Below are 283588 nucleotides of genomic sequence, written 5' to 3'. Positions count from 1 at the left end.
TTTTTTTACAGGCAGAGTGGATAGTGAGAGAGAGAGAGACAGAGAGAAAGGTCTTCCTTTTGCCGTTGGTTCACCCTTCAATGGCCGCCGCGGTAGGCGCGCTGCGGCCGGTGCACTGCGCTGATCTGATGGCAGGAGCCAGGTGCTTATCCTGGTCTCCCATGGGGTGCAGGGCCCAAGCACTTGGGCCATCCTCCACTGCACTCCCGGGCCACAGCAGAGAGCTGGCCTGGAAGAGGGGCAACCGGGACAGGATCGGTGCCCCGACCGGGACTAGAACCCGGTGTGCCGGTGCCGCTAGGCGGAGGATTAGCCTATTGAGCCGCGGCGCCGGCCTGGGTCTTGTTTTTTAATCCATTCAGACAGTCTGTATCTTTTAACTGGAGAATTTAGGCCACTTACATTCAAGGTTATTATTGGTAACAATTTGGTCCTACCCCTCTTCCCCTGTTCCTACTGTTTGCTTTGGATTTCCTTTGTACGTTTATTAGGAGATTTTCTTTCATAATGATGACTATCGTTCTCTGTTTCTGTGTGTAGTAGATACTGTAAGGCTGGACAAGTGCTGACAAATTCTTCCAAGTTCTGTTTGTTATGGAAGGTCTTTATTTCACCTTCACTCACAAATGAGAGCTTTGCTGGGTGCAGTATTCTGGGTTGACAGTTTCTTTCTTTTAGGACTTGGACTGTGTCTCTCTATTCTCTATTCTCTCCTAGTCTACAGGGTTTCTGATGAGAAATCAGCTATTAGTCTAATAGGGATCCTCTGAAGGTAATCTGGCATTTATCTTGTGTGCATATTTTAGAATCTTTTCTTTATTTTTTGCTGTTGAAAGTTTGACTATAAAGTGTCAAGATGAAGCTCTTTTCTGGTCATGTCTATTAGGAATTCTATGTGCTTCCTGTACTTGGCTATCCCTTTCTTAGGGAATTTTTTTGCTATTATTTCACTGAATAGGTCTTCCAATCCATTCTATCTTTCTACATCTTCAGGAGTTCCTAAGTCGTTTGATATTATTCCAAAAATCTTGATCACTATTTTCAGTTTTTCTATTTTTTTTTCTGGTCTGACTGAAATTTCAAGGATATATCTTCTAGTTTGAATATTCTTTCTTCTGCCTCACAAAGTCTGTTGAGGGTTTCCATTGTATTTTCTATTTGATATATTGAATTCTTCATCTCTAACATTTCAGCTTGATTTCTCTTCAATATTTCAACCTCTAAGTAAAATTTTTCATTTTTATTGTATGTGGATTTCTTTATCTCATGAATTTGTTTCCCTGTGTTTCAGAAGAGCAATTTGTGATCTTTCTTCCAAATTCATTTTCAGCCATTTCATCAGCCTCTTCATCTTCACATTCTAATATTGAAGTGTTGCTGTGTTCCTTTTGGGAGGTCATGTTGTCTTCCTTGTTCTTGTTTCATTTCTGTGTTCATTTTTAGGCATTTATGAAGACATTTGTTGGTTTTTCTCTCTGATGGCTTTTATCTTTGAACTGAGCCTCTGTGGCTTAGTGGAGTGTCTGCTCCCTCAGTGAATACCCAGAGACTTGTGCTGGGTGAGGCCAGGGAGCTCTGATCAGTGCTCAGGGGTGGGGTGAGAATCTAGGGTGACACCAAGGTGGGTGAGGTAGATCTCTGTTGTCACATGGGGTAGGATATGATCACATGTGCTGGCGTAATTACAGCATTACCTCCTCTCTTCCAAGGTGATCAATGTCTGAGGTTAGCCCTCAGTGGGTACAACCCCCACCCACGCTGGCACATGAACCACATAAGAGATCTGTGCAGTTCTCAGTGTGAGCATGGGACTCTCTGCAATGACCCACCCCCAGGCAGTCAGGAAGCTCCGAGCCTCTGACACCAGACGCAGTGATTGCCCAGAGTCCCAGCCACACCCGCACTCCATGCCCTATTATGTAGTCACGGAATTCTCATGGACACAGTGTGCAAGGCTCCCACAGTCACGGGGTACAGAGGAACCCCTCTCAGCCCTGCCAGCCTGCCCTGTCCACAGACACAGCAGACATTCCCAGGGCCAGCTGCCCGGAGGTGCACCGCCTTGGCAGTTTGAACCCCGGAGCCTGTGATAGGTTGAGAGGATGGGAGCACCCCACAGTCCTAAGTGGGTACTCAGCCCCCTGTGAAGGACCCTTACGGGGGGAGGGACAAGAAACTAGGCCTGGGCAAATATCAGGGGCTTCTTAAGAGGTTAGATGTTCCCCAGAGTCCAGCGGGCAGGACATTCTCTGGGAAGGAAAAGTCAATCCCCTTCAGAGAACCTCTAGGCACGCCCAGAGCAGAACTGCCCCTCCCCTCCGGGAAACCTCTGGGCGCGCCCAGAGCAGAGCTGCCCCTCCCCTTCGGAGAGTCTCTAGGCGCGCACTTATGATGTCACTGCGACCGGCCAATCCTGTAACACCTCAGCACTCTCCCTCAGCGTTCTCCGGTATGCTAATTGTCCCTCCGAACCAGCCAATCCCGTGCCACCTCTGCATTTTCCACCAGCACTCTCCACCAGCATTCTTCGCCAGCATTCTCCCATATGCTAATGGTCCCTCTGAGCTGACCAATCCTACGCATGCGCATTAGGAATATGCTAATTTGTTGCCTATATAACCTGTGTGAAACTGCCGCTCAGGGCTCCTCACTGCCTGAGGTGGGGGCCCGTTTGCGCAAACGTTCAATAAAAACCTCGTGCTTTTTGCATCAACTGGTCTGGAGTCTGGATCTTTGGGGCGTCCTCCCGAGCAAGTGGGCATCTCTGCAACTGAGAGGTCCAACACCTGTCAACCTCCAAGTCAGTGGGGAACGCTGATTTTTCCTTCTAGTAGAATTCCCTGGGCCTGTGGACACGAGAGCAGCTGCAGCCCCTGCTAGCGTCGAGATGGCTCCTTCTCCCTGCCGCTTGCCCGAAGCCCTTGTTGGGGGGCTGGGAAGAAAGAAATGCACTTTCTCTTCACTGGATTAGAGGATGCCCTACACCTCCCGCTGGGGATCCAGGCCAATCTCAAAGTCGGTGTGGTCTGCAAGGTTCTCTCCATGCAGCATAGTCAGTGCCAGGGGCCACCGCAGCCTGCTCTCACCTTGCCCTCGGAAGCTGGGGTGTCCTCCAGCTCCCCGGCTGCAGGAGTCATGGGCAGGGCAGCGTCCCCGCTCCCTGCTGTGTGCCCACACTTTCCACAATGCCCCGGGGCGTCCTTCTTCCTGGAGAATTTCCATTGCAGACTTCTCTCCAGCTCTCCACCGGGAATGTACTTCCTCTGCTTTTCCCCTGTTGTCTTCCCCTGGGCAAAATCAACCCATCTTTCCCTTATTCAGCCATCTTGGGACCTCCATCGATATTCGTAACTAATTTACAGGGGTTGAATAGCAGAATGATGAGTGTGCAACCTCTGGAATCAGTGTTGCCTAGATCTTGGAGGTTTAAAACAGAATGAATAATGAGCATGAATAAGGTACAATTAGCTTGCCTGACCGTTGTGATACATTTTTGGCATCATTTTTGTCAAGCAATGGTTTTCCCCGGGTCCTTTGTTCTCTCCTTCCGGGACTCCCACCACACGTATTTATGGGTGTGTGCTCTCCTAAGCCTCTGCCTATCCGGGCCCCGTTTTCTTTAGGCTACTGGGACTGGGCTTTTCCGGGGGGGCCCTGCAGGGAACTGCTCTCCTGGGGTGCAGAGTACGGCCCAGGGCAGGTCAGTGCTGCTCAGCAGGCCCTGTACGCATGTGCTGGAGTGTGCACCCAGGTCAGGGGCTCCCCAAGAGTAAGGGGCTGCCCTGGGCCTTGCCTTTTTTTTAAAAAATATTTATTTATTTATTTATTTGACCGGCAGAGTTACCAAATGAGATGGTGAGACAGAGAGAGGGAGACAGAGGTCGTCCATCTGCTGGTTTTTTCCCCAAATGGCCATAATTGCCGGGGCTGGAGCAGGTGGAAGCCAAGAGCCAGGAACTCCTTCTGGGTCTCCCACATAGGTAGGAGGGACCCAAGCGCTTGGGCCATCTTCCACTGCTTTCCCAGGTGCATTAGCAGGGAGCTGGATAGGAAGTAGGGCAGCTGGGACCTGAATGGACACCCATGTGGGATGCCGGCGTTGTAGGCCACAGCTGAATGGGCTGTGCCATGGTGCTGTCCCTGGGCCCTGCCTTTGCTTCTGTATCTGCAGGCTTGGCAGTAGAGCAGGGCATCTGGACTGTGTTTCCTGAAATCAGCGGCCAGAGAGTAGGGACCCAGCGCAGGCTCCTCCTCCTGGGCTGAGGTCGTTCCAGGGTGCAGAGCAGGAGGCTCAGGGCCCAAGCTGCCTGTGTCTTGCTCAGTGTCCAAGGCTGTAAAGCAAAAACCTCTGTCTCCTCCAGTCACCCCCGCCCCCACCCATCAGAAAGAAGCAATGAGGTCACCAGGGAGTCCCCGAGGAGCCCGAGGGTGGAGCTCAACCGCACTCAGACTGCCCCATTTCTAGTAGTAAGGCCAGAGTGCCACTGACCAGACTCACCTTGGAGCAAAGACTGGATGACGGGGTGGGCGTTGTGGTGCCATGGTTAAGCCACTGCTTGGGACACCCACAGCCCGTTTCCAAGTGCCTGGCCCTGCTTCTGATCCAGCTTCCTGCTAATGCACACTCTGGGAGGTGTGTCACCACGGCTCAAGTACGAGGGTCCCTGCCACCCATGTGAGAGACTCCGGTAGTGTTCCTAGCTCCTGACGTCAGAATGGCAGGTGGAAGATCTCGTTCTCTTTCTCTCCTCCTCTCTCTCTTTTTCTCTGATCTTTTACATGTATTTAAAAATAAATTGGGGCCTTGTGCTGTGGCATAGTGGGTAAAGCCACCACCTGCAGTGCCAGCATCCAGTATGGACACTGGTTCGAGTCCCAGCTGCTCCACTTCTAATCCAGCTCTCTGCTATGGCCTGGGAAAGCAGTGGAAGATGGCCCAAGTCCTTGGGCCCCTACACTGGCATGGGAGACCCAGAGGAGAGGAGAGAAGAGACCAGATAGGGGGGAGAAAGGCTACTGAGGGAATGGAGAAGGAGGGAGGAGGGGAGACCTGGGGGAGAGGGGAGAGAGGGGAGGGAGAGGGGCAGTTTCTTGGTCGCTGCCACCCACGCCTCTCACAAGCTCCTTAGGAGAGAATTGCATTTTCCAGGGCTGGCGCCCAGACTCCGAGAGCCAGAGCACTCAAGGCCGGGCATTTGGGCCCAGGGCTCTCCCAGGCAGAGGCTCGGCTCAGGTTGGAGGGGCCTCTGGCTTCCCTACTTGGTTTAGGACGCCTTCCAGGAAGCCGAGAGCTGCAAGGGGCGGCCTTGTCTTGTGTGTTTTCAAAAAGCATCTGTTCTTTCAAAACAAGTGCTCTTCAGCGAGCAGCCTGAAAACCCGGATGTCTCCCAAAGGGGGCAAACTGCCTCCCGGAACCCGTGCTCCCCATCACAAGGGCGAGGTCCTGGGCTCCGGCTCGCGGGGCCCGACAAGGACACACACAGCTAGAGGAGCATCACCGCAAAGTCGGCACAGCCAGGTCGGCAATAAATCTCCAGCCAACATGTATGGTTTGGCTCCGCGGCCATCCGGGAACGGGCCTTCAAGGCAAAGGAATCTAATGGTTTTTCCAATGGCTCCAGTCCTGTGTTTCTGGCCCTCGGAGGCCCCCTGGTGCCCCCTCACCTTTGCCAGACTTTTCGCCTGGACCTTCTTGTTCTTCCCCGGGCCTTCAGTCTCTGGCATAAGGCGCTTTGTGGCCCCAGTGGGGGGCCCCAGCTGCAAGGGAGTTGGGGGGGAGGGGGGGAGGGGGAGAAAGAGGAAGAGGGGGAGGAGGAGGAGGAGTGTTGAGTCCTGCCCAGCTGCAAAACAGGATTCTGCAGCCAGGGGGGAGGTTGCTTTCCAAGTGGAAAGCAGGGAGAAGTATGTTGGAATCCGCCTCAGAGTCATGGTGTTTTTTTTTTTTTTCAACGTCCTTTTCAAACAGATACTTTGAACAAATATTTAAAGGCAGGGGAAATTAATTAGAGCTCTTAGTGCTGGAGTCGACTTCTGCAGAATTCCTCCAGCAAGAGAAGTAAAAATAGAACCTGTGAGGGGTTGAGAATGCAAACGAAGGTCATGGTCAAGGGCCCGAGCGGACATGGAGCAGCCTACTGCTGCCCGCAGAAGAGGGACAGAGCGGGCAGTGGCAGGCTTCTCGGTGGCCACTGGGAACAGCCCCACACCAGGAAGCCTCCAGGAGATTGGCGGGGGGAGAGGCCCCTGCCAGAGACAGACCCCTGCCTGTACCCCTCCAAACAGTCGCCCCTTTTGTCCTGACTCTGTTACTGGCAGGGAGGGGGTGGGGAGTGGACAAAAGTGAGCGGATCTGAGGATGTTCAACGTCCCTTTCTTGTCTGCAGCTTCCTGGCCTTTCCAGGTGTTCTTGCGTGCACCTGCTCCTCAACCACCCCTGCGAGGGAGGCTCGGGCATGGGTTTCGTTTTCTCAGAGGAGATTGCTACACAAGTGCAGAGGGCCACAGCACAGAGGTGTCCCGGGCAGGCTGGCTGAGGCCCAGAAGGCACAGTTTCAGGTTTGCACTGCGGTGTGAGCGTGGGCTCTGGGGCCAGGAAGGACGGCGAGGAAGTCGGGGGTCAGGCACCTGCTGGGACTCACTCCCCCTGCAGCCTTGGTTTCTTCATGTGCAGTGGTTTCCCCCCTCCTCTCGGGGGAGCTCTAGCTGACATAGACCCCACTTTGAAAGGCAGTCATGAGGATGGAATGAAATGTTCATCTCAAGGACGGAGCACAGAAGCCGGCAGTGAGCGCTCGCTCCTGTATTAACTGTGGTGACACCGGCAAGGGGAGGGTTCTGGAGATGGGACGGAAGCAGGAGTTCAAGAACCTCTGGGTCACGGGACCTTGGTTAAATCCTACACTCTCCCAGCCTCAGCATTCGCGTCTATAAAATGGGGATAATGCTGCCTTCTGTGGCTGGGACAAGGCTACATGTTCACCATCCCATTTTTCAAAAAGACTTATTTATTTATTTGAAAGGCAGAGTTACAAGAGAAGCAGAGGCAGAGAGAGAGAGAGGTCTTCCATCTGCTGGTTCACTCAACTGGTCGCAATGGCCAGAGCTGGGCTGTTCCAAAGCCGGGAGCCAGGAGCTGCTTCTGGGTCTCCCACGCAGGTGCAGGGGCCCAATGACTTGGGCCATCTTCTACTGCTTTCCCAGGCCATAGCAGGGAGCTGGATCGGAAGTGGAGCAGCTGGGACTCCAACCGGCGCCCATATGGGATGCCGGCACTGCAGGCGGCAGTTTCACTGCTGCACCACAGCGCCGGCCCCAACTGTACCATTTTGTAGCTGTCATTGTCATCATCGTCCTCATCACCACCATCATCCCTTACTTTACCACTTTTCACAGTAAATTTCAACATACTGTCTCACTTCATCCTCATAGAAGTTCTGATTCTCATCTCACAGGCAAGAAAGCTCAAGTTCAGAGAAACCAAATGCCATGTGGGCTTCTCTCTTACCCAAGACGGAGGGAGAAGCAAGACGTAGGCCCTGGAGCTGCAGCTCTGCACAGCGCAGAACCACGGGACAGCATGAGGCAGCTGCAGGCTCACGCAACACAGCCACCCATCCCTCTGTGGCCACTCCTGTCTCCCTAGGCAAGCCTCGGCTTCTCCAGGGAGGTAGCCAGTACCTGGCTCCGAGCTAGGCAGGGCTACAGGGCTATGCTGGAAGCAGGCCTGGGCTGTCCCAGAGCTCGGAGTGGAGCCCCTGTGAGGGAGCAGTGCCGGGGTTTGCTGCAATCCGTGTGCCAGGAAGGGTCTGGCGAGAGCATGCTCTGGACAGAGGCCCAGAGCTGAGGCTGGTCAGCCCAAGGGATCAGGCAAGAGGCCCCTGCAGTGTGGTGAGTCCTGAGAGCCACTCGGGCGGCCAGAGACAGTCCCAGGCCCCCAGGGGCTTCTCTCTGGTTCCCAACTTCAGCCACACACCGACTCTGAACCATACCCTGACCTCAACCCTGGCCACACACACAGACCCATAAAAACAGGCACAGGCCAGCTGTGAACCCCAGTTGCAGTTGCCCACCGAGAGACTGGCTGCCCATGGAGACCCTGGAATACTGACCCCAGCCCTCCAGGGTGGTCCATCTTGAGGGTGTCCCTAACTGTAATGAGCCACGCTCTCGGGGACTTCCGGCTGACCTCTAACCCCAGCCCCAGACCGACTATCTCACCCTGGCCAGCCTTACCCCAGGTCCCTCAGAGCGTGATCAGACGCCGTTGCTCACACGAGCAGGAGGCAACAGGTACATCAGCCGAGCGCATCTTCACTGTGGAGCTCTGAGGGTCCCCCCCTCTTTAGGCTGGGGAGGGGAGCCCGGGCCGTCTCTATACACACGTATGTGATTTGCTTGATAAACATTGACTTTCCTTAGCTACTCTATTTCACCCATTAAAAGAGGCCTTAGAAAGTGTGTTGTTCTAAGATTTCTTTATTGATTTGAAAGGCAAGGTTATAGGGTGAGGAGAGAGATCCTCCATCACTCCCCAACAGCTGAAGCCAGGAGCCTGGAACTCCATCCAGGCTTCCCACATGGATGTCAGGGGCCCAAGTACTTGGGCCACCATCTGCTGCCTTCCCAGGTGCATTAGCAGGGAGCTGGATCAGAAGTGGAGCAGCCAGGACTTGAACCGTCGCCCAGATGGGATGCTGGTGGCACTGCAGGCTGCGGCTTCACCTGCTGCGCCACAGTGCCGGCACCAGGATGTGTTTCTAAGGAACGGAGCCTCTTAGGTTGCCATCGGCCAGGTGACGTGGCTGTCCATGCAGGACCCAGCTGTTCCTATTGTTGTCTCTTCAACCGTGCGTGGCTTTGCATTGCTGGAACCACGCGTGTTCAACTCACTGCTGTTTCAAAGCTCCTTCCCCAGTGGCAGTGGGTTTGGCATTGAGACGGAAAGCTGCTGGCACGTGGTGAGAAGGCTGTGATGGCCATTCCACCTTGGTGGAAAGAGAGGGAAGGACGGCCACAGTTTTCCGATTTTCTTTTGCAGTAACAATCCAATGCCTTTACAAGGGCAAACACGTGCAGGGAGGCAGGCTGGGGTTCTGTTTCTGGGCTGTGGGCTGGACCACTGCCCACCTCCCATGAGAGAAGACCACCAAAAGGCAGGAGACATTGTCACATCCCGCCCCCTGCACGGACGCAGACAGTGAGATCACCACGTGTGAGTGGCAGGACATTGGTGGGGGCACAGAGCCTGTCCCGCAGGACCTGGGAGCACTCAAGAGCAATCACTGCCCAAGACCAAGGTCATTGTTATCAGTGCCGGTGTTCATGCCAGCCGCTGAGTGGACGCGGGAAAGCCTGGATCCATTTTTGCACTACGTTGCTTTTTCAACTTGTCCCTTTGAGTCTTTCTACCTAGTGCCATCTTTTTCCAAGTCACCCATCCCTAACTGGTATCAAGTTACAGCTGCAAGGGGCCTTCCATCATTTCTAACCCATTTGAAAGATCTCAGACTCACAGACCCAGAGAGAAGTGTTTTGCCCAAGGGCACGCAGCCTGCCTGGGGAAGAACTTGAACTCCACAGCTGGCTCTGAGTTCCTGGTTCTGCACCAGGAGCCCCTTGTCCAGCTCGGGGTTCTGCTCCTGTTCTGGGGGGCACTGCTTCCCATTGATGCTTTTCCTCCTCCTCTGGGCCTCCAGCAGCAGTCCTGATGCCTGGTCCCAGCCACCCCCGCGCTCAGCCATCCATGGTAAACAGGATTCCCACAGCATCTTGTGTTATTAAGAATCTTGATTTGAAGCAAGCGTGTGGTCAGATGTTCTTTGCCACCTCCTCCAGGTGGGCAGCATGGAATCCCACCCTCACAGCATCCCAGTGGGAAGAGAGCAACCTGCCATCCGCTGTAAATGAAGCCACAGTAATCTTGCCTTCAGTCCGTGCAAGGACAGCGAAAGAAAAGGAAGCTATAGGCTCTTTCCTTTATTGCCCTACTGCAGTTCTGTATAAAGACTCACAAAGTATTTTTTAAGATGTATTTATGTATTTGAGAGGCAGAGGCAGAGAGAGAGAGAGAGAGAGAGCAAGTCTTCCATCCACTGGGTCACTCCCCAGATGGCCCAACAGCCGGAACTGGGCCAGACTGAAGCCAGGAGCCTGGAGCTTCTTCCAGGTCTCTCACATGGGTGCAGGGGCCCAAGCACTTGGGCCATCTTTTACTGCTTTCCCAGGCCATAGCAGAGAGCTGGATCGGAAGTGGAGCAGCCGGGACTCGAACTGGTGCCAATATGGGATGTTACCTGCTGTGCCACTGCGCCAGCCCCTCACAAAGTATTTTTTTTTTTTTTGACAGGCAGAGTGGACAGTGAGAGAGAGAGAGACAGAGAGAAAGGTCTTCCTTTTGCCGTTGGTTCACCCTCCAATGGCCGCCGCGGTAGCGCGCTGCGGCCGGCGCACCGCGCTGTTCCGATGGCAGGAGCCAGGTGCTTATCCTGGTCTCCCATGGGGTGCAGAGCCCAAACACTTGGGCTATCCTCCACTGCACTCCCTGGCCACAGCAGAGAGCTGGCCTGGAAGAGGGGCAACCGGGACAGGATCGGTGCCCCGACCGGGACTAGAACCCGGTGTGCCGGCGCCGCAAGGCGGAGGATTAGCCTGTTGAGCCACGGCGCCGGCCACAAAGTATTTTTAAAATAGCCTCTTGTCACTAAGAAGGGTTCAATCCCAGGCTGGTAAGGATGTTCCAGGGAAACCTGCCCCACGTGTCCCCACACTAGTAGACTAAGAGAGAAAAATCCCAGGTATCCCGACAGATGCACCATCACAAGAAGAGAATTTGAAGTGGAACTTCTCTTCATGATGAACATTCTCAGGCACTAAGAATAGATAGAAACTTTTTAAACTTGACCATGATTCTCGACTAAAATCCTACAGCAAATGCACTTACCAAGGAGATGCTTAAAATTTGAATTTCTCTATTTCCTTTTTTATTTGAAAGACAGAGAGATAGAGAGACAGAAAGAGAAAGGGGTCTGCCATCTACTGGTTCATTCCCCCAAGTGCCCCCAAAAGCCAGGGCTGAGCCAGGCCAAAGCCAGGAGCCCAGGACTCAATCCAGATCTCCCACGTGGGTGGCAGGGACCAAACTGCTGCCTCCCAGGGTGCACAACAGCAGGAAGTTGACATTGGAAACAGAGGAGCTAGAACTCGAACCGAGGCAATTCTCAAATGGGATGTGGGCATCCCAAGCAGCATCTCAACCACCGTGCCAAGCACCCACACCCAAATGTTTAAAAGTTTAGACAAGGAGGCTTCAAAAGTTGGTGGAAAATTAAATTATAAATTAAGTTTATTTTGGTGCAAAAATGCTGGAATCCATGCATTGTTTTTTCATGCTTGAACTCTATGAAGATCCCTCACTGGCATGGGCTTTAAGAATTATTTGTGCACAGAGAAACTTACCCTTTTTTTTTAAAAAGATTTATTTTATTTACTTGAAAGGCAGAGTTACAGAGAGAGGTAGATACAGAGAGAGAAGAAAGAGAGAGGTCTCCCATCCGCTGGTTCACTCCCCAGATGACCGCAATGGCTGGAGCTGCGATGATCCAAAGCCAGGAGCCAGGAGCTTCTTCCAGGTCTCCCAGGTGGGTGCAGGGGCCCAAGGACTTGGACCATCTTCTACTGCCCTCCCGGGCCATAGCAGAGAGCTGAATCGGAAGTGGAGCAGCTGGGACTAGAACCAGCGCTCATTTGGGATGCCGGCGCTTCAGGCCAGGGCTTTAACCCACTGCGCCACAGCACCAGCCCTGAAACTTACCTTTTCTTGCCATTTCCATGAGCTCCTTGAAGCACCCGGTGCACTGCAGTGGGGCTGATGTGCTAGGGGAAGGGGCTGGTTAAGGGAGCCGGAAGTAAGAAGTCAGACGGAATGAGGTTAAGACTGCGATTGGTCAGCACACTCAGGGGCTTCGAACAAAGCCACCCTACAGGGCTGGGGCTGGAGGTGAAAATCAGAGACCCTGGGGTACGGTCAGGGCGTCACAGGGCTCGGGGCAGGGCCCACTGTGGTCACCGCTGTCTTGTAGAGCGTGCCACCATCGCGGGCATCGAAGCCAGCGGTGCAGTGCCGTCACACCTCCCTCTGACCGGAACCCTGTGTTCAGAGCGGGTCCAGTCAGATGGCAGAGGATCCAGCCTCGCGACGCTCGGCTTGATCACGTGGGCCAGGGCTGCCAGGGAAGGTGACAGAAGGAGAGGCTGCAGGGCCCGGGACAGGGGCACGGCTCAGCAGCCCGGGCTCTGCTCCTGCAGGGAGCTGCCCCAGAGCCCCCCGAAGCAGAGACTCGTCCTCTCTCTCCTTCTCTGTGACTGGAGTCTCTCAGGGAGTTGTGCTGGGGGAGACGAGGCCGATGGGACAGAGCCGGGTGTGGGAGCTGGACCGGCTCCCAGGAGGACGGAACACGAGGCAGGGCTCCCACTGGGCGTCCAGCAGGGCCCACGGGCTGAGAGGCAGGAGGGCTGGCCGCTCCCAAGGCTGTGTGCCTGCCCGGGCACTGTGCAAAGTGGCTTGCGCGGGGGTCTGTCCCCATGGTGGGCTTGGGACCCTCTCCCCAGAGCTCCCGCTGCCCCACCCCTCTCCAGGATCTGCCCTGGGTTCCTCCCGCTCTCCTGCACCCCAGTTCTGGGAAGAGCTGTCCACACACACACACACACACACCCCACACCCCCTCCACCATCTGACTCTCCCTCCTATACAGTGTGTACCCCACACCCCCTCCACCATCTGACTCCCCCTACCACAGTGCACACCCCACACCCCCTCCACCACCTGACTCCCCCCTACCACAGTGCACACCCCACACCCCCTCCACCACCTGACTCCCCCCTACACAGTACACACCCCACACCCCCTCCACCATCTGACTCTCCCCCCTACACAGTGCACACCCCACACCCCCTCCACCCCCTGACTCCCCCCTACACAGTGCACACCCCACACCCCCTCCACCACCTGACTCCCCCCTACCACAGTGCACACCCCACACCCCCTCCACCACCTGACTCCCCCCTACACAGTACACACCCCACACCACCTCCACCATCTGACTCTCCCCCCTACACAGTGCACACCCCACACCCCCTCCACCCCCTGACTCCCCCCTACACAGTGCACACCCCACACCCCCTCCACCACCTGACTCCCCCTACCACAGTGCACACCCCACACCCCCTCCACCACCTGACTCCCCCCTACACAGTGCACACCCCACACCACCTCCACCCCTTGACTCCCCCCTACACAGTGCACACCCCACACCCCCTCCACCACCTGACTCCCCCCTACCACAGTGCACACCCCACACCCCCTCCACCATCTGACTCTCCCCCCTACACAGTGTGTACCCCACGCCCCCTCCACCATCTGACTCTCCCTGCTACACAGTGTGTACCCCACACCCCCTCCACCACCTGACTCCCCTCTACACAGTGTGTATCCCACACCCCCTCCACCATCTGACTCCCCCCTACACAGTGCACACCCCACACCCCCTCCACCATCTGACTCTCCCGCCGCAACAAGGAAGCAGCTTTGTGAAGATGACCAATGCCCTCCTTGCAACAAAGCCGAGAGATGTGTCTCCTTTCTCATCTTGCTTGGCCCTGAGACCCCGCTGGGCACTGCTGGCCACTCCCACCTTGTCCATGCTCTGCCCGGCTTCCGGAACTCCTCCCTGTGTTTGCCCCACCCTCGCTGGCCTGGGCTTCCCGCCTCCTGAGCAGGCTCCTCTTCCTCTGCTCCTTCCTGGCAATCCGGTGCTCTCAGGGGCTGCCCGAGGCCACTCCCCCCCCCTTACTGTGTAGCCCCTGGGAGCTGCCTCCTCTACTGCAAATCAGCACCCCCAGATGGCCCTGCCCCTAGGACTCCAGAGCACCCCTAGATGGCACAGCTGCTCTCCGACTCCCCCATGCCAGGGCCCCAGGCACCTCAAGCGCACTCATCCAGGAATGCGGGCATCACCCCTTCTGCCAGCCCCAGCCCCCAGCCTGCCATACCCCAAGCCCTGGGAGCTCTTCTTGCTTTCTCCTCTCTCTTTCCCACATCAGGCAGGCCCTGAGTCTGTCCGCTCTTCTTCCCCAGTGCCTCGTGATTCTCATGCCCCTCCCCCAGCACTTCTCTGCTACCGTAGCCAGGGCCATCAAGGGAGCTCTCTGGCCTCATCCCTCCCCAGCCCTGACCACACTCACAGCACCGCCTGTGGGCACTCACTCCATTCCAGGCCCCACCCCTCCTCCTCCGCCCGCAGCCCTGGGATCCTTAGGAAGCACAAGTGCCGTCACATGACTCTTCTGGGTCTCAGTACGAGGGTAGATGCTTATCAGGGCAGGCTTCTGATGTCAGGAGCAAGACAGGTGAAAAACAAACTTCCAGAACTTTCAACCACTGATTGTGACTTGTGCTAAGCAGGAGGCATAAGTGAATGGAGCCACGGGGTAGCGGGGGACCCTTGCCCCGTGTGGCCACGGAAGGCCTCCTGTAGAGGTGACATTGGGACCCAAACAGCGAGGGGCAAAAGCCATCTGGGAGGGAGGGAGGGAGGGAGAGAGGCTGGCATTCTGCCAGCTCCCACCCTTGTCACCAGCCCCTTCATCTGAGTCCGCTCCCCCAGACGAGATGCCCACCCTCTAGATGCCGGCCCGCCTGCTGCTGCTCTGAGGTCAGTGCCTGCTCTTGCCCCACAGACTGGAGGGTGGGTGGCTTTGTGGAGCAGAAAGTAGCCCTGGGCCAGGCCTCTGCAGAGGAGCACTCTCCCTGAGGCTCAGGGAAGCTCTGTGGCAGGCCCTTGGTTTGCAGGGCACAGCCTCCAACCTCTGCCTCTCCCAGAGGGTCTCTGTGTCCATGTCTCAGGTCACAGGGGATCGCATCTGTAGACGAGTTCCAAGTGAGGTCACGTGCACAGGGGATGGGGGTTAGGACATCAGCATACCTGCGAGGCAGGGAGGCCAGCTACCTCCTCACCGTACTCCCGTTCCTGGGCTCCCGTGCCATGGCAGCTCTTGTCACTGCCGGCCCCTCTGCACGGAGGCAGAACCATAGCAGTCACACCCACCATGCAGTCCCCAGGGCCCGGCACGCAGGACGTAAAACAGCTCTGAATGAATGGATACAAACATGATGAGCAAAGCCTCCTTGCACCCACTGCACCTGCTGCTTCTTGCCTTAGGAGCTGCCCAGGTCTGATGGCCTACATGTGGTGCCAGATCCCACCCACCCAACACTGCAGGGTCTTGGCTTGAAAGGGGTGGACCGTGATGGTCAGAGCGTCCAACTCCTGGAACTGCCACAAGGTCCTGCCTGGCTGCAGCCCAGGAGCAGAAGATGCAAAGGTGGACCCTCCACGGTCACTTGCAAATTGGTTCCACTTGCAAACTCCCTCGGAGCCCATGAGCAGAGCTGCAGGCCCTGCCGGACCTCCAGACAGCCGTGAAGGGAGAGCCCTGGGCGGCTGCTGTTCTCCCAGCTGCATGGGCTCACCAAGGGGAGGCGCTGCACCCCACACAGCCACCCCTCATCAGACAGCTTCCTCACCAGCTGCAGGGGTGGGGGAGGCAGGAGGTGGGAGAGAAGTAGTGGGGAGGCAGCTCCCTTGTGTTTGGTTCCCATTTAGGAACCATGCACGAGGAGCAAGGCAGAAGCCTGCCTGGCCTTGCGCCAGCTTCCTGAATGGCTTGCACGAGAGCACTGCGAATCTGACGCTGCAAATGTCAATGCACGGAACTTTGAGCCGGAACCCGCTGCTCCTGCTGATGTAGGAGCATCACTGTCTTCGAGATCTTCCGTGGGAGGGACAGAGGGGGTGGCCTCGGGAACTGAGTTTTGTGTAGGTGCCAGGATCCTAGGGGGGTCTTGAATCAAAGCAGCATACGCTCCTGCAGGTATCTGGGGCAGCAGGGGTGATGTGTACAGTTCCGTAATCTCACTGCCCCGTGTTCTGAGCAGCCTTGCGGGGTGGGAGGGCAGGATTGCTCCCAGGGCCGGAAGTGTGCATGCAAGGCAGAGGTGGGACTGGACTGCATCCCCTAGCTCCCCGTGTTCTCATCCCCCACAGGCGCTGGAGGAGTAGGGCTGTTGAGGGCAATGGAACCAGAGGCTGAGGGTCCCCTGATTTGCTGGGTGTGGGCTTAGGCCCAGGAAAGCTGGGGTGTGTGTTCCAGTCCAAGTGGGAAGACCTGAGAGTGAGGGGCTGTCAGCTGGAGCGAGAATCACCCCTCTCCACCCTCATGGTCCATGCGAGCCCTCGCATTGGAGGAGCCCAAGGGGGCAGGGGCCATCGGCTGCATGCAGTCCGCAAGTTCAAGTGTAATCCCTTAGCAGCACCCTTGCAGACACACCCAGAGCTCAGGCTGAACCACGCATTGGGGTGTCCCATGGCCCCATCAAGTTCACCCCTAAACTGAAGACTCACTGGCACCCAGGGAGAGACCCTAGTGGCCAGCGTGGCTGGAGGGGCTGGGGTGGGTGTGCTATCTGGGGGTTGGCAGGCCACGGGAGATGCTGGCAGCACCTGGAGAGGCAGGCTGGAGGCTGGGCTGCCTTTGTCTGGGGGCTGAGCCTGGGGCCCCCAGCACCTTCTGGCCAAATGCCAAGTTTGCAAAGATTGGATTTGGTTCCATCCAGGAAGGCCCCGGGCCCCAGAGGGCTCCAGGAGGTGGAGGGGGCCTCAGGGAGCAGGGATTCTGGGACTCCGAGGTGATAGAGACGGGAGGCAGCGAGCTGCCATGCACGGGAGCTGGAAGACAGCCCTGGGGCCTGCAAATATCATTACCCCAAAGAGACGTGTCTGGCTGTCGAGAACTTTCTTTTGATGAAAACCAACCTGTTCACGCTTCAGGAATTCGCTGGCTGGCTCTGCAGCAGCCTGCTCCTGCTTCTTCCCCAGGGATGGGGTTTCCCGCAGAAGCAGGCCAGATGTGGGGCAGTGCGGGATGGACAGGAGGGGGTGGCGCGGGTGGTCCCACACTCTGCCGTCTGCAAGCTGCAGGCCCAGGAGCTGGGGTTGGGTGGGGCATGGGGACGGGCTCCAGAGCTCAGAGTTGACACGCTCCTGGAATAGAGGTGACCAGGACAGAGGCGATGTTGCCATCCACTTGGGTGGTGAACATTGTCTTGACCACCACCTGCTGTTTCAGTCTTTCCTACCACGGTTCCTCCCGTGGCCCAAACTCTCCCTTCCCTCAAGGTCTGGTTCAACAGCTGCCCCCTCTTGAGCGAGCCCTGTCTATCTCATTGCCCCAGACTCTGCCAGGGCGCACTTGTGTTGGCAGACGTCAGTGAAGCGACCCACCGACCGAGTCCCCAGGGGAAGCCCCGCCCGTCTGTCCAAGCTCAGTCCAGATGCTGCAGTCCCCATGTGCTCAGCACAGATCCACGCTGCTCCTTCTGTCCCCATGGCATCGAGGCAGGTTCCTAATATCTGTGTGTCCTGGGGGAGGGACCGGTCAGACTGAAACATGACTGTGCAGGGCGGGCGCTGTGGCCAGAATGTTAAGCCACTTGGCTGTCCATATCCTATATTGAAGCCCGGTTCGAGTCCTGGCTGCTCCACTTCCAATCCAGGTCCCCACTAACACAGCTGGGAGGCAGCAGATGAAGGTACAAGTATTTGAGTCCCAGCCACCCCAGCAGGAGACCCAGATGGAGCTCCTGGATCCTGACTTCAGCCTGGCCCAGCCCTGGCTGTTGCAAGCACTTAAAGAGTGAACCAGTTGATGGAAAATCTCTTTCTCTCTCTCTTCCCCGCTCTCAGTCACTCTCCTTTCAAATAAATAAATCTTAAAAAAATACATGTCTGTGACCATTCACAGTTGTAATTGCTCTGAATGGACCTCTTCCTGCCCCCCAGTCTGGCTCTAGGCCTTGCTGGACACGGCACAGCCGAAATCCAAGGGGGTCCCAGCCACCTGCCTTCTGCGGGGCGTGCCGGTGCAGGCTCCTCCCACCCAGTGCCAGGGCTGGGCTGGGTGAACAGGAAAATGTGAGAGTCCACTACTTCCAAGACTGGGTTATAAAACACACTGCAGGGGCCGGCGCTGTGGCACAGAGGGTTAAAGTCCTGGTCTGTAGCGCTGGCATCCCATATGGGCGTCGGTTCGTGTCCCGGCTGCTCCACTTCTGATCCAGTGGATGGAAGACTACTCTCTTTCTCTGGCTCTACCTCTCTCTGTAGCTCTGTCTTTCAAATAAATAAAATAAATCTTTCAGGGGAAAAAAAAAAAAACACGCTGCAGCTTCTGTCTTGCAGATTTGCTCTCTCTCTCTCTTCCTCTCTTTCCCTTTGTCTGTCATCTCCCTGGGACGGGACAGACCGAAGCCCCCTGCCAACGGCTGTGGGAGTGGGATGGGAGCAGCCCCTCCCACCACAGGCCTCAGGACAGCTGCAGCCCCCAAGGACAGCCGGAGAACTCCTCGAGAGGCCCAGAGCAGAGCCGCTCCCACATCCCTGCCCCTCGGAACCCCTGCGAGGCCACACATGGTCATCAGTGTGGGTTGTTCTAGGCGGCTGTGTCTGCAGGTCCTTTGTCACACAGCAGCAAACAGCTGATGCTGGCGGGGGCTCTGGCTTCACTGGGAACTCGGCCAGGGCAGCAGGTGGGGCAGGGACGACGACTACGTGCAGGGCCAGCAGCTCTCGGTGGGGGAGGGCATTTTCCCAGCCAGGCCCCAGCTTCACATCACCCCCGTTTGGTCAAGGAGCCACAGCAAACAGTAACTTGTACATCACTCATTGTCCCACACTCTTGGGATTGGCCCCGCTGGTGGGAAGGTGTCAGCTTTTTGCAGGTTCCAGAAGGCCCAGCTGTTTAGAGCCAGCTGAGTGTGCCTGGACAGAAGCCACTGCTGGGTCGAGGCTGCCACAGGCTGAGTGAAGCAGGTGCAATTTGCCCCGGGCGCTGCAGGGCTGGCCAGGACAGTGAGTCAACTACCTATCTGCCAAGTGGGACCAATGGGTCAGGGAAGAAAGACACTATGGCCTGGCCAGTGCGCACATCTGTAGCCAGCCTCACCTGGCCCCTGAACCCTGCGGCACAGCTGGTTCCGGTCCTCGCCTGGAGGCTGCATCTTCCTGGGCCAGAACCGGTCCATGACATGGGTGAGAGGGTCAGAGGGCCCACGGCCAGCAAACAATGCAGCTGAGAGCCAGAGCGCCTGCCCCTGGGGCCAGCCGTCCATGCCAGCCCACGGCGTGGGCAGCAGTGAGAAGACGCGCGCTTTGATGTGACTGTGGCCCATGCATCCGTGCCTGTGTTTGCTTTACGGACACTAGGGAAATGCTCACGGAAAATAGAACTGAGAGATAAGTTTCCCTTGGCAAAAAGAATTTTGAAAGCCATGCATACCAAGGAGGGATCTTCAAAACTTTCATGGAAAATGACTATGATGAAAAAACTTATGCCTGTCTATTTTTTTTTTTTTTTTGCATCAGGATAAACATGTTCTCATTCCATTTTTCCACCAACTTTTTGAAAAACCTTTGTATTAACTCACAGCAACCTAGGTGGGCCATTCTTACCCCCATTTTATAATGAGAAACTCGAGACAGAGTGGACTTTTTCCCAATGCTGGCAAGCGGCAGAGCCAAGAGTTGACGTAGGAGCCTGGCTCCAAAGCCCACAGAGAAGAAAGTCCGGGAAGAGATCTCTCTTCAGGCAAGTCTGCATCCAGGACCCCAACCAACGTCACCACAACCCACCAGCCTCGCCATCTCCCTGCAGGGTCCTGATGTCAACTCTGTCTCAGCTGGGCCTCTGCAGGCGGTGGCCGTCGGCAGCTGAGGCTTACGTCATCTGAGCTATTCAAAGGGGGGGGGGTCTCAGAAGGAGGTCTCACTGGGCCTCACCTCTACGGCTCCAGGCACCTGGTGTACTGCAGGACCAGCACTGGGTCACAGGTCCAATCTGGGAGCCAGGCCTGGACTCAGAACACGAGAGCCGTGGCCAAGAGGAGCAGGTGCACGCAGACACACAAGCCGCCGGCTCTGCAGCAGCGCTCCGAGGCGACTTCCAAAAGTGTGTGGGAAACGCAATTAAAAGATACGCTGACCTTGGTGCAAATTTGTATACAGTTCCCCCACAAGTTTTCATAATGTGCGTTTCCCGTGAACTTGTCTAAGTAGCCCCTTGCTCACTCTGACTGTTTTATGAGGGGTGATGGATGTAACAACATCATTAAAGAATGTTCTAGGGGCAGGCATTAGGAGCGTCAGTTAAGACCCTGCTTGGGACACCTGCTTCCCTACCATGTGTGAGTTCAAGTCCCAGCTCTGCTCCCTGCTCCAGCTCCCTGCTAATACGCACCTGGGAGCAGCAGAGGTCTGCTCAGGTACCTGGGTCCCTGCCGCCCACATGGGAGACCTGGGCTGAGTTTCCAGCTCCCAATTCCTGGCCTGCTCAACACTGGTTGTTGCAGGCATCTGGGAAATGAACCAGAAAATGGGAGATTCTCTCTCTCTCTCTCTCTCTCTCTTCTCTCTCTCTGCCTTTCAAATAAATAAAATGCACATTTTAAAGAGGAATGTTCTAGAAACACATACCCCACCCTCCTGGCATCCTAATGCAACAGCGCCTTTCTTTCTTGTTTCCTGCAGGCCTTATCCTCCCACACCAGATACAGATGACAGCACCATCTTTCCTGCCCGGAGGGGAGGCCTGGAGAGGCCCCGGCTGGCCTGGAGGTGGGAGTGGGGGCGCAGAAAGGCTGGGACAAGCTGGATAGGAGGAGGGCCACTCCGGAGCTCTGACCTCAGCCCCTGGGGAGTTGGGATGGGGAAGGCTGGGGGGTGCCAGGTGGCAGCACCGATCCTGACCTGTGTCCACGCCAAGCCACCACACAGAGCAGCCTTGCGGGGTCAAGGTCAGGGATTTATCTCTTGCCCCTGGGCTCCCTCCCTGTGACTTTGCCTGCCACACCCCTGGCACTGGCGCTCAGTGCTGGGCCTGCACACTGAGGGCCAGACCCTCCTAAAGCTGAGCATCGTCAAGGCAGAAGCAGGGGGCTCAGTGCACTTTTCCCAGTGTGCTTTCTGCACACCAAGCAGTGGGCAGAGCCTTTTGCACCTGCTGCCTCTTCACTGAAGTCTTTTTTTAAAATATTTATTTATTTATTTATTTGAAAGGCAGAGTTACAGAGAGGCAGAAGCAGAGAGAGAGAGAGAGAGAGAGTGACAAAGGGGTCTTCCATCCGCTGATTCACTCCCCAGATGGCCACAACAGCCAGGGCTAAGCCAGGCTGAAGCCAGGAGCTTCTTCCAGGTCTCCCACTTGGGTGCAGGGGCCCAAGGACCCGGGCCATCTGCCACTGCTTCCCAGACCATAGCAGAGAGCTGGATCACAAGTGGAGCAGCCAGGACTCGAACCAGCACCCATATGGGATGCTGGCACTGCAGACAGTGACTTTACCCGCTATACCATAGCGCTGGCCCCTGTACTGAATTCTGGAAACAAACTGTAACAGAGGAACTCAAATCTCTCTTGCGCACACAAGCAAATGCAGACGGGCAGTTGGGTAACCGTGCCCAGGGCACACAGCTAGGGGACGTGGAGCCCTGATCCAGACCCCAGCTGTCAGGCCCCATGTCCACAACTGCCTACAGAGGGGACGCGGAGGGTGAGTGGCACAGGTTCCACAGGTTCTGGTCTTCGGACCGCACAGAGTCTCATCCCGGCCTTGCCCCTTCCTGGCTGTGTGGCTCTGAGCAGGCTACTTAACCTCTCTGTGCCTTCCTTTCCTCGTCAGTAGAATGGAGTAATTTTAGCACCCACCTCACAGCACTATTCCGAGGACATGAGTTAAAGCCCACAAAACACTGTGGCTCTGGCCAGGCACGTAGTACGTGCTCCGTGAATGCTAACTGGGATGCAGAGTCTGGAAGGGAGGGAGTCTACACCAAGGGGCCAGTGTTCCCTGCTCCAACAGGACACCGCGCCTGGTGCCTGCGGGTGGGGTGCAGAGAGCAGAGATGGACCCAGAGACTTGTGGGTGGGAAAACACACACACGACACTCTAAAGCTTGGCCACCTGTGATTTACCCCAGGGATCCCTTTGCATGGGTTATTGGAGACAAAGGAGAAATTGTTCACTTCTAGGTGGAAATCTGGAAGGGCTTCAAGGAAGAGGCGGCTTTGGACTTGGACCTCGGCAGAACCACATGAGTAGATGAAGTAAAGATATTTGAAGCAAGGAGATGAGGTAGGGTATTGAAGCCGGCATGTGACCTGAAGGTCAGGGCTGGGACAGAGGACAGGGGAGGGGAGAAGGGAGCAGCATACAGCAGAGACCCCCAGGAGTTTAAGTGGTGGTCTGCCTGGTAGTGGAACCATGTCTTGGACAAGCCATTGAGCCCAGGCTACAGCCGTCACCACCCTGACCTGTGTGTGCTGGGTGTCGGCAGGGGGAGCCACGATCCCATTCACCGCCACCTGTGCGGGCCACGTCATTGGCAAGGCCCACCTGTGCGGAGGCCAGGAGCCAGCGCAGTCACTGCTCAGACTCCAGGCCCCTGGCAGGCACTGGGCCTTGGATGCTGGGGTCGGGTGGCCGGGCGGTGGTGACTCAGGAGAGAGCCTTTCCCTGGAGGGCAGAGCGCCTTCCACCCCAAAGCCATGCGCAGCCTGGGAGAGGGAATGGGTGCTGGCATTTTGCCCTTGGAAATACAGTGAGGGCTGGAAACTGCTTGTCGTGTGACGTCACTCGTTTTCCTCCTGTCTTTGTTAAGAGTTGTTATTTGTGGCCACAAGCATGCTAAGAAATACAAGTTATAGGGCCAGTGTGACATAGTGGGTTAAACTGCCAGCCCCCCGCTACTCCACTTCCAATCCAGCTCCCAGCTAATGCGCCTGGGAAGGCAGAAGAAGATGATCCAAGTGCTTGGGTCCCTGCCACCCACATGGGAAACCCAGATGAAATTCCTGGCTCCTGGCTCCTGGCTCCAGCCTAGCCCAGCCCTGGTGGCTGTGGCCATCTGGGGAGTGAACCAGCAGATGGAGGATCTCTCTGTCTGTCTCTCCCTCTCTCTGCAACTCTGACTTTCAAATAACTAAATAAATAATATCTTTTTTAAAAAAAGAAATACAAAGAGACTGGTGCTGTGACATAGCAGGTAAAGCTGCCATCTACGATGCTGGCATTCCACATAGACGCTGGTTCAAGTCCCAGCTGCTCCACTTCTGATCCAGCTCCCTGCTAATGCATCTGGGAAAGCAGCAGAAGATGGCCAAGTGCTTGGGCCCCTGATGGAGCTCCAGGCTCCTAGTTTTGGTCTGGCCCAGCCCCAGCCATTGAGGCCATTTGGTGAGTGAACCAGCAGATGGAAGATTTCTCTCTGTAACTCTGCTTTTCAAATAAATTAATAAATTTTTTTAAAAAAATACAGTTTTTAGTAAAAGCATTTGTTAGCTACTCTCTGAGACACAGGGACCGGCCAGGTGCATGAAGGGTATGTACTGGAGAGGCGAATCCTTCTGAATCGGTGCTGGACGAACACTGGACAGAGCTCAGATCTAGACCAGGACATCCTCCGGCTCCCGCATGCCAGTCCAGTGCCGTCTCTGAACATCAGTGTCTGCACCTGCGAAGCGGGCAGGCGAGGCGTGGGGTCCGCACAGGTACCACTGCTGCTGATGCCAACACTTCTCTCAGTGCGCTTCGGTCCTCTGATCCACAGAGACGCGGCTGGGACGGGAACTCCTCCCTCATCTCGGAGAAGGGGACAGGAGGCCCTCAGGGCCTCGGGTATTGCCCAAGGCCACAGTCCACACATCCCAGAGCAGGGGTTTTGCAGCTAATGTCACACCCAGAGGCGTGAGTGACATCTGGGCTTTAGAGGACTTGTCTTCAGACCCTGTGCACTGATGGTTAAAGATGACAGCCAGGCTCTAGGAGAGACACTGAGGCTGGCGAGGGGCCTGAAGCTGGAGAGGAGACCAGGAGACCTGGCTCCCCGTGAGACAAGCAGGCAGGTGAGCTAGCCCAGCGCCACACCAGGGCCACTGCAGGGGGCTGGGGACTGTCACCTGCAGGTGTCCAGTGTGGAGGAGAGCACCGCTCAACGGCTAGGCAGCCCTGAGTTGCACCTATGGCCCTTTCTAGCTGTGTGACCACGCACCTGTCTCTTAACCACTCCGAGCCTCAGTTTCCCCTACCTGTTCAATGGAAGCCACAGTCCCCACCCATCCCATGTTGACTGGCATAGGAGGTGTTTGGGAACCTGGGCAGCACCACGGAAATCTAAGGGCTCGCCGGAAGAGTACACGGAGAAAGATGAGCCGCACGCGTTGGCAGACAAAGCACAAGACCCCTTGTACGGTGGGGTTTGGGTCCCGCTTGGAGTCCACTGGGGATTTAGCCCAGCTCCAGGACAAACAGTGGCTTGCCTGGAAAATGCTGATAGCAAGCCAGAGCACAGAGAAGAGCGGCTTGTTAAGAAGCAGCCCGGCGAGCCTCGGCGGCTGTTAAAGAGGTGCGAGCCTGCAAGGGCGAGACCCGGGCGGATTCTGCACACAGCCCGCTGGCTTGGATCCCCCTGCTCCTATAAAATGTTATTTCTGCTCCTGGCCCCTCAAATTCCTAGACGGACGAATCAGTCTGGGCCGCCCGTGGAATTTGCAAAGAGGAAGGTTTTTGAAAAACCACACTCGGGAACGAGGGTTCCCAGAAGTGTCTGGTCTCAGAAGAAAAACAAAGCCCCGGGGCCCGGCCCGCCAGGTTTCTCTCAGGCATCGTCCACCGCACCTGCTCCCCCACCCCCCGGCACGTGCATGGCGCCCGGTCGGGAGCTGCTGGCCCTGTGCCCCTGAGCCCGGAACCCTGCAGGACGCATTGTCCACGGGCCCCGCCCCAGCTGAGAGGTGGCCCAGCAGGGTGGAGGGGATACTCCGTGGGGTTCCCCAGGGGGAGCTGGGCAGAGACCCCAGGGGCTGCTCTGCGGGAGGGACGGCAGTCTCCTTGGTCTTGCCAGGGTTTAAATTGTAATCCGAATCGCAGCACTGCCTGTGCTTGGGTTTAAATAGTCCAAGAGGCCTGTAAAATGGATAACAAAGACCGCAGATTCCAGAGCCACACACGCACGGTCCTGCACCCTCTCTGGAGCAGGCTCACCCGCACAGACCCGGCTTCTGGTTCTGGTTCCTGGTGTTTCTTTTCTCCTTATTTTTGGATCGGTGAGTGCAGGCTGCGCGTAACCGCGGTGTGGAGCAAGCGCACCCGTGCACCTTGCGGAGTAACACCTGAACCCAGCTGGTTTGTGTGTGCATCATCTCCCAACACTCACCACTTTTCAGAGGGCGAGAGCGCTGGCACCCCACTCTCAGACGAGTGCGAGGAGAGACTGCAAAGATTTTGAAATCCAGGCCTAGCTTGTTCATAACTCTCAGTTTCCACGAACCTTTCTAAATCCTGTCCTGTGGCACAGCCACCGGCGCAAAGTGTGGAGCTCCAGAACTGGCTCTGCTCAGCGTCTCCATGGAAACGTGTGTTCCCTCCCCCCACCGCCCACCAGGCCCCACCCGCAGCCTCTGGTAACCACCATTTGCATCTGTTTCCGTGACTGTGCCGTTGTGAGATTTCAGAGGACAGCCGTATCTTTAACATTGGTTTCTGATGTCTAAATGGGAGACATTAGCTATTCACTGCCAACACTAGCAACTTAGCTCTCCAACTTCTCCCTCCAGCTTCTCAAACGCCCATCTTTTCAATATGACTGTAGCATAATTTTTGCTTAAATCTCCCTTCAGTACTGACTTGTTCAGAGCTGAGCCCACAAGTGTGATTCTTTTTGGTTTTTAAATATTTATTTATATTTGAAAGAGTTACACAGAGAGAGAAGGAGAGGCAGAGAGAGAGAGGGAGAGAGAGAGGTCTTCCAACTGCAGGCTCACTCCCCAATTGGCTGCAACAACAGGAGCTGTGCGGATCCGAAGCCAGGAGCCAGGAGCCAGGAGCTTCTTCTGGGTCTCCCATGCGGGTGCAGGGACTCAAGGACTTGGGTCATCTTCCACTGCTTTCCCAGGCCATAGCAGAGAGCTGGATCAGAAGTAGAGCAGCCAAGACTCGAACCAGTGCCCATATGGGATGCCGGCACTGCAGGTGGCGGCTTTACCTGCTACACCACAGCACTGGCCCCTGGCCTCTGTGTTTTCAAGAGTTAATCATACTTTTCCCTTTCATTTCTTTACTTCCTATGAGCTCTATTTAGTCCCAGGTTCAGCCAGACCTATAGACACTTCTCTGCTGAGTTCATTGCGCCTTGGAAGCTCAGGCCCTCTCCCTGGAGGCCTCCAGGGCGAAGGAAGCCCTCTGTCTTCCTGCTCCAGTCTGGACCGCTTCCTTGCCACGCTGGATTGGATCTGGCACCCTGGGCATGAACAACACCAACTCAGAGAGGCAGTGTAAGCACAGCTGCCTGTGCTGGTTCACCCTGTCAACCGTGGACTTGGCTAGCAGAGTGCCGTGGGCACTCTCCCCGTGGGTATGTCTGCGATGGTGTTTCTGGGTGGACTGGCAGCTTCAGTAGTGGACCCAGGAAAGTCCCTTGCCCTCCTGCGTGGGTGGGAGGGAACGCATCATGCCCTCTGCTGAGGGCCTCCCCGGTGCAAAAAGACAGAGCAGTTCGGTCTGTTTTGCTTCTTGCCTGCCGGCTGAGCTGCACCTGCTCGCTTGCCTTCTCAGCTCCGTGCAGGGATTTACACCCTTGTCTGCCGCAGAGCTCAGCCGCTGGACAGGGGCTGGACCAGGCCACCGGCTTTCCCGGCTCTGCAGAGTGAGGCCTTCTCCGTTCCCATAGCTCAGTGAGCCAATCCTTCCTGCAGGTGCCAAGAACTGTGTGCAAGGCGCAGGGACCCAACTTCTCCTATGCTAAAGGCTGTGAGTGCCGAATGGAGCCCTGGCCTGAAAAGCAAGGCCATGGGCAAGCAGGGGCTGGGGGAGGGGGCCGTGGCCAGGAGTTGGGGGTGGATTCTCACCTGCGAGATGGACCTTGGAAGTGTCTTGTTGATTCCTAACTGTCTGTCTTGGGGCTCCCTGCACCCCCAAGCCCAGGCAGGTTCATGCACAGCCTGGGTTTGGGGTGGTGACTCCTTGATGAGTGAGTGAGTCTCTGAAGAGGCTGAAACCTCCCCAGGCGAGCAGTACAGCCCCAGAGAGGGGACTCCAGGATGGGTCCCCAAGACCCACAACCCCCCAGACTCCCAGGCCCCACTCCTGAGGACAGGGGCACCTCCCACCCTGTGTGGCCACCTGGCCTGCCCCAGGGACCCTGACGGCCCCTTTGTCCAGCGCCCTTGGAAGCCCAGAAAGGAGATGGCTTGCAACCCGTTTCCCCTTCACCCCTGCAGCCTCCAAGGAGAGGAAGCCCCAGAGCCCGGCTTCAGTCTCCGATGGGCGCAGCACCCACGGGAAAACCAAACGCCACAGAGACACCTACCCCCCCAGCAAAGACTACACTTGGCCCTGTGTCCGGCCTCTCCGTGTTGTCATTAGGACCTGTTGCTAGGTGCCTCCAGAGTCCCGTTCCTCCCAGTCTGTCGGTGGCAGAGACGTGGGGACGGCGCCAGGGTCAGGGCCAGGGCTCCAGAGCTCCGCACACGCTCCTGTCACGGGGGACAGCTGTGAGGTCACCTCTGGCGCTGGCTCTTCCAGGCACGCCCCTCCGCTTCCTCCTTTCCTTGAACCAAAGCAACCCGTGATTCAGCCTCCGGGGAGGAAGAGCCAGGAGGAGCCTGCAGAACAACCTGAAGTGCCCGAGGGCAAGAGGCGGAACAGCAAGGCAGCCGGCTGCCATCCGCGCCCTGCGTCGCGGCTGACAACTGGCCAGAGCACAGAGCCAACCTGCACGCATGCGCGCGGATGCCCCCACTCGGTGTAGGGACCCCTTTGAGTCCCAGCTTTCTCTGGTCACCGCCCCTGATTCTGGAGCAACAGGGAGGGTGCTGAGGTTTGACCGTGGCTTGAGGGGTCCCCAAGAGTTCGTGTGCAGCAGAGTTGGCAACGGCGCCTTTAAGAGGTGCCGCCAGGTGGGAGGTCGTTGGGTCACTGGGAGCCCTGCCTGTGGGAAGCATTTTTAGATTTGCAGAAAGTTCGCAGAGTGTCCGTACACCCCCTTGACCCGGCTCCCCCTGTTGTTAGCGTGCCTTGATCCAGGGAATGGAGCAACACTGCCATGAACTCAGCTCCAATCCTGCTTGGATCTGGGTCTCCCTCCAGAATCCCACGCAGGAAGCCTCCTGGCGTTTAAGGAACCTGTCTCCTTAGCCCACGTGGCCTGTGGCAGCTTTTCAGTAGAGGGGAGCGCTTGAAAACAGATGTGGATTCCCATTCTACAGAATCCTCCAGTGGCTCCCCCATTGCCAAGCCTGGGTCTCCCACTTCCTGCCCCGAGCCACCTGTGCCGGCAGGAGGGGTCCAGCTGTGTGATGTTGGGTGAGTGCCTCAGTCTCTCGGCCTCAATTTCAGGAGATCAAAAAGACACGTCTCCTGAGGCTGGGGTAAGGGCTAGGGGAAGCCATGTGTGCTGAGTGTGTTGCATAGTAAATGCTCACTTAAACAGCCGTGATGTTAAAGGCACTGTCAGGGCCCCTGCACCTACCCCAGCCCGCTGTGCCGACGCCGGCACCCGAACGCCCCATCAGAACTGAGCTCTGTTGACAAGCTCCCTCTCTCGGCCAAGGGTTTCAGCTTTGTGGGGAGGACCCACAGATGAGGAGGGCCACGCCGAGCCCAGGGGGATAAATCCCAGATGGTGGGATGGCAGGCAGCAGCGGCAGCAGCGGCAGCAGCGGCAGAGGTATTTGGGAGAAGACATTTCCTGTCTCTGCTCCTGAGTCACACCCGTCTGCATCTACGGACAAACCCTGGCCACGGAGCCCCGGGCCCCGGAGACGTCTCCCCACACCGCAGTACCGCTGCTGGGCACAAACCCTGGCCACGGAGCCCCGGGCCCCGGAGACGTCTCCCCGCACCGCAGTACCGCTGCTGGGCACAAACCCTGGCCACGGAGCCCCGGGCCCCGGAGACGTCTCCCCACACCGCAGTACCGCTGCTGGGCACAAACCCTGGCCACGGAGCCCCGGGCCCCGGAGACGTCTCCCCACACCGCAGTACCGCTGCTGGGCACAAACCCTGGCCACGGAGCCCCGGGCCCCGGAGACGTCTCCCCACACCGCAGTACCGCTGCTGGGACTCGATCCACACGCTAAGCGTGGAAGCCGCTGTCTCTGGGTGAAGTCGCCCAGACACCCAGCAGTCGGGCCTCGGGCCTGACACGGGGGCAGACACAGCAGGCGGAGTTTCCAGCCACACCAGCTGCTGCCGTCACATCAGGGGAAGGGCCCTCAGCCATCACCTTGGGGGCAGATGAGGACATGGAGGCCCGGAGAGTGGGGGCAGGGTCCCGGCTATCTGCTGTCTCCCATCCTTGCACTCCTGCTCAAGCACTCGTTAACTCTTTCCTTCCAGGCACCTCGGGGGGATGTCGTCTCTGAACCAGATCCCATCCTGTTGGAGACCAAAGGATGACATATCCCTCCAGGATTCATCCCAGATTCAATGGCATGATGACACCTGTGTACAGCCACACGCTTGCCCCTGCCCACAGCCTCAATGCCAGGGTGACGTGGTTGGCTGTGAAAGGCTCAGGAACAAGACTGGCTGATGGGGCCAGCACTGTGGTGCAGTGGGTTAACGCCCTGGCCTGAAGCGCCAGCATCCCATTTGGGCGCTGGTTTGAGACCCGGCTGCTCCTCTTCCTATCCAGCCTTCTGCTATGGCCTGGGAAAGCAGCAGAAGATGGCCCAAGTCCTTGGGCCCCTGCACTCACTTGGGAGACCTGGAAGAAGCTCCTGGCTCCCGGCTTCGGATCAGCGCAACTCCACCCGTTGCGGCCATCTGGGGAGTGACCATTGGATGGAAGACCTCTCTCTGTCTGCCTCTCCTCTCTCTGTGTAACTCTGCCTTTCAAATAAATAAATAAATAAATCTTAAAAAAAAAAAAAAGACTGGCCGTTAAGGGCCGGCGCTGTGGTGTAGCGGGTAAAGCCACCGCTGGTTTGAGACCTGGCTGCTCCACTTCCCATCCAGCTACTGCTATGGCCTGGGAAAGCAGTAGAAGATGGCCCAAGTCTTTGGGCCCCTGCACATGCATAGGGGACCTGGAAGAAGCTCCTGGCTCCTGGCTTCAGATCAGCACAGCTCCCCCTGTTGCAACCCTTTGGGGAGTGAACCAGCAGATGGATGGAAGACCTCTCTCTCTCTCTCTCTCTCTCTCTCTCTGCCTCTGCCTCTCTGTAACTGCCTTTCAAGTAAATAAATAAATAAATAAATCTTTTTAAAGAATACTTTGTGAGTCTTATATAGAGAATTGCAATGGAGACTGAGGCTCCCCAATTCCCCAAGCTCCGTCCCTTCCAGGAAAAGCCCTAATCAGTCCCTGGCCCAGGCAGCCTGTCATTCCCTGCCCTTCCCGGTGCTCTGTGCCAGTTTGTAAAATGATGTTTGCTTGTATGTGTTGATTTTGAAAGGCAGAGAGAAAGAAAGAGAGAGAGAGAGAAAGAGAGAGAGACAGACAGATGTCCCATTTGCTAGTTCATTCCCCAAATGCCTGCAGTCTTGGGGCTGGGTCAAGTCCCAGCAGGAGTTGGAAACTGAATGCTCGCCTTCCACAGTGGCGACAGGGACCCAAGCACTTGAGCTACCATCACCGCACCCCAGGATGTACATGAGCAAAACCTGGAGCTGCAGCCGGGATTTGAACCCAGGCTCTGCAATATGGGATGCAGGCGTCTCGAGCAATGTCCAGCTGGTGCACCCAATGTCCACCCCCCGTGTTGACTGTACTCGCCCCGGAATGCTCGTTTCTAGCAAACTTCCCCGCACCTGGGAAGCGCTTGGCAGTATTTACCAAAGGACTGCAAGTGCTGCCTAAACCGGAAGGCACAATACAAGTGCCAGAATTGGTGGCGGTGCAATGGGAAATGTAGGTTGTGGCTCAGTGCTGCCACTGTAGCCACTGCGCTGGGCTCTGGACACTGGACACCAGCTTTAGGACAACAACTGGGCTATGCTTCCCTTCCGTGGTTCACTTTGCTCTCGTGTAGACGGGCAGCTGGGTGTCAGGGAGGGGCACGGGGTGGGAACTAGACTGTGGGAGAGTTCATCACTACTATCAGCCACCAGGATTCGGGGCAGGGGAGGGGTTGCTTCCAGGGCTTTCCCTATCCTGTCCTGATGATCCCGTCCCCTTTGGGACATATGCTTGAAGCACAAGAAAACCACGTGTTCATGCAAAAGTAGCCACCTCCCTCCTTCAACCTGAGAGCTCCAGTGGTGTTTCTAAGACCCGATGCCTGCCAGCCAGCTCCCCTTCACCGTTGGATCTGAGGGCAGCCAGGGGTGAGCGGTGCCCATCAGGGTCGAAAAGGCTCAGGAGGCTGCAATGTGACACAGGGGGTGTGGCCTGGGCCTGTGAGCATCCGCCCGAGCCTAGAGAAAGGGCCTGGGCCCGAGGGTGCTCTGTCTTTCTTTCCTTTTGCACTTTTTAAAATAAACGTTTTCTCGGATCGGAGCTTGTTTTGAAGACGCTTTGGTGAGCCTGAGCTGAGTTTTTGGATGCTCCCTGCTGCCAGCTACTTTGCAGCCCCTCCTAGCTGACAATATCAGACAGACGCTTGTTGCTATTGTGAGCAAACACTGTGTAAACAAGCCGCTGGCCTGTGTGTCCCAGAGCACATGACCCGTGACCTGCAGGGGGCTCGGCCACGGGGCGGGGCAGAGAGGGGGTCACGTTGAGGTCGACGGAAGCCACACTTGGGAGGTGGAAGAGTCACAGGGCCCAGGCCACTGCCCAGGTCACAGGGCCCAGGACAGAAGGTGACCAGTGCTGGACAAAGCTGAGAATGGGGCAGCTTCAGCCCCCAAAGATTCCACCCTCACAGCCTGAGTCAACTTGGACCCTCGCTGGGTCACACTTTCCCTGCTGGCTGCCTGGCCCAGCTGCTCCAAGGCCAACTGGTGAAGTCAGACGGCTGCCCTGGGATGTCTCTAACCACTCAGGGGCGTGCTCTTCGGAATGGACGGTGGGGTGAAGGAAGGACTCCAGCCTCGGGGTCACCGCTCCTGCTGCAAACCCAGACTCACCGGCGAGCCGGCCTCCTGGGTCACCTGGGTTGGCTCCTCCCTTCCAGATGCTCACAGCCTGGTCCCTGGGCAAGGGCCACTGTATTCCAGGCCACAGGAGGGCGCCACACCTCCCAGGATCTCCCCCACTGGTTAGTATTCAGAGTGTCAGCAGCCACCAAGGCCCTGGGGTTCCACGCCTGGGTGGGACAGCATTTCTGATGAAGCCACAGCACAGCCTTGGCTGTTGTGGCCATTTGGGGGGTGAACCAGCGGATGGAAGCGCGCTCTCTCTCTCTTGCTCGCTCTCTCTCTTTCTCCTCCTCCTCCTCTGACTTTAAAATAAAGAAAGAAATACACAAAGCAGACTCCCGCAGACCTGGGACCCTGAGGTGTTGCTGGTGACCAGGGCATCAGCGACTTTGCACACGCTGTCGGCACTGAGCTCTTCGGAACGGTCTCACCCACTGACATGCCTGGGGCCCGAGCCTGACCGAGGGTGCAGAGGACGGGCGCCACTTATGGGCTAAATTTTGACAGGCATTTTGGAGGGGACAAACCCTATTCACATTGTAGGGTGGGGAGTACTGCAGGAGTCACCTCGTCCATCCCCCTGCATCCGTGCCCCCATCTGAACTGGCACAAGCAGGTGGTTCCTGCCTGTTCTTCAAGTCCAAGGCCACCTCCTCCAGCAGCCGCCCAGCCCAGCCCAGCCCAGAGATGGCGTTCTCTCCCCTTCCTCCTGACTCAGCAGGGCTGGAGGTTCCCCAGGTACATTCATTGGGTTTTTGCTCCTCCGACAACACACAAGGAGCAGTGACTTTATAAAGAGAGAAGCATTCTTTAGCTCGCAGCTCTGGGGGTTGGAGCCCAAGACTGGGCAGCCCCATGGGCTTGGCATCTGGGGAGGCCAGAGGGTGGCGATGGCGGTGCTGGTGTGCAGGATCATACGGCGGCCAGGGGGCAGGGAGAGAGGGTGAGGTTGGGCCCAGCTCAGGCTTTTTTTTTTTTTTTTTTTCCGTAAAATTTTATTTTTTTTATTTGAAAGGGAAAAAGAGAGAGAGAGAGAAAGAGAGAGCAAGCCGGACAGACACAAAAAGATCTCCCTTGTGCTGGTTCACTCCCCCAGATGCCTGCAACAGCCAGGGCTGGGCTCAGCCAAAGTCGGGAACCTGGAACTCAACGTGGGTCTCCCGCGTGTGTGTCAGAGCCCATCTTGAGCCATCCCTGCCTCGTGGGATGCACTGCAGCAGGAAGCTGGAATCGGGAGTGGAGCTGGGACTGGAACCCAGGCACTGCTGGGGTGCCAGTGTCTCAAGCTGAATCTTAATCATGATGCCGAACGCCTGCCCCAGATGTTCCTTTCTTTCTTTTTTTAATTTTTTTATTTATTTGAGAGGCAGAAATACAGAGCAACAGAGACAGAGGGAGAGAAAGAGGTCCTCCATCCACTGGTTCACTCCCCAGACAGGAGCAACAGCCAGAGCTGCTCCGATCCAAAACCAGGAGCCAGGAGCTTCTTCTGGGTCTCCCACACGAGTGCAGGGGCCCAAGGACTTGGGCCATCTTCTACTGCTTTCCCAGGCCATAGCAGAGAGCTGGATCGGAAGTGGAACAGCCAGGACTCAAACGGGTGCCCATATGGGATGCCGGCACTGCAGGTGGCAGCTTTATCTGCTATTCCCCAGCGCCCCCCCCCCCCAAGTATCTAATAGCATTCTTTCGAGCACTTCCTTCCGATGGTCCACTATAGTGACCTCAGGACTCCCCCCAACCCAGCACCCAGCCCTACTTCCTCCAGGTCCACCCCCTCCCCACGGCACCATGGTGGGGACTAAGCCTTCCCCACACACAGTCCACTGAGGGACATTCAACATCCAAACCCATATCCAAACCACAGCTCTGAGCACAAACCTCCTCCCCGGCTTCTCCCCAGGAGCCCCTGCCAGGCCTCGGAGCTTTCTCCTGGGCCTGTTGACCCCCAAAACCTGCCCAGGGGGTAACGGCCACGGCCACCTCTGACGCTTTTCCCACACTGAAGCACATGTGCGCTGGGGGAGCTCTGAGGCCGTTCAGTCCAGGATCCTTGCTTTGCGGAGGGGGATGCTGGGGCCCCAGGAGGGGGCCTGGACCAGCGCCAGGGAAGACACACAGCCCCGGGCAGGGAGGCCACCTGTTTCCACGGGAAAGGGCCACGTTTGAGACGGGCCGGAGGTCAGCGCTCAGGGCCGCACCCCGCCAGCATTCCAAGGCTTCTTGGTCAGAAACATCACTTGGAGCCCAGCAGCTGCTAATTGAGAGACGTCAGAGCGACTCAGGATCCAAAAGCTGTTTTTGTTTTTCCTCGCTCTTAAAAATTTCAGCTATTGGCTATTTTTATTTCAGGGCCACAATTGATTTTGTGGTTTTAGGATTTTTTTTTTTTTAAGATACATTTATTTGAAAGTTGGAGCTACAGAGAGATAAGGAGAGACAGGGAAAGACAGAGAGAGACGTCTTCCACCTGCTGGTTCACTCCCCTAATGGCCACAACAGCCAGGGTTGGGCCAGGCTGAAGCCAGGAGCCAGGAGCTTCTTCTGGGTCTCTGATGTGGGTGCAGGGGTCCAAGGACTTAGGCTGTCCTCCGCTGCTTTCCCAGGCCACCAGGAGGGAGTTGGGTCAGAAGTTTAACAGCAGGGACTCGAACTGGCGACCACATGAGTTGTCAGTTCTGTAGGCGGCAACTTTACCCACTACGCTGTAATGCCAGCCCCAGATTTTGTGGTTTTTAATTCTCCTTTCCCAAGAATTCTTGCCCTGTTGGCTTGGGGAATCCTAGCTCCTAACCAGCTGGCAAGCAGGTGCCTGAGTGATGATGGCCATCGGAGGGGATCCCTCTGTAATGGTCGTAGCCCACATAGGACCGAGCCTCTCCTCCTGCCCCTCACTCATAGCCAGGCTGGGGTTCTGCCCCACCTGCTGACTTCTAGGTCCCCATCATTAGAGCTGCCAGACCTGCGGGGAATTCAGCCCTCTCTTCCACACCCTTCCCCCACAATGAGCTGCTTCTCCAGGCTGTGGCGTGCTGCCCCCCCCCCTCTTGGCCTCCACTTGGTCTCCACTGGCCTCCCTCCTCGTGTCTCATACCTGTGCTCACCTCCGCGGTAGCTACCAAGGGCATCTTTTTATTTTTTTTTTTTAAATTGTGATTTGACCAAAGTAGCATTCTTGCACAGGCTCATTGTTTTCCAAATCAGGGCTGAAGGTCCATGGATTTCTGATGCAGGAGCACCGACCAAACCCTGCAGCAGATGAGGTAGTCACAGCCCAGCGTGGAGATCTTCCCCCTGAAGGCGAGACTGAGACGGGGTGCTGGGATCAGCAGGTGCGCGCACCTGCCTGAAGCAGTCACATCACCTAGAAAAGTCCCAAAGGTGGGCAGGGCCTGGAGCTTGGTTTCTGAGGTCTTTATTCTTTTAAGCTTTATATAATATTAGTACTTTACAAAATAATATAAACCACCTCAAATCCTTAGGAGGAGTAAGACAGTGAAACATGGTCACAAGTCCTCTGCTGCGCCTCGGAGTCTGATCCTTTTGTCCTTGTATCTGTGTCGGCCTTCGTGACTGGGTTGCCTGGAGGTGGTAGGAGGACAGACTGGGGCTTCTCCAGCTCACTCATAAGAAACCTTAAGAGTTCTGCTTGGCACTCCTGTACACTGGCCCTGGGAGCCCTGAGCCACCGTGGAAGAGTCCCCGGCTTACATGGACGGTCCCCGAGACCCTTAGGACCAGAAAAGTTGCTGCTCATCACAGGACAGCAGGTCGATAGAGCTCCTCAGGGCCGGCCTGGGGAGCTCGAGGGCCGAGCGGGATGAGGAGTGTCGGCGGCAAAGGAACCACACCAGAGCCGGGAGATCAGTCAACGCCCAGGGCACAGCCGGGTTCTCGACTTCATTGGGAGGGGAGGAGCTTTTATAGACACAGAAAGGGGGCTGTCCAGGGCACAAGGGAACCGAGCCAACCAGCTGAAAGGTAAGGCAGGACACGAGCCGGGCACGCCCTCAAGGGCCTGTCACAGCCGAGGACACATACTGTCCACGAATACGGAAGTCTCCTGTCAGGCTAGGTACCTCCCCCGGGGGCCATCTTAGATTGTTGGAAACGCTGAGTCACTGATGCCGAAGTGTGGCAAACTCCAGCAAAGGCTTAGAGGCCTTGTCGAGGGAAGGCTTAACAACTTTGTTTCCTTTTCGGTTGGAGCCCCACCCCCCACCCCTGCAAAAAGGCACCTGCAGAGGCTCAGGCAACAATCCAGACTGAGCCCCATCTTCCCTCACTCCACGTCCAGGTGCCAGACGCTGACAAGGACGCTGTCACTCGTGAAGCCACCGCCTGTGGCGCCAGCTCACTCATGGGCTCTGGTTTGAGTCTTGGCTGCTCCACTTCCGATCCAGCTACCTGTTCGTGCGCCTTGGAGAAGAAAATGGCCCAAATTCTTTCCAGCTCTTTTTCGGTGTGTGTAGCTCTGACTTTCAAATAAATAAATAAATAAATAAACCTTTTTCAAAAACAGTCAGGAGGTGGCATTGGCACAGAAGTTAGGATACCGCTGAGTATCCCCACGTGCCGTGTCAGAGTGCCTTGGGTTCGTGTTCCATCTCTGCTTCCCGTCCCCACTTCTCGCTTACGTGTGCCCTGGGAGGCAGTAGGTGATGGCTCAAGAGCTCCTGAGTCCCTGCCACCCATGTGGGAGACCTGGACTGAGTTCCTAGCTCCTGGCTTTGGATTGATCGAGCCTCAGCATTATGGGAATTTGGATAGTGAACCAGATGATGGAAGTGCTCTCCAGATGATAGAAGTGCCTTCTCTCTCTCTCTCCCCCTCCCCTTTCCTCCCTCGCTCCCTCCCTCCCTCCCTCTCTCTTTTTTTTTTCTCTCTCTCAAATAAAAATAAATAAATAAGTAGATTTTTATAAAGTTTATGGAAGGGGACTGGTGCTGTGGGTTAAAGCCCCAGCCTGCAGCATCAGCATCCCATATGGGTGCCAATTTGAGTCCCAGCTGCTCCACTTCCAATCCAGCTCTCTGCTATGGCCTGGGAAAGCAGAAGATGGTCCAAATTCTTCAGTCCCTGCACCCACATGGTAGACCCAGAGGAAGCTCCTGGCTTAAGATCCACTCAGCTCTAGCCGTTGGCCTTTTGGGGATGGAAGACCTCTTTCTCACTCTCTCTCTCTCTGCCTCTACCTCTCTTTGTAACTCTGTCTTTCAAATAAATAAAATAAAATATTTTTTAAAAATAAAGTTTATGGAAGACAGAATTAAAAGATAAGTCTATTTAGGTGCAAAAAATGTGAAATTCATGCATAGTAGGGGTCCTCAGAATGTTCATGAAAAATGGGGCAATATGAAAAAACTATGCATGGATCTCATTTTTTTGTACCCAAATAAACGTATCTTTTTTTTTTTTAAAGATCCCAGGTGACACTGATGCTGCTAGGGCAGCATCACCTTTATTTATTTATTTATTTATTATTTAAAAATCAGAGTTACACAGAGAGAGTAGGAGAGGCAGAGAGAGAGAGAGAGAGAGAGAGAGAGAGAGAGAGAAAGAGAGGTCTTCCACCTGCTGGTTTACTCCCCAGAGGGTCACAATGGCCAGAGCTGTGCAGATCCAAAGCCAGGAGCCAGGAGCCTCCTCCAGGTCTCCCAGGTGGGTGCAGGGGCCCAAGGACTTGGGGCATCTTCTGCCGCTTTCCCAGGTGCATTATCAGGGAGCTGGATCAGAAGTGGAGCAGCTGGGATTCAAACCAGTGCCCATATGGGATGCCAGCACTCCAGGCTGGGGCTTAACCCACTGGGCCACAGTACCACCACCAACTTTCAGCACTTTAAAGACAAATATGAGGATACTTCAAAAACATTGTGGAAAATTGGAATTAAGTAATAATTTCATTTTGGTACAAATTTAAAATATCAATACATCTTTTTTTCATATTGTGCATTTTCAGAAGTTTTTAAAAGTCTCTATATTTTTATTTATATTGCTTTTTAAAAAGATTTATTTATTTAAAATGCAGAGTTACAGAGAGAGATGGAGACATATACAGAGGAGAGAGGGAAAGAGAGAGAAGAGAGGAGGGGAGAGAGAGAGAGATCTTCCATCCAGTGACTCACTCCTCAAATGGCTGTAACATTTAGCTGGGCCAAGCTGAATCCAGGAACCGGGAACTCCATCCAGGTCTCCTATGAGGGTGCAGGGGCCCACGAACTTCAGCCATCTCCTGTTGCCTTCCCAGGCGCATTAACAGGGAGCTGGATTGGAAGTGGAGAAACTAGGACCCAAACCAGGGCTCATTGCAGGCAGCAGCTTAACCTGCTGGACCATAATGCTGGCCCCTATTTCTTTTTTTTTTTTTTCTATAATTAAAATTGATTTATTTATTTGAAAGGCAGAGAAGAGGGAAGAGAGAGAGAGAGGGAGAGAGGAATACCCCCCTTTCACTGAGTCACTCTCTAAATGCCCCCCGTGGCTGGGGCTGAGCCAGGGCTGAAGCTGGGTGCCAGGAACTCAATCCGGGTCTCCTGGGTGAGTGGCAAGGACCCAGCCACTTCCGCCATCACCCACTGTCTGGCAGGTGCACATTAGCGGGAAGCTAACAGTGGAGCAGGAGCTCGGCCCCTGGTTCTCCAGCGTGGGACGCCGGCGCCCCAAGCGTCCTCGGAAGGGCTATGACGCCCACCCTATGCTGCAGTGGTTTCTCCCAGGACCTGCTGGCTTCCCCTCAGGGTAGTCTGGCTTTTAACACCTTTACCTGTGACTCTCCCACATCCTTTATTCGCGAACTGTTCCATTAAATCCGTCAGCAGTGTGTGCCTTGCTCCCGAGGGGCCCAGCAGCGTGACTCCTCTCCCTCCTGGGGTTTCTCCTGGAGGCCTGGGTCTCCAGGATCCCTGTTCTGCTTCTCCTTCGACCCCAGAGAGAACAGCGAGTTCTCAGGGCCAAAGGGATGTCCCCACCTGGAGCCCTGCCTCCTACCTGCTGTCCCCGAACCCGTACTTCCAGTCCCCGAGACTCCAGAATTTCCTGGTTAAATGGACCCCATGCACGTCCAGGGAGCCACCTCTCCTAAGGAGGCCACTCCCTGGGCCCTCGGGGTGGCCAAGGCGGGGATACTTTCTGGAAAGTGTGGGTAAAACTTGGACTTGAAGGTCGACATGGCCACACACACATGCACAAGGCCACGTGGGAGGCAGGATGCAGGGCCGGTTGTCCATGGGCCCACACGGGTCCTCTTGCCAGTGCCAGGATTCCAGCACGGATGTCCCCCAGCCCCCACCTGTTTCCGTCGCCGCCTTCTCCTGTGTTCCTGGAACAGTTTCCCTGCAGGGTTCAAAATGTCTCCATCCAATGGCCGTCAGTAATTTTGCCAAATGCTCTAACCCATCCATGCTATCTCCCTCCCCTGCCTTGCAAAGAAACACTCGGCACCTGGTGCCAGGCAGCGTGACAGGTGTGGGGCAGGTGCAGTGAGCAAATCAGAGCCCCTGTCCTCCAGGACCTGCAACCCCGGGGCTTTGTGGGGGCTTTCTGAACACAACACCGGCCCAGCACCCACATGGCCAAGGGGCCCAGATACACGAAGAGGGAAAGGGGCACAGGGTGTGAGATTTCCAGCACGTGGAAAATTTGTTCAAATAAATTGAATGGAGGGAAACATAAAATTAATAAGAGAGAGAGTCATTTGGGGAAGCTGGTGGGGCAGGGGTGGGGGAAGGTGGCTCTAGCACAGCTTGCAAACCACTTCTCCAAGATATGATGTCAAAGGTGTTTATAGTCATGCTCCATTTTTTGCAACTCTAAGCACCCAACAAGGACAGGCGTGTTGCTACTTGCTCCAAACATGCGTTGAAATTAAGCCTAAGGATTTGTGCGGCCAGGGAGACAGAAGTTCCTGCCTCTCCCTGAACTCAGAGCAGTAGGTGGCTAGCAGGAGGTGTGGAACGTGTGACGAAGGGGCAGGTTCCTGTGCTCCGTGGGGATGACCCCCTGCTGCAGACAGCCTGTCCGGTACCCACCTCGCCACCTGTACTATGAGCTGGTGCCTGAACTCAAGCATGGTAGCCCCCAAAGGACCAGAGCTTAATCCCATCAGGGTGTTTGGAGGCAGGGCCTTTGGAGTGAAAACATCAGATGGAGGAGCCACCTGCAGTGCCGGCATCCCATATGGGTGCCGGTTCTAGTCCTGGCTGCTCCACTTCCAACCCAGCTCCCTGATAATGCACCGTGAGAGCAGTAGAGGATGGTCCAAGTCCTTGGGGCCCTGCATCTATGTGGGAGACCTGGAAGAAGCACCAGGCTCCTGGCTTCGGATCAGCCCAACTCTGGCTGATGTGGACACTTGGGGAGTAAACCAGCGGATGGAAGATTCTCTCTCTCTTTCTCTCTCTCTCTAATTCTGCATTTCAAATAAATAAATAAATCTTTAAAAACCACAAACCTGGCTGGCGCCACGGCTCACTAGGCTAATCCTCCACCTTGCGGCACCGGCACACTGGGTTCTAGTCCTGGTCAGGGCGCCGGATTCTGTGCCAGTTGCCCCTCTTCCAGGCCAGCTCTCTGCTGTGGCCCGGGAGTGCAGTGGAGGATGGCCCACGTCCTTGGGCCCTGCACCCCATGGGAGACCAGGAGAAGCACCTGGCTCCTGCCTTCGGATCAGCGTGGTGCGCCGGCTGCAGCGCGCCAGCCACGGCAGCCATTGGAGGGTGAACCAACGGCAAAAGGAAGACCTTTCTCTCTGTCTCTCTCTCTCTCACTGTCCACTCTGCCTGTCAAAAAAAAAAAAAAAAAAAAGCACAAACCCATCAGATTGAGTTGTCAGAATGAAGCCCCAGTGAGTGAATCCTGGCTCTGTAAGGAGACATTGGACAGACACACGGCCATCACCAGAGGCCAAACCACTGAGGCCCACTTCATCCTGGGCTTGAACCTCCCCAGCTGTCAGCTGCATAATGCTTTTCGTTTATTATAGCAACAAAAAGCAGAGTAACACACAGCTACTTCTCCATCCATCGCTCATCATCCAGTGGATCAGGGTCTCTCCTCGGTGTTTGGGGCTCCAGGGGTGAACCTGACACCCATCTTGGGGTCAGTAGAGGGGGTGAGGTCTGTGCTACAAGGGAGGTACCGGTCAAGTGTTATGGGGACCCCGAAGGGAGAGAAATCCCTGCTATCAGGAGGAATCAAGAAAGACTTCCTGTAGGAGACGGCACCAAGTCAAGCGTTGAAGGCTGGTGGGACCTGGGCTTGGGGAACCAGAGGGAGCTCGCTTCAGGTCAAGGTCTTGGTTGTGAGGTGGGGGGTGAGGAGTAGCTCCTTTTAGCCAGAGTGGGGGGGGGGGGGGTGGAGACCCCCCCCCAAGCTGGCACCAGCAGCTCGTGTGTGTGTGTGTGTGTGTGTGACCTCAGATCACTTTCTAGCATTTTCCACCCATGGATCCCGTCCAAGCAACTCAAATGCGAGCCCCTCAGGGGACAAGACTATTTCTTCTCTCGTGTGAGAAGTCGTTGCCCAAAGGGGTTGCGCAGAGCTGTTCGCCTCCATCACTCATGGGTTCGGCTTAAGTTCCCTGAGCACCTGCTACAGGCCAGCCGCCCCTTCAGGCCCTGGGGTACAGCAACGACCTGCACACCGCGCTGCTCAGGGAAACCCTGCAGGCACGGGCTCGCTCACGGCAGACGGGGAGGCTCCACTCCAACTCTCTCTGAAGATTGAGAGAGACAAGCAAGGGTTCTGGCTGGCTGCCAGCCGAGCCTGGGTTCTGATCTCAGCCCCCAGCGAAGCTATGCGACTTGGGGGAGAAGCCTCTGTTTGCCAGTTCAGGCTGCAGACCCACTCCCAAGAGTCCTCACAGCTGTATCGTTCTGTGACTCCAAAACTGCAAGTGGGCTCGCCTGTTATTGCTCCCAGTAACTCCGCTGCTGGATGAAGTCACCTCGCCTCCCTGGCGTTCGTCAGGTTTTCCCTTTCTGTGCAGAGAGGTTTGGAACCTGCCAGCTCCCCTGAGCCACCCTGGCTGCTTCTCCGAGCCTGGATGGCTTTCCCATCCGCGGGCGGCACGCAGCTCTGCTCTTGTGCAACGCTGTCTGGAGACGCTGACGGCCAGGGGCACAGCTGTGTGTGGCGGGGTGCTGAGGGCAGGGGTGTGGGAAGGTGGGTGATGTGCCAGGGTTCTTGGCATTTTCGTCTGGGCTCTGCTAGACATGGAAAATCATTTAAGAAACGCGAGAGTGGCAGCTCCTGCCACAGGGGACTTTCTGTCTGGGATCCTGAAGCTTCCTCCACCATCCTAGAGATCACAGCCATGGCCAAGGAACTCTGTAAGCCTCGCAATTCCCACTCACCCGCCCCCCTCCCCAGCTTCTTGGAGTTTTGCCGCTCAAGGGCGGCACCCGGGACCCCCAGCTCGCTGCTCTCGGGCTCTGGCCCAGCCCCACACCCAGGCCAGGGGGATGGCGGGGGGAGTGGATGGGGTGGGGAGAGAGCAGGGACTTTGCCTGCCCCCGCACCTGCGCCCACTTGCTGCGCCTGCTTTTCCCGCCTCACCCACCCCCTGAGCAGTGTCCCCTGGAGCGAGCCGCCGGTTTACCCCTTGCACCTGCACGCCTGGCTCCAGGTCTGTCCCTGGGAGAACCCCACCTACATGGCCTTCCTCCAGGAGTCCATCTCGGCCCCAGTGCGGCTGCCTGTCCCACGTTCACGCAGCTCACAGGCGGTGCGAGCCGGGGCCCCTTCTCCCACAGTCAGCAGCACACGTGGGACAACCGCTTTCTCGCTGTTCTTGCAGACTCTCGCTGTGCGGCACCGGGGTGACCTGCGCCATTTCGATGACCCTGCCCCACTCCTCAGCTTATTCTTATGCATCCCTGTATTTGAAGGACCTCTTTCTAGAAGCTTCCTGGACTAGTCCTTATCTCTGTTGCCAGACCACAGGTCCCTTGTGAAATATTAACTATTTTCTTACATTTTGTGCAATATATCTTAATACACGTCAAGCCATTTAAGTGTCCAAACCACATTATGTACTAAAAAAAAAAAAAAAAAAAACAAAAGCGGTTATACCCGCCATGAATAACAAGACTGGAGAAAGCATTGCGGGGGAGGGGGGCTCTGGATGGTCTCTCAGACCCCCTCCTGTCAGTGTATTCTGCTCCGTCTTCCCTGTGACCACCCTCGCTAATCAACTGCCTAACGGTGGGGGAAGAAAAGATTTCCTGCATGGCAAGTCCCGCAATTCAATGAGATTGTTCTTTTTATACCTATTTTTGAGCCAATAAAACAGACTCGAGGTGGTTAAAGGAAATAATAATGACCACCTTTTCAAGCGCCCACGACAGAACCATCATCCAGGGGCAGGTGCTGTGCCATAGTGGTTAGAGATACCTCCTGCAACATCAGCATCCCATGTAGGTGCCAGTTTGAGTCCTAGCTGCTCTCTACTTCTGATCCAGCTCTCTGCTGTGGTCTGGGAAAGCAGTAGAAGATGGCCCAAGTCCTTGGGCCCTTGCACCTGCATGGGAGACCCAGATGAAGCTCCAGGCTCCTGGTTTTGGCCCGGCCCAGCAGTGGCTACTGTGGCCATCTGGAAAGTGAACCAACAGATGGGAGATCTCTCTCTGCCTCTCCCTCTCCCTCTCTCTCTCTCTCTCTCTCTGTAACTTTGCCTTTCAAATAAATGAATAAATCTTGAGAGAGAGAGAGAAAAAAAGAGAGAGAAAAAAAATCAGGGCCACTGCTGTGACACAGTAGGTTAAGCCTCTGCCTGCAGTACTGGCATTCCATATGGACACCAGTTTGAGTCCTGACTGCTCTTCTTCTGATCCAGCTCTCTGTTTAGGGCCTGGGAAAGCAGTAGAAGATGGCCCAAGTCCTTGGGCCCCTGCACCCACATGGGAGACTGGGAAGAAGCTCCTGGCTCCTGGCTTTGGATCATCGCAGCTCCGGCTGTTGCGGCCATCTGGGGAGTGAGCCAGCAGATGGAAGATCTCTCTCTTTCTCTCTGTAACTCTACCTCTCAAATAAATAAATAAATCAGAGAGAGGGGGGGGGGTGGGGAGAGAAGGAGAGAAAGAAAGAAAGAAAGGAAGGAAGGAAGGAAGGAAGGAAGGAAGAAAGAAAGAAAGAAAGAAAGAAAGAAAGAAAGAAAGAAAGAAAGAAAGAAAGAAAGAAAGAAAGAAAGGAGGGAGGGAGGGAGGGAGGGAGGGAGGGAGGGAGGATCAGAACACTATTAGCTGGAATCAGCATCAGTGATCACGGCTCCGTGCAGTAGCTGTCCAGGCCTGGTAGGACCGAGGAACCCTGACCCTGCCAAGTTGCTGCTCCTTTCCTGGGGCTGGGGAAGAAAAGGCCGGGCAGCCCCCATGTCAGCCTTAGAGCCTGTGTTTCTAAAGGAAGGGAGAAACCTTTCTGATGGTTCCTTGGAAAGAAGGAGGGGGAGAAGGAGGTGCAGAAGAAGGAAAGCTCTCGTTAATGCCGCCTTGCTCCCAGCCTGATATCAGAACCCACCATTCTGGCTGATTGCTACGTCCCTGAAGGTGCCACACCAGCTCAGCAAGGACAGGTCAGCCCCACCTGAGCAGCAAGCAGAGAGGAACAGGGGAAACCAAGGGACCGAGCCGCTTGCAGAAGGTCAAGGGCTTAGTGAGGACAAGCCTGAGACTTGAATCCAGGTCTTCTGCCTTGATGCAGAGGGGTGGTTTCTCTGTGGCACAGCTGTGGTCCCCAGCATCTGCAGGCAACTTCATAGTCAACACCAACAGCCATGACAGCCACTGAATCTCTGGGACACCCCAACTTTTCATGAAGATTAACTGTAGATTCTTAAGCAGTTGTGAGAAACAGCCCTGGAGATCCCGCACCTGTTACCTAGTTCCCTCTGGTGACGGCGTCCTGCACTGTCACAGCCAGGACACAACACTGATGTGGCCAAGATGACCAGCACATCCCCACAAGGACCCTGTACTGTCCTTTGATAGCTTCATCCACCTTCCTGTCCCCACCTACTCCTCTAAGCCTGGTGACCACCTGAGAGTCACACGTCTCCATCTCTACGGGCCCATCATTTGAACAGTGCGATGTAAATGGAATCCCACAGCACGTAACCTTTGGGATTGACTTTTTGTCCCTCCGCATAATTCCCTGGCGGCCCAGGCAGTTGCACATGTCAATCATTCATTCCTTTTTGTTGCTGAGTAGTAGTCCATGGTGTGGATAAGCCATGGCTTGTGCAACCATTCACCTAGTTGAAGATGCCTGTGTTGTCTCCAGTATGGGTCTGTTAGAAATAAAAATGCAATAAACCCTCAAGTATGGTTTTTGTATGAACACGGGTCTTCATTTCTCTGGTGTCAGCATCTGGGGGTGCAATTGCTGGATCATATAGTAGCTGCAGGGTTAGTTTTTTAGGAAGCTGCTGAACCATCTTCCAGAGGAACACCATTGTACATTCTCACCAGATAAGTGTGTGTGTTTCAGTCTCTCGGCATTCTCATCGTTTTTCTTTTCAGCCATTCTGTCAGTTCTGTAGTGATGTCTCCTGGTAGTCTTGATGTGCACTCGTGTTACCAATGAGTGATGGTGAACACCATCTCATGGACTTGTTGGCTGTCTGTGTGTCCTCTTTGGTGAAATGTCTGAGTACATCTTTCTCCTTTTTCCTGAAAGGTTGTTGGGGGCTTTTACTGTTGAGTTTATTTGAGAAGTGTTTAGGTGTTCATTTATTTTATTTGAAAGGTAGAGAGAGAGAGAGAGAGAGAGAGATCAATCTTCTGTCTGCTAATTCACTCCCCAAGTGGCTGCAAGGGCTGAGGCTGGGCCAGGTGGAAGCCAGAAGCCCAGAATTTCATTCAGGTTTCCCACATGAGTACTCAGGCCGTCCTCTGCTGCTTTCCCAGGCTCAGTAGCAGGGAGCTGGATTGGAAGCAGAGCCAGTGGCTCTCTAACTGGTGCTTTAACACAGTGTCACAAGCAGCAGCTTAACCTTCAATTTTTTATTTTGATGAAGTCCAACTTATAAATTTTTTCTTTTATGAGTCATGCCTTTGGGATCATTTCAGGATTCATTGTCTATCATTAACTCACAAAGAGCTTCCCCTACATTATTTCTAAGTTTTACTTTTACACTTTACATTTAAGTCTGCAATTTTTTGCATAAGGTTTGAAGTTTATATCAAGGTTCTTTTTTTTTCTGCCTATGGATGTCCAATCACTCTGGCACCACCTGTAGGAAAGGCTCTTTATGGGATTTTTTTTTCTTATTTGTAAAAAAAAAAATCAGTTGGGTATCCATGCATACCAGAAGTCTTTAAAATGTTCACAGAATGTGTGTATTATGGAAAAAATGCATGGTTTTTGATTTTTTGCACCAAAATAAACTTTTAATATTATTTCCACAAACTTTCAATTCTTTATGTAGGTCTGTTTCTGAGTTCTTGGTTCTGTTACATTGATTGATGTGTCTGTCCCTCGGCCAGTACCACACAGTGCTGATCCCTTAGCTGTTTATCAAGACTGGAAACAGAGCAGACTCATTTTGCTCAACTTATTAATCTTTTTCAACAGAAAAAGTAGTTTTTACTACTATAGTTCTTTACCTTTCTATGTAAATGTTCAAATAATCTTGTCTATATCCATAGATTCTTTTCTGGGCTTTTGGTAGGTATTGTGTTCAGCTTGCATATCAATTTGGGGAAAATTGACATCTTTACCTATATTGAGTCTTCAAATCTGAGAACACAGTATGTGTCTTGATCTGTGTAGATCTTTGAGTCCTTTCCTAAGTGTTTTGAAGTCTTTAGCATCCAGGCCTGGGGCATATTTTGTTAGATTACCACTATCTCATTTTTTTCTGGGAGATTGCATGGTGCTATTTTTATTTTCAGTGTTAAGTTTTTAAAGATTTATTTATTTATCTGAAAGTCAGAGTTATACAGAGAGGCAGAGAGAGAGAGTGAGAGGTTCTCCATTCACTGGTTCACTCCCCAGATGGCCGCAATGGCCGGAGCTGCACTGATCTGAAGCCAGGAGCCAGGAGCTTCATCTGGGTTTCCCACGTGGATGCAGGGGCCCAAGGACCTAAGCCATCTTCTACTGCTTTCCCAGGCCATAGCAGAGAGCTGGATTGGAAATGGAGCAGCCGGGACTCAAACCAGTGCCCCTAGGGGATGCCGGCACAGCAGGTGGCAGTTTAACCCGCTGCACCACAGTGCCAGCCCCAAGTTCCATGGGTTTTTTAAAATGGTTTTTGAATCTTCTCTTTGTCCTCACTGAGTTCAGATGTTCCTTTAAATCTTTGGTCCTGAGCATAACCGCAGTACCTGTTTCGAAGACCTTGTTTGTTGATTTTGCCATCTCTGTCATTTCTGCTTCTGCTTTTACTCCTTGGTTTGTCTCTGGCTTGGAGTCCTGTTGACCAGCGCCCACATCTTTTTCTGGTTCCAAATCTCAGTGGGAATGCTTCCAACTTTTCCTCACTCAATAGGACACTGGCCATGGATTTGTCATAAATTGCCTTGATTATGTTGAGGAATGTTCCTTCTATACCCAATTTGCTTAGAGTTTTCATCATGAAAGGGTGTTGTATTTTATCAAATGCTTTCTCTGCATCTATTGAGATAATCATATGGTTTTTGTTCTTCAGTTTGTTAATGTGATGTATCACATTGATTGACTTGTGAATGTTGAACCATCCCTGCATACTGGGGGTAAATCCCATTTGGTCCGTGTGAATGATATTTCTGATGTATTGTTGGATTTGATTGGCCAGAATCTTGTCGAGGAATTTTCCAATCTTGAGCCAATCTTTCATTCTTAGAGAATAAACTCTACACCTGTTTTTTATTTACTATTTAATTTTCTCTGTGAATATTTTAAGGACTTCTTTTTCTATATCCATAAGGGATATTGACCTGTAGTTTTCTTTCTGGGTACTGTTTTTGTCTGGTTTGGGGATCAGAATACTATTAGCTCATAAAATGAATGAAGAAGAATTGATGTTAATTCTTCTTTAAAATTTTGATAGAATACTATCCTCCCGGGAGATTTCTTCATAATTATTTTTAAATGATTAATTTAATTTTTTATTTACAGTGTCCTTATTAACTATCAGTCATCTCCAAGTATTTTTAAACTTTCATTAGAAATTTATTTTTTAACCCATGAGCTGCAAATTAATGAGTTGGTGTCCAGCATAAGAAATGGGAAAATAAGGCCGGCGCCGCGGCTCACTAGGCTAATCCTCCGCCTTGCAGCGCCGGCATACCGGATTCTAGTCCCGGTCGGGGCACCGATCCTGTCCCGGTTGCTCCTCTTCCAGGCCAGCTCTCTGCTGTGGCCAGGGAGTGCAGTGGAGGATGGCCCAAGTGCTTGGGCCCTGCACCCCATGGGAGACCAGGAGAAGCACCTGGCTCCTGCCATCGGATCAGCGTGGTGTGCCGGCCGCAGCGCGCCTACTGTGGCGGCCATTGGAGGGTGAACCAACGGCAAAAAGGAAGACCTCTCTCTCTCTCTCTCTCTCACTGTCCACTCTGCCTGTCAAAAATAAAAATTAAATTAAAAAATTAAAAAAAAAGAAATGGGAAAATAAAAGAATTAACCCAAAACATCCAGCATTGTCACCAATTGGAGTCCCTTTGGCTCTCCTTTTTTTTTTTAAGGATTTATTTATTTATTTATTTATTTGAAAGGCAGAGTTAGAGAGAGGCAGAGGCGGAGAGAGAGAGAGAGAGAGGTCTTCCTTCTGTCGGTTCACTCCACAAATGGCTGCAAAGGCTGGAGCAGGGCCAATCTAAAGCCAGGAGCTCGGAGCCTCTTCTAGATATCCCAAACAGTGCAGATGCAGTGATTCTAGTCCCAGCTGCTCCTCTTCCGATCCAGCTCTCTGCTATGGCCTGGGAAAGCAGTAGAAGATGGCCCAAGTGCTTGGGCCCCTGCACCCATGTGGGAGTCCCGGAAGAAGCTCCTGGCTCCTGGCTTCAGATCAGCACAGCTCCAACTATAGCAGCCAGTTGGGGAGTGAACCAGAGAGGATGGAAGACCTCTCTCTCACTCTCTGCCTCTCCTCTGTGTAACTCTGACTTTCAAATAAATAATGAATAAATCTTTTTTTAAAAAAAGTCATGGGTTTGCACTGATGCTTCCAGTTCCCGTTCATTCCCGTTCTTTCTTGCTTTTCCTCCCTCCATTCGTGCTTGTCCCTTCTTCCGAAGCTGGAACTCCAAGTCCCCGTCGTGTCAACAGCCACTCACTTCACTAATCCTGGAATGCATTCATGACGATTCCAGCATCCTGCCACCCGTCCCACGACAAAAACCAAGCCCTACTTCCCTCGGCTGTGTCCTACCCAGCTCCGAAGTCGTGTGGTCAAACACCATATCCCCCAGGGACCTGGATCGGGGTCTTCCCTGCTTTTCTGTGGATGACTGTGATGACAATATTTATTTGAAATATGGTTGGGCTCATTTGTTTCCATTTTAGGTTCTTTCCCCCTTCCCATTCTTTTCTTTTCTTTCTTTTATTATTTGACAGGCAGAGTTAGACAGTGAGAGAGAGAGAGAGAGAGACAGAGAGAAAGGTCTTCCTTCCGCTGGTTCACTCCTCAAATGGCCGCTACGGCCGGCACATCGCGCCGATCCGAAGCCAAGAGCCAGGTGCTTCCTCCTGGTCTCCCACATGGGTGCAGGGCCCAAGCACTTGGGCCATCCTCCACTGCACTCTCGGGCCACAGCAGAGAGCTGGACTGGAAGAGGGGTAGTCGGTACTAGAACCCGGCGCCCATATGGGATGCCGTCGCCTCAGGCGGAGGATTAACCAAGTGAGCCATGGTGCCAGCCCCCCATTATTTTCAATTTAATTTTTTTGGATTTGCAGAAAAGTCCCTGTTTCCCCATGGCGGGACCCTCCCACCCCAATCCCCCGACCTTGTGGTCACCCTGTCTCCCGGCTTCCCGGCTTATCTTTCTTCTGTCTGTTTAGAAAGGGAAGCAGACAAACGTGCAGGTTCTTATTTCTGTTCTTACGTAAGAGGACAGCTACTCCACACGCTCTTTGGAATTTTGCTCTTTGTTTCTTAACGGACGTCCACTGTTATTCACTCCCTCGCAGCGCAGAGAGCTCCCCGGTGTATTCTGCGACTGTACAGTATTTACTCTCTCCACTCTGTGGGAGAAGATAAACCCAGCCCTCCGCCGGAACAGGTGGCGCCGGGCTCTCTTGGGAATCTGAATACTCACACTCTTTTTTTTTTTTTTTTTTTTTTTTTTTTTGACAGGAAGAGTGGATAGTGAGAGAGAGAGACAGAGAGAAAGGTCTTCCTTTTCGCCGTTGGTTCACCCTCCAATGGCCGCTGTGGCCGGCGCATCTCGCTGATCCAAAGCCAGGAGCCAGGTGCCTCTCCTGGTCTCCCATGCGGGTGCAGGGCCCAAGCACTTGGGCCATCCTCCACTGCCTTCCCGGGCCATAGCTGAGAGCTGGCCTGGAAGAGGGGCAACCAGGATAGAATCCAGCGCCCCAACCGGGACTAGAACCTGGTGTGCCGGCGCTGCAAGGCAGAGGATTAGCCTGTTAAGCCACGGCGTCGGCACTCTCTTGGGAATCTGAACCGTCTCCTTCTCTTCTGAACCTAGCACTTGCACTCCTCGCTTTAAACCCGACTTGAAGACACATCCAGGCATTTTCACAGCAACCTGTAACATCAAAAACAGAACCTGGAAATAGCACAGGGCTGCTCATCCAACGGAGAGCAAATCAATACACCGTGCTAGGATCTCTTACAGCAGTGGTAAGAGATGAGCCATAGCCACATGGCAGTACAGGTGAACTTTACCAGGAAGGCATTGAATAAAAAGCGAAAATGGCAGAAGATGAAAAGCAAACAATACCAATTTTTGGAAAGTTACAAACAACAACCAACTAACACATGTACTCCTTGGGACGGTGGCAGTGAATAGTTCCACGCGTGTGCACACACACGTGTGTGTGGGGTGTGTGTGTGTGCATCCTCTCACGGATGTGTTTACACATATGTGTATGGGAGCCACGTGTTGGAATAAGCGGATCATGAACACAAGAGGCAGGCGAGTGAGTATCGCAGCAGGGGGAGGCAGGAAGACGAGATGGGGGAAGCAGTTATGGGTGTTATAGCGCTTTCTGGTGGTGGTTGGCTCGAGGGGAGCCACGGACACAGCCGTGGTAAGTGACATCGCAACCATGCATACATGGCCAGACCCCATGCTTCCTGGGGCTTGAGGGGAGACCCTTTAAAATATGAGTGTGTATGTGGGTGTGTGTGTATGTCTTCTTGTGTGTAAGTCAGGCATAAAGGCAATTATTTAGGATGAGAAGTCATAGATTGCAAATCCTAAAAATATGACAAACATCACAAAACCCAAGGGAACACATCTTATTTTTAGCTTTACTAATATGAATGAACCTAACACACCTCTACGATATGGATCCACTTTTCCCCTAATATTTTAACATTTCTGACTGCGTATCCAGGGACCACGTCTTTATTTAATAACAATTTCATCAAGTCATTTTCTAGAGAGAAAAAGAAAGCTCACTCGGTCCTCCTTTGGGGCATAGGTCATCGGAATGTGTTCGTGTCGATCGTTTGCAAAAGACTTCACTTCTCATTGATGGAGTCACACCTGCCGTTCCCTGTTCAGCCGGTCTCTTATGCCCAGGGGTTGTGTGCCCACCACCCGCACCACCTGTGGAACTGGCACCCACGGAGCCCGGTGACCGGGAAGCCTGGATCGTAGTATTGTCTCCTTTGGTTTCCTCTCTGAGGGATTTAAAGGCAAGCCCCACCTGCTCGGTGATGCCCCCAGAGACAGGTGCTGGGGGAGCCAGCAGGCGTGGGGTGTTGCTGACACCACTAGGGCAGAGGTTAAAGACATCCTGCATGATGGTGAATCCTCCCTGCACTGTGCGCCTCTGTGCGTGTTCCCAGCACCCTCGGCTGGGGGAGAGCCCCGGAAAAAGAGAGAGAAAACTAGAGCTTGGTGAAGTGGCTAACAAGAGGGGAGTAGGCCCAGTGACTTCAGCCTGGCTTCATGAGGTCATCTACTCCATGACTATTTAGTGAGCATCTACTATGTGCCAGGCCCTGTGCTAGACCCTGGGCTACCATCGTGCTGTGATGGAGCTAGCCCCTTCCTTCAGGGGAGAAGCCACCAGTTTCAGTCTGGGTGCGTCTCTCTGTCAGAACCAAGTGTCCCCAACCTAGGGGCTCCATCAGCTCACCGTGTGGCTGCTCTGGGCACACTGAGAACACGGCTTCATGGATTTCTGCTCCCCTAGTGTCCAGCGCTTGGCTGCTGATAGTGCACGCGTTGAACAGAGCTGTAGACCAGAAAGACCTGGGGCGGTTAGGCTTGGAGGCTGTGTCACAGAACCGTGACATAGGTACTGAGCTTGGAAACCCACCTGCACCAGCGTGGCTGCATCTTCAATGTGTCTCCCCCGTGCTGGCGGGAGATCTGGGTCTGCTGGCTCCTTCCTGGGGATGGGGGATGGGTGAAGGAAGCAGCTGTGCAACTGCTAAGAGCAGACGGCACAGGACCCAGATCTCAGCTACCCCGCACCCACCCCACCCCCCACCCCCCGCCCCCCGCCCAGGGGCCTGCATGTTTCAGGCCTTGTTCCCTGTCAGCGACGACCAGTGCCTCCCAGAACAGCATCGGGGGGTGGGGGTGGGGCTGCACATCTGGAAAGTCCACATGGGCTCAGCAGGGGGCCCAGAGCCGCCAGGCACGCCAAGCCCTCTGCTCCCCGGGCCTGAGCGGGGACTCCCACACCTCCCGGTCCTTACCGTGGCCTTGGCCTCATGGCGGCGCCTGCTGCCCAGCAGGTACGAGTTCAGTGTTCGCTCAAGGGTGGAACGAGTCTTCCGAAGGAGCAGAATTAATCCCGAATGTTGCTGTCAACAGCGACACATCACTAGGCCCCTTGCTTTGGTTAAAACGACTTCCTGGCTATAAAAAAATCTGGCCTCAAAAATGTGTTTTCCACCCTCGGGAGGACAAGCGCCGAGTGGTGCGACTCTAGGAGCTCTCTTCTTCCGTGGCCGCTGTCATCGCTCACTCCCTGCGAGCCGGTCCAGGGCAGACCAGCAGGAGAGAGGGCTGGGCCCATGGGACGGCCCGAGACCCCCACTCAGATGTCGCAGGCAGCACTCGTCCCGCCTCTGACCCCTGTCCTCGAGATGTCCCCACCAAGCCCCGCGGCTCTGTCACCTAGGCCTACCCCTGCAACCACACTCCACAAGCTCAGGGGAAGAGCAGAAGGAGGGTGACTGTGGGTGCAGATGCACAGCGCACACACGTGTGCATGTGTGAACATGTGTGTGTCCATGTTTGAGTGCCCCGTGACATCCCTTGGCATGTACACATGGGAACATACGTGAGAGTCTCTGTCCATATTTGAGTGCCTGTGTGATGTTCCTTGGCATGTACACATGTGAACATGTGTGAGTGTATGTGTCCATGTTTCAGTGACCTGTGACATCCCTTGGCATATACACGTGTGAACATGCGTGAGTGTGTCCATGTTTGAGTGACCATGTGATGTCCCTTGGCATGTACATGTGTGAACATGCATGAGTGTGTGCCCATGTTTGAGTGCCCTGTGACGTCCCTTGCCACGTAAGGGGTTTAGAACCTGTTTTCCCTGTGCCTGCATTGAGCCTTGAAGCCAGGTCCCCCACTCTTTCATGTCCGCTGCGTCAGGAGAGGAGCCAGTACACCAGACGCCAGCAACACAGAACCACGCACAGATGATCCAGTGCTGCAGAGGCTGTGCCCAGAGGCTCCCACACTGAGATCCACCTTCCTGCATACCCAGCTGCATGGCTCAGCCTCCTGGACATCAGCTCCCCGCTCACCCGGACGTCTGCCTTCTCTCTGTAAGCCCACAGCCCCAGCGGTAGCTGCTACCAGTCAATAGCTGCCAGTCTGCTGCCCAGGGTCCTGCTCCCTCTCATCTGACATAAGCTCCCTTCTCTCCTTGGCAGAGTCCCCAGTCACCTCTTAAAATATGTTTTATTGATTTTTTTTTTTTTTTGAAAGCTGAAGAGACTGGTTTACTCTCCCAAATACCTGCAACAGCCAGGCCTGGACCAGACCCAAACCAGGAGCTGGGAACTCAATCTGGGTCTTCCATGTGGGTGACAGGGACCCAAGTACTGAGCTGTCACCTGCTGCCTCTGAGGGTGCACCCCAGCAGGAAGCCAGACCAGAAGCAGCCTCTGCGTACGGGGTGCAGTGGTCCCGAGTGGAGTCTTAACCACGACACCAGTCACCTGCCCCCAATCACCTTCAGAGTCCTCATCCCCCACCCTCGGACTTTTCCCTTATGACCTGCTCATGGACCATCTCTGCTCATGTCTCAACCTCACACTCACATCTCACTGCATTTTATCCACCAAATGAGAGCGACCGGCCCTCCCACGTCTCCGTCTTCCACTGCTGGTACCTCTGTCCCTCCTTGTCCTTCGTGGGGTGATGTCCATGAGCACAGGACATTTGCTTTGCTCACGGAAGTATCCCTGAGCCAGGCATGGTGTAGACACTCAGTGAACATGAGAAGTTATTTGTAGGAACACAAATAAACACCCGGGATGTCTGAGCGGCCGGCTGGTGAGTGCAGAACTAGCCAGCATCTGAAGCATTTCTGGAATCTCAGTGGCTCCAAAAATGATGATACTAAAGCCCAAGAAGGGAACATTCTATTACTTGGTAAACAACTTCCTCTCATCACCAAAAACACACCTCTCTCCCTCCCCACCACCAACCCTGTAAGAATTCCATCTTCACCAGCCAAATCTCCAACATCAGACCACGTGAGGAGTCCCGACTTGACGAGGTGCGTCTCTGGCTTCCTTAGAGCTCAGCTTTGGGATCTGGACTTGCCTCATAGTCGTTGGGGGTCGGTTTATTCCCCGCCCCAGGAGAGTCTGGGGGCTTTTGTTGCTGTGTGGCCAAGCATGACATAGAACCTCGCTTTCGTCCCGTGTCAGATCCCTCACCAAGCTGGCTTTAGCAGATCTGAGAGGAAGCACAGCATCTGCATTTTAGGAATAAAGTTTTATTGATTTTTGTTTATTTGAAAGGAACAGAGAGAGACCTGGCTTTGGTGTCGCCAATAGTCAGGGCTGGGCGAGACCAAAGCCAGGAGCCTGTTGCTTAACCAGGTCTCCCATGTGGGTGGCAGAGCCCCAAGTACTGGAGCCATCACCTGCTGCCTCCCAGGGTGCCCACAAGCAGGAAGCTGGAATCAGATGCAGAGTCGGGACTTGAACCCAGGTCCTCCGACAGGGGATCAGGCAGCCTAGGTGGTATCTCCACACTGCACCAAATGCCTGCCCTTTTATACCCTCCCTCGATGTGAAGGAAGCAAGCAGCCCTCGCATCCATTCTGAGCAACTGTATAAGAGAGCTGGCCATCACAGGTGAAAATCCAGGTGAGTGCAGCTAGACACCGCCGGGATGAAGCAAGATTAGGGAACTGGTGGACAAACCAATATGGCTGCAGCGGCATATGCATGAGCTGCAACCAGGAAGAACACATAGGGAGCCCGAGAGGAAAGGCAGACAGACACACAGCCAAGAGCCGGTGCGAAAGCGAGATGTGGGATTCTGGAGAAGGCTAAGGGCCAAGAATACACTGCGGAATGTTCTTTAAAGGAACTCGATGTGACCCTAGGAGGCCCGCCCCATGCAGAAGAACAGACTCAGTGGGTATTTCCCGTGGCTGGGAGGGGGTGGGGAGAAGGTGGAGTTACGGGGCGACCAGCTCCGCTCCGCGTCGGAAGGAATTTCATCACAGAACGGGGATTTGCTTAGCAATCAGAGATCATTGCATTTGCCCCACTTCTTCACAGTGAGGGTACTTGGTGCTGCCGGAAATGACAATGACCAACAGCTGGGCTCGCAGTGGACTGAACGCCACCACTACCGGGCTCAGTGCTGGCAAGTCACCGTCGGGAAAGCTGTGCGCGGTGTCCATCACACAGAGTGCATGTGTGAGTCCCAGTGAACTTTGGGCCGGGCAGGGGTAGTTCAGGGCTATAGGGATGGGGAGGGAGTGGGGCGGGATGCCTGGGAGCGAATCAGCTTTTGAGGGACTTGGTGAGGGACCTGAGTCAAAGGCAAAAAGCCCACTCGCAGAAGGGCCACATGGGAGCGTCAGCAGCGAGCCCTGGCTGTGTACGGGGCCGGCGCAAAGCACATCAAACGCAGCATCACAGATTTCTACCGACATCCCTGGAGGTGGAAACATCACCATCTCTTTTTCAAGGAAAGAAACTGCTGCTCCGGATGGTTAGACAGCTTGTTCCGTGCTGCGGCTGGGATTCCAGCCCGGCCCATTTGACTGGGTGTTTTTAAATACTCCTTCCAATCTAGGTAGGTAGGTGCGCAGCCACTGGAACGCCTGCTCTGTGACACGGTGACCGTCTCTGGAATGCGGTGGACAGACTTGTGCACCAACTGGGGTTTGAGTCACAGGTGATTCTTGCACCGAAGTATGTTGGGCGTGAGCACACACACACACATACACACACGCGCACACTAGCTGAGGATTCACACCCATGATCATTGCACACTTGCAAATGACCTGAGCCATCCACGGTTCCCAGCTCTGCTTCGACTTCCTCTAGGCACCCTGTGTGACCACTGTCAGGAGCTCCTGGACCACAGGCGTTTGGCATCGAGAAGGATCTGGCACTTTCTTCCCCCACTATACAAATATGAACCGGGCGGCACCTGCCCTGGGCCACGCAGGATGCGAGGCACCAGAGATGGGGTAGGGGCAAAAGCAGACAAGCTCCCGGCTCTCATGGAGGAGACAAACATTCATCAAAGGACCACACAGACAAGCGTATGGTTGCACTGTGACTTAGCTGTGATGGCGGGGGCGGGGGGTGGGGGTGGGGGTGCATCTGTGATATGATGAGGACGATGGGGACTGAGCTGAGGTTGGGGACACAGGGCCGGAGGGCTGAGCAGGTGCCAGCCAGGTGGGCGCGAGAACTCAAGACAGAAGGAGCAGCAAGTACAGGGGTCCCCGGGTGGGAGGGACAAGTGATGACAGGTGGGTGGCGACAGGAGGCCCGAGAGAATCTGGGGGCAGTGGCCACGCAGCTCCATGGGCGCCCCCAACAGGTGATAATGAGGCACAGGGGAGTCGCGGCAGAGTCACGGTTCAGAAGGGGAAGCCCGGCTTCTGTGTGTGGGAAAGAGATGGAGAGGGGTTGCCTGGAGCCTGCTGGGAGGCGACTCTGGTCCAGAGCCAGCACCACCCAGACAGCGGTGACAGGGGCCCGGTGAGCACCCACGTCCACAGCCTTTCTGTGAGGCCCCGAGAAGGTGCTCTCTGCTCGAGGGCCCTGTGTTGTCCCCCTGGGTTCCATCCCCTCTTGGGCTTTGCGGGAGCCTGTGGGGGCAGGGCTGCGGGCCGGGTGGGGGAGGGGAGGACGGCGGCCAGTTGTCTCATTTCTGGGCCGTTTTCCCGTGTCTTGTGGGAAAGCGCCTTGCAGTTATCTGCGGAGATTGTCAGATTGCCTGGCAGAAACCCCAGCCCAGGCCCTCCGGGGAGAAAAAAAACGCATGATTCAGCCAGTGGGATGGAGCCAGCAAGGTTTGCAATTGATGAGGGAGGCTGGAGAGAGGCTGCGGGGCTTAGGGGTCAGGACCAGGGGTGTCTGGGGAGCAGGACAGAGAGACGGTGAGGTGACCCAGCGCGCCCTGCAGAGGGCAGGCTCCTGAGCGCCGCTTCCTGGAGGAATGCACTCACCGAGCCGGGACCCAGCGAGGGACTGATTCAGCAGCAGGGTTGCTCTTGGGCCAGGCCCAGCCTGAAAATTATAGGCCTGGGTTGCAGCTTCCGGGACAGCTACTGGAACTGGGGGCCTGCTGGTGACTGTGGTCAACAGCCACATGGCTCTGCCTCGCCGTCCCCGGGGCCGTGGTCCTCTCCGGCTGGGGGAGGGGCTCTCTCACGGCCCAGGTTGAAGCTAGCGTGCAGCGGAGGCCCTGCGAGGGTTGTCCCAAGCATCAGAGAACAGGTTGCCCCGCCTGGGCCAGGAGAGCAGGGATCTTGACCGGGATCCCGTGGGTGCTGGCTATCTGAGCCAGCACACCAGCCCCATCTACCAAACCCAAGGCCAAGGTTTCGGCCACCACTGCACACAGCTGCCTGTGGGTTAGTCTGGAGCCAATCTGCATTTCAAAAGGTATTTTTAAAAAGTTATTAGTCCCGAAGTTCTGATGCAAGGACAACAGTTGCCTTGTTAACTCTCAGGACTGAAACCCACGAGCCTAGGAGCTCCGCTCACAGCCACCTCACCGTGAACTTCACCCAAATGAGTACCTGGAGCTGTGCCCACGCCGTCTTTCAACGGGAGGAGCGAGGTTGGAGTGGGTGCTTTGTGCTTTTGGTTTTGGTTTTGGTTTTGGTTTTTGCAGAAGTCACAAAGCACAGACACTTTGGCAAGCAGGTACCGCCTCCATCTCCCGGGTAAGGGAACAGATGTCGGCCACAGGGAAGCCATAAGGGCGCACGCCTGGCTGGAGGGAGGCAGAGCTGCTGGAGACCCTGGGTCTTTCCAAAATGGCGGCACCCCCATGTGCCCATCACCTGCGACCAGGGCACCCCAGGAAGTGCAGGGTGACATCTTCTTAAAGCCCTGAGCGAGTTACAAGGACAGCCTCTGTCGGGATGCTGAGACCTCCTTAGACAGAGCCTCAGGACCCACCCACTGCCCCAGCTCCAACTCTGTGCAGCCTGGAGGGCTTCTCCTCAACCAGGCCTGACCCCCACCCACTCCGCCCCACCCTCTGCCTCAGTTTTCCCCCAGCTGCCACCCTTCCCACATATCCGATCTTTGCTTTTAGGGGACTCGTTCTGCCTGCTCCATGGAGCTCATCCGGATTCGCTAGCGCACCCTCCCTTCTCTGAGCCAGACTAATCCTAGCTAGTAGAATTGTCGTGGTACAGCTACTGTCCTCTGAGTCTGAGCCCGTAGCAGCAGAGGTTTTGGGCTGCTTCCACCGGGTGCTGTAGAAGTCAGCGTGCTCGGCTGCTGCTAGAATCCCCTCCTGGCCCATCAGCGACAACCTTCTCACTCTCCGATCACCTCGGGGTGTTTCCAAGGACTGGACCCTTGCTCTCTCCTCTGCCAATTGACGGCCCCTCACTGTCTCACGGCCCAGGGACCCCAGTCCTGCCTGGCGAGGCTGCACAGCTCTCTGGACAGGCTCAGGTCCTGCTAGGGTGAGGCTGTGGCAGCTCCCAGCTCCCTGAGTGTTCTCAGCTCGGGGCTGCGGCGTCTGCCCTCCACCGGGAAGTGAGCGCCGTCTCGCATGCGGCCACTCGGATCACCTCCCTGGGCTGCACTGTGACAGCCACATAAGTGTCGCTGGCCCCGGCAGCCGCAGGGCCGTGCTGCCCCGAGAATGTGAATGCCTGAGGGCAGCAGTAAGCAGAGTCGCCTTCACAGATGGGCTGGCCCTCGCGTCGCCGAGACTGAGCCGGGGCCTCATGGAAAGCTCCCAAGAAGGAACGTGCAAATCAGATGGAGGGGGCTGGCCCATGGCAGAAGAGGAGGGGAGTGTGACGTGTCAACCCAACCCAGGCAGTGCCCAGGAGTGCAGGCGAGAGGCAGCCTTACCCACGGAAGGCAGCATTGTCATTCAATGGCTAGGCATCTGTTCATTCGCCCAACACACCTGTGCCAGGTTGCTAACGAGGACAAGAGGTGGATGCCTGTCCTCACTGTGGGCACACCAGGCCGCTTCCTGCTGCTGGGGAGGCCCCCACTGAGACACCCCCCCCCCAGGAGGACAATGTGAGCACCCAGTGTGAGTCCCGAGGTCTCCTTGCAATGGCAGTTGCACAATAACGAAGCATTTTATTTATCCATCAAATGCATATGCTGTATTCACAAGAATGTAACCCCTCCCCTGATGTGGAGTCTGCGGGTGGGCTGGGATGGGGCTGATGGCAACAGGTGTCTGAGGGGCACCCGGCTGCCAGGCGATGTGACGAGCACCCCCTTGAGGCTGCCTGGGAAGCAGCCAGCCAGGGAGCCCTGGAGGCCAGGGTCAGCCAGACAGGAGCCTTTCCCTGAGGATGGTCACACGGGGACAGGAGCTTTGTGGTTCCTGGGCTAAAAGGACTCTGGGAGGTCATCTCATTCAGTGCCCTCACTTCGTGGTTCGTATTTGCTAGAATACACTGCAGGCACGTGCAGTGAAGTGTGTGCCACTTGCAGAGCTGTAAGAAAGAAGCCCTCGGGCTCATCCCCGGGGATACGCAGAGAAACATTTCCAGCATATTCTGAGTGCCCACCCCTGCTCCTTGTCAAAGCCCCACCCCGCACGCTAGAGGGAACCACGTCTCCATGCTGAGTTAACCAGCCCTTACTTTTAAAAACAGGTCTACAAGCTCATGTGTATTGGTTATTACAGTTGAGATACAGTTCACACACCTTAAATGTGTGCTTTCACAGTGACTAGTTCTAGTAACTGTGTACTAGAAGATTAACTGTGTACCTCAAAACCTTGGACCCGTTACCAGTCACTCCTCATTCCTCCCTCCCCTGGACCCTGGCAACCACTCACCTGCTCTCTGCCTCCTCCACAGGTCTGCCTCATCTGGACATTCGGTGTAAGTGTTTCGAAGGATCACGCGTGTTGTAGCATGAAGTCATGTTGAATGAGGGAACACATTCATGGTGGTAGTGCTTGACTATGTCAACTATCATGAAAGTACACAGAAGAATGTGCAATTTTTTTTAAAGATTTATTTATTTGTTTGAGAGGCAGAGTTACAGACAGAGTGAAAGAGAAGAGAGGTTCACTTCCCAGATGGCTGCAACAGCTGGAGCTGCACCAATCCAAAGCCAGGAGCCAGGGACTCCATCCAGGTCTCCCACATGGGTGCAGGGGCCCAAGCACTTGGGCCATCCTCTATTTCTTTCGCAGGCCATTAGCAGGGAGCTGCATCGAAAGTGGAGCAGCCAGGACTCAAACCAGTGTCCATATGGGATGCCGGCACCACAGGTGGAGGCTTAACCTACTACACCACAGCGCCGGCCCCCAGAATGTGTGCATTTTTAAAAAATAAAAAGTTGATCTGAAAGAAACAATGCTGTGTGAATTACCCTGTGGCTTACTGCTTTCACTGTATTTTCTTCTGTTCTTTTATGCAGCTGGAGTCTTTCCATTCCGTCTCTATGTAGTACTCCATTGTTTGCACCTGCTGGAATTTATGTATCTGCTCTGTGGTTGGTGGACATTTGAGTTTTTTTTAAAAAAAGAAAAAGAAAAAGATTTATGGCCGGCACCGCAGCTCACTAGGCTAATCCTCCGCCTGTGGCACTGGCACCCCGGGTTCCAGTCCCAGTAGGGGTGTCGGATTCTGTTCCGGTTGCTACTGTTCCAGTCCAGCTCTCTGCTGTGGCCTGGGAAGGTAGTGGAGGATGGTCCAATTGTTTGGGACCTCCACCTGCATGGGAAACCAGGAGAAGCACCTGGCTCCTGGCTTTGGATCAGCACAGTGCGCCAGCCACAACGCGCCGGCCGAAACGGCCACTTGGGGAGTGGACCAACAGAAAAAGGAAGACCTTTCTCTGTGTCTCTCTCTCTCTGTGTCTAACTCTGCCTGTCAAAAAAACCACATTTATTTATTTATTTATTTATTTATTTATTTATTTATTTGAAAGTCAGAGTTACAGAGAGACAGAGAGAGGGAGATTTTCCATCCGCTGGTTCACTCCCCAAACGGCTGCAACGACCAGAGCTGTGCCGACCTGAAGCCAGGAGCCAGGAGCTTCTTTCGGGTCTCCCATGAGGGTGCAGAGGCTCAAGGACTTGGGCCATCTTCCACTGCTTTCCCAGGCCATAGCAGAGAGCTGGATCAGAAGTGGAGCAGCCTGGACTCAGACTGGTGCCATATGGGATGCTGGCGCTGCAGGTGGTGTTTTTACCTGCTACCCCACAGCACTGGGCCCTCAATCCACTCTTTAAAGGGTCTCTTGATGCACATGTGTAGAAGTATTCATGCCTAGAGTTGCGATGTGAATCCTAGGGTTGATGCCTGTTCAACTCTACTGGGTCATAATGCTAAGTCACTTTCTAGTTAGTTCTATTGCCTCTACTGCCGTGGGCAATGAAAGAGAATTCGGCACCTCCAAATGCTCACCAGTGGTTTGTGAGGCAGCCCCTCCCATCAGGTGTAACTGTATCTCACTGCAGCTTTAGTTTGCATTTGCCTGGTGACCCATGACGTCGATCTTAGAAGCCATTGATGTTTCCTCTTCTGTGAAATCCTGATTTATATCCCTTGCCTACTTGTTCATTATCATTTTCACATTGATTCATATTTATATATTCTGGATACCATTGAATCCTGTGTTATTTTTGCGTATTGAAACTATCTTCTCCAGTTTGTGGCTTGTCTTTTTACTGCCTTTATGGTATCTTTTGATGAACAGAAGCTCTTGATTGTAATGCAAATGTATCAACCTTGGCTCCCGTGGTTTGTACTTCCCATGCCTTATTTGAGAAATATGTCCCTACCCCGAGGTCAGAAATATATCATCTTCCAATAATTTTATAGTATTTCCCTTCGTTTTTAAGCCTTTGCTCCATCTGGAATGGATTTTTATGTATCGTATAAGGTAGGAATCAAATTTCACCCTTTCCGTCTGGATCACCGATTGTCCTGGCCTAACAGACCAGCAGTGGTTGGGCTGTGCAAATGAAGTTTCTGCCTATGTGAAGGTGGACTTCTTGGTTCTCTCTTTACTTTCACCCCTACAACTACCACACATCGTTACGACAAATCCTGACATCTGACGTGGTAATCCACCACCTGGCTTGTTGATGTGTTTTTTGTTCAGTCAGAGTGTTTTCACGATTCCTGATCTTCAGCATTTCCATGTAAGTTGGAGAATCAGCTTGCTAAATGAAAACACTGCTGTTGTCTTTTAATTGGAATGGCACTGCGTTTATATACAACTGAGAATTGCCACCATGCTGCTACCAGATCCAAAACACAACCTATCATTCCACTGATTGAGGCCTTGTCTAATGCTTTTCAGTAAAGTCTTACAGTTTTGTCCATATGAGGCTAGCCCACCTGTTAAATTTACTTTTTTTAAGTTTTATTTTATTTATTTGAAAGAGAGATGGAGAGATGGAGAGAGAGTTCTTCCGCCAGCCCCCACCTGTTGAATTTATTCCCGTACCTTTTACGTTTTTTGCTGTTTTATGTTTGATTTTTCAGAGCTTTTTTATTGGTGTACATTAGAAAAATACATATAAGTCAAGAAGCTATGGAATTATCATAAACTGAAAGTACTCACTTATATAGCGCCCATATCAAGAAACAGAATATTAATAGCATCTCTCAAACCCTGCCCTGCCCCCTGCCAGTCACTCCCCACGGGAGCCAAACATTAAGCCAACCTCTGTCACCCGTTGTTGAACTTATGAGTGAGATTTCTCCATGCCGTGTGTGTAATTCTAGACCACTCGTTCTGATTGTGTCATTGTAAGAACACAGCACGAGGCCGGCGCCATGGCTCAACAGGCTAATCCTCTGCCTAGCAGCGCTGGCACCCCGGGTTCTAGTACCAGTCGGGGCATCGGATTCTGTCCCGGTTGCCCCTCTTCCAGGCCAGCTCTCTGCTGTGGCCAGGGAGTGCAGTGGAGGATGGCCCAAGTGCTTGGGCCCTGCACCTCATGGGAGACCAGGAGAAGCACCTGGCTCCTGGCTTCGGATCAGCGCGGTGCGCCGGCCGCAGCGGCCATTGGAGGGTGAACCCACAGCAAAGGAAGACCTTTCTCTCTGTCTGTCTCTCTCACTGTCCACTCTGCCTGTCAAAAAAATTTAAAAAAAGAACACAGCACAATATTTGTTCATTGTCCTGTTCAAAACATTTAATGTTTTCTAGTTTGAGGTTATCATTAGTAGTATGGTTGAAGGATTCTAGAACGTACCTTCCAGAAATATATCCTGGGGGCCGGCGCCACGGCTCACTAGGCTAATCCTCCACCTGTGGTGCCAGCACCCTGGGTCCTAGTCCTGGTTGGGGCGCCGGATTTTGTCTTGGTTGCTCCTCTTCCAGTCTAGCTCTCTGCTGTGGCCCTGGAGTGCAGTGGAGGATGGCCGAAGTGCTTGGGCCCCTGAACCCACATAGGAGACCAGGAAGAAGCACCTGGCTCCTGGCTTCGGATTGGCGCAGTGCGCCAGCCATAGCAGCCATTTTGGGGGTGAACCAACAGAAGGAAGACCTTTCTCTCTGTCTTTCTCTCTCTCTCACTGTCTAACTCTGCCTGTCAAAAAAAGAAAGAAAGAAAGAAAGAAAGAAAGAAAGAAAGAAAGAAAGAAAGAAAGAAAGAAAGAAAGAAAGGAAGGAAGGAAGGAATATATCCTGGGAAGGAATTGCCAAATCACAGAGCATCTGTTTGGCCAACTTTAGGAGCTCCTGTGCACAAGGTTTCTGAAGTGATCAAAGTGACTTGCAGTCCCACCAGCCATGGGAGAGAGTTCTGGGCGCTTCTCATCCTGGCCACCAATGGGTATTTTCTGCATTTTTTCATTTAACTATTTGGCAGGAATGAAGACTATCTTGTTATGCATGGTCTTTTCACATGGAATTACTGAGATTTAACTTATTCATAATAAAGTTGGCCCATGTAAAATGGACAATTCAAAGACTGTCGGTGTATTTATAGCACTTGGCAGCTACTGCCATACTCTAAAATCAGAACATTGTCAGCATTCTCAAAAGAAACCTTGTTTTAAAAAGATTTATTTATTTGAAAGTTAGAATTGAGAGAGAAAGGGAGAGACCGAGAGATGCCTTCCATCACTAGTTCATTCTTTTTTTTCTTGCTACATAATATTCTGCTGAATGGATACATTTAATGTATCCATGGGTATTTGTGTCTTTCTACTTTGGGGCTATTACGAATAACTCTGCTATGAGCATTTATGTGCAGGTTTTCCTGTGGGCCTATGTTTTCATTTCTCTGGCACGGTTATCTGGGAGAAGAATTTCTTGGTCAAATGGTAATTCCACAAGGAACTGCCAAACCATTTTTGTACAATGCTTGCATTGTATTAATTTTACACTTGCATTACCAATATATGAAAATCCCAACTTCTCCATATTCTTCTCCTTATTCTTGCCAGATAATGGATTATCTGCCATCTTTGCTATCATCGTGGTGGGTATGAAGGGGCATCTCATCCCAGTGTTGATTTGCATCTCCTTAGTGACGAGTGCTGCCAAGTATCTTCATTTGCATATTCTTTAGAGAAATGCTGTTCAAAATTGGGTTATTTGTTTCTTTTTTTATAGTATGGGTGAAGTGTCTTACGTAGCACATTATCATACTACGGTATGCTGAATCTGACTTTCAGCTGCCTTTACCAGTGAGTTTTATATGTTTATATGTCACCAACAAGAGTCCTTTCCTTTCAACTTGAATAACTCTCTTCGGCATTTCCTGTAAGGCAGGTCTAGCGGTGTTAAACTCCCTCAGCTTCTGTCTGAAGGACAGCTTTGTTGGATCATGTTGCAGTTCCTCCAACAAAGTGCCTTAAATCGGGTAATTTACAAACAGCACCAGTTTCTTGCAGAAGGCTGGGAAGCCCAAGATGGAGGTGCTCACAGATCGGGTCTCTGCTGAGGGCTTCACAAACGGCAACTTACTGTCGCATCTACAGCCGGCAGAGAGGTAAGGGAGCTCACTCTGTTCTCTTCATTAGCCTCCAGTCTCATATGTGAACGTGAAGCCTTCTTCCTTAATCACTTCCCAAAGAACCCCCTCTTAACACTACCATAACGGGTGCTAAGTTATTTTTTAAAAAAGATTCATTTATTTATTTGAAAGAGAGAGAGATAGAGAGAGAGAGAATCTTCCATCTGCTGGCTCACCCCAAATAACTGCAATGACCAGGGTTGGGCCAGGCTGAAGCCAGGAGCTTCTTCCAGGTCTCCCATGTGGGTGCAGGGGCCCAGGCACTTAGGCCATCTTCTGCTGCTTTCCCAGGCACATTAGTAGGGAACTGGATTGGAAGTGGAGCAACTGGTGCCCATATGGGATGCCAACACTGCAGGTGGAGGCTTAACCTTCTATGCCACAGTGCTGGCTTGGGGAATTAGGTTCTAACGTATGAATTCTGGGGAGACACCAACGTTCAGGATATAGCAGATGGGTATAGCATTCTCATTCTTGTTTGGTAGGCTTTTTTTTTCCGTTCAATACTTTGAATAAATTATCCCATCCTCTCCCCGCCAGAAACGTGGCTGCTGAGAAATCTGCTGGCAGCCTTGCGGGGATTCCCTTCTCTGCTGTGAGCCGCTGTTCTCACTGGGCTTTCAGAATTTTCCTTTGTCTTTGACTGGTGGTGATTTAACTTTAAATGTGTCCAGTATGCTCTTGTTTGGGGACTTTCAAATCCCATGTTCATATTCCTCCCAAAATCTGAAAACTTTTCAGTCATTATGTATTTAAATGAGCATTTTACTCCTTTCTTTTTTGTCCTATTTGAATCATCATAACATGTATTTTGGTTTGCTTTCCAATGTCTCATGAATCCTATAATGTTTCTTAGCTTTTATCAATCCTGTCTTCTCCCTGGCCTCCAGAACGGATGATTTTGCATGATCTATCTTCAAGGTCACACATTCTTTCTTCTGCTTGATTAATTATATTTTTGAAAATATTGCATTTTTCATGTCATTCCTTGGACAATGATACTTCAAGATGCCATAGAAAATAAATTTAAAGTGGGCTTGCTTTTGGCAAAAACAGCTTTGAACTCTACACATTGTTTTCCATTAAAAAAAAAAACCATAATGCACCAAAATAAATTCACATTTTTAATTCAATTTGCCACAAACTTTTTTGAAGCATCCTTGAATTCCTCATCTCCAGAACTTCTGCTTGGTTCTTTTTCAAAACAATTTCTATCTCTGTGCTGAAATTTTTCATTTTGTTCATGTGTTGCTTTCTACTGAGTTGCCTATCTTTGTTCTCTTGTAGCTCACCAAGCTTTCTTAAAATAATGGTTTTCAAGTCTTCCTCAAGGAATTTTTACGTCTCCATATCTTTGGAGATCTTGACTGGAGGTCTATTGATTTCCTTTCTTGGTGTGATTTCCCCTGATTCCTCATGACTCATTGATATCTATGCATTTGAAGAAATAAACATCTCTTCTTGTTTATTATGCATATTTTCTCCTACTGGGTTCCTGAACTGATGGAAATGCTTCTGGGCACCCATTCCCCCAGTAACAGGGCTGCCAACTGCAGACGCAATTTCAGATCAGCAGCAACTACTTGACCTGGCTCCGGGCAGACAGCATCAGAATCAAGCTACAGCGTGGGTCCCCCAGCCTCTGTCCACGGAGAACTGCCTGAAGCGCGGAGGGGCAGCCACACGTGGGCCTGGTGACCAGGGAGACACGTGCTGTGGTGAGCTGCACTAGTGTACTCAGAGGAGGGGAGCAAAGTCCCTTCACCGGGAACTTTATCTTCCACTTTATCATTTTCTGCTTCTACCTTTGCTATTTCTTTCTTTGGACTTTTTATAGGATTATTTGGCTGGGTTTCTGTAATACCAATGTTATGCACTTCCTATATAAAATTTGAGTCTTTTTTTCTAAGGATACAGTTTAAAGCTTCTGTAGGAAGTGTTTATAAAAAAGTTTTATTACTGTTCAAATATAAGTCCTTGAATTCTCATTGTCTTCTGGGTTTTGATCAATGAGTTGTTTAGCAGGCAGGAATTCTCTTCTCCACACTTTATTAAAGTACAATTAATTAATTAAAATTGTATATGCTTACACTATGCAACGTGATTTCTTTGCCACAATGCCTTCCCAACCTTGAAGAATGTATATACTATAGAATGATTAAATCAAGCTAAACAAGTACTGTGGGATATTTAAAATGCTGTTAATGTATAGGTCCTTTTTGTTAAAATCTTTTGGTTATTTGATTTTTCTATCTGCTGGTTCACTCCCCAAATAACCCCCAACTGCCAGGGCTGGGCCAGGCTGAAGCCAGGATCAGGGTCTTCCACATGGGTGCAGGGGCCCAAGCACTTGGGCCATCTTCCGCTGCTTTCTCAGGCCATCAGCAGGGAGCTGAATTGGAAGTGGAGCAGCTGGGACTTGAACCAGTGCCCATATGGGATTCCAGCACTGCAGGTGGCGGCTTTACCCACTGCACCACAGTACTGGCCCCCTCCTATACTTCATTAGAAGTTCTGTGTCTATATGTCTTGTGATTTCCCTACTTATTTTTTTCATGCATACTAAACTCCACATAGATAAAGGGCATTATAATCTTCCTACCAAACAACATGAAGTTACTTCAAAAAATGTACGGGAAGAAAGTGAAATTAAAAGATAAGTTTATGGGGCAGGTGTTGGGCCTAAAGGCCAAAACACAGCCCCAAGATGTTCCTGTCCCACACTGATGGGCCTGGATTCAGTTCCCCACCATGGCTCCAGATTTAAACTTCCTGCCAATGCAGAAAGGGATGGTTCTGTTCTCAATAGGACTGCGTCCCGGCCACTCACACAGGAGACCTGGATTCAGTTGCTGGTTCTAATGGCACCATTGTGGGCAGGTGAGGGGTGAACCAGCAAAGGAGCTCTTTGGCTGGCTCTTTTTGTTTTTCTGCCTGTCAAACAATAAGAAAAATATTTTTAAATGATAAATGTAAGGGCCAGCATTCTGGTGTAGCAGGTAAAATCACTGCTGGCACCGTGTGTGGGTACTGATTTGTGTCCGGGTGTCCCACTTCTGATTTAGCTCCCTGCTATGGCTGGGAAAGCAGTAGAAGATGGCCCAAGTCCTTGGGGCCCTGCACCCATATGGGAGACCCAGAAGAAGCTCCTGGCTTCTGCCTTTGGATTGGCACAGCTCCAGCCATTGTGGCCATCTGGGGAGTGAACCAGCAGATGGAAGACCTCTCTCTGTGTCTCTACCTCTCTCTCTAACTCTGTCTTTCAAATAAATAAAATAAATCTTTAAAAAAATAAAATAAAACATTCGCTATGATACGTCTAGGAGTATGTGTGTGTTCATTGCAATCTATTGTGTTTTCTAGAGATAAGGACTAGAAACTTTTGACAATTCTGGAAAATCATTAGCATGTGTATATCCAAAGCATTGTCTCTCCCTCCATTTTCTCTATTACCTTTTAATGAATCCATTCAAAATATATGAACACTTTTCACTCTACCTTCTGTGTCTCTTAGCAGCGCCCTCTCTTCATATTTCCCAGCTGCTTGGATCATGATGTGACATGTGGCTCATTCTTTGATGCTGTTTTCCACTTTATGGATTCTCTCTTCAGCCTCTTTCTTCAGTGTCTAAGCTGCTTATTCACCAGTTCATTGTGGTTTTGTTTCAGTTCGGTTCCAAACCTTCTTTCTTGCTCAGGTTCCTAAGGTATTTTTCTTTCTTTAAACAGATGAGTTGTTCTGTCTAGTGGGCCCAGCTTTTAGGGTCTTGGGGGTCAGTTTCTGTTGATTGTTATTTCTGTTGATTCTTCCTTTCGGTGCCTTATTTCCTGTGTCTTGTGTTGAATTTTGTTTTTACTGTGAGAAGCCCATGTTATTTGGGAATTTACCTGTGGGAAATCTCCGAGAGCTTGATTTTCATTCCTCCAAAGATTTTTTATGTTTGCTCCTTCTGGCCTGGGAAGAAAATTCAATTAAATTCTCCATTTGAAGTTTGGGGACAGGCTGATCATCCAAATTGGGACTATAAACTCACATATAAGGAAACTGATCATTTTGAATGTATTTCTCTGCATCTCCAACTTGGTTGGATTAACACCTACAGAGCTGAGAGAGCATTGTTTTGGACGAGTCAGGCTGTTCCCAAATGAGGTGTGGGACTGGGAGTCTGCGTGGACCAGGTGCAAGGCCCAGCTTTGATGCAGGTGGCGCCGTCAGCTGCCTAAGGGGCCGGAGAGTCTCCGTACCCGGAGGCGACTCGGTCCCCTGCTCTCAGAGCTGGGTCCCACTCACGGCCTGCCCTCCACACTGTGCTCTGGGCTCGCTGGCCCTCGGCCTCCGGGGCTTACACCCGTGGACTCCTCACTGGCACTCGGGTGCTTGGCCCTGAACTGAGTTACACCTCAGCTTCCCTGGTTCTGAGGCCACCAGACTTGGCCTGAGCCACACTGCCACTGTCCCAGGGGCTGCAGCCTACAGATGTCCCGTGGTGGGGCTTCTCAGTCAGCCAAGCCCCCTACCAATCCCACTCCTCTCACCTGAATGTATAGCCCATCCATCCTGTCTCTCTAGAGAACTCTGGCTAATACACCATCCACTACCAGTATTTTTTAAAGGCTAGTTTCCATGCCTTAGCTTCTTCATAGAGTTTTTTTTTTTCTTTTTGTTTTTTATACATTTGTTGAAAGAGTTACAGAGCACAAAGGAGAGACAGAGAAAGAGAGCTTCCATCTGCTCCCCATCTACTCCCCAAATAGCCTCAGTGGCCAGGTCAAAGTCAGGAGCCTGGAACTTTACCCAGGTCCCCATGTGGATGGCAGGGACCCAAACACTCAGGCCGTCTTCTGCTGCTTTCCCAGGCACATTAGCAGGGAGCTGGATCGGAAGAGGAGCAGCCGGGACTCAAACCGGCACTCGTATGGGATGCAGGCATCACAGGCAGACCAGCTGCTGCCACTACACCAGTCCAGTAGAGTTTATTTCTTATTCAATCTTAAAGATACCCTGGCTTTATACAAATCAACCTCCTATTGGATTCCCTGGGGTCCCTGACCCCTCTCGGCTCCTGTAAAATTGTAAAACAGAAGAACCCCCTCGAGGAAGCTGGGCCGCACTCTCCTCCACACCTCCGGTTGGAGAAAGAGGAGACTCCGCTGTGTGCCACTCTGGGCCTCGCCCTGCTGCCTGCCGGCTGCCTGTCCACAGGGCTGCAGCTGGGCCTGCAGGGACGACGGGAGGCTTCTGCGTGTCTGTCTCCCAGTCCAGCCTGGCAAGGCTCCCTCCCAGACCTGTGGACAACAAGCGGCCTCAGAGAAAACTGCGAAGCTGGCTCCGCCTGGGGGGCTCCATCATGGCATTGCCAAAGCCACCAGGCCATGGCCCCCTCTCACTGAAAGATGAGGCTCATGTTGGGAAGCAGTCAGGCTGCCTGGATGAAGGCGACGCGTCGACGAACTTCAAAGCCCAACAAAGGGACGTAGCTGCTGTTGTGTCTCGCCGTCCTCCTGGAAGTAATTATTTGAAAAGAGCTGGGCCCTCCCGGGGGAGCGGAAGGCGTGGACCAGAAGGATGTGTGGACGTGGGTAGCGTCTTGGCAGGGCAGGGGGGAGTTCAGAGACAGCCATGGTTCCATGGCGTGAGGGTCTCCTGACACACTGTTTAACAATATGTGCTCCCCGTGCACCCGGCCCAGTGCCTCTGCTCTGTAAATGACGAAACCAGGCTGAGAGAGAGGAAGGCCGAGCCTGAGCTCACACCGTGAGGGCCCAGCACGGCCTCCCTGTGCTCAGGGCAGTCACGGCTTAGTCCACTCTGTCCACTGTCAGAGACCCCGGTGAGAAATCCCTCTCCAGTGTGCCACAGAGGATTGCCAGCCCAAACCATCGGGGCCGGGCGGGGGTGGTGACGGGGAGGGGGAAGGGGAGGGGGAGAGATTCCAAGGGGATCCCGGACAATGCCATCACATCGCAGGCACTCAATAAATGTTTGTTGAGTGAGCAGACAAGATAGTGGGTGAAGGGCCAGTGCTGTGGTGTAGTGGATAAAGCCACCACCTGCAGTGCTGGCATCCCACATGGGTGCCGGTTCGAGTCCCGGCTGCTCCACTTCCGATCCAGCTCTCTGCTAAAGCCTTGGAAAGCAGTAGAGGATGGCCCAGGTCCTTCGGTCCCTGCACCCATGTGGGAGACCCGGAAGAAGCTCCTGGCTCCTGGCTTTGGATCTGTGCAGCTCTGGTTGTTGCGGCCATCTGGGGAGTGAACCATCAGATGGAAGACCTCTCTCTCTCTCTGTTTCTGTCTCTGTGTTGGCGATCCCAGCAATTAGCCTACCTACTGGCAGGTAGTAGGACCCCCAGGCACATTTCTCCTGCCCCCGCCTTCTGCCAATCAAGTCAGCTGCTCCTGGGTGTGGCCCAGGCCCCCTGGAAAGCTACCCTAGCTACGGGGCCTTCAAGATGATTGGAGAGGCCTATTGGCACCAGTGTAGGTTCTGTCCTACAGTCAGTGTTCCCCTGAGTTAGTTACGCCCCTTCTACCTGCCCTTTAAAAGTGTCTGCCGAAACTTGTCTCCAGTCCTCCTTGTGGGAAGGAACTGTCGCCCTGCTCTCCCGGGCAGTGCGGCCTCGCAGGACAAGCCGCACCTCGGCCTGGGCCTCTCTGTAACTCTGCCTTCCAAATGAATAAATAAATAAATCTTTAAAAAAATAAAGCGTGTGGGTGAACACATTCGTGTTTACATGCAAGGATGGAAGGAAGAATGGATAGATGGATGATGGATGGATGGACAAATGGGAGGATGGGTGGATGGATGGATGGACAAGTGGATGCATGCATAATCAAACCCACACTTTCCTAGTGAACCGGATCTCAGTCCAGTGTTGTGGGACGATGCCAGCATCTGGAACAGAAGATGGATGTTTACATCCGAGCTCACTGCTCACCAGCCAACCCATATAGTGCCAGTTCGAGTCCAGGCTGCTCCACTTCCAATCCCACTCCCTGCTGATGGCCTGGGATAACAGTAGAAGATGGCCCAAGTCCTTGGGCCCCTGCACCCACATGGGAGACCAGGAGGAAGCTCCTGGCTCCTGGATTCTGATCGGCTCAGCTCCAGCTGTTGCAGCCATTTGGGGAGTGAACCATCAGATGGAAGACCTCTCTCTCTCTCTCTCTCTTTCTCTCTCTCTCTCTCTGTAACTGTGCCTCTCAAGTAAAATAAATAAAACTTTTTAAAAAAATATTCAAAGGAAGTGACATTAGATGGATAAGCAGATAATGAATCTCATTTCTGAACCTCGGTTTTCTGGCCTGAAAAGTGAGAATGGAAATCTCCACTTGGTTGGTTAACGACAGTTTATTGAAGAGGTGAACATCATGAACAGTGACACCAGATGTGCCAGACTGGCAACTGGCTCCACCAACCACGTCACCTTGGATGAGCTCCTTGTCATTTTGTGACTCAGTTTTGCCATTAACCAATGAACACAGCGGTAAGACCTACCTGTGGGGATGTCACAGGTCTAACTGAGTTGACATATAGACACTCTGCAATGTTAGCCATTATTACTATTTGTTTCTAGGGCTGTTGGGAAGAACAGGTTCGAATGCATATGCGGGAGACGCTGGGGAGTCCTGGAGTGGCTGGTGGTTGGTGATCTCTCCCCTACCCTCGAGAGCAGACACTTCTGGCTGCCTGCACTGTAACCATTCACTGCTTGCTTCTCCCTCCCTAACAGACCCCCGATTTCACTGAGGAATGAGTCTCCCACAGATGGCTCGAAGCAGGACTGTTGCACCCCCAGCCGGGAACAGGTTGGGACTAGTCTAAGTCCATCATGACGGTTTTATTCCTTTTGCCAGTGGGCTTGGAACCCAATCAATTCTGCCAGTGCAAAGGGAGGAGAGCTGTGCTAGGGGATGCTGGGTAGTGCTCCTTTTTTTTTTTTTTTTTCTTTTTCCTCTTCTGGCTGTTTCCCTGGTTGCGTGGGATCCGTGGAGCAGGGGAGTGACGAGGACCTGGGTTGCGGTTCCCCACCTCCACTCGCTCTGTAAGAGACAGTGTGCTCAGTCATTGTTCAGAGCCGCTGGGCTGGATTCGGTGGTACTGGCAGACAGAGCCTCATGCTTGCTGGAATCTGTCTTGCGCTTGGCACCCACCCCCTCTTCCTATTGCAATCGATTGTTTTCAATCAATTTCCCTCTCAATCTCTCAGCACATCCGAGTGAGCTTTCTCCTCTACCCCACTCTCTGTCTAGACGTAAACGGCGTGAGAGGAGGGCGAGTGCCCGCTCTGCCAAGGTCAGGCCTGGCACACGGCAGGCACTCGATAAGTACTTGTTGAATCAAGGAATGAGCCGATCTCCCCGTCCTCAAGTTGTTAGGAGGCTGGAGAAAATCCCTACCCTCGCGTGGTTGATCAGGAATCGGAAATTTTAAAAGATTTTCCAGAAAATTCCAGCTGAGACTTCTGAGATACCATTAAAGGCCACTCTGAGGAAATGACACTGCTGTATTTTCTATTTCCAATTCTGGTAGCTTGAGGAATCTGGACAAATTCTCCCTCTATGGAGAACTTGAAAAACTACTCAAAATACTTTCCAAAAGTCAACTTGAAAGGATGGGAAAGCTATTAAGGTAATAATAATAATGCAAATAAAAAGGCTGGACTAGGATCTGAAGGAGAAAAGAAGCCGGGAGAAGTGAGCCTGGCATTGGGGGGGGGGGGGGGGGGGCTGCCCTGGAGGTGTCTGCAAAGCGGCTGAGAGAGGGGGAAGCATTTTGCATAGGATCTGTTGATGGGGGAGGGTGACAAACCCTAACACTTCTCAACTCCAATGGGCTCTGCTGTAAGGGTGAGGGCGAGCTCTTGGTGAGCTGGACCTCAGGGATACTGACCCGGCTTCCAGATGTCCCGGGGCGGGGGGGGGGGTACCCACGAGAGTCTTAACTCCTGCAACGTCATTAGCCATTTTGAGGTGATATGAATGACCTCAGGAACCTTCCAGAAGCAAGGAATCCTCTTTGGAAAGTGAAATCCAAGCTGTCCTTTTATTTTCCCAAATCGCTTTCCAGTGCAATGACCTGGGCCGGCAGATGACCGGTCCCACGAGGAGACAGCCCACCTGAGCGCCAGAGAGGCGGCGTCCAGCAGAAACAGACCGAAGAGAACCCGCTCATCAGAGTCTAAAGTAATGATTACTTATGCATGCGGATATGAAAGATAAGATTTAAATTTTTAACAGACAACTGTGACGAATTAAATCGAGATTCCCAAGTTAAAAATTAAACAGCCAAAATGTAGAACTTAAAGAATGGACTCTGACTCAGCTGAAGAAAGACTTTAGAAATTCAAACATAGAGATTAAGAAAATATCCAAAATGAGCCACCAGAATTAAAACTGGAAAATGCAAACGGAGGGTAAAGGACACGCAGACTGCAACTGGGAATTGTAAACATGTGTTTAGGTGTGGTCCCCACGGTGGAGAAGAGAGAAAATGGGAGGGACACAAAGGGTAAGGGCTGAGCTGGCGCTGTGGTGCAGCCGGTAAAACCGCCGCCTGTGGCTCCAGCATCCCATATGGGCACTGATTCGAGTCCCAGCTGCTCCTCTTCCGATCCAGCTCTCTGCTGTGGCCTGGGAAAGCAGTGGAAGATGGCCAAGTGCTTGGGCCCCTGCACCTATGTGGGAGACCTGGAGGAAGCTCTTGGCTCCTGGATTCAGAACGGCGCAGCTCCAGCTGTTGCGGCCATTTGGGGAGTGAACCAGTGGATGGAAGAGCTTGCGCGCTCTCTCTCTCTCTCTCTCTCAAATAAATAAATAAATAAATCTTTAAAAAAAAGAAAGAAAAGGACCGAACTTTTCCCAAAAACTGATGAAAGACTTAGACCTGCGGTAAAAAGAAGCCAAATTAATCTCATGAGCATAGGAGGAAGTAAGCCTGCAACTCGGCAGATCTTCTTGAAGTCAAAGAGACACTGTGAAAGGCAGCTACTGGGGAGAAAGAATTTGCTTTCAAAGAAGCCACCATCAAACTGACATTTGACTTCTCAAAAGAAACAGGAGTCAGAGGACGGGGAAGGACGGGCTCCAGTGCTGAGGGAAGCACGAATGACAGTCTAGGATATGCTACCCCCAAAGCAAACATTCTTGAGACGGAATTCTAGGCCCAGAAAAACGTGTCCTTCCAGCCCAGACGCGAAATACCGACACGTTCACACAAACAAGAGCTCGAGAGGACTTGGCACCAGGAAATCGACCCCTCAGGACGTAGGACACAGCTTACTTCCCACAGAAGGCAAATATCTCACAGCAAAGTCGGAGACGCAGGACAGCAGGGTGTAAATATGTGTGGATGAACCTAAATAGCGAATGGCTGCAAAACGTAATGGTTCGCAGTACTTAAACTATGAAGAGGAAAAACTGGGGCCGGCGCTGGGGCGCAGCGGGTTAAAGCCCTGGAATGCAGCGCCGGCATCCCATATGGGCGCCGGTTCGAGTCCAGGATGCTCCACTTCCAATCCAGCTCTCTGTTGTGGCCTGGGAAAGCAGTAGAAGATGGTCCAAGTCCTTGGGCTCCTGCACCCGCGTGGGAGACCCAGAAGAAGCTCTTGGCTCCTGGCTTTGGATCAGGTCAGCTCTGGCCATTGCAGCCATTTGGGCAGTGAACCAGGGGGTAGAAGACCTCTCTCTGGCTCAACCTCTCTCTATAACTCTGTCTTTCAAATAAATAAAAATAAATAAATCTTTTTTAAAAAGGAGAGAGAGAAAAGCCAAAGACAATTGTACAGGAATCGGGGAGTAACTGCTGTGCCAATGCCCTGGGGCTCCTGAGTTGTGTGAGAGGAAGACAAAAGCACTTAGTCCCAGTGTCTCATAAATCAAAGCTGCATAGCAATTGCAAGGGAAACGTCCAAGGGTAGCAAATGACTTCATCATTTCCAACACAACAGGGGGGAAGCAGAATACTCACAAATACTCTTTCCAAAGAAAAAAGAGAGAAAGGAGGACACAGAAAGCAGGGCAAATAGAAAATGCTAAGACGGTAGACTTCGACTCAAGTTCAGAGCCAAGGAAGTTAAATGCAAAAGGACTAAGTGCTTCAGTGATTTAAAAAAAAAGCAACAATACACTACTGACACAAGACGGGTCAAAAACACAGACACAGACGTGTGGGAAGTGAAAGAATACAAAATGATAATCCTAAAGAAGAGAGCGAACCCACACTAATATCAGACAAAGTAGATTTTAAGGCAAAAAAATCAGTGTAAACAAATGCAACGATACCATGTTCAAATCATTAAGTAGATATGACAATTCTAAATTAGTACGCAGTTCATAACTTAGCCTCGAAATCCAGAAAGAAAAAAATGGACAGAACAACGAGAGTGCAATTCTACAATCTTTGTGAGGCATGATTTCATTTTGATTTTCGATAAGCAGATAGCACTTCGTCACCACATGCCAGGCACCTTTCTGGACACCTCGCATGTGCTGGCTCCTTTAATCCTCACGACTGGTACCCTCACTTACACAGTGAGAATTCAGCAACAGGGGTCGGTGCTGTGGTGCAGTGGATTAACGCCCTGGCCTGAAGCACCAGCATTCCATAAGGGTGCCAGTTCGAGAACCAGCTGCTCCACTTCCGATCCAGCTCTCTGCTGTGGCCTGGGAAAGCAGTAGAAGATGGCCCAAGTCCTTGGGCCCCTGCACCCATGTGGGAGACCTGGGAGAAGCTCCTGGCTCCTGGCTTCAGATTGGCACAGCTCCAGCTGTTACAGCCATCTGGGGAGTGAACCAGTGGATGGAAGACCTCTCTCTCTCTCTCTCTTTCTCTGTGAAACTCTGATTTTCAAATAAATAAATGCATCTTTAAAAAAAAGAATTCAGGTAGGCTTAGGGAGCGGCAAGATGGCGGAATAGGCAGGGAACACACTTAGTCCGGGGGGAGAGAAAGTTTAATATAAGTGGAGATACTGCAGGGTCAAGGAAGAGTAGGGGATGAAACAGCAGAGGAAACTCTTCCGGAACTAGTGATTCACAGTGGACCTGCGTGGAGAGCGTGGGAGCCCAAGTTCAGGACACCAGCGGCAGACTCAACGCACCAGCGCTGGAACGCGAGGCCCTGTCTAGTGCACTTGGGCCTCATTCCTTTGTAATCATAACCTCTACTCTACCACCAATGGCTCTACTCCCAACCTGTGTGTACTGATGGTCCTCTTCCCCACTTAATGCTGTATAATTGTTCAAACCTGGTAAATGCCACTCTTAGGATCATTGGTTACTATCCTCACTCTGTCTTTTATGACCTTGTCTAAATATGATCAGAGTCGGTGAACTTGGAAGGCTTCCATAGCCTTGGCAACTCATGACGAGAGCCTAGGATGGTTACTGGCGCCATAAACTAGAATGTCAATTTGTTGGGTCAGCAACAGGAGCCACTGTGCACTTGCTCCTCATGTGGGATCTCTGTCCTTAATGTGCTGTACATTGTGATTTAATGCTATAACTAGTACTCAAACAGTATGTTTCACTTTGTGTTTCTATGTGAGTGCAAACTGTTGAAATCTTTATACTAAATTGATCTTCTGTATATAAAGAGAATTGGAAATGAATCTTGATGCAAATGGAAGGGGAAAGGGAGCGGGAGAGGGGAGGGTTGCGGGTGGGAGGGAAGTTATGGGAGGGGGAAGCCATTGTAATCCATAAGCTGTACACTGGAAATTTATATTCATTAAATAAAAGTTAAAAAAAAAAAAGAATTCAGCAATTCTCAAAGGTTAAACAACTCTCCCAACGTTAGTTAAGTATCAGGTCAGATACATGAAATTGAGCATTCCTTTGCGTCTGCTACCGAAGCACAGTGGGAGTGGCTGTCGCTGTGGCGTAGGAGGTTGGGCCTGTTGGGGGAAACCAGTGGATGGAAGACCTCTCACTCTGTCTCTCCCTCTCTCTGTCTGTAGCTCTGCTTCTCAAATAAATAAACAAATCTTAAAAAAAAAAAAAAAAACCCATGGTGGGCTACATAAACCCTCCTCTCAGTAACGAACACACATACAGGCTAAACAATAAAGGTAGAGTTGGCATCTTCATATGATTCTCAATGACAGCCGCACTCCTCAGCCCAGTGTTTACGGCCCAAGCGTGTCCAGTAGTGGATGGCCATGAGGCTGAAATGAGGTCGCTCACGTTTATAGACTGGAGAATGCTGTGCGGAGGTTAGTACGTTGTGTAGCCCCGGTCGCTAGGTCATAGGTGATTCTCCGAGTTTGTGACATCTGCTTTGGAGCCAATCCTTTCAGATTCCTAGTTCCCAAAGGTAGAGAGTAAGCAATGAAGGGATTACGCTTGTATCACAGTTTACACAGCGGAGTATCAAAATATTTGTGCAGATAGACTCCGAATTCAACATACTTAAGGGTCACCCACACACAGATGGCCCTCTGGCATTTTTTTTCCCAGCCCACACCCCGTGTAATTCAGGCTCTGGGCTATCAGTCTTGCTGAAGGATGGGCTGCCCAGGGTGGGGCCATTTGCGAGTCCCCGACCTCCAGCTCTAAGCTGCCCTGGTACTTTCACAGGGCTTCCGGTGGGTTGGAGGAGACGTAGTTGAAAAACCCCCTTTGGATTATATACAGAGCTAAACAAGTGTCAGGCATTGTTAGGAGGAATCTCGAACGATGCAGACAGCCCGACTCGGCTGTTTTATGCTGCTTCATATGGTGTTAATAATGGAAGCTAACATTTATTGAGCGCTCGTGCCAAACCCTTTATGGACTGCACTCACTCGCTGGCGCGCAGCAACCCAGGAGACGGCATGGTCAGCAACACTGCAGCCGGGTCGCCCGAGGCCACCTCCAGGCCCCGCCGCGGCCGGCTGAGCGGCCCTGAGCCGGCCGGCGCTGGTCTCCTTTCTGCCTTGGTCTCGCATCTGACAAGCGAGAACGGCAGGGGAGGCAGCATCGCAGAGCCGTTGCAATCATCCCATGAGTACGACACAGGTCCAGTGCTTACAACCGTGCCTGGCACTTGGGAAGGGCCAGTCGAACTGGCTGCTTTATGGCCGCAGGCAGCAGGTCATCCAGTGGCTAAGGGACCAGGCTGGGTTCTGACCCAGCTAGGACCCCAGAACCCACACGTTTAACCAGTCTACTCCCTACCCCGCAGCCACAGAGGCAACTTCAGGTGTCAACAGCCATTGCAAAGCTCTCTCCACTCCCTTTGCAATCACCCTCCAGAAAATGCTTGATTTTTGGCCGTTGCTAAGGGGGTCGTTCTCAAGAGGCTTTAAGCCCAACACTTGCACCCACATTTTTCTCACTAAGGCTCAGCAGAGAAAAAAAATACTCACAGAAGCCTTTGTTAGCCAGACATCAGCTAAAACACCCACACGCCCTGTACGTTCTCCCATCACCGGCCACCGCCACTTGACCTCTGCCCCAAGCTGCAAATTGCTCGGGAGATGTTTATTTCTGGTACATGCACGAGGCTGTGTCATAGCTGGGGCAGTCTGCAGAGCCTCCCCCCAGCCAAGCAGAAAGTCTGGCTTCTGCAGAGGTAGGTGTCCCCAAAGCCGTCTCCAAGTGGGTACCTAGTTGGTGGCCAGCCCCGCCGGGAGGGCATCTGGTCCAGGGACAAGACCAGCCCCTCAGTCCCGTGAGAAGCGAAGGGTGAGGGAGGTAGCATCTGTTCTGTATTCCGGCCACTGAGCTTAGTGAGGCGGGCTGGGGGCGGAGCTTAGATAGCGGGCTTCCTTCCCCGGTCACACTGTCACGAACATCATTCCTGGTTTATCCTGCGCTGTGTTCTCACTTCTCTTCCATTTCGGCGATCAGCTATGCAACGTGGGATGTTCAGAAATCCCCACGCACCCTTCTATTGAGGATATCCACCCCAAGCGCTGGGCCCTACCCTCAGCTGAAAGGGGCAACGGGTCACGTGACCCTGCAGCACCCTCACCACCGCTCTTCTGAGGGTCTGCTTTCTCCCCCCGGGCCCTCCGGCTTCCTGGGTGGGTGTTTGGCGCAGTGGCTAACATGTCACTTAGGTTGCCCGTATCCCATGTTGGAGGGTCTGGGTTCGAGTCCTGGCTCCACCACCCACAATTCCAGCTTCCTGTGGATCCCTTTGGAGGCAGCAGTAATGGCTCAAATAGTTGAGTCCTTGCCACCCACATGGGGCACACGGATTGAGTTCCTGGCTCTGGGCAATTAAGGAGTAAACCAGTGGATTCCCTTCACACTCTCTCCCTCCCTACCCCCACCTCCCCACCTTTTAAATAAGTTAGTCCTAGGAGGTTGGCACTGTGGCATAGAAGGTTAAGCCACCACCTGTGGCACGGCATCCCATATGGGTGCCAGTTCAAGCCCTAGCTGCTCCACTTCTGATCCAGCTCCCTGTTATGGCCTGGGAAAGTGGTAGAAGATGGCCCAAGGCTTGGGCTCCTGCACCCAAGTGGGAGACCTGGAGGAAGCTCCTGGCTCCTGGCTTCACCCTGGCTCAGCCCTGGCCATTGCAGCCATTTGGAGAGTGAACCAGCAAATGGAAGATCTCTCTCTCTCTCTCTCTTCCTCTCTCTCTCTCTCTCTCTTTCGCTATCGCTCCTGCTCTCACTCTCTCTGTAACTCAGCCTTTCAAATAAATAAATAAACCCTTTAAAAAAAAAAAGTCCTCCTGTGTTTAAGGACCTTGAGGAAGAAAAGGAGATAATATAGCTACAAGTTCACATGGCAGGTGATATTAGTGTGATAGGTTAATACACTTTCCAACGGGGATTTTCTTGTTAAAAGAAGGTTCCCAGAGCCACACATTTCAACAGCTGGATCCAGGCGTCCTAGACTGCCCAGGTGCACGGCCGGATGTGCGCCAGTCTGGAGGCAGTATGATTAGACTGGCTTGGAGTCACCATCAGCCTAGCAGCCACCTCCTGGGTTCCAATCTGCTACTTTGTAGCTCTGACACTTGGAACAACTTGCTTTGCTTCTGCCTACCACCTGCCCTGGAAGGAGACTGTGTGACAAGAGGACATAAGCCTAAGTATTTTGGGTGGGGGGTGAGGGGAGTGATCCCAAGAAGCAGTTCCAAGGCGAGGCAGTAGCGAGCAGGACAGCACCATGGGCTGCCCAGTGCAGTAGCCTGGGAAGTGGCCCTCGGAGACAGCGCCCATCAATTCTCCAGCACTCCCGGCCTGCTCCGGGGGCAGAGGACAGCGCAGGCTGGCAGCTGGAGGCCGCGGCGTCAACATTCACATGGTGGTATTGGCAGGGACTGCAGCACCACCCACTGGGTGCCTGTACAAAAGGCCTGCGGGGGACCCTGGGTGTGGCTGAGCAGTGCGCTCAGCATGGAGCCTCATCCATGCTCAGGGCTTGCTCAACAACTGAGCCCAGGCACACAGGGCCTGCAGGAGTCGGCAGGGCATGGATGTGACCCCGGGGGGCAACAGGGGGTGGGGCGAGCTCCCACCAGAGCCGGGGTTGGGGGTGGGGAGAAGGAGACGGCCTCTGTAAAGAAGCTCATGAAACACCTGTGTAAGGTGAGTGGTATCTTGGGAAAGTGTGTAGGGGCGACTGGGAGATGAAGGGACTGCTGGTCTGCCGGAGAGCCTGACCGATACACCTGTCCCTCGCAGGCGTGGCCCTGCCCTGTTCTTACCTCTCTGTCCCCCACCCCAGCTGCTCTCTGTGCTCTGTGCACAGCTCGAACCCTCGCTCTTGTGCACAGACAGCAGTCCAGGCGCAGGCGCCTCCACCCCGCATGCCCATTTTCCTCCGAAGAACTCCTACTCCTGCTTGCAAGGCCCGCTCAGGTGGGACCCCCGGCTGGACCGCCAAGAAGATGAAAGAAAATGACGGAAGGTGAGCGCTGAGCTCGCCAAGTGGCCAAAGGATGGGATCACTGTGTTGTTTCAGCTTTAGCTGAGAGACAGAGGCACAGACAGATAGACATGGAGAGAGATATCCCACCCACAGGTTCACTCCCCAGATGCCCACAGGACAGCCAGGGCTGGGCTGGAGCTGGAGCTGCAAACCACGAATTCAACCCAGGTCTTCCTTGGGGGGAGTGGGCGTAGGAGACCCAACGACTGGAGCCACCACGGCTGCCTCTCTGGCTCCGCATTAGCTGGAGCTAGAGCTGGTCCTTGAACCCTGGACCTCTGATATGGGACGTGGGCATCTTCAGGCCGGGTCAAGCACCCACCCCTCGGGAAACTGGTTTGCTTATGGTCCTACACACCTGCCTCCTCTCCTTGACCTTGCTCGGGGTCATGACCCTGCGGGCTGAGCATCCGGGGCTGGGCGGGGGCAGGGCACTGCTGCTCCTGTGCACACTGTGTCCTGGCCGTCACTGACGTCTCAGCCCAGCCCGGGGCCGGGGCAGGAAGTCCAGAAGAGGCCCCGAGCAGCGCTGAGGATTGGAGGAGAGGAGGCGGGAGGCCGGTGGAGGCCGGAACGAGGCTCAGGTGAAGGCAGCCTGCCATGCTGAGGTCGTTGATGTGATGTTTGCTTCTGATGCGGCTCCTACAGGCTGGCCCAGGGCCAAGGGTTCAGCCCACCCAAGCCCCGGCAGAAATGACCTCTCAGCAAGGCCGTGGGGGCCACCTGCCCTGCGGACTAGAAGGTGCTCCGCCTCCCCCCATCCCCTGGGACACCACTCGTCTCTGAAGGGTGGCTGCCCTCTGAGTGCTGCATGTCCGCGGGTGCTCTGGCCCTCCCATTGCCTTTGATGTCTTTACTGCGAATGCTGGACATACTTGTGGCCAGAGAGACGGGGTCACAAAATAACTTCCCTGGATTCCGTATAGGTTGTGTACAGGGCTTGATCCTAAGCGAAATGCCACTGACCCTCAGTAGGGGGAGTAAGACAGGGGCTGGGGCACAGGAGGGGGAGTGTGGTGTCCGAGGGTGTCCAGCGGACTGGGAGGAGAAAGTGGCGGGGGCGAGGCACGGGGCTGGGGAACGCACACTCTTCCCTGAGCCCCCTTCCCTGTGTTGCTGTGACAGCAGACCCTGGGGAAGCGCTCTCAGCCCACGTGTGCGTGACAAACGCAATCGCCTCCCGCCACCCAGATCGCAGGCGCAGAGTGACAGCGCGGCGCTCAACCAGCCCAGAAAAGCCACCTTGCAGCTTTCCTTCCTACTTCTTTCTTTGGCTTTGGAATTTGTTACAACATTTTTATTGGTGTAAGACGTGACTTCTCAGTAACTCTTTGTTTATCTCAAAAATAAATGAGAGAGAGAGACAGAGAGAGTGCACACGCTTGAATTTCCTAAACGCAAATCAGCCGACAGCACAAGGAGGAGGCCAGCTCCCCTGTGGGGTGGGGGGCGTGGGCCAGGAAGGCGCTGGGAAGGCAGGCAGTGCCTCAAGGTGGAGACCCCACACTGGGATGGGAAGCCACTGTGTAGCAGGCACCTGGGAGCAGAGGAGAGAGGGAGGGAGGAAGCGAGCTCTCCCGAGGGCGGGATGGACAGGGTGCTTTCGTGACAGAGAGGAGCGCACGTGGAGAAAGAGCAGTTGGAGAAGGTGGGGCCGAGGCTCAAAGGCAGAGCCAGGGGGGGCTGCCTGCCCGACTGGCCACAGATTGTCTCGATTTTGACACGGAAAGCCCAGCATCCTGGGAAACCCTCAGTGCCCCGCACACCAGGGCGGCGGCTCACGGGTCACAGAGGCAAGAAATGCCCGAGGAGCCACCCGCTGGCTGACTGCTCCTGCAGCCTGGCCTGAACCGCCTGCCCCTCCCATCCAGCTGGGGTGTGATGGCAAGTTGTGAGCCTGGATGGCAGCCCGAGTCTGCCAAGGTAGGTGGCAGGGCGCGGGGGGGCAAAGCTGGTGCTGCTCGGAGCCTCGACTCTCGGAGTGGACGCGGCAGCTGTGGCTTTGCCTGCCCAGCAGCCTTTTCCAGTCTCTGTTTCTGGCTCCTCCAGGCCAGTCCTCTCCTGCAATATGTGGTCTTGGTGGGGCTGTCACCCATAATGCCCTTCTCTTCCCTGCCCCTCGGGGCTGGGCGTGTGTCCCAAATGGGGCCGATTATAATGCCATAGCCTCCAGACACTATGATTTGCTCAGGGGTGGGCCTGCACTAAAGCTTGGGACTTCTCTGCTGGATCTGGGAGGGACGTCTGCCTGTCTCCTCCTAGAATCTGTCAAGAGTGAGCTGGCTGGCTCTCTGGACGGAGCGGTCCTGTGTGCTACAGGACGCAAAATGAAAGGGGGACAGACGCAGCAGGAACATTCATTGGAGATGCTTGATCCAGCCGTACCTGCAGCTAGCATGCCTTTGTACCTCCTGGTAGCATGAACTTTTATACTTGCTGTTCTGCTCCAGCTAGTTCTGAGTCTGTTTCTTGCAACCAAGTGAATCCTCACCAATAGAATCTCTCTCTCTTTCTCTCTCTCTCTCTTCCCCCCCTTCTCCTCTCTCTTTCCATATATATAAATTCCTTGCAGAGCTACTGGCCGTTGTGAGTGTTCAATGAGATGATTCATGTGAAAGAATTTCCAAAAGAGTAAAACGTCCCATACATCAGTCATACACTGCAGGGGGACGCAAAACAGGACAGCAGCAATGGAAACCAGTTCTAGTGATTAAACAGAAACTTGACCGTGGGACTCGCTCCAGCTCCACGCCAGGTCAGGTCGTGTGGCACTTAAGGACAGAGGCGTGTTCTGAGAAGTGCTGGGTTGGGCGGTTTTGTTGTTGCAATGTGGAGTGCGCCCCCGAGAACCTACAGGGCGAGACTCACCTCACACCTAGGCCCCGTGGGATCACCATCAAGGACGGAAATAGCGGGCTGTGGCACGTGACAGTACGGATGAGGGTTCTTCAGAAAGTTCGTGGAAAATTGAACACTAAAGGATAAGGTTGTTTTTGGTAGAAAACAATTTTAAAGCCATAGACAGCTTTTTCCCCATATGAATTTTCTATAAACTTTTGGAAAATATTTCATAGGCAAAGATGTCAATATAATATATATATATATAAAGATGTATTGATTTATTTGAAAGGCAGAGTTACAGAGAGAGACACATTTTCCAACCACTGGCTCCCTCCCCAAAGGGCTACAATAGCCAGGGCTGTGCCTGGCTGAAGCCCAGAGCCTGGAACTCCATCTGGGTCTCCTCCATGGGTGGCAGGGGCCACCCAAGCACTTGGGCCATCTTCTGCTGCATTCCCAGGCACATTGGGAGGGAGCTGGATCAGAAGTGGAGCAGCCAGCAGTCCAACTAGCACTCACGGGACGCCAGCGTGGGCAGGAACAGGCGGTAGCTCAATCCACTGGGTCACAATGCTGGCCCTGACATCACCAAGTTGACTTCAACAAGTTCAGGGGAAATAGAATGAAAATTTTTGTTGAAGTCCCCTCGCACCTACCCAAGAGGATTGAAAACCGAAGTTCACACGAACACTTGCACGCACATGTTGAAAGCAGCATTATTCATGACGGCCCAAGAGGAAGCATCCAGGCAGGCAGCCCCTGGCGAGCGCCAAGCGTGCGGCACAGCCAGTGTGGGGACGTGTACTCAGTCACAGAGAGGAGGGAGATGCTGACAGTGCGACTGTGTGCTGAACCCTGGAAACCTTACGCAGACCCCAAGGCCACAGATGGTGTGATTCCATCTCCATGAGGTGTCCCGGGGCAGGCAGATGAACACAGACGGGAAGTCGAATGGTGGCTGAAGGATCGGGGAGGGGCCGCCCATGGTTAGAGCGCTTCTTTCGGAGTTGATGGAAATGTTGTGTAATCAGTGGTGACGGTTACACAACATCGTGCATGTACTAAAAATTGCTGAATTACATGGTGAACTTTATGGCATGTGAATTATATCTCAATAAAAACTTTAAAAGAGGTGAATAAAAAGACCATGTCCCTGTAAAGGACTACTACTATTAGTGCAAATGCCAGCCTCCAGGAGCCAGCAGCTGGCCCAAGCACCAGAGGGCCTGGGTTCGAGGCCGGGCTCTGGCTCCTGAGGGGCCGTGGTGATGGCTCCAGTCGCTGGGTCCCTGCCACCTACAAGGGAGACACAGATGGAGCTCCTGGCACCTGGGTACGGCCTGGCCATTTGGGGAATGAACCAGTGGGTGGGAGATTCTCTCTCTCTCTCTTTCAAATAAGTAAAATACATCTTTTTAAAAAAATCCAAACTTGCCTAAAGTCCTTCATCCAGTTCTCTGAGCTGTTCCAGCCTCGGAACTGAGATTGTGCGTTGGTCTCCCACCTGCTGAAATCATGTTTAACAATGATGAAAGAAGAAATGACGTGCAGGAAGTTCATGGCCAGGAAATTGTAAGTAAATGTATCCCCTTGAGCTTAGGTCTTGCTTCTCAGCTCCATCGCTGGCTCCCCTCTGCGGGCTTCTGCTGAGTGCCCTGCAGAGCCCGGGACACATAGGCACCTGTTGAAAGAACAAATGCGCTCCCACCTCTCCCCCACAAAAGCGCACACACTGAGAGCCGCAGCTCCCCGTGAGGACGAGGAAAGTTAACAAATGGAGGCCGTCAGCAGCACATGTCCACAAAGCCCATCACTGGGGCTTGGGGCGCCCACCAGCACACCCCGATCCCGCACAGGTGCTCCGGGTCAGGCTGAGGCACCTGGAGTCCGAGAACCACCAGAGAGAGCAGGAATTTGTGCGAGGCCGGAAGCAGGTTGCAGCCCATGAGACAGGTGCCATCAGGTAAGGGTGCTCTGGGTTCAAGGCACCCGGATGCAAACTGACTTGAAGAACGAAGAGGACCCCCTGACCCATCACCACAAGGTCCCGGGGATTCCCCTGCACGTGGTCTCCTCTGTCCGCCTCCTACCAAGGCCAGGTTCCCCGCTTCCCCACCCCAACCCCAACTCCCAGCCCGCAAGAGCCTGCCCCAGCCAGGGAGAGGAGGTGGGGGCCGGAGAGAAGGGGAGAACGCTGAGTCAGTTGTGGGCGAGTTGACACGTGCACTCTTGCTAGGGGCTCCTAGGAGAGCAAGCATGCTTATGCCCCAGCAAACCCCTGTCCTGTCCTTGTCACACCACCCTTTCTTCCACTGTGGCCTGGGATGGCACACGCATGCTGATGCATTTCAGCTGGAGCCACTGTGCACCCCTACACACACATACACACACACATGCTGGCACCCATATACACCCCCACACACATGCACACAAATACACACATGTGCACATATACATACACACATGCAATATACACACAAATATACAGGTGCGCATACATACATGCACACACTAAGGCCCCAGGGGTGGAACGGGCATCCCCAGTCTGCAGCCAAGGGGAAGAAGTGAAGATACCAAAGCTAACACAGGGGCCACCAGCAAGAGATACGAGCAGGACGCCCACTGCTGTGCTGACCCCACCGCAGGCCTTCCCAGCACCTGATTCACCCTCAGGGAGGCTGCCCAGCGGTCACCTCCTCCAGGAAGCCCTCTCAATCCCTATGCACCCACACACCACCGTCCATTCACCCACCTGGGGGCTAGGGGCAGGGTCCTCAGTTGTGCAGCCACCATTTGTCTACCCTGAAGGTGTTTTCAGTCTGGGCAGGGAGAGAGAAGCCAGTCACACGGGAGGAAGACGAAGATGCAAAGAAGAGCTTCCCAGGGCTGACAGAGAGCCGCACCCCGCTGGGGGACCTTGGGCGGCCTCAGGTGGTAAGTTCGGTGTGGCCTTGACAGTGCAAGGCCCGCGGTGCACAAAGGCCAGGGCTGTGGCAGAATGGACACGGCCAGCGGGTGTCCCCGGCTCACCTCGCTTTGGGACACTCTTTCCCCAGAGAAATAGGGTTCACATCTCCTCCCCAACAGACCCGGAGCTCCACGGTGACCAGCGAGGTGCTGTTCGCGGGAGCGGGCGGATCTCTGGGGTTTCCCGCTAGGGCGGACGCGGGGTCGGGGAGAAGCCGCGAGGCGGGAGGGGGCGTCGAGGCCGCCGCCCGCCGCCTGCCCAGGTGGCAGAGGGGCCGAGCCTGGACCGGTGCCAGGGCTCCAGTGGCGGCCGCGCCCCTCCCGCCGTCCGGGCCCTCCCACTTCCTCCGCCCGGGCCGCGGCTGTCAGGGAGCCCGGCACGCAGTGCAAGCTCGAGGCGCCGCGCCGAGGAGGCTGCCGCTCTGGCTCGTCGCCCCCCGCCGCCGCCGCGCCCCCGACACCCGCCGCCGGCCATGGACCTGCCCAGGAGCCTCGTGGTGGCCTGGGCGCTCAGCCTCTGGCCAGGTACGTGCCCCGATGCCCGTCCCCGGCGTTGTGGAGCCCTTGCCGGGCCCGCTGGGACTTGGGATCCCGCGCCGCGCCCCCCGGGGTGAGACCTTGGCTGCTCTATGGGACGCGCGCGTGTCCCCCGGGAACCGGCAGCAGCCTGGCGGCCCCGCCAGCTTCTGCACAAAGGAGTTGTGCGCCGGGGAGACTTAGGACGCGGACTTTGGGGGTGTTTGGGAAGAGTTGCAGAGGCTCGAATCGCGCAGCGCCGGGGGCTGCTGGCCCCACCGGGCGCCCGGGGTGCCTGCCAGGGCGGCGCTGGGCGTCCTGCGCTACCTCCCGGGAACGCGGAGGGCGCGCGGCCCCGGCTGGGGAAGCAGGCAGGACGCGCCGAGGGAGCCTTGGCCGCCTGTTTGCCTCCCGAAGTTTGGAGAGCCCAGCGCGGTGGCCCGGGAGGGCCGGGGAGGGGGACCGGGCGCCCAAGACTGCGAAAGTCCCTCTGGCCCGGGCCGGAGCGAAGCCCCGGTGCGAAATGGCAAGCCTTCGTCTGCCTGGCCGAGGGTCCCTGAAACCCGGGGTGGGCACCGGCATTGCCCACCCACCCAACCCGCGCCCGAATTAGGCGATTATTCCGTAATCGGTACCAAGCCGCTCTCGCCGAGACGCGTGCTGCCGCCTAATGCACTCCAGGTGTTGGGGCGCAGCGCGGACCCGGGGCCAGAGGGGCGAGAGGCAGGCCCGGGGCTGTCGGCACCGGGGTACCGGGGCCCAGGCCTCCGCACAACAGCCGGCGCCACGGGGGCGGTGGCCAGAGACTTGTTCCGAGGCCGGGCGAAAGCTCACGGGGCCCCTCCCAAGTGATCTGACAGGGGCCAGTGCCTGGGGGCTGGCCGAGTGTGGCGCCTGAGCTGGGCTCCCCCTCGGTGTGGACTCCAGGCTGGAGCTGGAGAGAGGCGAAGCCCAGGAGGAGACCCCCGTCCCAAGCCCATGGTTGCTCTCCCTGGCCCCCAGGCACAGTGGGAAGAGTGTGCCCTTCTGTTCTGCCTTCTGTAATTGATAAGGCTTAGGGCTGGTGGGGATCCGACCAGACCCCAAAATCACTGTGACTTTAAAGCGAACTGATGCATGGAGTCCCGGGGGGGGGTGGGGGAAGCGCCCCCGCGCCCAGCGACAGCAGCCGCTGCTGCCACCGGTGAGCCCCTTCCTGCTGCAGTTAGACGGGAGGGGGCACCACTGCGGGGACAGCTGCCCCCCAGCCACAAGGAGAAGGGTGCCCTTCCGTGTGGCTCCAGACTGGTGGCCCCACCAGAACCTGGGATGGAGCCGCCAGCTTGGGGTCTGGGAACTTCCAGAAGCTGAGAGCAAAGGCTTTGAAAGCAGAGTCCGCTTCCAATTCTGGCTCTGCTGCCTGCCGGGGGACTGTGCCACCCAGAGCCAGCTCTGCCGCCTCTCCCGTAGGTTTCCCGTGTGTGCAACGCAGACGGCGACTCAAATCCACACGCTGTCCCTGGGATGAAGCCAAGGGTCTGTAACAGAAGCCTCCCCCCACCCCGGGTTGGGGGGAGGGAGGCTTGGCACACAGGATGGTTCTCTCCATGGCTGGCAGTGGTGCTACCCTGGGGAGGGGGGTGGAGTGGGTGCAAGCCAGTGAAAGACCTCTGATGACACGGGAGTTGTGACTCAGAGTGCCCTGCATGTGGAGAAAACCACTCCGGAGTTATGTCTGGTCAGTTTGGGTTTTTGAAATATGGCATTCATTAAACATATCAATCCACACTGGAGCGACCAACATCTGCTTGCAAGGAGCTGGGGGGTGGGGCCCCGGCCCGCGGGTGCAGCCTGGGCCCTGCTGTAGCTGAGATCAAGGCAAGGCCAGGAACGCACGGCACAGTGAGCCCCAGGACTGAGCCAGCAAATAAGTTCAGCCTCAGCTGGATAAGCAAGGGAGGCTTCCTGGAGGAAGAGACGTAATTTGGACTGGGCACTGAAAGAGTGTGTGTGGAGTGTGTGGACGGGATTTAAAGTGAGACTGTGCCTATTTTAGCATGGCAGTTCCTGCAATGATTAAAGAACCAGGACGTGGGTATTTTAAAGCCACAAAGGCGACTCTGGTCAATACGGGCTCTGGCAATTGGAAAGGTCTCAGGGTTATGGGGGCCATTCCCCGGCTCCAGGGCAGGATCCGTGTGGCTCTCTCATCCGTGCAGCAGGTGGTTGGATTCAGTGTGAGGATTAGGAGGAAGCTTGCTTTCCGGTAACAGCACAGTCTGGCTGGACGGGCAGCTGTCAGAGGCCAGCGCGGGCCTGCACCTTGCTGGGCAGGGCTCCTGCTGCAGGCTGCACAGGGCAGTGGTGGGGACGCGACTCTGAAGAAAGCCTTAAAAAAAAAAAATGAAGGAAATAACTCCGAAGACTTTCACAGCTGCTGTTCAGAGAAAGTAGCCTCAGGGGCCAGAACGTCCCAGCCGCTGCCTCTGTAGTAACACAGTCTTTCCTGAACACCTGCTGTCTGCCAGGCCCCGCTGCCTGGGGCTGACCCGGGCTCTGCCCAGCAGGGCTCTGTGCCCTGGGTGAGTCACGGTCAGGCTCTATGCCTCAGTTTCTTGGTCTACAAAGTATATAGCTTCAGAGCTCCAGACAGGTTTGATCAGCGCTTCAGGTTGTCTTTTTCTCCGTTGTCATTGTCATCATCATCAAGGGGGTGACAATTCTGTGAGGATCTAAGGATCACAGAGATATGACCTTTTTTTAAAGATTTATTTTATTTATTTAAAAGGTAGAGTTACACAGAGAGAGAAAGAGAGGTCTTCCATCCACTGGTTCACTCCCCAATGAGCCTCAATGGCCGGAGCTGTGCCAATCCAAAGCCAGGAGCCAGGAGCTTCCTCCGGGTCTCCCACACGGGTGCAGGGGCCCAAGGACTTGAGCCATCTTCTACTGCTTTCCCAGGCCACAGCAGGGAGCTGGATCAGAAGTAGAGCAGCTGGGACTAGAACCGGCGCCCACATGGGATGCCGGCACTGCAGGAGGCAGCTTTACCTGCTACGCCACAGCCCCAGCCCCAGAGATATGACTTTCAAGCACAGATCTCTGAGACAAAGCCAGCAGAAGTGTGATGGAGGCACGGAGGACGCCCCTCACTGAAGGCTCTCTTGGCTCCTCCCACTCACTCCCTACCCCCACCCCACCCCCAAGACCAGGTCCGAAGATTTTGGTGGCCAAGTCGCGGTGAAGTCCGCGCGATCTCAGTGTGGGTGTTTGTGGTGTTGCAGAGCTTGCAGAGCTGGGGGGGGGGGGGGGGGACTATGCCCTTCAGCCTGGCCCTGGGGTGTCCTTGTGGGTGGAGAGGTCCCAGTCAGTAAGAAGGTCAGTCCGTGGATGTGTAGACTACACAGGGCAGCGTGGGAAAGGATGGAGGCTGTCCCTGTGTCTCTCCATCGCCCACCCTGCTGGGCGCTCCTCAACCCAGCCGCTGTCAGCTGAGGAGCCTGTGGCGCCCTGCGCAGCACATGCAGCCTTGGGGGGCCTCGCCCCCTCTCTGCATTCTCACCCCACCCCACCCCCAGCCCTCAGTGGGCCGCCCCCTCCTGCACGGTTTCCCTAGCCCAGCCACACGGCCTCTCATTGCGATCTAGCCCTCCCTCGGTGCTTAGGAGAAAATCATGTCCCGAGTTGGCCTGGCTCAGCTTTCGCTAATGGAAGGGGCTGGGAGCAGAGAGCTGAATCGGAAGAGGAGCAGCTGGGACTAGAACCAGCGCCCATATGGGATGCCGGTGCTTCAGGCCAGAGAGTTAACCCGCTGCACCACAGCACCGGCCCGGGGCTGGGGGAATTTGAAAACCTTTTTGTTCCTCTCCATAGCACCTGGTTTGGGTGGCCTCGTCTCAGTAGAGAATCGAAGATCTTTCTCTGGGACCGACCTCTTTGCAGAAAGAGGAAGCAGCCTCAGCACCTCCCCCACCTCTGCCTCCGAGCCGGGAAACCACGCCCCTGCTGCTCTGTATCACTTAATACTCCATCTCCCTCCCCACCTCCCACACCAAGGTCGCCACCAAGGATTCCTGGCTGTCTAAACCCCACGGGCTCTCCATGCAAAAGGTGTACTACGGAAAAACCCTGATGCATTTCACATTTCTGCACCAAAATAAGCTTATCTTTTCATTTCACTTTTCCATGAACTTTTTAAAAAAGGTTTATTTATGTATTTAAAAGGCAGAGGTAGAAGGGGAGAGAGAGGTCTTCCATCCACGGGTTCACTCCCCAAATGGCCCCAACGGCCAGAGCTGGGCCAGGCTGAAAGCAGGAGCTTCTTCCAGGTCTCCCACGTGGGTGCAGGGGCCCAAGCACTTGGACCATCCTCTGCTGCTTTCCCAGGTGCATTAGCAGGGGGCTGGATCGAAAGTGGAGCAGCCGGGTCTCGAACCTGAGCTCATATGGGACACAGGTGCTGTTGGCAAAGGCTTAACCTTCTACGCCATGGCGCCAGCCCCCCCCCCCCCCATGAACGTGTTGAAGCCCCCTAGGATTTCCCCTCAAAGCCCATAGTGAGTTCCAAAGTCACACACCCGCAGCCTGGGGCACGTGCCATGGGGAGCTGCTGGCCCAGGAGGGGCCACTCCACCCAAGCATGTGAACCCCATCTGTGCGAAATCTGTGCTGGGTGCTCAGAGGTTTGAAACAGAGGCGAAAGGGCGAGAGAGAGACTGCAGTAGGTCAGCTTATAAACCAAAAGTATATGAGGCTGCAAATTCCCGCGGAGGGTAACCATCCGGGTACCTGGCACCCAGGCCACAGGCGTGTGGAGTCCACCGGGAGGGGGCGTCAGCGTGGCCAATCCCCTCCCCGCCTCCTCACTTCTTCCTTCACCGGAGTGCAGCCGGGCTTGGGGGCGGAGCCAGGTCGCCTTCATTCAAACCTTTGTTACCTGGGCGATCCAGTATAAGCGCCCCAGGCTCTGTCTTCCTCTGCTGTGAAATGGGTAGACTAAGCACGGCACCAGCCAATGTTGCAGGTGAATGATACATGCGTGATGCATGCGTGTCAGGTGCTCAGAACAGCGCCTCGCGCCCGGAAGTCATCGGGTCCCCTCTGGCCTCGCTGCAGCCGCCTGAGGTCGCGATGGCCAGGCCCACGTCGTCCAAGCGCCAGGCCGCAGACTGAGGATCAGGCTTTGGCTGAGCCCACGGATGCTCTCCTAGGACGTGGGCCTTGAAGGTACAGAAGAGGCGCTGGCATGAGGAGGGGGAAAGCGGTCACTCCAGGCCTCCCAGCTTCCTCCACGGGAGATCTGGCTGGGAGAGGAGAGGGGCTGCTCATGGCACCCCAGCTCAGGACAGCCTCTCCCCCTCGCTTGCAGCCTCCGCTGCCCGCCAGCCAAGGGCCCTGGCACCCCTGCCCTAGCGCCCAGTCACTCTGGCTGCCCCAGGGCTCCCATGCAGCCCATCCCCCCGGGTCCGCGCCGGACAGAGCTCTCCTCCCAGCCCTGCGTGCCCCCATTCCCGCAACCCAAACCCGCTCTGAGCTCCCGGCCGAACTGCAGGGATGACTGGTGACGGGGGCTGGCTCTTTAACTGGACCCTGCCTTTAACTTTGAGTAAAGGGCTCAGGGGGGACCCCCGAGCAAGTGGCTCTGGCAGGGACACCTGCCCGGCCTGGATCGCTCCGGCGATGGCAGGCGCACCCTTGCCCAGCCCTTGGTGATGATGGACAGCCTCGGCCTCCAATGGGGAAGAACCCAGCCCGTGGCTTGGACCCGGCGGCTCTGCCCGGGGTGAGTGTTTTCCACGTGGCGTGTGGGGCGAGTTAGGCGAGTTCCCATGGCAACGCCTCCAGGATTCCAAGCAGGATGACAGCGAAGGGGTTTTTGCCTGCGCAGCAGCAGCGCTCACGGCCTTCTGCCCCCAACAACGTTGCCTGGTAGGGCCAGGCACCAGAAACTCTTAAGCCAGGGGGGAGTTCCAGGGCCCAGGAAGGCGGGGCGCTGGGGAGGGGGATCGTCAGAGGGGCAAAAGGCTGCAGCCTTGGCAGTCTCCCCGGTGTTGGTTTCATCAGCCGGGACAGGCCAGGTGAGGCCAGAAGCCTGGCTAAGGCTCATGTGTCCAGCAGAGGGATGGGGGAGCTGAGGTTGTGTGCGCTGTGTGAGTGCCTCGCTCATCCCAGGGTCACATGGGGACTCGGAGTCGGTCCTAGGCTAAGGGTGAGATTGAAAGCCTAATTGGCTACACCCAGCAGGGGAACTTAAGGAGTGATGACTCAGCCAAAGGAGTGACTTTCTAAGGGTGTGTGTTCTGCAGCTGTGGCGGGCAGGTAATACTGGCGTGCTGTGGACATCCGCAGTGCCGTGGTCAGCCCGGCCCACTCCAGGCCCTGTCCTGTCCTCTGGAACTGCTCTTTCCTGGAGCTCACGGCCCCTCAGAGCCGGTGCTCGGTGCTGATCCTAAGGCCCATAAGCAGTGTGCAGGCGCGGCTCTCCCCGGGCTCATTCACACCACTTAGCACGCCATCAGTGCCAAAAGCAAATGCCAGGCCCCTTGTTTAAAAATGAACAAGTTCCAGATGACCACAGCAGAGTGCTAAACCCAGGGCAGGCGCACACCCACGAGGCCAGCCCTGCTCACCTGGTTCTCCCCAGAGCCAGCTATGACTCTGAGGTAACCGAGGGGCTGAGCTCCATGGAGCCCCGGGCACCTGCTTGCTGGGTTCTGGCGATCCCAGGGCCATGAAGGTGGGAGCAGCCCCCAGCCTGCTGAGCGGCGAGGGCAGGGACCCCACAGAGCCATTCTGAGAGCACACAGCTCGCTTCAAGGCCTGGAATCCAGGAGGGGCTTCTGTCTGCAGCTGCTGTCCAGGACCGCTTGGAGAACCTTTCAGGGTCAGGGCCCGGGGCAAAGCCGAGCAGCTGGGACTTGCAGGTCCTTGCCTCTCGCAGCCCCCGCTGTGGGGTGTATGCTGCCGGGATGATGGCTCTGAATAAGCAGTGACCCCTCTCACCTACCCACTCGTGCCTCCCCTCGTGTCTGTCCAAGACGGTCAGGGCCAGGAGGTACAGAAGCTTCAGCACATCCAAGACCCCTCCATCCTGGGTGGGCGTGGGAACCATGGTGTCAGAAAAACCTTTGCCCCACCCACCTCCAACACAGGGCCGCGCTCAAGGGGGCAGCCACAGGCGTTGGCTAAGCACCTCCCAGGTCAAGCGCAAGGGACAAGGGCAAACGCTCTCCAAGGAAGGGAAGTGGCTTGCTCAGGGTCACCCAGCACATCGGGGTCAGAGCCGGGGTTTAGCCAGCTCTCCGCACGCTCAGTTCTTCTCCCGCCACCCAGCCTGAAGTTCCGGGGGATTCGCAGCCAGGCGGGGCTGCACCCACGGCTTGGCCAGGCTTTCAGAGGCTTGAGCACCAGGTCTTTGGGGATTTGTCACTGGTGTCCTGTCCCTATCCCCCCCTCCCCAGGCCGTAAACTACTCCACCTCTGGCCCCACATGGGAAGAGCAGGAAAACCCAGGGAGCTGAGGAATGATGGATTTGGCTGAGGGTATCACCCAGTCAGGGCTGCCTGCAGCTCTGGGACGTGGGAGGTGACAGCAGGGGTGGGAAGAAGCCCGTGGGGGCCTTCCTGTGCCGTGATGCTGGGTCCTGCTGGAGCTGTTTTGGTGTTCAGGTGAAGGAAGCATCTGACTCGGGAGAGGGTCCTGGCTAACCCAAGCCAGCTGAGTGGGGAACAGAGGCCCCATCAAGCAGAAAGAGGAGGCCGGGTGGGGGGGTGCCTGGCACCTACCTGAGGCCAGTCCAGAGCTTTCTCATCAGCAGCCAAAGTGAGGCTAAGACCATTTCTTTTTTTTTTTTTTTTTAAGATTTATTTTTATTTATTTGAAAGAGTTACAGAGAGAGGTAGAGACAGAGAGAGGTCTTCCATTCACTGTCACTCTCCAGATGGCCGAAATGGCTGGAGCTGCGCCGATCTGAAGCCAGGAGCCAGGAGCTTCTTCCCGGTCTCCCATGTGGATGCAGGGACCCAGGGACTTAGGCCATCCTCTACTGCTTTCCCAGGCCACAGCAGAGAGCTGGATCAGAAGAGGAGCAGCTGGGACTAGAACTGGTGCCCATATGGGATGCTGGTGCTTCAGGCCAGGGCTTTAACCCACTGTGCCACAGCACTGGCCCCAACCTAGAGCGTTTCTTACTCCCCTCCTTAAACCCTTCATGACTCCCTACTACCATTCCATTGAATCCTGGTCCGAGCTCCAACCAGACCTGGAGTGGCTGACTTGGCCCCTGCTCGGGACTCGCCTCGAGCAGCGCCAGGTGTGTGGGCACCTGCACACCCTTGCAGCCCCCCAACAAGCCAGGCTCTGCATTTCTCAAATGCACGGGGCTCCCTCTGGCCTCCCCGCATCCCATGCTACCCTCCCTCTTCCTCTGGCTGCCTCCCACATATGCTCCAGTTCTCCACTTGGGTACCACTTCCTCCTGGAAGGCTCCCCTGATGTCCTCAATCAGCGTTCCCCTCCCACCACGTGGGGTCCATAGCTCTCGCATAGTGCCGGCCGTAGCAGGTGCTCAGTGAGTATGTGTGGGATAGACAGAAGACCACGTTGCTGTGGAGAGAGCTGCAGGCAGGAGAGATGGCTGACATTTCTTTGCACGCTCACTGATAGGTGGTCCGAGCACAGTAGCCTGCGTGAGCCCTGTGCTGGGTGCCCTGGGGATAGGCGGTGAGAAGTCATCTGTCTGTCAGGGAGCTCACGGGTTAGTGGAGAGAGTTTGGGGATAAATAATGACAGTACAGAGAGGGAGTAACAAGGACCACAGACAGCAACAGATACAGACTCTGGGATTTGGGAGGTGGGCGAGGAGAGAGAATCCTTGTAAGTAAAAGGAGGGTTGGCCTCGCAGCAAGAGGTGGGTAGAGGGGCTCTCTGGGCACATGGGCTGCTATCTGCTCAGCAGGGTTCTACAGCGTGTGCTGTGGGGAATACAAGTGGGGACAGTGGGCTGGGGCCCCTGAGAGAGGACCTGAGGGCCAACGAAGGCAGTTAGAGCTAGCAGATGGGAGCCGCGCAAGGTTTCTGGAAGGGAAGTGCCGGGTTCTGTGCTTGGTGAGCAGGTGGATGAGGAGCAGGTGTGGGGGGAGCAGGTGTTAGGGGATCAGAGGTGGGGGGGTGGGGGGGAGCAGGTGTGGGTGAGCAGGTGGAGCAGTCAGAGGACTGCTGCAGTGGCCCAACAAGGCGATGGTGAAACTTGAGTGAAGGCAGAGAGTGAGGAGTGGACCTGGGTACGGATCCCAGCAAACATGTGGCAGGTGAAAGGGCGGTGGCCTTGACCTGAGCAGAGAGCATGAAGGACAAGAAGGCTTCAGGAGGGGAGGGTGCGTCGGGTCTGGACCCATTCACGGCATCGACCTGCAGGGCAGGTGCAGGTGGCCCTTGGCTGGGAGTCAGGTAGCAAGTGTGAGTGGTCACCCAGACAAGTGCCTTAGTGCCCTGTGGGCCCGAGCAGGAACGCTGACACTCCGTCCCCTGTCCAGGCCCAGAGCCACTGGTTCACTCCCCAAATGGCTGCAACAACTGGGCCTGGGCCACACCAAAGCCAGGAATCAGGAGCTCCAGCCAGGTCTCCCACGTGGGTGCAGGGGCCCAGTACTTGGGCCATCTTCCCAGTGCATTAGCAGGGAGCAGGGTTGGAAGCAGAGCAACCGGGACTTGAACTGCTATGGGATGCTAGTGTTGCAAGCTACAGCTTAACATCAGCACCACAGCACTGGCCCTAAATTGGCCTTTTAATGCCATGTCCCACAAGCTTGTTGAAGTGCCTGCCCCAACAGAACACCTGTGAAAGCAAGGATCTCTTTCAGTTGTGTTTACTTGCCTAGCCCAGGCCCATGCCTGGCCTAATAGGCAGCTGTAGAAGGAATGAACCAACTAATAAAAATCTCCTCACCAGGGACCGGGTAAAGCCGCCACCTGCAGCGCCAGCATCCCATATGGGTGCCAGTTCGAGTCCCGGCTGCTTCACTTCCGATCCAGCTCCTTGTTGATGGCCTGGGAAAGCAGTGGAAGATGGCCCAAGTGCTTGGGTCCCTGCACCCACGTGGGAGACCCAGAGGAAGCTCCTGTTGCATCTGGGATGTCCATTAACCAACCACCCCCCTGCTTCTTAACCAGTCCACTAGATGGGCACAGGGCCAGCCCTGCTGTTGCCCTGGCCGCCTGCTATCCAGAGCTGTCTCTCCAGACAAGAATGGGTTGGGGGCATTGAGGGGCACTTGCAGGAGCAGGTGGACAGGGCAGGAGGGCAGCTGCAGGGAGGGGGCCTCAGAAAGGGGCAAGTTGGCTCCCAGCAGGCCCCGGGTTTCCTGTGGCTCAGAGAACACAAGGAGACACGGAGAGACCTTGTTTTGACCCAGCAAGGACCAAGGGAAGCAGACGTCTCTCATTCCCCCCACTAAGGGAAGTGGCTCCGACATCACCCACCCTCGGCAGAATGTGGCCAGGTCCTGCAGGGCCCAGAGGGAGCCGGGGGTGTCCAGAGAAGAAGGTGGGGGCTGAATAGAGACCCCAGGCCATGGCGCGGCCTCTGGGAACCGCAAAGCCCAGAACCTGTTCCGGTGGCTCAGCTGGGCAGCCTGCGCGTGAGCCTGGGTCCTGGAGGCAGCCCCGCCCCTTCCTCAGTGTGCAACCTCCTCTCCTAGGGAGGCGTGGCGGGACGTGTCTAGATGCATGGATCAAAGTCCAGTGTGGAGTGAATGACGGGTGTCACAGGGCCAGGGGATGGAAAGGGAGGAATGCCACCCGGCCACAGCTGACACCGCCTGGTCCCAGACGCAGTGGCTGGCGGGGATGAGGTGCTGGAAAAGTGCCACCAGCAAAGGATTCGTGGCCAGTGCACATGTGACAGGCCTTAGCCATGATGGCCCTGGGTGACAGAGCCACAGACTATGATTGGAACCCCAGCACTCCGACTCCAGAGACTGTGGTCCTGAGGGGTCAAGTGGCCTGCCCGAGGTCACTCAGCTGCTGCGGAATGAGAGCGAGAGCACAGACTTATGGGCTTCTTTGCTTTGTCTGACCAACATGATACAGCCACTGCTCACGGGGCCGCCCGGACCCTGGGGCCGTGAGCGCCATTTGCCGCCTTCCTGTTCCTGTCCCTTCTTCAGTGTAACCTGGCACCATCTGTCCTGCCTCCGACACACACACCCAAATTCCACTGCTTTCCCAGGCACGTTAGCAGGGAGCTGGATTGGAAGTGGAGCAGCCAAGACTCGAACCAGTGCCCACAGGAGATGCCGGCGCTGCAGGCAGAGGCTTAGCCCACTACACCCCACCCCCGGCAGCCTGGCTTTTGTGCTTCTAATAGTCTTTAGGGGCCTTGATGAAAACTTCCAGAAATAGAGCCCCGAATCTGACTGCAAAGCTACATGTGACGGGAAGTTGACAGTTGCGTTATTGTAACAGTTTGCTCCGGCGCATGAGTGGATCCATTGCGAGGGTGGCCTTTCCTTGTCACCACTTCATGAGCCGTTCTGGGCTTCGGGCCCACCCCCAGAGGCCTCAGCACCACGCACTTGCCTGCGAGGGTCCTTGACAGCGTGAACATCCCAGGTCAAACGGCCATCCGGGGCTTGCAACTGCCCCAAGACAGGGAGCTCACCACCTCGCAAGGCAGTCCCTCAGTGTGCAGTAAAGGCAGATGGATGCTGAAACCTTGAGTCACGGAACCCGAAAGCAACAGTGGACATCTGAGATGGTTTTGCAACCAGCAAAACCCAGCCTAACATGAAATCCGGAAGAACCTCTGCATAACCCCCAGGGGATCAAAACCCACCCCTCCCCAGCATCCCCGCTCCCACCGAGCCTAGCTGCTGGCATCTGGTGGATCTGCGCTAAGCTCTGCGCAGCCAGAGGACTTTGCAGAAGGGCGTGGGTGGCTGCACTGCTGGGCGGGCCCTGCTGGCCTGCGAGGGAAGCGCCCTGTATGTTTTTTCTTAGTTTACACTCAGTCGCAGGAGTAGCCTCGCCGAGCGATCCTCTGGGTCCTCATTACCCTACTTCCTCTCCTCCGGGGGGAAGCCCTGCCACAAATTGCATATTCTGAGCCTTGTCTTGCTCTTAACTTTACCCAAACACTCCCTGGGCTGGGGCTAATCCCGGATGCATGGGGCCGTGGAGCCACACACCCATGACAAGCAGGACACAAGCTTGGGAGTTGGCAAATCAAAGCCAAACTGTCTGAGCCCCTGGAGCCGGTTACTATGTTTGGAAAGGGAGGGACTCACTGTCCAAGTTGGCTCTCTTTGAAAAGGCCTGTGGCCAGGGTCAGAGAGGGCAGGGCCGCCACGTACAGCTGCACAGGCTGTGCACTGCATAGCCTCCACCAACTCCAGTGTAAACAACGGCCTGTGTACTTGTGGAGTGCTGTGACCCCAGGGGGAGGGGGAGGGGGAGGAAAACGGCAGAGGTGTGTGCCTACAGAGTTCTTTAAATCCAACACAGGGATGTAGGGCATCTAGTCCAGTGTTTGTCTTTTACAGATGAGGGATAGGAAGAAGAAAGAACTGGCCCAGAGGCACAAAGCAAGTTAGAAGGCATGCTGGGATCAGAACTAGGGCTCCTGAAGCCGAACTCAACACCGTCGGTGCCTTCCCTCCCCAAGGCTCTGAGATCGCGGACGCTGGCAGCCCCTCATCAGCAGGGCAAGGTCCTAGAGACCTGCGTGTTTCCCTTCCACAAACGCTCAGATATGCTAACGGGGTGCTAGGCCTCGCTCCAGACGCTACAGATAAAGCAGGGAGGCGGATCCGGTCCCTTCCAGGGTGCTGCTGGAGAATGGTTAACACCAACTTCTTCTCTTGGGGTAGTGTGCAAAGACTTCTTTCCATTGTTGTTCGTGCCATCGGCCAAGGACCCTGGTGTAAATCCTCCTGCTGTGGTCAAGGTCAAGCTCGCAAAATGACATCGCTGAATGAGGCCGGTGCACCATCCGTCAGCTCTGGGGAGCAGGCGCCAGCAGCCCCCGCTCCTGGCCCTGCGGCTGGTAAACTCTGGTGCGAGAGCACACAGCCCCCAAGCAAGCAGACGGCGCTGGGAGCCCCCTGTGGTCACCTTTCCTTCTGAAAGGCATAAAGGAGATGCCAGGAGGTTGGTTCTTCCTAGCATGGGCCGAGCCGACAGAACTGGAGCCTGAGAGGGAGCAGCTGAGCAAGGACCTTGGGCAAGAATGTCCCGGGCCAAGGGAGCAGCAGGTGCAAGGATGCCACGGTGGGAAAGAGCTGGGTGTGCTCCAAGAACCTGGAGAAGGCAGGGCCTGCGGGGCCTGGGGGGCCCCCGGGGAAGGGTCTGGAATCTCTTGTCATTCCATGGGGGACTCCAGGGGGCTCGGAACCGCAAAGCAGCAGCCCTGACTGACATGGTTCTCAGATCACTCCAGCTATGAAGAACTCGGCGGTGGGCTGAGACTCCTGCTTGGTCTGAGTGGTCCCAAAGGAGGCGGGGCAGGGTGGACGCATGGGGGGCGGGGATGAGGCAGAACCTGCAGGACTGACAGAGCAGAAGCGGAGGGGAATCCGGAGGAGCCACTTGCCTGCTTCAGACCTGAACCATCTGCAGGGTGGCTGTGCGTGCCCGGCCTGCGGCTGCTGTCTAGGGTTCCCACTGCCACGAGAATACTTCTACCAGGAGGTCCCCTGGCCTCCTGGCCATCCTGGGTGAAGGTCAGGTTCATCGCCCCAGGGAGCACCTTCCCGACCGTTTCTAGGGAGCCAGCCAAGGCTCGAGGACTCCGCTAACCCAAAACCTGGAAACCATCCAGCCCCCAGTGGTCGGCCGTGCCAGTGCCGGGATCCAGGGCTCTGCTCCTGGGACAGCGGACGCACTGGCCAAATGCAACCCCTGCAGGCCAGGCCTCAGGGCAACCCTGAGACACGTGCTCAGAACCCCTGGCTGCCAGGCTGCGGGCCTGCTGCTTCCCCAGTGAGATAATTCCCCTCGGGAGGCCTCTGAGGGCACAAGATCTGGTTCAAGGTCACACAGGCAGATCCCAAAGGAGAAACCAGAGCAGCCTGAGCTCTCAGGAGGCAGGTGTTCTCATCCCAGGTCCCCATCTCTGAGCCCTTGCACCAGCTGTGCTAAAGTTAGGGGTCCAGGCTGTGGCCTTTGACCTCAGCATCGGACACTCCAGCCGTTCTCTCCCCACCCACACCGCCGTCGCTCTCATTCCTAGCAGATCCCAGGAGGAGTACAGCCTGGCTCAGTTCAAGACCACACAGGCGTGACATGGTCCCAAGGAAGCAGTGCACCCAGGCTGGGGTCAGCTGTTTTGAATGAGGAGTGTGACCGGGACGGTGCTGGCGCCCAGCCCACTTGCCCCGAGCGCTCTGGGGCTCTGCTGGGCTTCCGTGGAAAGGTGACCACATCGCCTGGACTCCCACCAAGGCCTCCGTCTTTCTAACCCCTGGGTGTGTCCAGAAGCCATAGCCAGGGGCGGGGCGCTGCAGCCAAGTCTCCAAGGCGCCAGCATGGGTGACGCCGTGCCCTGGAGGCCGATTTGCTTGAACCTTTGCCATTGGCACAGGGACACAAACTCTTGTCATCCATGCCCGGAGCTTTCCCTTCCTGAAGGGACCTGGCTCCGGCCCACCGAAACGAGTGTGCAATTGCTACATGCAGCCTGGCCTCCCACTCCACACTCCACACTCCTCGGACACTTGCTCGCGGGTCCACAACTGGAAGTCAGCTGGGGTTGGCCCAGGGGAGCCTGCCTGATGTGTGCCAGGGTGGAGGAGGGGAAGCCCCAGCCCTGAGGGCTCAGCGACTCTGCATGGACACGCGACCCGGTTCGTGACAAAGCTGAGACGGACAAGCGTGCTGCTGGCCCTTCCCCCGCCACCGTAGCCCCTGGAGACCAGAGGTTAGGGAGAACAGTTAGTGCCGCAGCTAAGACGCTGCTGGGGACAGCTGCCTCCCACAGTGGAGGGCCTGGGTCCAAGTCCTGGCTTGGCTCCTGAAGCCAGCTTCCTGCTACTGTGCACCCTGGGTGGCAGCAGGTGACAGTCCGATTCACTGGGTTCCTGCCACCTACATGGGAGACCTGGGTGGGCTTCCTGGCTACCTGCTTCAGCCTCAGCCCAACCCTGGCCAGTGAGGGCATTTAAGGAGTAAACCAGCATGTGGGAGCGCTCTCTCTCTCTCTCTCTCTGCCTCTCAAATGAAGTAAATAAAAAAAAATTTTTTGAAGAAATGTTGGGGGGGAGGGGTGAAGGAAAAAATGCCAGAGAACTGGTGCTGATTCCAGGCCCCCTCCCCCAGTGCCACCCAGGAAAAATGGGAGCTCCTGCCCGCGCAGGTGCAGCTGCGGCATCAGGTGGAGTCCAGGGAGCGAGCTGGGGCCAGGACACTGGCAGCAGGAAGGCTGCAAGGGATGCTCGCTCCCGGGCTCTCCCCAGCGCCTTCCTCTTCCCACCCTCAGCTCAAGTCCGGGCCAGCACCCTCAGCGCCCTGGCTCCATCCTTCCTGGAGACCTGGTCTCTCGTGTCCAGTCTGTTGCCATCAGGAATTCACCAATCAGTTCTCTAGTCAACAGGATCTGAGGTGTGGGGATGCAGGATGGAGAGTTTTGAAGGAGAAGATGCAGCTAGAGGGGGATTAGCCTGGGGGAGAGCCCTCCAGTGAGGGTGGAGGAGCCGAGGAGAAAGGTGGGTATGGTGGCATAGAGTGAAGCCCGCTCAGGGTGCCCGCACTTCATCGCCGAGGGCATGGGATCGAGCCCCGCGCCCACTTTCCATCCAGCGTCCTGCTCATGTGCACCCTGGGAGGCAGCGGAGGATGGCTCAGATACTTGGGTCCCTGCCACCCACATGGGAGACCCGAATGGAGTTCCTAGCCCCAGGTGTCTGCCTGGCCCAGAACTGGCTGTTGCAGGCATTTGGGGAGTGAACCAGTGGCTCTCTCTCTCTGTCTCACACCTTCTCATTCTCATTCTGTCTAATAAATACAAATAAACTTTGTTTTTTAAATTAGTTATTTATTTATTTGAAAAGCAGATTTACAGAGAGGCAGAGAGAGAGAGAGAGAGAGAGAGAGGTCCTCCATCTGCTGATTCACTCCCCAAATGGCTGCAACAATCCAAAGCCAGGAGCCAGGAGCTTCTTCCAGGTCTCCCATGTGGTGCAGGGCCCAAGGACTTGGGCCATCCTCCACTGCTTTCCCAGGCCACAGCAGAGAGCTGGATCGGAAGTAGAGCAGCCAGGACTCGAACTGGCGCCCATATGGAATGCTGGCACTGCAGGTGGTGGCTTTACAGCGCCGGCACCACAAATAAGCTATAAAAAGGAACTAAAGAGAGCAGGGTTCTGAGAAGCAACCAGGTGACACAACATGGATGAGGTCTCGCATGTCAGATGGGTGACCTGGCCACCTGCTGACCTTTGTCCCACAGCGTTATCACCTGTGAGATGAGAATATTAAGATATTTACGTCTAAAGGTGATGGTAAGGGTTTTTGTCAATTGAGAAGCGAGCTTGGCACACACACGCTATTATTTCTGTATGTGTGATCTAAGTGGTAGGGGACTTGGGAAACTCAGGCGGGAAGCAGCCAGCAGGTATTGGCTGGACAAAAAGTTCTCAGACAGCGAGAAGCCCAGCAGGCGAGTCTCAGCAACTTCTGAACACGGGGCAAAGACGAAACACTGATTGTAGGTGTTGTCTTCCGAAGAGAACAAGGCAGATGGGAAACAGGTGCAACCCTAGGCAGACAGCAACAGAAGAAATGAGCAGCCAGGCAGCCCCTGGGGAGGGACTTCCTTGCAGCAGAGGTGTCCATCATCAGAGCTGGACCAGGCACAGCAACCAGCACGGGCAAAGGCACTGAGGCAGCTCCGAGAACAGGGAACCTTGATTCAGCTCAGTTCCGCTGAGGTTTACTGGGTGCCTTCTCCGGGCCAGGCCCTGCCATCCGGTCCTGCTGGCCACCCTGGGAGGGAGCTGTCATCCTTCCTGGCACCTGCTCATTCTACAACCACAGATTCAAGCAGCTGTGGATCCAAAATACTCAAAAATCGAAAGTGAAGAACATGGACAGCCTTTGTCTTGTCTTACACACTGAACAATGTAGTGTCAGAGCTAGTTACGGAGCAGTTACATTGTGTCAGGTATTATAGGTAGCGATTTAATGTGTGCAGCTTCTACCCAAATATTCGCCTTCAATGCCAGGGACTCCGGCGTCGGCAGATTTCAGTTTCCATGATGGATCCTGGAACCAGTCTCCCAAGGGTCCAAGAATTTTGATATCCACAATGGGGAGGGTCCTGGAATCAGTCCCCTGTGCATACCAAGAGCCAGCGCTATTATGATTCCATTTTATAGATGGGTAAACTGAGAACCAGCGAGGGCCACCCGCTTGGTGAAGGAACGCTGGCGCCTCCAGCCACGCCCTCCTGCGCTGTCTCCAGGCCAGGCCACCCCTCCAGGAGCCTAGCAGGAGAGTGGGAGGAGCTAGGCTTCCCCCTGCCTGGCTGCACGGTCACACCAGGAAAGCCTGCTTGCCACCTCAGGGTGGGTGGCCTCCCCTGGTCCTACACATCACCGTTCAAGGCCAGGTGCACACTTCCAGAAAGTTCCTGCCCACCCCCGCCCACAGCGGTCCTCCCTTCACTAACAAGCAAGGCGTTCTGGCTGCAATGCACACTTACTCCGTGGAGCTGGTGTGTGTGTGTGTGTGTGTGTGTGTGTGGCGGGGGTGGTCTCCATGCTGTCTTGTGGTCCCGCCCACCCCTCTCCAGTATCCTGGGAGTGCCCTGAGCCAGCACTGCAGCCAGCGATGAGCAGTAAGCAGACCCCATCCTGCTCTCGTGGAGCCGTGGTGCTGACGGGCGAGACAGGTGTCACCACAAGATCACACCCATGGAGGACAGCTAGTGGTTGTGATGTGAAAGGGAGGTGTGGCCAGGCACCCATCAGTGAGGTTCGGGGTGATCAGATCTCTGAGCAAGACCTGATGGGGTCCAGGTGTCAGGCAAGCCGCTTCCAGGTGAGGCGAGGGGAGGCTGTGACGTTTGTGCTGAGATTTGAAGGGGACCAGAAGCTCCCCAGAGGACCGGGCTTGTGCAAAGGCCCAGAGGTGGAGGAAGCAAGATGTGTGTGGCAGCAGAAAGGGGTTAGTGGTGACTGGGTTGCAAGGAACCAGAGAAAAACTCGCACAAGATGAAGCTAGAGACCTCACGGAAGGTCTTGGAATTTTTCCCAGGATCCCTGGAGGAGGAGGAGGGGGCAGAAGGGGAATGGCACGTGTGGACACTGGCAGACTCTCCCCAGCCTGTGAGAACACTCCCCACGCAGCCACTGAGCTGTAGGCAGGAGCTGGGCCACGCCCCTCGGCTCTGGGGACTGTGACTGCCCCCCGAGGCCGAGGCGCCAGCCTCCACCTTGACTGGCAGTGGTTGGAGCCCTGTGAGTGCCACGTGACGCTCAGGTTGAATGTCGTGACTCCGGTGCCATCACAGGACCGACTGGTGCTTTCTAAAAAGCAGGTGAGACTGAGAAAGGCAGCAGTGGCTGGTGTAACGCTGGCCACAGACCAAGGCAGACAGCCCAGCAATCACGGGTCCCTCCCTCCTCCTCCCCACTCCTGCCACTGTCATCACTACCCAGGGTAGAGAAGTGCCAGTTCCCAGTGTTCCTGCAATCCCTGTTGATCCCAATCACAAACAACTTGGCTGTGCTTGGCTGGTAAGGCGGTCACACATCTCTGCAAAGAGCCTGTTGCCCCCATGTGAAAACCATGCACCCTCAGAGAGGTCCGGGGAGCTGGGGGCAGGGCTGAGGTCAGAGAGAGGAACTTGGGAGGCAACGCCAGTCCTAGCCAGAGGGCACCTCACTGGGCCACAGGAGTCTGCCTGGTCACCTGCTTTCCCAGCAGGAACCCAAAGGCAGAGGAGGCAGGACCCGAGGGTAAGAGGGGGACCTTCTTCTCTGTTGAGATTCCCTGGCCTCAGTGTGTCCTCTAAGGGAAGGCTGGCATCTCTGAGGGTCACGGCAGCCGGCACCCTCCAGCATGGGATCTTATCATTCTCAGCCAATCAGATTTAAAGCCATCTACTTAAAGTCCCAAAGGTCGGATGGGACCCATCTCCAAGGGCTGGGGTGAGCTGTGATTGATCACATGAAGTAAGCACTCAGAGCCCCTGAGCAGCGCCTCAATAGGTTCTCGCTGAGGAAGAAGGGGTGCTCAGGCCAGATCGGGGTCCCCGCCTCCAACAACTCAACCACTCACGGCACCTAGGGAACCGGAGACTATTGCAGAACCTCAGCTGTGTGATGAGTGCCGCGAGGGCTGTCAGAGCCGGGGATGGCGTGGAAGGAGGAAGCCTGGGGACAGGAGGGAGGAGCCTGGCGGGGAGAGGAGGAAGGGCACGGCAGGTGGAGGGGGGAGCCAGGGCGCAGGTGCTGAGCAGAGAATGGGACTGGCAGCAGGGGGCTGGCAGTGTGGCCGCAGCAGAGGGTGGGCAGAGGAACCAGGGAGCTGTCACCTGGGGCCCCAGGCTCAGCCTGTGTGTGGAAAAGAGACAACCAGAGGAGGGCGCAGAGCTGAGGAGGGCGGGGCTTGGGCACCTGGGAAGGGTTCCTCTGGCTGTGGTCACACAAGAAACGCTGACAGAGGGCACCAGGTGGAGAAGGGCCCAGGGCACGCTTCAGAGTCACCTTCATGGCCCTCACCCTTCTGCAAGGCTGGGAGGTACTAGCTGTTCTGGACTCTGACAGCCAGAACAGGCGCTCCTGCCCAGCACCTCCGCCCATACTGGGGTCCTGTGCAGGAAGGGGGAGCCTGGTTCCCAGGGGGCACCAGGGAGCCAGAGAAAGGGTTGTCCATGCAGGAAATGTGCATGGCTTGTGCACGTGTGTTCAAGGGCATGGCGTGTGTGTGTGCATACAGGCGTGTGTGTATGCACATACAGGTGTGTGTGTGTACACACACACAGCTGAGTTTGGGCATGTGCACACACGCAGCTACACATATGTGCTGCTTCTCAGACATACTTAGAGTCAGGTCTCGCTCTGCCACCACAACTCCATGTCTGTGACCGCTCTGTGAGACACTGGCCTCCCACACCTGCATGGGTTACACTGCTGTCCCTCCCTGCTCCCCACTGGCCAGGGCCTGTGTTCTTCATCCCCTGGGCTCACCAGACCACAGTCCTCTTCCCCGCGACTGCCTGCGGCCTACCAGCCTGGGAAGCCCATTCGTGGGATGGGATGGAAAGCGAGGCACAAAGCAGCCAACGTGCTTTTCCTCCCACCCTACTCCAAGGCCATGGCACCAAGTTCACGTCCGTGTCACTTGCTGCCATGGGCCCCTCCCGCACCTGCAGCAGGTACTGCTCATCAGTCACACTCTTGCCCCCGACCCAGCATCGTCCTTAACTCGACGCTCCAGGCAGCACTAATGATTAACTGGCGTGAGTACGTGAGATGGCACATCAGGTCTCCCTGAGAACACGCCTGTGACTGTTCTTTGAGGCACAGACAGCGACCTACACAGGAACAAGGGCACCGTGGTGACAATGATGTCCTGCTGATTGAGTCTCACTGATCTAAAGTTTCGGCTCCTGGCGGGATCCCACCCCATCCGTCCCTTGCACCCTACATTTGCTGGTCCTGTCAGTGGTGACAGCCAGGCAGAGGCTTGCTTGGACATAGGCTGGCAAAGGCCCTGGGGAGGAAGCAGTCACAGAGTCCTGGTTCTGACGCTGCCCCTGAACACAGGCCACCCCTGGACACACCTCTGGACCGCTCTGGTGCTGGGTCAAGTGCTTCTGCTGCGTGTAGGCGGTGCTGGCCCATCCCCTCCAGGTCCCATGAGGGCAGAGGGTGGCTGGTGTGAGGACGCCGAGAAACCCCACGTGGCCATCTCAGTGCATTTTCTGTTGTTCTGAGTGCTTTATGAAGAATGGGGTTTGTGTAGTTCATGACTCTGGAGTCCACGAGCACAGTGCTGGGATCTGATCAGCCAGACTGGAGTGTGTGCGAGAGTGGCCAGCAGGGGCCTGTGCAGAAGAGGTGAAACACTGGCTGTACCTTTGCTTTCCTGGCCACTTTGCAGAATCAGTCCAGGGGAACCAGCTCCCTCCCTAAAGAGCTGATCCAGTCTTTAAAAAAAAAAAAAATTATTGAGGCCAGCGCCGCGGCTCAATAGGCTAATCCTCCGCCTAGCGGCGCCGGCACACCAGGTTCTAGTCCCGGTCGGGGCACCGATCCTGTCCCGGTTGCCCCTCTTCCAGGCCAGCTCTCTGCTGTGGCCAGGGAGTGCAGTGGAGGATGGCCCAAGCCCTTGGGCCCTGCACCCCATGGGAGACCAGGATAAACACCTGGCTCCTGCCATCGGATCAGCGTGGTGCGCCGGCCGCAGCGCGCTACCGCGGCGGCCACTGGAGGGTAAACCAACGGCAAAAGGAAGACCTTTCTCTCTGTCTCTGTCTCTCACTGTCCACTCTGCCTGTCAAAAATAAAAAAAAAATTAAAAAAAAATTATTTATTTGAAAGGCAGAGTTATAGAGGCAGAGAGAGAGAGAGAGAAAATCCTCCAGCCACTGGTTTACTCCCCAACTGGCCGCAATGGCCAGAGCTGGGCTGATCCCAAGCCCAAGAGTTTCTTCCAGGTCTCCCACACGGGTGCAGAGTCCCAAGGACCTGGGCCATCCTCTACTGCTTTCTCAGGCCATCGCAGAGAGCTGGATCGGAAGTAGAGACCTGGGACTCAAACCAGTGCCCATATAGGATGTCGCACCGCAGGCAGCAGCTCTACCACCACACCACAGTGCCAGCCCCTAATCCAGTCTTGACAGTCCTGACCCTGCCTCTCCAGAGAGACATCACTCCATTCCTGAAGGTGCAGCCCCCATGACCTACAGATCTCTCAAAGTCCCCTCCTAACACCCTGACAGTGGGAGTTGAACTTGAACATGAGTTCTAGTGGGGACCAGCCACACCCAGACAACAGGGCCACAGAGGTGTGAGTTGTCATCTCTTGTGATTTCCCCAAAGGGCAAAGCGCTTGGCTCAGCGCAGGATTCGTCTGGAAGAATCGATTGATTGACACGTGACTTAGCCACACAGGGACGACTCTTGGGGCCAGGGCTGGATGGGACTTCTCTTCACCCGTAGCTGCCCAGCTAAGTGGCAGTCCCTGCTAAAGCCAGACAGAGCCTCGCACACAGGCGCAGAAGGACATGGCCAGGCAGCAGGGCTGGCGCCCGGGGCCACGAGGACCCCAGGCTCGGGCAGGAGGTGGGAGCCCAGTTCCCTGATTCCTTAGCAGGCAGAGACAAAAGAAGGGAGGAAGAGGGAGAGAAAGGGGGGTGGGGGGAGAAGAAACAACAGAAGCTAGGGGACGCAGGACTGGAGGAAGGAGTGAGGAGTTGGGGAAGGGAGCCTTCTCCTTCCATGAGACCAGGACTCTCCAGGACAGGCAGAAACTGGCTCTTCCTAGGAGTAGTTTTTGTGCCTCCCCCATCAGTTTATGGGGAGGGTCTGGGCCTCTCCCATCCGACTGGGGACTTGCTCAAGCAGAAACCATGTGAACCACAATATGCAGGGGCTTCTCGGATCCAGGGGAAGCTACTGTCCCCATGGCTGAGGCCCTCTGGGGCGGGTCACCTGCAGCGGGCCCTCGCACAGCCCGGGGGCCTGTACCTCCCCAGCTTGACACCCCGCTTCCCCTCTGTGGCCACTCCAGGGTTCACAGACACCTTCAACGTGGACACCAGGAAGCCCCGGGTCATCGCCGGCTCCAGGAGCGCCTTCTTCGGCTACACGGTGCAGCAGCACGACATCGGAGGCCAGAAGTGGTGAGTGAGACCCACGACCCACGCACCTGGCCAGCGGCTGGTGACCCCCGTCCCCAGCAGACTGGACTGTACCCCAGCCCGTCACAGGCTGAGACAGACCCTGCCCCAGCCATGCAACATGAGCACTCGGTTTCTCAGGCCCTGTGTCTTCTCATCTGTGAACTGGGAATGGGCTGGGACAGCATAGGTGTTGGGCAGCCCCTTCCTGTGGCCCTCAGGGACTCAGTGTCTCATCAACAGGGGACAGCACCTCTGCCCCCGTCCACGAGCAGAGTCGTTGGGGTGCCCCTGAGAGTTGGATGTTGCAGCACAGCAAGCCTGGGGCAAAGGGAGTGAGAGCAAGGCCGGGGTGGGGGGGCACAGAAAGTCCCCAGGACCCCTCCAGGCCAGGAGCAACCAAGAGGAGGCAGACTCACCTCCCAATTTTAAAATAACTGAATCACAGCAGGCTTTATCATATGATCTGCTATTGCAAGTATGCAAATGAACAAGGTACGCACGCGACCGACAGGACTCATCTTCAGATGATGGGATCACCCGTGATCCCACACACGATCCTCATGGACCCCACTGCCCCTGCCCCTTCCAGGGTGGCTGGGGCCAGGCCTCTGAGAAGGCCTTGGGGATTAATCTATCCCGGGAGACCGCAGCGACAGTGGCCATCAGTGTCCTAAGCTGCCTCCCCCAACCCTGTCTGCTGCTCCCCACCCTTCCCACCTCCGCCCCTGGTCCTTGTGCTCCGCCCTCCAGCCACGCTTGCACCTGGCCAGTTGCCCAGCTCTCCAGGCCTTCTCGGCGGGTGCCCCTGCCTCCTGCTGCCTCCCCCACTCCCCCACCCCACCACCCCATCTGCACAATTCTCTCCTGGTCTTCCTTCTTTCCTTTCCTCCTACTTTTTTTGGAAAGGGTATCTTATTATCTTCCTATGAAAGGATGACTTACATGGAATAAAGTACCTTGTGTGCACAGCTCAGTGGACTTCCGCCTGTGTGCCCACACACGTGTTCAGAAGCCTCCAGCTTCCAGAAGGCTCCGCCGAGCCCCCTCCCCGTTAGTGCCCCTCCAGGGAAGCACTGCTCCAACCCCTATGGCCATAGGTCGGTTTTGCCCGTTTGGGACTTCACATCGATGAAGGGCTCATTTATATCTGACCCCTTTTACTCAGCACCATATCCGTAAGGATGTTTCACAGCTGTGCAGCATCCTGTTGAATGAATGTATCACTGTTTGTTTATTCTACTACTGATGGATACTTGGATTGTTCCCCTGTTTGGCTATTTCACATGAAGCCACTACCAACATTTTGTAAATGTCTTTTGTCGGACACATGGACTCCTTTTTACTGGATATATACCCAGGAGGAGGGTTGCTGAGTTCAAGGGTAGGTACGTGGTTAACTTTAGGAGGATCTGCCAAGCATTTTTTCCGGGGTGGTTTACCATTTTACCACTCTCCGGAGTAACATAAGAGAGTTCTTGCTGTTCCACTCCTCGCTAACACGCGCATTATCAGCCATTGCAGCTGTGGGCATTCCAGGGTGTGCAGGAGCAGCTCATCGTGGGTTTAATTTGCATTTCTGTACTACTGATGCTGAGGAAATCTTCAGAAATGTACTGGCCATTCTGATGCTTCCTTTTGTCAAGTGTCTGGCTGAGTCTTTTATCCGTTTTTAAATTGCATTATGTATCTTTGAAAATTGATTTATAGGACTCTAAAAATACAACCTGTGTGCAAACCTTTGTTCAGACAAGGGCATGGTAGAGGTTATTTCTGACTCTGTGGCTTGCCTTTTCTTTCTCGGAGCATCTTTCAATGAAGCGAAGTTCCTGACTTTGATAAAGGCTACTTTATCCATCTACTTCTGGTTTTTGTGGGTCCCATTAAGAAGTCTTTGCCTCTCCCCAAACTGTAACGACATTCTCTGTCTACTTCTAGGTGTTACATGTTCTTCTTTCTTATGTAGGTCAGTGATTCATGAAAAATGAATTTTTGCATAACATATACAATAAAGGTCAAATTCTTTTTTTTCCCCAACATGGAAACCCGACTGATCCGGCACCATGTTAAAAGCCTCTTCCCCCCACTGAATCCTGGTGTCATCTTTGTCAAACAGCCACTGGTCTGCTCCATTCCGTTTGTCTATTTTTTCTAAATTTGCACCAACAAAAAGCTGTTTGGGTTATGACAGCTTTATAGCAAGTCTTCAAGCTAGGTGCTGTGACGTCCCCAGGTTGGTTTTGCGTTGACAAGGCTGTTTTGGTGGCACTAGGCTCAAATATGAATTTGAGAGCCAGCTTGACAACTTTCCCCCAGTAAAATGCGTTAAAATTTTGATTGATGTTGCACTCAGTTTTAGCATAGGTTTGGGAGAAATGAAGTCTTTTTTTTTTTTTTTCTTTTTTTGACAGGCAGAGTGGACAGTGAGAGAGAGAGAGACAGAGAGAAAGGTCTTCCTTTGCCGTTGATTCACCCTCCAATGGCGCGCTGTGGCCGGCGCACAGCGCTGATCCAAACCCAGGAGCCAGGTGCTTATCCTGGTCTCCCATGGGGTGCAGGGCCCAACCACTTGGGCCATCCTCCACTGCACTCCCGGGCCACAGCAGAGAGCTGGCCTGGAAGAGGGGCAACCGGGACAGAATCCGGCGCCCTGACCGGGACTAGAACCCAGTGTACCGGCGCCGCAGGTGGAGGATTAGCCTATTGAGCCGCGGCGCCAGCCAGAGAAATGAAGTCTTAATAGCACACGGTCAGCTCATGAATATGGATATCCTTTCATTTATTCAGCTTTTCAAAATTTCCATCCATGATGCTTTAAAATTTTCAATGTAAAAGTCTTGCATAGCTTTCATTTCATTAATTCTTACATGTTTGTATTTAGGTTATTAAAAGTGAAAATGTCTTATTTCATTTTCCAATTTGTTTGGCTAGTACATAAAAATGTAGTTGATTTATGCATATTTTATTTCCTGATTTATGCATATTTTATCTTGCAACTTTGCTAAAGTCAGTTACCCTTCCTTCCTTCCTTCCTTCCTTCCTTCCTTCCTTCCTTCCTTCCACAGGCAGAGTTAGTGAGAGAGAGAGACAGAGAGAAAGGTCTTCCTTCTGTTGGTTCACCCCCCAAATGGCTGCTACAGCCAGCACACTGCACCGATCTGAAGCTAGGAGCCAGGTGCTTCTTCCTGGTCTCCCATGCGGGTGCGGGACCCAAGCACTTGGGCCATCCTCCACTGCCTTCCCAGGCCATAGCAGAGAGCTGGACTGGAAGAGGGGCAACCGGGACAGAATCCGGCACCCCAACTGGGACTAGAACCCAGGGTGCCGGCACCGCAGGCAGAGGATTAGCCAAGTGAGCCGTGGCGCTGGCCAGTTATCATTTCTAATAGCTTGTTTGTAGATTCTTTTGGACTTTCTATTGCATGATCAGATCATCTGAAATACAGTGTTCTTTCTGCTCTCCTAATCTTCCTGCCCTTATTTATTTTTCTCTCCTAATGGCACTGGCTAAAGCTTTTGGTGCAAGGTTTAATACAAGTGTTGATACTGAATATTCTTTCTTATTTCCATCATCAAAGGGAAAACTTCCAATATAGCAAAATTAAATAAGATGCTAACTGTAGTCTATTCATTTGTTTGTTTTAGATACTTTCAGATTAAAGCAATTTTCTGCTATTTCTAGTTCTCTGAGGTTTTCTTCCCTAATTGTGAACAGGATTGAATTTTATCAGATGCTTTTTCTGCAACAATTGAGATGATTATATGGTTCCTATTTATCCTGTTAATGTGGTTAATTTCATGGATGGATGGATGAATGCTTTTGGTATGAAACCAAACTTGCATTCCTGGGCTAAAGCTCACTTGGTCACCATGTATTCTCAGGAATTTTGTTTCTATGAGATATTTGTTTCTATTTTTTATTTTATGAGTTGTGTTGGCCTATAAATTTTGTTTTTTTGTAATATCCTTTTTGGGTTTTGGTATTACAGTTAATCAGATCTCATAGAATACGTTGCAGATAGGCATTTGATGCAGTGGTTAAAATGCTGCTCGGGACACCTAAGCCCATCCCGAGTGCCTGGGTCCTAGCACCAGCTCTGCTTCCAACTGCCGTCCCTGCTGGTGCACAGCCCAGGAGGCAGCGGGGGGCTCACGCACTTGGGGCCCTGCTCTCCAGGCTGGGACCCAGACAGAGTTCCTGGCTCTTGACTTTGGCCTGGCTCAACACTCGCTGTTTTGGGCATTTGTGGGATGAACCAGTGGATGGAAGATTTCTGTTTCTCTGCCTCCCTCTCTTCTCTCTCTTTCTCTTTCTCTCTCTCTGTGCATGTGTGTCTGCCTTTCAAATAACATTAAAATAATTTTTTAAAATAACATTTTTAAAAGTGTTAAAAAGTGCTCTCTCCTTTTCTATTATTTAGTATAATGTGAGATTTGTATTGTTTCTTTAAATATTTAGAAAAGCCGACCAGTACAACATCTGGAGTTTCCTCATGGGTTCCTGTTGCTTCTTGGGTTAAGTTTAGTAAATTGTATTTTGCAACTAATTTGTCCACTTTCAAATTTTCTTAACACATTATTATTCATGTTAGCCTCCCATTATATTTCAATGTCTACGAGATCTTTTTCATTTCTCCCACTGGTAGTTTGTCTTTTTTGTTCTTGATCAGGCTTGCTAAAGGTGTATGAATTTTAGTAATGTTTTCTAAGGATCAGCTTTGGACTATTTGCTTTCTCTATTGAACCTCTGTTTTCTCTTTCTTTGGCTCCTACTCCTATTTCTTTCCTCCTATTTTTGGGATTTAATTTGTTTTTTCTAAATTTGTATTTAAATTGTTGATTGTCTAATCTTTTTGTTTCTATTATATACATGGAAGGCTACAAACTTCCTCTAGATATTGCCTTAGCTACATCCCACAAATTTTGATGTGTTCATTATCAATCACAGTTTAAAAATTCTAATTTTTGTTGTGATTTTTCTTTTGTGTATGGACTATTTAGAAATGTGTTAGTTTTCACATGTTTGAAGAGTCTCTAGTTATCACTCTTTTCCAGTTCTAATTTAATGCCACAGAAGTCACAAGAGACACTGTGCAATTTGAATTCTTTGACATTATTTTCTTTAAGACTGAGGACATCGCCTATTTTAGTAAATTCCCAGCACACTTGAAAAGACTGTGTATCTATAATTTATTAAATACATATGATATATAAATTATATATAGAAATGTCCTATTTGATTGGGTTGTTCAAATCATTTACATTCTCACTGATTTCTTTTTTTTTTTTTTTTTTGTATTAAAATCTCCAGCTGTCTGGAAATTTGCTTCTCTCTCCTTTTAGTTCTGTCAGTTTTATATATTTGAAGCCATGTTAATTAAACAATATGCAAATGTTAGACTGTGATCCATCCTATTAAATTGATCCTTCTTTATCTTTAATAATGTTTCTTGCCTTAAAGTCTAATTTGTCTGATATTAATATGGCATACCCACTGTCTTTTTTGTCAATTTGGGGGGGTTCTCTTTTTCCATCATTTCATTTTCAACTTTTCTGTGTTCTTGTATTTAAAGCATGTCTCCTGTAAATGGTATTGCTATTTTTAATCCAGTCTGACAATCCTTGCCATTTAACTGGCTCATTACATTCAGTGTAATAACTGAGAAAGAGTTGGGTTGAATTCTGTCATCTTGCCATGGATATTCCAATTGCTTCATCAATTTTTGTTCCTATATTTCTCTTCTTTGAACGTCTTTTGGTAAGTATTTTGAATATTTGTCTTTGCTGCCTCTAGTCTTTAGCTAATCTTCTTTTATTACTCTTAGCATTCACCCTAGAAATTGCAATATACATCCTTGATTTACTACATTCCATTTTAAATTAGTACTTTTGCAATTTCCTACATAACACTAGAACTTTGTAACAGTCTGGTTCCAATTGCCTGTTCCAGCCTTTCTCTCAGTTTTGTCATCTATTTTATCTTTGCATGTGTTGTATTTTCCACAAGACATCACTGTTGTTGTTGCTTCAAACTATCAATACTTACGTCAGCTCACCCAAAGAGTTAACTTTTCTGGTGGCCTTCATTTTTTTTCCATACAGATCTTTTATGCTTTAATTCAAGACTATTTTCGTTTAGCCAAAGATCTCTGCTTAGTATTTATTTTAATGCAGATATTCTTATAATGATTCTTTCGGCTTTGGGAATTGTGGTGTTTTGGGGTTTTTTTGTTTGTTTAAATAAATCTTTTTCTCACCTTAATTTTTAAAAATATTTTATTTATTTATTTGAGAGGTAGAGTTATAGTCAGAGAGAGACACAGAGAGAAGGTTTTCCATTTGCTGGTTCACTCCCCAGTGGCTGCAATGGCCAGAGCTGGGCTGATCCAAAGCCAGGAGCCAGGAGCCTCTTTCAGTCTCCCACATGGTTACAGGGGCCCAAGGACTTGAGCCATCTTCTGCTGCTTTCTCAGGCCATTGCAGAGAGCTGGATTGGAAGTGGAGCAGCTGGGACACAAACCGGTGCCCATATAGGATACTGGCAGAGGCCTGACCCTCTACACCACAGCATCAGCCCCTCACCTTAATTTTTGAGGATTATCTTATGTAGGTATAAAATACCAGGCTGGCAGTTTTGTGGGTTTTTTTTTTTTTTCACTTTAAAATGTTATTCTGTTGTCTTCTGGTTTTCTAGCTTCTCTTGAGATGTCAACCTGTGGTTTTATCATTATTCTCTTTTATTTTTATTTACTGATTGATTTTATTTGAGAGGCACAGAGAGACAAGCAGACATTTCCCTGGTGTCCAGGAGCCGGGAACTCAGTCCAGGTCACCCAGATGGATGGCAGAGACCCAGCTCTTTGAGCCATCACTTGCTGCCTCCCACAGTGTGCATTGGCAGAACCAGGACAAAAACCCAGGCACTCCAGCATGGCACAAGGGTATCCCAAGTGGCACCTTAACTACTGAACCAAAGAGCTGCCCCTTATTATTCTTTTGAACATTGTTTTCCCATGCTTGGTTTCCTGCTTGTCTTTGGTGTGAGCGGTTTGACTGTGATGTAGCTAAGTTTAGTTTTGTTTGTATTTGTTCTGCATGGGGTCTCCTAAGCTTCTTGTATCTGTAGTTGACATCTTCCAATAGATTTGGGAGATTATTTATCTTCACCACTAAGAGTACAGTTTCTGTCTCATTTCTACTCTCTTTGTCTTCTCCGGCTCCAATTGAGTGTGTGTTACACCTTCTTGTCATGTTCTTCATAACTCTGTGTGGGTTTTTTATTAAAATTAGGTATCTTTTATTGATCTGTCTTAAAGCTCACTAATACTATTTTTGTTGCATCCAGCTAAACTCATCCAATACACTATTACAGGATTTTATGTTTTAGTTCCTATATGTTCCTTTTGATTCTTTTGTATAGCTTCTAATTCTGTCAGATCATCTCTATCCCCTTCCTCCATCTTTTATCATATTTTTCTTTATTGTATTTTTTAAAGATTTATTTTTTATTTAAGAGTCAGAGTTACACAGAGAGAGGAGAAGCTGGGGGGGGGGGGGGGAGTCTTCCATCCGATGGTTCACTCCCCAGTTGGCCTCAATGGCCAGAACTGTGCCAATCAGAGCCAGGAGCCAGGAGCTTCCTCCAGGTCTCCTACATGGGTGCAGGGGCCCAAGGACTTGGGCCATCTTCTACTGCTTTCCCAGGCCATAGCAGAGAGCTGGATCAGAAGTGGGGCAACAGGGACTAGAACCAGAGCCCATATGGGATGCCAGCACTTCAGGCCAGGGTGTTACCCTACTGTGCCACAGTGCCGGCTCCATATTTTTAATGTATTAATCATACTTATTTTGAAGTCCTAGTTGGTTCACTCAAATATCGGGAACATCTTTGTCTGCTTCTAGTGACTATTTTATCTCTTGGTTATCAGCCATTTGTTTCCTAATTCTTTTCTTGTACAGTAACTTTTTATTTTATGTTGGATATTGTGGATGATACATTATAGAGGTTACGGATCATGTTACCATTCATTAAAGAACACTACATTCTGCTCTGTCTAGCAGTTAAGTAAACTCACAGAGACCTTACCACACGGTTTGGGTCTTGGTTAGTGCAGGTCTAACCTGGTCTTGCCCTTACTCCTGCCAAGTGGTCTTTACTTTTGGAGTATAGAGTTTCCCCAGTCTCAGATCAAAGCCCAGGGCATTCATAAGATCTCCCCATTAGAGCAGCTATTTCCAAACACATTTCCCAGAGTCAGCCAAGGACCTAGGGAGACTTTCAACAAAGGCTGGGGAGCTCTTGCCAAGGCTTTCTCCTTGCTGGTGCCCTGTCCCTCCCAGAGCCGTAATCCCGGCAGCCCCACCTCCAGTCTTCCCTCCGTCCAGGGAGACTGTGCTGTTGGGGTGCACTCCCCTCCCCTGGACTGCAGGAAAGAAAACGCCTGCACAGGGAAGGCAGGGCTGGCTGCGGGTTCCGCCCCATACTTCCTCTCTCTCAAGTGTCCTGCTTTGTTTCCATTGTGGTCCAGTGCCCGGAAACAGCTGTTTCATGCATTCTGTCCGGCTTTCATGGCTGTTCACAGCTGGAATGGAAAGTCCTATTCATATTCTTTTTTATTTTTCAGTTATTATAGGATTTAATTTTTTAACTTTTTTAAAAATTTATTTGAAAGAGTGACAGGAGAGGGGAGAGACACAGAGAAAGGGAGATCCTCCATCCACTGGTTCACACTCCAAATGCCCACAAACAGCCAGGAACCAGGAACTCCATCCTGGTCTCCTACGAGAGCGGCAGGGGCCCAAGTACTTGGGCCACGTTCTGGTGCCTTCCCAGCAACATCGGCAGGGTGCTGGATCAGAACCAGAGTAGCCGGGACTGGAAGCTGTGCTCTGATGTGGGAGGCCAGTGTCACAGGTGGCGGCTGGCCAGCCCCTTTTTTCATGTTCTTTTCTCACCTTAGGTACCACTTCCCCTGGGAAACCTTCTCTGACCATCCCTTCCCATCGCCGGATTAGCCGCCCCCATAATAGTCTATATTTCCCTTCTTCTGGCATTTCTCAAACTGAATAGTCGTTGCCTATTTCACAGTCTCTCTGAAATCAAGGCTATAATCCCCGGCCTTTAGCAGGGGTTCCGGGAGCCTGCTCGGAGAGACTGGACTCATGGCTTAAATCTCTCTCAACCTCTAGCCCAGAGGTAAGATGAGAAACACCCACATTCCTGACATGCTGGGAAGGCTTAGGTGAAGCCGCACTGACTTTTCCCATTAGAAGTTGTTCTGACTGATCTTTGTTTACCAAGCATCTGCTGGATTTTACCCGACTCTGAGTAAGATGTGGTTGCACTCTCAAATAACTCACAGGCCAGCTGAGGCGGCAACACGAACAGCCTTGGAATAATTGAAAACCCATTCACAACAAAATACACACTGCTCTTAATGACATTCATCTTGGCAAGGCCACTTTCCCCATGAAGGCGTTCTAGATCATTCTCTCGGCCTAAAATGACCTTCCCTCTCCGGGCCTCCTCTCTGATGGCACACATCACTCCTTGTCTTGTGCTGGAGCCACTTGGGCCAGGGCCCATCTCCCCCACGGGACCCGGCTTCATCCCCTGCGGCCTTTGAGCAGCCAGCACACCGTCCCGCTCACAGTAGGACTTTCTCGTCTGGGCCTGCCTGGGGTCTCTGGAGGGCTGCAAGGGAGACAGGCATTGGAACGGGGTCTGTGAGGTTGGACTCTGGAGAGCAGACAGAGGTGACAGAACTGACCCCCAGTCGCTGGCTGATGAGAGCACCAGGAGCATCCTGGGAGGAGCTGGTACCCCAGGCAGGTAGGGTTTGCCCATTGCAGCCACCGGCCCTGAGCTGCCTCCCCCGGCCCTTACCTTCCCTGTCCTGAAGGCAGCACCCCAAGGTTCTTTATCCTGACAAAGGACCCTGTATGTGTTGGTCATGGGAAAAGAGAGGCTGAAGCCAGCATCACTGCGGGGGGCAAGGTTGACCATGATGAGCGACTCCAGAGGGGCGGGGTCTTGAGCTCCTCAGAGGAGGCCAAGAGCCAAGGTTGGAGGTGCAGAGCCTCTGCCCCTTGGAGGGAGACCTTGTGAGAAGCCATCTCAAGCCTCCTGACCTTCCATCTACTCCTGTGTCAAATGGGTGTGGGCGTACCTGCCTCGGGGTGCTGAGCAAGATCCACAAGGTATAGGTATTTTGTGATCAGCAAAGCAGAGATGAGTCGCTCGTAGCCTGTGGGCAGCCCAAATGGAAGTCAAGCCACTGGCCACTCGGTTACGTGGAAGCCACTGACCCAGGCTCTTACTGCCTCCTAGACATACACCTGGCTTCCAGCCCTTAAGGCGGAGCTGATCTGCATCTCCTGAGCCTGCAGTGGGGCCAGGAAATCTGTGCTCTTAGAAACATTTCCAGGGGCCGGCGCCGTGGCACAGTGAGTTCAGCTGCCTCCTGTCACGCCGGCATCCCATTTGGATGGGATTTAGCTCCCGCTAATGCTTCTGGGAAAGCAGCAGCAGATGACTCAAGTGCTTGGGCCCCTGCTACCCATATGGGAGACCCAGATGAAGCTCCTGGCTCCTGACCACATCCCGCCCCAGCTCTGGCTGTTGCAGCCACTCGGGGAGAGAATCAGCAGATGGAAGATCTCTCTCTCTCCTTCTCTCTCTGTAACTCTATCTTTCAAATAAATAAATAAATCGAAGGAATGAAGGAAGGAAAGAAAAAGCAAAGCTCCCAGGTGACTCTGGCACAGGGATGGGGTTAAAGGTTGAAGTCTCCACCATTCCCCCAGAGAGCATAGGACTGGGAGAGACCAGCAAGGCAAAGCATCACTCGCCAGTGCCCGCCCCCAGACCTGCTCTCAGCATTGCCCCAGGCAAGATCCCACCTGCCATGTCCCTCCCACCACAGGTGCCAGGCTGGGAGCTTGCCTGAGTGCCAGGGCACAGGACGCGGAGCACACAGCTAGAGGGTGAGCGGACAGGCAGCCTCTGCCCTCCGCACCCCCAACGCCCAACCCCAGCCAGGGGGAGGCCACCTGCTCATGGGCTCCAGGCAGCTGGAAGAGGTTCCCACCTGCTTTGGTTTAGCAACAATAACTACACACAGAGACCCACCAAACAGAAGGAGAAAACAGACTCCTCTCAGCCTGAGGCTTCTCTGCCCCTGGTTTTAAGCCCTTGCGCATTTTCGGAGAAATCTGATCCACATGGCTCTGCTGCACTGACATGGAAGTCATTAAGTCTGCTGGTTTTTAGGACCCTTGGCTGTGCCAGGGGCTGGGCACGGGGATGCAAAGGGCCTCACTGAGCCCGGAGCCTCCTGGTGCTGCTGAGACCACACAGCATAGCCCTCCCAGGCTTCCAGGCCTCTCAGCCCTGCAGAGAGAGGAGGCTGCTCCCTCTCCCAGAACGCTGGCAAGCGGGTGCCCTGGAGCTCCCCAGTGCGCTCCCTAGGGGCTGTCTTTAGGACTCTGCAGGCTGTATTTTATTTCTGATTAATTTATTGACTTGAAAGGCAGAGTGACGGGCAGAGAGACACAGAGACAGAGAGAGACCTTCCATTTGCTGGTTCCCTCCCCAAATTCCACAACAGCCAGGGCTGGGCCAGCCCCAAGCCAGGAGTCAGGAGCTTCATCTGGGTCTCCCACACAGGTGGCAGGGACCCAAACACTTGGGCCAACACAGCCGCCTCCCAGGTGCATTAGCAAGGAGCGGCACTGGAAGCAGAGGCGCCAGGGCCTGAACCAGGCACTCTGATACGGCACGCGGGGGCCCCAAGCGGCTGCTTAACCTGCTGCCGGCTTGACGGACAACAGGCCGAGGGGAACCCCTGGGAACTTGTCTGGGGCCATAAGCAGCTTGCATGGGAAGTAGGCACACGTGTGCGCGTACACACAGACCACACACACAAATTTTACAGGTGCAACAACTCAGAGTCCAAGAGATGACACAATCAGTGTCAGAGTCGGGCCTGGAGCCCAGAGCTGCCTGTTCCCACTGACTCGGGGCAGGAGCCTGGTTCAGCCCAAAAAGAGACCTGGATCAGAAGCAGCTCCCTCCTGCGACTGGCCGGGACCCACGGTCCGCTGGTGTCCAGTGGCCCAGCACTAAGCAGAGCCCCAAGGCTCAGGAAGATGGAGTGGGCCCAAGAGAGAGACCCCCATGGGACCTCGGGAATTCAGGCGAGGGCGAGCTCATTTCCAACCCAGCAGGAGAGGGCGGCAGAGGGCGGCAGAGGGTGGCAAAGGGGCCGGCATGGGCGCGACAGGCAGGCTGCTGGGCAGAAGAGTGGTTTGCAGGAGCTGTCGTGCGAAGGATGGAAGCGAGGGGGGAGCTTCTGTAGGGAGGAGGCTGGGGGGCGTGGCCAAGCTAAGGGGTGGGGGTTGGAGGGGTGCTGCTTGACCAGCATCCGCACTTCTTGAGATTTCAAGGACGAACGAAATTGCAAAGTGCCTACCTGTGGAGCTCTGCTTCCGGTGCGCACGAGGCATTATCGGTCCGTCCATCGCCCGGTGGGAAGTGGTAGGTTCAGCTGTGAAGCTGTGGACCTGGGGACGGTGACTGGGGCGGGCGCGCCGCCGTGTCCGGAGGGCAGAGGTTAGCAGGCGCGTGCTCGCGAGAGGCGGGCCTCACGGGAGTCGGGGCACGCGGCGGGCGTGGTGCGCACGGCCCGCTTCTCCCCGCCCACCGCGGGTCCCGGAAGCCGCCGGCCCCGCCCCCTCCGCGGCTCTGGGCGGGGCCCGGGCAGCACAAGGCCCAAGGGGTGGCGGTGCCCGGGGCTTTCTACCCGGGGTCCAGGGGCGGCTCCAGGGCGCCCCTCCGCCCCTCCGCCCCTGCGGCCTGGACTCTTGGTTCCGCACTCTGCTCCTGACCTGAGTTCTAATCCGGACACAGCGTCGATCCCTTCATATGGCTCGGTGAACCTTCTTCCCGGACCCCCTGGGGGCTCCCGTGCCTCAGACCCTTCTGGCTGACGGGAAAGGTGGCCCCTGTAACTGCAGGCTTCAGGTCCCGCTCCCGCCCCTCCCAGCCCTCGCTGGCGGCCCTGTTCTGTGCTTCCAGGGGTCTCTGGGCTGAGCAGGCAAATGAGGGCGCACCTGAGCGACTTCTCAGCGCAGGGCAAGTTTAGGTTTCCCAGCTCAGCCTCCTCCCGAGCCGCCTGAGCACCTATGCCTCTGCTCTCGGGCCCACAGCTTCCACATCTGTGACATGGGCGTGCTGATGTCAACCCCAGAGGGTTCTCACGAGGGTGATGTGGATGGGGTCCCTCCTGGTAGGTGCGGGATGAGCTGGCCTGCCCCCTTCCGGGGCCCAGGGAGAAGTCTCAAGGAAAAGCCCACCCCATCCCCCCCCCCCCCCCCCCCCCCGGCACCGACCTGGTGTGTGGACAGAAGGCTGGATCTCGGCTGAGTCCGTCCCTCTTCCTCGGTGCCAGGGCCAGTGCTCAGGCCTGGGGCAGCTTGGCCCTTGGCCGCTGGGGAACTCTCCCTGGGGAACAACTGCCCGAGTTCTCTCCCTGGCCCCAGCTCCCAATGCCACAGCACAGACACACAGACAGGCCTTCCGCTGCTTTCTGTCGGAACAAATAAAATCCACACCATGACTCATTCTGGTTAAAGAACAAGTCGCTACAGAAGCAAAGCCTGAGATAGGATGAAACCACCCAACGCATGAGAGAGAGCGAGAGCGAGAGCGAGAGAAATTGTCTTGGGGGAAACGTTGGCCCGGGGCCCTGAGCCAAGCCACCCAGGAGATCCCGGCAGACACACGGAGAAGAACGGGAGTTGCAAAGGCCCCGGGAGTAGCCATGCAGACAGCCGTCCTCACTGGATGGAGCTGGGGGCACCTGCAGGCCGGGAGAGCTGGGATGAACACAGGCCCAGCAGACAACAAGAGCCAAGCCGGCGTGTGCAGCTAAGACCCACCAAAAAAAAAAAAAAAAAAAGGCAACACAACCTGGGAAATCCCCAGGACTCGAGTGTTGCAGGGAGGGCCTGGGACTGGCCCGTGCACCAGCTGATCAGCCAGGCGTGGAGCTAAACCCAGCGCTGGCAGCCCTGTAACCGCCACCGAGGGGCAAGACACGCAATGTCAGTAGCAGAAACACTGGAAAGAACGGCTCCGGTGACTCACCTCCAAGAGCAGAAGTGGATGTGGTCGCTTGGGGGAGCCAGGGGAATTGGCCCAGTCAGCACCTTCCCTCCCCAGCCCTGCCCTGCAGCGGAGAATCCCTCTCCCTCTCCTTCTCCCACTTCCTCTCCCTCTCCCTCTCCCTCTCCCTCTCCCTTTCCCTTCCTTCATCCTTCCCTCCCTCTCTCCACCTCTGTAACTCTGCCTTTCGAATAACTAAAATAAATCTTGAACGAAACAGGAATGAAGTGGGAAAAGCCATGAGAGAAGGGAGGTGAGGTGGGAGATACACAGCCGACCAGGAGGGGAGGGAAGGCGGGGGGCGCATCCGCCCGGGGTGGGGCCGCCGGTTCACCTGTGCATCTCCGTCTCTGGTGCGTGGAGCAGGTCCGAAGCAGGAGCTGGTTCGAGGGGTCTGGAGGTGACCCGCGCTGGGCCTTCTTGTGATGCGGGGTGTAAGGATTCTGGAGCTCCAGGCGGGTTTCCTGGCCTCTTCTTTCCTTTGCAAATCTTGGACGCAATGGAAGGAAAGTGAGGCAGCAGGGCAGGTGGGTGGCAGCCGGAGGCCCCGCCGCTTCGGAGGAGTCTATGTAACCGTGACCGTGACCCAGGACCTGATGTTGCCGGGACAGGCTGCAGGTGCTCGGCTCCAACACACTGTCTGCCGCCCGGCCGTGGAGGTGCTTATCCCTAGCCAAGTGCCTTGGAAGTGCACCCATGTGGTGTTTGTTCATCATTTCTCTGCATGGCACGGGCCCCCTGCTCCCACGGGAGACCTACTTCCATTCTTCCAAAGCCCACTGATGGCTGATAATATGACCCAGGGGTCCCCACACCTGACTACACAATAGAATCACCCATGAAGGAATTCAAGGGCACTTGAAAAATCTTCCTGGGAAATAGAATTAAAGGAAAAGTTTAGGGGCTAGTGCTATGGTGCAGTGGGTTAAAGCCCAGACCTGCAGCGCCTGTATCCCATATGGGCGCCGGTTCAAGTCCTGGCTGCTCCACTTCCAATCCAGCTCCCTGCTAATGCCGCAGGGAAAGCAGGGGAAGATGGCCCGAGTCCTTGGGGCCCTGCACCCACGTGGGAGACCCAGAGGAAGCTCCTGGCTCCTGGCTTTGGATTGGCCCAGCTCCAGCCATTGGGGCCATTTGAGGAATAAACCAGCAGTTGGAGGACCCCTCCACTCTGTCTTTCAAATAAATAAATAAATAAATAAAATCTTTTTTAAAAAAATGATGAGTTCATTTTAGTGCAAAAAAAAAAAAAAAATTTGAAATCCATGCCTGGTTCCCTCCCTGAACATTTTGAAGATCCTTTAGGCATTTTCTGCAGCAAAATCAGCTTCCCTTTCCTTTTTTTTTTAGTAGATTTTTTTAAAGGTTTATTTATTTGAAAGTCAGAGTTACACAGAGAGAGGAGAGGCAGAGACAGAGGCCTTCCATCCGATGGTTCACTCCCCAATTGGCTACAACCACCAGAGCTGAGCCGATCTGAAGCCAGGAGCCTGGAGCCTCTTCCGGGTCTCCCACATGGGTGCAGGGGCCCAAGGACTCGGGCCATCTTCCCCTGCTTTCCTAGGCCACAGCAGAGAGCCGGATCGGAAGTGGAGCAGCCGGGTCTCGAACTGGCGCCCATATGGGATGCCTGCGCTTCAGGCCAGGGTGTTAACCCGCTGCACACAGCAATGGCCCCAAGCTTCCCTTTCCATTCCATTGTCCATGAATCCGTTGGAGTCCCCTGGGGCGGATTTCTCACCCAGTCCTCGAGGCACCGAGACAGGCTCCCTAGAGTCCGTTTGTGGGACCCCTGCTTCAAAGGTGGCTGAGGAGGGGCCGCCCACTGTTCTCCACCCCGAAACAGGTGCAGGCCTCGCCATGCTCCCCAGAGCACAGGTGAGGGCCGCGCCTCCTGCGTGCCCAGGTGCACAGAGCCTAGCACGCGGGACGCGCTCCTGGACTCAGCCTGTCCAGCCGGTCACAGACAGAGGCTCAGCACGGCCTTCAGAGTGAGCCGAGGGGAGCAGGGCTGGACCCGAGGCCCGGGAACCGGGAGCCTCCTCCTTGCTACCACGCCACAGCCCGAGAGCCAACAGACCCACACATACCAAGAAATTAAAACTCCGCTTCCCACCCAGAAACAGCTGTCCAAACTATGGCTGTGTTTACGTTTCCTTTTCAGAGGAGAGACTTGTTACGGAAAGTGGCAGAGCGTGGCTGTGAGAGGCAAGCAAGGGTGTCTCAGGCGCGTTGAAAGGAGAGGGGAGATGGTCCTACTGGTGCTCAGGAGAGGGACCTTGGTCCTACTGTGCGCTCAGGAGAAGGGCCTTGGTCCTACTGTGCGCTCAAGAGAAGAGCCTTTTTCCTACTGTGAGCTCAGGAAATGGGCCTTGGTCCTACTGTGTTTCAGGAAATGGGCCTTGGTCCTTCTGTGTGCTCAGCCTCTCTGGGGTGAGGACAGACTACAGCCTGCTTCCCAGAAGAGCTGGCCCACAGCCTCCCCAGACCGGCGGCCACCTGTGAATGGGACCCAGATGAACCCAGCTCTGCCTGCAGCTACTCCCCAAGAAGCAAACGAAGACTCTGCAGCCTCCTCCTTCTACCCAGCCTTCTACTGAGGCTGGAGCAGCACTGGGAGAGACGGAAGGCGGGTCAAGGTCTCTCTCTCTGCTTTCTAGAAGCAAATTATCTTGAGAGGTGAGAGAGACGTGAACAAAGCATCCCAGGAATTGAGTGCTTTCAGCTGAGAGATCAAGGAAGGCTTCCTGGAGGAAGAGGTGCCAAAGCACAGCTGGGACGAGGAGACTACACACAGCGAGGCAGGAGGGAGAGAGTGCTGGCGTGCTCAGAGATGGACACGCGGTGGTGTGCCTGGTGCTGGGGCATGACGGGGAAGGGGCGCGGAGAGGTGGACCCTTGTTACCTAAGTGGCACAAGGAGGTCCCTTCCCCCGTCTGAGCCAGCGTGGCAGAGGACTTCGTGAGCGGTTCCAGTCTCTCACTCTCCCCTCTCTGTTCCAAGCCCTCCCACAGCTTCAGAAAAACTGTTGCCTGCACAGAAGCTGAGGCGGATCAAGCGAGAGTTGCCCAGAACAAACGGGGGCCTTTGCAGGCATCCCACACGCGCTGTGTGCCAACAGGCTGCAAACCCGAGACTGGGGCCGCCGGCACGCCCAGCCTTCCCAATGACGTGGGCATCCCCTGGAGTCCCGGCCCCACTCGGCCGCTCGTGAGCAGCGACCTTGCATTTTGCTTTGATACAAAAGGTTGCAGACTAGAAAAAAAAATTAATAAAGAAACCGCCGTGAAGAATGAGACGGGGCAGGTGCTGGGCGTGTGGTTCAGTTGCCCCAAGGATGCAACCATGAACCTGGCCAGCTGGGCCCCAGCACCACGGGAGCTTGAGGATCGCAACTCGGATTCAACAGGGGGAGAGAGACGATGCCGAGGTCCGTAAAGCAGACGGCGTGGGACAGGACGGCGGGTGGAGGTGCAGAGCCCGCTGGGCGAGGCAGGCTTGGTGGGGAGCCCTGGGTGATGCCCCTGGAGGGCGGATCCTGGCGCTGTGTCCTCTCCAGCCCTGGCCAAGGTGGGCGCAGGGGGCAGGCAGCAGCGAGGGGACACAGAGCCTGTGTGCAGGAGGGTGGCTTTTCCCCGGAGTGCGTCAGAGACTTGGAGCCCAGTGAGCGCCACCACCCCTCTGCAGCTGCCTCCGAAGTCCTTCTCCCGGTTCCCAAACGTCAGCCTCAGCAAACATCCCCATCCCTGGGGACCGCGGGCAGGGCCCAAGGCGTCAGAGAGGGGACAGCCGCTGCTGGCCTGGGGACCCCTTCGACAACCCCTGCTGTGTTGTCTTTGCCCCCACCCCCACCCCCGGCCTGAAGGCAGGGGTGCGGCCCCAGTGCTTGGTGTTGGGGGTGGGGGGCTCAGCACAGGTTACGGAGTGAGCGGATGAAGGTGTGAACCGCCAGCCGCCCCCAATAATGCGAAGCCGTCGTAACATAGCATAATCAGAGAAATGGGACTACTAGAACGCACGTGTGCAAAAAGAGAGGGCTTTCCGGAAGGGAGTAGCTGGGACCATGGCAGGGCCGGGCGGGCCCCTGGGTCTGCAGGTGAGTGGGCGAGTGGGGCCCCCAGGGCTGCCCACAGTGCAGGTGCTGGCGGGCTCCGGGGAAAGCCGCTGCTGCGGTTCCCATCTGAGTCAGAGAAACTCGCTGTCCCTGTGTGGGGACAGGCAGGCAGGAGGCCCCGGCTCTTCTGGGGGGGCAGGGCCAGTGTTTTGCTCCCCTCGGGCGTCCAGCCAGGAGATGAGTCCACTCCCACCCAGGGCGGGTGCCATCTGCCTTGCGGAGGCTACAGATTTCAGTGCCCGGTGCCCACGCGCGCTCCCGGAACTCCCCAATCAGCTTGGACCACACACACACACACACACACACACATCTGGGCGCCCCGGGGCCCAGTCAGGTCGTCACAGACTGAAAGGAACCAGCAGTGCACAGCCTGTGCGCGTTTGTTGTTTAAAACACACACAAGGGCTGCCTGAGTCTGTCTCGGGTGGGGCTTGGGGGAGGGGGAGGTGGGTACAGGGAGAGTAAGGAGTGAGCTGGCAATGTAAGAGGCCCTCATTTCTGGGGCCCTAGGGGGTCCAGGCTCTGCAGGGTGCTGGAGCCGAGGTGACCCCACAGGCCCGGCTGCCCGCCCAGGAAGGCCCGCAGGTGCCCACTTCTGCCTGTGGGCGGCCTCCCCACCCCACCCCGCTCCCGGCCAGCCCAGCTTCCCCAGCTGCACGCTGGACCCATTAGCGGCACGCTCACAGTGGCTCCCGGGGACTACATTTTCCACGGGGAGGGGAAGTGGGGTGGAGATGGCCGCGCCCAAGGAATAGACTCCCCTTTGTTCTCTGGAGTTCCCAGCTCCCTGACGCCCCGATCTCAAGCTTCCAGATTCTTCTCAGAGGTGAAGAGAGCACTCATTTGGAGACCCGGCTCTGGCACGGACCAGCGGTGTCTGCCAGCTTAGTACAGTGGCGCTCTGAACCTGCCCTGCCGGCCTCGGAGCTGTGCACGGGGCCAGAAGCAAGGCTGCTCCCTCGCAATGGAAGTCACTGGTCTAAAGGACAAGGCTCATTGGATTTCCTGGGGCGGGAAGCTGGCAGGGAGGGGACTGGGCTCCCCTGGCTGTCCCTGTCCCTGCCAGCCTCCCTCTGGGCTCAGGGCCGCCTACAGAGCCAGGAGGTCCCCTCGCTCATACCCAAGCAGGCAGGAGCCTCTCTGGGCCCATGATCCACCCGCTAGGGAGCTAAGCCGCACACATACCCCTCACCAGACTCAGCCAGGGGAAGCCTCTGTGCCCTGGGGAACGTGCTGCCCTGGAGTCAGCAGACCGGGCGCCACCTGCTCTCCTGTGCCCTCTCTGAGCCTGGGATGCTATCCAAGGCTGGCCCCAGGGACTTCCGGGTGCCCCCCAACGTGCCCCGGCTCTGACAACCAGCCGCATCTGGAGGGCAGGGGGCTGCTGTCAGGGGCTTGCTGCTCCCACAAGTCTGGGCCTGGGGACAGTTTAGCGCCCCCAGCTGAACAATAGGAGAAACCTGTGCCTGGTGCTGCAGCTCTATCCCCACCTCCAGGCAGACCAGGAGGGGCGGGGCATCTGCTTCTCCCCCTCATTGGTCTCCTTGGCCCGCGTTCCTCCAATAGCACCGTAGTAGTCGGGACTGTAGGGGCGGTTTTCACTATGTGCGTCTTTCATTTGCCTTACACATGCTAAGGTCACGATGTTTCCATGTATAAACACCTCAAAATTCAACTCAGATTGCTACTTATTGCCCATATATCTGGACAAAACCAGCAGCAGTGTGGGCTTCGGGTATAGTTGGATCCAGGGGTTCACAGGACTTCCAGCCCCTTCTCAGCCCTCTCCCTCTCAGGCATCAGCTCACAGCCTCCCTCATTGACGCAATGTGGCTGCCAACAGTCCCAGGCCATATATCTTCACACGACAGCAGTCGGAGAGAAGAGACCACCATGACCCCCACACCTGGGGCAGAAGTGCCGAGAGCCACTGACCCCGACTTAGCCGCTGCAGCTGCAGGTGGAACTGGCCTCCTCTGAGCTGTGTGCTTCAGCCACAGGACTGGGAATTGAGCCATGGTCCCCGGATCCTCGACAGAGATGGAGACCCACTGGGAAGAGGGAAGCGGGAACCAGAGAAGCAGCTGACAGGGCCTTCGGAGTGGACGCCGAGCAGTTCCGTGGGCCTCTGCGCACGCTGATCTGGGGGCTCCACCTTCAGGACCACCCAGCCCCGCAGGGCAGACCAGCATGTCTTAGCCCCCAGGAAATGCAGATGCTGCAACACAGGCCACACCAGGCGCGGGACAGCGTGCTGGTTAACGTGGGGAAGCCTGGGGCAGTCAGTGAGGGCTTCCTGGAGCAGGTGGGAATTTGCGCTGCACAGTAAAGGATGATCTCCAGGGTAGGGTATGCACACCACAGGGGATGCGCCAGACAATAGACTGGGGCACAGAAGTAAACTGATCAGGTCCTATTCAAGTTTATACTTAGAAAAAAACCCTAAGGTGACTAATATTGAATCCACTAGTGACAGTTGTGTCCTGACATAATGTACACGTAGATTCTACCATGCTAATGGGAGTGGTGCCTGTGTCCGTTTTTACTGAATAGATTTTGCAGTTTTAAGCTTAGGGGACCCAAAGTGCCTTGAAGGGTGGAGCTGGGGGAAGCAGAATTCAGGCTGAGTTCCATGGAGTGGGGGATGGGGACATCCGGCCCGTGAGCCACCTAAGGTCCGCCTCGAAACTCAGTGACTCTCTGGCAAGCTGATTTTTTTTTTAAGTTGATGGTTTTGTATGGCCTGCGGAGGATGCTGTAAATATCCAGCCAGCCCTGGGCAGAGAGACGGTTCCCCAGCCCTGCCCCAGAGCCTGGTTGGAGAGGGTGTGAGGTGTGTGTGGAGGGGGGGTAGCCAGGAGCCAACAGCCCCTTCCCTTAGCCCAGAGCCTGCTGGGAGCCACAGGGCCATGTGCAGCCTTCCGCAGCCGGCCTCCCTCCCGGGACCCCGCTTAGAGAGCGGCCCGGGGGGCAGGCTCCTCCGAGGCAGCCGCAGCCCTGCTGCCTGGGCCCCACAAGAGAATGCCGGGAGCCCACAGCCGGTGACTCAGGCGCACAGCCGCGGAGGGGGCCCCCGTGCCCGCCACGAGGACCTCCTACGCCAGGAGGGATTGGGTATCCAGCCCCCGCGAGCACCCCGGCCCCGAGGCTGCAGCCCACTATGTAAGGCCGAGGCCACAGTGGGTGGCAGGGCTGCCAGACCCCAGGAACAATTTGGCCGCGCCGGGGGGTGACGTGAACATTTTCCCTGCGCTTCGGCAGTTATCGGCCTGGAGTGCGACTGAGTCATGCATACCCTCGAAACCTCAACCCGACAGGCACACGTCATGCCCAGACCCGAGAGCGGAGAGACCGCTGGCCCGGGGCTCCCTTCTCAGCACAGAGCACTTTGGGGCAACACAGGGGACACCGTGCCATCCGGGGCCCTGCGGCAGCGCCTCTGTTTGGGACCTCAGTTTCTGCATCCATATTATGGGGACATAAGTGCCAAGGACCCCCAGGGGAAAGAGGACTTGGAGGATGGAGGTGGGAAGTAGGGACAGCTCCCCGCCTTTGAAGAAGACACAGCCCAGGCTCTCTGTTGGCTTCAGGGTCGCAGCGGCCCAGTGGACTGGCTGCCCGTCCATCCCATCTTGGTCACGGCCAGGGCACCTGACCTCTGGGAAGCCACCCGTCTTCCTGCATCGCTCGCCTAGGTGTGGCCCCTTCTGTTTCAAATATTTTATCATCTGTGACCTTCCACGGTGGCCCTGGGAGGCAGGGATAGTCAACCCATTCCACGGCCAAGAAAAGCAAGTGTTGGAAAAGTAAATGACGTCTCAAGGTCACATAGCCGGCTGGTGACAGAACCAGGACGGGGATCCAGCTCTGTGCCTGAGCCAAGGGTCTCGCCATCCACCGGGTGCCCCTCCAAGTAGGCCCCTGGGGTCTCAGGCTGTCCTCTGTGAGACGGGACAGGCTGTGGGGCGTCCGCCCCTGTCAGACTCGGGTTTTCTACAGGACACGTGGGGAAAGCTGTTCTAGAACATGGCCACGGTCTTCTAATCTGGAATGTTCCATGCCTGATTCTCCCAAAGGCACCCAGTGAGGGAGCGCCTCAAAGATACCCACCTCTTCCAGGGCGCACTGCCCCAGGCAGCATCGATGTCCACCAGGGGGCGCCTCGGGGACACGTGGCCCCATACCACAGACCCCCAGCACCAGAAAGCAAGCAGGGAGCTCCAGGCCCCCTTACTCACTGACCAACCTCTCTCCCTTTCTCTCTCTCTCTTTTCTCTCTTTCTCTCTCTCCTCCCTCCTCTCCCTCTCTTTCTGGCTGGAAAAAATGAAGCGGTCCTGACCACACCATGGCTCACAGAACCAAGTAGTCAACATTCACGTCTAGACAAACCGATTTTATGGGACCAATTAATTCCTGCCAGTCAAAACTAGGCGTGCTTAATAGGGGGCTATTTTTAGAATCTGTCATTATCTGGCTCCCCGGGGGAGAAAGCTCAGCTCTGATTTCACACACTCCTAATTTCAAACAGAGCTCCGTTCACTTGCCTCTCAGCCCTGGCTCCCTCTCCTGACCGCGCCGAGGTGGGCGGGGCCATGGGAGTCCCCAACCTCCTTCCTGGGTTGGTTCCACTTGACCTTGTGAAGGCAGGAAATGACCAAGGGTGCTGGGTGGTGAGAAGCTTCTGGAAGGGAGTTTAAAGGCCTCCAGAAACCTCGTTCCTCCCCAAATGTCTCACCTGTCTCTGGGTCTCTGTGCCCCAAACTCTATGGTTGCTTTTCCTTTTTTTTTTTTTTTTTTTTTTGACAGGCAGAGTTAGACAGTGAGAGAGAGAAACAGAGAGAAAGGTCTTCATTCCGTTGGTTCACCCAATGGATGGCTGCTACAGCCAGCACGCTGCGCCGATCCGAAGCCAGGAGCCAGGTGCTTCTTCCTGGTCTCCCATGAGGGTGCAGGGCCCAAGCACTTGGGCCATCTTCCACTTCCCGGGCCACAGCAGAGAGCTGGACTGGAAGAGGAGCAACCGGGACAGAACTGGTGCCCCAACCGGGACTAGAACCCAGAGTGCTGGTGCCACAGGCAGAGGATTAGCCTAGTGAGCTGCGGCGCCGGCCTCTATGGTTGTTTTTCTTTATCCCTTAGAATCCAGAAGAGCTATGGGGCTGAGGCGTGCCGCAGTGCCTCCACTGGTCCCAGCAAAAACTGCACGTCTCTCTTCCTTCCTTTCTTTCTTATTTATTTAGTCGAAGGCAAAGCCAGGAGCCAGAAACTCCATCCAGGTCTCCCATGTGGGTGCAGGGACCCAAGCACTTGGGCCATCCTCTGCTGCTTTCCCAGGCGCATTAGCAGGGAGCTGAATTGAAAGTGGAGCAGCCGGGACTCGAACTGACGCCCATATGGGATGCCAGCATCACAGGCAGCGGCTTAGCCCACTGAGCCACAACGCTGGCCCCCAGGTTATCATTCCTGAGTCACTATGAGCCATCCGAGCCTATACAGTGTGACAGACAGGATTCCAAGGCCCGGGGCTTCCAGGTGTGCCAGAGAGATGGCAGGTGGGCACCAAAGGGCTGCAGCTCAGGTCACAAGGGGGCTCCCACTGTGTCCTTGGACCACCCCAGGCCACCCCTGTGGGTGCTGCCCTCCAGTGGGCCCAGGCCAGGGCGGAGGGGGGTAGGGCACGGAGGGAGCATGGGAGCATGGTGGACAGCGCCTGGGGCCCTGGCAAGAGAGGGGGAATTCTCTCTGACCCCCAGCGCAGGAGGCAGTGGCCGCTCCTTGTCCCCAGAAGCAGGACCAGGTCTGCATGCGGGTGAAATCTGTTCGCTGCTGTAGCCAGGATCGCAAGCCAAGAGGCTGAAAGCCACAGCCGTGCGCGCTCCCGCCCAAGGCTCCAGGTGGAGCCTTCGGTGACTCTTGGACTTGTGGTGGCTCCAGGCAGCCTTGGCCCTCAGCAGCCTTCTTCCTGCCTCTGCCTCGGTCTTTGCAGGTCCTCCACACCCCAAGTCTCTCAGGAGGACACTTGGCATTGCCTGTAGGGTGCACGAGAGAATCCAGGATGATCTGGACCTGTGAGCTTTAATTCTAGCTGCAAAGATGCCAAATAAGGTCACAGAGGCTCAGGCTGGAGGCAGAGGCCCGGCTGCGTGGCTGCTCCAGGCTGTTCTTTAGCTCCTGGGCTGCCTTGCCCACTGTAGGCCCCACCCTGGACCCACCTGCAGGAAACCTGCCTTATGAGGCCAAGAAGAATGGCTCCAAGCGCAAGCGCATGGCTCCTCTGCCTGTGCTGACCATGTGGCCACCCTCTTACCATTCCACAAACTTGTCTTCATCTGTTAAGACCCGGTCTGTTTGGCACCGTGGGTCAGACACCTGCCGTGCTTGGTTTGAGTCCCAGCTCGGCTTCCAGTCCAGCTTCCTGCTGCTGCGCATCCTGGTGGCGGCAGCTGATGGCTCAGGGGGTTGGGTCCCTGCCAGCCAATGGGAGACCTGGACTGAGTTCCAGGCTCTGGCTTCGGCCTGGCTCTGGCTGTTATGGGCATCTGGGGAGCAAACCAGAGGAGGAAGGCTTTTCTCTCTCTCTCTCTCTCTCTCTCTCTCTCTCTCTCTCTCTCCCTGTCTTTCCTTCTGAAATAAATAAAAACAAATTTTAGGCAAAAAGTCCAGTTCAAGCACTGCCCCCTCTTCTGCCATACTTGCCTGCAAGCCACTGATCACAGGACCCCTGCATTCTCCAGCCCTGTACCCCCAGACCCCAGCCCCAGTCCCAAGACTGCGTATTGAATGCCCAGCCTTCCTCCCGAGGGCCGCCTGTGCTCCCTGCTCCAGGATTTCCCCCAAAATTCCCTGCTACCCACCCCAGCATCCTCACTCACCCTCTCTCCCTCCCCAGGCTGGTGGTAGGTGCGCCGTTGGAAACCAACGGCCACCAGAAGACAGGTGACGTGTACAAGTGTCCAGTGATGCACGGGAACTGCACCAAGCTCAATCTGGGTAAGTGCGCCCCCCGCCCCATCCAGGACGGGGCAGCGGCCCAGCCACATCCATGGTCATGGTCACACCGGCGCCTCCCCGCTGCCCCCATCCCAGCTCACAGCGCTGCCCCCACTTCACAGATGAAGAGGCCAAGGCCAGAGGGAGGAAGCCACTTCCCCAAGTCACAGGCCGGTCAGAGGCTGGCCAGGGCTCAACCCCAGGTCTCCAGGGCCCCGGCCGTTGCTCTCTCCAGCTCCTCCACTGCCCTTCGACTTGGGCTTTTCTCCTGTGGCCGTAGGAAGCCGTTGTCTGCCTTCTTTCTGCTTTGGGGTAACAGCGGCCGCCAAAGTACACGTGTCTTGGGTGACGTGCAATGTGCCAGGCGCTGGTTGGCACACTCGTAGGTATTTAGGGCTCATTCCATCCCAGCTGCGATCTCACGACACCTGGATGAGACTGGCAGCAGTGACAGTGTGTGGAGGTGAGGGGCCTGCCTGGGGGCCCCCACCTGGGAGTAGCAGAGCCGGGACGCCAGTCCATGTAGTCCCCGCAAGCCCTTAACCGCTGCACAGCACTGCCTTCCCGAAGCAAAGTTTTTGCCTCTGCTGAGGAGTTTTCCAGCATATTCTGTGGCAGGGAGCAGGGCCATGCTGTGAGCACCCTGCAGCTTGCCAAGTCCTCATAAAATCTACACATGCAGAGGGCTGCAAAGGCCGGCATCCTAGAGGAAGTCACAAGAACTCCCATGTCTGGGGTGGCCAGCTGTCCGTCACATGGTACAGCATCACATGGTGGGGAGTCCGAAACCCAGCATTGTGGGGGCTCAAACTGCAGCAAGGAGACGCCGAGGGAGCTGGTGGCCTGTGGCTCATGGTCATCGCCACTCTGAGAGCACTGGCTTTCCCTTCTAGCTGAATGGCCTCCTGGCTGTGTGTCTCTGGGGAGCTCACACCCCCTCTCTGAGGCTCCGTTTGCTCGTGTGTAAAGTGGGGAGGCTGGACTGAAGACCCCTGGGATCCACTCCAGCTCTACCCCAACCCTGACGAGCAGCACCTGGAATTCCCAGCACGGTGCAGGGAATTCTGCTGGGAGCCAAGGGCTCGGCTGGGAGGCGACAAGAAGTGGTGACAAATGAGGAGGCAGGATAATTGTGGTGGGGACAGACGCTGTGCAATATGCCAGGGTTCTGTGACAGAGCGACTGCGGCATGGAGGGGTGGGGAGGGGCCAGGGAGGGCCTCTCGGAACAGGAAACATGCCAGCAAAGGGTGAGAAGGGGTGGAGATTCCAGACAGGAAAGGCGCAAGTGCAAAGGTCCTGAGGTCAGGACAGGTTTGCTGTTGGAGAATAGGAGGAAGGGCCATGTGGTTCAAGCATAGGGAGCCAGGAGGATGGTGGGACAGGCAGGGATGGTGTTCGGGGTCCAGGCCACCCTGGTCCGGGCAAGGCATGGACAGCAAACCATCCTTTTGTTTTCCTGTCTTGTCCTGGTTTCCAGTGTGGAGCTCATTTCCCTGCAGGGGGAGGAGGAGACCTAACACCACCGGAGCCCAGGAAACAGCTCTGAGCTGGGCGTCCTCCCAGGAGGAAGGGGGCGGTGGTGTAGGCTGGGAGGGGCGTCACGTGGGTGGAGAGCGGTGCTCTCTCTGCTCCGGGAAGAAAATGCAGGCAGGATGCCCATCAGCCAGCTGAGCCCCGGGGCAAGAACACAGAGTCTGGGCTCCCTGTGGCCTTTCCAGGCGCCGGGCCACACCCACGCCGGGGCTGTTCTGTCTCTGGGGAAGACTGAGCGGGCGACAGTCACTCACACCTCAGTCTGAAAGAGCCTGTCCCTGGAGACCTTCTCTATGTCTGGAGGAAGTCAGGGTTTTAAAGGAGGGGCGGGGGCCGGGGTGGTCATGGGATCCAGGGCCAGGCTAAGGGCTGCTGGGTCCAAAGGGAGCCACTGGGAAAGCTGAGGGAGCCCCCAGGAGCAAACAACAAATGCAGCCGCCGCACCCCCAGCCCACTCAGCCACCCTGCATCCGGCATTCTGGCCTCTGCTCCCGCACGCCTGGAAGCCAGGCCATCACCTCCAGCCTCCAGACATCTCCTGCGGCCGCGGGCAGAGGGCAGAGGGCAGAGGGCGAAACAGGCTGGGCTGAGGCCTCCCCACCCCTCCCACCACGGGAAGAGCTGGGCTCTCCTGGCGGCAGGTCGGGACTGGCACACTCTGGCTTTGCCCCCCGCTGCCACACACTCACACACACAAGCCATGGAGGCTGCCCCGGGGCGGAGAATCAGGGTTGGCAATGCCTAGCCCCAGCCCTGCTGCGGGCACCCTGGGTGGCGGGGGGCGGGCAGCGGGGACCAGGCTGAGCTTCTCGCCCCACCCCCAGGAAGGGTGACCCTGTCCAACGTGTCCGAGCGGAAGGACAACATGCGCCTGGGCCTCAGCCTTGCCACCAACCCCAAGGACAACAGTTTCCTGGTAAGCGCGGGGTCCAGAGAGCTAGGGGGCGGGGTGACATTGCCCCTCACACGCGCCCCTCCATGGGCTGCCAGCCCCAGGGCTCCCGCAAGCGGCTCTCCCACGTGCCCCTTGCTTTTGCCATTCTGGATGCCCAGGCCCTGGCAAGAAAAGGTTGGAGCCCTTTTGTGCCCATGCCCTGTTGGGGGAGGGGCCTTTGGGGACAGCCAGAAAAGGGACAAGAAGGAATGAAGATAATAATGGGGAGGGGGCGCGACCCCTGCCCCTGGGAAGCTGGGTTTCTGGGGCGGAGGAAAGGGAGGAGGGGGCAGAAGCACTTGTCCCTTTAAACAGCCCGTGGGTTGTCAACACCCAGTGTGTGTTCATCCCAGTGCACAGAGCGCCCACCCCGCTGGGACCCACCCTCTGGCTGGGACAGAGACGATGGCAAATGAGTGATGTCTGCTGATGCTGGGCACAGAAAGTCAGCAGGGGCGACTTGGCAGCCTGGGCACACTGCAGGTGCGGGGCAGGGGCAGCCGCATCCCTCGGCACTGCCTGCTCAGGTCACCGTGCCGGTGAGAACCGCCCTGAGCGTGAGGCTTCCAACAAGACCCTGCTGGGGCTGGCGGTTCCTCAAAACAGCTGCGGGAGAGAACCGTCCCAGAAAGCCCAATGAAAAGCACCACCCCTTCTCACACGGGAGGCTCGTGCCACTCCTCACGCTCGTCCTTCGATCCCTTTCGGCAGAAGATGAAACTCAACAAGGCATGGAGCCGCAGACCCCAGGCCAAGGGGATGGGGGTCATGGGGACTTGAGGACACCGTGGTGCTTCCAGGGCCACACCTAGAAGGTGACCTGTGTGCTCAGCCCACGGCCCTTCCTCCTCTCCAGTCCAGGGCGGGGCAAGAACCCTGGCCCCATCCATGTCCATATCCACCAGGCCTTTGTCCCTGGCCCCTTTCCCGCAGAAGCTCCTTGCCACATTCCCAATAACCTGACGTCAGCTACTTCACAGAGCGCAGGAGGGCTCAAGAGGCGTCCGCTAGGACCTCCTGGTTCATAGTAACGGCCTCTGTTGGCTCACTCACTCACCCACCTAGTAACTGACTCATGCAGCTGTCAGTCCCCCACAGTCATCCATCTCCCCACTCATCCATCCATCCGATCATTCATCCCGTACATCATCTGTCTATGAATAGTCCATCTACCCATATTCCAATTCATCATCTACCCACCCACAATCCACCTATCCATCATCCTCCCAACCAATTATCCAGTCATCCAACCATCTACCTGCTCATCCATTTACCATACATCCATACATATATCCACCTACCCATCCATCCATCTACCCATCCACCCATCCATCTGTCCATCCATCCATGCATGTATCTAGCCACCAATCCATCCATCATCCGCCTACCCACCTATCCATTTGTCATCCATCCATCACCCTCCCTTCTAACCCATCTATGCACTCATCCATCCATGCACCCATCCATTCATCCGTCCACCCATCCATCCACCCACCCATATCCATCCATCCACCCATCCAACTACCAACTCATCCATCCATCCACCCACCCATGCATCGTCATCATCACATCCAATTATCCAGCCATCCAGCTTACCCATCCATCCGTCATCCATCCGTCCACCCACCCATCCATCCATCATCCTCCCTTCTTTTTCTTTTAAAGATTTATTTTTATTTATTTGAAAGTCAGAGTTACACAGAGAGAGAAGGAGAGGCAGAGACAGAGAGAGAGAGAGGTCTTCCATCTGCTGGTTCACTCCTCAGATGGCCGTGATGGCCAGAGCTGCGCCGATCCGAAGCCAGGAGCCTGGAGCTTCTTCTAGGTCTCCCATGCGGGTGCAGGAGCCCAAGGACCTGGGCCATCTTCCACTGCTTTCCAAGGCCACAACAGAGAGCTGGATCAGAAGTGGAGCAGCTAGGACTAGAACTGGCGCCCATATGGGATGCCAGTGCTTCAGGCCAGGGCGTTAACCCACTGCGCCACCGTGCCAGCCCCAATCCTCCCTTCTAATTATCTGTGTACCCAGCCACGCAGCCGTCCACCCACCCGCCCATCCATCCCCCCACCTGCCCATCCATCCCTCTATTCATCCGTTGATCTAGCCATTCTTTATTCTCCCCCACTTCCAAAAATAATTTAGAGGAACTTCAACAAAGGACACACATAAAACACAGTCTTTGAGATCAAGGTAAAAAAGAAAAAAAGGGAGGGCAGTCCGGCGCCGCAGCTCAATAGGCTAATCCTCCGCCTAGCGGTGCCGGCACACCGGGTTCTAGTCCCGGTCGGGGCACCAGATTCTGTCCCGGTTGCCCCTCTTCCAGGCCAGCTCTCTGCTGTGGCCAGGGAGTGCAGTGGAGGATGGCCCAAGTGCTTGGGCCCTGCACCCCATGGGAGACCAGGAGAAGCACCTGGCTCCTGCCATCGGATCAGCGTGGTGCACCGGCCGCAGCGCACCAGCCACAGCAGCCATTGGAGGGTGAACCAACGGCAAAGGAAGACCTTTCTCTCTGTCTCTCTCTCTCTCACTATCCACTCTGCCTGTCAAAAAAAAAAAAAAGAAAAGAAAAGAAAAGAAAAAAGGGAGCTAGTTAAAGAAAGGGTTTGGGAGTAGAATAATTACTCCCTGAAGCCAAACGAAATCACAGAGCAAGACTCAACCCTGGGCTTCTCAGCGGGAGGAAAACACAGAGGCCTGGAGCTGGGCTTCCGTCTCAAGACTCCGCCCCATAGGAGCTCGCCACTCAACCCCCCGAACAAGGGACCGACGTGCATGTTTTTGGTAGCCAAGTTCACAGGCTACGAGGCCTTCTGCCTTCGTTCCCTAAGAAGGGCCCCAGCAGGTGGTTGGGCCTCCGTCCTGGGAGTTTTTCCAGTAAGGACAGTCAGGAGCCCTTCAACCCAAGAAGCTGTTCTGGGGGCCCTGGGAAGGTCACTGCCATGGACGGAAAGGGGACTGGGGGATGAAGGAGCCCCACAGCCCTAAATGGGGCCTTGGGGAAATAGCACAAGGGGACCTCAAGACCAGCCGTCCCCCTCACACCTGACACCAAGGGGCCTGGGCACGGGACAAGGGAGGCTTGAGGCAGGCTCAGGGAAGACCCTCAGCGCTCACACACAGGAGGTCCACCTGGGGTGTGGAGCTTGGGGATGGGCTGCAGGCCAGTGGGCCTGGACCCCTCCCCCCACAGGCCCCACCCCCACCCCGCTGACCGGGGGTCTGCACTGTGCTCCGCAGGCCTGCAGCCCGCTCTGGTCGCACGAGTGCGGCAGCTCCTACTACACCACGGGGATGTGCTCGCGAGTCAACTCCAACTTCCGGTTCTCCAAGACCGTGGCCCCGGCCCTGCAAAGTAAGTGGCTCCGACTCCGCAGAGTGGGGCTGAGCGCTGGACAGTAGGGAGGGGCTCGGGGCTCTGATCACTGCTCTCCTGTGGCTACAAAGCAGGATTGGGACATCAGCCCCGGCCTGCCCAGCTCTCTGGAAGACCCAGCAAGAGTCGCTTCCCCTCTCCGGGCTTCTGTGAAGGCCCTCACCCTGGCCACCCTCTGCCCCATGTGATGGTGGAGAGAAAACGAGCTAAGGTTAGCAGGACAATCCTGGCATCAAAAGAGGCTCACAGAGAAAACCCACAAGGTCAGCAAGTACAGCAGCCAGGCTGTGCACTGCACAATTCTAGAAGCATCATTCACTTAGACTATAGTGTGAATGGTGCTCCTGATGCTATTCAGGGCCCTGTAGATGGAGGCCACCCAGCCAGTGCTCCTGCTCCAGGGAGTTCTTGCCAGCTTGCTCAGAGCCTCCTGGGTCACAAAACCCCCCCCTCCCCACCCACCAAGAAAACCTGGGAAACGCACGCTGAGGCCGTGCCTCCCAAAGCCCAGACGTCTTGGCTCGGAGCCTCACCGTGTCGCCGGGCTGAGCACCATCACCCCGGCCGCTGCTGCCCGTTTTATGGAGAGCAAGGGGATTAGCACCTCAGAACAACAGGCCCAGTCAGAAGTGCCGGGGCGGGGCTTGGGGAGGGAGGCGGAGCAAGCGTCTGTGCAGCAGGGGCTGGAAAGTGTCCTCTTGGGGCACGAGACGGTGTGCCGTCAACGCGTGTGCAATGCTCAAGGGAGATGGCGCCTGGGCACCGCGGGAGGCCCAAGGTCAGGGCATGCGGGGTCTCCACCCGGGAGCTGGGCTGCGGTTCTCCACGGGCTGAGATGGGGCCGTCAACCGCTCCCTGAACCTGTTCTGGTGCAGGACTCCCCTGCCGTGAGCTGCCCAAGCGCAGGCCCCACGGTGCTCCCTGTGGCCCCAAGAGCGAGCGTGTGCGTGTGCATGTGCATGTGTGTGAGTTCATGTGTGTGCACACGTGTGTGCTTGTGTGGGCGTGAGTTCCCCCGGAAGTGTCCGGTCGCACTTAGGAACCACAGACCCAAAGCCAGGTTCTTCCCGAGGTGTCTTCAAAAGAAAAGTCTGAAACTGGGAGAAAGAAATCAGCAACAATGCATGCATTTGGACAGTAGAGCAGGCATACAAATGCGAGGCCTGGCCCTCCACCAGGTCAAACATTCCCCCAATGAAGGCGTTCCGGTCTGGGTCACCCCTGGCTGCCTGCACCTTGCAGAGTCCCGGAGCAAGAGGAGGCACTCAGTCCACAGGTGTTGAGCTGAACCCACCTGCGACAGGGGAGACCTGCTGGGCATATACCGTATACACCGGGTGCAGTGGGAGCAGTTGCATGGCTGAGCGCCTTCCAGTGTGGGAGGGCTGACTCCAACACCCAGCCTCCCCCCCACACACAAGCCTTGGGGGCGTGGCTGCCACACACAGGGCTCCCCGAAGCCTTGTGTGTAGCAGAAGGAAAATCCTCCAGGAAAATAAGCAGAGGCCAGACACAGCTCGGGGGCATTGGCAAACAGAACTTGCTTAGACCTTAGATGAGATTTCTTTTATGTTTGTTGTGGTTATCAGCCTTTGGTTAATTTTCTTGGTTGATTTTAGTTGTCCCTTTTAATTGGGTATTGTTATTACAAAGATATAGAGAAGCTTTGATGTTCAGAGCAGAGATACAGGCTTGACTTGATGATGTCAGAGCCACGTGACCTGGGCGGTTTGCTCTGAAATACTTGAAAATGGCCTGGGCTGAGCTTGTTTGAGCTGTCGCTTTGGGCACCGCCACTTAGAAGCATCTTTCATTAGTTCCTCGTGACAGCTTCCCCTTACCCTGCCCCTGCGCTGAACAGATCACGTGGCAGAGAGCTAAGTGGCAGCGAAGGTGTGGCAAAGCCGGGAGGCAGATGGTGGGATGCCAGGTTCCACGCCCCCGGCAGTTACTCCGTGCCCCCTCAGAAAAAGCAAGGTGCATTCATTCAGGTGGAAAATGGTCAATGCCAGCCCTCTCGCTCGTTACAGCAAAACAAATGACACCACGGTCCTGATGGGGCCTCAGAACTGACCAGTGACCGGCGGTCCGTGCCTGCTTCGGAGCAGGCTTAATTTCAGCTGCATGCAGACGGCCAGTGGAGTGGGGGAACCGAACCAGGAACCCCTGGGCTCATCTTTCATGTTGCCCAAGTAAACTCCCAGCCCAAGAGGCTCCCCGCCCGGGGAATCTCCCAGGTGTAGCATCGTGCTTTGCCCAATCTCCTGGAGCAGCCGAGACTTGCAGACGGTGGCTCGCTGGGTAGCCGTGACCCTGTCCCTGCTTCCCAGGGTGCCAGACCTACATGGACATCGTCATCGTCCTGGACGGCTCCAACAGCATCTACCCCTGGGTGGAGGTCCAGCACTTCCTCATCAACATCCTCAAGAAGTTCTACATCGGCCCTGGGCAGATCCAGGTGAGTCCTCCCTCCGGGGCTCTTCTGGCTCCCTCGGAACAGGACCACACCCCCACCCCCAGCCCCAGGCAGATACGTGCATTGAAAAGGCACAGGCGATGGTACCCACACACCCGTCTCTGGGGGGCACAGCAAGGAGCTGATTGATCTTGCCGAGAAGGCTAGGGAGGTGGTAACTTTTGAAACGAAGCCTGTCTGAAGAGGGTTCAAGTTTTCCATGTTTTGGGCCGGCGCCATGGCTCAATAGGCTAATCCTCCACCTGCAGCACCGGCACCCGGGTTCTAGTCGCAGTCAGGGAGCCGGATTCTGTCCCGGTTGCTCCTCTTCCTGTCCAGCTCTCTGCTGTGGCCTGGGAAGGCAGTGGAGGATGGCCCAAGTGCTTGGGCCCTGCACCCGCATGGGAGACCAGGAGGAGGCACCTTGCTCCGGGCTTCGGATCAGCGCTGTGCGCCGGCCGCAGCGGCCATTGTGGAGTGAACCAACGGAAAAGGAGGACCTTTCTCTCTGTCTCTCTCTCTCACTGTCCACTCTGCCTGTCATAAAATAAAATTAAAAGAAAAGTTTTCCATGTTTTGGCTAAACAAGGACCAGGGAAGAGATGTTTGATGCGAGGTGGCAGGTTCCAAGACAATCTAAGAAATCACTTGGACCAATTAGAGTTATTAAGAAGAGAGTGTGGGCTGGCACTGTGGCACAGTAGGTTAATCCTCCGCCTGCAGTGCCGGCATCCCATATGGATGCCGGTTCTAGTCCCGGCTGCTCCGCTTCCGATCCAGCTCTCTGCTGTGGCCTGGGAAAGCAGCAGAGGATGGTCCAAGTCCTTGGGCCCCTGCCCCCATGTGGGAGACCCAGAAAAAGCTCCTGGCTCCTGGCTTCAGATTGGCCCAACTCCAGTCATTGCGGCCATCTGGAGAGTGAACCAGCGCATGGAAGACCTTTCTCTCTGTCTGTAACCTCTCAAATAAATAAATAAAAATTTAAAAAGAAAAAAAAAAAAGAGGGTAGACTCACTCATGATGTAAGGCATCCCCCCTGGGAGGCCACGCTCAGGGCCTCCTGGCTGAGGGTCCAGCCACAGAAGGGCGCCTGGCCCATGTGTGTTCTGATGGCCACAGCTCTTGGTCCTATCCCGACTCCCGGCTTGATGGTTTTTGTTTACTTGGAAGCAGCTGATGCTACTGACACTTGGTCAGCTTTGGGGATAGAAGGATCTTGTCTCTTCCAGAGCTTGGCCTGAACCTTGTGCGTCCCACCCACACGGCTCCTGAAATTCCAGACTTCCATGTTCTCCTTGACTTTTGTCTTTCTAGGAAAGAAACATAACCCACTGGGCCTTCTGTTAAATCACAAAGTCTCCTTTCTCTATCAGGGGACTTCAAAAAGCTCATGGAAAATGGATTTTAAATACAAGTTTATTGTGGTACAAAATAAATTGAAATCCACCTACAGATTTTTTAAAAGTTGTATTTATTTGCTTGAAAGTCAGAGTTACATAGAGAGAGGCAGAGAGAGAGAAAGTGAGCTCTTCCATCTGCTGGTTCACTCCTCAGATGGCTGCAATGACCAGAAGCAGAGCAGAGGCCAGCACTGTGGCATAGCAGATAAAGCCACTGCCTGCAGTGCCGGCATCCCATGTGGGTGCCGGTTCAAGTCCCAGCTGTTCTACTTCCAATCCAGCTCTCTGCCATGGCCTGGGAAAGCAGTAGAAGATGACCCAAGTCCTTGGGCCCCTGCACCTGTGTGGGAGACCCGGAAGAAGCTCCTGGCTCCTGGCTTAAGATCGGCCCAGCTCCAGCCATTGCAGTCATTTGGAGAGCGAACCAGTAGATAGAAGACCCCCTCTCTCTTTGCCTCTGCTTCTCTATAACTCTGCCTTTCGCATAAACAAATCTTGGGGGAAAAATGGAAGTAAGCTCCAAAAAATATTTATAAAAAAAAGAGAGAGAGAGAGAGAAAGAAATGAAGCAGCCAGGACTCAGATCAGCACCCACTTGGGATGCCAGTGCTGCAGGTTTTACTCACTCTGCCATAATGCAGACCCCAAGTATAGTTTTTTTTATAATACACACTTCTCTTGAATTATTTGAAAATGCCTCATTTGCATGCATGTGTTTCAAAATGTTTTTGTACTAAAATGAACCTATCTTCCATGAATTTTTTTTAAAGTTTTGACTGATTTATTTATTCATTTTGTTATTTATTTTAAAGATCATTTATTTATTTATTTGAGAGGTAGAGTTACAGACAGTGAGAGGGAGAGACAGAGAGAAAGGTCTTCCTTCCGTTGGTTCACTCCACAGATGGTCGCAAAGGCTGGAGATGCGCCGATCCAAAGCCAGGAGCCAGGTGCTTTTTCCTGGTCTCCCATGTGGGTGCAGGGGCCCAGGCACTTGGGCCATCTTCCACTGCCCTCCCGGGCCACAGCAGAGAGCTGGACTGGAAGAGGAGCAACCGAGACTAGAACCGGCGCCTATATGGGATGCCGGCGCTGCAGGTGGAGGATTAACCTACTGCGCCACAGTGCCAGCCCCTGGTTTTAATTTATTTGAAAGACAGAGACATAGCTCCTATCTGCTTGTTCACATTCCAAATGCCTACAACAGCTGGGGCTGCAGCCAGGAGCCAGAAATTCAATCTGGGTCTCCCAGGTGGGTAGAAGAGATCCAAGTACTTTGAGCCATCACCTGCAGCCTTCCAGGGTGTGCATTAGCAGGAAGCTGGAGTCAGAAGAGGAGCCAGGACTCAAACCAGGCCCTCCGACAGGGGGAGCAGGCGTCCCAGGAGACCAGCTAACCACTGCAACAAGCCCCTGCCCATCATGAGCTGTGAGCGCGCCTTCATACACGCACACTCTCCACTGGTCCCAAGAAGCCATCGATTCCTTCTGGGAACTTTCCCCTGTAGTGACCGTCTTAGAAAAGCCCTCAGCCCTCCTGGCTCCCGAATCGTCAGAGACAGGGAAACAGCTCCACCCCCACCCCAGGCGGGGGGCGGTCCTCATCTCAAGGAGTCTCCAGGTGCCCGGATGCTCTGCCCTGCTCTCATCTGATTTGCAGGTTGGAGTTGTGCAGTACGGGGAAGATGCGGTCCATGAGTTCCACCTCAATGACTACAAGTCTGTGAAGGACGTGGTGGAAGCTGCCAGCCACATCGAGCAGAGAGGAGGAACGGAGACCCGGACGGCATTTGGCATAGAATTTGCTCGGTAAGAAAAATTATATATATATATATACATATATATATGTATATATATATATGCATTTCTAGCTCCCTGTTACTATGTAGCAAAATGTAGGACCCCTCGAGGCTCTGGGGGTTGGCTGGGCTCTGCTGGCTACCTCTTGGGCCCTCTCATGTGGTCGTGGGCTGGTGCCAGCTGGGGCTCTTGTCATCCGAAGCTTGGTATGCACTGTGCGTCCAAGATGGCGCTTGCGTGTGGCTGACAGCTGGTGCCGGCTGTGGGCGATGAGCTGAGCATCCACACATGGTCCTGTGGCTTGGTTTTCCAAGTGTGGCAACTGGGTTCTGAGAGGCATTTGTCCCCAGAAGGAGCTTCCCAAGAGTCCTAGGCAGGTCCTGGAGACCGCCCGTGACCCAGCCTCCAAGTCCCAGAGTGAGATTTCTGCCCCGTTCTACAAGCACATGACAAAGGCCAGGCCAGATTGAGGTGGCAGAGAGACAGATCCGGCCTCTTGATGGAGGGAGAGCAAGGTCACTTTTTAAAAGCAAGATGTATTCATTTATTATTTGAAAAGCAGAGTTACAGAGAGGCAGAGAGAGAGAGAGAGAGGTCTTCCATCTGCTGGTTCACTCCCCAAATGGCTGCCAAGGTTGAAGCAGAGCTGATCCAAAGCCAGGAGCCAGGGGCCTGGAGCTTCTTCCGGGTCTTTCATGCAGGTGCAGGGGCCTAAGGACTTGAGCCATCCTCTACTGCCTTCCCAGGCCATAGCAGAGAGCTGAATCGGATAGATGGAAGATACCTATCTCTCTCTCTCTCTCTCTCTCTCTCTCTCTCTCTCTCTCTCTCTCTCTCTCTCTCTCTCTTGTCTCTGCCTCTCTGCAACTCTGCCTTTCAAATAAATCTTTAGGAAAAATTCTTGAGCCAAAGCCCAAGCTCCTAAGACGCCCATGGCAGAGGCATTTAGACTTTAACCGCCTGTGAATGTGAACTCTGCCACATTCATGGAGACCACACACAGTGCCGTCTCACATAGGATCTACGGATGCACTCGGCAGAATTCCGCCGCGTCAGAGCTATCGTGTCGTGTCATGACGTCACGCGGTGGGAAGATGAAGACCGCCCCACCGCCACCTCTCTGTGTGATAGAAGCCGCTGCTCCACCAGCGTAGTTCTGTTAGCTGATAAAACTTGCTCGAGCTTTTCCTGCCTGAATGAGTGGGGGCTGCCTCACTTAGCCCCCTAAGAAATGGGCTGATTCGCTGTGCTGCCATCTTTGGGGGGAGACTTGAGACCCTTGTGGAAGCTGTGGGCCACCCCTTCCCCGGGTGGGAAGCTCACTGACTCACCCTGGGGTGAAGCCCCCTGAGCCCGTCTCATTCTGCAGCCCTCCAACCTCAGGGCAAGTGTGCACGTGACTCACCCTGCGGCCTGAGCCCTCAGTGACTCAAGGCCATTGGGGCAGCAATCTTCCCCTCAATTCTCAGACCTTCCCTGCCCACCCAGGTCACCTCCCACACTGCAGCCCGTGCCTCGTAAGGCGAAAGCTTCCTTCTCCCCACTTGCTTATTTGGAATGGGTTATTTTTTTTTTCTGTACCTCTGTTAATGAGCTTGAACTTGAGGGGTTGGGCACCTTGATGGCTCGCAGTCTGATGGGAGCTCAGACGTGTGGGAACCCTACCCCTAACTCAGTGGTCAGGGTCAGGGTGGTCAGGCAAGGCTTTGCTGAGAGGTAACGGAGGTGAGGGTGATAGCAGAGGGGACAGCTGAGAAGGAGCGCTCGGCGGAGGGTGCAGCCTGCAACAAAAGCTCCGAGTGTGCCCCGCGCTGTCCAGAACTGGCCAAGGGCCGAGTGTGTGTGGAGGGGCTCAGACAGGCACTGGGGCCAAATCCCACAGCCCCGCGCAGACCCTGGGCAGAGCCTGGGCTATCCCCGAGAGAAATGGGAGCCAGTGCAGGCTCTGAGCAGACGGAAGACCCCAGGCGCTCTCAACATCCGGGGATCACGCTTGCATCTCTGTAGAACCTGGTGCCTTCAGGGACTTCGTAATCCAGCTGAGCCAGGCCCAGATCCAGGCCCAGATCCAGGTCTCTGAACTCAGTCCAAAGCCACAATTTAAAATCTGATGGTGCATGCTGATACTCACACTATTCCATGCTCTTGGAATTTTTCTGGTCTCCAGATAAAGCAAAAATCTGGTTTTCCCCTGCTATGCTTCTCTGTCTGGAGTTTCGTTCCTGGGCCTGGCCCTTTAGTGAGGTCATGGAAGCTTCTAGGATCTCCTTTGAGAGGACAGCCGAGTTTTCCCGCTCGCATCACGCTGGTGAGCCTGTGCAGCGTGCAGCTCAGCTCATCCTAGCATTGGGGTTTTGTAAAGTTAACACACCCCGAATATCACAGAGCTGCGAAGAGAGCCGCAGATGGTTTTTCCCCTTTCCTGGTAGCTTGAAGATGCTCCAGACTAACTCATTCCAGGTTTCGTGAATTCCTCAACATCTAAATCATACACAGCAGCCCACGAGTTTGCCTTGTCCTTAGAGAGACCCCTAGTAACCAAAGCTCATGGCCCTTTAACCAGTCGCCAGGGAGCTTAACTCAGTGGCCTGTCCTTCCTGCTTGACCATGGGTCAGGCCCAGGAGGAATTACTGGGGAATCCAATAGTAAGGTTTATTTCTAGAACCCCGTTGGAAAATTCCACCTGCTGGGCCAGATTCGGTTTCTGAGAACCTCATCCAGGCAGGCTTTATAGAGGAAAGAGGTTGATCCCGGCTCACGGTTCTGGAGCTCACAGTCTGAGCTCAGGCAGACCCTGTTGGTTCAACCTTTGGAGACGCTGTTCTTGCTGGTGGAGTTCCAAGGTGGCACAGAGCATCATATCGCAAGGGACAGGGAGTGGCGGACACGGGCACAAAAGGACACATCTCAACCCGGAGCAGAAGGAGACTGGATGGGTTCAAACACAGGCTGCCCTAACAACTCTGCTGGAGACCCACCTTCCCAGGGCACAGGCTGTGCCCAAAGGACCTCCTGCTAGTCCACCTGCAAAGGTTCCCCTGCCTCCCAGTAGCGCCACCTAAGAACCGAGTCGTTAACACGAGAGCCATTGGGACACGTTGAAAGTCCTAACCATAGTGGGGGCGTTGGCACCAGGGCCCAGTGATGGTGCAGGAGCCACTGTGCCTGCTTTGTGGACCAATTGCCAGCCCCTCTGCTGTGTTCAGCCGTCCTCTGGCGGCTCACCACCAGCAGCTCCATCAAGCTCTGGACACTGAAAACAAAATAAAAGATGAGAAAGGAGAGTCCTTTTCGTGGAAGTTGACACTGAATGTTTCCCCAAATGGAATCAAATTAGTCATCACCCCTCCTCACCCGTGATGTATGGGTTAGCACCGCCCGCATGCTGAGTTCCCCGGGCGCCTCCGCTTTGCAGCTCTTAGGGGAGCAGCTCTCAGCGCTGGAGCTTCAGTGGAGCTTCCGAAAACCGCTGACCCCTTGGCCACCCCCACCCCCACCCCCAGAGCTTCTGATCTCCCAGGTGGATGGGAGCTGGCACCCGGGGTCTTAGAAACAGCCTCCAGGAGATTTTAATGTGCGATGCTTTTTAAAATTTATTTATTTGAAAGAGAGAGAGAATCGATCTTCCAAACCCCCCGGTTCTGTCCCTAACCAGCCACCAGGGCCAGGGCTGGGCCAGACCACCTCCAAGAGCAAAGAACTCCATCCTGGTCTCTCACATGAGTAGCAGGGGTCCAAGTACTTGGGCCATTTTTTTGTTTGTTTGTCTTTAAAGATTTATTTATGTATTTGAAATGTAGAATTACAGAAGACAGGGTTAGAAAGAAATAGAGAGAGGTCTTCCATCCACTGCTTCACTCCCCAAGTGGCTGCAACAGCCAGAGCTGTGCTGATCCAAAGCCAGGAGCCAGGAGCTTCTTCTGGGTCTCCCACGTGGATGCAGGGCCCCAAGCACTTGGGCCGTCCTCTACTGCTTTCCCAGGCCATAACAGAGAGCTGGTTCAGAAGAGAAGCAGCTGGGACTCAAACCGGCACCCATTTGGGATGCTGGTGACCCATTGCTATGCAACAGCTCCAGCCCCTTGGGGGCCATCTTCCCAGATGCATGGCACCTGGATTTTTGAACAACTGACTTAGCTCTTCCAGAAATTGCCATCTGTCCTTGCTCTTGCCTCCCACATCCTCCTCATCCCCTCTGCCTACCCCAACTATCAAGGCCAAGACCCCAAAGTCAGCCTGAAAGATGAGCAGGTGCAAAACCCATCTGAGTGGCAGCCTGGGCATCTCAGCCCAGCCAGCGACGCCTGCAGGTTCTCCCAGGGCCTCGGTCTGGGTTTATGGAAGAGTGTCCAGGGGCTGCCCCACCGCACCGCCTCCTCCAGGGAGCCCTCCCTGTGCTCTCCTTCCAGCTCCGAGGCTTTCCAGAAAGGCGGAAGGAAAGGGGCCAAGAAGGTGATGATTGTCATCACAGACGGGGAATCCCATGACAGCCCTGACCTGAAGAAGGTGATCCGGCAAAGCGAGAGGGACAACGTGACCAGATACGCAGTGGCCGTAAGTGCCGCCCCCGCCCAAGGGCTGCTGGATGCCCCCTACAGGTGTCCAAGCCACGCCCTCCCAGCCCCCACCACCGGGAGCATCCCAAAAACGAAGAATTAGGAATCTCCTGCCAGCCCCGCTCAGGGCTATCCACAAGAGTTGTAGGTGGTTTTCTCTTCCATTGCTGGTGGGTGGGGGGTCTTGAATCTCAAACTTGAGAGCACCCCAAGTCCCCACCTCACAGAGCCCTTGCTCAGCACCGGGGCCTCGCCTTGCTGCTGAGAGTCAGGTTCAAAGTGCAAAGGGCACCCCAGGAACGCTCGTGGCCGCGGTGCAGCCCTGGCTCCGGCCCACACTGCAGCCCCCGGGGTCAGGGCCGGGGCCACGTGGGGAAATTTGCGCCATGTCCCGGTTTGTCGCCCCTGTCCCTGTCCCCTGGCAGGTCCTGGGCTACTACAACCGCAGGGGCATCAATCCGGAAACTTTTCTAAATGAAATCAAATACATCGCCAGCGACCCCGATGACAAGCACTTCTTCAATGTCACGGACGAGGCGGCCCTGAAGGACATCGTGGACGCACTGGGGGACAGGATCTTCAGCCTGGAAGGTGAGCAGTGGGTGCGGGCAGGGGCTGGGCTGTCCTGGGCTTGCGCCAGGTAAAACCCACAGAGAATCCAGTCCCACAGAGCACTGTGGCTTCACAAGAGCCCTCCCCAGAGACATGGGGGACTGCATGAAGCTCACGGGAACTGGAATGAAGTTTCGGTCTTGTGGCTAAGACTCCTGCCGCCCCTGTCGGCGTGCTGGGGTTTGAGTCCGGCCTCCAAGCCTGACTCCAGCTTCCTGCTATGCACACTCTGGGAGCAGCCGTGATGGCTCAAGGAATTGGGTTTCTTTTCTTTTTTTTTTTTTTTTTAAGATTTTACTTATTCATTTGAGAGGCAGAGTTACAGACAGAAAGAGGGAAAGACAGAGAGAAAGGTCTTCCATCTGCTGCAAACAGCTACAACTGGGATTGGGCCAGGTTGAAACCATGAGCCATGAGCTTCTTCTGGGTCTCCCATATGGGTGCAGGGACCCAAGGATTTGGGCCATCTTCTACTGCTTTCCCAGGCCATAGCAGAGAGCTGGATCGGAAGTGGAGTAGCCGGGACTCGAACTGGTGCCGATATGGGATGCCGGCACTGCAGGTGGCAGCTTTACCTGCTATGCCATAGCACTGGCCCCTGAGCTGCATCTGTGATTTGCACAGAGCTCATCTGCACCCTAGAGTAGGGTAGCAGGCACTCCCCATGCGGGACTTTGGGCAGAGGGGAGGATTATAGAACGTCAGCGTCCCAAATCCTGAGACGTCCCTAGTGCATTGCCATCGACAAGCTGCAGCCGCACGGAAAGAGACAAAAATGGCCCTCGAGAGCAAGGATCGATGAGTACAAACTGTGTGTGGTGAGCTGTGCCACTCCCACCCGAACTGAAACAGCCAGGACAACACGCTTCTCCTCCAAGCGGTTGCCTTCAGTGATGTGAGCTCCCAAGATGTGTGCAGGGAGCCCCTGTGGGGAGGGGCTTATCCTGCACAAATCGAGGTGGGGCTACAGGGGCCAGGCCTCCCTCCTTGGGGTGGATCTGATGTTCAGGAACCACCCATTGGTGATTGCAACCAAATCTGGTGATTACTAGGAATGAACAAGGTGGAAAATTCCATCTCCTGCCAGCAATGCACACTATTAACCACCATGCACTTTTTCTTCACCCCCCTTCCCCGCCATTTTAACAGGCTTGGAGTAGCCTCACCCTGGAACCTAACTGGTCCCAAGCCCTTTCCACAAAGCAGTGGGTGGCTCACACATGGCCACCTGGCAGGTGCACAGGCCACCTAACAAGGTGTCAGCATTCTGTCAGCACTCTGACCTCAGAATCAGCCCTTAAGGCTTTCAGATCTGGCTGAAAAGCCCATGAGAGTGTTTCAGGCATGGAAAGCCAAGATATTGTGGCAACAAATGATCTCAATGAAAAATCTCTGTGAGTGAGATCCCAGTGGAAAAGAAGGGGCCATCAAAGAAGGAGGTACCTTTCTCTGAAGGGAGGAGAGAACTTCCACTTTGATTATGGCCTTGTCTAAATAAGGTCTGAGTTTGTGAACTCAAAAGCTTCCATAGCCTTGGCAGCTCATGACAAGAGCCTTGGGTGATTACTGACGACATAAATAAGAGTGTCAATTGTTAAGTCAATAACAGGAGTCACTGCGCACTTGCTCCTCATGTAGGATCTCTGTCCTTAACGAGTTGTACTATGCAAATTAACAGTAAAACTAGTATTCAAATAGGACTTTGTGTGTCTGTGTGGGTGCAAACTGCTGAAATCTTTACTTAGTATATAGTTGATCTTCTGTATATAAAGATAATTAAAAATGAATCTTAATGAGAATGGGATGGGCGAGGGAGTAGGAGGTGGGATGGGAATGGGGGTAGGAAGGCGGGTATGGGGGAAAGAACCGCTATATTCCTAAAGCTGTACCCATAAGTTTATATTTATTAAATAAAAGCTTTCTAAAAAAAAAAAAACAGGCTATTGGGGGGATGGGGCTCCACCCCACCCGGAAGAGGCCCCTGGGACACAGGCACCGGCTGGCGCTAAGCAGCCAGGCACAGAGCTGACGCCTTTCCGTCCCTCTGTTTCAGGCACCAACAAGAACGAAACCTCCTTTGGACTAGAGATGTCTCAGACGGGCTTCTCCTCCCATGTGGTAGAGGTAGGGCTTGGGAGCCGCCCTCCCTGTCTCTCACCTGCACGTGCTTGCCCTTCCCAGCCCGCCGGGTCTCTCCCGCCTTCCATGGGCTCGCGCATCCACCCGTCTTTCCCGGGATCTCTCGCCTCTAACCTCCTGTGGCCTGGAAGAGGGGCATCTCAGCCTCCTGGGTCGCTCCTGCCCACTCACCACCCCTACACCTGGCCATTGCCCCTTCTGCAGGCGCCACACTGGGCTGGTTGGAACAAACCTTGCAAGCCCAGAACCTGAGCCGCCAGTGAGAGCATGGCCCTCCCTCTTCATGGCACAGGTGTCCTGGAAGGGGCTCTTGGGACCTGAGTCTCACCCCCTCTGAGTCTCACCGCCTCTGCAGTACCCCTGGCCGCGGACACACAGGAGCCCCAGGAGCTTCAGGGCTTTGGGGAAGGAGGATTGGCTCGGTGCCAGATCAGGCCCTCCAGAAGCAGACCTGACCATCAGAGATGGGACCCTGGCTTACCTGTCTGGCCTTACCTCCAGCCTCTGCCCACTCTCAATGCTCCAGCCCCACCAAACAGAAGCTCTAAACTCTCGCCAGCCTCAGGACCTTTGCACCAGCTGTTTCTAGTGCTTCCCCTCCAGCTCTTCCCCTGCCTGACCCTGCCTTATCTTTCAAATGTCTGGGTAAACCTCATTTCCTCACACGGCTTTTGCTGGCCTCCATGGCAGTCTAAATAAACCCAGCTGTGGCTTTCCCTGATTGTATGTACCACCTTGATAAGTATGAGCTGCTGCTCTCTGTCTTGAGTATTTGTTTCTTATCTTCGAGCTCTGAGAGGGCAAGGACAATCTCCCCAGCGCCAAGCAAGGACTGGCAGAAGGAAGGGGTGGTGATGAGAGATTTCCTAGAGGAGTTTTGCAACCCAGTGGGGGAATAGAGGTTTGGCGCTGGATTTGCAGTTTTTTCTAGAACATTCTCTGTTTCCTAAATTCCTCTTCTTCGGATCAGCTTGACCTATCTCATGCTAACGATGGATGGAATGAGGTCTCCTCGGCTCATTGCAAAGCCAAGAGTCCCACCCGGAAGTTAGGTGTGGCTCGGGGACAGGAGCTGACATGTGGCCCCTCCGTGGCAGGACGGGGTTCTGCTGGGAGCTGTGGGCGCCTATGACTGGAACGGAGCTGTGCTGAAGGAGACGAGCGGCGGGAAGGTCATCCCGCACCGCGAGTCCTACCTGAAGGAGTTCCCCGAGGAGCTCAAGAACCACGGCGCATACCTGGGTACGAGCCAGGCCCTGGGAGGAGGCTGGCGGCTGGGGGGCAAACAGGGCAGCGGGGTGGGGCTGGGGGAGCAGAGTGCTGATTCAGCGCTCCACCTGGGTGCTGGGGTCAGCCACCGTTTCCTATCCATCATGGCCCCGCCCACGCCCCGCACGACAGGCCGTCCCTGGGTGTCCGAACTGGGCTGCACCTGCTGCCGCCAGACTGTATGTCGGCCACTCGAGCTTAGCACCATCCCAGTCCTGCCCTCATCCCTCAGCGGTTCAGCCTCACACCTGGACTACGGTGCTGCCCCCACCATGGCTACCCCCACTTCCCATCCCCCAACCTTGGGACCCTCAGCTGAGCACAGTGCAAAATGCTAGAATCTGGGAACTATGCGACAACATTCAGAGGAGTAGAGCTCTAGAAATTTCCCTGCAGCCCCAGGCCCTGGGGCCCGAGCTCCCTCTTATGCTCAAGGTGTTAAACCCAGGCTGTGCAGAATAGCACCTGCTGTCAGGTGCGGCAGTGGACAGGTCCTGGCCCCACCCTCGGGCTGCTTCCCGGCCGGTGGGCAGCAGAGACACCTGTGCACAGATAACCCTTGCACAAGAGCGGCAAGAGCTGGGACACAGCACAGAGAAAGGAGGAGAGGCTGGAGTCCCTGCATGGCCAAAGGCGCCCACGCTGGGAAAACACAGGGTGCAGGCCAGCGCCCCTTTCTCTAGCATCGGTTGGATGTTCTTGGGCCACCCCCCCCCAATGCTGAGCCCTGCCCTGCAGGCGAGGAAGCAAGCACTGATCACTTTGAGGTGGGGGTGCCCCAAAGCACGGAATAGCAAGGCAGGTGACAGCGGCCACGTCCCAGGGCCGCTTGTGGGGGGAGGAGAAGGATGCGGGAGGCCTTGGGCAGCAGCCTGGCACACGCGGGGCCCCACTGGGCGCGTGCTACAGCCTCTGCTTGGCCAAGCAAAGGAGGGAGGGATGGAGAGTGCTGGAAGGTTCCGGACAGAGTTTGGGTTCCGGACACAGGTTAGGACAGCTGCAGCAGGAGGCCTTGAACACCAGGCTAAGAGGTCTGGCAGTAGGGAGCTATTGAAGGTAACTGAGTGAGGGCACACCTGGCCCAGCACAGCTAGCCTCTGGCTCTTCCCAGAAGACCCAACAGGGGCAGAGCCAGGCTGAAAGACCCCTCCCCCACTCCAGGAAGCCCAACTGTAACTCCTTAACCCCAGTCGCTGCCTTGGGCAGGTCCTGGGAGAACCCACTCCTTCCCTCCACCTCCTCCTTCTGGGCTCTCCCCTGGGACAGTAACCGCCTGGTTCCCCAGGCAGTGAAGAGTGGAAGCTTTGGGGCCAGGAGACAGAGAGGCCTGGCTCACCTGGATTCAGGCCAGGCTCTGTCCCCATCCCCTTCACCCAGCCCCAGGGAGGCTGGGCCAGTTCCCGAAGAGCCCTGCCCACGCGCCAAAGAACCAGCAAGGGAACCCCAGGCACAGCAACAGGTAGTCGGCTAGAGAGCAGGAAGCTCCATGCCCTTGGAGCGGCAGCCCCCATCCGCTGCCGGGACCCTCGCCCCTGGGCCTGGCCCAGCCTCCCTCCTTCGGAGAAATCTGGAAGTCCAAGGCCAACTGAGTGTCTCTGCGGGCCCAGCTGGGGAGAGCCCTCACGCTGTCCACAAGGCTGAGCCCACCAGCGCCACCTGTTTGCGGCTGCTCTAACTTCACTGCCCTGGTCTGCTGGACCTCGGAGGCCCCAGTGACCAGAATCCACCTCCAAGAGTCAAAAGTGTGCTGGGAGCCAGAGCAGCGCCCCCTACCGTACCCACCACGCTCCCGGGCACTGAGTCCGCTAGTTTATCCGTCCCACAGCCTCTCTGGAAGCCACAGGTGTGACCCAAGTGCCAGTGTTGCACACACAGGACATGTGTATAGGTGCACCCCTGCACACACACACACAGCAGAAGGACACATTGATCTCCCTGGAAGCAGCCCAGGAACTGCCGACAAAACCGGATGCCCATCTCAAAGTCGGGATCCAGCATCCAGTATCGGCTGGCAGGAAGTGAGACTTTTGGTCACCGCACGTTCACCTCCGGGGACCTGCACGCTCAGCCACACCACGGCACAGGCTGGGGGCCTTCCAAAGGAGCCTCGGGGCTTAAGCTTCTTCCTCTCCACTGTGGTGTGTAGGGCAGGAGCCTGCGAGCTTCCTCCTTTTAGTGTACAAAGCCTTGGGGCTGCAAGAATCCCCAAGACTCCAGGAGTAGAGCAACGTGGGGCCAACACGGAGCAGGAGGTAGGACGTAGCGTGGACACTGGTTGGCAGGGCCTGCCCAGTCTGGAATGAAGTGTGGCTCGGTCTGCACTGCTCCCGTGAGCTGGGGCTGGGAGGTACACATTCCAGGTTGGCAGCTCCCTTTCATGGCCCTCCATGGCTTCCTTTATTCCTCCAGCAGGGGTCAGGTGCAGCGAGTCCACCCCACCCTCCACACCCGTGTCCCAGACCCAGCCGTCCCTGGGAACCGCCACCCTGCTTGGCCTGCCCCAGAGCCACCTCCCTCCCCTAGGGAGCCGAGCCCCAAGCCAGGCCCTGGCAAGGCCTGCCCAGGACAAGGCACCAGAGACCAGCCTGTTTCCTCCTGTGGCAGGGTACACGGTGACATCGGTCGTGTCCTCCAGGCAGGGGCGGGTGTACGTGGCCGGAGCCCCCCGGTTCAACCACACCGGCAAAGTCATCCTGTTCACGATGCACAACAACCGGAACCTCACCATCCACCAGGCTCTGCGCGGCGAGCAGGTAACAGGCGAGGGAGCCTGGGGCAGGGGAGACGAGGAGGCAGCCCAAAGGGAATGGCAGCAGGCACAGGTGGCCCACGGGCCTCTGGAGCTCACCTGTTCCCTCTCAGCAGGAAGACCCCTGACCTACAAGCATCCCTCCTGATGGGGAGCATGGACCTCATTGGCACCCAGGTTGCAGGTGCTCCAGCCTGCCCCTCCCCCAGCACCACGCCCGGTCCCTCCTCCAGCAGGGAGAGCCCAGAAGAACTTCTTGCCTACTTTTCCTGGAACTCTTGTCTTGGGGTTGGGGGAAGGGCAAGTGCTAGACCTCTGCTCCTTCCCACCAGCCCCCTCCCCTCACTCCAGGGCTCCAGATGGCATCTAGGTCATGGCCATCCAGCCTGGGCTGCCCCCGTGTGGGCATCTTAGAGGGGCCAGCGTGCTGCCCAAAGTGGCCGGAGTTCTGCACCCACCCACCCACCCACCCACAGCAGGGTGCCACGGACTCACCGCAGCCTCCATACCAACTTCCACCCTGCTCCTGGGAGGAGATGGTGCTGACACCTGCCTGGCGTGGGGCTGGCAACCAGCCCGTGGTGCTCAGTGGCTCAGGCTAGACGTCCATGAACTCCAACTGGGAGCCATGATCAGAACTGGTGGCGGTGAAGAGATCAGAAAATAAGACATTAGTGGGAGGAAAAATGAGGGGAAGCTGCGCGGTGGCCTCATGGCGAGGTCAGGTTAAGAATCCTGGCCTCTGGTGGGGCTGGCATATGGCGCTGATCCTGATCCCCGCACTCCTGATCCTGACCTTGGCTCCTCCAGACTGGCATCACGCAGGCCCCCGGGGCCCAGGCGGAGCCCAGTCTGGCCCTCATGGTTGCCCTCAGCTCCCCGGAGCCTCTGCTGCATTTGTCACACCGAGGATGGGTCCTCGTGGGTCTAACCCTGCCGTCCCTCTTCCTGCCCTCCACGGGCGCTGGTGCTCCGGGGTCTGCCCGCACCGTGCCCCACCCTGGGCCGGCACTTTTGGAGTCAAGCACTAGACCTTGAGAGCTGGAGGGAATTTGCTGATGGATTTAGGACATTTTTCCTGCCCGGTTCCGCCTCCAACATCCGAACGCGAAACCACAGTGCTGAAGGCAGCTGAATTAAGTGGATTCCAAATCGCTGTGACCCACATAGCTGAGGCCGCAGACTGAGACCCGTCTCTCCCGCCCCTGCCTGCCTGGCTCTGGCTGTAGGAGCGTCTCCCTCTCCCCGCACCGTGTTCAGGAGTTTCTCTCTCTCTCTCTCTCACTCTCTCTCTCTCTCTCTCTCTCTCTCTCTCGCTCATCTTTCTCCTCAGTTACCAGCTTTGATCCTTGAGCATGGCTGTGTTCTGGAACACTCTCCTCCAGGAGGCATGAGCCCGGGCATCAGACAGCCCCAGCTTGGCAGGCCCAGACGTCTGACCTTGGGCCAGCCACTCGCATTCTTTCCCTGCATAACGAAGCCGTCTCTCTCCCCGCAGCAGTGTGGGGCTCCCGCGTGTTCGCCTACCCCTCTCTCACTCAGAGCCTGAGCCCGGCCAGGGCACCTTCCAGTTTCCTAGGCAACCCAGGGGCCCTGTAAGCATTTAGTATGCACCTCCTGTGTGCTGGGCACGGCGCCCCTCCTGAGGCTGCCAGTGGAAGGAGTGGGGCCTGGTGGGGGAAGTGTAGGGGCTGGGGAGTCATTGAGGGGGCACCGGGCACAGAGTGGAGAGAGAGAGGGCTAGGGGCAGCTCCTGGCAGGCAGGGGCCCTTCAGCAGAGACCCGAAGGGTGGCCGAGATTTATTTGGGGGTGCAGAGGAACCCAGCCAGGGCCTAGGGCTTTTGGAGAGAAGTCAGTTGGTAGGGCAGGGGCCGGGAGTGCAGCTCTGGGAGCAGGAGGGAGGCAGGTCCACAGAGGCAGAGTGGAGACCATGAGGATCCTGTGTGCTCCCCTCTAGCTGGGAGGGCTGGAGGGACCCAGGAAGCTGGGAGGTGCTTGGGGAGGAGTGGGCGGGGCGGGCAGACAGCAGGTGGGGCTTGCCGGGGCATCTACAGGTGGGAGAGGCGGGAGGTGGGGCCAGGGAGGATCCCTCGGTTTCTGGTGGGATGGGGGTGGGTAGGCAGTGCCTCACTGAGGCAGGAAGGAACTCGGCAGGTGCTCAGGCGCCCACAGGGGTCGCCATGCACCATTGTTAGTCCATTGCGTGTTGCTGTATCGAGGTAGCTGAGGCTGAGTACTTTATCCGGAAAAGAGGTTCATTTAGCTCCCAGTTCCAGAGGTTCAAGGGCACCGTGCCGGCCTCTGGCTCCGTGTGTGAGAGAGGGCTCACGTGGCCAGAGAGCAGGGTAACGCACTCTTACAAGAACTGTCAGTCTCTTCCCAGGCCACACCCTCGAGGATGTCACCACCCCAACTAGGCCCCCCCTCTTAAAGGTCCCACCTGACCTCTTCACATCACCCACTGGGCACCAAGCCCCGTTACATGAACCTTTGGGATCCCTTAACTATCTCCAACGCATATCACCATCCAAGACACGAGTACAGAGGACTTGCACCATTAAAACTGGACAAGCAGCAGTGTTTAACAACTAAGTGGCCCCCTTGGGACGTCCTCACCCCATACCAGAGAGCCTGGTTAGAGACCTGGCTCCTCCACTTCCCACACAGCTTCCTGGGGATTGCACACCCTGGGAGCCACCAGGTGATGCCTCAAGTACATGGGTCCCTGCCACCCACATGGGACACCCTGATAGCATCTCTAGCTCCCTGCCCCAGACAGTTCAGAAATCTGGGGTGATGAACCAGTGAGTGAGATCCATCCCTCTCTCCCTCTCTCTCTGACTTTTAAAGTCAGTATACATGTAGTATGTCCTCGATTTATTACAATGGAAACATACACACAAACAAAAACACTGGAAGAAAACCCATTAATTTAGTTACGTTTAGGAAATCAGTAACTTTGGCTTTCTTTATCTTTTTGGGTTTTTTGAATTTTTTTCCCTTTTGTTAGTCATTATCGTATATGATTTCCAAACAAAATAAATGGCCAGCACTAAAATTAAACATTGAGAAGAAAGGGGGCGGGAAGAAGGAAGGGGAAGAGGCCAAGGCCGCCTGAGGGCAGGCAGGCCCACTGTGCGAGGAAGGGAGCCAGCGGCCTGACAAAGGGGCTATGCGCTTCTGAGTGGAGGGGTGGTCCTGGGGGCTCCTGGCCGCGCGAGGCAGGAACCCAGCCCCGCTCCCCTCTGCCCGCGTGTGCCACAGATAGGCTCCTACTTCGGGAGTGAAATCACCTCGGTGGACAGCGACGACGACGGGGTGACCGACGTCCTGCTCGTGGGCGCCCCCATGTACTTCAGCGAGGGCCTGGAGCGAGGCAGGGTGTACGTCTACGTCCTGAGACAGGTACCCAGGAGGGCGGGGCGGGGCGGGGCGCGGCACCTGACCCCTGTCTGGGGAAACGAGGCTACCAGGGAAGGAGCAGGGACCTCTGTCACTGAACAGGACAGGACGGGGTGCTGGGGAAACGGAGGGGACAGCGCATACAGGCGGGGGTGGGGGTGGGCAGCGACCGTGACCCTGGGGGCTCTGACCCAGGCGCCCTGAGCCTCTCCCCGACACCTGGCTTTGCAGAATCGGTTTGTTTACAACGGGACGCTGAAGGACTCACACAGCTACCAGAACGCACGGTTTGGGTCCTCCATCGCCTCCGTCCGAGACCTCAACCAGGACTCCTACAACGACGTGGTGGTGGGAGCACCGCTGGAGGACAGCCACCGGGGAGCCATCTACATCTTCCACGGCTTCCCCGGGGGCGTCCTGAAGAGGCCCAAGCAGGTACAGCTGCCCGGGGAAAGGCAGGGAAGCGTGCAGACCACTGGGAGCTCACGCGTGGCCCCGAGGCTCTGTGTCCACGCCCAGGAAGGCAACCCCGATCCATCCTGGCTGTTCTTGTCTCAAGCTGAGATGTTCTTTGTTTGTTTGTTTGTTTTCTTTAATTTTATTTCTTGTGTTTGTCATCTACTTGAAAGGCAGAGCAAGAGGGAGAGAGAGAGAGAGAGAGAGAGAGAGAGAGAGAGAGAGAGAGAGAGAATATCTTCCATCTGCTGGTTCACTCCCCAAATGGCCACAACAGCCAGAGCAGGGCCAAGCAGAAGGAGCCAGGAGCCCAGAACTCGATCCTGGTCACCTGTGTAGGTGGCGGGGAACCCAAGTACTTGGCCACCACCTGCTGTCTTCCAGGCAAATCAGCAGGAAGCCGGATCAGACGCAAAGCAGCTGGGACTAGAGCCAGCAATCCCTGCGCCCCCACCGTGGGCTTAGCCCCCGGCAGAGACTTTCCAACGCAGGCCCTTTGTCCCGGGACCTTCCCATCACTCCCCCGGGTACCCTCCCTCCAAAACTGCCCCATTTCAAGCCCTAGCCCTGCTGGCTCATGTTTTATTGGCCACACAGCCTCTAGGGGCAGGCACGCAGCACAGTGGGTAAAATGCCGCCGAGACACCTGCGGTCCATATTGGAGTGCTCGGGTTCCAGTCCCAGCTCTGGGTCCCGTCCAGCCTCCTGCCTGTGCGCATTCTGAGAAGCCCAAGTTACCCGGGTCCCTGCCACTTACGTGGGCCACCAGACTGAGTTCCAGGCTCCCAGCTTTGGCCTGGCCCAGCCCAACCTGTTGCAGTCACTCGTGGAGATGGGAGGTTTCTATCATTTATCTATTTATCATCTATCTATCCATATGTATATTTCTATCTCTATCTTGTGTCTGTCTTTCAAATAAATGCATTTTTAAAAATTTTAAGCTAGCCAGCACCGCGGCTCACTAGGCTAATCTTCTGCCTGTGGCACCGGCACCCCGGGTTCTAGTCCCGGTTGGGGCGCTGGTTGTTTCCTGGCTGCTCCTCTTCCAGTCCAGCTCTCTGCTGTGGCCCGGGAGTTCAGTGGAGGATGGCCCAAGTGCTTGGGCCCTGCACCTGCATGGGCGACCAGGAGGAGGCACCTGGCTCCTGACTTCGGATCGGCGCAGCGCGCTGGCCGTAACAGCCACTTGGGGGGTGAACCAACAGAAGGAAGATTCTCTATCTGTCTCTTTTTCTCTCTAACTCTGGCTGTCAAAAAAAAATTTTTTTAAATAGTCTAATGATTACAGGTGACCTGCCTGACAGGTAATATGCATTTACACACAGTGGGCAGCTCTTCTAAGACATGACATTTTAACACAAAAGAATGACCTGAATGGGGGGAACTTGGAGTGCCATGACAGGCAGGAGAGCAGACAGCTGGGGCCTGGGTGCTTGGCTCTGCCCGTGGCAGAGCCCCTCCCGCCCATGCCTGCACCCGCGCCCTGAGTTCTCTCTTCCCGGCCTGCAGAGAATCGCCGCGTCGGAGCTGGCTCCTGGCCTCCAGTATTTTGGCTGCAGCATCCACGGGCAACTGGACCTCAACGAGGATGGGCTTGTGGACCTGGCAGTGGGCGCCCTGGGCAACGCTGTGATTCTGTGGTTGGTGTCCACTTCTGCCTCTCTTGAGGGCCACGATGGACCCGTTCCTGTCCCTTGTCATCACCTGTTCTTATCCTGTCCCAACGACAGATTTCTCTTACAGATTCATTGTGCATGATCTTGAGGTCCAAACACCCCTACTCTCTCTCTCTCTCTCTTTTTTTTTTTAATTTATTTATTTGAAAGTCAGAGTTACACAGAGAGAGAAGGAGAGGCAGAGAAAGAGAGAGAGAGAGAGAGAGGTCTTCCATCCGATGGTTCACTCCCCAGATAGCTGCAATGGCCAGAGATGCGCTGATTCAAAGCCAGGAGCCTGGAGCTTCCTCCAGGTCTCCCACGTGGGTGCAGGGGCCCAAAGACTTGGGCCATCTTCTACTGCTTTCCCAGGCCACAGCAGAGAGCTGGATCAGAAGTGGAACAGCTGGGACTCAAACCGGTGCCCATATGGGATGCCGACACTGGAGGCAGCGGCTTTACCCGCTACACCACAGCACCAGCCCTTCAAATTCCCCTTTCCACCGATGTCTGGGGCCCTCAAACCCTCTTGGAATTTGGCCCCACAGTGCTGACTGCTTGGGCCTCCCCTCTGCCTCAGCTTCTTGCGCTGCTGGGAGCGAAGCTGGGCTGAGCCTGGTTTTCCCAGCCGGGGGAGCTTCCCTTCCCCCGTTGGTGGAAGAATGAGATTGTGACGCAAAGATTTCTTTCTTCCCAGTGCCCCACCTTCTTGTTTCCTTTTTCCAAGTTCTCATTTTAATGCTTCCTTGAAAGCCCATGTAGTTTACTGTGCATTGACTGCTTTTTGTGCCAAAAAAAGATAAGTTGAGCTTTTTTTTTTAAGACTTATTTCATTTATTTGAAAGGCAGAGTTAGAGCTAGGGAGAAACACAGAGAGAGGTCTTCCATCCTCTGGTTCACTCCCCAAATGGCCGCAACAATCAGAGCTGCACTAATTCGAAGCCAGGAGCCAGGAGCTTCCTCTGGGTCTCCCATGTGGGTGCAGGGGCCCAAGGACTTGGGCCATCTTCCGCTGCTTTCCCAGGCCATAGCAGAGAGCTGGATCAGAAGTGGAGCAGCCGGGAAGCTAGCATTGCAAGCGGTGTCTTTACCCGCCGCTACGTCACAGTGCCGGCCCCTGAGTTTTCTGTTAATGCATATTAATGAGATGTTTCTCATCAAAACACGTGACTCAGAGATTGACAGCACGAGGGAAGCTCGCTCCCACTCCATCACCTGGGCATGTGTGGGCATACTCCTCCCCTTCTTCTCCCCCCTACCTTGTCTTATATAAATGCAATCATATTTTCTATCTAACTTTAAAAATATGCCACAAGGGGGCAGGCATGTGCCACTTGGGTGCCCACATCCCATCTGGGTTCAAGTCCCAGCTCTGTCTCTGATTCCACCGGCCAATCAATGCACATCCTGAGAGTCAGCAGGGACGGTCCAAGCTGAGTCCCTGACGTGCATGTGGGAGACCCGGATTGAGCTCCCGGCTTCCACCGGGCCCAGCCCAGCCGCTGCAGGCGTTGAGGCGTGAACCAGCGGAAGGACGATTTCTCTGCAGCTGTCTTTTTGCTTTTCAGATAAATAAATATTTTTATTCCCCCTCCACCCAAAACAAAAAGATTAAGCAGAGAAAGCAGTCGTGACTGTACAGGGAGGTGAGTGCGGCCCAGCTGGGCGATGGCTTCGGCCGGCTTCCCTGGGAAGGAGGGCCTGAGGCGTGGGCTCCTGTGGTGACAGCTGGGAGTGGGCTCAGTCCCACAGCAGAACGAGGCGGGGAGGCGGGAGAGCGGCGATGAGCGAGCCCGCTCCACCCCACGTGCCGCCCCTTGCTCAGCCACTCAGCATCCGCACTGAAGCCCCACGAAACAGCCGTGGTAGGGGACAAGGCAACACCGCCGGCTCCTGCAGGTCCCTGTTGCCATAGCCACACATCCAGTGGTGTCCTCTGGCCTCTGGGCACCCCTGGGCAAGCCGGAGTCTCCGGGGTCCCACCTCTGCAGGGCCCAGGCTCAGGTTCTGCCTCTCGGGAGGTCTGCTCCGATGCCGGGGCTCCTGGGTATTTGGTGGTGGTGGCGCCAGGGGCGGCCTGGGCTTGGAAGGCGTGGCACAGATAGGTGTTCACTGTCATGGTCCCAGCCAGACGGCAAGACGGGTGACCAAGGCCCGGGGTAGAGGGTGGCCGTGGCCTAGCAGCTGTTTTATTTTCTTAAAGATTTATTTAATTGTTTGGAAGGCAGATCGAAAGGGAGACAGAGAGCGCTCCCATCCGCTGGTTCACTCCCCCAAAAGGCTGCAGCAGCCAGGGCTGGGGCACTCCATCCGGCTCTCCCGCATGGATGGCAGGGACTCAGGTACTTGAGCTGCTGTCTGTGGCGTCCCAGGTGCATTAGCGGGAAGCTGAATTGAAAGCAGAGCTCTGATGTGGGATGTGAGTAGACAGTCTAAACCCCGCTGAGCCCACCCCGGCAGGTCTGGAGGGTGACGTGCAGACACACAGGTGCACGTGGACACCCCCAGAGATCCGTCACGCAGGAAGCATGGCTCCAGCTCCAGCCTCTGCTACCAACGCAAGCAGGGCCCTCCAGGAAGACCTCCTGGCCAAAGCCCCGGTTCTCTGATGGGAGCACCTGGGGAGCCTTGAAACTCTCACTGCCCAGGCCGCCCCAGATCGACTGAAGCAGAATTCTGCAGGAGGGACCTGGCTGCAGGAATTTTTTTAAAAAAAAGATTTATTTATTTATTTATTTATTTGAAAGAGTTACACAGAGAGAGCAGAGGCAGAGAGAGAGAGAGAGGTCATCTATCCACTGGTTCACTCCCCAGATGGCTGCAACGGCTGGAGCTGCCCTGATCTGAAACTAGGAGCCAGGAGTTTCCTCCGGGTCTCCCACACGGGTGCAGGGGCCCAAGGACCTGGGCCATCTTATGCTGCTTCCCCAGGCCACAGCAGAGAGCTGGATCAGAAGTGGAGCAGCCGGGACTCAAACCGGCGCCCATATGGGATGCCAGCGCTTCAGGCCAGGCCGTTAACCCACTGCACCACAGCGCTGGCCCCAAGGAATTTTTTAAAAATTCTCCAAGTGTTTGGTTCCAAAGGGCAGCCAAGTATGAGAACCACTGATGCGACTTATTATGTCTACACAGCTCTCAGCACTGTGGGAGCCCGTCCTCACTCTCCTCCTTCGATTCTCACTACTACCCCCCAACCCCCACCAGAGGGGCCAAGTGACCGGGGACCAGGGACCAGGGACAACTCAACCCCACCATTTCCCACACAGTGTACATGGTAAAAGGCGCCCCCATGCGAGGGAAGAGCAGAGAGGGGCAGAGACACTCACGTTCGAACTCAGACACAGCCGAGCCCCACTAGCTGTTTCTTTGGGTGTAAATGCAGGGTTGAGAGAGTCCACAGGTCTCCTTTCCTAACCACGTGCAGCTGAGACCGATACAAGAGCAAGTGTTGTTGAGAGATTTAGTGATTTATTTGAGAGGCAGACTTTCAGAGAGAGAGAGAGACACAGAGACAGAGAGAGACATCCTCCATCCACTGGTTCATTCTCCAAATGGTTGCGTGCCTGGAGCTGAGCCAATCCAAGCCAGGAGCCAGGAGCTTCTTCCTGGTCTCCCATGTGGGTGCAGGGGCCCAAGCACCTGGGCCATCCTCTACTGCTTTCCCAGGCGCATTAGCAGGGAGCTGGATCGGAAGTGGAGCAGCCGGGACTCGAACTAGCCCCTATACGGGATGCCATGTCCCAAGGCAGAGGTCTAACCTGCTATGCCACAGCGCCATCCCCTGTTAAATTTGGGGAGCACTGGTTTCAAACGCACTGAGGCCTGGTCGTGGGGTCATTTGGCCTGGAGCATGGCCTGAGCTCGTGTACCTCCCAGGCAGGCAGCCGCTGCCATCAGAGGAGCGCTGGCCCCAGCAAGGGCAGCCCCTAGCGCGCGTCGCAAGGCTGCCTCGGGGGCTGACTGGTTCCTGGACCCTCCCCCCAACTCCCAGTCATTGTTGCACAATCCGGAGCCCCGCTCTGCCCCCACACACTACCTCTCCGTCCCGTAGTCGCTTGGCAGACCCCCACTCCCAGCCCCCCGCCACAGCCCTCAGCCCCTGGCCCTCCTCCCACAGGTCCCGCCCCGTGGTCCAGATCAACGCCAGCCTCCACTTCGAGCCATCCAAGATCAACATCTTCCACAAAGACTGCAAGCGCAATGGCAGGGACGCCACCTGCCTGGCCGCCTTCCTCTGCTTCACGCCTGTCTTCCTGGCGCCCCACTTCCAGACAGAAACTGTTGGTAACGCAGGCCGCCCCATCCCCTCCCAGCCTGCCCCCCAACCCGGGGACCGGGCTGCCCCTGAGGTGGGGTCTCCATGCCAGGCTGCACCCAGAGACACCCTCTTGGGGGAGGCGCCGGCTGGCAGAAGCTTGGACCAGCCCTGCAAGGTGGAGGGAGGGAAGGAGGTGTGTTGATAACTCAGAGACTCACCAGGGCGCCACCCCAGCCCCTCGCCCTGTCTCCCCTCCTGCTCCCCCGTGCTCCTCTCCTTCCTTCTCCTTCTGCCTCCCCCTTAGCCTCTGTTCCTTCCTTTCTCTTTGCTTATAGAAGCTCTTCCCTGGTCAGCCTGTGGGCTTCCTGGAGGAGGCAGACTCCCCGGAGGTTTTTTTTTTTTTTTTTTTTTTTTTAAAGAGAAGCGCACTCCACACTGGGTGGGAGCGGACCTGCACCTGCCTGTCTCACTCTGCTCCCTCCTGCAGGCATCAGGTACAACGCCACCATGGACGAAAGGCGGTACACACCGCGCGCCCACCTGGACGACGGCGGGGACCGCTTTACCAACAGGGCTGCCCTGCTGTCCGCCGGCCAGGAACACTGCCAGCGGATCAACTTCCACGTCCTGGTGAGCCGGGCTGCCCCCACCCGCAGAGCTCGGGCTCCCGCGGGAAGGGGACCCAGAACCGGGGGCAGCATCTGCGGTGGGAGAGGCTAGGGTCCCAGGGTGCCAGCAGGGGGCAGTGCTGCCCACCACCCCTCGGTCCCTCCCTGCAAAGCCCCTCGGCCCCCACGTGCAAATGTCCAGGGAGGGCTTCTTCAGCAGGGCGGTGGGCTCGTAGGAGCCGGCACTGGGAGCAGGGGTCAGCCAGCGGGGGCCGCGGCTCCAGGGGAGAGGATACACAGGCATTGGCGGGCAGGGGCCGGGACGACTGGGCAGAGGGGCAGAGAGGAGCCAGCCAGGCAGCAAGGGAGACCAGCGGCGGCCTCTCAGGACGGAGGCCTGGAGCTCCTCTTATGGCTAAGGAGCGGGTGACATTTGTGTCCCTCTAGAACCTCAAATGCCCAGGGGGCACTCGGAGCCCCTGGCCCAAGGTCACCCAGACAAGGCATGGCCCCGGGGTGCCCCAGCCTTCTGACGCCCCCCTGCCGGGGTTCAGAGCCACCGCTTTGATCTAAACAAGGCACTTGGCGCCTTCTGCAATCGCTGTCCATCCCAGAATCTGGCACTGGCCCCCTCTTATCACCGCGGGAGGGCAGCCTGGCAGACAGGCGGTGCAAACTGCCACAGGATGCGGCAGGAGCAGTCAGGCGTGGCCGGGGCCCAGGTGTGGGGCGAGGGGAGCCCAGCCCTGCAGGGGGAGCCGAAGGTCGGCCACACAGCCAGGCTGGGCGTGGCTGAGCCACACAGAACCCCTTCTATGCGGCTCGCTCGGCACCTGCGGACCCCACTGGGCACGCCCTCTGCCCATCGCCAGGGCCCCCAGAGCAGCTGTCCGTGGGCTGAGGGAGGTGCCCTCTGCTCCCTCACCCCTGCCCTCTCTCCACCCCCCAGGACACCGCTGACTACGTGAAGCCAGTGACCTTCTGGGTGGAGTATTCCCTGGAGGACCCGGACCACGGCCCCATACTGGACGACGGCTGGCCCACTACCCTCAGAGTCTCGGTACTCCCCGGTGGGCGGGACTCAGCCGACTGGCAATATCCCCCGCCCCCGGGGCCCCCAGACGGGAGTGTGAGGGCACAGAGGTGCCCTCCCCGCCACGCCTCCTGCCTTCTCCCCTGCGCCACCTGCTCCCCTCCCCCTCTGGGGGTCCCTGGGGGAAGGACCAGGCTTCCTCCTGTTGGACTTCCCCCATCTGCCCCAGCCCTGGCTGTGGCGGCCATCTAGGGAGTGAGCCAGTAGATGGAGACCCCTCTCTGTAACTCTGCCTTTCAAACCAACAGATCACATGAGATTCTTTTTAAATGGAGAAGAATCTCAGGGCGATGCTTGGATGCCCAGGTCCCACATGAAAGCGCCTGGGTCGGATTCCTGGCTCTGGCTCCTGACTCCAGCTTCCTGCTAATGGGGACCCTGGGAGGTGGGGGGGACCCTCGGAGGCAGTGGGGATGGCTCAAGTGATCGGGTTGCTGTGCCCGATGTGGGAGACCTGGATTGAAAAGTTCCGGCCTCCCAGCTCTGTCCGATGGCCATTTCGGGCATTTGGGGCATGAACCCATAGATGGCAGCACCCTGGCCCCTTTCTCCCTTAGCCCCGCCCCCTCCTCATCCTACTGGCCCCACTCTGAGCTTGCCTGTTTCCTCCTCCCCACGCCCACCACCACCCCGCCACCATCGCCTTCTCTCCCTGAGTGTCCCAGCAGCCTCCTCGGTGAGCTCCCGGCCTGCAGCTTGGACCCTCCCAGTCCAGCCTCGTGCAGCAGCCAGGGGAGCTCCGGCATGCGTACCTGGCAGGACGCTCCCCTGCCCAAAGCCTCCAGGGACTCCTGTCAGTGACTAGGCAGGACCCCAAGGCACTGCAAGCACTGGTCCCACCCATTTCTCCATCCCCTCCACTCCTGTCTCTCTTACCAAAACAGCTCCTAAGTGCCAGTCATTCCCAAACTCACCATGCAGCATCTGCCACAGGGCCTTTGCACAGGATCCTCCTTCCCCTGGACCTCCCTCTCCACCTCAGTCTGCCCAGGCAGCTCACTCATCCTTCAGAACCATGGCCGCCTGTCACTTCCGTAAATCCCGCTCGGCCAGCCACAGGCCAGACTAGCCACTTCTCCCCTGGGCTTCTATTCCTCCTACAGACTTCTACCTTTCCTAATCTCTCGCGCATTTCACACTATCATTATTTGTTCACTGCCCTATCTTCCCCCTGAGCTGAGGGCAGGAGCCATGTCTTCCTTGTCCTGTATCCCCAGCACCAAAGACTTCCCCCCCACGCACATAGTAGATGATCAATTAAATGCTTACTGCAGGGGAATTGGGGAGCTCCGCCTCCCAGCTGGGTTGGGGCCTGAAAGGGACTTGGGGGAGTTGCCTTCTGAGCCGTGTGTGAAAGAAGGAAGAATCGACACAAAAACACGAGAAAAGGCGGCGTGGGGTCCAGGGAAGGGCAGACGAAGCCAGGGCGTCTCTGGTGTGGTGGACAGAGCCACTGCCGCACCGTGGGCTCAGGAAAGGTGGCCGCTGGGGGCCATGGTGCCTTGACAGCCCACACAGAGCTCTCCCTGGCACAGGTGCCCTTCTGGAACGGCTGCAATGAAGATGAGCACTGTGTCCCCGACCTCGTGCTGGACGCCCGCAGCGACCTGCCCACCGCCATGTGAGTCAGCCCCTCCCCGCCTGCCCCGCCCATCCTCGCCAGTGGCTGCCGGGACCCCCGGGTGCTTTGCTGCGCACCTTCCACATAGGTAGTGGGGAACCAAGCACGGAACATCCAGCCCAGGCAGGCCAGGCTCTGGCTCCGGCCCCTGTGGGACCCTGGGCCAGCCCCTGGGCCTCTCTGTAAAGTGAACACTGCTGGTCTGCTCCCTTTTCTCAAACTCTGCTTAGAAAAAAGATGCTTTCTCTGGACCCACGCTCCAAATCAGATAGCCAAGCCCTGGGTGCTCATTCTGCGCCCCTGGACTGAGCAACCCCGGGTCCTTGGTTTGAACAGTGAGGCTTTCCGGTCCCTCCGGTGGAAAGACGCAGAGGATGGGCAGGGTGTCCTCAACCCCCGGGAGAAACCAAGTCGCCAGTGAGGAAACAGAAGGAAGCACAGCCTAGTCTACACTTACGTCTTATACGTGCAAGGATTTATGCTTACCTTTTGTCTAAGGATGAGATGACTTAGATGGAAGAAACATAAAGCAGGAAGGAGACAGGATGTAGAAATAGCACAAATCCAAAGAGGTGTAGAAGGGTGAGAAGCAAATGCTCTCTTTTAAAAAGTTTTATTTATTTATTCAAAAAAGAGAGAGAAAGTCTTCCAACTGCTGGTCCACTCCTTAAATGGTCACAAAAAGCCAGAGCTGGGCAGATCCAAAGCCAGGAGCCAGGAGCTTCTTCTGGGTCTCCCACGTAGGGGCCCAAGCACTTTCCTAGGCACATTAGCAGAGAGCTGGATCAGAAGTGGAGCAGCTGGGACTAGAACCAGCGCCCATATGGGATGCTGGCACTGTGGGCCACAGCTCTATCCACTACTCCACGGCGCCGGTCCCAGAGAAGCAAATATTCCAGCAGTGGAGGCTGACAACCAGAAGTGGCTCTCCATTTAGCTCCGAGCTTCCTGGCAGCCAAGGCCAAAAGGGAAACACGATGAGTGAGGAGGTGGTGTGCTCCAGGTTGAGCAGAGGATGCAGTCCATGGAGGGAAGCGCAGGGGCCTTAGGGGCAGGGTGAGCTCTGCCATCTTCTCCCAGCTTCTCCCCTGCTTCTCCCAGCGGCTGCTCCAGCTGGGAGCCAAGTGCCACCCCCACCCCAGCCCCCACCCCCGCCCCGCCTGAACCCCTGGTCTCTCGCCCGCAGGGAGTACTGCCAGCGCGTGCTGAGGAGGCCTGCACAGGACTGCTCCGCCTACACGCTGTCCTTTGACACCACGGTTTTCATCATAGAGAGCACGCGCAGGCGGGTGGCGGTGGAGGCCTTGCTGGAGAACCGAGGCGAGAACGCCTACAGCACCACGCTGAACATCTCCCAGTCGGCCAACCTGCAGTTTGCCAGCCTCATCCACAAGGTGGCGCCCCTGCCCCTGCCCCCCCCCCCCCCCCCAGGCGGAGGTCCCAGATGCCCACCAGAGCCACTGTTGCTCCCTGGGGTGGGGCCGGGGCGTCCGCAGGCTGCACGCCTCCCTGGTGCCTCTGCTGTGCGGCCAGGATCGGCATCGGGGTGTCTCAGTCCCCAGAAGCCAGGCACCTGCCGTGCAGCCCCCAGGCTGTCACAGAAAGGGCGCTCCAGGGAGACTCGGAGCTGGTTCCCGCCCACGCCTCACCTCCGATCATCCCCAGCCACTGTCCCTGCCAACTCCAAATGCTGTAAAGTGGTGGCGCTCAAGGCCCCGCCCCGCCTGCAGGCCCCGCCCACCTGGGGCTCCCGGGCAAGCAGTGGTGCTCGGGTGTTGCTCTGCTGTCTTAGCCTTTGCCTGTGCCCAGGGCTGGGCAGGACCTGTGGGTGGAGCAAAGCTAGGGGGCACTGCTGTCTTGCATGGGTGCTGGGCCATCCCAGGGCCCCTCAGGTGGGTCTTGGGGTCCACGTGGAGACCACAGCACCCCTGCTTCCTCACCTCCACCTCAGAACCGGGTGCTCCCCGAGGCGCCCACCAGCTGCGCTGGAGGAGAGGCCCCTCCCTGGCCACGTCTGCACACAGGAATTGCTCCTGGCAGGAGGAGTGGAAGCTGCAGAGTGAGGCTCCCCAGGAGAGCCAGGCCTGTGCCCTGCCTCCCCGCTCAGCGAGCTCCCCACGTGCCCAGACGGATCCAATGAGCTGCTGTCTGAGCCACAGCCAGGCTCTGGCAGGCCCAGCCCTGCTGTCCCCCGTTGCCCGCAGTGACAAAGGGCACCTGCGTGAAGGGCTCTCCCAGCCCCTGCTGCGAGGGGTTTGCATCTGTCTGGACCTCAGGTGCACAGGAGGCATCGAGCCCCAGCATCTTCCCGCCCGCTTGGTTCTGCCCGTTTCAGAACCCAGAAAAGAGGTGCTGCGGGGTGGCCGGGTCCAGGTTCACATCTCCACTACTAGAAAGATTGCGAGAAGGAGACAGAGGTGAAGGCCAGCAGAGAAGCAAAGCGAAAGGCAAGCGCAGGAGAGTGCCGACGTGTTAAAGAGACAGGCACACTCAATGAGATTCAGCGCTGGCCCTTTAAGTGATCTGGAGGCAGAGGGAATGGTGTCCCCGGTAGGGTTTAATTGAACGTTCATGGGAAGCAGAGTTTGGGGTGGATTCAAGTACCAATCATATCCGTGTCTGTTTTTGGAAATCTCGGAAGTGTCATGGCGTCAGGTGCATGATGGGAGATAGGAGTGTCAGCCATGGCATTTTTTAAAAAGATATATTTTATTTATTTGAAAGGCAGAGTTACAGAGAGAAAGAGAGGTCTTCCATCCCTTGATTTACCCCCCAAAAGATCTCAATGATGGGGGCTGCACCGTCCAAAACCAGGAGCCAGGAGCTGCTTCCAGGTCTCCCAAACAGGTGCAGGGGCCCAAGGACTTGGGCCATCTTCTACTGCTTTCCCAGGCCACAGCAGGGAGCTGGGTCAGAAATGGAGTAGCCAGGACTTGAACCGGAGCCCATATGGGATGCCAGCCTCTCAGGCAGTGGCTTAACTTGCTATGCCACGGCGCCGGCCCCAGCCATGGCAATTTTATTATTATAGTGGCCTTGCAATCAGCTATGGCTCCTTGCAGGGGCACAGCCGGCTGCCTCGCTGGTTAATTCTGGCCAGTGCCGGTTCTAAGTGGTGGGTTGTGGAAGCTGCAGTTTTCTGTTCAACAGGAGCAGGGGTTTGGGAGGGGCGGGGGGGGCTGCGGGGGGGAGGGGCTGGCAACCCTAGCGGCCCCGTGCCAGCTGTCTTCCTGTCTGTATCCTCTGTTCCCTGCTCGGTTTATTGTCCCCTAATCTTTCCAGGGGGTTGAGGGAGGCGGGTCCATCTTCTGTCACTTCTCCATGCTGTGTTGGGGCACCGTCCCTGCCTACCCAGGGGACGGAGAACCTCCCCAACTGACCTGGCGATTCTGATGTTGGAGCTGAGGTTCACCACCAGTCATTGGCCATCATTTTTATATGAAACCGCTGAATTCTGGAAGTTTGACAGTGAGGGTGGGCTTGGGGGGCAAAAAGGGGCAAGATAGCCCAGGGCCAGTTGGTTGTCTGTGACCACTCCCTCAGAGGAGTCTAACGAATCCTGTCGTTGCTGAAGGGCCTGGCCAGTCGGCTGAGCTAAGCAGCCCAAGGCGGGCACAGAGACAGGCTGCTCAAAGCCACTTCATGGTATATGGTGAGATTTCCTCCTTTTGCTATTAAAGTGGGAAAGTGTCCCAGGGGACTTTCTTACCAAGGGCAGTTTCCCGTGAAAAACAGGAGAAGTAGGAAAAATGAGTTGGTTGGGAGATACAGCAGCCTTAATGTCTCACTTCAGGGACAAGTTTACGTCCGTGGCTCAATAGGCTAATCCTCCGCCTTGCGGCGCCAGCACACCGGGTTCTAGTCCCGGTCGGGGCACCGGATTCTGTCCCGGTTGCCCCTCTTCCAGGCCAGCTCTCTGCTGTGGCCAGGGAGTGCAGTGGAGGATGGCCCAAGTGCTTGGGCCCTGCACCCCATGGGAGACCAGGAAGAAACACCTGGCTCCTGCCATCGGATCAGCACGGTACGCCGGCCGCAGCGCGCCGGCCGCGGTGGCCATTGGAGGGTGAACCAACGGCAAAAGGAAGACCTTTCTCTCTGTCTCTCTCTCTCACTGTCCACTCTGCCTGTCAAAAAATTAAAAAAAAAAAAAGCTAAGTGTTTACTCATCTTTTAGCCTTTTGAAGATAAGCTTGACGTCCCCAGTTGGTTCCCAAGAGGCAGGAATTATGTTCTTGGTGTGGCTGGGTACATTCAAAGTTTAGTTCTTGACAGCTGGACCTGGCTAGATCCCTGAGAACTAAGCAGCACCTGCTAGGGTCCCTTCCGTCTGGGCTGCTATTGGTCAGAAGGAGATCCTTCTTTCCAAGTCTTTAACACAGCTAGACCTCGGTGCTAGAATTCAGTACTGGGAGATTCTTGCTGCCATATTCTGCCGGAGCCTTCTGTGCATGACCTAAACTAATACTATTTTTTATTTGATCTTACGTCTCTGAATCAGAGGATGTCAGCGGCAAGGAAGGGCTCAGCCGTAAGGCGGCCTTGGCTGCTATTCGGGCAGTCGTTTGACCTAAGATTCTTAGGGCACTAGGCATAGCTTGGCCAGAGTCCTTTGAAGATAATGGTTGGCCCTTTCAACCTTGCCTGCAGCAGGCATGGAGGTGGTGGGGCATTCCCAAAGTGGTGGCTGCCTGCTAAGTGCAGAGATGAGGGAGAGGCCACTGTCACACTTGGGAGCCCAGATCATGGGGTTGCTTCTTTTAGCAGGACTTTGGGTACCTCTTGGGCTTTTTCTACTCAGGCTGGAAGGCTTCTGCTCACCCAGTGAAGATGTCAATGAAGTCATGATATTTGAGACCATTTGCTGGGGGCGTAGTGAGGTCCATCTGCCAGTGCTCACCAGGGTAGGGTCCTCTCCTTTGGATGGGAGTGCACAGGATAGGTGATTTGGTGTGGTTACCAGGGTTATTTTATAGACAGAGAGGACAGGGCCTGGTCACTTTCTTTATAACCAGATGTAGTCTTTTTTCTCCAATTGGCCCCTCTCTTCCAAGATGGATAGAACCATGCGTCTCCTTGCTAATGTTCCATCTGAGATGCCACTGGGAGCATGGCTTTACGAGCCACAGTCCACCACCTAATGGGATCTTCAGTGTAACCTCATGTGGGACAGTAGAAAGGAGACCCTGGTACTTCGTAAGGCATCCCACTGGTGAACGCTCGTGTCCTTTAATCCCCAGAACCCCTTGGACTTGGCTAGAGCTGGAACTTCAAGAGGCTTGAAGTCAACCTGCTAATTTCCTCTGCCAAAGGCGCAGTAGCAGTGACTGCTCTTGAGCCTCCCATCCTGCAGCCATGAGCCGAGCTGCTCAGAGAAGCAGCCACCGGTCAGAGAAGGCCCAAGCCGGAGTGAGAGCACCAGGGCTGCTCTTCCCCTTCCACTACATAGGGGAAGGGCTCGTGTGAATTAGAGACTGCCAGTGCAGCGGCCATTGCAACAGGCCCTTGAGCTTTTGAAAGCCCTTATATTTTCCCTGTCCATGCAATGGGTCAGAATTAAGATCCTTTAAGGCTTCAGGTAGCTAACAACCTGAGTCCTGGAAGCCAGATCCTGCAGAGCCTGCCCCTCCCAGCAATGCTTCATCTGTGAAAGCCCTACATGCAGTATGGTTTCTGTTTGTGTAATCAAGAGGGCACACCTTCCTGGGGTGAGGACATAGCTTACTTCCTGCTGAGAGATACGGACTTTGGTTGGGTAAACTTTCTATTTCCGTTTCTCTAAAACAAACAATGAGACGTGAATGTTTTCATTTGAGTCCTCGCTAGAGGACGATATCATCTATGTATTGTAGCATGGCTCCAGTCTTGAACTTGAGCTCTCTAAGTTCCTTGGTGAGGGCATTGCCAAACAAATGAGGGCCATCCCTTAAGCCTTGAGGAAGAACTGTCCAGCTGTAACGTGGAGTCATTGCTGAGAACGAACCAGTCCTTTCAAAGGCAAAGAGACACGGGGATTCCGAAGATTCGGGGCGTAAGGGTATACAGAAGGTGGCATCTTTTAGTTCTAGGGCTGTGGACCAAGTGGTACCTTCAGGTACCTGGGTTAGGATAGTAAAGGGATCTGATACAACATGATGAAGTGGCCTAACAGCCTCGTGTATGTTCCTGAGGTCACGAACCATTCTATATTCCCCATGGGGCTTTACAATTAGCAGACAGAGGGTATTATTGCGAGAGCACTGACATGGAAGCAGGATTCCGTGATTGAGAAATTTATCAGCTGAACACTGAAGTCCCCATGTGGCTTCTGGCTGTAAGCGGTATTGGCATTGGTAAAGACACCTCGCCTTGTCCTCTAGGAAGACTGTGGTGGTTCTGTCTTAATGATAATTAGCCAAAGCTGCTGAGGATGCGTCAGCAGCCCTGTTGGTCATCGCTGGCTGATGCAAATTCTAAGTGGCAGACAGAAAGATAGGGGGTGGTTTGAGCAGGGCAAACCAGGCTGCAGGGAGAGGCTGGCGACCTCAGCCCTTAGCTACCTCCCTGCCTGTATCAGTTTTGTTTTCATAACACAGAAGGGCTTTCAGAAATCAATGGAGGCAAAGAGTCCTAGCAAGTGCTGAACCCACAGAGGGCAGGTGGTGGCCATGGCCAGCTAAATCCAGCCTCCTCCACAGGACATGCGCCTCCTCCACAGGACATGCCCCTCGACCCCAACCGAGAAGGGCACACAGCTGGGAGGTCAGACTTTCTCTCCCCCTCCTCCCTGCATCTAGCCCAGGGGAGCCCTGGTGGAGGAACACCTTTCTCAGCCAAATACACATTCCTCTGATCACAACCATGCAGAAACACCCACGTGTGCATAGGAGCATGTGTCTGAGCAAAGACACGTGCTCTGCTTGCCTGCAGCCAGGCACGTGCACACACACACGCACTGACACGCACACACACGTGCCCAGGGACATGCTCACTCCTTACACAGCCCATGCCCAGCACGGCAGAGCCCGGGCAGGCACCGCCATCATAACACGAGCTGCTGCTCAGTGAGTGATGACAACGTGCAGCGCGTTGAACTAGACCAGCGTGTTTGCAGGCATCCATCATTGAATCTTCATCCCAACCGAACGAGGCAATTGCAGGTGTTCCTCCATACCCATGGGGGAATTGGTTCCGGAACCCTACCAAGATCCGCAGACACTCAAGCCCCGCACATAACGTGGGGCGGTATTTGCCCAGAAGCTATGCACCCCCTCCACTCTACTGCACATCTCTCTAGGTTACTCAGAATACCTAATCCAATGCACAGGTGTTGTGCTGTCTGGGGAAGACTGACAAGGAAGAAAGCCCGTACGTGTTCAGTTGAGACAGTGTTTTGGGGAACAGTTCCCACCCCCATGTGGTTAAATCTGCAGACACAGAACCTGTGGATATAGACGGCCGTAAGTGCCACCATCGCCATCCAACCAACGAGCAAAAAGACTCCAGCCAAGCCGTGCGGCCACAGCAGTGTAGGACAGAGCGCTGTGTGAGAGTGCCTTGCCTAGAGTCACTGAGTGTGCCCCAGCCCATGTCCCCCATGAACCACAAAGCAAGCCACAGGGTCTCCGTGTTCCGGGCAGTAGCATGGGCAGCAGGGGTGGCCCGGGTGGGGCTGCTGGTGGTGAGGGTGGCTCCAGCCATGGGCCTTGGACCCTTCTAACTGCTGCCTTTATGTCTCCCGCCTGTGTTCCCCCCGTCCAGGACGACTCGGATGGCAGCATCGAGTGTGTGAATGAGGAGAGGCGGCTCCAAAAGAAAGTCTGCAACGTCAGCTACCCCTTCTTCCGGGCCAAGGCCAAGGTGGAGGCTGGGGCCGGGGTTGGGGGGGGAATGGGGTGGGCACTGGGAGCTCCAAGGAGGCCCAGAAAACTGTGGGAGTGCATAGAGGGCCAAGCTAGGGAGAGGTGGAGAGGCCTGGAGCAACTTATGAGTCAATTGGTGTTTTCCCCTGTGAAACAATCTTCGAATCACCTGATGAGGGAGCCGGCCTCAGCACTGGGAGCCCACCCCAGCAGGACATCCAGGTCCCCGGCACCCCAGGGAGAGCCCCTGCCGTTCCCACCCCACCCCAACTCTTGGCCAATCCCTTGCCTTCTTCCTCCCAGGTGGCTCAGATTTCCTGTGGATGGGCAGGCATGGGGAGAGAAACATTTCTCAAGTGCCTAGCAGTCACGTGGAAACAGGGTTGGGTCTATGGAGAAGCAAGGTAGCTGGGAAGGGGAGGCAGGTGCCAGATGGTGGCGGTGCTCAGCCATCAGCCCTGGGCAGTGGGCAGCCACAGAAGGTTCTGGAGCAGGAGAAGCTCTCACTGAGGTCAAACCACCTGCAAAATCAGAGATGGGGAGCTCAGGGCAGGAGCAGTGTTCCCAGGAGCCGGGGCTGCAAGGTTGTGGCCAGGGAAAGGCATAGGGTGGAGGGAGGGCGCCTTGGAACACAGCCTCCCCAGTGAGATCAAGGTCAAGGTGTAACTTTCAGGTTGAAACACAGACAAACCTAGGAGCTCTGGCATGAGGGCCCAGAGAGGAGAAGAGCCCATCACACACTTCCCCACCCCATCCCCACCTAGTGGCTCCCTGGAGAATGGGACCCCTGACTCTCTTGCAGACCTCCTGAGGGTCAGATCTGGGAGGACAATAGGGGGTCTGTGCAAAGCCCCAGTGATGTCCCCAGGGTGGGGCGGGGAGGAGGCTGGGAGGGTCAGCTGTGCAAAGGTCACACTCAGGGACCCCTGCCCTACCTCTGGACAGAGCATCAGTGCAGCGGGCTGGTACTGGGCTCGTGGGCAAGGAGGCAGGTGCCCTACTGCCTTCTCCAGGCCTCACCCCCACACACACCACACATATATACACACAGGCGCGTGGTGCATGTAAGTCTACGTGGGCACACACGCATGTACTCACACGTGCAGACGCACATGCTCACATGTACACACATGCAGGTAGGCATGCGCTGTGAGGACACCTGCACACACACACAAGAGCAAGGGGTGGGGAGGCTGACAACCCCTCCCCTTGCTTCTGACTCCACATCCTGTGGTGCAAAACCCTCCCCTTCCTGCCCTCAGGGCCCCCACCCCAGACTCCTACAGAAGTGGCCCGAAGCCGCCTCCCAGCCTCCCAGCCCCCCAGGTGTCTGGTTAAACACGGAAGGCGGGGCAATGGGAGGGAGTGGAAAGGAGGGGCGGCCTCAAAGCTGAGCTCTGTGGGTGGGGGAGCTGTGGTCTTTGGCTGCGTCCCCAGCTCCCTCCCCAAGCCGGCTCCCAGCAGGCAGGCGGGCAGGCGGGGAGGGGGCTGAGGGAGGGGGGTAGGGGCTGTGGGGGGGGACGGTGCACACAGGCGTTGCAGCTGCCCCAGCTCAGGCCCCACTTCCTTGCAGGTGGCCTTCCGGCTGGATTTTGAGTTCAGCAAATCCGTCTTCCTGCACTACCTGGAGATCCAGCTCGCCTCGGGCAGGTCAGGGCCAGGCCTGCCCCCTCTCCTAGTGTGGCCCCTCCCTGCTACCCAAGCCTGGGAACCACGTCCTGCCTCCCTCACAGGTGTGGGCCCTGCCGCCTGCGCGTGGCTGCCCACCTGTGTGTCAGTAGCCCCGGCAGTCCCTCCCCCTTACACAGCGGCTGTGTTCCCCAACACAAGGCACTGCACATTCCGCGCCCTCGGTCCATCTCCCTGCACCCCGGAGACCCCGCAGGGCAGGGGCTCAGCCCCGCTCCCTCCTCCGAGTTACAGGGAAGGAAGGGGAGGCACAGAGACATTGAGCAAACTTCTTTATGACACACAGCACGGAATGGCACAACTGGGAACTGTCCTGCTCCTCGCCCAGAGCTCTCTCCTGGGAAATCTTTCCATGTTTTAGAGACCTTTTCTTCCTCTCTGTGCGTCTGCCTGCCTGCTTCCCAGGCCCCCGAGGGGCTTGCTGCATGGTGACATCCGTGAGTCACCCTCGTCTGGAGCAAGCATACTTTTCCTTTTTCACAAAATCACCCCCGTGTGGGATGGGGGAGGCCTGAGAAAGAAGGATTCCAGCAAACACACACTGCCATTCAGCACACACACATGCACACGTGTGCAGTTACAGGTGTGCACGTGCACATACATGTACATGCAGCTCAGAGGTCACAGAATGGCCAGCACACACACACACGCAGATACCCACACACACGCACACCACATGCACACGATACACTCAGCTCAGTGCCACAGGATGGCCAACACACATGTGCACACGTGCATACACACACACAGCTCAGTGCCACAGGATGGCCAACACACATGTGCACACGTGCATACACACACACAGCTCAGTGCCACAGGATGGCCAACACACATGTGCACACACGTGCATACACACACAGCTCAGTGGTCACAGGATGGCCAGCACACACACACACACACGCAGATACCCACACACATGCACACCGCATGCACACGATACACTCAGCTCAGTGGCCACAGGATGGCCAACACACATGTGCACACACGTGCATACACACACAGCTCAGTGGTCACAGGATGGCCAACACACACAGTGTACACGTGTGTGCACACGTGTAGATACACACATGCATGTGCACAAACCCAGCTCAGCGGTCACGGGACGGCCAGCACTCCACACACCAGGGTGTGCTCACCTTCACTGCAGTTAAGGTGCCTTTTGGAAGAATTTGCACTTGACCTGTGACCGAGTTTGTGCGGTAACCTGGATGTCTTCCAGCCTCCCCCAGGCTCTTCGCCGCTGTTAGAAAGCACGGTCCCATTCTCGCGGGACAAGGAACACGCCTGCGTGGTCGTGCCTTGGGCACAGGTGCGGGCATTTGGGAATCAGGTGTGTGTAGCAGAGGGGCACAGCGGGGAGACATGGGGGACATCTGGGGAATCCGCCTTCTAACTAAACACTTACCCTGGGCAAGGCTGCAGAGGGGACAGACCTGGGGGAGGGAACAAGCAGAAACCATCCGTGTTTGCGTCCACAGTGATCGCCCTGGTAGCTCACGTGCTCAGCTCCAAAGGAGGGGGAGGAGCGTTTGGCGAGACTCCCTGCGCGCCTCCGAGTCCCCTGCAGCCTTCTCCTGGGGCACAGCGTGCTGGGCAGGGGTGGGGAACGTCCGGCCTGCTGGGCCCGGGGAATCCTGTGCCAAGGCAGCCGCAGGCAGGGCTCGAAACTCAGCACACCCACAGCAGGCGGCTCTTCAAGTTGATCGTTTCCTAGGGCCTGCGTGTGAGGTTGGAAATAGCCAATGGCCCTTGGCAGAAACAGGGTCCTCCCCGCCTGTAGAGGGGCTGCGACCGGTCAGCTTGGACAGAAGTAAACCACTCCACTGCAACGCCTCTGGTCTCCCCCCAACCCCCCAGGGCCAGAGCCGGCAGGTGTCATCGCCCTCCCGGCCCCTGCCCCTGACTCCACGGCCAGCAGGGGGCGGCAGCGAGGAGGTCACACAGGCAGGCCGCGGCCAAGACCCACACCGCACCCTCTGTGGGGATGCAACTTGGCTCAGTGGTTAAGACCTTGTTTGGAATGCCCTAACCCCACATCAGAGGAGTCCCAGCTCCAATCTCGCTTCCAATTACCCACTCCCACATTTCCTGGAAGGCAGTAGCCACGCCCAAGCACTTGGGTCCCCTGACACCTGTGTGGGAGATCCAGATGGAGTTCCTGGCTCCTGACTTCTGCCTGGACCAGCCCCAGCTGTTGTGGGCATCCAGGAGGGAGCCAACAGGTGGAAGATTTCTCTCTGATTGTCTGTTTCTCGTTCTCTGTCTGCCTTTCAAATAACTGATAGATAAATAAATAATCTAACTCCTCCCCCGTCCCACCGTCCCGACCCCATACCAGCCCAGCAGCTCCTGCCAAGGCAGCAGGGAAGGCTGAGGTCACCCACTCCCAGCCCCGGGCCCTCCTCTCCCGGGACACTCCCCAGCCAGTGCGCTCCTGACGGCTCTGCCCGGCTCCCCTTGCAGCGACAGTGACGAGCAGGACAGCACCAAGGACGACAACACTGCCCTCCTGCGTTTGCACCTCAAGTATGAAGCCGACGTCCTCTTCACCAGGTGGGCTGGCCCCGGGGGACCCTGGGACAGTGGCCTCAGGTAGCGCGCACCCTTTGCTGGGGCCTAGCAGAGCCGGAAGCCTGGGGGCCCGGGACACCCACCAAGCCAAGCACGGCCCCTCTTCTGCAGCCACTCTAGAAGAAGGGGACCCAGGCCTGGCCCCAGGGCATCTCGCCAGCCGCACCCCACGGCCACCGCTAGAGGCCAGGGCCCTGTGCAGACACCAGCAGTAGCTCCCTGGCTCAGGTTCCCCCTGCACACAAGGCAGACACACTGAACCTCAGAATCCTGCCCAACACAGCCATCCCGGTGGACACATGAGCAAACCTGGTCTTTGTGGCTACGGGGAGGCAGGTGCCTGCCCACACGCTCTGTCGCTCACGTGCCCACATGGCCGACACTGACAGCTCGCGACTGCTCTGTTCTCTGTCTCTGTAGGAGCAGCAGCCTGAGCCACTACGAGGTCAAGGCCAACAGCTCCCTGGAGAGATACAATGGCATCGGGCCGCCGTTCAGCTGTGTCTTCAAGGTGAGGCTGGAGGGGACTGGGCACAGAGGGACAGATGGCGGTAAGGCACGCCCACGTTGCTGGGGGGGAGCCTGGGAGCCTTGCTCGTGCCTGAGTCCAGCCGCTACTCGCCACCCCTCACCGCGTGACGCTTCTCTGGGCCTTCCATCCCCGCCTCTTGGCTGGAAGATTCGTCAGTGAGGATTAGTTGTAGCCACGTAAAAATTTTAATACAAAAAAAAAAAAAAAAACTAAATGTGAAGTTCAAACCTACCATGAGAGAAGGCCAGAGCTGGCAGGGTCTTCCGGGATTGGTTTTTCTGTTCCATCATCCTCAGCGTGAGATTGGCAGACTCCGGGTTCACCTCCCAGCCCAAAATGGCTGCAGCTCCAGCCATCACGTTTTCATTCCAGGAAGCAGCAAGAAGGAAGAGGAAGAGAGTGTGCAGCCCCACTCTGCCCCTATTAAAGAAACTCCCTGGTAGTTCATCACACTCCACTTACCTCCCATCTCCAGAATGGTGGAGCTGTAGGCTGGGAAGGTGGCCTTTTGTAGTGCCTATTAGGAGAACCTGAGCAGTCTCTGCTACACTGTGCCCTGACCTGCTGAGTTTATCAACCTGCCCTACGGCTGTGTGAGAGCTGGGGGCAGGCCAGTCCACACAGCCGGACACCGGACTGCACAGGCTGGAGCCCTGCTTGGCTTGTCCGAGAGGGGCTCAGTAACCCGGCCAAGGCCACACAGCTCCCACCTGGCGGCAGCCCCGCCTCACTGCTCTGGCCCCGAAGGGGTTTGAAGGGGACGAAGCTCGAATGTGAGCGCTCACACGCACTGTTGAAGTCGTGCAGTGAAAAGCATTCCTCGCTTGTAATGCGTTGATGGCCGTGTCTCCACCCCTGGCTCCAGCAAACTCCCTCCCCCCAGCCAGGAGGAGCTGTTTCCCCACCCTGGCCCCCAGCCCCCAACAATTTGGCAAAGCTTTAGATCTTCCACAAAGGGGGGCCCTGGGCCCAAAGAGTTACAAAGAAGGAGAGGCAGACACACACACACACACACAATCTTCCATCCACTGGTTTACTCCCCAAATGGCTACAGAAGCCATTGGGGTCAGGCAGACGCCGGGAGCCAGGAACTCCACTTGAATCTCCCACGTGGGTGCAGGGGCCCAAGCACTTGGGCCATCCTCCGCTGCTTCCCCAGGAGCATTAGCAGGGAGCTGGATCAGAAGTGGAGCAGCCGGGACTTGAACTGGCGCCCATATGGGATTCCAGCTTAATCGGCTATGCCACAGCACCGGCCCCGCTCCCCAGGGGCCTTTGAATGGCCCGTCTCCCAGCCCTGGCCCCTCCAGGCCTGTCCGCCACCCCTCAGCTGCTGCTGGGGCACTGACCCTGCCCTTCTCTGGCCGCAGATCCAGAACCTGGGCCTTTTCCCCGTGCACGGGGTGACAATGAAAATCACCGTTCCCGTGGCCACCAGGGCTGGCAACCGTCTGCTGATGCTGAGAGACTTCCTCACTGACCAGGTACCCAAACCCCCAGGGACCAGGCTCGGGGAGGAGCCGGGAGACAGATGCACCCTCGCGCGTGTCCCCTGGCCCCAGGCTCCCTTCTCCTGGCACTGGGGAGGCTGGGCCTCCTCTGGGAAGAGAAAGATCTCTGGGCTGCTGAGGGCTGTTCGGGGTGTGAAGCCGTGTGCACGTGTCCTCTGTCCAGGTGAACACATCCTGTAACGTGTGGGGGAACGGCACCGAGTACCGGACCACCCCAGCGGAGGAGGATTTGAGTCGTGCCCCGCAGCTGGTGAGTGTCCCCGGAACCGCAAGCCGAGCCTGGGGCTGGTTGTCTCCCCGGATCTGATGGTCTGCCGGGAAGCGCTCTGTGAGCACCTGTGTGCACCCAGCCTCAAGCCAGGAGGAAAGGGATTCAGGAGCCGCCGTCATCTCCCGGGAGACACACAGAGGGGGTGGCTAGGAAGCCAGGTGACAGGGCTGCGGGGCGAGCAAACCGCAGAGAAGGGGGAAGCAGACAAGCCCGAGAGCTGAGACACCTGCAGAGGGAGCAGCGCGCACAGGCGTCCGCCCACACCAGCCGCGGGTCTCCTGCCCCACCACCTCCCAGGACACCTGCTCACAACCAGGTTCCCGTTCTCAGGTCCTCGGCACGCTCTCACTGGTCCTCACCCAGATCAAAATCTTAGCTATTTTAGTTTTATTTCCCCCAGACGCATGCTTCACGCAAAGGCTTGGGGCGGGCAGCCCCACAAACAGCTTCTACCTGACGGCTTCTAATCATTGATCACTTGCTTGGGCCATCAACGCGAGGTTTCCCATGCAGGCCCCACAGGTCGCTTTGCTTGCCGTATTGCTCTGGCTAAGACCTCTAGGGCTGGTGCTGTCAGGACTGTCTTGATCCGGATTTGAAAGGAACGTGGATGCTTGCTTGGGGCTTTAGAAATTATCTGTGAATCCCTTTAGCCAGGCTCAGGATCTGCCCTGAGAATTTCTACCATGAACACAAGTTGCATTTCCTAAAATACCTTTCCCTGCGTCTGATGCCATGATTGCACCGTTTTGTTTTCATCTGTTTATATGACGATTATAATGTAGAGATGCCTTGATGCTGGAACACCCCCGGCTGGCCATCTCCCACAACTTCAAACACAGTTGACGATCCCAGCCTTCATTTGTCCCCCAATCATCCCACAGCAGCCCAGCCCGCGGGTCCTGCACACCCCACTTCTCCCCCTGTCCCCTGTTCTCTGCCTCTCCCCCTCCCTCCGTCCCCCTGCTGGTCTGAGCTGCTGCCCGCAGGCCCAGGTCCCAGCCAGGCTTGGCTGCCTCCCCTGCCCCCACAGCCCAGCTGCTCACCCCCGAGCCCCCTCGCCTCTTTCAGAACCACAGCAACTCTGACGTGGTCTCCATCAACTGCAACGTGAGGCTGAACCCCAACCAGGAAACCCATTTCCGGCTGCTGGGGAACCTGTGGTTGAAGTCTCTGAAAGCAGTAAGTGGAGCCCCCCCCCCGGGGGGGGGTGGCGAGTCCGCAGGGGTGGCTGCTGGGCAGGGGGCAGGAAGAGAAGGGGCCGAGGCGGGGGCGGCTTCTGACCGGCGCCCTCTGATCACACAGCTCAAGTACAGGTCTCTGAAAATCACCATCCACGCCGCCCTGCAGAGGCAGTTCCACAGCCCCTTCATCTTCCGCGAGGAGGACCCCAGCCGCCAGGTGCGTGCTCCCCACCTCACCCCACCCCCAAGCCCTGAGACCTTGGAAAGGGCTGCCCCCAGCTCCCCAACAGCCCCCTCCCCCGCGTCCCAGCGGGAGAGGTGGGCAGACCTGCGGACAGGTGAGCCTCCCGGGAGAGAACACGCAAGAGTGGGGAGGGGTTGTGTGCCCAAGGCACCGTCACCGCCCCTGGGGCAGGGGGTAGGGGGCACACCTGCACATCCTACTCGGGAGGAGGCAGGAACGGGAGCCCAGGCCCCTGTGCCTGAGAGCAGGGCAGGGGAGGCAGCTTGGAAGGAACGCCCCCTCCCCATCCACCTCAGCTGCAACGAAAAGGGGCCGGGTCTGGGGCGGACTGCGCTCCCGGACGCCACGGGCGTGGGGGTGTCTCGGTGCTGGGGTCGGCCCTCCCTGGCCAGGTTGTTACCGATCAAGTCTGCTGACATCGGGGGCCAGAAAAGGGGCGAGCCTTCGAGAGACACTTTCCTGGATCGGAGACAAGTCCCAAAGAAAAGCCCAGTCTTGTTGGAGAGAGACAGCGCCGCCGCCGGGCGCGGGACGCTGCTGCCCCCTACTGGCCACGCCCCATAAACGCCAGCCCCGCCCCAGGGTGACAGGCAAGGTCAAGGAAGGCGCGTGGGTAACTTGGGGTGTGCCCAGCCAAGGGGCAGCAGGTGCAGAGGCCTGGAAGCTGCCCTTGGGGGGCGCCCCGCCCCAGGAGTGTTCTGTATTTATTTGTTCATTCATTTGCCATTCCTACTAACTCAGCCCCACCCAGGGGGGTATGGAGATGAATTCAACAAGTGAGGGGACCATGACAGCAAAGCACAGGTGCGATATGGGGTGAGTGCAGGCGCTGCAGCCAGGTGGGGGCACAATGGGGTGGGTCCCAGGAAAGCTCTCTGGAGCCAGCCCCTTTGAACCGACCCTGGAAATGCTGTTATCTTCCAGGCCTTCAAGAGAAGGGAGGTATGGCACAGGCCCCCTCACACACACACAGGCTCCTGTCCCCACTACTGCGCATGTCTTTTAGGTGAATTCTTTGCCTTCCACACACCCCACCCCATAAAAATCCCTCTTATAGCCTCTGGATCCCTCGCTTTTCTGTTAAAGAGATTCGCCAAGCCCAAACTAAACCCCTGACCTGGGGGAGAGGGCTGTACGGGAGATGGTGGAGGGGCAGAACAAGGCCCCAGCCTCAGAGACAGAAAGAAGACACATAAAAGAATAAGTGCTGAGCACTGGGCTTGTGCCAGGCACTGCCACAGACACCCCACTTTACCTTGCTCGCTCGTCACTGCTGCCAGGTGCATCCCACCACCCCATTGTTCGACTTTGGAAACTGAGGCTGCAGAAGGTCAGGCAGAGCAGGAAGTGACCTGCGTGAGTCAGTGTCCAGGGCAAGCTCCCCTGTGCCCTGCAGGGGTTCATGCACCCAGGGCAGGTGCTCAGTGAGCCCCACTGCGTTCCACACCTGGGGTACAGAGCAGAGAACGACGCTGATGAGGCTCTGCTCTCCCGAAGTGACCATGCTAGGCAGGAAGAAAGGCAATCAGCGCGGAGGTGGGCAGTGGCTCGTGGAGGGAAGGGCTGCCCCGGGAGAAAGCACACTCGTAAAGACGGGCAGTCCAGGTGGGGGGAACAGACAGCAGGGCGGGAGCGTGGGGAAGCCGAGACTGCTGGGTGGGGGTCTGCAGGAGGCTGGGGCTGGGGGCGAGCCAGGGCGGTAGGAGATGGCGAGGCCAGGGCTTCCGTCTTTCCTCTGAGTGACACTGGGCACCACGGCCGGTGCAGTGACCAGAGCGCTCCCAGGTGAAGGAGCTGCCTTAGCTGCTGCGCCGAGGCCTCAGGCAGAAGCCGGAGGCCAGCTCCAGAGACGGGGTGCAGGGGAGCGGGCACATCTGGGCACTTGCAGGCCAGAGCAGTGGCCTCTGCTGGTGCGGAAGGGAGAGCAGGCATGAGCCAGGAGTGCTCTGGGCATGGCAGCAGCAAACACGCACAGGAGACTGGAGGGACAGGGCTGGGGGCAGGCGGTGGGGCCCAGGGTCTGCCTGGGAGCCCGCAGACACATGTGAGTCTGGAATTCAGCTGGAGCGCAGGCAGGAGACAGAATGTGAGTGTGGCCAGCGCAGGGTGGTTAGAGTGCAGGGCTGAGTGTGGGCGTGGCCAGCGCATGGGTGGTTAGAGCTGCAGGAGAGTGTGGGCGTGGCCAGCGCAGGGTGGTTAGAGTGCAGGGCTGAGTGTGGGCGTGGCCAGCGCATGGGTGGTTAGAGCTGCAGGGCTGAGTGTGGGCGTGGCCACGCAGGGTGGTTAGAGCTGCAGGGCTGAGTGTGGGCGTGGCCACGCAGGGTGGTTAGAGCTGCAGAAGAGTTTGGGCGTGGCCAGCCCATGGGTGGTTAGAGCTGCAGGGCTGAGTGTGGGCGTGGCCACGCAGGGTGGTTAGAGCTGCAGGGCTGAGTGTGGGCGTGGCCAGCGCAGGGTGGTTAGAGCTGCAGGGCTGAGTGTGGGCGTGGCCACGCAGGGTGGTTAGAGCTGCAGAAGAGTTTGGGCGTGGCCAGCGCATGGGTGGTTAGAGCTGCAGGGCTGAGTGTGGGCGTGGCCACGCAGGGTGGTTAGAGCTGCAGGGCTGAGTGTGGGCGTGGCCACGCAGGGTGGTTAGAGCTGCAGGGCTGAGTGTGGGCGTGGCCACGCAGGGTGGTTAGAGTGCAGGGCTGAGTGTGGGCGTGGCCACGCAGGGTGGTTAGAGCTGCAGGGCTGAGTGTGGGCGTGGCCACGCAGGGTGGTTAGAGCTGCAGGGCTGAGTGTGGGCGTGGCCACGCAGGGTGGTTAGAGCTGCAGGGCTGAGTGTGGGCGTGGCCACGCAGGGTGGTTAGAGCTGCAGGGCTGAGTGTGGGTGTGGCCAGCGCAGGGTGGTTGAAGCTGCAGGGCCAAGCGTGGGCGTGGCCAGCGCACTGGCAGTTAAAGCTGAGTGAACGCCCCCAGTGCTGCTTTCTCGCTTCCTTGGCCCCAGCCCCAGCCCCTGCCTTGGGGGCCCCCTCTCCCTTAGTGCTCTGTGTGTATCTTCCATGCAACATCGTCACGTTATCCAGAGGTGTTGCTTGCTGTCAAGGTGAAGGCATATCATCCAGCCCAGGTTATACTCACTCTTTCTTCCACTTTGTAAAAGAAATTCAGATTGTCCTGGGCCCCGGCCAGTGCTGCAGGCCTGGACACCAAGCCTGCTATGTCTCCTGGGAAGTCAGCCCCGAGGTCGCCCAGGGAACAGCTGCAGAGAAAGAAGAGGTCCAAGGACTGAAGGAAGAGGCGCACCAACCTGCAGATGGGGGGGGGGGGGGGGTGTGTGACAAGAAGTGACAAAGACTGAGGAAGGGCAGTGCACAGAGCAGGATGAGAATCTGGGCGAGCGAGGTGGCCCGAGGCCAGAGGCGGAAAGTGTCTCACGGAGGAGCCTCACCTTGTCACCTAACTCAGGTGTCCACCGTGCAGGGCTGGCTGCTCAGAGAGCCCGGCTGGCTGTGTGCCGCCCATCGCTCCGCCTTCTCCTTGAACCAGGGCTGCCGCTCTCCCACCGAGGGCCGGCTGACCCTCCTCCCCACCTACCCCAGCTCTCCTGCCCCGCCCGCCCCACAGCAGCCAAGCTGTCACCTGACTCCTCCCCTGCCCCTGCAGGTCACCTTCGAAATCTCCAAGGAGGAAGACTCGCAGGTCCCCATCTGGATCATCGTGGGCAGCACGCTGGGAGGCCTCCTGCTTCTGGCCTTGCTGGTCCTGGCCCTGTGGAAGGTGAGTGCTCCTGCACACAGCAGGACAGGCGCGGCCTCCGGACTGCTGGGCGGGCCTGGGCCCCCACCCAGCCTCCTCCTGCAGCTCTCCTGCTCCACCCCCTCCAGCCCCTTGCCGCGGCAGGCAGACTGGTTTGTGCCAGCAGAGGGCACTCCAACTATGGCTGCAACCCTTGGGAAGACAACATCCCTACAGGGCCAGGCTGTTAACAAACCCAGCCACGCCCTCTCTGTCTCTGAGAGGAGCTCCTGGTCCCCACCTCCTCCTGTTTCAGATGAAGTAAGGGAGGCCCAGAGAGGGAGACTGACCTTGGCAGGACCACACAGCAAGACAGCGGGAGCCAGCTTCATGTCCTGGCCCTACTCCCGGGGCTCCCTCTGCACTGCTCCAGACCACAGCTGGGGTGGGGGGCTCTGGTGATGGGCTGCTGGGGCATCCAGGGGGGCCCTCTGGGATGGGAGGCAGGCCCTCTCCACGCTGTCCACCCCACTGCCCCCTACGGTTCTGCCTTTGTTTCTGCCACAGCTCGGCTTCTTTCAAAGCGCCAAGCGCAGGAGGGAGCCCGGCCTGGACCCCGCCCCCAAAGAGCTGGAGTGAGGCTGGGCAGGAGGCTTCGAATAGAAGGGGGGCCAGCCCCGGTGGAGAGCAGGCCCAGGCCCGAGGCCCCACCGAGCTGCCGTGGACAGGACGCCAGCTGGCTTTGCACTTGACCTCATCTCCTGAGTGACGGCGCCTGCTCCCTCTGGAATGGAACTCAAGCCGGTTTTCAAGGGAAACCGCCCTGCTGGGGGGCTTGGGACACCTGCACACAGCTCCCTAGAGGCAGGAGAACACCCCCCCTTCCCCGTGGAGGGCATTTGCTGCCCCAGCCACTAAGGTGCTAGGAACTGACCACCATCCCTATCCTGGGAAGAAGCCCAGGGAGGAAGACTGTAAATACAACCCCGCTGTGCACCGGCCACGCCTCTCTGCAGCTCCGGAAAGCAGCGGCCCAGCACTTCGGAATCCTGCAGCACCCTGCTGACCCCTCCCACCCCTGCGGCTGGCTCACAGATCAGCCCCAACCCCGGGCCCCCAGGGCTCCCCATGGATAGACAGGATGGCACCCCAGGGCTTGCTGGTGACAGCTGCCGCCAGGGATGTTGGGAGATTCTGGGATGCGGAGACCGCGCGGAGGGGTGGGGGTGGGACCCAGGATGCTGTGGATCCGGCTGAGCCCGGAAGGCAGCTGGCTCTCCTGCCACCCACACACTCCGTCCGCCCTGGCTCCCGGCCTCCGCCTCCCCCTCTCCTCCCGCTGCTGTGTTCCGGGGTACCTCACGGGAAGGGGAAGCAAGGCATGTGGGTGACGCGATGCCCGGGACCCGGCCGCAGGCTGCACCTGACGCAGGCGCACTGACCCTACTGCAGCCAGGCGCAGGGCTAGGAGGGGGGCCTCCCACTCCCTCTACGCCCACCAGTGCGTGGGAGAAGGGCTCGGAGGGGCCCTCCCTCGATTGCACTGAACAACGGCCGTGCGAGGCTCCAGGCACCTGGGCAGCCTCACTGGCAAATGTCTCATCCACCAGCCCAGGGACCGAGCGGTACCACCACCGATGGCGCCCCGAGGACAAGGGGCACGCCTGCTGCCCGGCGGAGTAATTTATGCCTTAGCCTTGTTTTAAGGTAGGAATGAAAGGGGACACATCAAAGGCACCTGTCCCCCTGTGCACAGTACGACCTTTACTGTCGGAGTTTTTAAAAATTAAAAAAAAAAAATCATGTTTAAAACCAACCAAGGTGCTGACATCCCATTTTGTGTCAGGCAAGCCACGATGTTTCTCAGGAAAGGAAGCGGGGCCACGCCACGGCTCACTAGGCTAATCCTCCGCCTGCGGCGCCGGCACCTCGGGTTCTAGTCCCGGTTGGGGCACCGGATTCTGTCCCGGTTGCCCCTCTTCCAGGCCAGCTCTCTGCTGTGGCCAGGGAGTGCAGTGGAGGATGGCCCAAGTGCTTGGGCCCTGCACCCGCATGGGAGACCAGGAGAAGCACCTGGCTCCTGGCTTCGGATCGGCACAGCGCCCCAGCCATAGTGGCCATTTGGGGGGGTGGACCAACAGAAGGAAGACCTTTCTCTCTCTCTCTCTCTCACTGTCCACTCTGCCTGTCAAAAAAAAAAATAATAATAATTTAAAGGAAAGGAAGCGGGTGGGGCCCCCTGCTTCCCACCAGCCAACTCTAAATGTGGGGAGGGGCTTGCACGCTATCTGCTGCCTACAATAGCGCCCTCCTCCGCCCCTGCCCCCCAGGTCACCCTTTCTGTCTTGGTGGTTGTGGACGGTTAGGTCACGGCTGTCTTGCGGTAGCTTCTGCCCTGGGCTCCCACTTCTCCCCTCCAGGCTGGAGGTCCAGTGTGGTCCCTCGCACACCCTGACTTTGAGTGACATCTTTCCACCAGCTGCTTTTAAACCAAGGCATCTCCATTCTGTTCTTGCACCATTCACTCCTTGGAACCCCAACAAGCAGAACCTTGGAAATGACTTGGTCTTCTTCCTACATAAATGAGGACACTCAGAGCTAAGTTAAGAGAGAGCCTGATGGGGCTGGCGCTGTGGCACAGCAGGTAAAGCTGCAGCCTGCAGTGCCGGCATCCCATATGGGCGCCAGTTTGAATCCCGGCTGCTCCACTTCCTTGGGCTCCTGCATCCACGTAGGAGACAGAAGAAGCTCCTGGCTCCTGGCTTGGGATTGGCCCAAAGCCATTTGGGGAGTGAACCAGCAGATGGAAGACTTCTTTCTCTCTGCCTCAGCCTCTAACTCTCTGCCTTTCAAATAAATAAATAAACCTTAATAAAAAAAAAAAAAAAGCGCAAGCCTGAGGTCCTGAAGCAAAATCAAAACTACACCCGGGACTGCGATTTCCACACCAGCCCAGACTCAGAGCGAGAAGCCAAAGGTGAAAACGGTAAAACTGAAACCTAAATAGCAAAACCTGTTCTTCCTCCTAACGAGCAGACGGAAGTGTGGTTACATCACACGCCTTGTCAGGCATGACCCGTCTGAATGTCTGAATGGGGTAATCTAAGAATTAATGAGTCCACACTCAAAAGTGCATAGCGTGCTATGGAGCAAAGTCTGCAGCGGATCTGGGAATGGGCTCATGGAAAGCTTCAGAGAGGCTGCTGTGCGATGTTAACAACTGACGCACGTGACCCCCACGCAAGGCATGGAGCGTGTCTGCGGTCAGATGCAGCCAGCCCAGGGCACCTGCAACCTCTGGCCAGCAGCTTTGTCCCCAGGACCTCAGTCTCTCCCCCAGGCCTGTACCAAGACCAATCAATGGTCAAAAGGTGGGGACATGGGGGGGCTGCCTCCCCTAAGCCCTTTAGCCCTTGCACTGTCTGTCCGTCAGCTCCTCCCTCTTACCACCGCGCCCTTTCTGAACCTGTTTTACTCTGAAGGCTGAATGTTCAAGGCAGCACCAACAGATGCAACAAGGTGCATTTCTTGGGAGAGAATCTCAATGCTAACACAGATTCTCAGTCCCAGTTCACCTTTGAGTCACCTGGGAGCTTTAGGTACAGGTGCATGGGCGCCAGCCCCTAGGCACTCAGAGGTAAATGGCTGGGAGAGGGGCCAGAGCTTCACTTTTCTTTGTGTCCAATTCCCCCAAATAATTCTGAAGTGCCGAGCTGAGCTCAAAACAAGTGAACACTGAGGCTCCAGGCTGAAGGACCAAGAGAGTTACGACAGGCGGCTTCTTCAGGGAATACTCAGACCTGTGCTGACATCACCAAGGTCATTCAAGGTGACCCAGCGCTGTGGTGCAGTGGATTAAGCCACGGCCTGCAGTGTGCGCACCCCACATGGGCACCAGTTCGAGTCCCAGCTGCTGCACTTCTGATCCGGCTCTCAGCTAATGCGCCTGGAAAGGAGCGGATGATACCCCAAGAGCTTGGGAGACCCAGGTAGAATTCCAGGCTCCTGGCTTCGGCTGGGCCTGGGCCAGGCTGTTGCAGCCATTTGGGGAGTGAAACAGCAGATGGAAGATTTCTGTCTTTCTCTCTCTGTAACTCTGCTTTTGAAATAAATCTTTTTTTAAAAAAAGAATTGATAGCAGTGGAAAACGGCCCAAGTCCTTGGGCCCCTGCACCCACGTGGGAGACCCGGAGGAAGCTCCGGCCATTGCGGCCATCTGAGCAGTGAACCAGCTGATGGAAGGTCTCTGTCTGTCTCTCCCTTTCTCTATAACTCTTTCAAATAAATAAAATAAATATTTTAAAAAAAAGTTAACCCAGTTCTGGCTACTGCAGCCTTCAGATTTTTACTGAGTTTCCCAGGGCCCCGGGCGGGGGTGGCGCCCAGGGAGGCCTTGAGAGGAGCTGGTCTGGGAGGGGAGCCGACAGCAGTCTGAGAAGACAATTTTCGGATTTAAAGGGAAGCAGCCCAGATGCAAACTCACATGAACACTAAAATTCATATTGTGCTCCGTTTTGTATATTTCAAGCAGGGGCCAGCATGGTGGTGCAGTGAGTTAAGTCGCTGCCCATGAGCGATGCCAGCATCACCTAAGGGCAGGTCCAAGTCCTGCTTGCCCCACTCCGATCCTTCTGGGCAGTGAACCAGCGGACAGAAGCTCGCTCTCCCTCTCTCCCTCTCTCTCTGCCTTTCAATTTTTTTTTTTTAATTTGAAAATTAACAGTAATGAAACAAAACTTTGGAAAAAAAAAGATTGCATTAAAAACACCAATGAGTGGACAGCACTGCAGGAAGTTTCACCTTTTACTTACAGGGTACAGAGAGGTGAAGGTCTGGCTTCAGACCAAGGGGGATGGCGAGGAGATGGGCTCTTCATCAGTGCCTGTTTAAGGGAACACTGGTACCTCTGCAGATTCTGGCCAAGGTCACAATGCCCAGGATGGAGCCAATGGAGCTTGGGTCAGATTGGCTACAGTCTAGAGACAGCTCTGAATAAACAATCCTATGAATGAAAAAAAAACAATGCAATACAGGGACTGGTGCTGTGGCATGGCGGGTAAAGCCGTTGCCTGCAGTGCCAGCATCCCATATGAGCACTAGTCCCGGCTGCTCCACTTCCGATCCAGCTCTCTGCTATGGCCTGGGAAAGCAGAAGAAGATGGCCCAAGTCCTTGGGCCCCTGTACCTGTTTGGGAGACACAGAAGAAGCTCCTGGCTCCTCATTTAGGATCAGCATAGCTCCGGCTGTTGTGGCCATTTGGGGAGTGAACCAGCGGGTAGAATCTCTCTCTCTCTCTCTCTCTCTCTCTCTCTCTCTGCATCTCCTCCTCTCTCTGTGTAACTCTTTTAAATAAATAAATAAATCTTTAAAAAACAAAAAGCGGCTCTTGGGTGGTGAGGATTTCTAAGTTCCAGGTCACTGTGGCAGACAGACCTCCAACAAGGAGCTATAAAAGACGTGCAAGGTGTCCCTGCGGTTGCATGGCTGACTCCGTCCTCTGGGGCCTCTAGCAGAGCCTGCACCCGTGATGGGGACAGGTCCCCCAGGGGCCTAGGTTCTGCAGGGCCGGGGCATGAGTTAGGGCCACCTGAGAGTGGCACAGAAGCCCAGGCAAGCACACTGCTGTCTTCCGGCATCGGAGGACGCGGGCGTGCAGGCTCAGGGGCAAGGCAGGGTCTCATCCAAGCTGAGGTTCTCAGCAGGGTCCCCTGGACTCCTGGATCCCACTCCAGACTTCACAGATCCAATTCTAAACACGTTAACCCGACAGGAGCAACGATCTTCTGGTATTTCCTAATCTTCAGTGTCAGTTTCTTAAACAGGGCTGCCCGTCTCAGCGGCCCTTCGGTGATGCGTGGATCCAACATTTGAAACATCATCAGCCTTTCTAGGTGTGCTTTGGTAAGGGAGGTGGGGTGTGTGTGTGTGTGTGTGTGTGTGTTTTTGAAAGGCAGAGAGACACAGAGATCTTCCATTCGCCGGTTCACTCCCCAAATGCACCCAACAGTAGGGGCTGAACCAGGCTGACCAAGAGCCCGGAACTCAATCCAGGTCTCCCACATCAGTGGCAGGGACCCAACTGCTTCCGCTGTCACCTGCTGCCTTCCATGGTCTTCATTCACGGAAGCTTGAATTGAAAGGGGAGCCGAGATGCAAATCCAGGCACTGCGAATACGGAACGGGGTGTCCCCAGCGGCGCTGTAACGGCTGTGCCAGACACCCACCCCAGGAAAGTGGTTTCCTAACAAGACAGCTACGCAGGTGGAAGGGCTAAGTGCTAACATGAACACAGCAGAGAGGTACGGAGCTTAGGGACATGTGGAGGAGCTTCCAGGACCCCTCCTTCCTTGGAGGTCTCTGCAAGATAAACCCTCACCTCTAACAGGTCAAGTAGACTTCAAACCTCCGTGGAAAATGAAATTAAAAGTTCATTGTGGGGGCCGGCGCTGGAGTGCAGCGGGTTAACACCCTGGCCTGAAGCGCCGGCATCTCATATGGGCGCTGGTTAGAAACCCGGCTGGCTCTACTTTACTCTCTGCTATGGCCTGGGAAAGCAGTAGAAGATGGCCCTGCACCTGCTTGGGAGACCTGGAGGAGGCTTCTGGCTCCTGGCTTCAGATTGGTGCAGCTTTGACCACTGCAGCCAATTGGAGTGTGAACCAGTGGATGGAAGGACCCCCCCCCCCCCCACCTCTCCTCTCTCTGTGTAACTCTTTCAAATAAATAAATATTTTTTTAAAAGTTCATTTTGGGGGGCCGGCACTGTGGCGTAGCGAGTAAAGCCGCCGCCTGCAGTGCCGGCATCCCATATGGCCGCCGGTTTGAGTCCTGACTGCTCCACTTCTGATCCAATTCTCTGCTATGGCCTGGAAAAGCAATGGAAGATGGCCCAACTCGTGGGAGACCCAGAGGAGGCTCCTGGCTCCTGGCTTTGGATCGGGGCAGTTCCAGCCACTGCAGCCACTTGGGAAGTGAACCAGGGGATGGAAGTTTTTGGGTGTTTGTTTGTTTGTTTTGACAGGCAGAGTGGACAGTGAGAGAGAGAGAGACAGGGAGAAAGGTCTTCCTTTACCGTAGGTTCACCCTCCAATGGCCGCTATGGCCGGCGCGCTGCAGCCGGTGCACCGCGCCGATCCAAAGCCAGGAGCCAGGTGCTTCTCCTGGTCTCCCATGTGGGTGCAGGGCCCAAGGACCTGGGCCATCCTCCACTGCACTCCGGGGCCACAGCAGAGGGCTGGCCTGGAAGAGGGGCAACCGAGACAAAGTCTGGCGCCCCGACCGGGACTAGAACCCGGTGTGCCGGCGCCGCAGGCGGAGGATTAGCCTAGTGAGCCACGGCGCTGGCCATCTCTCTCTTTCTATCTCTGCCTCTTTATAACTTTGCCTTTCAAATAAATAAATCAATCTTTAAAAAGTTCATCTTGGTGCCAAAAAACAGTGAAACCCATTCATACAAAGGATCTTCAAAACGTTCATGTAAACTATGTATTATGAAAAAGCTATGCATGGATTTTTGAATTGTTTTTGCACCAAAATAAATATCTTTTAATTCCATTTTCCAATTGCTTTCTGAAACACCCTTGTATTCCAGAGTTTCTAGTGCCATACCCTCCCAAGACACAGGAAGTCAGTTCCCCTAGCTTCTGGCTTCCAGCCCAGGATGCCAAACCACCTGTAATAGAAGCAGCAGGCTGAACCACGCTCCTTTCCTGGCGCGATGACTCACTGCAACCACGTCTCAGCCCAAACGAGAGCTGGCCAAGTCCTCCACCCCTAGACGTGCTGGGCTGACTTCATGCAGCCATGGCCCCCCTAGCCTTTGGTTTCACCTGCGGCTAGAGCGCTACCGGCCCTGTAGTCTGCACGATTTCCTACAACTTAGAATTAATTCAAACATCACATTAGCATTAACATCAAGCAGCTTCTTCTCCAAGGGGAGTCAGCTTCCCTGAGCACAACAGGATCTGCAGAGAGCTCTCCTGTCGCTGTCCAGGCTGCCACTTCTGGCATCACACTGAAGGGCGACAGCGTGTTCCAGAACTGAAACCGAAACAGGCACGGCTGGCTTTCCCGGCTCGGCGTGGAGGCGGGGTTAGGAGCCTTGCGCCTGGGCTCTGAAATGCCCAGCGAGACACAGGCTGAACTCTACCCAGCAAGCTCGCCAGGCCCAACATAGGCTATGAGCAAAATAATTCTTTAAAAAAAAAGGGGTGGGGGAAGGGGACAGGGTTCCTGGTCAGTCTTGCTTGGGCTTTGTTCCAATCACCCTCAGACTGCACTTTTTAAAAACAATGAGCAAGAAACAACTCAGTGCTCTGAAATGTTTCCAGAGGGTGACCCAGGACTTCATAAAAAATACATGTTTATATACACACATACATATATATACGTGCAAATGCTTATTTGAGAAATTAAAATTGGACAAAAACCAGAAAATTAGGTTTCAAATAGGGCCAGGGACCATCTGCCTTACTGTCGCTGCACACCCCTGGCACACAGCCTGGCACGCAGGTGCCCACTAAGGGCTCCCACATTTGTTCTCACTGGTTGAGGCAAGAGAACAACCCAGTTCTCCTCTTGGATGGATGGAGCACATCAAATTGTAAAAGCTTGGGCAATTCATAAATACAGTTTTCTAAACTTGGCAACAAGCTAAGGTTTTGTGGAACACTTGATATTCCCACCCCTTGTATCAAAATTTCCTGAATCAAATTATCTGCCAAAACATACTATTACCAGCATTTTCTTTAGTCTGGTCATCTTGAGACAGGATAGAAACAGGATTCACAGGGGCCAGCACTGTGGCATCCCATAGGGGCACCAGTTCGAGATCCGGCTGCTCCACTTCCGATCCAGCTCCCTGCTAATGCGCCTGGGAAGGCAGCAGAGGAGGGGCCAAGTGCTTGGGCTCCTGCACCCACTTGAGACCTGGCTTCAGCCTGGCCCAGCGCTGGCTATTGAGGCCATTTGGGGAGTGACTCAGTAGACAGAACTCTCTCTCACTCTCTCTCTCTCCATCCCTCTGTGTAACTGTCTTTCAAATAAATAAAACTTTACAAAAAGAAAAGTAGGATTCACAAATTCCAGCCCTCAGTCCCTCCCATGGTACGTATCCATCTAGCCTCAGATCAATGAGGCCCAGAAACATCCAGACCCTACCTGCAAAGGCCCCACACTGCTCTGTGGGGGACTTCCCTAACCCACACAGGTGCCCAGAATAGCCCAATGTAACCAATACGTATCATTCCCGGGGTGAGGGCAGTGAGCAACACCCCCATTTTGAGAATGTCACGTGCAGTAAGAACCAAGCCTGCACAGAACCGGCCTGGGTGCACCCAAAGCACCATTGCCTAGGGGGATGAGTCAATTCCAGGCTGGGTGCAGATGGAGGTGCCCTGAGTGCGAGGGGAACCCGCCATGCCTCCCCACCTGATCAAAGGCCCCGCCCAGCTCTGCCATCCGAGCAGCCGGTGGGGCCTCTTCCCGCTATGCTACTCCCTTGTGCTCAAGAACAAGCCCCCATCACACATGGGCCTCTAGTCCATTTCCGTGTGTCAGTGAGCCAGAGAGCTTGCGGTCTTACTAAGAAAAGCCAGGCTCTGCAACCTATAGGGGGCACTTCCTGTAGTCAGCCAGGTACGGTAGCCAGGCAGTGAGAGCACTCTGCTAGGGTTACCACCCACAGCCTACTCCCAGCTCTGACACGCAGTCCTGGTGTGGACCTGGATGCACGAGTCACTTTCTGGTCCATATCTTTGCTTATAAAGTGAGAGGGTTGGGACTGGCACTGTGGTGTAGCAGGTAAAGCCGCTACCTGCAGTGCCGACATCCCATATGGATGCTGGTTCAAGTCCCGGCTGTTCCACCTCCCATCCAGCTCTCTGCTATGGCCTGGGAAAGCAGCAGCAGATGGTCCAAGTCCTTGGGCCCCTGTAACCGTGTGTGGGAGACTAGGAAGAAGCTCCTGGATCCTGGCTTCGGATCAGCACAGCTCTGGCCATTGCAGCCATCTGGGGAGTGAACCAGCAGATGGAAGATCTCCCTCTCTCTGCCTCTCTGTAACTCTGCATTTCAAAGAAACAAATTTTTGAGAAAGAGAGAGAGAGGGTTACACTACACAGTTATGATCTTGATAGAGACTAGAATGGCTACCCAAAAAATCTAAATTCAAAAACAAGCGTGTGCCAAGCACGTGCTCCAAGACCACCATTTAATACTCTCCTGGCAATCTTTTTTTTTTTTTGGCAGGCAGAGTGGACAGTCAGAGAGAGAGAGGCAGAGAGAAAGGTCTTCCTTTGCTGTTGGTTCACCCTTCAGTGGCCGCCATGGCCGGCGCACTGCAGCCAGCACACCACACTGATCCGAAGGCAGGAGCCAGGTGCTTCTCCTGGTCTCCCATGGGGTGCAGGGCCCAAGCACTTGGGCCATCCTCCACTGCACTCCCGGGCCACAGCAGAGAGCTGGCCTGGAAGAGGGGCAACTGGGACAGAATCCGGCGCCCCGACCGGGACTAGAACCCTGCGTGCCAGTGCCGCAAGGCGGAAGATTAGCCTATTGAGCCACAGCGCCGGCTCCTGGGAATCTTAATCACAGTAATTTGGCCAAAACAAAACACACACACAGGCAAGATTTTATCATTACACATAAATAATGATGAGTGCATCTGGGACATCCAAAAGAAGCAACTGAAAAATATTCTTAGAAAGAAAAAACAAAAAAGTCGGGGCCAGCGCAGTGGCGCAGTGGGTTAATCCTCTGCCTGCAGCACCAGCATCCCATATGGCCACTGGTTCTAGTCCCGGCTGCTCCTCTTCCAATCCAGCTCTCTGCGATGGCCTGGCTCAAGTGCTTGGGCTCCTGCACCTACATGGGAAACCTAGAAGAAAGCTCCTGGCTCCTGGCTTCAGATTGGTGCAGCTCCGGCCATAGCGGCTATTTGGGGAGTGAACCAGCAGAAGGAAGACCTTTCTCTCTTTCTCCCTCTCACTGTCTGTAACTCTGCCTCTCAAATAAATAACAAAAATCTTAAAAAAAAAAAAAAAAGTCATTAAAGGACTTCGTAAAAAAACGCTGACATTTAGACATATATATACCAATATAAACAATGAAAATAAAGACACCTGATTTTCATTTTAAAAAATTTTCAAAACTTTCAAAGACATAAAAGACTTGACTAAATGAAAATATTTTGCTTTTGAATTAAAAGACTCAGAACTGGGACCAGCCTCTAGCACAGCAGGTTAAACTGCTGCTTGTGACACCGGCTTCCCATACCAGAGCACCAGTTCGAGTACCGGCTGCTCCTCTTCTGATCCAGCTTTCTGCTATGTCCTGGGAAAGCGGTGGAAGATGGTCCAAGTCCTTGGGCCCCTGCACCCACGTGGGAGACCTGGAAGAAACTTCTTGCTCCTGGTTTCAGCCTGGCCCAGTCTCAGCAATTGAAGCCATTTGGGGAGAGAACCAGCAGACTGAAGATCTCTGTCCGTGCCCCCTCTCTCTGTATCCTTTTCAAATAAATAAATAAATCGTTGAAAGAAAAAGCTCAGAACTGTAGAGATGTCAAGAAATAAAGTCGATGCTAAACAAAATACTTCAACATGATAAAATGACACCAAATTCATCCAGAAGAAGAAACACACCACCACCAAAAAAAAAAAAAAAAAAAAAAAAAAAAAAAAACAAATGAAGAGATACTAGCCCAACTAATCAATCCTAATAAACATCTACCAGGTACTTCCCTCTGACACTAGGGTAAGTATTATAATTCTCATTTGCTCATTACAGCCCAAGTTAGAGAATCTTATTGTCCCAATTTACAAAAACTGAGGCCTGATTGAAAAGCAACTTGCCCAAGGTCACAGAGCTAGTAAGTGGTAGAGCTGGTATTTGAACATAGACGATATTCCCCAGAGCTTTAAACCAACTAGAAAAAGATCCAGTGACATTGTGGGAATTTCGTTTATAATTCAAATCAGTGAGAAATAATTAAAAGGCCCTTAGATAGCTAGAACCTTATATCAAAGTAAAGCCAAGGTATGTCAGAATTTTTTTTTTTAAGATCTATTGGCCAGCACCATGGCTCACTAGGCTAATCCTCCGCCTGCGGTGCTGGCATCCCAGGTTCTAGTCCCGGCTGGGGCACCAGATTCTGTCTCGGTTGCTCCTCTTCCAGTCCAGCTCTCTGCTGTGGCCCGGGAAGGCAGTGGAGGATGGCCCAAGTGCTTGGGCCCTGCACCTGCATGGGAGACCAGAAGCACCTGGCTCCTGGCTTCGGATTGGCACAGCATACTGGCCGTAGCAGCCATTTGGGGGGTAAACCAACGGGAGGAAGACCTTTCTCTAACTCTGCCTATCAAAAAAAAAAAAAAAAATTTATTTATTTAGGTGTTGGCACTGTGGCACAGCAATTTAAAGCCCTAGCCTGAAGTGCCAGCATACCACATAGGCACTGGTTCTAGTCCCGGCTGCTGCTCTTCCAATCCAGCTCTCTGCTGTGGCCTGGGAACGCAGTAGAAGATGGTCCAAGTCCTTAGGCCCCTGCACCCACTCGGAAACCCAGAAGACACTCCTGGCTCCTGATTGGTGTGGCTCCAGCCATTGCAGCCATCTGGGGAGTAAACCAGCGGATGCAAGACCTCTCTCTCTCTCTCTCACTCTAACTTTTTCAAATAAACAAAATAAATCTTAAAAAAAAAAAAAAAGATTGTATTTATTTGAAAGGCAGAGTCGCAGAGAGAAACAGAGGCAGAGGCAGAGAAGTCTTCTAGCTGCTGGTTCACTCCCCAAATTGCTGCAATGGCCAGGGCTGGGTTAGACCAAAGCCAGGAATCAGGAGCTTCTTCTGGGTCTCCCACTTGGGTGCAGGGGCCCAAAGACTTGGGCCATCTTCCGCTGCTTTCCCAGGTGAGTTAGCAGGGAGCTGGATCAGAAGTGGAGCAGCCAGGACTCTACCTGGTGCCCATATGGGATGCCAGTGTTGAAGTGGCAGCTTTACCCTATACACCACAGTGCCGGCCTCCAAGGTCAGAAATGAAATTCAAAGAAAAGAGAGAAAAGTCATAAAATCTCTCCTCCTCAAGTTAAAAAAAATGGTTAAAAAGATCCTGGAATGGAGAAAACCGTACAAGCAAGATACAAAACTCAAAAACAAACAAACACAAAATTATCATAAGGGCCAGCATTGTGGTAAAGCCACCACTTGCAATGCCAGCATCCCATATGGGTGCTGGTTCATGTCCCAGCTGCTCCACTTCCAATCCAGCTCCCTCTTAATGACCTGAGAAAGCCACAGACCCCTGTATCCATGTGGGAGACCCAGAAGCTTGTGGCTCCTGGCTTTGGCCTGGCCCACCACTGGCCATTATGGCCATCTGGGATGTGAACCAGTGGATGGGAGACCTCTGTCTCTCCCTCTCTCTCTGTAAGTCTTTCAGTTAAATAAATCTTTGGGGGAAAAAAAGTTACCATCAACTTTTCATAAAAGTATAAACTTCTGATACAAAAACTACATTTAAAAATCAAAAAACTACTGTTACATGATGAAATCTCCTTAAACTTCCAATGAATTTCTAATAAGGAGTGAGAAGACCACCACAAAGGAATTATAAAAGGTCAGGACATAGAAGAAAGTGTTCAACCCCATTCAGAATGAAAAGAACACAAATCAAAACCACAAAATACTACCTTTCACTAATCACCTGACAAAAACTGAGTAGGTAACACCTTTATTAACATAAAGGGATAGGGAGATGAAGGCACTCGGATAGCCTCTGTCAAGATTTCAAATGCACAGTCACTAACCAGACATTCCAGTGCTAGGAATGAGGTTGTTCTATGAATATTGTATTTAAAGACGTTCACTGGGCTGGCGCCGTGGCTCAATAGGCTAATCCTCCGCCTTGTGGCGCTGGCACACCAGGTTCTAGTCCCGGTTGGGGCACCGGATTCTATCCCGGTTGCCCCTCTTCCAGGCCAGCTCTCTGCTATGGCCCAGGAGGGCAGTGGAGGATGGCCCAAGTGCTTGGGCCCTGCACCCCATGGGAGACCAGGAGAAGCACCTGGCTCCTGGCTTCGGATCAGCGCGGTGCACAGGCTGCGGCGGCCATTGGAGGGTGAACCAACAGCAAAAGGAAGACCTTTCTCTCTGTCTCTCTCACTGTCCACTCTGCCTGTCAAAAAAAAAAAAAAAAATGTTCACTGCAGCGCTATTTGAGAAATAAAAAAAAAAAAAGGAAAACGACAACTGAACTAAATACTATGAAGCTTTTTTTTCTTAAAGTCTAGCTGTGGAAATGAAAAATACCTAAAATATATTAAATTTAAAAGAGTGCACTTGCATTTTTTAAAATGAGGAGAAATAACACAGACTCGCAGAGAAAAACTGCAAAGCTACTGACTGCTTCTGCACCGCACAGAGCGGAAGCGGGATTATTTTACCATCTGAATTCTTTCCCACGCACACGTAGAACCTCGATAGCTTTTTTTTTAATGAGCCCAACAAAAGAGCATCTATCTCATCTAAGGCACAACGAACAATAAAAACACAAACTTCAAGGGAGTTTTTCTTTTTTCAAACATTTACTGAACACAAACACCATATTTTTCCTTTTGTACAGCAAGTTTGTTAGTTTCAAATTAGCTGAGCTATTAGGACTGTCCGTTGCCACTAAATTAAAAAGAGTGATTCGACATGTCAAACTCAAATAGGGGAAAAAAAAAGGCCATGCAATATACAAATCACTAATAGACCTCTGATGCAGTCAGCAAGTTCACTATTTTATTAAAGTCACATAAATGATTTGACAAAAGTACACAATCGAATGACATCATTGGTTTGTTCTAATGCACAGAATACAACAAGGCGACTCCCCCACACGGAGGACTACAGGGAGGGTGCTTTTCAAGGACAGATCTCTCCAATAGGTTAGGCCAGGCAGACTTTACTCCCCAACGATGTGCCTCTGCGAAGATTGGTTAGGAAAGCGGAGGGGTTTTTTTCCTCTCCCAATTATTAAGCAACAAGAAAAAAGGCCATGCACAATTTTACAACACCTGATAAAAAACAGATACAGAACCTGGTTCACATCACCAACTCGGCAAGCTTGTGTCTTCACTCCGTCATTTTTCTGGTTAGGCCGCTCATGCCATGACTCACTCCTAAATGAAAGGCTGTTAGTACTTCAGCAATGCTTGCCCCTGCACACACAGCAAGACACATGCCCCATCGCCACCAAGTCACTGCCCCTTCCCTACACAGTAACACAAAAGGACACACCACAAACCTAGGACTAGAGACCACATTTATTTTACAGTTCTAAAAACTAATGTATCACCACTATCAATGAAGGATTTATGTCAGATCCTGTATTTAGGGGAGGGGAACTGTACAAGCCAGCCCGTGAGATTTGGGCAAGTCTGCGAGAGCCCTGCCATGGGACAGACACGGCGAGGCGCCTTCTCCTTTCGAGAGAAGCTATCCAGGACATGGCTGTGCGTCTTCAGAGGAGCAATGAACACACAGCTTCCAATCTCCTGGACTAAACACTTCTCACAGAGAGAAAGGCAGACTTTTGCTTTCTTTAACCCCTTTCAAAGTTAGAGTAGAATCAGTGAGGAAAGCAGAAGCCTGGCTAGTCTGAAGTGGAACAGTTAAGGTTTTTACAGAAAATCGACCATGAAAACAAGCCCACTGCACTTTCTTTCACCTACTCACTGGTTCAACTGCCAGCCGCTTCTAAACCAGCCAATAGTACTTAATCCAAGCTATGGCAACTCAAATGTGCACCCCATCCCATCCCCCCCAAAAATGCTTCTCATTGAGTTACCCAGAGTGGTCTTATTCAGAAAGTAGCTGCCTCAATTGTGGTAGGAACCCTAACAGGGTGCTGCTCCCTGGAAATGTTGATTTTCAAAAACACTCGTCAAACAGGCAGCATGAGGGAGCTGCTGCCTTCAAATCTGATTTTACATCAAACAATGCTATTACACCTCGCTACAGGCTCACTGTTAGCCACCATTAACTATCAGTACGTGAAACAAACCCTTCTCCGGAAAAAGGCCTACAGATAATCCACTTTTTAGCTAGTCTATTAAAAAGTTCCCACAGCAATGAACCTTAGGTAGGTGGGCTGTGGCCCCACTAGAGCAGGGTAGACCGAATAAACTCAGGTTGTCAGCATCGGTTCTTAGTGAAAATGTCCCCCTTCTGCATCAGTGAAAGGGGTGAATTTGCTGCACACTCCTGGAGTTAGTCATTTTAACTCCAGAGTTCAATTTCACCAATTCTACTGCAAGTGTGAAGCCCACTTAAGTCAGGGCTGGCCAATATAAAGCATCCACCCAGGCCTCCAGCTCATCCAGATCTGTAGGACATAGAAGAAATCACGTATCAGGACAGAGAAGTTCTGAGCCAATCTGTAATGCTCTCCAGGAAGAGTTACAGTTCAAAGCAGATTTCTACCAATAATAGAAGTCAAAAGACAACAGTGGCTGCACAGTGGAGTCAGCCTAGAGTTTGTAGTGAGCTGAGGTGTAAAACTATAACCTTTCTTATCTATTTTCCTTTTAAAATATCTATTTTCCTTTTAAAACAGCAAACAAACAAAAAAATACTAAGTTTGGGAAGGTTTTGGCTAAACATACTTTTAAATAATTCTACCAAAATTTTTAAAAAAACAGGCATGTAGATCACTTGTTTCAAGAATGCTTTTATACAGGTGTTTCACAAAACACATCGGTTTTACAAGACAGAATTAGATCCCCAGCGAGAGAGCGCACAATGTACTACTATACTACAGTTGAAAAAAAATCTAGTTACCATCAGCACAGTTCATATGTCATTCACTCTCTTCGATTCTTTCTCCATCTTTGTCAGCTTTCCAATCAGCACGGTTTTACCTTCTCCAGCACAGTCTTCCCTCTTCCACAACACTGAGGGACATTACATTTTGATGTCTGAATATGTACATAGTCGGTATCTTTATTTTGTAACTAATGTCTTAAATAGTGCTAGTCCTGGGTAGCCAAAGGGATGAAATGTGTTTTTAAAACATGCAACATTATCTGATATTTCAAGTGTTTAAAAATCATACACATCAATAATGGAGCCAACTGAATACCAAGTATCATAGCCATTCCCCAGACTGTCCAACAAGCAGGCCTTGCACTGTGAAGAACAAAGGGTCTGGTCCGAGCCATGGAAAAGGCAGGATTCACTCACCTTAAGGAAAAGCGCATTTTCTCCTTCAGGCCACGGAGAGCTGAGAGCTGCCGAGAACAGGCTACAGGATTTCCCTGACTCACACTAGCAGGATCAAGGTTGGGTAATTCTCAAATTAGGGCTCAAACACCTTCCTTTAAGCCATCCTAAAAAAGCCTCTTTATAAAATCTCATGTTAGGAAATCACGTATCTATCAACAGGGCAGAATCGACCATCAAAGCATTCCTAACTGAAGCAAAGAAGACAGTCAAAGTGTTAACAGAAGTCTCATGCTTCCCGGAGGGAAAAAGTGTTTAAACCTCCCTTTCCATCTCCTCCCACCCTTCAAAGTATCTCTTTTCGTGGGGTATCTCTGTTTTATTTAAGGCCCTAGGTGCTGATTTTGGCTCGGTCATTGTTTGACACTGCTCCAACTGCAACCTTTCTCTTGTATTTTACAAAGCAACGTCCGCACATAAAATGTTGATTGAAACCTTACGGGTTTGTCTAAGTGTGTATCTGATGTAGCCACGTCGTTATAATGCTTTTTGTTAAGGAAAAAAGAAAGCTGCAGATCTTCACTTACAGTACCATGCACTATGAGTAGCAAAGGCATTCGTTTGGCACTAGAGAGAAAATTACAGATACGGCTAATTTTACTTTATCGTTTTTAATATCAATAGAAAGAGATGTGTATCCTTGACTTGAATTTCTGTGATGCTTAAAAGATAACCACAGAATACTTTCAGTATCTGACAGTTAGAATGTTGCCATTAAAACCAAACCAAACAGAAAAGCATAAAGACTCCTGTAGAGCTGTCGGAATAAGGAACATTGTGTGGCTGAAAATTTTGTAGTTCTGACAAAAAATACCTTTCAGCTGGAATTGAGAATTATTTTCATCCTCAAAAACATTTTATTTCCTGGACCACATCAGTAATTTTTCTACTTCTTGTCACAGACTAAGAAAGGAAAAGTTCAAAAATATCCTGGTTCTTTTTCATCTGTCACAAACACCTTATTAGGGAGGCACAAATAATGCCCTCTGGAAAAGTAGTTTTCCAATTTGTGGAAGAAACGACACAAGAGGGAAGGGAGAAGGGGACAAAAATAGAATGTGTAACTATATTGTGACAATTTGTTTCATAAGAAAACACAGAATTCATAATTTTTACACATCCATAAAATGAATCAAATGCAGACTGCTGCAATTTAGATAAATTTCATTAAAACAGGCTTTGAAGAATTAGCGCCTAAGGGCAAAGAGTTCATCAGTATTCTTTGAAAAACTGGTTTTAAGATTACTACCACTTTGTCTATAGTATCCACAATTATGCAACAATTTCAAAGGATTTAACTTGAAACATTTGCAAGTGTTGTTATTGAAGTAGCACATTCAGATTCATCTGCAGCTGTTTTTTAAATCCTCTGATGTTAATGTGTGTTGCAGCCCTCCGCAGAAGAAATGAAGAGTGACAGCTATCCGCAGCAGCTTGGCATGGGCAGAACACCTGAATATCCCACCACTTTCCACGTTCCTTTGTAGTTCCTCTTCTTCATGAAATCCTCCAAATTGCGGCGTGGAAAACACACTGACATGGGCTTAACAGAAACACTGCTGTAGGCAGCTGTTTAAACATCATCAACTTGAAATCATAAATGTCCCCTACTATATAAACAAAATATTTCATATTCGTTCCTTTAAAGAGGAAAAAAAAAGGAGAAATTGTTAGGTGATCAACGGTCCGAATACCTCAAACTCTAATTACACCTAAACAGTGTGGCTTTGTCTAAAGTGTGTTTGAAATCGATTCCCATAACAGGCAGGAACAAATACAGAACTAAGGGAGGCTGGGTTGGGAGGAAGGGTAGTGGAAAGAAAAGCAGAATTTATGAACACATAATTCTATTGTCTGTGATTAAAGTCCTTTACTTTTTAGCACCACATTAAACGATTTTACATATCCAGTCACTTAATGAAATCCAACAAACTCTTCAAGAGTTCTGGGGATCTGGTCTTGGTAGTTAATGTCATTAGCCCGAACTGCTCGGGCAGCCAGGCACTTGAGACTCATCTTCATTTGAGTTTTAAGTAGTATTTCTGAGACCCCAGTTGTGCTTTTGTCGAGCGGAGTCTTATTCTGTTTGTTCGTCATGTCAGTGTGAGCGCCAGCTTCAACCAGGCTGATGATGATCGAGTGCAAGGTCAGGAAGTCACTGATGGGCCTGTTGTACTGCACAATGATATGCAGCGCACTGTTGCCCTCGTTGTCCACAGCATTCACTTCGGCACCACAGTCCAGCAGCAGCTTGGTGACAAGCGCGTTGGGAAAGCTGCAGACGTCATTGGTATGGAAATCGTCCACTGGCGTGTTGGAGTTGACCGCGAGATGCAGCAAGGTGAAACCTTCCCGAGTTCTGGGGTCGAGGTGGATCAGGTTGTAGATCTGCTTGTTAATTTTGCACTGATCTTCTTCGCTGCACTGTGTTTTGGTGGAGATGCACACTAAATACAGAAAGGTATAGAGATTACATTCGTAATTGTCCATGGCGTTGTGTACATCAGCATCTGTAACATTTTTCACTCTGTTCATACTCTGTTCTATTTCCAAAACACTGCATCTCAAAACACATTCTATGTCCGGGGCCTTCACAGTTTCGTTCAAATGGATCATCTGTGAGAAAACTTGAGCGAATCGAAGAAGATCCTTGTGAGTATTCCTGTTACCCTTCTGCCTGAGGTGCAGGGCATGCAGCCACAACTTGATACACTGTTCAAATTCCATGTTGTCCGCGTAGACAGCCCCCCTGTAAATGATGGGGTGGGAAACATCGATGTTGTCAGCACCTAAAATCCGCTCCCGAACTATAAGGCCTTCCATGTGAAGAGCATCTCTGTCTTGCCGAATGGCTTCCAGTTCCTGAGGATTTCTACATTCAGTTCTATTCCCATACGCATGGATTGGTGGCAGAACCTCTTTTTCAAGGATGTTATCACCATCTTGAAACCTCTCCAACATGGCTAAGTACAAATAGTGGTATGTCTTCATGATATCATAGTTCTCACGGTCATTTGCAAAGGAGGCACCCAGGAGTTCCAAGGCTTCAATGCGACTTCTTCGGTCACAATCAGCATGAGAGAGTAACAGTTCAACAACATCAGCCTTACAGCTCTCGGCAGCCACCTTCAGGGGCGTCATCCCGTGGCCGTTCACGACAATTGCGGCGCGCCATTTTATCAGCTCTTTCACGATATCTATGTGCCCGGCTTCAGCCGCAAAGTGCAGTGCTGTGGCTCCACAGTGTGCTTTAGCATTGGGATCAGCACGTTGCTCTAAAAGGTATCTGACCACATCAGTGTGTCCCTTGTATGCTGCAATCATTAGGCAGGTGTTGTCATACTTGTTGGCAATGCTGATGTTGGCGTTATTTTCAACTAAGTATTTCACAATATCCAGTCTGCCGTCAAAGCACGCTGCCCGTAGTGGGGTCGAGTTAGTGACGGTGGTATGGTTCACATTGGCTCCGTGGCTGACTAGAAGCTTAACAACTTCAAAGTGTCCAGCTCCCGCGGCACACCAAAGAGCAGTGGCGCCATCGATGACATACCTGCCCGTGAAAAGAGCAAACCATTACATGATGGCAGCCACATGCCTTAATATGAGTTTAAAGGATGCATCACCTGCATCAACCAAAACCTCACCCTCCAGAACATACATAAAAGAGCAGATTTTGTGAAAATAAAAACAGGTAATTCTAGTAAAGCACTCTGTATGGTACTTGTACCTAGTATGAGGGTAAAACAGGGTTAGGTTAAGAGTTACAGTTATATTAGGATTAGAGTAAGGTTAGGGCTAGCATTAGGGTTAAGAGTAAGGCTAGTCTTAGGCTAGATTTATGGACAGGACTTGGGATAGAGTTAGTGCTAGGGCTAGGGCTAAAGCTAGGGCTACGATTAGGGTTAGGGCTAGGTTGAAGTTTAGCCTGGGGCCTGGGCTAGGGCTAGGGCTAGGGTTAGGGTTAATTTTAGGTTTAGGGTTAGGGCTAGGCCAAGGCTATGGTTATGGTTAGGGTTATAGTTAACGGGATACAGCTAAGGTAAGGGTAAGAATGGGAGTTAGCGTTACAATTACAGCTAGCTATTAGTTATTATTGCTATAGCATATAAACCTTAAAAAAAAAAAAAAAGTAAAGAATCACCAGAAAACACAGAAGAAATGCAAGGAGTTTACAACATTTTTACCACCAAGCTGATGCACCGGCTGGGGGAGGCAGTGAACGGGAGGGAGCACACACAGTTCATCTTGTGAAAACGGTCTACTTTCCATCAGTGCCTTTCTCTGTACATCTAAGTTGTTAAGATATACTTGCACAGGCCGGCACCGTGGCTCAATAGGCTAATCCTCCACCTTGCAGCACCAGCACACCGGGTTCTAGTCCCGGTTGGGGTGCCGGATTCTGTCCCGGTTGCCCCTCTTCCAGGCCAGCTCTCTGCTGTGGCCAGGGAGTGCAGTGGAGGATGGCCCAAGTGCTTGGGCCCTGCACCCCATGGGAGACCAGGAGAAGCACTGGCTCCTGCCATCGGATCAGCGCAGTGTGCCGGCCGCAGTGCGCCGGCCGCAGTGGCCATTGGAGGGTGAACCAACGGCAAAGGAAGACCTTTCTCTCTGTCTCTCTCTCTCACTGTCCACTCTGCCTATCAAAAAAAAAAAAAAAAAAAAAGCTATACCTGTACCGATGTGTATATACTGAATGTCCGTGTGCTCTTCAACCAAACCCTTCTGGAAGGAACTACTAACAGAGGAAACAAGCAGCACTTCTGAAAACGAAGCAGGGACCTTCCCACCATGATGTGGACTTCACGGCTTCACAGTGACCACTTCCCGAACACCTGCACGTGCTATGTTCACTACTTAGACTCTCACATAAATCACACTTTCATCTTTCCACTTTCAATTGCCCTCAGTCTCAATGTATTTTTATCCTACCACTAACCAAAAGACCTGGAAAGTAGATTTTTGTTAGAGATATTTAGATCTGTTGTGCTAGAAACTAGTGAGTATACTTGGGAGCGTTAAGGAACAAGGTTGATCAAAGCAGTGTTCACCACAGTAATCGGGTATATACCAAGAACCTCACTAGTGAGTCAACAGGTCAAACTGTACCTCCCATGAAGTGAAAGAGTTGGAACATGTCCTTTCCAACATTCAGATTTGGACAACGTGATAGTACTGAGAGAAGAGGCCTCTCAGAGGTGATGAGGGCCAGAAGGCTCTGGCTTTTGTGAATGGCAGTAAGACTCCAGTAACAGAGCAGTGCCACAGCTCTTCTGCTTCCTGCCAGAACAGAGCACTCCTCCCCTCCAGACACAGGCCTCATAAGACGACCAAACTTACAAGCACCTTGACCTTGGATTGTCTAGTCTCCAGTTCTGTGATAAATAAACTTGACTTTATCAATTACTCAGCCTCAAACATTTTGTTACAGCAGCACAAAACAGACTAAGATAAAATCATAGTTTAATCCCAGTTAGCAACATCTCAAAAATACCTTCTACCACTTCTGTTGAAAATAAAATTCTCACTATATAATAATTCAAGTGATTAATTCCTCAACTTAAAATAACGCCACAAAATGTTTATAAGCAAAAGCTTTCTCAGTAACTGTGGTTACTTATGCATGAGGGCAGTAGTATCAATAGGTTTGAAGGTACTGGATGCTGTATCTTCATCTGGGGCATGTTCACATGGATGTATATTTAGGGGGAAAATTTTTCCACCAAACTACACACTTCATATCTGTGCATATTACTGTATTTAAGATACACATCAACAACAACAAAAAATTAGAAGGGTCCACCGCTGTGTAGTGGGTTAAGCTGCCGACTGCGACACTGGCATCCCATATAGGGGCTGGTTCAAGTCCTAGCTGCTCCACTTGTGATCCAGCTCCCTTCTAAAGCACCTGGGAAAAACCAAGAACTCAGGCCCCTACACTCATGTGGAGTTCCAGGCTCCGGGCTTCAACCTAGCACAGCCCTGGCCATTGCAGACATGTGGGGAATGAACCAGCACACAAAGGATCTCTCCCTCTCTGGTCACTGCAGACATGTGGGGAATAATAGAAGTGCGCTCACGCTCTCTCTCTTGCTCTTGCTCTCTTTCGCCTTTCAAAAGAAATACATTTTTAAAAAATCAGAAAACTGGGGCCTGTGCTATGGCATGGTGGGTAAAGCTGCCACTTGCGGCACCAGCATCTCATCTGAGCGCTGGTTCGAGTCCTGGCAGCTCCACCTCTGATCCAGCTCTCTGCTAATGAGCCTGAGAAAGAAGTGGAAGATGGCCCAAGTATTTGGGCCTGTACATCCAGATGGGAAACCAAGATGAAGTTCCTGGCTCCTGGCTTTGGATCAGCCCAGCTCCAGCCATTTCAGCCATTCAGAGAATGAACCAGCGGATGGAAGATTCTTTCTCTCCCCTGCCCCCACCCCCACTTCTCTGTAACTCTGCCTTTCAAAAAAAAAAAAATCTTTTTTTAAAAATCAGAAAATTTCTGAAGTTTCTTTTTAAAATTTTTTTTTAAAACATCATTTAGGGGCTGGTGCTGTGACGCTGTGGGTAAAACCACTGCCTACAGTGCCAGCATCCCATATGGGCACTGGTTCAAGTCCTGGCTGCTCCATTTCTGATCCAGCTCTCTGCTATGGCCTGAGAAAGCAGCGGAAGATGGTCCAAGTCCTTGGGCTCCTGTACCCACTTGGGAGACCTGGAGGAAGCTCGTGGCTCCTGGCCCAGCTCCAGCTGTTGCAGCCATTTGGGAAGTGAACCAACCAGTGGATGGAAGATCTCTCTCTTTGCCTTTCAAATAATAAATAAATAAATCTTTTTTAAAAAGCCATTTAATTATAAATCATCTTTTAAACTTAATGAATCAAGGAAACAACATTACATCAGTGATGTGTTTCACTGGTTGCCAACTGTACCTTCTAACTCAGCTTTACCAAAATTCACTATTGCATTAAACACATTTTTTTCTTTTTTCAATTATCATTAGAGAGATACACAGACAAGACAAACAGAGCGCCCATCCTTTCGTTCATTCCCATATGCCCACAGTCAGGCGATGGGCCAGGGCCATCAATACAGCTCTCCCATGTGATTAGCAGGAATCCTATTACTTGGGCTATCACAGTTGTCTCCCAGGGTCTGCATTGGCAAGAAGCTGGAGTCAGGAGCCAGAGCAGATCTGATGTGGGATGCAGACATCTTTAAAAAAAAAAATTATTTATTTATTGAGAAGCACAGTTACACACAAAGAAAAGGAAAGACAGAGAATCTTCTATCCTCTGGTTCACTCCTCAAATGGCTGCAATGACCGAGGCCTGGCCAGGCCAAAGCCAGGAGCCATGAGCTTCCTCCAGGTCTCCCACGCAGGTGCATGGGCCCAAGGATTTGGGCCATCTTCTGCTGCTTTCCCAGGTGCATTAGCAGGGAGCTAGAACGAAAGTGGAGCAGCAGGGACTCAAACCAGCAACCCCATGGGATGCCAGCACAGCAGGCGGTGGCTTTAACCTGCCTAGCCGCAGCGCAGGCCCCAGGATGTAGCCATCTTAACTGGTATCTTAACCACCAGGCCAAGCGCTCACTCATTATTATATTTTAATTTCCATGATTGTATATAAATAGTTTAATACTTTTTTGCACTGTCAAAGAAATACTATTTGCAACACCATCAGAAAGTATCAATGTATCTAGTAGTCAATGAGAAACATGCTAGACGTCTACATTGGAAATGGCAAAACTCTTGAGATAAATAAAGAAAACCCAAATAAGTGGAGAAATACTCCATATTCATAATTCAGAAGACTCCATAGTGTTAAGGTGTCAATTACTCCCTAAAATGATAAAGATGCAATATAATCAAAATGAAAATCCCAGTGAACTATGTAGTATAATTTTGCATGTGCACACATATAAAGGAATTGATAGGCCAGTTCTAAAAAGCACATGGAAATGCAAACAACCAAGATAATCTTGAAGAAAAACAAAAGTTAGAGGGTAAATTACAACAATTAAGATAAGTGTATTGGGGCCAGCACTGTGACATAGCAGGTAAAGCCACCACTTGCATTGCTGGCATCCCATACAGGTGCTGGTTCAAGTCCCGGCTGCTCCACTTCCGATCCAGCTCTCTGCTATGGCCTGAGAAAGCAGAAGACGCACCAAGACCTTGGGCCCCTGCACCCATGTGGGAGACCCAGAAGAAGCTCCTGGCTTCAGATTGGCGAAGCTCCGGCCATTGCGGCCAATTTGGGAGCAACCCAGTGGATGGAAGACCTCTCTCTCTCTCTCTCTGCCTCTTCTTCTCTGAGTAACTCTTTCAAAAAAATAAATCCTAAAAAAAAAAAAAAAAAACAAAAGATTAGTGTGTTGTTGATACAAAGAACAGTATTATCAACTGAACCCAAAAAAAGTCCAGAGTGAGTTCACTGATGACACAGACTCCAGTGAAATTCAGGTGAAAGTATGTGCGGTCTTTCACAGTAGCTAGAGCAACAAGATAATTTGTATCAAAAAGAATTACCTTTGACTCCTACTTCACACTATGTACAAAACATTAAAGCAACAGTATAAACCTGTAAGGTGCAAAGCAGAATAAATGCTTCCACATACACATACACTTGCACACGCTATCTTAATAACCTCAGTGTTGTTCAAGATTTCTAAAGATGCAAAAAGAAATAACCATAAAACAAAAAAGATTAGACTTCATTAAAACTAAGAATCGCTATTCATTATGATGTTACACAGTAAGCAAGTCATCCACTGAGAAGACATTTGCAAGAGATACATTTGACAGATCAAGATAATTACTCACCAAAATAAATACAAATTAAAACTAGTAATGACCAACAGACATCCATCAGAATAGCTAAATTAATAAGAACAGGGCAACCGAAACTCTTCATGCTGTGGAAACCACTGGAAGGAATGAAATTCAGTCCAACCGTTTTGGGAAGCTGCTTGGCAAATCTATTAAACACACATCTGCCACACAATCCAGCAATTCCACTCTGTGATATATAACAGGAGAAAAGAATGCAATGTCCACCAGAGACATACATAACAATGTTCACAGTAGCTGTGTTCATACAAACACTGGGAACAACTGAAACACCCACAAACAGGAAAATGGATAAGCAAATCACAGTAGATTCATACAAAGGAATACTACACAGCACTCAGAAACAGGAGAAACTACCGATGCACGCAACTACAAGGATGAATCTATGTCACAGACTTTATGTCAAACAAGAAAAGTGGAGAGGCCGGCGCTATGGCCTAGCGGGTTGTCACCGCCTGCAGTGCCGGCATCCCATATGGGCACCAGTTAGAGTCCCGGCTGCTCCACTTCCTATCTAGCTCTCTGCTATGTATGGCCTGGGAAAGCAATAGAAGTCCTTGGGCCCCTGCACCTGCATGGGAGATCTGGAGGAAGCTCCTGGCTCCGGATCGGCTCAGCTCCAGCCGTTAGGGCTGGTGTTGGGAGTGACCCAGCGGATGGAAGACCTCTCTGTCTCTGCTTCTGCCTCTTTGTAACTCTGCCTTTCAAATAAATAAATAAATCTTAAAAAAGAAAAAAAGAGTTGAACACAATAGAGTATACTGCATGATTCCTCCTATAGGAGATTCAAGTACCAGTAGAACTAATATATGGAAAGAGAAGGCAGAACAATCATTATTTCAGGGGTGGGGGTGGTGGGAAGGGAAGACTGACTGAAAAGGGACAAAGGGAAATTTTTACAGAGCAATAATGTTTCACATATCTGACCTACACAGTGAGTACCTAGATGCAAACATTAAAAGTTCACCATACTATGCACTTAAGATTCACACACTTTACTAGATTTGTTATACCTTTAGTAAAAATATACAATGATACATTTTTTTTTTCCTTGACAGGCAGAGTGGACAGTGAGAGAGAGAGAGAGAGAAAGGTTCTCCCCCTTGCCGTTGGTTCACCCTCCAATGGCCGCTGTGGCCAGCGCATCGCACCGATCCAAAGCCAGGAGCCAGGCGCCCCTCCTGGTCTCCCATGCGGGTGCAGGGCCCAAGCACCTGGGCCATCCTCCACTGCACTCCCTGGCCACAGCAGAGAGCTGCCCTGGAAGAGGGGCAACCGGGACAGAATCCGGCACCCCAACCGGGACCGGAACCCGGCGTGCCCGCGCCGCAAGGCAGAGGATTACCCTGTTGAGCCACGGCGCCGGCCATACATTTTTAAAAAGAAAAAAGTACTTTAAAGAAAATGTAAATGAGCACAAATGGCTATCAATTATTTTTAATGTGCTATGCACTCTCTTAATAGCTTAATGTGATATCTTATTTAATCCTCACATTAAAATAATCTCCTGTCAATAAATCTTTGAGGTAGACGCTATTACAAAGCCCATCTTATAGAAATACAACTGAAGTGTCTACAAACATACTTTGAATACCATAAAATGCATCAAATGGAAGGAACAGTGTTCAAATTTTGTTTCAATGTAAGTAGTATTTTGTCAGGTTGACTAATAATCTATCAAAACACTAAGTACACAGTTACATTTACATGTTAATTATAAAGCTTCTTTGTACTTTTTGTTTTGTTTTGTTTTGTTTGTTTTTGACAGGCAGAGTGGACAGTGAGAAAGGGAGACAGAGAGAAAGGTCTTCCTTTTGCCGTTGGTTCACCCTCCAATGGCCACTGCGGCCGGCGCACCGCGCTGATCCGATGGCAGGAGCCAGGTGCTTCTCCTGGTCTCCCATGGGGTGCAGGGCCCAAGCACTTGGGCCATCCTCCACTGCACTCCCTGGAAGTGGCCTGGAAGAGGGGCAACCGGGACAGGATCGGTGCCCCAACCGGGACTAGAACCCGGTGTGCCGGCGCCGCAAGGTGGAGGATTAGCCTAGTGAGCCGTGGCGCCGGCCACTTCTTTGTACTTAAAAGATTTATTTATTTATTTAAAAGGAAGAGTTATAGAGAGGCAGAAGCAGAGAGAGACAGAGAGGTCTTCCATCCGCTGGTTCACCCCCCAAAATGGCCTCAATAGCCAGAGCTGGGCTAATCCGAAGCCATTAGCCAGGAGTTTCCTCCAGGTCTCCCACGCAGGTGCAAGGGCCCAAGGACTTGGACCATCTTCTACTGCTTTCCCAGGCCATAGCAGAGAGCTGGATTGGAAGTGAAGCAGCTGGGACTTGAACCGGCTCATATGGGATGCCAGCACCGCAGGCGGCGGCTTTACCTGCTATGCCACAGTGCCGGTCCCTGTACTAGATTTTTTTTTTTTTCTTTTTTCTTGACAGGCAGAGTGGATAGTGAGAGAGAGAGAGACAGACAGAGAGAAAGGTCTTCCTTTTTGCTGTTGGTTCACCCTCCAATGGCTGCTGCGGCCGGCACATCGTGCTGATCCGAAGCCAGGAGCCAGGCGCTTCTCCCGGTCTTCCATGCGGGTGCAGGGCCCAAGGACTTGGGCCATCCTCCACTGCCTTCCCGGGCCATAGCAGAGAGCTGGCCTGGAAGAGGGGCAACCGGGATAGAATCCAGCGCCCCAACTGGGACTAGAACCCGGTGTGCCGGCGCCGCAAGGCGGAGGATTAGCCTGTTAAGCCACGGCACCGGCCATCTGTACTAGATTTTAAAATATAAAATTATTATATGCCAGAAATATGAATCTAAGCTATCTGAAACTGAAGAAATGTGACATTAAAATAGGTACTTGGGTTGGCAGATGCAGAGCACCAGGTTAAGCCTCTGCTTAGGAAACCCCCACCCCATATTCAGGTGCTAGGTTCTAGTTCCTGCTACTCCACACTCTGACCCAACTTCCTGCTAGTGTGCCTGGAAGACAGCAGATGATGACTCAAGTACTTGGGTCCCGGCCAACACGTGGGAGTCCAGGATGGAGTTCCTGGCTCCTGACTTTGGCCTGACTCAGCCCTAGCTGTTGTGGGCATTTGGGGAGTGAACCAGCAGATGCAGGCTCTCTGGCTCTCTGTGTGTCTGTCTCTTATTTAGCCACGATGCCTTTCAAATAAATAAATAAATATTTTTAAAAATTCATTGCAAATGCTTTATAAAATGACCAGTGCTATGGTTTCAGTGTGATTTGAAGCCAAGCTCAGGCAGCGCATTAGTCCCCTGAATCTTATGGCGACAACACTAATTACAGTGTTTAAGAGGCAGGAGTTTGGGGAAGTAATTAGGCTGGATTTTGCCATTAGGGTGAGGCCCTCATAACTGAATCTCGGTGCTTCAAAAGAGGAGAAAGAGGTCACACATACACACACACACTATCTCCCCCTTGTCACATGGTGCCCTGTCAGCAAGAACTCCATCACCACAGGCCAAAGCCATGGCCCACCCATTATCTCAAACTACGACCCTTCAGAACCATGAGCCAAGGTAAAGCTCTGTTCTTTACAAAGTGCCTGCCGCTGGTAGTTTGTTATAAGTAATGACACATTAGCCTTGAACTCAGAACATCTACATCTAAACTAAAATATCAAATGACTCAAGAGAATTAGAATCTTCACATCTAACACATTCCTCTATCTATAAAATCTAGCTAAAATATAAGACTATACTACTACCTCAGAACAAAATACCAAACGCATTTAACAGAACATAAAAATGTAAGTAATGCAATATTCACTAAAGTTCTTAAGAGCGAAAACTAGAAAACAATGCTCTTTCCAGATTCAGTCCAAAACTGCAATGCAAATTCTCTATTACATATTTCAACTTAAAATCAAGAAACTATAATCAGATATTCACACTTTCAAACAAAAGCTATGTAACAGATGATGGAAATGGTTCACAGTGAGAGAACACCACTAATCACAAGGCCAACTCATCTATTTCCTGTTTCAATTTGAAACAGAAATACATGATTCAAGCATTTTAAATGGAAATAAAAATTCACTAAATGTAAATGATCAGCATTGTTATTTTACCAGACTAAAATCATTTAATGGATCTAACGAGTTCCTTAAAATATATATTGCCATTGCCAAATGATGTGCTGCCTGTCACGCCTTTCAGCTACCTGGACATCTGCTACCATAACTGGCACCAGCATTGACTTAAAGAGCAACGTCCTTCTCCGCACCCACATTAGTCAATGTGTTCGAGGACAGGTGGTCCCTACAAACTCTGGCACACAGCAGCAGGGTCCTCAGAACTCAAGCTAACTTACGCCACCAGAAACACGTGATACCTTCCCTTTGTTCTACTCCATTCCTATAGCATTTTTTTTTTTAATTTGACAGATAGAGTTAGACAGTAAGAGAGAGAGACAAGAGAAAGGTTTTCCTTCCGTTGGTTCACTCCCAAACAGCCGCTACGGCCGGCGCTGCACCAATCCAAAGCCAGGAGCCAGGTGCTTCCGCTTGGTCTCCCACACAGGTGCAGGGGACCAAGCACTTGGGCCATCCTCCACTGCCCTCCTGGGCCACAGCAGAGAGCTAGACTGGAAGAGGAGCAGCTAGGACTAGAATCTGGTGCACACAGGGGATGCCGGTGCCGCAGGCGGAGGATTAGCCAAGTGAGCCACGGCACTGGCCCCCACATTCTTCTCTTTAACATTTCTATTCTTTCTTTCTTTTCTTTTCTTTTTTTTTTTTTTAATATATTAAAGGCACAGTAACAGAGATCTTCTATCTGCTGGTTCACTCCTCAAATGCCCACAACAGCCAGGGCTGGGTCAGGCCAAACCAGGAACCAGGAAGTCCATCTAGGTCACCCATGTGGGTGGCAAGGACCCAAGTATTTGAGTCATCATCTGCTGCCTCCCAGGGTACACACTACCAGGAGACTGGATTGGAAGCAGAGGCAGAACTCTATCCCAGGCACTCTGAAATGGGATGCGGGGGCCCAAAAAGCAGCTTAAGCCCCTGCACCACAATGCCCCCACCCCATCATGTCTGTAACATTCTTTAACAGCTTCCTATTCTCCACTCTGACCACTCACCTATGTCAATCTTGGTATTCACATCTCAAGCCACAGTAAAATAACCTCAAATGTTACTCCTAGAAATGTGATTCAGGACTCAAATAGCCACATACAGCTTAATCCAGGTGGGTGGTCCCTTTCTCCCTCAGGCTGTAGTATGAATCTATTTTAGTCTCCTAATGTAGTATAGAAGTTTTTAGGCAGAATACAATTTTTAAAAGCTTTTTTTAAGTTAATTATTTTAAAGATTTTATTTGAGAGTTACAGACAGAGAGAGGGAGAGACAGAGAGAGAGGTCTTCCATCTGCTGGTTCAATCCCCAAGTAGCCACAACAGCCAGAGCTGGGCCAATCCAAAGCCAGGAGCCAGGAACTTCTTCCGGGTCTCCCACGCCAATGCAGGGGCCCAAGCACTTGGGCCATCTTCCACTGCTTTCCCAGGCCATAGCAGAGAGCTGGATAGGAAGAAAGGCAGCCAGGACTCAAATCGGTGCCCATATGGGATGCCGGCACTGAAGGTGGAGGATTAACCTACTGCGCCACAACGCTGACAACAGTTTTATTTAATGTCTATCTCTCTCCTTCTCTCTCTCTCATGTGTATACACACACACACACACACACACAAACTTACATCAAATTACAGATACTGTTTCATAGGATGTAGCTAAGAAGACACTCTAAAGATACTTATCAAGTAAATAACAGAAATTTTAAAGGCATTAAAAGTTAGTAGCAAGACGGATGGCAAGTAACTCAGTCAAAAATTGGGACGATGGTATACAAGTGACTAAAAGTGAAAAACTCGAATCTACTTCAGCATCAACAGGAGCCTGCCAGTCCCCACCTCACCAGGGGTCTCCAGGGCCAAGGAAGTATAAGGAAAAGCACGTTTCACAAGGCAGCCCCTAAGGAGAGAGCACGCTTCTTAAGGCCGACAGTACCTGGCGACCGCTCGCACAATGGCTGAAAGGCGTGCAGGGACAAGCGACACGTCTGAGTCCCATTCTTTCTCCTGGTTTGGACATGCCAGAATGACAGCGCTACACTACAGCAAAGCCTCAGGAAGAAGTGTGAGAGAAGGTGGCCATGAAACTCAATTCTTCTCTTACTAAGTAATTGGTAAGCGTCTCAAAAGAACCCTTCCATTTGCTCCGTATCCTCCATGAACTTGATGCAGGGACGTGGCAGGAAATAAATGAATACTGAGCTACTGCAACGTGTAAGCTAATAAACTAATTCTAGCACTCCATAGGCTACACAGATACGCAGATTCAGGAAGGCTCGGGCAACACTGCAAACGATGGAACACCTGAGTCTTATTCATGGTATTTCACTCAAGGGCCATCAAATGCTCTCTCTGGTCTCCCACAGTCTTTCCAGCTAGAATCTCTTGCTGCTACAGCCCTGGGACACTGGCCACCTCAAGCGCACCATGGTGCTGTCCCCTCTTCTTCATGTCCTACTCATCTTTAAAACCCAGCTCGAATATCACCTCTTCTGTGAAGCCCTCCCTGGTTCCCCCACGCAAAGCCAAGCACTCTCCTCCCTGTTCTCCCTCTCCCTCACAGTCCAAAAGATTCTGTAAGCCTAACTGAACTGACATTTGTAATTGCTCATTTATACATCCACTTCTCTCTCTCCTCTCTCTGTCGCTGTCTCCGTCTCCCTTCTCTTTCTCTCTCTCTCTCCCTCCATCTCCCCCCATGGGAACACCGTGTCACTCATCTAGACACCAGTATCTACCACAGAGACTGGCACACAGTGGGTACTCCACGTGTTTGCTCCCTAAAGCCCTTCATTTCCCTGCAGAGCGTGGGGCGAGGTAAGCCACTTCCTAGTCTCCACGTTACAGGTCCAGTTCCCTGCCCGTTCCTTTAACTGCCACTCAAAATGTCTTTCCCTTTGATGGCCAAGGAAAGCAGCAACAAGCGAAGCCCACCTGAATTCTCTAGAGAACTATGCTCTTTCCAGACTATTCCTCACCCAGCTAGGCCTCGGCAAGCTCGGAGCAGCTGCTACTGCAGAGACGCCTATCCTAACGAATGCACGAGCCTGCGCAGCTGGACGGGCCTGGGGGTTCAGGGGTCATTTCTTCTTCCCTCCTGCAGGTGTCAACTCAGGCTGTGGGAATGCGGAGCCTTCCGGAGGCATAGATGCCAGCGAGAGAAAACAACCGTGAATCAGGTTGCCATCTTTGGTCAACATGGGAAGAAAAAACAAAAACCAAAATATCACCACCTCCTTAATGTCTCTGGAGATAAGCCAGCACCCACGGGCTATCCTCACACTAACGCGTAAAGCCTTAAAATATTCTCCTCCCATCTAAAACACTGAACCTGAAAATGCCTCCACCCGGCCCTAGTCTGCTTAGAGAAGTACCACGTTTCAATCTGACCACATAGAGTTTGTTTTTTATGCCTAGCACCAGCCACTTCAGAAGAAGAAAAGGATAAAATAGCTCACCTCCTGATGCAAGTCAACAAAAAACACAATGGATGAAGCAAACATCTCTAGGAGCTGTAATCACCCTCCAGCCCGGAGAAAAGGGTACTCAGCCTGACAAGCCTGTGCCCCTCCTCGCGCCCTAAAATACGCACAATTAAACCCAAAGGGCACATTCCCCCTCCACGACGGCAGGAATGTCTGAACACTGCCCCCCACCACCACCCTCAACAGCAAGGGACCCAGCCCCTCCACAACCTGCAGCGTAAACATCGCCAACTTAACAATGGCATCACCGCCTACGGCAAGCCCAGGGCCATTTGTGGAGCCGGCCCAGCTACCCCAGCAATGTGGACGGGCCAGAATCGCGTTCTGAGATGTCTGGCTGCGTGACGAGCTCAAGAGGCTGCAGCTGCTGCGGGTCCTGGGGGCTGACTTTGACATCAAGGGGGCCGCGGCGCGCCGCTGACGGCTTTATCCGACCACTCGCTCGCTTGTAGGGGCCGGGTTCTGGGGGTTCTGGGGGGCGATGGGGGGAGGAGGAGGAGGAGGCTGGGCAGCCCAAGAACCCGTGTCGGAGGTCTTCGATGTTAATTGCCGACCTCGTGAATTTCCGATCGCGGTTACCAGGCCAGTCCCGAGAAAACGCAAAAGACGCTCGTCCAATCCACCGAGCCCAGAGGGGCCCTGCAGGACGAGGGGGAGGCGCCGGGAGCCGGCGGGAGGCTGGAGCCGGGGTGTACCTACCCGTCGAAGCGGACGGTGCCGGTCTGCTGGGTCTGCACCCGGTAATGTTCCAACAGCAAGCGCACCACCTTGGCGTGCCCGTTGCGGGCTGCGATGATGAGGGGCGTGGAGCGCTGCCCTCCCTGCTGGCTCACATAGCCAAGCAGATAGCGGATGTCGCTTTCAGACCGGTTGAGGAGCAGGGCGGCCAGAGTCAGCACCTTGCCCTCGCTGGCCGCCTTGTACACATAGCCAGCCAGGCCCTCCATGGCCGCCGCCAACTCCAACACCCGTTTGGTCGCCACCGCGGCTGCTGCCTTGCGCCCCCGGAGGCCGCGTTCGCCGAGCACTTCAAACCTGGGCCCTCACAGCCCATTCAACAGGGCGCCGCCGCCGCCGCCGCGCCCAGGCAGCAGCGCGGCCCGGGGAGGGCGGAGGCGCAGAGGCGGCCGAGTGCCGCAGCGGGCACGTCCGCCACCCAGCCGGGCCGGGGAGGACGGCGGTCAGGGCCGCCCCCGAGGCCCCAGGCGCCGGCCCTGGGCCGAGGGGATCTCCATGGCGGCCGCCGCCCCGGGCCTCAGGCCGGACCCCTCCTTCCTGCGGGCTGCGACAGGCGCGCGCCCGAGCTACGGGTCGCCGGCGGGGTCCCGCGACGGCCGCGCGCGCCCCGGATGGCGGGCGATGGGCGCGCCTTGCCCGGGCCACCCGGCCGAAGGCCCGGGCCCGCCTCTGCCTCCGCTCTCCGCGTTCCCCGGCCGCCGGCAGCCCGCCGACGCTCGCCCGCCGCAGCTCAGGAGTGCGGGGCGGCGCTGCGGCTGGCGTCGGCCAGCCCCGCGTGGGTGGCCCCGCAGCGACGCGGACCGCCCCCACCGGAGCGGCGCCGGAACTCGGGGCGGGGAGCCAGGCGCGCCCCCTCAGACGGCGCCGGCCGGGGCGGGCGGAGCCGGAGGGGCGGGGAGCCGGGTGTCCGCCGCAAAGCCGGCCGGCCGGCAAACGAGGCCGTGGTGAAGAAAGGTTCCGCTGCGCGGAGCTGGCCCGCCGCCGCTCCGGGCTGGGAGTCCTCAGTACCCTTGACGCCCAGGGCCTGCTGGCCGCCCCTCCGCGGCCCTGGGGGTCCCAAGGCGGGGGAGGGGTGGGGGCCGGGGCGAGGACGTCGCACTGGTGGGTTAGGGAGCCCACCGTGTTTTCCCACCGACGCTGCGGGGCGGCCCTCTACCCTGGTCGGGGGGCTCGGGAGGGAGATGCGCGCCCCCAGAGGGTCCATTTTAGAAGAAGGGCGGCGTCGCCGAGCCCGCGGAACGTGGCAGGGCGGGCGGGCCGCGGCCCGGGTTCTAGGGGACCGGAAGTCGCTGGGGAGGGGGCTTCGGAGTGTGGGGAGCGTTGAGGGGAGCTGATGGCGCTGGGGAGGGGCGAGGCGTGCGTGCGGGAGGAAGCCAGGGTCCCTGGCAGATGGCGCTCCGCCCCTGAGCCTCCAGAACGTCCGTTCTCTCCGACGGCCCAGGATTGTAGTTGGGATCTGAAAAGCTCGTTTATCCGACGATGCCTGAGCGCTACTGTGTGCCAGGCTCCGCTCAGCACTCGGGATCCCGCGACGGAGCAGGCCCCTCTCCCCCGGGGGCTTGTGTTGGGGAGAAGCAGACAATAAACAAATGATGGCCGAGACGCGGTCCTGTCGCCATTTGCTGTCAAACGAATGGCAGGGGGGTGACGGGAGACTAGTCTGCACGGTCGGGCGGGACCTCCACGTCAGAGGACAGCGCTGCTACAAACGCCCCGAGAGGGGAAGGGGCGGTGAGCGGGGGCCCCTGAGGCTGCAGCAGGAGCTGGCCTTGAGGGAGTGGGAGATGAAGACGGCTGGATGCCCGGGAACCCATGACAAAGGGCACCAGCTCTACCCAGTGATGGGGGCATTGGAAGAGTTTTAGAAATGACAAGATCCTGGTGATATTTAAAAAAAAAAAAAAATCACTCTGGCTTCTGTGTGAACAAGGACCCCAGGAAACAAGAGTAGAAGCGGAGAGGTCAGTTAGGAGGAGAAGCCTGGGATTAGGACGGTAGGAGTGGAGCCGAGGAGGCTCTGGGAGCAGCCTCGGAAAGCCCAAGTTCCACGGGGAAGGTACTTCTCTCCCTCCTCACCTTCCCCTCCCGCAAGGGGATCATACCTGCCCTGGAGGAGAACAAACACATTTTCTCTTGGCTCCAAGAACTGGGGCTGCACTCCACAGGCTCACAGGGCTTATTCTATTGGAGCCCTACCGTTCCAGTCCCGGGAGGTGAGGCCTGCACCTCCAGCGTTGAGCTCCTGGGGGCAGGGGACAGTCAAATCCTCCCCTCCATTCTACAGCACAACTCTCCTTATTTGCAGCCCCTACACAGACACTGGATTTTTTTTTTCCCATATTAAGGATTAAAGATGAGAATCTCCCGATGGCGTCTCTGAGGGAGCTGGTGGGAAAGAGGGGGAAGCTGGCTGGTTGCATTCTGGGGCCAGTTTTGGGCAGGCTCACCCAGGATCCTTGGCCTCGGGTCACAGCAGTGACACATTCAGATGTGAGACACAGTTTATCTTCTGACTTCCTTCTCTGACTCTACAGAGCAGCCAGGCTCTCTCCTTTCTGATTCATTCTCTCTCTCTCCCTCCTTCCCTCCCTCCCACACCTCCCCTCTCACCCCCACTCCAGCTTGGATCACCAGGGCGTAAGCTGACAGTCATGGAAGACAGCCTGCCTCCATGGTGAGACCCTCTCCTCCCAGCCTTTGACCCACCCACATCTCTCCATCACTCTTTTCCCGTTCAAAACACAGGTGCCTTGTTCCACTTTTGTTCCCTAAAGAAGACCTGATTCATGCAGACATTCACCACTCAGTAAAAGACTCCCTTCTTCCTCCCACCTCAGCTGGGTGCTAGAACTGGGTGGATACTAAAAGGGGTGACTGGACCAACGGTCACACCTGAGAGAGGCGCAGAGCCTCCGCCACCAGGCAGGAATACACCTCTGCCCCAGCGGCCCCGGGTCGGTCAGGTCGGGAGTTTGGGGCTGCTGTCTTCATGTATATTTGTCACAGTAGCTTTGGACAGGGTTCTGGGATGCCTTGGTTGCTCAATAGCTCTTTGAATAGAAACTATGTGGCTGCTTCTGTTTACCTGGGTTTGGAGGGTGATGTTTTTGTGGTCATCCTGTGCAAATCTGGAGAGAGCATGTGTAAGCAGGACCATCACCCTCCCCCTGCACAGAAATCCATGAGCAAATGACCAAAAATAAAGTACAACTGCAAGGACCTGGTTCCCGGCAGAGACTGATTTGCTAATGACAACGCTCTGTAGCCTTCCACCTGGACAAAAACTGGGAGCCACGTTTTCCGGGACGTTGCTTCCCAGGGGCTGAGGTGGTTGAGAGTTGGTGAATCGGATCCTTTTCCCAAGGCAGGCTGGCCGGGCCTTGGAGCTCTGAGTCAAGGCAGTGTCTCAGATTTTGCATGGAAAGTGTGGCTTTTCAAGTGCCAGGGTAGACACTTGTTTTTGGTCCTATAACTCTCCCACGCACAATAGAGGAAGAGGGCAACTCTCGGTGTTGAATACACCTGGGTTGGACTCTCCCGCCTATAGGCTGGCTGTGGCCTTGGCCAAGTTTCTTCATCTGCGTGTCTTCCCCAGCAGGACTGTGTGATGCTGACGTGACGCTCCGTCGCCAAGCCTGGTCCTAGGGAAGGGTACCTGTCACTACAGATGCATCTGTTTCCCTTCTCCCTGTCTCCCAGCCCAGCAGTCATCCTTGGACTGTGCCGTGCACCTGCTTGAGAAAGGGCTTCCCACCCCATCTGCAGCAATGTGCCTGCCTCTGAGAATGGAGAGGAAACCCACAGTAAGGGGCCGGGCGGGGGAAGCTGAGGAATAAGATACAAATTCCAGACAAAGCTACACTTTGCTGGAAGTCTCCAGAAATCAGGATGCCTAACAAGACCCCCCCCCCCAATGAAAAGTCCCTCTGCTCCCCATTCACAGGCTGAGCAGCCACTGGCCTCTGCCTCCCCGCCCACCTTTTTACTTTTCCCTGAAAAGCATACCTAGGAGCTAGCATTGTGGCACAGCAGGCTAAGCTGCCACCTGTGATGACGCTGGCGTCCCACAGGAGTCCCTCTGCTCCACCTCTAATCCAGCTCCCTGCTACTGTGCCTGGGAAAGCAGCAGAGGATAGCCCAAGTGCATGGGCCCTTCACCCACTTTGGGGCATCAGGGAGAAGCCTCTGGCTCTTGGTTTCAACCCAGCCCAGCCCCAGCTGTTGCAGCTGTTTGGGGAGTGAACCAGCGGATGGAAAATGTGTGTGTGTGTGTGTCTGTATCTCCCTCTCTAACTCTGCCTTTCAAATAAATAATTCTTAAAAAAAAAAAAAGCAGATCTAATGATTAACAAAAACAAAACTTAAAGGAGTGAAGGGGGGAACTAACCTGTGTTATGTTGCTAACCGGTCACCCCTGCCCAGTTTAGTCATCAGGAAAGTAGCTGAAGTGGCCATGTGTGCCTGCTCTGTTCTAGCTCCTCCCACTCTTCCCGAGACAGTGGTCCCAGCCAGGTAACCCGGGGTTATGAAAGCATAGCAACAGCTAGCACTTACAGAGAGCTTATGTGTGGCAGGCATCACAGTAAGCACTGTACACGGATTAGCGTGTTGAATTCACCCAAGCCCGAAGTACACCTCATTATTATCATTCCCAATCTTCAGAAGAGCAAGTGGAGGCAGAGGGCTGGTGAGCAGCTTGCCCACAGCACAGCCTCATAGCTAGAGTGTTACAGAGCTGTATGACACCCCGGCTCCTGCTGCCAGCCTTCCATGCCCCCTCTCCCCCTCCCCCCCCCATCCTGCTCTCTGCAGTTGGGATCCCAGTTTTCTGTGGTTCTGATCGCTTTACCCGGGCCCAGGAGCCCACTGGGTAACCTAATCAGCTATCTGGTGCAGGGAAAGGCTGCAGGAAATCTCCCCGCCACCGTGTCCCGCACACCCTGGACATTCCCCGTGAACGGGGCTTCAAATCCAAAGCCGATGCCACCTCATCCTGCAGATCTTTCTTGATTTGCCCTGAGCTCTCCTCTGTCTCTCCTGTCACCCTTGCCTCCTCCTAATAATAACTCATGTCTGTACTACACGTTATATCCTGCAAAGCACTTTCCCACACCGTCCTTCCGCCAGCCTAGCTGCCTTCTATGACAGAGATGGCAGAGAACGTGAGGGTTCAGAGACAGAACCACGCTCTGGATCCCTCTCTGCCTGCAACCTCACTCCCTCCCCTGTGTGTGACGCTGGACCACTTACTCACTTGACTTCTCAATGTGTCAGTTGCCCTGTCTGTGAAGTGGGGACAATAATAGCAACTCCACCCTAGGGTTGGAGGATTGGAAGAGCTAAACCAGCCCGCCATCGTTATCATCATCTCGCTGAATCCACCCCCAAATGTCTGCAGGAATGAACAAAGCGAGTCAGTTCTTGTCATCAGTTCAAATGAGCTTAACCCCAATGACCTCTAAGGCTTCCTCCAGCTTCATCAAGCTGTGACACCTTGAGCAGCTCAGTGACCTACTAGTATCTCAGTTTTCTCATCTGTGAAGTGGGCATGATGACAACAGTAACTGCCTAATAAGCTGATTGTAAGAGACCGAGTGAGCTAATAGAAAGGCCCCCGGAACTGTGCCTGGCAACTGCTTGGTGTGTGTCATCGAACAGGCAAGGAGACATCAGGTAGCATCCTGAACCACAGTGGGATCAGTCCCACCAATTCCACGGCCTCAGTCCTGCACCTGGGGTGGAAACCGTCCCATCTAATCCATGTGCATTTGGGCAGGAGCCTCCTCTGTCCACGCCTGTCAGGTCCCTTCCCTGCAAAGCAGCCTGTCTAATGGTGGAGACTCCAGGAGGGGGAGTGAGTCAGCACCAGAGCTGGGGGCCGCTGGGAAGAGGAGCAGTGGCCTTGTCCTCACCTGTGTCTGGCCACATCACTTAAGCCCTCCATCAAGGCCAGGAGCTTAGCGACACCCACGCCTGCCATGCAGCCTGGAATCTGCAACCAAACCCTCATCACACACATTGATGTCACCGTGCGAGCTGGGCCCCAGCTCCTGCACAGAGACAGGCCCTGGCCTTGAGGCTTCTACCATTTCTGACGCATGAGTCACCCGGGAGACAAGACCAGACAGCCCCGTGCGCAAGGAAGGAGGGCTGGGCGGCGGATCCAGGGCTAGAAGAAAAACAAACCAGGCTCTGAACGAACAGGGTGGGGCTGCCCAGCTGCCAGGCAGGCAGGGGAGCAGGAGCCAGGCAGAGGGAGGGAGCCGCCTGCACCAGGAGCTGCCGGAGCTGCGCAGAGCGACCCCCTCGGAGCAGGAGCAGACTTGACTGATTTAAACCGGAGTCCAGCTGGGAAAACACCAACCCTGTCGCACAGTACGGGTTAGCTTCGGTTTTGAGATCCTTTAAAGAATCTGCTCCTCTGATGACAAAGCAGCACATGCTTTTGGAGAAACTTTTCCCAATGTCAATTTTTAAATGTCAGATGCGTTTACAGAATTAGGTCACCAGCAATAAGAGTATCAGTCCATTTGCTGCTAGTCTTTTTTTCTAAGCCCATATATGAGAGATATATAAAAGTTCGTGGAAAAGGCATATAATGAAAAAAACAACTATGCATGGGATTCCTTTTTTTTTTTTTGCACCCAAATAAACCTAACATTTACTGAAATCGTCCATGAACTTTTTGAAGTCCCCCATAAATATGCATATATAAACTTATAGTTCAATAAACAAAATCAGAGCCACACCCCTAGAGAGTTCTGTATTTTATTCACTTAACATAAGGTCATGGCTCTTTTCCTGTGTTACCATACTACTGTGATAACGCATAATGGCTGCACTTAGGGGAGAGCTGTGTCACGATTTCTGTAGCCACACCCCGCTCACTGAACACTCACAATGTTTACAAAGGGGTGGGCGTCTGCCCTTGCGTCACTGCTTGCAACACCTTCGTCCCGGATCTGGGTTCTAGGCTTGGCTATGCTTCCAATCCAGCCTCCCGCTAAGGCACACCCCAAGAAGCCGCAGGTAATGGCTCCAGTTCTTGGGTCACTGCTATCCACATGGGAACCCAGACTGAGTTCCAGGCTTCTGGTTTCGGTCTGGCCCAGCCCTGGCAGTTGCAGCCATTTTGGGAGTGAACCATCAGATGGAAGATTCTCTCTCTCTCTCTCTCTCTCTGTAACTCTACCTTTCAAATAAAAATAAATAAATCTTTTTTTAAAAAATCAAATGAAGTACATATGTTTTTTTAAAAAATAATGTGAAATCTTTTCTTTTTTCAAAAATGTTGAGGCCAGGACCAGCATTGTAGCGTAGAAGGTTAAGCCTCTCTGCCTACAGCACCGGCATCTCATAAAGGCACTGGATCGAGTCTTTTCTGCTCCACTTCCGATCCAGCTCCCTGCTAATGCACCTGGGAAAGTAGTTGAAGATGGCCAAGTGCTTGTGCCCCCGCGCCCACATGGGAGACCAGGATGAAGCTCCTGACTCCTGGTTTCAGCCTGGCCCATCCCCGGCCTTTTCAGCCATTTGAGGAGTGAATCAGCAGATAGAAGATCTCTATGTCTTCTCTCCCTTTCTCCTTGTAACTTTGCCTTTCAAATAAATAAATAAATCTTTTTAAAAAAGAGTTAAGGCAAATAGACAAATCTGAATATTTTTGAATTGTGGTTGAATGTGGGAAATGGAACCCGTGGAAATGGAAATCCTAAGAGGAGACTGCTTGTGCTGAAAACATCTAAATCCTTCAAGTTACTAATTCCACTGCTAGAAATGGATTACCAGAGTATAATCAGATATATAGACAAAAATGTAAGTTAAAATGGCCATAAGTATATTCTTCATAGTAGTCACTCCCTCTCTCTGTCTGTAACTCTGCCTCTCAAATAAATAAGTAAATAATCTTAAAAAGAAATATATCTTGTTATTTTCTCATTCAAGTTCACAGATTTTGTGAGGATTCCTGTCTACCACCAGCTACCAAGAAGAACACCAGAAAAACCTGCCGGTCAAGCAGAGGAAGCCGGCTACTTAGGTTAGTACTTTCCCAGTCAGTGGGATCTCGTTAGGCCTCCTGCACTGCTGCAGTACCGGGGAGAACAACTCCGTGCTAGAGAATGGGTAGCAAGGTGGGCTGCAAGGCAGGGTATTCATGGGTGGGTTTGGGGTCTGGGCCAAGTGGCCCAATTTTGCAATTCTTTATTTATTTATTTTCATTGTATTTGAAAAGCAGAGAGAGAGAGAGAGAGAGAGAGAGAGAGAGAGATTTTCCATCCATTGCTTCAATCTCCCAAATGCCTGAAACATCCAGGGTTTGACCAGGTCAAAGCAAGGCACCCGAAACCCCCATCTGGGTCCCCCCCCACCCCCGTGAATGGGAGGGACCAAGAACTTGAGCCGTCACCTGCTGCCTCCCACGATGTGCACTAGCAAGAAGCTGACTGGAAAGCAGAGGAGCCGGGGCTCACACCAGCACTCCAACATGGACCGCTGGCGTCACAAGCAGCGACTTAACTTTCTGTGTCACAACACTGCCCTCCGAACAGCGTCTTTAAAAAAAAAAAAAAGATTTATTTTTATTTTGCTGAAAGGCAAAGTTACAGAGCAAAAGAGAGAAAGAGAGATCCTCCATCTACTGGCTCACTCCCCAACAGCTGTGCCAGCCCAAAGCTTGAAGCATGGAGCTTCTTCTGGGTCTCCCATGCGGGTGCAGGGGCCTAAGCACTCGGGCCATCCTCCACTGCCTTCCCAGGTGCATTAGAAGGAGCAGCTGGGTCTTGAACCAGCGGCCATATGGGATGCCAGTGACGCAGATGACGGCTTAACCTGCTACGCCACAACACAACCCCAGCCAAGCACTATCCCAACTACTGTACCAAACATCCACCCCTAACTTTTCTCTTTTTATCTGTAAGAGAGAAAGAGACATAGAGAGTCTTATTTTCTGATTCACTCCCCTAATGCCTATGGAGCCAGGGACGTGTGCAGCAAGGAACCAACCACAGGAGCCATCACCTGCTGTCTCCCAGGGTGTGCAGTAATTAGCAGGAAGCAGGAAGCAGGTGCACAGCCAGGATTCTGACCAAGGGACCATGATGTGGGATGCGAGCATTCCAACCAGCATCTTAACCACTAGGCCAAACACCCACCCTTGAAGTAATTTAACGTGGTCTTAGAAAGCAGGAAAGAGATGCAGCTTGGGCATAGTTTATAATCTAGGAGAACTGGGGGTTGGTAGACACAGTGGAGAGCAGGTATGGGAGCCAGCCGTGTAGACAGACTGCCTTGCACAAATGAGCCGTTTGCCTGTGTGAGCCGTCTATGATTCCGATAGGACATTGAGTCCATTTCCAGTTGCTGTAGCAAAAGACCTAAGGCTGGGCCCTTGAGTTCACAGTTCTGGAGATTCAAGAGCATGGGGCTGGCACCTGCTTGCTGTGGTGAAGGCCTCTGGCTCCATCCCGGTGTGCGGATGGCATCAGAGGGCAAGGGCTCACATGGTGAGACCGGGAGCCAGAGAGATGCGGGGCCTGGGCTCACTCTTCTCACAGCAAGGTTAGCTCTCGGGAGAACTAACCCCACCAGCTAGCACTGACGCCGTCACAAGGCTGGTTCCCCAGTGATCTAAGGAGCTCCCACTGGGCCCCATCTCTTGAAGGTTCCATCATGTGCCAACACCACCACACTGGGGACCAAGCTTCCAGCCATGAACTGCTGGGGACAAAGCACAGCCAAAGCACACAGCTGAGTGCTTTGCCCTGACAACCAAACTGTTTGCCCACAGACATTCACTTCTTGGAGCAAATGGTGAATCCACTTCTTGGTTTACCATCTTATCATCCTGGGAAAGACTGCTGGATGAGTTGTGTCGTGGGGCAGGCGTGGTGGCACAGGGAGTTAAGCCATGGCCTGCGATACCAGCATCCCCTATCAGACCACAGTGTTGAGTTGGCTGCTCCACTTCTGATCCAGTTCCCTGCTAATGCATTCTGGATGCAGGAGATGATGGTCCAAGTCCTTAGGTCCTTGTGGGAGACCAGGATGGAGTTCTAGGCTCTTGGCTTGGCCCTGGCCATTCCAGATATTTGGGGATAAACTATCTTTTTCTCTCTGTCTCTCCCTCTCTCTGTTATTCTTTCAAATAAATAAATAAATAAATAAACAAATAAATAATAGTAATAAGTTCTTTTAAAATATATACTTATTAATTTATTTGAAAGGCAGAGTTACAGAGGAGCAGAGGCAGAGACAGAGAGAGGTCTTCCATCCACTGGTTCACTCCCCAAATGGCCACAATGGCTGGAGCTGCACCAATCCGAAGCCAGGAGCCAGGGGCTTCTTCACTTCCAGGTTTCCCATGTGGGTGCAGGGGCCCAAGGACTTGGGCCATCTTCTACTGCTTTCCCAGGCCATAGCAGAGAGCTGGATCGGAAGAGGAGCAGACAGGTCTTGAACTGGCAGCCATAATATGAGATGCAGGCATTGCAGACTGCAGCTTTAACCACTATGCTATAGTGTCAGCCCCTAAAATAAATCTTTAAAAAAAAAAGTTGTGTGATGCTGACACAGGTGGTCACAGTTCTCATTCAGCAAGACCAACTTAGCAGGAAACTCCATTTCTCATGAAAGTGGACTGGCCTCTTTGTGCTTATTTTTGCTGTCCATTCTTGCCACGCTGAGAGTTTACTGTAGGTAGGGCATCCACTCCCACATCTAGCTGTGAGACTAGTTGGTTCATTACACATTTGTAGCCAAATATAATACACATTTGCAGCCAAAATTAATATACATTATTTATTTATTGTTTTTACTTTATGGCTTTCAAAAACGTAATCTTGTATCATAAGCATTTTCCCATTGCCGTGGGCACTGGGTCCCCAGCAAAACTCACTACAGGTTCTTCCCTCCATGCACAAGAGGATTCAAGGGCGGAGACATAAAGGTGTGCAGGAAGACGGGATGCATTTCCAGTAAAATGCACACTATAGCAGAGAGTGAGCAAAGAGCAAAACGTGAAAAAGGCCCCAAGCAAAGCAAAACCCCTCACCGAGGAAAAACCTTCAAACAAGAGAAGCCTCCTCCAGGGGCTGTCACTGTGGCGCAGCGGGTTAAAGCCCTGGCCTGCAGCATCAGCATCCCCCGTGGGTACCAGTTGGTACCGTGGGTACCAGCTGCTCCGTTTCCAATCCAGCTCCCTGCTAATGTGCCTGGGAAAGCGACAGAGGATGATCCAAATCCTTGGGCCCCTGTACCCATGTAGGAGACCTGGAAGAAGCTCTTGGCTTTGGATTGGCTCAGCTCTGGACATTACAACCATTTGGTGAGAGAACCAGCAGATGAAAGACCTCTCTCTCTACCTCTCTCTGTAACTCTGTCTTTCAAATAAATAAGATAAATCTTGAGAGAGAGAGAAAGAGAGAGAGAGAGAAGAGAGAGAGAGAGAGAGAGAGAGAGGCGCCCTGTCCAAGGGGGAAAAAAATCTTTCAACAAAGAAAAGGACCCTTAACAAGGTTAGGCCGTCCCTTTGGGCCATCTGGAAGCATAGAGGGTGATGTCCGGGGTGGAGCCCAACTTAATATTCAAAAGAGGGTGTTTCCTGGCCCTTTTTTGGAAACTTTAGAAGTGCCATGGCCAGAATTTTTCACATATTTTCTTGCTAGATCTATTTAATTTTTCAAGTGAATTGTTGTTTTATTTTCTTTTTTAGAAGTGGGACTCAGGTCCTCAGGTACACAGAATTAATTCATCATACTACTCCGTCCACAGTTTACTGTCTTCAATAACTCTCTTGAAATATTTCTTTTTTGCCGTGGCTTAACAGGCTAATCCTCCACCTTGCGGCACCAGCACACCAGGTTCTAGTCCCAGTCGGGGCGCCGGATTCTGTCCTGGTTGCCCCTCTTCCAGGCCAGCTCTCTGCTGTGGCCCGGGAGTGCAGTGGAGGATGGCCCAAGTGCTTGGGCCCTGCACCCCATGGAAGACCAGGAGAAGCACCTGGCTCCTGCCTTCGGATCAGCGCGGTGCACCGGCCACAGTGCGCCAGCCTTGGCGGCCATTGGAGGGTGAACCAATGGCAAAGGAAGACCTTTCTCTCTGTCTCTCTCTCTCTCTCACTGTCCACTCTGCCTGTCCAAAAATTAAATAAATAAATAAAAATAAAAAAAGGAATATTTCTTTTTTTCTCTCTTCCCTGATTCCTACCCTATTAATGCATTCTAAAGCATTTGGGGGTGGGGGGAGGTGCAGTGGTACAGTGGGTAAAACTGCTGCCTGCAATGCCAACATCGCATATGGGTGCCAATTCGAGTCCTGTCTGCTCTACTTCCAATCCAGCTCTCTGCTATGGCCTGGGAAAGCAGCAAAAGATGGCCCAAGTCCTTGGGCCCCTGCACCCATGTGAGAGACCCGGAAGAAGCTCCTGGCTCCTGGCTTCGGATTGGCACAGCTCTAGACATTGTGGCCATTTGGGGAGTGAACCAGCAGATGGAGGACCTCTCCACCTCCCCCCCGTCTCTTTCTCTGCCTCTCTCTGTCTCTCTCTTTCTCTTTCTCTGCCTCTGCCTCTCTATAACTCTGCATTTCAAATAAATAATTAAATCTTAAAAAATAATAAAATAAAATAAAGCATTTGGTACGTCCCTACATATGCAGGTCTCCTTAGAGAATATTTACTAGAATACTGTGTGAATGCATCACGTAATACACGGAACCTTGTTACAGATATCCTTCTGAGTCCGATGTGTCTGAGGCCCAGCCATGGTGCTTTCTCTCTCTCCTCTTTCCCCAGCATTGTGTTTCCCAGTGTGCTACGTTATTTGTAGTAACACCAGCTGCTACAATAAGCAAATCCCAGAGTATATGGCACCAAGCACACTTTATTCCTTATTCATAAAGTTCCAAAACTGGCATTGCAAATTAGCTTGCAGGTTTCCCACCGAGTGGTGATGTCAGGAACAAGGCTGCGTGGACTTTGGGCCTCTGTCTTCTCTGACAGGTGGCTTGCAAGGCTGGCAGGTCCACCTGCATCAAATGGCAGACGGTGAAAGGTACAGACCGTCACACGGTTAACGGTGACCTCAGTTCCGTTCATTTGCCCTCACTGGACCTCAGTGGAAGACTATACCTAGCTGGAGTGGAGAACAGGAAATGTGGACTATTCATGTATCCTACCAGAGGAAATAGCTTTGGTGAGCAGTTAACCAGCTAATGCCATGGTGTGCAACTATCGTGTTGTTCTCTGTTCCTAGTGGCAGGCACTGAGGTGGCCCTCGCTCCCCCACCTCTCCAAGGCAGACTGAAGTTGCTGTGCAGGACCTCTGGAAGCCTCTGTGAGAATTTCTCTGCCACCAATAGCAACATGTGGGATCACCCATCTTTCTGATTTTTGATGTCCAGGCAATTACGAAGCGCTGTGTCATTTTTGTGACTACATCTCTCTGATGACTTATACATTTGAGTGTATCTTACATTCTAGCTTCTGCTTCTGTGAATACTTATTTTTTCTATGCCATTTTTTTCTATAAAGTTACTTGTGAGTTTTTTCTTACCAATTTGCATGATATTTTTTACAGTCTGATGATAATCACTTATCTTACTTGAGATATTACAAATATTATCTCCAAGTCAGACAGACACTTTTAACCTGATCTGCGTTAAACAGAAATAGTAAAATTGTGACATAATCACATTCATTCAATTTGGGCCTTTCAATTTTTTCTTTGGTTTTAAAGATTATTTGAAAGGCAGAACTACAAAGAGAGAGAGAGAGACAGAGACAGAGGGCGAGAGACCCTCCATCAGCTGGTTCACTCTCCAAATAACTAAAGTGACTAGGGCTGGGCCAGGCTGAAGCCAGGAAGCAGGAGTTTCTTCCAGGTCTCTCACGTGGGTGCTGGGGCCCAAGCACTTGGGCCATCCTCCACCCTTTTCACAGGTGCACGAGCAAGGAACTGGATCAAAGCAGAGCAGCCAGAACTCGAACCAGTGCCCACATGGAATGCCAGCAGGGTGTTGCAGGCAGCGGCTTTACCCAGTGCACCAGTGGCCTCTCTTTGGTTTTTATTTAAGGTATTTCCCTATCTTCATGTCACAAAGATAATCTCCTGCATTTTCTTCCATTCCACCGATCCCTCATATTTATTTTTGCACTATGGTAAACTCACACGTTTACTTCTTCTACAACATTTAAAAATGTTTTCTTTATTAATTTATTGTGAGGGACAGAGATCTCTACCACCCACTGGTTCACTCTTCAAATGCCCACAATGAGCAGGGCAGGGCCATGGCCAAAGCCAGGAGCCAGGAATTCAGTCCAGGTCTCTCACATGGATGGCTCCAACCCCATAGTGGCCCTTGTCTGGCTGATGCTGTGTAGATCCAGCCCATAACCAGGTTCTTGTCCTCTCCGAGGTGATCCTCGGAGAATTTATTTTTCTTCTTGAATAAATTTGTTTTGGCTGTGAGTGTGTATCCTGTCTCCTCTCTCTCTGCTCCTTTTCCTAACGGATATAGTAATCCAACTTGTGTATGGTGTAATAGCAAAGCCTTAAAATAGATCATGTAGACAGAAGTGAAACAAATAGGCAAATTTACACTTACGATTGGAAATTTTAACTTACCTCTATGGGCAACTGATAGTACAAGCGCAAAAATATCAGTGAAGGTATTAGCGTTAGCAACATTGACCTATTTCACATACTGCAAACGCTGTCCCAGCAACTGTAGAGAGCTTGTTCCCACATGGGCAGTGATCGCTTCCCCCAGCACACCACGTGCTGAGACACAATCAGACTCGACAGATCTCAGAAGGAGGGCAGCACGGAGTGTGTCCTTCCATCGCGCAGTTAAGCCAGACATTTATTATAGGTAGGTAATAAAAGCGACTCTCAACCGCTTTGAAATCAGATAATACTTGTAAATAACTCGCGCATCCAAAAAAAAAAAAATTGCAGTGGGAATTAGAGAAGACTTTGAATTGGATCCTAGTGAAAAGCTAACACACCAAAACATATGGGATCATTACAATGAAAGTTCTGAAACGTAAGCTTGCTGCTTCCACACTGTGCAGATCATAATTTTCTTTGTTCTCTTTTGGGTTCCTTACGTGACCAAACTTAGGAGAACTAAAAGGCAGAATAACAGAAAAATCGCTTGTTGAAAACAAAGATGGGGCCGGCGCCGCGGCTCACTTGGCTAACCCTCCGCTTGTGGCGCCCGCACCCCGGGGTCAGGTCCCGGTTGCTCCTCTTCCAGTCCAGCTCTCCGCTGTGGCCCGGGAAGGCAGTGGAGGATGGCCCAAGTGCTTGGGTCCCTGCACCCGCATGGGGGAGACCAGGAGGAAGCACCCGGCTCCTGGCTTCGGATCAGTGCAGCACCGGCCGTAGCAGCCATTAGGGGAGTGAACCAACGGAAGGAAGACCTTTCTCTCTGTCTCTCTTTCTCACTGTCTAACTCTGCCTGGCAAAAAATAAAAATAAAAAAAACAAAGATAAAGGGCAGAACAATAACATGTCACACTTAGAAAAATAAAAAGAAAGGAAACCGTGACTTACAGAATTGTAAAGGCTCACATCATCTTGATGTATTACATCTCCTGTATAAGTAAATATTTTTATGAAGCTGATGTAATTTTTCTTAGTTTTATTATTGTGAGGTATAAAATTTCATATTTAAATATAGGATGCCATGCAGATATTGGTTAGAGACAAATGTATGTCCTTCTATGTATACATTAGAAATGGAGAAAAGAATAGAAATAAAAAAACCAAGAATCTAGAAAAGTAGCAACAAACTAAAACCAAGCAAAGGAAAAGGAAGCAAGTAATAAAGAGTGGAAATTTTTGAAAAAGACAAATATGAGATTATAACAAATTCAAACATTTATTCTTGAAAAGGTTTTAAAAACAGATTTATTTATTTTATGTGAAAGGCAGAGTTACAGAAAGAGAGGAAGAGTCAGAGAGGGCTTCCATCCGCTGGTTTACACCCCAAATGACTTCAACAACTGGAGCTGAGCCAGGCCAAAGCCAGGAGCTTCTTCCAGCTCTCTCATATGGGTGCGGGAGTCCAAGCGCTTGGGCCATCCTCCACTGCTTTCCCAGGTGCATTAGCAGGGAGCTGGATCAGAAGTGGAGCAGCAGGGACTTGAACCAGTGTCCAAATAGGATGCTGGTGCTGCAGGCAGTGGCTTAACCCACTACACCACAGCACTGGCCCCTGAAAAAGTTTAAAAGTTAATAAATGCTGGCAAGATTGATCAAAAGAGAAAATACAGATTACCAACATCAGGGTTAAAAACTGAGATTTTACAGCAGATCCATAATTATTTAAAAAGGACATTGAAAAGGAGTCATTAAAAATTTATGCTAATACATTTGAAAGTTTTGAGGAAGTGGGTCGGGTCAGTTCTTTGAAAAATCCAACTTACCAAAATAAACACAAGAAGAAACACAAGTGTGTATTCCTCTCTCTCTCTCTCTCTCTCTCTCTCTCTCTCTCTCTCTCTCTCGTAGGGGCAGGTGTCAAACCGTTAGACTGAGGGGCGTGGATGAGCGAGGGAAGCCTGAAGAAGCGATGAGGGGACAGCGAGATGTGATGTCCTCAGCTGGGCCCGATTTAGCCAAGAGCCTATGTCTCTTTTTAAAAATGTAATCCGTAATTAGAAACCTGCCCACAAAGAAAACACCAGGGGAAAAAAGGAAGGAATAATTCCCAGCTCTCTTTATGAGGTCAACATAACCTTGTTATCAAAATAGAGCAAGGTTATTACAAGAAAGGAAAAATACGGACTAATGGCTACAATAAATAATAACAACATAATCCAAAATAAAACTTTTGCAAATCCGTCCAGCAATATATGAAAGCAAAGCCAAATTATCTCACTGAGAGCAGGTGGTTTCATTACTAGAAAATCAATCCTTGTAATAACAAAATAAAAGAAAAAACTTACGATCATTTCAATAAATGCAGAAAAATCATTGGATAAAGTTCAATATCCATCCAGGATATTAACAATTCTCATTAAGTAATAAGAGAAAACTTTTTCTTTTTTTTTAAAGATTTTATTTATTTAAAAGACAGAGTTACAGAGAGAGGTTGAGACAGAGAGAGAGGTCTTCCATCTGTTAGTTCACGCCCCAGTTGGCCGCAATGGCCAGAGCTGCGCCGATCCTAAGCCAGGAGCCAGGAGCTTCCTCCAGGTCTCCCACGGGGGTGCAGGAGCCCAAGGACCTGGGCCATCTTCCACTGTTTTCCCAGGCCATAGCAGAGAGCTGGATTGGAAGTGGAGCAGCCGGGACTAGAACTGGCACCCATATGGGATGCTGGCGCTTCAGGCCAAGGTTTTAACCCACTGCAGCACAGTGCCGGCCCCAAGAGAAAACTTTTTCAATCTGATAGGAAGAGTGCATAAAGCTCTTCAGCAAACAGCCTGTGTAATGATAAACTACCGAACGGAACGCAGTTTCCCTGAGGCTGACAAGAGTGCCTGCTGTCCGCTACCACCAATTGTATTTAAAATATTACTTGGAGGTCCCAGCCAGTGCAATAAGGTAAGACAAAGGAGTAAATAACAGTGTGGTTGTATATAAAGAAAGTTCAAAACGATCTATGAACAAGCTGCTAAAATCAGTAAGTCAATTTAACATGATTGGTGGATATAGGTCAATTGTCAGTTGTATTTCTATGTACTTGCAACAAAGAAACACAGCAGGTGAAAGTGAAGAACAATATTAGTAGCATGAAGTCCTGAGATGAGTAAATCTAACAAAAGACATGCAAGACGACCTACACAAGGGCCAGTGGTGCAGCATAGTGGGTTAAACCACTACCTTCGAAGCTGGCATCCTACATAGGCACTGGTTCATGTCCTGGCTGCTCCACTTCAGATCCAGCTCCCTTCTATGGCCCGAGAAAGCAGTGGAAAATGGCCCAAGTGTTTGGGCCCCTGCACCCACGTGGGAGACCTGAAACAAGCTCCTGGCTCCTGGCTTCAGTCTTGCCCAGCTCTGGCTGTTGCAGCCATTTGGAGAGTGAACCAGTGGATGGAAGACCTCTCTCTCTCTCTCTATGTCTCTCCCTCCCTATCCATGTCTTTCCCTCTCTGTCTGTAACTCTGCCTTCCAAATAAGTCTTTAAAGACTTGAAATACAAATAAATAAATTTTCTTAAAAAGAAAAAGCAATGTGGTGTTTCTGTGTTTGGAAGGGATGTGGAACAATCCGCCTATTTGGTGGGCATGGGGAGAGAAAAAGAAGGAAATGTTACAACCTTTCACCATTGTGGGGAAATCTCACTAAACCAAATATAAATACACCTGACTAGTACACAGAATTTGTCAGGGAAACATGGGCAGATCTGCCAGCAATAGTGTCTGTGGGGGGTGTGGGCAGGGCTGGCGGGGCTGGTGGTAATATACATATAAAGCAAAATGTTTCTTGTAACCATTTTAAGGTACACAGTGTCGTGGCCCTTGAGATAGTCAGAATGTTGTACAAGAGCCCCGCAGTCCAGCTCAGCCATTTCCCATTACCCCCAACAGTACTCTAAAGCAGCCGCTTTCCAGCCTCCAGCCACCGGCAACCACGAATCTGCCGCGGGTCTCCGTGGATTTCTCTAGTCCAGACGTTGCAGGGACGTGGAGTCGCACCACACATGGCTGTGTCTGGCTTCAGCATGTTTCCACGGCCCACGCAGGTTGCAGCCTGCATCATATGTCCTTCCTTTCATAGCCAAGACACAGCTTGCCATCTGGATATACCTCTTTGCTGACCCATTCACGTGGTCCCCTTTTGGCTTTTGTGAATAAAGCTGCTTTGAACATCCAAGTATGAGCTTGTATAAAAATAATATATTTGATTATTTATTTATAAGATTTATTTATTTATTTGAAAGGCAAAGTTATAGAGAGAAAAAGAGAGACAGAGAGAGAAATCTTCCATCCACTGGTTAACTCTCTGAATGACCACAACAGCTAGGGCTGGGTCAGGTCAAAACCAGGAGCCTGGAACTCCATCTGGGTCTCCCATGTGGGTACAGGGGCCCAAGCACTTGGGCCATCTTCTGCTGCTTTCCTGGGCCACAGCAGAGAGCTGGACTGGAAGAGGAGCAACCGGGACCTGACCCCGGGGTGCGGGCGCCACAAGCGGAGGATTAGCCAAGTGAGCCGCGGCGCCAGCCCTATCTTTGTTTTTAACAAGTGATTTTTCTGTTTTTCTGCCTTTTAGTTCTCCTAAGAGGGCTGAGTGGGAAGCAGCATGCTCAGGACTCAGTGGTGCTCATATGGGACGCCAGCATCTCAGGCAGCAACTTAATCCACTGTAGCACGACAGTGCAAACGTCTCTTTAAGCCCCTTTTAATCATCTGGGGCCCCTGCCCAGGAGCGGAATTGGTGCATCACGTGGTAAGCCTATGTTTAACTTATTGCAGAAAACCACCAGACTGTTTTCCACAACTGTATGCCTTTTTAATGGCATACTGTGTGTGTATCCCACCTATTCAAAAACAAATTTTAGATTAAGCTCTTCTTTATGTGAAGATGAATAAGTCAATTACATGTTGGTGTACAAACTGCTCTGGGCTTTAACACCACTGTGCTTTCAAAGGGCACAATACCCGACTCAATGGGATTCAAAACGTAAATGAATTTATTGTATTTTGTGAAACAAGTTAAATTAGCATGTAATCAGCATACAAATAAAGTTATACAATGATAGTTTCTTAAAGAACAGTAGCTGTCAGCCATGCTTGTGCTATCTGAAGCAAGTCCTCCTTATTGAAAAAGAATCACTTTAGGAGACAGCATAACGTCAAATCTGGATTCCCAACCGGGGGACTTCATGCAAACATTCGCACGACTTCACCTCGCTGTTCCCTCACCGAAACACAGGCTGAGCGGGGGGCACTCGGCAGGGCACTGAAGGCCAAGTTTGTGATGCCCACATCCCACAGCGGAGTGCCTGCTCCTCTGCGCCTCCTTCCGGCTCCCTGCTATTGTGCACCCTGGGAGGCAGCGGGTGATGCTCAAGTACTTGGGTCCCCGCCACCCGTGGGGGAGACCCAGAGTGACTTCCCAGCTCCTGCTTTTGGCCTGACTTGGTCCTGGCTGATGGGGGCATTAAGGCAGTGAAGCAGCAAATGGAAGCTCACGTGCGCGCTCTCTCTGCTTTTTAAATAAAATGAAAATAGGTTTCTTTTTTAAAAAAAAAGATTTGTTTATTTGAAAGGAGTTACAGAGAGACACACACACAGAGAGAGAGGGAGAGAGAGAGAGAGGGAGAGGGAGGGAGAGAGAGAGAGAGGTTTTCTATCCTCTGGTTCACTCCCCAAATAGTCGCAACAGCTGGAGCTGGCCAATCTGAAACCAGGAGCCAGGAGCTTCTTCCGGGTCTCCCATGCAGGTGCAGGGGCCCAAGGACTTGGGCCATCTTCTACTGCTTTCCCAGGCCAGAGTAGAGAGCTGGATGGGAAGTGGAGCAGCTGGGACTCGAACTGGTGCCAAATGGGATGCCAGTACTGCAGGCAGCGGTCTTACCCACTATGCCACAGTGCTGGCCCTGAAATAAATTTCTAAAAACTTCTAAATACTCATTAATCCTTTAAAAATAGGCCTAATAATACTGCCTACTCACAATATTGTTACTGGGAACAAGCATCAAAGTCCACCTAAAACACCACATTCAACACAGGTGTCAGAGTTCTAAATATCTGTTTTTTAAAGTAGTAGTCCCCTTTACCTATGGTGATCAGATCAACATAAGTTTGCAGAATTTAATGGCTTGGCCAAGTGTCCTCTCTCCTTCCTATTAATCCAATAACCCAGGCTGCTGAAAACGAGCCGTCAGATTTGCACAAATTAAGTTGCCTCCTGGAAGAAAAAGATTAAGATGCACTTTATCTCATTTTAAAGTTTGTAGTTGTTGGGCTTGGGGATTATAAAGTAAATTAAAAGTATGTTATTACAAAAATTAAGAGGAGCCTGTGCTGTGGTGCAGCAGGTTAAAGTCCCAGCCTGCGGCGATGGCATCCCATATGGGCGCCAGTTCAAGCCCCGGCTGCTCCATTTCCGATCCAGCTCCCTGCTAATGCACCTGGGAAAGCAGTAGAAGACTGCCCGAGTGCTTGGGCCCCTGCACCTGCATGGGAGACCCAGAAGAAGCTCCTGGCTTCTGGGTTCAGACTGGCCCAGCTCCTGCCATTGCGGCCATCTGGGGAGTGAACCAGCGGATAGAAGACCTCTCTCTCTGTCTCTGCCTCTGCCTTCCCGTAACTTCGTCTTTCAAATAAATAAATAAATCTTTTTTTTTTTTTTACAAGCAGAGTGGACAGTGAGAGAGAGAGACAGAGAGAAAGGTCTTCCTTTGCCGTTGGTTCACCCTCCAATGGCCACCACGGCTGGCGCACCGCGCTGACCTGAAAGCAGGAGCCAGGTGCTTCTCCTGGTCTCCCATGCGGGTGCAGGGCCCAAGGACTTGGGCCATCCTCCACTGCACTCCTGGGCCATAGCAGAGAGCTGGACTGGAAGAGGAGCAACCGTGACAGAATCTGGCACCCCAACCGGGACTAGAATCCGGTGTGCCGGCGCCGCAGGTGGAGGATTAGCCTATTGAGCCACGGCGCCGGCTTTTTTAAAAAAATTAAATTGCTAGCGTGAATTTTACCAGGTCTTGCCAACCATCAAGCTCCCTTGGGCACGCGGCGGCTCCTGGGGCCAGTGCGTCGGCCCCGCAGCTCTGAGCCCCGCGCCCCCAGGTCTGGGAAAGTCCGCCCGGCAGGCCCGATCCCAGAGCCAAGCTCGCCGCGAGCTCCCTCGTCGGTATGGAGAGGACCCCGCGTGGCCGCCTGAGCACAGCACGCGTGGCCTTGGCGGAGGCGCGCACCTGACTCTTCCCTGGGGAGGAACGGCCGCCGGTGCCTTGCGGGAGGCGGCGGGAGCAGGGACCGCGCGTGGGCGTGCTGCACTGCGCCGTGAGGCTCCGCTTAGCAAAGCTCAGATTCAAAGGACTTCCAGGCGGTGACAGCCGAGGGTTAAATCAGCGCGAGGCCCTGCGAACACGGAGCCCGCAGGACCACGAGCAGCCAGCGCCACGCACCGCAGTCCCGCGCCCCGGCCATGACTTCCGCGCCCGCTGCCCTGCGCGAGGCGAGCCACCACATAGGCCTTTAAATTCGGCCGTCCTCTCATTTTCTGAAAGGTGAAAAGGAGCCAGTCAAAGCAATGTTCATGAAGCATTTTATTTAACCAGCATCCAGAAAACAGCATGTCAACATTCATCAATATTTAAATCAATCAATCAATATTCAAAAAATCATTGAGATGTCTGGCTATTTTTTTTCCAATACTGTCTTCAAATTCTAGTGGCTTTTTTGGTTTTTGTTTGTTTTGAGAAACCAATCATTTTCATTTTAATCGTAGTCCAAGACACAAGAAAAATATCCCAAACCTCATGAAGACAGAAGAGGAGACACTGCCCTTTCCCCAGTCGTCCCTGGCCAGAGTGGGGACACAGTGGGGTGAGGTGGGTGGCCAGCCCGCAGGGGAGAGGTCCAGGGTGTGTTCACACTGCCCCCACGGCTCATTGCAGAGGGTCAGGGTGATTGGTGCTAGGCTAAGGGCTGGGCGGGTCCAGGGATTGCCAAGGGAAGCAGATGGCTGGGGTACTGCCCGTGCTGTCCCTTAGTGAAAGACCGGTGACTGCTAAACCAGAAATTCCTACCCACAGCTGTCAATATCACATCAGTCATGTCACATGAACACGTTGTGTGTCACAATTTCTTTTTTGGAAGTACCCCTGTGTTTCTGTAGCATTTAACATTTTTATTTTAAAAAAATCTAAGATTTATTAGTTTATTTGAAAGTCAAAGTTACAGAGAGAGGGAGAGACAGACAGAGAGGTCTTCCATCTGCTGGTTCATTCCCTAGATGGCCACAACAGCCAGAACTGGGCCAGGCGGAAGCCAAGAGGCAGGAGCTCCCTCCAGGTTTCCCACAGGGTACAGGGGCCCAAACACTTGGTCATCTTCCTCTGCTTTCCCAGGCTCATTGGCAGGGAGCTGGAACCAGTGCCCCTATGGATGCTGGCAGGGCAGGCTATGGCTTAACCCACTGCACCACAATGCTGGCCCCTGGCACCAGAATTCCTATGAACGATTTTGATGACTCTCGTGATGATTTTTTATTTATTTATTTATTTATTTATTTGACAGGCAGAGTGGATAGTGAGAGAGAGAGGCAGAGAGAAAGGTCTTCCTTTTTGCCGTTGGTTCACCCTCCAATGGCCGCTGCGGCCAGCTCATCGCGCTGATCCGAAGGCAGGAGCCAGGTGCTTCTCCTGGTCTCCCATGCGGGTGCAGGGCCCAAGCACTTGGGCCATCCTCCACTGCCTTTCTGGGCCACAGCAGAGAGCTGGCCTGGAAGAGGGGCAACCGGGATAGAATCCGGTGCCCCAACCGGGACTAGAACCTGGTGTGCCGGCGCTGCAAGGCGGAAGATTAGCCTGTTAAGCCACGGCGCCGGCCTCATGGTGATATTTTAACATCACTTGTTACTAAAACTTTACATACAGCTTTCTAAAGCAATGTCATCCAGATATTCACCAAGCAGGAGTTCTAACGCTGGTGCTGAAAAACAGCCCCAGGGCCAGTGCTGTGGCGTAGTGGGTAAAGCCACCAGCTGCAGTGCAGGCATCCCAAATGGGTGCTGGTTCAAGACCCGGCTGCTCTACTTCCAATCCAGCTCTCTGCTATGGCCTGGGAAAGCAGTGGAAGATGGCCCAAGTCCTTGGGCCCCTGCACCCACGTGGGAGACCCAGAAGAAGCTCCTGGCCCCTGGCTTCGGATTGTGGCCATCTGGGGAGTGAACCAAAGGATGGAAGACCTCTCTCTCTCTCTCTCTGCCTCTCCTCCTCTCTCTGTGTAACTCTGACTTTCAAATAAATAAATAAATCATTAAAAAATAAATAAATATTTATTTGAAAGTCAGAGTTACACAGAGAGAGGAGAGGCAGACAGAGAGAGAGGGAGAGAGGTCTTTCATCTGCTGGTTCACTCCCTAATTGGCCACACAGCCAGAGCTGGGCCAATCCGAAGCCCGGAGCCAGGAATTTCTTCCAGGTCTCCCACATGGGTGCAGGGGCCCAAGGACTTGGGCCATCTTCCACTGCTTTCCCAGGCCACAGAAGAGAGTTGGATTGGAAGTGGAGCAGCCAGATCTTGAACCGGCACCCATATGGGATGCCGGCGCTTCAGGCCTGGGTGTTAACCCATTTTGCCACAGTGCCGGCCCCAATAAATAAATCAAAAAAAAAAAAAAAAAAAAACCAATATGGGTGAAAGGAGGCATCTCATGAGTCAGCAGCCAGGAAGAGGCCACGTCACCACCCTTGTGCCCTTGGCAATTTAGGAACAAACACCCTGGGGAACTGAGAAATAGGAATGGGCCATCAAGCAGACATGACCAGACGAAAAGAAAAAACAGAACATCTGGCCCCAGGGCTGCAAAGATGCTCACCTGGGCTGCTGTGCGGTACATTTAAATACTCTGCGAACCACTACCCCTGTGGAGGAATTCGAAGAATGTTGCTGGAACGCGGCCATTAGGCCTATGCATTCTCCCAGCCTTTCCCAAGCCAGGCTTATTGTCCAGACGTCCTAGCCTGCCGCGTAGTGGTGACAAAGGGAAAGTGCAGGGCCCTTAAAAACGTTTAATACTCAGGAAAAGAAAACATGCAATATAAATGCATAGTTGGAAACTCATTGTACAGTTTAAGAAATGGAACACTACCTTTTTTTTTTTTAAAAAAAAAAAGAACTTATTTAGTTATTTGAATGTCAGAGTTACACAGAGAGAGGAGAGGCAGAGAGAGACAGAGGTCTTCCATCCACTGGTTCACTCCCCAAATGGCCAAGACACCACTTCAAAAAGAAGCATCACGTGTAAATAAGTAATGAATAAGAAGGCAGAGCAGAAGAAGGTCACAGATATGGAGACCACAAAGGTGACATGAGCATGTTAGAAAGCTTATAAGGAATATTTCCAGAAAAGGATAGTTTATCAATGCTGTATCAATAAAGCTTGAGTAGTGAACAGCTATTAAAGAGAATGAAATGGGGCCAGTGCCGTGGCATAATGAGTTAGGCTGATGCCTGCATTGCCGGCATCCCATATGGGCACTGGTTCGAGCCCCGGCTGCTCCACTTCTGATCCAGCTGCCTGCTAATGGTCTTGGAAAGCAGTGGAATATGGCCCACGTGCTTGGGCCCCTACAATTCATATGGGAGACCGGGATGAAGCTCCTGGTTCACCTTCACATGGCTCTAACTGCCTGGATTGCACCAAGCAGGAGCCAGGAGCCAGGAATTTCTTCTGGGTATGCAGGGGCCCAAGCACTTGGGCCATCTTCTGCTGCTATTCCAGGTGCATTAGCAGGCAGCTGCATTTGGAAGCAGAACAGCCGGGACTTGAACCAGCACTCCAATAAGGGATGCCCGCATTGCAGGTAGTGGTCTAACCCACTGCACCACAGCGTCGTCCTCAGTCATCATTTTTTAAAAGATTTGTTTATTTACTTGAGAGTCAGAGTTACAGTGAGAGAGGAAGAGATAGAAAGAGGAGAGAGATCCTTGTCCACTGGTTCATTCCCTAAATGGCCACAATGACCAGGGCTGGGCCAAGCCAAAGCCAGGCACTTCTTCATGGTCTCCCACATGGGTGCAGAGGCCTAAGCACTTTGGACCATCCTCCAATGCTTTCCTAGGCACATTAGCAGGGAGCTGGATCACAAGTGGAGCAGCTGGGACTCAAACCAGTGACCACAGGGGACGCTGTTGCTGCAGATGGCAGGGTAACCCACTGCGCCACAGCACTGGCCCCTCTAGTCATCATTCCTAATGGTAAACCATTGTAACTATTGTTCCTTTAGGAGCAGAAAAAGATGAAGCTGTCTCTGACATCCTGATGGCTCGATAAGGCCGGGGTAAGCCAGACACTCAAATAAGGAGAGAGAAAAAAACAGCATTGTCGTTATTGGCAGTGAATATAATTAAGTGCACAGAAATACCCAAAATAATTTATAAATTATTAGAATTAATGAGAGCCCAGAACGGTTGGTAAGTACAAAAATACAAAGGCTGGGAGAGGGTCTGTGTCACATATACACAAATGGAGTGTGCACTGCCTGCAAAGCCAATGAGCAGCATTATGGAAAACGGAGCTCGATATATTGCAGAGACATTTTTGCACACTGATAGGAATACTCACTGAACTAATATTTACAATACAGAAATACGGGAAGCCACCAAATGAGCAACGATAGGAGAACGGTTAGTGATATTTCCAGAGTGAATTAGTCACTGCTACATAATAAACACACAACTGTGTATAATATATAATCACAGCATATAATGCATGAAAAGGCAAGTTGCAGAAATTGAAGTCATGATGTCACTGTCATACAGCCTAAACAAGTAAACTAAATAATATTTTGTTTAGAGATGCACAGGTATATGATGAAACTACAGACATTTTTAAAAATCAAGCTAGTGATCAACATGATGAGGAAGCAGGGCGAGGAAAGAAAGGGGCACACAGGAGGCTACATCAGAAGGTAGTATTCCGGGGCCGGCGCTGTGGCACAGTGGGTTAAAGCCCCGGCCTGCAGTGCCAGCATCTCATAAGGACGCCAGTTCAAGTCCTAGATGCTCCACTTCCAATCCAGCTCTCTGATATGGCCTGGGAAAGCAGGGGAAGATGGCCCAAGTGCTTGGGCCTCTGCATGGGAGACCCGGAAGAAGCTCATGGCTCCTGGCTTCAGATTGGCACTCCCCAAATGCCTGCAACAGCCAGGCCCAAGCCAGAAGCCACTCAATCCAGGTCTCCCAGGTAGGTGGCAGGAACCCAAGTACTTGAACCATTGTCTGTTGCCTCCCCGGGGTGTGTGTTAGCAGGAAGCTGGCATTTGAAAGCGGAGTCAGGACCCAAACCCAGACACTCCGGTGGGGGGTGCTGGCATCCCGAGTAGAACATTAACCACTACACCAAATGCTAGCCTCTACTCTCATTTTTTTTAAAAATGTCTTGCAAAAGGTTTGTCTATTTTATCTTGGCCCTGGCTCATTGATCATGTCCATTTTATGCTTGTTTTATTATATTTCCTTGCTTTTTGCTTTGTCATTTTTTATACTTTATATAAAGTATATATATTTACAAATATATATATAAAAGTATATACAAAAAGTATATACCATATATATTATAAATATATAAGTATATAAATATATATACTTTATATAAAGCATATAAGTATACCTTATACTTTATGGGTTTATTCTATTTTTTCCCTCTTACAGTGAATTCTTGCAAATTAATTTTCACCTTTCTTCCTTTATAATGTAAGTGTCCACAGCTATAAATTTCCTGTAATTACAGTTTTAGGGGCATCTACAAGTTTTGATGAGTAGAATTGGCCGGCGCCGTGGCTTAACAGGCTAATCCTCTGCCTTACGGCGCCGGCACACCGGGTTCTAGTCCCGGTTGGGGCGCCGGATTCTATCCCGGTTGCCCCTCTTCAAGGCCAGCTCTCTGCTATGGCCCGGGAAGGCAGTGGAGGATGGCCCAAGTGCTTGGGCCCTGCACCCGCATGGGAGACCAGGAGAAGCACCTGGCTCCTGGCTTCAGATCAGCGAGATGCACTGGCCGCAGCAGCCATTGGAGGGTGAACCAACGGCAAAAAGGAAGACCTTTCTCTGTCTCTCTCACTATCCACTCTGTCTGTCAAAAAAAAGAAAAAAAAAAAAAAAGATAAGTAGAATTGAATCACTATTTCTAGACAACTTTTTTTTTAAGACTTTATTTTTACTTATTTGAAAGAGTTACAGAGAGAGGTAGAGACAGAGAGAGGTGTTCCATCTGCTGGTTCACTCCCCAAATGGCCATAATGGCCAGAGCCTTGCCGATCTGAAGCCAGGAGCCAGGAGCTTTTTCCTGGTCTCCCACATGGGTGCAGGGGCCCAAGGACTTGGGCCATCTTCTACCGCTTTCCCAGGCCATAGCATAGAGTTGGATCAGAAGAGGAGCAGCCAGGACTAGAACCAGTGCCCATATGGGATGCCAGCACTGTAGGCCAGGGCTTTAACCCACTGTGCCACAGCACTGGCCCCTATTTCTAGACAACTTTCAGTCTCTCCTACAATTTCTCACTTGACCCACACATTCTCTGGAACTTTTTAATTTCCAAAATGTAGGGATCTGTCATTCAAGTTTCTGTTGTTTACTTGTAAGTAGTTCCTTAAGTTAGATGTAATAATCCTAGGTCATAAATATGCTTTATGTGAGTCAGAATCTTTGAAATTCATTGATATTGGTTTTATGGCCTTTCTGGTCCATTTTTGGAACTGTTCCATGGGCACTTGGTTTTTGGATACAGGGTAATTTGTAAATATCCACTAAATCAAGCTGACCAATTTTGTTACTGAAATCTTGCTTCATCTATCAATAATCAAGAGCATTGTATCAAAATCTCCCAGTACTCATCAACTTCTTTCCACAGTTCCATAAACATTTAGTTTATGTTTTTGGATGCTGTTTCAATAATTGCCCACAATTTCAGGACTCTCCTATCTTCCTGATACATTATTCTTTTATCATTAAATAAGGTCCTTATTTATCTCTGATAACTTTCGCTTTATCACCTATTTGTTAACTAACAGTATAGTTGTACCAGCCTTCTTTTCATTAGTATTTGCCTGGTACATCTTTTCTCAGCATTATGCTCTTATCCTTTCTTTGTTCTTTATTTTATCCTTAATCCAGGTGTGCAAAGATTTTTATGAATCTAAATCTGAGGTTCTTTTAACAGACTGTTTAATCTATTTATATTTATTGTAATTACTAATGTGTTTAGATTTTTTTAAGATTTTTTTTTTTTTTAAGAAATAGAGTTACAGAGAGAAAGATCTCCCATCCAGTGGTTCACTCCCCAGATGGCTGCAACAGCCAGAGCTGAGCCAATCTGAAGTCGGGAGCCAAGAGTTTCTTCTGGGTCTCCCAAGCTGGCGCAGGGACCCAAGCACTTGGGCTATCTTCTACTGCTTTCTCAGGTCATAGCAGAGAGCTGGATCAGAAGAGGAGCAGCCGGGACTTGAACCAGTGCCCATATGGGATTCCAGTGCCACAGGCAGTGGCTTTACCTGCTACGCCACAGTGCCGGCCCCTGTATTTAAATTTCTACCATCCTCCTTTTGGTTTCTATTTGTCTTCTTTTCTAAACTTCCTTTTCTCCTAAATTGAGGTTTTGTGTTCTTATTCTATTTCTCCTCTTCTTGTATGGAAACTATATATTTTCTGTTTTTGGTGTTTACCTGAATTTTTACCATGCACATTTAGCAATGTCTACAGTAGATCAATACTTTAATATTCTCTAAGAAATGCACAAAGAATCTGGAATATCATAACTCTCTGTACTAGCCTCACCTCTTACTCCATACAAATTAGTGTTGACAGTGTTTGTTAATGTCCTTTTTAAAGAATTTCACAGATTGTACACAGATTTGTGGGTAGTTTTTTTGTGGACAATTTTTTTTTTTTAAGATTTATCAAAGTATTTGAAAGGCAGAGTCACACAGAGAGAGGGAGAGTCAGAGAGAGAGAGAGAGAGAGAGAGAGATCTGTTTGTGGTAAAAATCTCAGTTTTTTTCTGAAAATGGCCCTATCTCACCTTCATATTTTTATTTAACACTAGTTTTTAGAAGATAGTTTTTGGAAAATGGTTTCACTGGGCATACACTTCTGGGTTAACAGTTACTTTTTCTGTTGGCATTTTGAAGACATTTTTTCGATTCATTGTTACTGCCACCATATAACTATGTCTTTGTAGAACATCTTTCCTTTCTTTTCTTTTTTTTTTTTTTGACAGGCAGAGTGGATAGTGAGAGAGAGAGACAGAGAGAAAAGTCTTTCTTTGCCGTTGGTTCACCCTCCAACGGCCGCTGCGGCCAGCACATGGCGCTGATCCGAAGCCAGGAGCCAGGTGCTTCTTCTGGTCTCCCATGGGGTGCAGGGCCCAAGGACTTGGGCCATCCTCCACTGCCTTCCCGGGCCACAGCAGAGAGCTGGCCTGGAAGAGGGGCAACCGGGACAGAGTCCGGCGCCCCAACCGGGACTAGAACCCAGTGTGCCGGCACCGCAAGGCGGAGGGTTAGCCTGTTAAGCCACGGCGCCGGCCATCTTTCTAGCCGTGTTTGGAGCTTTGTGGTTTCTCTGCAGTACATCCAGGTGTGGTTTCTTTGTTCTTTAACTTTCTTGAAGCTTGTTGTGTTTTGTTTATGGGCTCACATCTTTCTTTGACTCTAGAATTGCTTATCCATTAGCTTTTCAAATGCTGATTTTTCCCCTATTCTCTTCCTCTGGGATTCAGACTGGATATTTTATATGCCTTCTCATTGCATCCTCTCTTCTTGGAACCTCTTCATATAACTCCGTGTGCTGCATTCTGGGTAATTTTTTCAGATCTGCCTTCCACTTTACTAATGCACTATTCAGCTGCATTTACCCTGTTGTTCACCGTATCCATTGAGCCTTCCACCCCACAGTTACGTAAGTAAACTCTCAAAGTTCTAGTTGCTTCTTTTGCAGATATGTCTGGCCATTTGCAGTAGTCTCTTTGCCTTAAAATAACAGCTTTATTGAGACATAATTTACATACCATAAAATTCACCCTTTTTAATTGTACAATCCAGTAGGGTTTCTTTACTATTTATTTATTTATTTTTAAGATTTATTTATTTGAAAGGCAGAGATACAGATTGAGAGGGAGAAGGAGACAGAGAGGAAGATCTTCCATCTGTTGGTCAACTCCCCCAAATGTCTGTAATGATCAGGGCTGGACCAGGCCAAAGCCAAGGGCCAGAAGAAGCTTCTTCTGGGTCTCCCATGTGGGTGCAGGAGCCCAAGCACTTGGGCCATCCGTTTCCTTCCCAGCAGCTGGGACTCGAACTGGCACCCATATGGGATGCTGGTGCTGCAGGAGGACGCCACAGCGCCGGCCCAATTCAATGGTTTTTAGTATATTCACAGGAGTTGTGAAACTAATGCCATTATTTAATTCTAGAATATGTCTGTCGCCCCAGAAAGAAGCCTTGTCTCACGAGCAGTCACCACTAATTTCCTTGGTTGCTGACGGACCTCGGGGCTGCTCACCTGCTGGCCTATTACAAAGGCTGCTGCGGCGAACATTTACGCACAGATCCTCGGGTGCACTTTGCCTTGGGTCCTCTTGGTACTTTGCCTGGAAGCAGAGCTGGTGAGTCGTGGGATGACTCCCTGCCTGCGGTTGGAAGACAGCCCAATGGTTTTCCAAGGCAGCTTCACCAGGTCACAGTCCCACCGACAGCGCAGAAGGGAGCCGATTCCTCCGCGTCCTCACCAGCGTTTGTTATCGCCTGTCTGCTGGGTCACTCGCTGTTTCTCGTGATCTCATCCTTTGTTGCTTCAAATATTTCACATCTAGTTATTTTGTTGCTACTATCTCATAGTTACAGTAACCAGAAAAAAAAAATCTTTGAGAGTGTCGAAATGTGTTATTTGTTGTCACCTGTTGTCACTTAAGACGGCCTGTTTCCTTCTGCGTCTGGCGAATCAGTGCTGTGAAAATATAAGGTAGACTTCTGGGCCATTGCTAGAGCCCCCTCATCCAGCACCCTGAGTGACTTGAAAGAGGTATTCACCAAATCCTTGTTGGACAGCTTAAGGGAATTCGGAGCTGAGCGGTGAGAACTGGCACGCCCAGGATCTAAGGTTTGGACACTGGGAAACAGAGGTTTACACAGCCACTGGAAGGCTAGGGGCGCAAACACAAGGGCGCCTCCGCCCGGGGGCTCAGGGCGGGCGGCTCCAGGGTTCTGGCCGCAGCTCAAGGGGCCGCGGTGCTGTGCAGAGCCCGGGAGAAGCGCCACCCAGTCGGGCTGCAGCGCCCCTAGCGGCGACGCTCTAGTAGCGCACCCAGAAGCTGCGCCCGCACCCAAACCGCTCACAAGGACCCCGCCTCCGCCGCGGATGGTGGGAAACGGAGTTCCAGGCCGCCCCTCTGGAATGCGGAGGAGCACTGGGAGGGGGCTGCAGTACACTCCTCCTGCTCTCCTCCTCGCCTTCGAGCGACCTGAGCACACTGGGGTCAAAGCTGCCCTGTGGTGGCCGGCGCTGGGGAGGCGTCCCACGAGCAGCTGACGCGGGAATTTGCCCTCAGAGCAGCCCAGATTTGCCTCTGTTTGGTTCTGGCGCCGGGGAGCTTTGGAGACTTCGCTTATTTCTGCGTGCTCAGCGCGCTAACCAAAGGCAGAAGACTCAGGCTGCTTTACAATCCTCTGACGTCTCTGAAATAATCCTGCTACCAGTGCTGCAGGGGTATGGGGAGACACAAATGATGCAAACCTGTGGCTGTGCCACAGAGGTTTCTGAGGAGCATCCCGAAATTCAAAACCACAAAATGTGAATCGCTCCACAGTCGGAGACCCTCTGAACTCTGAAATGATGCCGCAAGTGGAGAATTCCACACCTGACCTTCTGTGATGGGTTGCTGTCAAAATACAGGTGCACTAAGAATATTGTATAGAATTACCCTCAGGCCGGCATTGTGACCCAGCAGGTGAGCTGTTGCTTGTGACACCAGCATCCCGTATTGGAGGGCAGATTTGAGTCCTGGCTGCTCCACTTCCTATCCAGTTTCCTGCTAATGGTGCTGGGAAAGCAGCAGAAGATGGCCCAGGTGCTTGGACCCCTGCACCCATATGAGAGACCTGGAAGAAGCTCCTGGCTCCTGGTTTCAGTCTGGCCCAGCCCTAGCTGTCGCAGCCATTTGAGGAGTGAACCAGCAGACGGAAGATCTCTTCTCTCTCTGTCTCTTCATCTCTTTATGTTGTTCTGCCTTTCAAATAAATAAATATTTTTAAGATGTATTTTTTTTTATTGAAAAGCAGAGCTACAGAGAGACAGAGACAGAGAGATCCTCCATCTGCTGGTTCACTTCCCAAGTGGCTGCAATGGCCAGAGCTTGGCCAGCCGAAGCCAGGAGGCGGGAGCTTCTTCCAGGTCTCCCACGTGGGTGACTCCCATCCTCCACTGCTTTCCCAGAAGCATTAGCAGACAGCTGGATCAGAAGTAGAGCAGCAGGAACTCAAATCAGCAGCCATATGGGATGCTGGAGCCATAGGCAGTGGCTTTACCAGCTATGCCACAACACCTGCCCTAAATAAATAAATCTTTTTTAAAAAAATAAAATAAAATAGAATTACCTGCAGGCTATGTGTCTAAGAGGTACACGAAAGAGGAATCCTGCATTTGAACTTAGGTCCCATCCCCAAGATGTCTCATTATACATATACAAATATTCCAAACTCTGGGGGGAGAGTTCTGAAGCACTTCTAGTCCCAAGCTTTTCCGATAAGGGCTACCCAGCCTGAGTATCCTCAGAGCACACTGCTCCCAGTCAGGTGGTGCAAAGACCCCCGGCATCTATCCATAGCGCTGTTTACAGAGAGGAAGAGATAACATCACAAGCAAAATCCCAGTCCAGCTTCTGTAGAGGCCAAAGACGTCAGAATGTTTCTCCTAATGCTTTTCTTTCTTTCTTTAAGATTTTATTTATTTATTTACTTGAGAGGTAGAGTTACAGACAGAGAGAGAGAGGGAGAGACGGAGCGAGAGGTTTTCCAGAGAAGGACCCGCACGGCACCAAGACTGGGGAGTCCACTGTGGCCTCTGCGGAGTGACCTTGGGCAGGCTCAGCCAGACCTCCAAGTTCCCATGAGTCATCGCTCAACGAGCAGTGACAGCATCCACGGGGCGCACAGGACAGTGGCAGGAAATGCTGGTTCTGCCTGCGCTCATTCTGGCGCAGTTCAGCAGATGCCTCCGACTGATCTCGTAACTGAGAGCTGCCTCCAGGCGATTGTCCAGCTGGGGAAAGCGATCCAGCTTTGCCGGCCTGGCCCCTTGGGAATCGTGACTCGCCCATTGTCCAGTGCGGGATCTAGTAGCCAAACCAATAAATAGTTCATCTCAAGGCAGACAACCAGGGCTCTGGGCTTGGGGTGGAAACTTAATTCGCAGACGATCCATACATTATGTATCCACTGCCTTGACCTGATTCTGCCCTTGGCACTTGTGCTGGTGTTCCTGAAGGGAAGATCAGGGAAGGGCAAGGGAGGGTGAGCAACAACGGGGAGGGTGAATGACCCGGCTTAGAGCTGCCCTCCCGCGTGGCAGGGACAGGTTACCGCAACTTGATTCACCGGCGATCCTACTGCTTGGGTTATGAGCCCAGAAGGAAATCTTGCCTGACCCTGACTGCGAGGCAGAGAATATGAGGTTCTTAAGGGCTCGCTTTGAAATAGATCCAGTTGCTTTGGCAAACAGTTTGCAGCTTCTGATAAAAGTAAACAGAGGCTTACCACGTGTCCAGGCATCTACCTAAGAGAAATGAAACATCTGGGCCTGGCACTGTGGGGTACTGGGTTAAACCTCAGCCTGTGACGTCAACATCCCTCGTGGGTGCCAATTCGAGTCCCGGCTGCTCCACTTCCAATCCAGCTCCCTGCTGTGGCCTGGGAAAGCAGTAGAAGATGGCCCAAAGTGCTTGGACCCCTGAACCCACGTGGGAGACCCAGAAGAAGCTCCTGGCTCCTGGCTTAGGATCGGTGCAGCTCCCGCCATTGTGACCATTTGGGGAGTGAACCAGTGGATGGGAGACCTCTCTCTGTCTCTCCCTCTCTGTGTCTGTATCTCTGCCACTCAAATAAATCTTTACAAAGAAAAGAAAAAAAGACACTCCTGTATCCACAGACTGTTGTCAATCTGTCCCCAATTGTTTCCAGCAACAACGGACAACCAGTCTTTTTTTTTTTTAAAAGACATAGTTCTTGCTGAACCCACCCGCTGATCACAGCCCCAGTGAAACCCTCGCAGCTGTGCCTTGCAGGTGACGGCTTCAGCAGCATGTGGGGAAGAAGATCATGCTATTGACACAGCGTACATGTGTGTGTGTGCAGCCATGTAAGTGAATTCCTTACGGACCCCGCGTGGTTCTTCCCCTCCTGGAGTCATTACCTGACTTTGCTACCCGTTTTCATCCGAATCCACTGGGGGAATGGGGCGATTTTGTTTTCTTGGTTTTTGGCCAAGGAATCTCTCAATCCTGAAGGTTTTGTGAGAAGACACGGCGAGGAAGAGTCAGGACCACTCACCCCAGTGGCGGAGAAAGGAGGAAAAAACCCACAAGGAGTCTTCCTTAGAGCAACTGGAGGCCAACATCTCCTGGGGGTGACTGTAGCCACACCGGCCGCTGAAGGAAGACGTGGCCTCCCCCTCGGTGACCGCCCCCCCTCCCCCCCCCGGTGCCCAGGACCCCTGAGGCCCATCCTCGAGCTACCTTCTGACTGCTGGGGCATGGGTGATTCTAATCTTCTCCCAGGTCCTTGTCCCATTCTAAGGTGAGACATGTATAAGCTGCACAAATAGGGACAAGGAGAGACAGAACACACACCCACACACGAGTGTGGACCACCCCCCATGGAGAAATACCATCATGAGGGGGCTACAGGATGACCCAAAGCAGGGCAGGGGGACCTGACTGGCACCCCAGCCATGGACCATGGTGAAAGAGAGGCCACCCTCCCCCCCCATCACTGGCCCTTTTTTATGAGCTAGGGCGTGGTGCCTCTACATGGGTGAGAATTTCACCATACCTCCATAGAGTCCACAAGGAGCTTAATTTTCACATTTTCATGGCCTCCCCCACTAGAAGTGCCTGGATGAAAGAGATGCATCCTGGGAAAGGGGGCGATGTGATTGACAGGTAGAGGACTAGCATTCCACTGTGGCCTGCTGGGCCTTCCAGCTCACGTAGGGTAGGGCTGATCCAGCTACCAGGTTACAGCACATAAGAACCAGCCACAAGACCTGTCCCCCGCCCCTAGAGGCGCCTTCGTCCAACTTTTCCCCAGCACAGCTGGCCCTCCCCTCTGCCAGTCCCTGGCTTCTCCTTGGTGGGTCCCAGCTCTGAGTGCCAGGGTCTGTGTGTCATACCGCCTGGGTGGTAGCTACGGTCTAGCAGGGGCCTTCAAAGCCACCTGGTGGCCGGCCCTATGGGAAAGCATTTGGGGAAAGAACATTTTTCAAACTGGCTGGACAGCAAGGGTACAGGACAAGGAGCCAGGGCTGGCCCCGGGGGCGGGCTTTGCTTCTGAATCGCCGTGGGACAGTCGGCTCTGGTTTGTGCAGCTGCAGAATCATGGAACAGGACAAGATCAAAGGCATTCCAGGGCGCTGCTGCCTTCCTCGCCTGCAATGCTGTCGGGGGGCCTTGCTCCTCTTCCCTCAGAGTAGCCCTACTTGTTTTGGAAAAACTCAGTGTACAAGAACTAGCCACCAAGACCAAAAAGGAAAAAGAATACAATAAAATAAAAGAAGACATAGGCGGAGGCCAGCGCCGTGGCTCACTTGGTTAACCCTCCACCTGCGGCGCCAGCATCCCATATGGGTACCGGGTTCTAGTCCCAGTTGCTCCTCTTCCAGTCCAGCTCTTTGCTGTGGCCTGGGAAGGCAGTGGAGGATGGCCCAAGTGCTTGGGCCCCTGCACCCACATGGGAGACCAGGAAGAAGTACCTGGCTCCTGGCTTCTCTCTCTCTCTCTCTCTCTCTCTCTCTCTAACTCTGTCAAATTAAAAAAAAAAAAAAAAAAAGAAAAAAAAAAAAGAGGACACAGGCAAGACTACATGAGGTCTAACGCCAGGGCAGTTAGGGGCAGCGCACGGTCTCGGTGCCATCTGGGACCAGTCAGATAGGGTACATGAGCTACATATTAACTGTTTAAAGTCTCCAAAATAAAACATCCCAACGTTGACCCCACCTGGCTGATGGTTAGTCCCTTGCTGCCTGCTCCATGTGTTTTAAGATAGCCCATAGTTACAATACCCTCGACTTTGAAATTGTACGTGCAGCTTTGAGTGAAGGTCACCATTTTTAAAATTTAAATACTGAAGACCTCACAGATGAGAAAAAAATTGCATCAATTTAATCTTGCTCTAAATAACTCAGATTGTTTCAGCCTTTGGTGTGACTTTAATTTAGAGTTATATTACAGAGGATTATTTTCTAAGATAATCTTAAACTCAGATGTTCAACCCCATAGATAATTGAAATATCAAGATATGTGGAACACCTCAAATGTTCTCCTTGGGGGAACCTGCACAGACTCTCAGGCCTTGTCTCTTCATTGGTTTTCATACTACCAGGAGCAAACAATTCACTTTTGTTTTGTCTTTAGACAGCATCTCAAATTGAAAATGTTTGCTACACAAAGCTTACAGTTAAGGACTTTATAAATTCAAATTGGCACCTACTGAATTAGAAAATACAGAAATATTTAAATATAATTCATTGTATGGGGAATAGCATTGCACTAAAATGGAAATCACTGCCAGAGGCGGCCCACTCTTTCCATTTGTACTACTACTTAAGCACTAACCCTCCATGGTTACAGCTTGGAATTACTTAGTAGAATTGGAAGTACATATGCCCATGTTTAAATTTTATAGCTTTAATCTATATTATGTCTTCATTGATGGAAAGAGGTGCATCTTTGTTTTCCTTACTGAAAACAAATACGGATTAATTGCCTCAAATTTGTATAAATGATTGGCTAGTCTAGAGATTGAGAAGGGTGGGTGGTATAGATAGAAAAATGACAAAGATGGCAGTATATACTTAATGTTATGTTATTACTGAAAGACTTAATTTTTAAAATTTTAAGTCGTAAGTCACTTCCTGTAGTAGGAGGGTTTCCATTGATTAGCTGCAGTAGACACAGTTCACTACAAATGGGCTGTTGGGGTTTGTGTGCTGCATTTATTTCTATAAATAGGGTAAACGACTTAGTTTATCCTGTGAGGTTTGGGATGACCTCCAGGGTCACGCGGAGGGCGGATGACTGTGGCCACGCCAAGCTGAATCCCTGCACCACTTGCATGTGTTTTACGCTCTGAGGGTCCTCTTCTTAGCGCAGGCGCTCTGCGAAGCAGAGCTGCAGGCAGCAGCATACGTGACCAGGGAGCACAGTGCTGGGAAAGGTGAAATAAGACAGAGAGGAAGAGCCTGTATGAGAGCACACGGCTCAACCGGCTGCGGCCTGAGCCCCACTGATGCCAGCTCTCGTAGGACTTTCTTTTATTATTATTATTATTTTATTTATTTGACAGATAGAGTTAGACAGAGGGAGAAAGAGAGAAAGGTCTTCCCTCTGTTGGTTCACCCCGCAAATGGCCACTACGGCCGGAGCTATGACGGTCAGAAGCCAGGAGCCAGGTGCCTCCTCCTGGTCTCCCATACGGATGCAGTGGCCCAAGCACTTGGGCCATCCTCCACTGCCCTCCCAGGCCATAGCAGAGAGCTGGACTGGAAGAGGAGCAACCAGGACTAGAACCCGGCACGCATATGGGATGCCAGTGCCGCAGGTGAAGGATTAACCAAGCGAGTCACAGCCGGCCCCTCGTGGGACTTTCTACAAAGGGATGGCGAACTTTGGGAGCTTAGTCCCGCCCATCCGGAAAGAGGAAAGGAGAAAATTTAGCCACCAACCCTGTCCTTGTTGGTCAAAGGCTCACCCCATGAAGTATCCAAAGTGACTCCTGCAGCTTCTGAGGTCTAAGGGGCAGGTCAGAGGGTGGGGGTACAGTGGACTTGTGTCTTGTGTGAGGTCGGTTGTCAAAGCAGCCAGAATACAAGGAGCAGCCAGGACCTGAAAGACAAGCATGGCCGAGAGGATCTTCAATGGTGCATTAAAAACACCTCCCCCAGAGGCAGGCAAGTGCCTTGGGATTAAGGCAGCTGCGTTCCACATCAGAGCACCTGGCTGGCTCCTGACTCGGGCTTCCTGCCAACGCAGACCCTGGGGGCAGCCATGACAGGAACTGCTGGTCTCCCACACAGGAGAACTGGGTTGCGTGTCTGGGTCCAGGCTCTGGCCCAAGATGTTCTGGACTCTGGGGGATGAACCAGCCGACGGGAGCATGCACCTGTGCACTGGCTCAGTCTCTCCCTCACTCTCTGCCTCTCAAGTAAGTAGATCATCTCTTTTAAAAGAACCTGATACAGCTACAGTCGGAAAGGAGCAAGAACCTCTGCTAAAACTATTTTTTATTTTTATTTTATTTTATTTTTTGACAGGCAGAGTGGACAATGAGAGAGAGACAGAGAGAAAGGTCTTCCTTTTGTCATTGGTTCACCCTCCAATGGCCGCTGTGGCCAGCACATGGCGCTGATCCGAAGCCAGGAGCCAGGTGCTTCTCCTGGTCTCCCATGCGGGTGCAGGGCTCAAGCACTTGGGCCATCCTCCACTGCCTTCCTGGGCCACAGCAGAGAGCTGGCCTGGAAGAGGGGCAACCGGGACAGAATCCAGCGCCCCAACCGGGACTAGAACCCAGGGTGCTGGTGCCACAGGTGGAGGATTAGCCTATTGAGCCATGGCGCCGGCCTAAAACTATTTTTTAAATATTTATTTATTTGAAAAACACAGGCACAGAGAGAGAGAGAGACAGAGAGAGAGAGAGAAAGGTTTTCCATCCACTAGTTCACTCCCCAGATAGCCACAAAGACCAGAGCTGCACCCATCCAGGAGCTTCCTCTTTGTCTCCTACATGGGTGCAGGGGGCCCAAGGACTTGGGCCATCTTCCACCACTTTCCCAGGCCACAGCAGAGAGCTGGATCAGAAGTGGAGCAGCCAGGTTTGAACCCACGCCTTTATGAGATGCCGGTGCTGCAGGCAGCAGCTTTACCCGATACACCACAGCGCCGGCCCCTAAAACAACTATTGAAAGCTGGGGACTGGATAATCCCAATGGACTTTCCCAGCTGAGACTTCTTGCTGCTGGTCACTGAAGTTGCCGCTCGGGAGTGGGGAGCATTTGCCCTTCGGATGTGCAGGGACTACACCCCCTAGAGAATCACAAACAATAGCCTGAGAATCTGCACCCACTCAGCGCTCAAGCAGACACCAGCTTCGCCCTCCAGGTCCAAATTTCCAGACAGGTTGAGAACTCACGAAGACGGTGTTTTAGAGAGGCTGAGATGAGATGAGAACAGGAACCAATGATCCCGCCAAGCAACTTGTTCATGCAGGAAGGCCCGGCTCCCTCTCCCCCCACCAGCTTAGACTTACCTCCCTCCACGCAGGGGGCAGTTGCCAGCACCAGGCAGAAGGCGGATTTGTTGGTATTTAAGGGATTGGAGGATTAAGTGGGCCAGAGATGCTCCCTCCACACAGCCTCATCCCAACAGCTGGAAGCCCGCTCCTGAGTGTTATTACATGGGTGATTACATCACGGGCACCTCCTGGCGCTCCCTCCAGGGCCCAGCAGCTTGTCCAGCCCGCAGAGGAGAGATTGGGGTCAGAGCAGGGCGCCCCAATCTTCTCCTGTGGTGTATCCAGAGACAAATCTGGAAGGCAGTCCCCAGATTACACCTAGGGGCCTGTCCCAGCATTGTCGCCGCTGACCTTGGACCTACCGCTCCGGCTCAGGATTTTGTCCCCGCTGCCACGTGGGGGGAAAGCTGCTGCTCCGCTCATGGGGCCCCGGATGAGGCTTGATGGGAAAAGGCCCCAACGCAGGCAACCAGCCCTGCTGCCTGCAGCTAAGATGGACAAGCAGATGCTGACCCAATGGGGAAAGAAGAGACTCCCAAGAAAAAAAGGAAAGACAGAGAAGGGAACTCGGCAGGGCTCAAACCTCACACCAGGACGGGAAACGCCAGGTCCAGAGAGAACCTATTGTGAACACAGTTGATTCTCCCCACACAGGCTCCGCACCCAAGGGCTCAACCAGCCATGGATGGAAAATGCTTAGGGAAAAATCCCGTGTGCACTGAACGTGGGGAGACCTTTTTCTTGTCAGCAGTCCCCAGACAAGACCACAGAACAACTACTTCCAAAGCACTAACAGTGTATTAGCTGTTACACGGAACCTAAAGTCTACACAGAGGATGCACATGTTCTGTGCAAGCCCCACACCATGGATACCAGGCTCGAGCCTCTGTGGATCTGTGCTCCTGGAACCGATCCCTCGCGGATGCTGAGGGTCCAGTGTAAGGAGTCCCAGCAGGTGCCGGGGCCAGGCTCTACTAGTGCCGCATGCCTGTGCTTTATCACACTTGATGAATCACATTTAACTCCATGCCTTCTCGCACTTAATCATCACAACCTCAGTGCAGTGGCAACAGGCTTCCCCTGGTTACAGAGGAGCGAGGGGAGCCTGTGTCACAGCATGGCTGAAGCCCCAGCAACCTGCCCCTGCAGGTAGTGCTCAGCCAGCGGTGGCCCTCCATTCTCTTGTCAGAGGGATGTGGTCTCCTTCCGCCCTGGTTGCCTTCTGCCTTCTCCTGTCGCCACGTCTGCCCGTTGGGCACCAGGTCTGGCCTTGGATCCCTAGGTCCAACAGCCTTCCCCATCCACCTCTGCTTACTGTTTCCAAGGAGACATCCTGATTCATCCTACCCCGACCCTAACCCAGGGGGCACCTCCTCCATCCCCCACGTGCCTGCAGAACCCGCCCCACGAGACCGTGCCCGGCCCTCGGCACGCAGTCAATCCCCCTCTGACCCAGCCAGGAAATGCCTCTTCCAAAGCCACAAAGCGAGGAGCGGACTCTGCACGCCACCCCCACCCTGTAAATCCGTCCCCTCCCCGCTTTTCCCCCCTTTACCCCACAGACCATTTCATTCCCATCATCAAAGCCACAGGGCTGACTTTTTTTTTTTTTTTTTTTGAAAGGCAGAGTGGACAATGAGAGAGAGAGAGACAGAGATAAAGGTCTTCCTTTGCCGTTGGTTCACCCTCCAACGGCCGCTGCGGCCTGCGCACCGCGCTGATCTGAAGCCAGGAGCCAGGTGCTTCTCCTGGTCTCTCATGTGGGTGCAGGGCCCAAGCACTTGGGCCATCCTCCACTGCCTTCCCGGGCCACAGCAGAGAGCTGGCCTGGAAGAGGGGCAACCGGGACAGAATCCGGCGCCCTGACATTTTAAGAGGAGACATCTCTCACCCGTAAAAGGGGCGCTGCGCAGAGCCTCCCCACGCCCCCACCCCCACCCCAGCCCCGGGGCTGCCCGTACAAGACACCAGAAAATCCCACCCCAGGCGAGCGCCTAACTCAGCCGCATCTGTCTCCAGCTCCCCACCGCGCCCCAGCCCAGCTCCCTCAGGACCTCAGCCAGTCTAAGTAGCTAGGCTTCCCGCGTCCACACCCCAGGGCCGCCCCGCGAATCCCAGCACCACTGGCTCGCTTGCCAAGTGCACGCCGCGCTCACCGCGCCGGTGGTCGCAGGGCAGAGCTCGCCACGCCCCCTCTCCCCGCCCGCCCCGCCCTGGGCTCCGCCCCCTCGGGCCCCGCCCCGGCCCTGCGGCCCTGCACGCTCCTCCCAGGTCCCAGGGGCTCCTCGCCACGCCCCTTCCCGCCCTCGGGCCCCGCCCCTCAGGCCCCGCCCCGGCCCTGCACGCCCCGCCCCGGCCGGCCCCGGCGCTCGGCGTTGGTAATCGCCGCGGCCGGGCCAGCGGAGCCGGTGTCTTACTCCGGAAGGCGGGCCGGGGCCCGGCCGGCGGGGCAGCCATGGAGGCCGCGGCGCGGAGGCGGCAGCACGCGGGAACGGCGGGCGGCCCCGGGGCGCAGCCGGGCGCCTCCTTCCTGCAGGCCAGGTGGGCGCGCGCCGGCAGCGGGAGCCGAGTCCCTGCTCGGGGACTTGGGGGCGCGGGCGGCCGGCCCGACGCAGCGGAGCCTGCGGTGGGCCGGGCTGCACCGGCGGTGCGGCTGCTCCCGCGCCCGCACGCCCGCGCCCCGCCTCGGCGCTCCTCTCTTCCTGGGTGACCTCGGGCCCCGCAGGGCTGGGGTGCGCAGGGAGTTCCGGGTGCGGGGAAGCGAGGGCGCTGCCTCGGCTCCCAGCGCACCTGCAGGTTGTGGGCCGCGTGGGACCTGGAGGCTGAGTTCATCGGGGTGCACTGCTGGCCCGGGGGAGCCCAGGGCGGGCCAGTGTGGCAGCGGGGAGGGCGCCTGGCTTCTCCCGGCCGCTGAGGCGGAGCGCGAAGCCGACCTGAGCGACCAGCGGCACGGATCTCGTTCAGCGGGCGTTCAGCCCCGTGCTCCGATGTCCAGGCACCAAGAGGCGCGCAGGGTGAAGCTTGGAGGGGCGGGAGCCCAAGTAGGAGTGAGAAGAAACCCTGGCGGCTCCCGGGACCCCGATGGGGACACCGGGCAGGGCAGGGCAGGAGTGTGGGGAAAAGCCTTTCCCAGTAAAAGGCCCACGAAGTCGGCCAGGGCAACTGCAGACAGGACTCCGAAGTCAATGAATCTATGATAGCCAGCTATTTTTAAGTTGATCATTTTCTGTGGCCTGCAAATGATGCTGTAAACATCCAAGTAGAACGTGACACTCACTCCCGGGTAAGAGCCTGGGCTGCAGGGTTCTGAGGAGGTGCTGGCTCTTGGGGCAGGGTGAGACCCTGCGCCTGAGTGGGTCGGCGTTGGTGGCTCGCCAGGGATGCTGCCTTCATCCCTTGGGCACGGCGGAGCCGTGGAAGGTTTGTGAGCGCTGATGCGTTGCGCTCAGGGTGGATCTTAGGAAGCCTGTGGTTTGATGTGGGTGAGGACAGGAGTCTGAGATAGCCCTTTGGGGCACCGTAAGCTTCGAAATGATTTACCAAACACAGTCCTGTGCCGCGTGATGCCGGATAGGTGGGCATCTCTGCGAGACAACAGGGCCTAGTGGTGCTGCCCTTAGTCTGTGTATGTTTGCCCAGGAACAAAATCACCCTCCGACGCATCCCCGTCTTTAAGTGACCCATGACCTAACTGTGTGCCTCCTGACTCCCTCTCTTGTCTAAGCCTCGCTTTGGTCTCTGAGCTAAGTCTGGTTTTATGGATGAGGACATAGGCTTGGGTGAGCTAAGGAGCCTCCTGCCTGGGCTGTCACTGCAGAATGGGTCCCCTGGGGCCCCTCCTCCCAGCCCGCCTGCCCACTCTCCTCTGCCCCTGGGGTGTCTCTACTGAGCCCTGTCAAGTTGGGGGTCTCTGGCTGCCCTGAGCAGTGGCCGCCCAGAGAGAACAGCCTGTGGGTACCAGAGAGGGTCCCCACTGTCTGCTGGGGGCCCCCAGGTCTAGCCTGTCGCTCGGTTTTTGCAGTGGCTGCCGAGTGTCACTCCCAATGCACAGATTGAAAGACTGAGGCCCAGAGACATCGTGTCGTTCCCTGTCAAGAGCTGGGCCCCAGGGCCAGGGCTCTGGTCAGTGCTGGCCATCCCTGCTCCTCCACGTTGGCTGCTGAGCGGTGATGAGCTTTCCACTGGCCAGCCTGCCCCTGGGGATGGTGGGAGGTACCGTCTCTCTCCCAGGGGTCTTCTCCCCCATTCGTGGGGTCTCTAGCTGTTTCGGTGCTGCTCACGACTGTAGGCGGAATCATCCTGTCCAGTGCTGGCTGTGCTTGCACGTCCTGTGCTGTGCTTCTCTTACATACCTCTTGTAACAAGACGCTCACTACCTCACCAGGTAGCCGCTTCCAGGTGCCGCCTGCTCTGCGGACAGATTTTGTGCATTGATAACACAGAAGTCAGAGTTTTAAAAGCAGTCGTCCCCTTCCACCCCTCCCTGGCACCAGAGACAACCACGGGAGCTTCTTTTCTATCAGAGTTAAATTCAGATTTCTAAGTAATAACTTTATAATATAGCAAGTATTGTGTAATACTTTCTGTTGCCAAGGCGCTTCTCTAAGTTTTTGCATTAGTTAATTAAACCACAATTCTTTTTTTTCCTTTTTAATATTTATTTATTTATTTATTTATTTGAAAGGCAGAGTTGGAGGTGGGGAGACAGAGAGAGAGATCTTCCACCTGCTGTTTCACTCCCCAAATGGCCGCAACAGCCAGAGCTGGACCGACCTGAACCTATGATCTTCTTCTGGGTCTCCCACGTGGGTTCAGGAGCCCCAAGCACTTGGGCCACGTTCTGCTGCCCTCCCAGGTACATTAGCAGGAAGCTGGGTTGGAAGTGGAGCAGCCAGGACTTGAATTGGAGCCCATGTGGGATGCCAGCACCGCAGGCAGCAGCTGTACCCACCACGCCCCAGCGCCGGCCTCCCTAACCAATATTCTTGAAGCTAACTCGAATTTTACAGATGACAACATTGAGCCCCAAGAAGTTAAGTCTATCTTAGGATCTGCTTAGTGGGTGAGCTGGAACACAAACCCAGCTGGTCTCCAAAGCCCACACTCTTCAAAGCTACGCTCAATTGCTATTTCTTGGTTTATCGATTTTAAATATTACCTCCTGACTTCCTGCCTTTTTGTTATGAATTGACTCGCTTATTACCTCCCCTATCATGTGGCCTTGGCAGTTACTTCTTGCTTGGCTCAGCCATAGGTAAGCTTGACTCCTTTTAAAAAGAGACTGTTAGCCTCCCACCGTAACCTTAGTTTTCCCTGCCCTTTTCCCTCTGCTTGTCACCTTTAGTTTTGCTTTCATGTTGTCAAGGTTGGCAGCCTCTACCTGCATTTCAGCCATAATTATCTGCTACATTTTGTTTGAAGTTTGATTCTAAACCCTGAAAATCAGTGTACAATGTTACATTATTATTATTATTATTATTATTTTAGTTTTTGACAGGCAGAGTGGACAGTGAGAGAGAGAGAGAGAGACAGAGAGAAAGGTCTTCCTTTTTGCCGTTGGTTCACCCTCCAATGGCCGCCGCGGTTGGCGCGCTGCAGCCGGCGCACCGCGCTGATCCAATGGCAGGAGCCAGGTGTTTATCCTGGTCTCCCATGGGGTGCAGGGCCCAAGCACTTGGGCCATCCTCCACTGCACTCCCGGGCCATAGCAGAGAGCTGGCCTGGAAGAGGGGCAACCGGGACAGAATCTGGTGCCCCGACCGGGACTAGAACCCGGTGTGCCGGTGCCGCAAGGCGGAGGATTAGCCTATTGAGCCGCGGCGCCCGGCCCAATGTTACATTATTTAAGTCATGTAAATGTTATTCCCTTTAGAACCAAGTAATGATTAACAGTTACATTTGCTTTCTAATATGGCTTTTGTTTTTCCTGGGATTTGTAATGGCCTTTATTTTCCCCCTACCTCTTGTTATTTGCTTGTTTTGTTCAAACCTGCAGTCGTGTCTGGTATTTCATCACTCTGTATGCTGAGCCACCATCATCCCCTCTGCGGTCCCCTCTAACGGGTCCCTGCTCAACATCTCCTGGACGAATTCCTGCCCTTTTTCTCCTGGGCAGCCCTCCAGGTGTGGCTGACTGCCTGGACTACTGGATGGTGTGCACTCTCCAGCTGTCAGGGTGTCGGGTTTCCCGTGTGGGAGACTTGCAAAGCTGTGGAAGGGAACAAAGCCCACAGCCTAGCTTCAGGTTACCTGTCTCTGCACTTTTCCCATGGTTCTCCACAGCAGTTGCGGGGAGACTGGGAGCGAGGGCTGCTGGCCTGAGCTGGGGGCTCCGTGTGTGGAGTCAGGAACTTGGGGCAGACTTGATCCTGGTCATTCCGAGGATAGGGCTCTGTCTGTGTGACCTCCCTCCCACGGTCAGAGTCCAGGAGAAAAGAGCTGGGCAGATGCTGCTCTGTCCTGATTCCTAAGCTGGCTGGCTGCCCTTGCCATCTGGGTTTTGCTTGTTTCCGTTGCTTTCCTGCCGTACTAAGAGAGATTGGACTGATGCTAGGGATTCCCACTGACCCAGGTGCTTCTCGAGGTAGAAGAGGATGTAGGAACTGAGCCCCTAGCCCGGGCTGGGTTCCACCTGTGTGAGCGTTTCATCGCTATAATGGAATACCTGAGACGAGCCACTTATAAGGGAAAGACAGGTTCAAGTCCAAGATCAGGTGGCTCCACTGGTTTGGTGTCTCGTGCAGGTGGCAGATGGCATTGGCAGGACAGCTGTGGGGGAAGGATCAGGGACAAGCCAAGAAGCAGAGAGAGAGAGGGAAGGAGGTGGGGCTAGACCCCATGCAGCCTTTATAACCAGTCTTCTCTCACAAGACTTGCCATCTGGCGTGGGCACTTGGTGCAGCCACCAAGACAATGCTTGGGAAGCCTGCATCCCTTATCTGATTATTTGGGCTCGGCTCCACTTCCAGTGCCCCTCCTGCTAACGAGCACCCTGGGAAGCTGCGCATGATGACCCAAGGACATGGGTCCCTGCCACCCACGTTGGAGACTCAGGTTGAGTTGCAGGCTCCTGGTTTGGGCCTGGTGCATCCCTCGTTGTTGGAGGCACTTGAGGAGTGAATCAGTAGGTGGACGATCTGTCTGTCTCTTTCTCTGCCTTTCAAAAATAAAATGAAAATGAGTAATTAAGGAAAATAATTACCGTCGGAGGGCACGACCCCAGGACCTCCCACACACCATGACTGGATGGAGTGTCCGCCCTCTGTACCGCTGGCTTAGGAACTTTGGGGTTTCGGTGTCTGTGTGAGTTCGGGAGTCAAACCACGTCCCAATCACAGCAGTCCCATACCTTGCAGAGACGCACGGCTAAGTGCTGCCCCCAGGAATCCAGAGTCCCTTTATTTCCTGTACCAAGCATCCCACTCTCTGCCCAGCGTGGAGGTTTCAGACTCTTGGCCTCCTGCTCCATCCAAGTGCGTCTGGCCTGGAGACTTCCACTGTCTGCTTCCTGAAGAGGAGCCGGCAGGCTGGGTCTCCACGCTGGTCATCACCAGTGCTCCCAGGTCCTCCCTGAACTTCTGCCCCACCTGGAGACCCCGCTGGACCCCCCCCCCCCATCCCTCCCTCCACCACCGGGAAGCCTGTCTTCTTTTCTCAACTCCAAAGAGCCGCTCCGGCCGCCACCTCCTAGCCTCTGATGCTGCGCACCTGCTACTTATCTGCCCACTTCCCTCTGCTCAAACGCCTGCGCCCAGGCCTCCAGGCTGCCTTCCTTCCTGCAGGCCTGCGGACTGCTCCAGGCCATGTGAATGCCACTCTGATCTCCTCATTCGCCATGCGGCTTATTATAACCATCAAAATCAGAAGAGCAGGGGTCTTACGTGCACAGAGGCCCAGGTTTGGAATTCCTGCTAGTCCGTCACATACACACACACATACCCAGTTGCAAGGGCAGCCAGCATGTCCCTCTGGCCTAGCGTAGGTCACACAAACATCATCTCTTTGCAAAAGCAGCAGGAGGGAGCAAATGGGCTGACCAAAGGAGCAGTCGCTGAGGCTCCAGACTGCGTGGCTGACCTTGGCCAAGCACTTAACCCCGTCAGCCCCCGCTGCCCGTCTACAAAGCAGGAGGGTGAGAGCCCCTGCCAGCTGATGTGGGTAGAGCTCCTGGCTGGCATACAGTTGGTGTGCAACAAGTGCTGGGGACGGGAAGACCTAGTTGACCCAGGGAAAGCCTACTCCACATGCACCTGCAGCCAGATGATGAGGTCGCCCAAGAGCTGGCCTCCCTGTCCCAGTGCCCCATCAGCCCAGGGAGCGTCAGCCCTGGAATTCGCTGAAAAGGATGCTGGGTATCAGAGCAGCATCGACAGAGGGAAGTTCAAGGTGCCTGTGAGCTGCTGTTTGCCACTAAAACAGGAGTAACTGGTAATTGTGCTGGTTTTAGATAAGTCGGTTACTGAGTGTGAACCGAGGGCCCAGCTCAAAGTGCCGAGAGGGTACATGATCCATGTGCTTGCCTCTTCTGGGCACAAGGGGGCGCTGTGGGGCCAGTGTTGTGGCACTGCAGGTTAAGCTGCTGCCCTGCAAAGCCAACATCCTGTGTTGGAGCACCAGTTCAAGTCCCAGCTGCTCCACTTCTGATCCAGCTCCCTGCTAACGCACCTGGGAAGATAGCAGAAGATGGCCCAAGTGCTTGAGTCCTTGCACCCACATGGGAGACCCAAATAGAGTTCCTGGCTCCTGGCTGTTGCAGCCATTTGGGGAGTGAACCAGTGGATGGGTGGGCTCTCTGCATTTCTTCCTCTATCACCCTGCCTTCCAAATAAATTTTAAAAACCTCTTTAAAAGTGGTGGGCAGCCAGCGCTGTGGCTTAACAGGCTAGTCCTCTGCCTTGCAGCGCCAGCACACCGGGTTCTAGTCCCGGATGGGGCGCCGGCTTCTATCCCGGTTGCCCCTCTTCCAGGCCAGCTCTCTGCTATGGCCCGGGAAGGCAGTGGAGGATGGCCCAAGTCCTTGGGCCCTGCACCCACATGGGAGACCCGGAGAAGCACCTGGCTCCTGGCTTTGGATCAGCGAGATGTGCCGGCCGCAGCGGCCATTGGAGGGTGAACCAATGGCAAAAAGGAAGACCTTTCTCTCTGTCTCTCTCTCTCTCACTATCCACTCTGCCTGTCAAAAAAAAAAAAAAAAAAAAAAAAGAAGTGGTGGGCAGTGTAGCTCACAGCACACTCCCCTGAGCAAGCAGTAGGCTGCTCGTCACTGGAGGGGTGCACTTAGTAAGGGGGACAATATGAAGAGGATCTGGACACTGATGGGGAGGCAGAATGGGGGGAGAACCTTAGGGTCACCTTCTTATTGAGGGCCCACATGGCCCCATGACGTCATAGCCAGACTGAATGAGCGAAGAATCACTCCTTGGAGTAGGGCTGGCAGATTTTCATCAGGGAAGCCTCCCTGGAGGAGGTGGCACTGGCCCTTGAACTTCAGTGCATCTGTGACCAGCAGGTGGCTGACTGCTTTGCAGACAAAGATCCGAGGGTGTTTCAAAAAGTGTGGGAAATGAAATTAAGATGAGTTTATTTTGATGCAAAAAAATCTGGAATCCATACCCTTTTTCATAACAGGCATTTTCATGACCTTTATTTTTTTATCTGAGAAAGAAAAAGAGCGCCCCACCCTGTCATTCACTTCCCGAATGTCCTGAGCGGCTGGGGCTGGGCCAGGGCGAGAGCCAGGCGCCGAGGACTCAATCCGTGCCTCCCGCGCGGGTGGCGGTGCCACCGCTGCTGCCGCCCAGGGTCTGCATTAGAAGGACGCTGGAGCCGGGAGCTGGAACCAAGAAGCAAACCCAGGTGCCTTGATGTAGCACACGGCATCTTAACTGCGAGGCCCAACACCCACTCCCATTTTTCCGGGAACTTGTTTCTTTCTTTTCATGGCAGAGAGACAGGCAGGAAAGACCCCCCATCCACTGGTGCACTCCCCAAATGCCCGCCATGGCCAGCGCTGCGATCCTAGGTGAGCTACTTAGCCTGTGCGGCCTTGGCTTTCCCACCTGCATGGTGGGGGTGACACTCCAGCCCCTCGGGACTCCTGAGAGCTGGAGAGGATGACGTGAGGTGATACACGCGAGCAGCCAGCAGCGCGCCCAGAACACGGCCAGCTGCCGGCCTCGGTGGAGGAGACGGCCCGGCAGCTATGGCGGCTGCGCGGCAGAGTCCTTCCGGGTCACAGGGCAGCTGGACGGCCCCAGGCCTCCCCAGGACACCGACCGCAGATCCCCAGGGCGCCGTCGCGGGCCCCCTCCCGCCTCAGCCCCGAGCGCTCTGAGCTCGTCTCCCGAAGGCTCTAGAAGGTCTGGCCGCCGCGGCAGCAGGCGGGGAGGAGCTGATGCGTTGTCCCCTTCCTTCCCAGACACGCGTCGGCGCAGGCTGATGACGTCGAGCCCACGGCGCCCTTCCACCTCGACCTCTGGGTCTACTTCACGCTGCAGAACTGGGTGCTGGACTTCGGCCGGCCCATCGCCATGGTGAGTGGGCAGCTGCGGGCAGCCCTGCCCGGCGCCCGGGAGACCCGGGCCGAGCTGCATGGCCTGCACAGGTCACTCCCCGTCCCTCAACACTGGGAGATGGCCTTCAAGACGTGCACACCTTCCATTCCATCACTGTGGCCCGCCTGGCAGTGGCGGCACACTGGGGAGGGCGAGGCCAGTCAGGCCGTGCCCCCCCCCCCGCCCCCAATAGCTTCCACCTATTGTAAAAAAACAATGGTCAGTGTTTTTGCAAATCTCTATTTTCATCTCTTGAAAGGCAGAGCAGTGCCTTTCACTAGGTCAGTCCCCGAATGCCCAAAACAGCCATGACTGAGCCGGGCTGCAGACAGGAGCCCAGGACGCCATCCGGGCCTCCCACAGGGGTGCAGGGGCCCAGCTCCTGAACCATCGCTCAAGGCATCCCTTGAGCCAAGGGCGCATTAGCAGGAAACGGGAGAGGAAGCCACGTGCCTGGAACCGGTGCTCCAGTATGGGAAGCACGCGACAGCCACCCTACCCCTGCGCCCCTGCACCCCGTCCCACAGCCGCTGTCTTGAAGCAGGTGAACCGGTTTAGCCAAGTCACCTACCCAGACAGTGGGCTAAGCAACTTTGCGCGAGGGTGCTGTTATTTTCCTGTAGGGGAGGTTTCTTTTTAGTGCCGTTTGGTGAAACCATCCCTTCCTCCCCACCCCCAGACTTCACATGTCAGGGGACAGTGCGGGGTCTCCACACACACAAGGGCTTGATACTGAGGAGCTCCGAAGCCCCTCACTTGTGATAAATTGATTTTTAAAACTGCGTGGGATAGCACCGGATGTCAGCTGGCTATCTGTGTGCATCCAGGGTTAAAATCGTAAGTCTGGTGCTGAAGCTGGTGCCTCGTACATGCCAGTGATAACACACATCGCAAAGTCTGGCAAGGTAATAGCTAGTACCTACAATAGTGCCTCACGCAGTTAAGTCCTCAAAACGACGATGATGAGAGAAAGGTAACACTAGTAGTTAGCATTGAGTGCTGCTTCTCTTCTAAGCTCTTCCTGTGTTCCAGTTTATTTAATTCTCACACCCGCACTATTACCAACTCCGATTTCATAGCTGAGGAATCTTGAGGACAGAGACAGAGATGGGCTCAAGTGGAGGAGCCTCCACCTGAGTCCCCAGAGCCTGCCCCCTCCCCTGGGAGTCAGCTCTGTCGCCTACGCACATCAGAACAAACCTCGGGAGTGACTTCAGTGTCCAGCAGTAGGGATGGGGACATGAGTTTTGTGATCCAACTTGAAGGGGCTCCAGCCCAGCTTCCTGGACACCAGTGTCCAGGAGTTAGGGCAGGTGCTGGCTATCCTTTCTCAGACCTGCTGTGACTGTGACGTAACTGTAGGACTTCTTGTCAGAGTATACATTTGCAAAGCTCACTGTAGAAACAAAATACACATTAAAAGTAGCACGTGGTGGTCGCAACACAAGGCAAAGTTCCCTGCATTCACCCTGGGCAGTCTGGGGCACATCCTTCCACTCCTCTCTCTGTTCATACCAGCAGATATTATTTTCTTGACCTAAGTGAGATTTTTTTTTTTACATTATATACCACCTGCACTTGTTTTACTTTAGAATATGTTATGGTTGTCTTTCCACGTCAGTACATGAAGGTATCATTTCTGTTCATGGCTGCTTAACCTTCCACGGTAAAAATGAACCATGAAGTATTTACCTGTCCTGTTAGGTTGAGGAGTCAGCGACCTCTGGGACTTTGCTATCACAAAGAGGATCTCAGCAAACATATGTTTTAATACAGGTAAAGATAGGGCTGGCATTCATCGACAGGGACTAGCATTGTGGCATAGTGGGTTAAGCCACCGCCTGCAGTGCCAGCATCCCATATGGACACCAGTTCAAGTCCTGGCTGCTCCACTTCTGATCCAGCTCCCTGCTAACGCACCTGGGAAAACAGCAGAAAATGACCCAAATACTTGGGCCCCTGCTATCCACGTTGGAGACCTGGGTGGTGTCCCAGGTTCCTGGCTTTGACCTGGCCCAGCCCTGGCCATTGAAGCCATTTGGGGAGTGAACCAGCAGATGGAAGATCTCTCTCTCTCTCTCTCAACTCTGCCTTTCAAATTAAAAAAAAAAAATCTAAAAAAGAAAAGGAATTCATAAGGTAGGTGTGGTGGCACAGCCCACATCCCATATCAGAGCACCTGCAGCTGAGTCCTTGCTCTGCTTCCAAACCAGCTTCCTACTGACACACCCAGGGGACGGCAGACGATGACCCAAGCCTTTGGGTCCCTGTGGTCCACATGGGAGGCCCAGATGGAGTTCCTGGATCCTGGCTTTGACCTGGCCCAACCCTGGCTATTGCAGGCATTTGGGGAGTGAACCAGGGGATGCAGAATCAACCAACCTCTCTCTCTCTCTCTCTCTCTCTCTCTCTCTCACACACACACACACACACACACTGCCCTTCCAATAAATAAGTAGATAAATAAAACGAAAAGACATTGCTGCCTGCATGCGTGTCAGGGGCGGGGCTGAGATCGCCCCATCCTGAGGGTTTCCTCGTTGTGGTTCCATGTTGTCTGTGTGGCCGTTCTGAGTCAGAGGAGACACGCGATTCACGTATAGAGCACACGGCCTTCCCGCTGCTCCCCTGCTGTCTGCCTGGGTCCTGCCTAGGAACCGGCCATGCCTCAGAGCCTCCTCCGCCCTGGGCCCTCGGGTATCCTGAGCCCAGAGCCCCTGGACCGCCCTTGTGCTGCAGGTGGGGAGACCGAGGCCCAGGGCGGAGTCCGGACACGGCTGAGTCTCATATCCAGGGGGAGGCGCACAGTGCGGCCGGCTCCAGGACTCAGTTTCCCCGTCTGAAAGCCCCTCCGCCCCGGGGCCATCGCAGCGCCCTAGAGACCGTGGGGGGAATGACGCCTGTGTGGCCCCCAGCGGAGTGGGGGAGGGGGACACTGGCTGCCCAGGGCCTCACGGGTCCAGGCCTGCGTCATCGCCTCCCCCCCGCCCCTCCACAGCTGGTATTCCCTCTGGAATGGTTCCCCCTCAACAAGCCCAGCGTCGGAGACTACTTCCACATGGCCTACAACGTCATCACACCCTTCCTCCTGCTGAAGGTACGGCCGGCCCGCACCCGCGCCCTCCCGCCCCCTGGTCTCCTCCTCCCAGCAGGGGCAGGTGCCAGGCTCGCCTGCTGCTGGGGTGAGCGCGGGATGGGCCAAGGGCCTGGGGCCGGCAGCCAGGGGCCTGCTCGGGAAGCCACGGGAGGTCTGGGGCAGAAGGGAGTGGGTGAGGTGTCCAGGGAGAGCTCAGGGAGCCACTGGGAAGGTGGGTGGGGACAGGTGGCGAGAGAGGCAGCGTGGGGGCATCATGGCAGCAACAGCAGGGGCCCCTGGCTCTGCACTGTGCAGTCAGGGCTTCTAACGCCGCCCTCGCCGCCCCGCTGGCCCCTGGATTCCCCCCCACTCCACGTCACTTCGCTCAGTAGCACCTGCGTGCTGCCTCGGGCAGGCTGGCCCCGCCACCCCGGGGCACGGCTGGGCCGGGGCAGGGCTCCCAGAGCCTGGCTCCCTGCACCGAAGGCCCGGCCGCCGCCTGCAGCCCCTGGGCAGTGAGAGGGGGCCCACGCCTCTCCGAGCGTTCGGGCTGGTGGGGAAGGCAGGACGGACGGCGTCACCCCGGCGTCTGGGGGTCACCCCGGCGTCTGGGGTCGGGGCTCATGCAGCCCCCCCCCCCGCCCCCAGCTCATCGAGCGGTCGCCCCGCACCCTGCCGCGCTCCGTCGTCTACGTCAGCATCATCACCTTCATCATGGGCGCCAGCATCCACCTGGTGGGCGACTCGGTCAACCACCGCCTGCTCTTCAGCGGCTACCAGCACCACCTGTCGGTCCGCGAGAACCCGGTCATCAAGAACCTCAAGCCGGAGACGCTGGTGAGGCCCCGCGCGCCTCCCGGGAGGCACCTGCCCCGCACCCCGGCCGCGGCCGCGCGGCGCTGCTCCCGGGGCTGGGGGAGGGCGGGCGGCAGGGGTGGCCGGAGTGGCCCCTAACCCTGCCGCGCCCCCGCAGATCGACTCCTTCGAGCTGCTCTACTACTACGACGAGTACCTGGGCCACTGCATGTGGTGAGTGACGGGCCCCGCGTGGCGGGCTGTGCGTGCAGGCGGGGGAGACGGTGTCCCCCGCCGCTGCGGTCCTGTCCCGCGCCAGGCTCCCCGCCCGCTCCAGCCCCGCCCCCTGCCAGCCGCAGTGCCCGCAGCGGCCACGAGGGGGCAGCACGCGGCTGCGGTCCCGCCCGGGTCGTCCCCGGGGCTGGGGGAGGGCGCCGCCCTGATCCACACCCCCCGCCCACTGGGCAGGGCATCGTCGGTCACTTAGGGGAGCTCTGCTCGGGCTCCCCTCTTCGGGTCGACAGAGGTCTGTCTCCTGCACCCCCGGGAGAGGGCTCGGACCCGGCAGAGGTGGGGTCTGGGCTGGGGGAGCCGGGAAGGGGCCGGCACCGCAGGCCGCCACCTTCACCTGCCCCAGGCACGGAGTGCCGGTCCTCCCGGGCGCAGAGCAGTCGGGGAGGGGTGGGGAGGGGTCCCAGGCTGTGGCCCAGCATGGGTAGAAGGCTTCGCAGAGCCCCTGGGAGGCCCCGCGTGCTGGTGTCTCCCAGGCCAGCCCCCTGGATGGGGGAGGGGGCGTGGGGGGGGTGAACATCCTCTCCCCACGCACCTGCGTCCCCTGCACCTGCGTGTCCAGCCAGGGAGCCCAGGGACCTCGCGTCCCGTTCCCGTCTGTGTTCCTGACCCCAGCCCGCACGGCTGGCCCGGGCCTGGCCACCCTGGGGACCAGGACACCCCGGGGCCGCCCTCCTGGGCCGTGGCTGAGGCGCCGTGTGTTGCAGGTACATCCCCTTCTTCCTCATCCTCTTCATGTACTTCAGCGGCTGCTTCACGGCCTGCCGAGCCCACAGCGCCCTGCCCGGGCCCGCGCTGCTCCTGCTGGGGCCCAGCGGCCTCTACTACTGGTGAGGGGGGCTGGGCGCTGCGCGCGCGCGGGGGGGGGGGGGTGCCCAGGGACCCCAGGCTGCCTGCCCCGTGCGTGGCCCAGAGGAGCCTGGCGCTCTCTGCCTTCCTGCCTCCTCCCAGGCTGGCAGGAGGTGGGGAGGAAGGGCAGGGACCGCAGGGTCTCCATCCTGCAACCGAAAGGATCCGCCTCCAGCACCGAGTCCCAGCACGCCCACCAGCCTCGGTTGCCTCTTCTGTGAAATGGGTGTGGTGACACCTGCCTGCCTCCTGCTCTGGAGACAGTGAGGGCTGGGCAGACCGGGGAGCCGTGGCCTTAGGGGCCCCTCTCCTCCCTCCAGCTCCCCTTCCTGCCAGTGGGGATCCAGGCCTCAGCCAGACCCCCTCCTCTCACTTCTGCCCCTACACAGCTCCCCACCCTGCCCCCGGGGCTGTGAGCATCAGGGAGGGCCTGGGCGCACTGGACCATCTCTGGCCAGAAGTGCCCAGCCACTGGACAGGGCTCCTCCCCAGGGCTGCCCCCACCCCCAGGGCCTCCCTCCACCTCCAGGGCCTCCCCCCACCCCCAGAGCCTCCTCCCCCAACCCCCAGGGCCTCCTCCCCCCACCCCCAGAGCCTCCTCCCCCAACCCCCAGGGCCTCCTCCCCCCACCCCCAGAGCCGCCTCCCCCCACCCCCAGGGCCCCCTCCCCCCACC

At 54.2% G+C, this 283588-nt stretch overlaps 3 protein-coding genes across 3 annotated transcripts in view; 2 read left to right on the top strand and 1 right to left on the bottom strand.

Moving 5' to 3' along the window:
- The first annotated feature begins 89074 nt into the window (after positions 1-89074).
- On the top strand, positions 89075-195605 carry ITGA11 (integrin subunit alpha 11). Its single transcript, XM_062206210.1, has 30 exons — positions 89075-89178; positions 111884-111995; positions 137164-137264; positions 139624-139715; positions 142972-143086; positions 145438-145565; positions 148623-148771; positions 153173-153317; positions 153745-153910; positions 155985-156055; positions 157168-157312; positions 159944-160092; positions 163354-163494; positions 163723-163926; positions 165457-165587; positions 169723-169889; positions 170351-170493; positions 171421-171531; positions 173100-173185; positions 174372-174579; positions 180923-181021; positions 182597-182673; positions 185176-185265; positions 185704-185794; positions 187186-187299; positions 187490-187576; positions 188669-188779; positions 188903-188998; positions 192668-192781; positions 193307-195605. Exons 1-30 carry the CDS (start codon positions 89127-89129, stop codon positions 193376-193378), a joined length of 3567 nt encoding a protein of 1188 aa, XP_062062194.1. The 5' UTR covers positions 89075-89126; the 3' UTR covers positions 193379-195605.
- An 11720-nt stretch (positions 195606-207325) lies between these two features.
- Positions 207326-227524, bottom strand: FEM1B (fem-1 homolog B). The gene is made up of 2 exons (XM_062206209.1): positions 227122-227524; positions 207326-213547 (listed from the first exon to the last, which is right to left on the bottom strand). Exons 1-2 carry the CDS (start codon positions 227367-227369, stop codon positions 211912-211914), a joined length of 1884 nt encoding a protein of 627 aa, XP_062062193.1. The 5' UTR covers positions 227370-227524; the 3' UTR covers positions 207326-211911.
- Positions 227525-269789: 42265 nt separating this feature from the next.
- Positions 269790-283588, top strand: part of CLN6 (CLN6 transmembrane ER protein) — a 16379-nt gene continuing 2580 nt past the window's right edge. The window contains exons 1-6 of the mRNA XM_062204815.1: positions 269790-269890; positions 277767-277881; positions 280901-280999; positions 281627-281815; positions 281952-282007; positions 282772-282894. Coding sequence (XP_062060799.1) covers positions 269805-269890; positions 277767-277881; positions 280901-280999; positions 281627-281815; positions 281952-282007; positions 282772-282894 — 668 coding nt within the window. The 5' untranslated portion in view covers positions 269790-269804. The remainder of the gene's footprint in view (positions 269891-277766; positions 277882-280900; positions 281000-281626; positions 281816-281951; positions 282008-282771; positions 282895-283588) is intronic.

This window comes from Lepus europaeus, chromosome 11 (genome assembly GCF_033115175.1).
Source record: "Lepus europaeus isolate LE1 chromosome 11, mLepTim1.pri, whole genome shotgun sequence".
Taxonomy (NCBI): domain Eukaryota; kingdom Metazoa; phylum Chordata; class Mammalia; order Lagomorpha; family Leporidae; genus Lepus; species Lepus europaeus.
The sequence above is the reverse complement of the archived record's forward strand: the minus strand, read 5'-3'. Positions and strand labels throughout refer to the sequence as shown.

Excerpts from the sequence above, each read along its gene's own strand:
- ITGA11 (XM_062206210.1), top strand. The coding sequence starts at position 89,127 with ATGGACCTGCCCAGGAGCCTCGTGGTGGCCTGGGCGCTCAGCCTCTGG. Across the intron at positions 173,186-174,371 it reads AGCGACCTGCCCACCGCCAT|GGAGTACTGCCAGCGCGTGC; the intron begins GTGAGTCAGCCC and ends TCTCGCCCGCAG. Across the intron at positions 181,022-182,596 it reads TCTTCCGGGCCAAGGCCAAG|GTGGCCTTCCGGCTGGATTT; the intron begins GTGGAGGCTGGG and ends ACTTCCTTGCAG.
- FEM1B (XM_062206209.1), bottom strand. The coding sequence starts at position 227,369 with ATGGAGGGCCTGGCTGGCTATGTGTACAAGGCGGCCAGCGAGGGCAAG. Across the intron at positions 213,548-227,121 it reads GGCACCGTCCGCTTCGACGG|GTATGTCATCGATGGCGCCA; the intron begins GTAGGTACACCC and ends TTTCACGGGCAG.